This window comes from Tauraco erythrolophus, chromosome 2 (genome assembly GCF_009769465.1).
Source record: "Tauraco erythrolophus isolate bTauEry1 chromosome 2, bTauEry1.pri, whole genome shotgun sequence".
NCBI classification, from domain to species: domain Eukaryota; kingdom Metazoa; phylum Chordata; class Aves; order Musophagiformes; family Musophagidae; genus Tauraco; species Tauraco erythrolophus.
The window spans coordinates 19230843-19488941 of record NC_141466.1 but is presented as its reverse complement, the minus strand read 5'-3'; the positions used below and the strand labels follow the sequence as shown (position 1 = coordinate 19488941).

At 41.3% G+C, this 258099-nt stretch overlaps 2 protein-coding genes across 9 annotated transcripts; one reads left to right on the top strand and one right to left on the bottom strand.

The window, feature by feature from the left end:
- Positions 1–63267: 63267 nt before the first annotated feature.
- CDK19 (cyclin dependent kinase 19) lies at positions 63268–196050 on the bottom strand. Of its 3 annotated transcripts, XM_086631266.1 has the most exons (14): positions 195835–196050; positions 176769–176844; positions 149794–149904; positions 137352–137492; positions 100805–100862; positions 99252–99383; positions 81045–81188; positions 80722–80791; positions 79458–79530; positions 74055–74152; positions 72410–72488; positions 68485–68751; positions 66993–67045; positions 63977–64028 (listed from the first exon to the last, which is right to left on the bottom strand). In XM_086631266.1, exons 1-14 carry the CDS (start codon positions 195960–195962, stop codon positions 64010–64012), a joined length of 1449 nt encoding a protein of 482 aa, XP_086487392.1. In that variant the 5' UTR covers positions 195963–196050; the 3' UTR covers positions 63977–64009. The 3 variants fall into 3 exon arrangements, with proteins under 3 accessions (XP_086487390.1, XP_086487393.1, XP_086487392.1); XM_086631264.1 differs by lacking the exon at positions 66993–67045 and having other exon boundaries at positions 63268–64028; XM_086631267.1 differs by lacking the exons at positions 66993–67045; positions 99252–99383 and having other exon boundaries at positions 63268–64028.
- Positions 196051–228757: 32707 nt separating this feature from the next.
- AMD1 (adenosylmethionine decarboxylase 1) lies at positions 228758–256630 on the top strand. 6 transcript variants are annotated; one of them, XR_015222032.1, is made up of 12 exons: positions 228758–229265; positions 241768–241854; positions 243379–243505; positions 244370–244472; positions 245349–245391; positions 245476–245620; positions 246641–246733; positions 246814–246969; positions 247496–247679; positions 252825–252881; positions 253225–253419; positions 256557–256630. XR_015222032.1 is itself a non-coding variant. In XM_086608113.1 (10 exons), exons 1-9 carry the CDS (start codon positions 229135–229137, stop codon positions 247634–247636), a joined length of 1026 nt encoding a protein of 341 aa, XP_086464239.1. In that variant the 5' UTR covers positions 228758–229134; the 3' UTR covers positions 247637–247679; positions 252825–252890. The 6 variants fall into 6 exon arrangements, 4 of the variants coding, with proteins under 4 accessions (XP_086464239.1, XP_086464238.1, XP_086464240.1 ...); XR_015222033.1 differs by lacking the exon at positions 252825–252881; XM_086608113.1 differs by lacking the exons at positions 253225–253419; positions 256557–256630 and having other exon boundaries at positions 252825–252890.
- The last annotated feature ends 1469 nt before the right edge of the window (positions 256631–258099 follow it).

Genomic DNA, 258099 nt, shown 5'->3' with positions numbered 1-258099 from the left:
GGAGGTCCACGGTGGAGCATAGATCCACCTGCAGCTCATGGCAGACCCTGTGCCGGAGCACGTGGATGCTTGAAGGAGGCTGTGGCCTTGTGGGAAGTTAGCACTGAAGCAGGCTCCTGGCAGGACCTGGGGACCCATGGAGAGAGGAGCACACGCTGGAGCAGGTTTGCTGGCAGAACTTGTGACCCCGCAGGAGACCCACACTGGAGCAGTCTGTTGGTGAAGGACTGCATTCCATGGAAGGGACCCACGCTGTAGCAGTTCATGAAGAACTGCAGCCCTTGGGAAGGACTCACGTTGGAAAAGTTCATGGAGGACTGTCTTCCATGAGAGGGACCCCACGTTGGAGCAGAGAAGTGTGAGGAGTCCTGCTCCTGAGGAAGAAGGAGCGGCAGAGATGACGTGATGAACTGACTGCAACCACCATTCCCTGTCCCACTGTGTTGTTGGAGGGGAGGAGGTAGAGAAATCAGGAATAAAGTTGAGCCCAGGAAGAAGGGAGGGGTGGGGGGAAAGAATTTTAAGATTTAATTTTTATTTTCTTGTTGTCCTACTCTGAATTTGATTGGCAATAAATTAAATTAATTTCCTCAAGTCAAGTCTGGTTTGCCCATGATGGTAACTGGTGAGTGATCTCTCTGTCCTTATCTCGACCCATGAGCCTTTCATTATGTTTTCTCTCCCCTGTCCAGCTGAGTAGGGGGAGTGATAGAGCAGCATGGTGGGCACCTGGTCAACCACCACATTAGTACAACATCTGTTCATCAGAAAAAAAAACATAGCTTTGGTTTCTCCACCACTTTTTATTTCCTGAGGGCCAATCAATTGCACATCCTTACTGCAGTATGCGCTGGGCTTTGGTAGTACGAAACAAAAAGCAGCTTTTTTTTTTAATCATCAGAGGTTACTCTGCTGAAGTTATAGGAAATGATGCCTAAAAAAATTGCCTTGAAATGTCTTGTGGGAAAAGTTAGAGCAATTCCAACCTCTGTAACAAATGTGACCTCTAGATCATTCTTCTCGAAAACATATCTAATCTAGCCTTGACTTTCGGTAAAAAAAGGTTGCAACAGTATCTAGCCTAGGACTTTTAAATCACCTATCATCACAATTTCTAATGAATTTCTAAACTACCTATAACCAAAGTATTTAAATAGAATTTGCTGGATAGATTGTCTTAATGTTCAATTAACCTTTCCGATTGAACGGTTCTCCTGTACAACCTAACTCCATTCACCATCCTCATTCTCCTTTTATCTTGTGATTCTTATTTCTTTCCTTGGTAAATGTAAACCCAGTTGCCTATCCTGTCTTTCCAGCGGTGTTATTGCTGTTCAGACAGAGCGCTTTTATCCCCCTTTCTCTTGACAACAGCTCTATTGACTTTTCCACAGCAGTTTGAGGAGAGGGCTAAACCCACCGTGGCAGCTCAAAAGCTGGCTCCACTTCCCTCTTGAAGAGGCAATCCTCACACAGGTGCTGTGCTGCTCTTTACCAGCAAACCTTGTGAGAGATATGGTCAAGAGAAACTGAACATACCCAGAGCATCCCTTAAGCCTATCACTCTCCTCTCAAGAGAACAGCTTCTTGAGGACTAAGTAGTGAGCCATAAATCAAAGCAAGGCTAAACCAGCTCTGAAAAGCTTTTGGATTATCTTGAACCACAAAAAAGCAAAGATTATTCTGAAATGTAACCTTTATCCCCCTATTAATGCAGACAAATACGGTCAGCAACATTTTTTAGTTCCTCTTCTCTAGTTTCATTTTAACTGTTCCCATCAAAAGACACAAACTCGTTTTAAAAATAGCAGAGCAAGACCGAATTTAACAACTTGGGCTATTGTAGCAGTATGCAGAATGACAGAAATCATGACTAGAAGACCTCTAGCAAATTAGCAAATTTAATCTCTAGAAGCTGTGCAGTTACATCTTCTTCCAGCTAAGAAAAATGGCATACCTAGGACCAGGATCCTCAGTATTTGCATCAGAAAATTGCAGTGTCAGGTAGCCCAGGTGGTATTTCCCAGACAGAGGAAGAATCAAATAATTTCAAAATCCCACACATTCATCTTGAGTTTCCTAATTAGCTCTCACAGCACAAGAAATACCAGGTTTATCATTTCTCTTCTACCCAGTAAAAGTGAGCAGGAGAAATATACTTCTGCCCTTTCTTGTTGGAGAGCCTTGAAAGGAGATAACGACTTGTAAGGATATGGACTGAGAGGATGGCATGAGCCAATGCATTACATTATTTTTTAAAAACTCAAATCCCAATCACCAGGGCTATGAGTTTGATCAGGTCAGCTAATCTCTGCACGAACCACTCCCTTGAGAGTTTTATCTTATCTCTTCCTGAACACTTCTGTGATCGTACTTCAATAACCATTTTGACAGACGGCTCCACTGTCAAATCTTTCTGTTGGAAAGTTTCTCATTAAATCTAATCTCGATGTCCCCTTTTTCAGTGTAAGACTATTAGCAGCTTATAAAACATCCTTGTGCAACCTTGAATAAATCTTCCTCATCTTTTATCACTTTTTTGTACAGAATTATCAGTTATATTCCTCTAGCTACTTTCTAAAACTATATAAATTACAGTCCCTTACCCTTTCCTCATTTGTCCTTTGTGTCCTATAGAACAGTTTCCACCTCTATAAAAAGCAACAAAGGGTTTATTTTAAAGTATCTGTGTCATGCCATATTTCACCCATCTTTCAAGGGTCTAACTTAGAACTAGGTATACCTGATTCTTGTAAAAAATGCTCTTCCATTTTCAATGTTATGAAAATCTTACTCAGTTCCAATGAAAAAATCCACTCTGTAGTATCATTATTTGTCTTAGCTAATTCGTAGCACCCATGCTAAGCAAACACAAAAAGTCAAACAGAATGCCAGATACACATTAATAGACATAATTTATGCTGTTTAAGACTTAATTTAAGGACAAGAAAATGCATTTTTACAGCAAAATGGTCATGTCGTTGCAAAATCCTGCAGGATGGATTACACTGCAGTTTTTAACCTTTAACTGCTCAACAAAAAAAGCCAAGGAGCAGGCAGGGGAAGCAGAAACAGGGAAGCATAAGGCCTAATGTGAAGCTAGAAAAGTGTCTGGCAGCACCAGCGGCTGAAGGAATCCCACAGCCCTACCACCACACTAATGGGCTGCTCCCCTGCCTGTAAAAACTACCACTGCTTTCTCCAGTAAAATTCCACAATGAGCTGGCTAAGCATCTCTCTGTGTATATATTTACATACAAAGCACACACAAGAAAAACCAGCCTGAAAGCCTTCTTTTGCTGTGAAGGCAAAATTCATCGCCTACTACAGTGGCGTTATAACAGCATCCCCACCCATGCTAGATTGAAAAGCCCAACCTTATGAGCTGCCGAGAATCTCCAGTGGGTAGGAAGGACTTTTCTTCTACAAAGGCCAATTGCGTAGAGGTCAGGAAATTCATTAACTTGCATAGTTACCAAAAGGAGTTAATTAGGCCATTAGTGACAACATAGAGAAAGCATGAAAAGTATTAGGGAGGATGATATATGGGATGGGAGAATACTATAGATGTGTTGAACTTTGCTTGCCAGAACAGCTGAAGATTGAAAAGGGACAGAGAAAGACACAGGCCCAGTCTCGTGGCAGACAAAGGTTTGCTAGAAAGGAGGTCAGGGCAGAAGACAGTGCTAAGCATGGAAGAACATAAAGCTGCTGCCTGCTCTATTCCTATAGCCCGAATCCCTCCCTTTGGACCTTTTGGGGCATGAGTTTTATCTCAGCCCTCTTGCTGTGGCCATGTCAATGCTCTTCCTCAATCTTAAAACCCTGGGGCTGCTTCTTGGCCGTGCTGACACAATGGCTGAGCAGCTTCTCCTCTTTGCAGGAGGACCTGGTGCTGGGGGAACGCACTGGCACCCGCTTCCACTCCTGCTCCGGCTTGGGGGGCCTGGAGCAGCCCCTGTGACAGGCTGAGCTGGGGCAGGAGGTCACAGCAGAACATATGCAGGTCATACACGTCACTGACCCTGAGGCACAGGTTAAAGTCTATGCTGTCCTTGCCGCCTACTGTAAATGATTAACTTTTTTCCAGAATTCTTTATATAAAAGCACTGGACTGAAAAGATACTCTTTTATTACTAAGCTTCAATTTCTCTATTGCAAGCAAACATGTAATGTAATCTTTTTAGTAAACTCACCAAAAAGTTAAATTTCCCTGAATAAAGAGATACTGCTGCTCAGGCGTAAAAATGTTACAAAAAACCCTGTTGCAATAGCAATAAACACAATTGAAATTCACCAAAAGAAAGCAAGGCTTCTTTCAGCAAAGTCTGTGATCTATTTTCCTGGACCAATCTCAAAAAAGGCAGATTTTGGCAAGCGTATTTTATATGCCAGTTATCTTCACAGACACACATCAGATTATGTAACATATATTGTTGCAAGCAGTAGTTTTCAATACCTCTTTTACAGATTTTTTTTCTTGTTAAAAAGCACACTTTTTGCAATTTTTACCATCTGTGAACACGATGACTGCTCTAAAAGGTATGATAATCTCTCGTAGTGTTTTTCCATCTCTTCAGTGACTTGCCATGGAAGATAATTATTTGGCAAGTACATTTTGTAACTCTTGCCAGAAGTGTCTGATATAGAAGTCAGGAAGACTTTGTAGGTTATTGCTCCAGTATAGAAACACTTAATGAATGTCAGAAGTCAAATGAGGAGCGTAAAACTGTCTTCACAAAAGCTTGAGCAAGACACAACATGAAAATATTCCAGTTTTTCTTGAAATATCTCTGTGAAATTTCTCCCCAGCTATTCTTTTCTCAGTTTACAGCTTATAGTAAAAAAGACTTCTACATTTTCTCTTCTGCACTAGTTCTAAGATCTCACCAGTAAGAAAAGCAACTGGTAATATTATAATGACAGTACCTGAACTGAAGAAATATTCTTCCATAAAGATAATGAACTAGATCTCAGACCAATGTTGCTCTAGCTGTAGTCTCATGACACAACATACTCTGTGGCACTGTTTCTGTAAGATATTTCCTCCCTTCTCCTTTCCCACTGTTTATCCATCCCCTGAGACATAGTGCACTCTACTCTCAGTTGCGGTGGTACTTTTTATGTGGACTGGCTGTGAATTTTATCTGGGAAACTGATCTAACTCGGAAAAAAAAATCAAAATAGATGATGGTTAAAACAAAATAAAGCAAGCTAGATCAGTTGCTTGATCCAACTTACTTTGCATCCATGCAAACAATCTGCACCAGTCTGTTTGAAAGGTGGTACATCTGACATGCAAAAACAACTGAAGTGGACATTGCTGCATGTGTGTTAGAGAACAGATCTCCAGCCTCAGAGTACTTTTACCATTGTCAGTTACTGCAGTGTATAGGGGGGACAAAACTTGTTTGACACTAATTTTATGTTAAATAAAATATGTTTCTGATAATATTTGTTTCCTCGTCTGTCCACCAAAGAGAGGAGAGGGTGATAGATACTAGATACTTCTAAAAGCTAATATAAAACTTAAAAAATCCTTTCAGTGTAGGATAGAGTTACAAGGCTGTTCTACGGTTAGCAAAAGATTTGTACTATTCCACAGGTTTTACAAGAACTATTTTTACTGTGTGTCTTTTCAACCACCTTGTTAGGAAATTGCTTAGTCAGAAAACACAGTATGGTTTTGTTGTGCAGCATACACTCCACATGACGGCTTCAGTGGAAAGAAATTTCCAGATATTTACTATTTCTGAAAGAATTTGTATTCAGTAACCACTTTCACCTCTGTATTCCATCCTGGGCTTTTTTAATGTGAGAAAGGCCATTCAGCATTCTTTCTGCTCTAAACCAAAAAGCTATGATGCACTTACACATTTATTTTTTGAGAGGAAAGGAGCCGAATGAAATAGAAGCAGTATTTTTGCTACGGTGCAGAGATGCAGATTTGGAAGCAGCCTTAAATACATTACAGACATGGCCTTGTTTGACTTACAGTGTCAAGAGTAAACTTCCTTCCCTCCTAAGGGCGGTTTAAACTAGGCTAAGACTTGGTCTCAGCCCACATCAGCAAGATGGTTATTTCCAGAATTTGTTTTCAGAGGCAGAAGATGCTGTGTTGGCTATCCAGTTTGAACGTAGCAACAGCACAGATGCAACAGGAGTAAGAAAGCCTACAGAGATCAGCAAAGCCCCAGGAATTATATACCATCACTGGTGACAAAGTGCGCATCAACAAGCAGTCACCAAACAGCAGACACTTACGAAATCATTCTTACAATCATCTAAAACTGATTCTCTGAAGAATTGAAACACTTCTATCTCGTTAAACTGATGCATGTTTCCCTTTGATTAAGACAAGCCCAGAATTTGTTCAGCTGCTCACTACCACACATTTGGTATAACAGCTTAGATGAAAAAAGTCACATCAGTGTAAAAATCAGTAACTAGTGATACAGAATTAAGGGCCATACTTTTAATTTTTTTCTTTCAATTAATGCAACAGTTTTTCATTTTTGGCTACCTAAATCAGGCACATTAGGTTTCTGTCCTCGATTGTGACAAAATAATCCAGTTGATAAATATTGCTGGGTTTCATCATTAGTAGCGTAGCTTTCAGCTATGAACATACACGCACAGCAGAAAGGCCAGTTTCCATTAAAGGTATCCTGATATTTCTTGCTGCCCCTCTGCCAAGGGTTACTGCCCTCAGGGACGAGTCAGCCACGAAGAAGGTATGTTCATACCTCGGTCACTTCAGCACCCTGCCCAACCTTCTGGTTCAACTGACAGTGGAACTGGGCCAGGCGCAAAGGCTTTGGGTTTGCACTCAAGCAACTGAGCTACACACACCCACCCACACGTTCCACTCTTTATCTTGAAAGTAACTTCTGGTTGAGGGGGGACACATTACTGGGAGTGGTAATTTTTTAATTGCTGAGGCTGCATCGACTAGCTTTCCCGCGTGCATAAACTACAAGGCATTCTGGAGAAGTCAACTTGGAAGAGTCTGGCAACATTAGAGGTTAGCAAAGCTGTTGCACCATACTCTAGGCTCTTTAGGTGAAAGGAAGGTAAGTGCTATGTAACCTGCCATGGAAGGATCCATCTACAAATGGATTATCTAGTGAAGCAAGAGATATACAAGACCTGCCTGTGCAACAAATGCTAACCAAACTATCGCGCTTGCTTGCTGTGAGGACCAACTGTATTTTTTCTCCTTCACATATTTATAGTATCTACCTTACAACTAGTAGAAATAAAGGAATAAAAGGGAGAAAAAAGTGGAAATTTAAAGTTATCACTGAAAATAATGGTCAAACATTAAATGGTGCACATTAATTTCTAACTACCTTCTGGTCAGCCTTCTTTTTGATTATCAAAATCAGTATGAAATAGATTTTTGTGACTCTGGTACATTTGCACCATAAGGGTACCAGTAAAGCAGTCCTCGAACTTGAGGTCACAGCTCCAAGCGGGGTGATAGCAGTTACCAGTGGAGCAGCAATCACAATGGGAACAAGGCAGGCAAGCAGGAAGGGACTGTGACTGCAACAGCAGTTCCAACACCTTCCAACGGCAGAGCTGGAGTCAGTCCCAGTTATCCGCTTGTCCTTTCTGCTTTACGTGTGCTAAGGCTATATACCAGGTAATGTAATTAAAACAGAACATGAGCATGCAGTTTTCAAGTTATTTAGGTTTCTTTTGGAATCATCTGGATCAGTGCTAAACACAGCAGAGTAGTTAAGCTTGAACAGTAGTAACACTTCAGGCACTATACTTGGATGTTTCCATTCCAGGAACAGCATTTTTATAAACATCTATCACTTAGAAAATTAGCATGTACACTATCTGCATGATATATTACTAGCATTACTTCTCACAGGGAAAACTCGATTCCAGTATCTTTGGTAACACTGTTTTCTTTTGGTCAGCCTCTTTTTTGGGGACAAATCCAAATAGGTATTTAATTCCCTTCCACAATGTAGTGTTTCCATGAGCTTATGCAAGCAAATCATTTCACATCATATTCTGTAGTGTCTAATAGAATTTAAATGTTTTTATTGAGATTCCATCTCACTATAAACGTAAGCAGTACTTCATGTATAAACTGTTATATTTCATTCTTCCTTCTCCATTCAGGAAATCAGATGTTTTCTGCTGTTTACCTTGATGACACGTTGCACTAACTTTGTTCAAACTATGGAATCTTACATTTATTTTATATGATTTTTTTTTCTGTCTATAATCCTGAAATAAACCTCATTGGTTTCCATATGAATTATGTTCTTACTTATTTGTTATTCTATTTATATATGTCTCTTGCAAAACTTGGTATAGCTGAAGGTACAAATGCATGGATTGAATACCTGCTTCACTATGGTGAAAACTGTCACTTCTGAAGCAAGTAGCAACCTGTTCTTCAAAGACTATTTTGCAAAATAATTAAGCCTTACTGTTGTCATAATTAAATGATGCTTTGTAAGAACTCTTTTTTTGTTGTTTCCTATTTGGAGTACCATGTAAGAAGAATTGGATGCAGACAGCTCATTTTCAGTCTAAATTATACATAAATTCATTTCATGTCATGCCACACTTATTGTTAAGCACACTACTCATGGATTTAAATTTCTATATCGGAAATCGAATTCCTCCATGCTTGGAAAATGATTGTAAATTTTCTCATTCTTATAGGTTTTTGAAAGTTCTCATAGGAAAATTTAAAACAAGTAAGAAATCTGCATAATTAGTTTAACCATACTGGACATCACTTTCCTAGCACATGTTTGTAACCATTCCTCCACATACTAGTATGTTCTGGATTTTTAGTTAGAAATAATGAGTACTAGCTCTGCGGATCAAATCACATTTAAACCATTTCTCTAAATATTTGACAGCAATGTCACGGAATTTTGAGTTGCTCCATTGCTTCTTTCTTCCTTAATATAAGCAATAATTTTACCCATGGCATTAATTTTGTGGCCTAGAATATGATTAAGATTATTTGGTCTACTTCTGTGGGCTACATAAAGCATTGTATTACTTGGATAATGGGTCATTTTACTCTCCCTGTCTCCATTTGCAACTCAGAAGAGCTGAAGTAGATACCTTTGTCTTACTAGCTTTTTAGGAATATTTCACTAAAAAAAAAAAAAAGAATCACTTAACTAGATGTTACACTTAGGGAATTAAGCGTCAGATGATACTGTATCCTCTAAAATTTGCGACAAATTCAACATATAAATCAAGGCATGGCTTTAGGAAAGGCAACTCAATTTCAGCCAGACATTCTTTGCTGCCAAAGACAATACAGCAAGTTGCAATTCTACCTGTATGGAATTCTACAGTAATTCTACAGTTCTGCAACTTGAAGAAAAGGATTCGATTTAATGCACAGTATTGTCTTCTATTAAGCTTAGTTTTGCATATGTATGAATTGTTTAAGTACATCTATATTTAGCAGCTATGTTCTACATTCAAAAGGGGAATAGCTTCCACATCAACAGCTTTACTCTGTGTAATGGAGTCGCTCGTATCTTCTACAGACTTTGTCAGAGCTCAGTTAGGACATCGAAGAGGAATAAGACATAGCTCTCTTCTTCCTCTCTCTTTTCAGGAGTCTACACTGATGATCCAACAACAGCTCATCAGCTCCTGTAGGAGCTGTTCAGAGGCTCTTGCAAGGTCAGCCACTCTGTTCTACCCATGTTCCTACTCAGTCAGGTCAGCATCTCTGACAGACTATCTTCTCCAAGGCAACGCAGGTTATCTCTAAACCCATGTAACAGAAGGTTACTGAGCACAAGAGGACTTTCAGCTTCTTTTGCAGGTTTGTAGCTCACCTTTCCTCCAAACTGTCCCTCTGCACTGCAAATGTGTAGCTCACTCTTTGCCAAGAAGCCCTCAGCTCCTTCTCCCCAAACAGTCGTGGGAATTTGCCCCATAATAAGACCTTATTACACGATTAATTCTCACTGGAGAGCTTCTCAGTTTGTTTTGTTTTGATTAGCAGCCTGGTCATGAACTTCTGTCCAATTTCTGTTTACTCATATTCCCTTCCAGTTCCAGTGCTGGATATTGGTTTGGCTAGCCTGTGTCTTCACAGGACAAGAAAAATACTTTTTTTCTCTCCTCTGAAAGATTTACACATTGTAGAGTACATAAAATAGTATGAAATGTCAAAAGTTGATTTACTAGATCTTGGATATTTGACACACTGTCTTTGATTTTAACTAGACAAAGAGCTTTTCTACAACCTCTCTAAAGAAGACAAGTCAAAATCTTAACAGCATTATTGATCTTTCCAAAGAAAAGATATTTTCATTAGTGTTATTGGTCACTTATCTGTTCCATAACCAACAGACCGAGTTATTCTATATTGTTCTTCATTTCTTAATGGAAAGTAGACAACCTTTTAATTTCCTGTCATTCAAGGAATATGATTCTACTACCTTTCTCTTTAAACTGTTAAAATTGGAAGTAATTTAAATTAAAACCAAATAAATGTAAATTACAGATTTAACTCTTTCCAAGGCTAAGAATGCACAATCACCTCTTATCCAATATATTCTGTAACACTCTTTTACCTACTTATACTTCCACAGTAACGTCAGGTTCTTTCCTCGAGTCTGTCTCTTGTGGGGTAGCTCGTACAAGGGAATGATCCGGAATAACGCTGTTTTCTAATCTTACATAAATATTTACAAGCAATATACGGGTCCAATTTTCCACAAGAATCCAACAAGAAACTAGACTCTGCTCAGATTTACCATGATTCTTCTGCATCAATCTATTTTTGTGCCAACTGCCCTCTCTGTTCTCAATGGATAAGTGAGACAGAACCGAGCTCAGCTATGCTGATCTACAAAGGACAATAGTTCTCCAAAGTGCCTAAAATAAAGTGTCAATGAGATGAGGTTCCAGTTGTTCTGACCCTGGGACTAACATGAATTATCTGTCTCAGAAGATCGGAGCTGTAACAAGTTTATGGTATTTCCCAGTTCTGCTGCCCTAAACCAGTTCCAAAGATGCAGGAAAAAAATCCAACGAATAATTTGTTCGGGGATATGAGCCATGAATATAAGTTATTTAAATTAAAGGTGGTCTCCTCGGTATAATTTCACCATACAGCCAGTGGCTTTCTGTCAGAGAATGCTTTTGATATTGCTTATCTATCATTGCTTATTTTTCACCCTTTGTATTTGACTCTCTCTCTAGCACTAGACAGACATCCACCAAATTAAATATCACATCATAGATATGATAATATTTATTTATAGAACAAGGGCTAAATGAATATTATTAGTAATATTTTCTAACTTTTCATCAAGGACACAAATCTATGCCTGCAATTTAAAGGCTAAAAATATCCATTATTTTCCTGCTTCTTAAGTTCTAAATGACTGCATTAATCTTCCTTTTTCCTTCTCAGAAAGTCAGTTGCAGGTTTTATTCCCTCACTTTCCATACCTTTGGGATTTCTGTGTTTTCAGAACAGGCTTGATCTCTTATTTCTCTCATCTTAATGCTCTCAATTCAATAGTTGGCCTAAAGCAATCTTTCCTGGAATTACCTGTATTCAAGGAGCTGACAGGAAGGATTGCTGATGGAAAGCCAATAATGCGGCAAGCATTATAACAGCAGTATCGTTGCATACGTGACAGTTTTTCTGATGTCTGACACACAGCAGAGCAATGCAAGGATCTTGGTATCTCCTCTGTGTTGTCTTGAGAGTAAGATGCTAGCGAATGCTGTGACACAGAAGGTGTCCTGCCAGAAGCATTTCCCACCTCCCAACCTTCTAGTTAAGCCTTAATTAGTTTATTTAGGTTGAAAGTAAAGTACAGATACTCTACACTTGGATGTCATATACTGCATGCAGTATGCAATCCATATACATCTATACTACTTCTCTAGATTCCCTTTTCTCTCAATGAGGAAGCGCAGACTAATCTAGGTGCACCATTCATCTTGTCCTAAACCACTCAATGAAAATAAGACAGACAGATCATGCCCTTAAAGGGTCTAATTCTCCCCCTTGACAAAGTGACTAAGGTAGATGTCTCGAGGTTTATACTGCAGGCCTGTAAAATTGGCAAGATGAGCTCACTAGTGCCTTGATTTGGTCAACTAATTTCTCCACACAGCTAGCATAGGCTTATACAGACGGATCAGGTAGGAACCTAGATCCTTCCAAATCTCTTTCACAATTTAGAGAGGAGAAGGAAGTTGTGGCATGGCCGCAAAAGTCCAGGCCATCATGGATACAATGCATTTAAATGAGCACTGAGCTCCATTCAAAGCATGGTGCTGACTGCTCTTTGCAGAGCAGTAAATTATTCCCAGTTTTTTGAAGCACCTTTCTGGCACTTGTTTTCTACTTCCTGCTGCCTTATTGGCATTTCCCATCTATTTTCCAAGCCTTGGCCTCTATTCCTGCCTCAACACCGCTGCTAGGGCTACACCTCTGATGCTGCTACCTAATGGTAACGTCTCGAAATAATAGGAAGAGGAAACTCAACTTCACTTCTTAATGAAAATATTTTCCTGAGGAAAGAGTTTAGTCTGTGATCCAATGGACGGTGCTTCTAGATTCCTCAAACCACATTTTAATTGCATGTGATTTTCAGAGAATATCTGCTCTGAGTGAGGTGAACATTATAGTTTGGCTGTTGTATATATCGATATATGATATTAAGGTATACATTAGCTCTCTAGGTAATTTCTCTCAGAGTATATGGACAATCTGGCAGTAACTATCATTATTAGTACTTGTAAATCTCTGTCTTGTACAGTTTGCCATCATGCTTTTTCCAGTTTTGGCCTTGCAATCGACACATAGCTACCTCAGTTGATATTTTCTTTGTCTTGTTATTTTTTCTGTATTTCTGAGAAGTGGAGAATCTCCTGTTCTTGCTCAGCTGCTATAGCTTCATGACCCAAGCTACCTCAAATAAAATGTCAGCTGTGTACACAACTCAGTTCCATTCTTGTTGCTACATGGTAGCACAGAAATTTTCATAGCGTGTGCTGCAGGCTTTGGGGCCCTTTTTAAAACTCTTCTTTTCAACTTTGAGATATTGCAGTACTGCTGAAAATCATGACTATTATGAGAAAATTATTGAGAGCTTTTATAGGAGCGATATCCCAGTCCCAGGCAATGTATTACTGGGAACACACTGTGCAGTGCCTTGTATATTTCATTTTCATTCTTACCATAATATTTTTGGATGAAACAGAGGATCATCAGCTCCTTGATGTGTGATAATTGCCTTATGCTGTCATAACTGTGTCCATGCTACAACTCTGTCTAGAAGCCACCCTGGGGGGTTGCTAGCATTTCAGAGGTCCAGTTTAAATCTCAGCTGCTAGTTTACAAATCACATTTAATTTACTAGCTTAAAGTCTGAATGTTTCTTGTATCGCAGGTTGTAGCCTTGAAGAAGTAATAGATAGCACTATAGACAAGTGCATTTTCATCCTGGTTTTATTTTGGTATTTTCCTGTTATTGTAATCTACTTTTTAATCCACTTCTATTACTATAACCTACTTTTCAATCCAGAAACAGGCAGAGTGAGGTTGCCAGCACATTCTGATGCAGACAAAATAGGCAGTCTCTACAGACAAAACTGCCTCAAATACGACCTGGATCCCAGCAAATACTGTTAGTACCTCTTGCAGACCTCACTGCTAATGTGTCACCACTATCCAGGAGCACTTGCCAGTTTCCCACTCTGGTTCCGAACCTTGAGAGTACTTCTACTTTTGCCTAGTCAGGCATGGATAATAAGATCTTTGTTTAAGCTGCTAGAGTCTGCTCTGTGAAAACACATGGCTTGTCTCAGTTCTCCAAGGCTATTATGATGCTATTCAAACAACGGGATCAAGTACTCTTTGCAAAATATCCGGACGCCCCCCCACCGCTCCCCAATAAAAGAAGGGAAAAAAATGAAACGCAGCCAAGTCCACTTGTTTTATCCTAGAAACATCTGAGATGAGCACAGGCTGATTCAGACGTTACAATATAGCATAGCTATAAAGCTGAAGAACATGCGTCAAGCATTTCTGTCAACCACCACTCCTGACTAGCGGCCAAAAGAGGACTTAGATTTGAGATTCTTCTGTCTGGCACGTTCCAGTAAACACAAACAGCTGTCCGCTGATACATTTTGAAACCTGAATGACAGATATGTTGCTATAAAATTTTCCACTGTATAAAAGTAGCCAGTATATGGGGAAAAAGGAAAGGTTTTTTTGAAAACAGTCTCTGGACCACAGTATTTTGTTCATCTTCAGGAAAATACTCAAAGCTTAAACAGAAATTCCCATTGCATTGTTTACAAACATTAATTTTGTGCAGGATGTACTCAATACTAAATGTATCAGTATTTCAGAAAAAGCTTGTAATGTTTCCATTTTCTAAGTTAAAGCTAATAATCTGTTCAAATGCTGAATATGATTGCCTGTTTCTCCATATTAACTTGGAAAAGGAAAACCAATTTCTTTGCATGTCCAGCAATTACACTTCTCCACTTGAAAAACAGATTTTTGTTGGAGAGGAACCTTTCAAGACATCTGTAAAATATTTGAGTTTGAAAAATCATTGCTTGAAAGTATTCGTATTTTCTTTTTGTGAAAATAAATGGTGAGCATGTTCTTTGAGATACTTGGGACTCTTTGTTATTTGATACAAATTCAAGAATTCCTGGAAGTATCATGTACACAGTACAATTTGCAGAAGACGTAATGGGATCACAACAAAAGCTGAGAGCTATGAAACAAGAGAGAGGATAGGAGCATCAGCATGAAAATAGGAGCCTGGAAAAGTTCTGAGACGTGAAAAAAAGATAGGCAGTTTGGTGAAGGAATTTAGAAGCAAACTAAGAGCCCTAGAAAGTAGGGAGAAGAGAAATGGCATCAGCACTGAGTGTTCAAGTATTGCCACTGTGGCACTGACCAGCAGGCTCTGTATTGCAGGAATCTGTTGAAAGAAACTCTACAAAAGTCCAACCAGTGTCTCTATGAGCTAAGCATAGCCTGTGGTCTGTTCATGAACACTAGAAAAGTTCCAGTGAAATTAACAGAGAATGTTGAAACTGTTGGTAAGTGTAGTAATCGCTACCAAGCTCCATGTTTGGCTGCAACAGGTGAGCGTCCTATCCAAAGGCTTCTCTCCTCCTACTAGCAGCCATCCCTAATCCCTGTATTGGTTGCTTCTAAAGTCCAAATTGAAGCAACTCCATATGAGGCAACAAGGTAAAGATGTTAAAAACTGAATAAATACACAAACATTTCAGTAAAGAGCAGTTATTGTTAATTTATTAAATAGTCTAACTGCTAGTAAAATACATTCTTTATAAAACCAGCATTTGAAGATCTGGATAACTTACTCAACTTCGTAAGAGACAGAACACTTTAAAAGGCAATCTTTTAAAAGATTATGGAAATACTTAATTACAAAATTTGGAAATAGTAACAGTGATGCCAAATCTTCCCCCTCTCCCTGACAATTTTCACCACCTGCTTTTAGCTAAAGTACAAGCCAAGATTTGAAAACTGTTAATCATAGGGAAAATTCTACACACCATATAAACTGCATCTCATAACTACCAGATATTCCAGCTGGGAAACCAAACTCTTTCTCTCATCCACACTTATGATAAGAGGTACCTTACCAGATTTCTCTCTAGACAGCTATTCCTGATTAGATCACGCCTCCGTTCAGCACTCAGTCATGGCGTAGCTCAGAGCTACAAAATCCATAGCCCGTTTCTCACTAGCAACCAGATAATTAAGTTGGTAGTAATCCACCTGCTGTTAGATTAAAGTCACCAAAGTCATTACAAATCCTTTAATTTACCTGGAAACGAGATGTGCAGGCAGCGTGAGCCAGCCAGCCAGGTCCTCAGGGATGACTCCCCACCCAGGTCTATGGACATGCAGGCTGGTCAACCAGAGGCCAGCAGGCACGGGGCAAACGTACCTGGCCACAGAGCAGACATCACCTCCGTAGGCAGACAGCTCTACCAGAGCCCAAGTGAGCTTACGTCAGTTAATCATGTCGCCTCTTCCCCAGCACAGGGGGCTGCCAGTGATGGCAAACGGCTGACTCTGTCCTCCTTACCTTTACCATGGGCTGGGGAAGGGGCAGGGGACAGAAAGGGAGAGCCTGTAGGCACAGTCCAGCAGGAACTGCTGTGTGGGTGAAAGGTGCAGGTAAACTGGGAGCTTTAAGGCCAGGCATCTCATTAGAGGTAAGGCCTTTTGAGGCAAACAGAATTATTCTTTTTTTCATTCACCTCTGCAACAGCAAGCAGTGATCTTGTGCTCCAGAGACAGACTCAAGAATGATGTTTAAAATAACTTTCTTGAATTTATGGGCCACAGATGCTACCCATGCTCAAATTCAAAGACAGGCATAAACTCTTCCTTTAATGGCAAAGGAAAGAGAAGCCATTACATTTTTACGGTTGTTCATGTATGTCTGAAGACCCCAGGAGGAATGATAGCATCACGGAGACTTCTGAAGAAGAGTCCACATGGAAAGCAAAATATTGTCAGTGTCCATGTGAATGTCAATTCTGAAAAATTCACAATCTTAATCAAAGTGAAAGGTTTACATATTATATATACACAAATAAATTTTATATATACATACATAATGCATATATTACATATATATAATGCATACATACTCTCTCCACGCACATATTTATATTCATATAAACAGCTGGTAATTCTTTACTGCATCCGTCAGAGTTTACGAAAATCAAAACAGTCTCAAAATACTAACAGTCATGCTTGGATTGCTCAGAATCTGACTGTGGCAAATCTACAGAATCTACACGTAGTGCGTAGGTTATATGGGCCTTATAAGAATTGCTTGAACTGAAGAAATGATTGATTATCTGTCAGTGTCATGATGATGCACAAAAACCTCATAGTTACAGTTAAGAGCAACTTTTTATATGAAGTTTATTTATCTAGCAGCATTAAGGGATTAAAAAGAGCTTTTACAACAATTTTTAATAGATGCATCCACCATAAGTTACTATTATACTGACTTTTAGAATGCGGTCTTTGAAATCTCGAACAACCGTTAAGTCTAACGTGACTATTTAATTTTAGTAGTCTGTGGTTCATTTCAAAGCTCCTAAACCTGAAGCAACCCCTACTGAACTGCATTTCAAATACTCTGGCCCCTAGATGTGAGGTTATCACGGTAGAATTGTTCTCCCTTTAATTGCAAGAAGTGGTTGTGAAAACTTTATCTAAAGCATTGATAAACGTTCTCAAGTAGGAAAACTACTTCAGTAGTTAGGAATAACTACACGTGCAGTTATTTCACTACATATGTGTCTGTGTTATTTACATACTGAATAACACAGACACGTGTGTTATTTCAGTGTCAAGTGCCTGCTTTCCACAAAGAGCATGCAAGACAGAAGAGCAACAGCACCAGCCAAATGAACTGACGGCTGGGCTTTCTCTCCCAGTTCACACAGAACAAAATAGTTTTGTTGCTGACCCAGAACTGACAATGAATGAGATACTGTTCAGATAGATACGCATGTAAGTCACAATTTGGCCAAACACATACTTTAAGCACAGGTCCCAGTTATGCAAAGAAAAAGTCTTCCCAGCCGAATCATCTACAGAGGCCATTGATACCCATCGCTACTGCTGGCACACGATATTAAGAGCCCATTCTGCTGCAGAGTGTAGGTATGCACTTCTACCATTAAAAGAAGCTCCAAAGCGTTGTTCAAAATGCTGCTCCTTCTTGTCCCGAATGGAGAGGAGATCAACCCTGCAGGTTAGGCTAGCCTGCTGGTGATTGAGCTAGAAAGTGCAACACTGCAATTCAACCGCCTGAACTTGTAACCCAAATGTAACACATGGGTCTATTCCAGACATTTGCTCTGAGGAGCATGCACCTGGCAAAACCCACGCTGCTCAGCGCATCGTGAAAGTAAAGGACAGAACTCACTGTGAGGATGAGTGCCTCTTAGTCCTTCAATTCATATCCTGTAAATTTCAATTCCTTACCAAGGGCGTCTTCTCCATCACCTGCTATAAGCAGAGTCTCGCATACCAGCCCTGCATCCACAGCTACAGAAGCATACACACACACGCGCACACCACATCTGTGCATCCCATCTAACAACCCAGGCCTGTATACACACACGTCATAGCCACAAACCGCATCCAGCAAAACTCGCCACGATGCACCACACCATTTATCGTACAGCTGACCCTCTGCCAATAAATGCAGGTACATATACTCCATATCCATGTGTCACATGGATATGGAGTATCAACCTCAATAGAAATGCACCAACTATTGCGCACAACGAGCCTGCGCCCCTGTGCAGAAACAGTCCGTGTGTCACGCGACACTCCTATATGTACTGCTTGTACTGTCCTCCTCTCAGCCCTGAAGCTCCAGGGCCTGAGGCTCCGTGCGCATGAATGCGTGCGTGTGCATGTGCACACTCACATGTGCAAGCCATGGGTGAACGTTAAGTGTCCAAGAGTGCATGTAGATGAACGCGTGTGACTGCATGCATAGCGTATACGAATGCACGTGGAGCCTGCAGGTGTGTGAGCCTATGCGTGTGTGTGCGCATGTGAACGTGGCACACGCGCAGACGCGTGTGCATGGTGTGTGTGACCACACGCACGGCTCACAGCACGTGTACGGAAGACGATGCACGGGGAGCGCCGCGCACACGTGTCGGTGCCTGTCTGCGACACGCCAGCTCACACCGCGGGGTGCAGCGTGTGCGAGTGCACGTGTGCAGTGCGTGTGTCAGCTCCTGCTGACAAGTGCCTGCTTTCCACAAAGAGCATGCAAGACAGAAGAGCACCAGCACCAGCCAAATGAGCTGACGGCTGGGCTTTCTCTCCCGGTTCGCACAGAACAAAGTGTTTTTGTCGCTAACCCAGAACTGATAATGAATCAGATACTGTGCGCGCGTCAGTCCGCGCCTGTGCGTGTGTCAGTCGCTCTGCAGCACACGCACCGCTGCGCGCACACGCGATGCACGCTGATGCCCGCCGGTGCCGGCCCCGTGTGCGCGCACCCTGCGGGGCAGCTGCGACACCGCCCCTGTCCGCCGACCCCGCACGCGTGTCCGCGCAGCGGGGTGCGTGAGCGCGCGTGTGGCAGTCCCGCCGTCCCACCGGCGCGGTCCCCGCTCGGGACGAGACGGGGCTGCCCCAGTACCTGCCGAAGTGTCCCACGGAGTCGAAGAGCCGCTCGGAGCTGAGAGCCATGGCGGGGCGGCAGCAAGCCGGGAGCCTCGGTGTCGCTGTTCCGGCGGTGCGAGGCAGACGCACCGTCCTGTCCCGTCCCGTCCCGTCCCGTCCCGTCCCGTTCCCCTCGCCCACCCGCAGCGGCCCGCCCGGCCCCCGGCGGGGTATCGCTCCCCGCCCCGCCCCGTCCCCGCCCACCGGCCCGCGGCGAGGACGGCGTGCGCGGCCCTTCAGCGGGCGGGCCGGGAGCGGGCCGGGAGCGGGTCGCCAAGCGCCCCCCGCGTGGAGCCGGTCCCCGGCAGGGCGGGAGGGAACGCCAGCCCCGGCGCCCGTGTTTACCTTCGGGCAGCGGGAACACCGGCCGCCGAGCAGGGGCGGCCGGGCGGGCCCGCCCCGGCGGCACCGGGCCGGCGGTGCGCGGGGCACAGGGGGATCATCGTTCCTGCGGTGCTGCTGCGGGGCTCCCGTTCCCGAGGGAGCGGTGCGGCCTCTGGCACAGGCTGAGCGCCTCGGGCGCTCTCCTCTGAAGGATGGCTCGCTGCCTCTCTCGTCGGGCAGCATCTGCAGCGCGCTCTTCGTTTCCTCATTAAAATTAAATCAAAGGAGACGATTACGTGCTTAAATCCCCCTGTGACAATCATTTCTAATCTGATCTATTTAGGCTCTAGTGTATTTTGTAGGGATGTTTTCAATCAAAGGAGGGTATAAACAATTTTTTCCCAGGACGTTATCTGAATGTTGATGAGTCATTTTTAGTAGCCTTATAATCTGTTCCATTATTAGGATATATTACATGTTGGTTTTTTTTTTCCCAAAGTCCTAGCTCACAATGTGAAATAGTATTCTCATTTAATGGAGGTAAAATATGTATCATGTCCCATATCTGCATGACTGTCATTAGTACTCCAATTTGTAATGAAGCCTCAATTATATTTGGACTTATTTTTCTGTCTTACCCAGGGTAGGCCAAGATAATCTAATTTGTAATTGTTTGAGGATTAGCAAAGCGAGTTACGACAGGAGACCTTTGTAATTAACTTAGCAGTGGGTTTTGTTGGAACAGATACGCTCCAGCAGTCCAATTGCTCTGGGCTCTGAGAATTAGGCAAGATACAGAAAAAACTGTTGCAGGTGCAAGTCTCATATTTAAATTTTTCCTCCCCACAGCACTTGATTTCTCTTCTTGAGTAGAGCTGAGTTCAAAGTTGTCCCCGCTCTGAGTGAGGAGATGGACCAGATGCCCTCTGAAGTCTCCTTCCAACCTAAATTGTTTTATGATTCAATGATGAAAGACACATTTCCAGCAGATTGCATGAGCTCTTTCTGGACTGCTCTGAAAAACGCAAGGCAGAGGTGGGGGGAAGCCAAGTCAGTTCAATCTTAGATGCATACTTCATTTTTTAGGAAGCACAGGAAAAGTTGAGAAGTAAACCCTTGTTACATCACTGGAAGTTAACCTTTCCTTTCCAAAACCTGACCCAAATACTTCTGCTGCCACACCGGCTGTCGGGCTCCACTGTTTCGCAGGGAAATGTGCCTTTAAGAGGCTCTGGCACCAAGCAAGAGCCACAACTGTTCCTCTGCACAGAGCAGATGTTGGGGCTTCGGGGTGACGATCTGTTCCAGTGTAGACCTGGAAAAAGCAGATGTTTGTCAGACTCCTTGGCTTCAAGTGACTCCTAATCGGACCAGCAAAATGAGCAAATATCACGTTACACAACTAGGAATCTGAATAATAAGTTCAGCAGAGGATTGCTCCTCACAGCTAGCGCCATGTTAGGCCCCTCACCTCACCCAACAGTTTTGAAGGCATTGCTACGTCTGACAAAGCTCCCCATCTGTCTCTGCGCATCTGCAGAGGACGTTTTTAACCCCCAGTCTAGAGTTTGCTGCAGTTACTTTCTTAGGATATGTAAACTAGTCAGTCTAAGGAGAGATTTGTTTGCTTTCAGTAAGAATTTTTGAATTGCTTGGGTTTTACCTTATAAATATCAGCATTAAATTTAATCAGCCCAGGTTTTTTCTGGAGAATGTTTTTCAGGTTTGAAATGGTATGAGCTTGAATGCAGCACTGGTACTTTAACAAAGCATTTCTTTCTCCAAAGAGCCACACTAGTTAAATAGTCGTTTTCAAAACCAAACACCAATGAATAGTAAACATTCCAGCTAAGTATTGCATTGCTGCTCCTGTGCCTTTTTTTAGTGTCTTGCTTCCTACAACAAACAAATTTGTCAGTTTTCGACAACGTTATGGTATAGGGAATATCTATTTTTGGTGTAAAAGTCAAGCAGGAAAGAAATAGATAAATCCCTTTCGGCACCATTTTTTAAACCTAAAAAGATCCATAAACGGTTTTCTCTTTATGGAATGTCTCGCAGGTGTTCTTGCACACATTTTTCTTGATGCTTGCCTCTGATAATAATACTACAACTTTATCACTCTTATCAGAGTCAAGAAAGGAAATTTGCACTCACTTCTATTAAAGTTAATGACAAACTCCCACATGTCTGCATGTCCAAAGGTTATTAATGTAATGTCTGCGATGTCTGCTCTCTTAAATGTATGGTGGTCATAGATTTGCCTGACAAGATGCACAACGTGCTTTAAGCCTGCCTCCCTCCTATCCTGTTATGCCAGTGCTACGTAATAACTGTGCTTTTAGTCACCGTTACTCCTCACTGAGTTGTTTGTCACCTGAGTCACCTGGCAATAGTCATAGTACTGTTCACATGTAGTACACAGATCACTCTCCAAATGATTGTGCTGCGTGATAAACTCTTGTGCTGCAGAAAATACAGGGAACATCTAAAGAAGAAATGAAAGATACTTGTAATTAAAATGTGTCAAGATGAGATCATCCACATCCAAGCTCAGAATTTTAGGGATTTTATTAGCAGAAGGAACCAAAGGGAGGTTGTGATCCCTTTCCTGTAATGTCTTTGGCAACCACAGGGATGGAAAGATTGAGGGTGTTCACAACAGACAACACTCTCCAGGGTATTTCAGAGGTTTAAAATGTTGGGGTTTTTAAATGCAACATGCAACTGCTCCTCACAAAAGCTTCAGTTACAGGTTTAACCTCATTTCTGGCACTCACAAGCAAGTTGTTGTTCAACAGAGACATTCAATATTGCACAATCCCTGAGGAAAAAGTGATCTTAACAACTTGTAATGGGAGAAGAGATCGCTTACAAAATAATCTCCTTCAGTTTGTCATTCCCACTAGAAAAATCCTGGCATCTACTGGTAAGGGCTGTTCTTGGTGACCCATTTTTTAAGTCAAATTACAATGTCACTGAAACACGAGAAGCATACGAGGAACATGCCTGTGATGTGGTTCTAACACATTCATACATGTGTGCCGAGCTTCAAACTACAGCTGAATCCTAAACACCAAAGTGGTGTGGACAGCACATGACTGCTAGTGTTGGCAACACCTTCCCATGGACACAGTTAACAACTCGAAGGAAGCTGATTTCTCACCCGTCTGTTTCCCCACTCCTTTCGGCAAGGCTTGTAACCCACAGATGAGGAGCAGTATTACAGGGAGTGCAGGAACTGCAGCTGTGTCAAGCAAGAAACACCTATGACCTAACTAGTGCTACCAGCACTCAAGTCAAGCATGTGGACAGAGTCCATCTCTGAGCGGTCTCCAACATCTGTTTTTATCACACTAGTGAAAAAAACCTCACTGAAATCAACCACAACATAGCTTGAATGTAATCTTCTCTCACCTGCTATTTTGAAGTTACGAATTTCTATTCCCTTCCAGGGAAAACCTGCAGGACCATTACAAATGCAGTTATCAATGACAATACAACAGAAACTTCTAGAGAGTAAGCCTAAAATGGGTCTTACTTGCATAAATGTCTGTCAGCCATTGAATTGCTGGTGTTGAAAAAAGCTTGCAGAAAACTTGTCTTTACAAAAAATGGGGAAGTAATGCAGATGTTGCTTCTGTGTACTGGAAAGTGAAATAAGGCATTCTATGAGTTTTATTTTGGTGGTTTTGCAATCAGATTGCAATAGCTCGTGTGTCATTATACATTTAACAGACTTAAAAACATGGTCAATAGCGTAGCAAATAGATTGATAAAATGGATCAGCATGTGCACCCAGCTATGCAAAAACTTTTGGGATTCTCCTGAACTACAAGGAAGGAACCCTGCCATTCCCTGTTTTGTCACGACAGTCCAAGCATTTTCTCATAACCCTTAAAGAAACAGAGCCGTAGCAAGGTTGATGGGAGGATGGTTTGTCAGCAGCTGCTACAAGACAAATATGCTCAATATATCTTTTCTCCTCTGCCGCTACTCAAACAGCAGGCCAGGCAGGCAAGAGGCAATTGTAACAGCCCAAAGTCATTCACCATGGCTTTGGCTATACTTTTTCTTCCAGTCTCCTGGATGTGACTCAGGAATAATCACAAGAGACTCCTCTAGAGATCTCCCTCAGGATTTATATTCAGCGCAATAAAGGCCCAGAGAGGATTTTGGAAGCCTAGCAAGTGTCTCCTGGTTGTACTGTGGGGATCTGCAAGGTTACATCTAACTATGATACTTCAATGTGGGCTACTTCAGTTTCACATTTTCAAGAGCTCTTCCTTTTGTCTGGCCTTATTCCAGCCATGCAAATGATGAATGTGTATGAACAGAATACTTCATCACAGTGACTTTCTTTACTGGCCCCATATGAATAAACACCCTTCTTGACTAATCTAAAAATAATTCAGAAATTCAGAAAAGCAAGTTGAATGTGCAGGAAAACAATGAGAGCTTTACATGCCATTACTCCATCTAAACTCTTTGGGGTAACAGAAGCCCATTAGTCTATAAGGAAGATGGCAATGAGAATTTATCTGAATATTGTTTCAGTTTTGGACTACATCTATGGGGTATACGTGTAGACTTTGCCTTCTAGGGAGAGCAGAAGCTAAATTCTGTATCTTCACAATAGAGTTCTTCAGGGATGCCTTATAAAAGTTGGAGTAATCCAATAGACATCTTAAAAATAACTTTTAGAAAAGTTTAATCTAAAGAGAAATTCTGAAGAGACCACTCTAATTAAACATAACACAGTACACTAAAAATCCAAAGTCTTTAATTTTGTTTCAATTATTACTCCTTTAATATGTTTCCTCCCTTCCTGTAAGATCAGTGATCACCTATTAGCCAGGACATAGCATCAGAAAGCCTGTCAGGGGACACAGGGCTCTGTGGCAAAGTCTGGGCAATATTCTCTAAAGCTCTGTCTTCTCCAAGGTTTTCAGCACAACTTCCTCACCATTAACATCACCAGGAGAGCGGCAGTGCAGTCTTGTGAACTCCTGAACCAGCAGCATGTAGGATTGCAACAGCGGTGTTAGCAGGGTTACAAAATTGTTCTCTGCCAGTCTGTATTTAGTTGCAAAACAGACAAGGCATCTGACTATGCATCGTGTAGATTATCCTGCATTTTGTACTGGTTATGATTTGCTGGTTTGTACATCTTAATGGTGTTTTAGATACAGGAGGACGGAAATAACAGATATTGGGAAGAAAAAGCATTGAAGAGGGGAAGGGAGCTCACAGTTTAATTTTGTAATCTTGTTAGAAGTAAAATTAAGAAGTAACTAGAATTCATGCTGCTTTGGAGCCTGAAGAAGGAAAAAATAAAATTACCAAATGGTCCTATACACGAGCAGAGACAGAGATATAAGTCAAAACCTGAAAGTTAAAGCCAGATTCATTGAAATGAGAAACAAGGTCCATGTCTATAGCAGAAAGTCTAGACAGTTATTGGAGTCATCAACCAAAGGTACTGATGGATTCTCCACCCCTTGTAATTTTCTAAACGTCATCAAATTAGATGTTTTTCTCTTTTATAGACAGATAGGTATTCTCTTATATATACTCATATATAGAGATATTTATCAAATAAGTTAGTAATAAAACAAGTTGAAGGTCTATATCCTTTGCTATGCACTATGCAAGTGATCAGGCACGCGAGTAGTGCCTTCTAGCTTATAAATGTATTCAGAGAGAAAACCGATGAGATGAAATCTTTGTTGCAGCCGATTAGTTAAACCACATTGGCAATTGCTGAATTCCTTTCGCTGCTGCCACACCGATGTATGGAGCTCTCTCTGAAGATTCTTCTTTACAGCGCAGAGAAAACGCAGCATATCATGTTAACTTAAGCTATTTAGCATGACTAACCAAGGACGCAGTCAAGAGACCTGACAGATTTAGATGAAGTGACTGAAGATGATACCAATACCAGCTGTCTGCTCCACGGCCCTCTGCTTGATGCCTCAGCAAATATATGGTCTGCGAAACACGCTGGCTGAGGTACAGGTTTCATATTTGGCCCTGCCTATGTTGGCAGAAACATGGGTTGGACCAGAGTGCCAGTAGTGTCTTAAACCACTGCATTTTGGACTCCCAGACCCTGTCTGTTGGTGGTCTCAGCAATGAGGAAGCAGCAGCACAGATTTCAGAGCAGGAAGGATGCCAAGAACAAGCGCCTCAGGGATCTGGATTACATACTGCGTGTACTGTATACTGCAAAATAGCACCCTGGCTAAGAAAGCAGACAAGCAGAACTTATACTGCATATGTCAGTAGGAGCTACTTATTTCCTAATGTAAGATGACTTTAACATAAAGTGAAGAGCAACGAAATGTAACTGAAATTTTTGAGAAAAGTACTTCCTTCTTGTAAGAAATGTACTAAACGTGAGAGGCATATTTTGTGTACATCTGGCAAAAATATATGCAGCCAGGTAAAGTCAGGTACTCTCATGGAAAAGTCTCATTTGAAGGCAAACATTTTAGGCAATTTTGCCAACAGATTCAAAAGCTATTGCCACATGCAATCACAGAATCATTCCTATCCTGCATACCTGTTAGGGATACAAAATGCCACAGGCAAGTCTGCATTCACTGGGCTGATTGCATGTAGTTTATGAGGAGCCAAAGAAAAAAGAGGCTTGTTTAGCTGAGTTTCCAAAGACACGTTCAAGCAACCCTCACTCAGAAAGTCTAATCTCAGGCTGACATTGGCTACGTAAACACTTTAAAGCTTTAAAGACTATTGCAAAGCTGAGCCAGGTGAAATCCATAGATGGCTAGAAACCAAATCCAAACTGATTCTACAATGTTGTCCAAGCACAACCCCATAGAAAAAAACTCTTACCAAGCCCTATTGCCACATCCATCATTTCTTAAGAGGTATGGAGCAGCCACTCTCATCAAGTAATACTTCAGATGGGTTTTTCCACACACTAGTACAAGGGAAGCAAGAGTAGATGAAGGTAATGTCAAAGCCAAGCAGCACAGAGGGCAAACACTTCAGCATGGACCTCCCAGGAGTTCTGCAAAGCAACGGTCTTTTCTCTCCTTGCAGGCACACCACCACTCCTAGACAGCAGAGGCAAGAAAAATTACACATTTTGGCAAAATCTGCCAGCAATTTTGGATATTATGCTCCTAACTGTAACTCTTTAGTTTCCTGTACAGAGCTATCCATGTCTGTGCAGAGAATCCCACAACAGATGGCATTTCACACACTATGGCACACAGCCTGCATCAAAAAACCTATGCACTTCCAGCATCTCCCTTCACTTAAACATGCTATCAACAGCCACCACCAGTTTTAACACAGTGCCAGCTGAAGCCGTCCCTCCTTTTCACTTCTGAAATTTGTACATGTGATTCTTCAAGATATATAGAGTTCTGTTCTTCTGCAGACAAACGGTAGTGTGAACTTTGATGACATGCTAGCAAAGCCAATATCCTTACAGCATTTCTGCTGCTTTGCTTTCCCTTTGATACACTTAAATCTTGCAGTGGAAATGACCTGGATTACACTGTTGTGGTTGGTTTTTTTTTTTTTGCAGTTGCTTTTCTCCCAGTTGACCCAGTTTATCTTTTACTGGATGTGCTGATGCCTGCTATATGCTAAAAGACCACAGTGAGGCAGGTATGCTCAGCGAGTTCTTGCCAAGCCTTTGGGATTAACAGTTTATTTAGTATTCCTCCTACACCCTGTCATGCCAGCCTATGTGAGATTTCAAGCAGAAAGCAGTGATTACTCAGAATGCTGCTCCTGTTACTTTTAAATTTGCTTGGCTGACTCGAGAGGGACTGAATTAAGTCGGCACACGCTCAAGGACTTCCAGTCCTCTCAAGTCCTAAATATTGTTCCTGTTCAGAACAAATAGCACACAATACACAGCTGAATCTTCCGAAGGAGATCATTAAAACACGCAAGGCTTAACATAAGCACTTGACTGCAAAACCAAATCAAACCAAACCAAACCACTCAGTATTTTGACAACCGTGACATCCGCAACTCAGGAAACTAAAAGAGTGATTTTTGTGTACTTACTGTACATCTCGTGCTTCTCTGAGATTCCCCAACATACAGACACAAATCATCCCAGGACAGTTACTCTTGACATAAACTTGGGTAAAGGGAAAAATCAGGTCCGCCATCCTCAGTCGCTGCTTCAATTCAGATGGAGAAAACTGGCAGAGAGTTGTGAAATGAACAAAGTAAAATAATGAGGCTCTGGCATTTATTTGAGAAACATCAAACTATGATTGATTCGAAGCACACACGAAAAAGACAGAGGGGACAAAAAGAGCCAATTTGTGGCTTTGGATATGTTACCAAGTGCTTTTTCTGACAAGCTGTGTCCCTTCCCTGGCAAAGTGCCTTCTTCTTCCCTTCCCTTTTGTGTGGGAATCATTTCCTGATTATGCAAATGCACAGCAAAACCAGTTCATCTGAAAATGAAAATCAAGACAAAACACAAGACTGAACCAGTGCATGAGGTTTTTGTGTCATTTCTCTGTCATTCCACAAGGGAAAATTTGCTAGTCTAAGCTGAGGAGGCCAACGTTTGAGCATGAGAGTGAGCAAAAGCTTAAACAGTGGAAGCAGGTGAAGTTCCAGCTTTCTCCTGCACCTTTTTCCAGCCTGACGTACTCTTGCTGTACAGCTAACATTTCTGTGGGATTCCCATGTTCTGTGGGATTCCCAGGTTCTGTGGGATTCCCTTATTCTGTGGGATTCTGTGGGAATCCCATGGGTTTCCCATATTACACCAGGTGTTGTCATTCTAAAATTCCGGATTAAGTTATAAACCATATCAGATATTTTAGAAAGTGTTAGGCTACCCAGGAATCATTGGGAAAGATGGCAACTAACTGGCTAAGGGAAAGCTTCCAGATGACAGCACCACTTTCCAAGAGATGCTCCTTCCCAATATGCTTCTGAGTGACTTCCTCATCTCTTCCTTCACACATAGCTGCACTGAGCCAAGGTGCTTGATCAGAGACTTTGTGATTCATTTGAAATGAACAGAATAAAAAGTCTTCCTACTCCTATGCCAATCCATGAGGCATGTCTGTCTTGCACATGCATAGTTTTTGTCCTCCCATCCTAAATTTGACATACTAGAACTAGAGGGAAAATGAAAGCCAAGATGGAGAAAGTAATTTCCATGCAATGGGAAACTATGTAAACTGATACTTGGATGGATCCCCAGCTATGAGATGTGATATGACAGAGGCCCATAAAATGAGGAATGGTGTGAAGAAGGTGGACAGGCAACAATTATTCACAGTTTTTCATCATGCAACAGTAGGCAGGTGGAGTAAAACCATCAGGTTTGAAAATAAATTTCTGGAAATATTTATTCATATAAATACATTCCTGTAACGAAACTCTGCTGCAGTTGAAAATACAGAAGGAGTTCAAAAGAAATGAAACATATTATCAAAATCACTGACCTCAGGGGCTTATTTATCAATTTTTTTGATGTCAGGAGCAAACCAGCCATTTCAACTTTGAGTTCTGCTCTTCAGAGGAATCCTCTTCTCTTTCCATGAACAATGTAAATAACATTAGTAACAAATGGCACAAGCCCAGGTCACTCTCCACCAGGCAGGGGAACTGCCCAAGCTTACTGGTGCCACACCATACTCGCCCACACCAAGGTTAGAGAAGCCCTTCAAGACAGAGGTCTGGCCTCCCCTGGCCCAACCAGACCCCTGGCTGGAGGACGTGGGGCATTTGGAAGTTAGGAAGCTGAAAACTGGAGGCAGATGCTGGTGGTGCCACTGGTCCTGAAGCCTGTCTGCTGCCCCGCAGGGACCCTGTAGGAAGGAGGCACAACTGGAGACATGCTCTACTCTGCACCCTGGTGTGGGTGGGGACTTTCCAGGCTTGGGTATGGCAGTCTCCACAAGTCTGCCTGAAGGTTTCTATTTCAGCAGCACACGAGAAAGAGAGTGGCCTGTATGAGAAGGAAACAGACACATGAGCTGCTAAGTGGCGGGAAGCAGGCTCTATTTTGGACTCTCAGCCTTCAACACTGCTCCTAAAATGCACAGGTCTGATTTTTTAATACATATTAAAACCCAGAAATTCAGAAATAAATATATGCCTAGTGGCTGCCTGGTCACTTTGGGACTCAATGGCTGTAAACACAAATCTCCACTTTGCCCTGTGTTCAGGAAAGTACCCAAGAGTCTAATAACCCCCACTATAGATAAGTATTTGATTAAAAATCAGTGAGTGAGTGATTTTGGCACAGTGGGGAGGGCACAGATAGCAGATTAGCAACCCAGTCTCTGATCTGAGGAACACCCAAATCAGCACCTCCAAGAGGAGAAAGACCAACCTGAGAATAACCAGTGGAAAAAGTGGAAGACCAAGGCCTTGGTCCCAGCACCACACCAAGAATGTGTCCACAGAGATGTGCTCCAGGCTGGCAGAACCACACCAGCCCCTGAAGCACTGCCAAACAGGACACTTGAGGATGGCCGTAGGGCCTAAAGAGTAGTATAAAGCAGCTGTTAGCCTCTGCAGGCACAAAACCACCCGAAGGGTTTGAGTCTCAGGGAGATGGTACCTCTCTTCCTGCATGGCAGCACTCTTTCCCAGTTCAGTACCTGTTTCTCTGAGCAGTCACTGCACTGTTTCTGCAATTATCCTCAGAAGGACTCAGGTTCTCAAACTACAGCGTACGTGAATGGCATCATGCAACGGATGCACTCAAGGAAGGCGTCTAGAAGTTTAAAACAGGATGAGAAGCAAAAGGCTATTTCACTTCAGGTGGAAAAGAGACGTCATTGAAGGAACTCGGAAGTGCCTGGTCGATGTTAAAGCAAGCTGTTCAAGTACGGGGGGCAGACGGGCACCGAGAGCCTCTGCAGAGGCTGGCTTCTCTGACCAGACCAAGAGATGTGTCTGGAAAGGGACTTTCCTCCTTCACTTTTGCCACATCTAAATGAAGTGGTAGAAAATGAGCTGGCCAGAAAAAAAAAAATCTGTTTGGAAAGAAAGTATAGTAAAATTTAGTCACTGCCAGAATTATTAATTGCATGTTATTTATAGTGTTTATAGTGTTTTGCAGACCACTAAGAAACAGCATTCCCATATATTGCTTGAAATAAAATCCTCCTCAGAATTTGTTTACACATTTGAAGGATCTGTCAAAACAACAGATGGAATGTTTGCATTTGATGACAAGATTTACCTCCTCTGAAGAAAGAGTTAATGTGCCTATACACAATTCTTAGCTGTCTTTTCAAATGCAGTTCCTCCATAGGAAAAGCTGGGGACATCTGATAGGAAACATATTTGGTGGCTGAGCTAACCAGTTATCCCAGCTCCAGTGAAGATGGTAACAAGTAACTGTAGAGGCAGTCAGTGCTGAAATGCATTGTCTTGCTAAAACTGGGTAACACCATTTTTCCTCTGTGTAAGAAAGATATTGACTCTAACTGTTTCCAAGTTCTTCAGCAAATCCTTGTAAATAACGTAAAGGGAAGTCTGTTTGTACTGAGTATCTAAAAATCTGCAAGTAAGATCACTCAGATCTTCTCACTTGTCTTAATTACACTGTATGGAACTAGATCCCACTTCAGAAATCAAGTATATAATTACAACCTAAACTGTAGGAGGCCCATTTTCAATCATAGCTACTTGATATAATGATATCAATGCTACTTCTATGGATCTTACCAGTACAGTAAAATGGAATAATTCCTCTGCTAGCAGGGAAATAGTTTGGATTTATAGCAGTGCAGTTGATAACAAATCAGAGCCTCGTATTTATTGCGGTTATTCTATATCTATATCTATATCTATATCTATATCTATATCTATATCTATATCTATATCTATATCTATATCTATATCTATATCTATATCTATATATATCATCACTTTATCTATCTCTATATATCTGTATCTATATCTATATAGAATCATAGAATCATAGAATGGTTAGGGTTAGAAGGCACCTCAAAGATCATCTAGTTCCAACCCCCCTGCCATGGGCAGGGAAACCCTCCACTACACCAGGTTGCCCAAAGCCTCATCTAACCTGGCCTTGAACACTTCCAGGGATGGGGCAGCCACAACTTCTCTGGGCAACCTGTTCCAGTGCCTCACCACCCTCACAGTGAAAAATTTCTTTCTTATATCTAATATAAATCTACTCTCTTTCAGTTTAAAGCCATTGCCCCTTGTCCTATCACTACACACCCTTGTAAAAAGTCCCTCTCCAGCTTTCCTGTAGGCCCCCTTTAGGTACTGGAAAGCTGCTATAAGATCACCCTGGAGCCTTCTCTTCTCCAGGCTGAACAGCCCCAACTCTCTCAGCCTGTCTTTATAGCAGAGGTGCTCCAGCCCTCTGATCATCTTCGTGGCCCTCCTCTGGACCCGCTCCAGTAGCTCCATGTCCTTCTTGTGTTGGGGACTCCAGAGCTGAGTGCAGTATTCCAGGTGGGGTCTCACGAGAGCAGAGTAGAGGGGCAGAATCACTTCCCTCGACCTGCTGGCGACACTTCTTTGGATGCAGCTCAGGATACAGTTGGCTTTCTGGGCTGCTAGTGCACATTGCTGGCTCATGTTGAGCTTCTCATCCACCAGCACTCCCAAGTTCTTTTCCTCAGGGCTGCTCTCAATCCATTCTTCACCCAGCCTGTACTTGTGCTTGGGATTGCCCCGACCTATTTGCAGGACCTTGCACTTGGCCTTGTTGAACTTCATGAGGTTCTGACAGGCCCACCTCTCCAGCCTGTCAAGGTCTGTCTGGATGGCATCCCTTCCCTCCAGCGTGTCCACAACACCACACAACTTGGTGTCATCTGCAAACTTGCTGAGGGTGCGCTCAATCCCACTGTCCATGTCACCAACAAAGATGTTAAATAGCACTGGTCCCAGTACCGACCCCTGAGGAACACCACTCGTCTCAGGCCTCCACGTGGACATTGAACCGTTGACCACAACTCTTTGAGTGCGACCATCCAGCCAATTCCTTATCCACCGAGTGATCCATCCATCAAAACCATGTCTTTCCAGTTTAGAGACAAGGATGTCGTGTGGGACAGTGTCAAATGCTTTGGATAAGTCCAGGTAGACGTATAGGTGTATATCTGTATCTACTATATCTATATCTATATCTATATCTATATCTATATCTATATCTATATCTATATCTATATCTATATATCTATATCTATGTCTAGTGCAGTCATTGACACCAGGCTAGCCATAAACCCTGTTGCTGTTAACTGAATGAACAACCTTTCACATGTATTTATATTCATAATGTTACAGCTGTTTCAGCATTCTTGTTTTAAGTAATATTTATTTTTTTAAGGATTACTGTAGCAGAATTATAGCATGTCTGAAGACTTTCTTGCAGATGTAAATTTATTTAAATATCAGATGAAATCCTGAAATCCTTCTGCCAGAGTGTGATTTGTAGTTTGAACCTTGATTTAACCACTGACTCAGCAGAAGTGTGCTCTAGGGCAGCTTTTCTAATAACACTTCAGTGTTTGGAGAAAGAATGTTGTATCAATATTTAATGCAACTTGTATGTCCTGGAAAGCCTACACTTTTGTCAGCAGAGCTTGGGATCCTACATCAGTGAAGAGCTGCCAAAGAGAGGCTTTTCCTGGATTCCCTTCCATGCAATGAGTGGGGTGGCTCCGTGTTTCCAAATGTTCTTGGGGCTTGAAAGTTTTCACAGATTTTGCAAATATCCTGTGTTGGGCACATTGCTCCACAGTGAAAATAATACTTCAATTAAACATAACAAGTAACACACCAACCATAGCTTGATGGACAAACTCGTTGCCAGAAAGACACTCACAGAGTTGACAAGCTCCATGTTACAATCTCAGGTGAGACATGCTCTTGTACCCTGAGGAAGATGTCCCAACAGCACTCTCCAGAGTATTCTTGCTCCCTGCGTTTTGAAATTAAAAGAAAAAAAATTAAAATCAGATCAAATTAAGAGTAGAGAGTTCTGCAAGGCAGGTGATGCTGTTTTAAGGCTGTTTTAAACTATTAGAAGCTTTGGCCAAATGCTACGGACCATAGTTTCAAAGTAAATCTCAACCAAGTGGTCACGGCCAGTGTGGAAGCATTGATCAACTGCTTCCTCTGGAAGGAGAGTAGAGACAGCAGGGCACTGCTGGCACTTCCCTCATAAGTATATACTGAGTTATTAAAAACTTTGTATCCACATCATTTCTAGACTGCAACTCTCCTTAGTTGGCTTCCTGAAAGACAATTTTTTCAGAAATGTGGTAAAATTCCAGCTGGTCATTTCCAAGTTATCCACCTGTGACAAAGTGATCCTGTTTCTGTAATACATTTTTAGGTTCTTCTTCACTGCACAAATTCAAACACTATTATATAATTTCATTTCCATACTCCTCCTATCCCCAAATTCCTTTTAAATTTATATATTCAGTAAAGATGCAACAGGAATGAAGTCCTGCCCTTCATGATAGACCTGATGGGTCTTGAGTTTCTTGGCTCAGCTTATTCCAAGGACCCCAGGGAAACTCAAGGCCCCTGCTCAGGGATGGATGTAAAGCACCGAGTGCTTCCACTGCTACTGGGCAGCTCTAGAGCTAAGCAAGCATATGACCTTTACACAGCTTACACAAAAGCCACAGAGTTTACATAGTAAAATCAATGCTTTCTCTTGGTTTACCTTCAAAATATATTGGAATCTAGAGGAAGAGCTTGATCCTGAAACCTGTGTCTACGTGAGTGAGTCCTGTTCAATGCCATGGTACTGTTTGCCTGGCAATAGGCAGTAGAACGAGGTCTCTTGTGTATTGACACAAATGTCACCGAGCAAAGTGTCTCCAATTTGCTGTAGAATGAGGGATGTGCTTTAAAAATGTGCTGTAAAAAATTCACCATATGTCCAGTCCTCACTGAGGGGAGAAGAAGTAGAGGAGGGACAACTCTGACACAAAACCACAAAGAAATCCAGTATCTCGTAGAGAAGATAATTCCGATAGATTTTTGCGGAGGCTAAAAAAAGGCTGCGAGGAATATGTGTCCTGCTCAAGGAGTCATAATAAAAGAGCACCTTGACTTGCATCAGTAAACACAGCATTAATTGCCAAGGAAAGCCCAAGTTTCCTCCCCAGGGACAGAGAGGACTCAGTTCCAACAGATGTCAGAGACAAAAATACAAAACCAAAAATGTCGGGGGGGACCCAGGGCTGCCGGCACCGTGATTTCAGCAAGCAGCTCTTTGAAAACAATACCGAAAAAGCGCAGAATTATCTGTGTGGAAATGACAATGAACTAATCAAACAACTGGGCTTGCTGTGCGCATGATTCGGGGCATGGAATATTTTTTTAAGTATCTCTCTCCATAAATAGGTCTTGTATTTTGCTTTTTCAAACAAGCAGAAGAAAGTTTTATTAATAAGGTGTTTTGAATGTTGATCTGCTTGGCACGATCAAATGGGCAACTGAATCCAAAATAGTCACTGCAAAATATATTTTGGAACATATTTTCCCTCTGATCCAACATCAGTAGTTGCCAACAAGACAGCGAAAAATGGCTGAGGCACAAATTTTAATATTAAAAACACATTTTTTTTCAGTGTGGGGTATTTCCATAATGTCCTTCTTAGAAGTTTTTTTTTCAGTAGAACTCTTCAGAGAAGCATAGGATAACCACAGCACACAAAATAACGCCTGATTTGCTGATACGCTTGAAAGATTTGTTTGTTTTTCTTTCTTTATTTTTCTTTAAAGAGATAGCCAGAATAAACTGCAAAAACACTAGTATTGGATAAAATAACAAAGCAAATGATCCATGGACATATCTCAAGAATCACACAAGTATTCCCTGTGCAGCCACTGGCATATTGAAGGACATTTTCAATATATAAGGATCACAAAGATAAACCTAATTTTCACTTACATCTGATGGTGGTACAGAGAAAAAATAATAAAGATATTTAGCTCAAGCCTCCAGATCAGGCATTACTCATTTGCAGTTCTCAGTGTCTTCATTTGGCTCCAACGAAAATAAGTCAAAGCAAAGTAATCTAAGAACAACAAAAATCTTAATGGTTATAGCAGCAGTAACCTAGGAAAGTGAACCTCTGTCCTCCTCTGCTTTCTGGGAGAGGCGGGTGGCTGCTGCAGCTGCATTTGCCATGGGGTAGGAAATGTTTTGCTGCACTTTCCAGCCTGGGAACGGCCCCGTTGCCTGACATTTCCGTCTCTGCTGTCCCAGAAAGATGATTGCTTCTTATGCTAGACTCTTGTCTTCTTGCACTAGCTCCAAGCCACGCAGCTTTTGTGTTATTACATATAACGACATGTAAAACCATTAAATGAAAAAGGGACACCTTCTTTTTTTGCAAAACTAAGAGTCAGAAGTTTACAAGGAACTAGATTTACAGCAGCCCCTACATCTTTATAATCCTACTCCTTTATGTGTTCGTCCTGGGAAATGATTGTAGAGCAGAGTCACACAGTTAAATGCTGTATCATAATGCACAGTGTGTGCTTGCAAGGTTTGCCTTTTTTAAATTAAAAATAGAATTTTATTTGAATCTTAACACCCTCTTCTCTTTTTTTCATGTACCCACAAAAGAAGGGTAGAGAAAAATCAGCTGAAGTAGTTCTTTCATTAGAATTTGCCAATTCAGTGATGTTGAAACATTTTGTGGAAAGGTTGTGACTTTGACAAAGATCCAGCAGAGCCCACACATGTGCTAAACAGTCCCTCAGCACTATTCTCTGGTCGCCTGACCAGGAGTCATGCACCCAGCAACACAAGTTGCTGTATTTTCAACTGCTCAGGAGCCCACAGTCCCATGATTTCCAGGATCTGACACTTGCTGCTTTCCCCAGAGCCAAGGTTGCAGTCCCTTTCATAGAAAATCTGATATATTGGAGTTTTGTGACTAGGTGGAACAAAACCCAAACATTAAAATGTCCCATGATGGTGTCAGAGGAGGCCCCCAGCACAACTTGTTTCCTCCTAACCCAGCAGTTGCTCCACCAGCTGCTGGGCACTTGGAACCTGGTGTGAGCAACAAACATTGCTTGGGCAGGGACGCAGGCTGTGATTGCTGTGGCACGTCGCAAATGCCCAGAACAGCAGATTGAAGAGAGGGAAATGGCCGTGATGGATGGACAGAGAGGCTCACCCTGAACCATGATTTCTTGAAACCCAGAGGTGTTTTTCTTTTCTTTCTGATGGCCTTTTGCAAACAGGGCGGGGATGATGGTGCTTAAAGAGAAGTCATAATGTCCTCAGTAAGAAAAAGTATAAAACACCTAAAGATTGGGTGACTCTTAGTCCCTCTTCCCTCTGATTGCCTTTTAACTGTCAATCAGAAGCAAAGTCAAGATTTATTAGAGCCTAGTGGTGTCTATCCTAGAAGTCCACGACCCATCTGCTGGGTGCTGCTATTCCTCTTCAGAGTGTTCAACACAACAGGTCCAAGTAGTCTGGGGAGAAGAGAGACATCTCCTGTGCACCTTTACTGACAACTGACACAGACATATGCGCACACTGTTTCTATCCTGCTGTCTCAGCAGAGACTATGTCCGCGCTAAAACCTGGATGCCTTCAGCTGCAGCAACACGAAGCTCAGCCCAGGCTTCAGAACCCACCCAGCAAGGAAAAGAAATAACCGTGTAGGGAATAAAGCTGCATGCCTATGTTGTGGCGTAATATCCAGGGTGGCTCCCACCTTGACAGGCTGTCCTGGTTTTAGCTGGGACCGGGTTAGCTCTTCTTTTTAGCAGCTGAAGAGCTCCGTATTTTGATTTTACTCAGAGGCTCGCTCTGAGAAGAATGCTGATAGCAAGCTGCTGTTTGTGGTTGGACGTGAGACTCCAAGGACTTTTCAGTGTGCCAGAGTGCAGAAGCACAGCGGGATAAGGGGGGAGCACAGCTGGGACAAGGGGGACATGATTCCCCTTGTGATTTGTGATGGAGCTTAAGATTGAGGGCCAAACTGGCCGATTAGTATTCCATATCATGCAGTGTCATGCCCAGTATAAAAGTGAGGGACAGCCGGACAGAAGGGCTTTTGCGTTTTGGCTCTTTCGCTGCTTTTGCTCTTTTGCACTTCTGCACTTTCGCTCTATTGCCTTTTTTTTTCTCTCTCTTCCAGTACTTCCACTCTCAGAGTACTATCTCTCTCTCTCCCCCCTCTCTATTTGGGGGCTTCGCGTTTGTCCGGGATTGCAGCTTTGGGACGAGACGGGCTTCGCATAAGAGGGGGTGGTGAGCATCTACACTGTGTATTAAATCATCTGTATTAAATTGTTCCTATCTCATCCCACGGGTTTCCCATTTCTCCTTTAATTATCTCCCTCATCCCTGGGGCTGGGGTAGGGTGAGTGAACGACTGGGGGCGGGGGGGGTGTGTGTTTGGTTGCCGGAGCAGTCTAACCCACGACACAGGCTCTGCTTGTAAACCAAGTGTAAGGTTTTATTAGAAGGTCAAGTCACACAAGTACCTTGGGGAAACAGTCCAAGATGTGCTGTTACTGAAGGAGATCCTCCACCACTACCATGAAGTTCTTGGCTGTTCTCCTCTCAGTCAGTTTCCCAGCTGCTTCTGATACTCCTTTGCTCTGTTTCCTCCCATCATCTCCCTTGCTCCTCTGATCCGTCTCCCCCAGACCCTGCAGGTGCTGGTGAGTACTGGCTGAAGACAGGCTAGGACTTCTTTGCAGCCCCCTGGGGAAGTTATCCCAGGTGGGGGTGGTCCATTGCCCACTGCTAGTAGCCACCTCCATGGACTCCACTCTCTCAGCTCAACAAAAGCGTGCCCATGCCACAGGCTCACCTGACCACCAATGCCTGTACACCATTGCCTCTCACTGCCTTCAGAGGATGGGACTTGATAGCTATGGGGACCCTTAAGCAAAGAAATACCACCCCAGCACTGTTCCTTCCATCACTGTCTCTAGTTGTTCTCACCCATGCCTTCACCTGCTGAGGGCAGTGCATGGGCTGTGGTACCCCACACCTCTGCTGGGGCATTTCTGGAGAGTGCAAGCCAAGCCACGGCTCTGCTTTCCCTCACTCTTTAGGCAAGTACGGCAGCAAAGTAGTGGGCTGAAGCACCCTCCCTGTCACCAGGAGATGACTCCACCTCCTCCCTGTCCTCCAGGTCACCACAGCTTGTCATGCCCCTGTCTTGATATCAACAACCCATCAACACATATGAATCAGAACAGCAAATAGTATCTTCCTATCTTCCTACACACCCTGCTCTGAGTTCACTGACCTCTTCATTGCAAAGGGCATAGCAGAAACAGGATCTTTCCTGCACTTGATACCTGTCTGTGACAGCCTGGAAGTTGCCCAGCTGCCTGGAGCCCTTCGTGGCCCAGAGTCATGAGCCTAGCTCCTGTGGGGGAGGACTGGCTGCTCCCTGGAGAGCACGGTTCATGGGCACAGCCGTCATTTCCCGTTTCTGGGCAACTAAAACACAACTGCTCCGGCTCATTGAAGCATCACCCAATATGTCATGAAGACCTTGGGCAAAGAGTGCCAGAAGCATCAGCCTTTCCTGCACACCAGACCAAAGGGCAGGTGCAACAAAAGCAAGGGTGAGTCAGAAATACCCTGCTAGGCTTCAGCTGCTTTAATACAGCCAAGGAGGTTTCAGGAGGGGGGATGTGTGAGACCATGTGGAGACCAGTAATGAGTCGTGTTCCAGGGATTGTACCGGGGCTGTTGCTCTTTAACATCTTTGTCAGCGACATGGACAGTGGGATCAAGTGTACCCTCAGCAAGTTTGCTGACAACACCAAGCTGTGTAGTGTGGTGGACACACTGGAAGGAAGGGATGCCATCCAGAGTGACCTTGACAGGCTGGAGAGGTGGGCCTGTGCGAACCTCTTGAAGGTCAATAAGGTCAACTGCAAGGTCCTGCACATGGGTCAGGGCAATCTCAAGCATAAGTACAGGCTGAGTGGAGAATGGATTGAGAGCAGCCCTGAGGAGAAGGACTTGGGAGTGCTGGTTGATGAGAAGCTCAACATGAGCCAGCAATGTGCGCTGGCAGCCCAGAAAGCCAGCTGTATCCTGGGCTGCATCCAAAGAAGCGCAGCCAGCAGGTCGAGGAAGGTGATTCTGCCCCTCCACTCTGCTCTTGTGAGACCCCACCCGGAGTATTGTGTTCAGCTCTGGAGTCCCCAACACAAGAAGGACATGGAGCTGTTGGACCAGGTCCAGAGGAGGGCCACGAAGATGATCAGAGGGCTGGAGCACCTCTGCTATGAAGACAGGCTGAGAGAGTTGGGGCTGTTCAGCCTGGAGAAATACCCTTCCCGGATACCTTCTAACAGCCATCCAGTACCTAAAGGGGGCCTACAAGAAAACTGGAGAGGGGCTTTTTACAAGGGTGTGTAGTGATAGGACAAAGGGCAATGGCTTTGAACTAAAGAGAGTAGATTTAGACTAGATCTAAGGAAGAAATTTTTACAATGAGGGTAGAGAAGCACTGGAACAGGTTTCCCAGAGGAGTTGTGGCTGCCCCATCCCTGGAAGTGTTCAAGGCCAGGTTGGATGGGGCTTTGAGCAACCTGATGTAGTGGAAGGTATCCCTGCCCATGGCAGGGGGGCTGGAACTATGTGATCTTTAAGGTCCCTTCCAACCCAAACCATTCTATGATTCTGTGATTCACATGACACGGAGGGTGAGGTGGTGCAAAGTGGCCCTGTGAGCCACCTTCCCTTCCCTTCCCTTCCCTTCCCTTCCCTTCCCTTCCCTTCCCTTCCCTTCCCTTCCCTTCCCTTCCCTTCCCTTCCCTTCCCTTCCCTTCCCTTCCCTTCCCTTCCCTTCCCTTCCCTTCCCTTCCCTTCCCTTCCCTTCCCTTCCCTTCCCTTCCCTTCCCTTCCCTTCCCTTCCCTTCCCTTCCCTTCCCTTCCCTTCCCTTCCCTTCCCTTCCCTTCCCTTCCCTTCCCTTCCCTTCCCTTCCCTTCCCTTCCCTTCCCTTCCCTTCCCTTCCCTTCCCTTCCCTTCCCTTCCCTTCCCTTCCCTTCCCTTCCCTTCCCTTCCCTTCCCTTCCCTTCCCTTCCCTTCCCTTCGAGCAAGAGCTCTCTGCAGCATCTCACACGGGTACCTGGCAAAGCACAGCCGATTCTTTTCTTTCATTACCTTCTAAAATTTTCTGCCGTTATCCTTTCAGCCGCCGGTAGATGGGGATGCTTTATCTCCATCCAAGATGCATGTGTACCCTGGAGAGCCAGGGAGGCAGCATGACAGTCTGTTTGATAAGAGACTGAAAATTAAAAAATATATATAAACTGGAAAGTCAGGCTCCAGACAACCTTCTGCTTGTGCAGATGCTGATTTTGGAGGTGTAACTGTTATCCCAAACACACTCAGGGATCCTGGCTAGATTTCCAGAGCTACAAAACCTGCAACTTGGACTGCATCGCTGCCTTCCTGGCTTGATTCTTTGTGTGTGTTTGAATAAGCACATGAGAGAAGGCCTGAAGGCACAGCTCTTCATGGAAGCTGCACAGTCTGGGCACCAGAGACATGAAGAAAATTTATTTATTGCTGAGAATGCAAATAACATCCTCTCCATCCCTAGTGAAGCAAAATCCTGGAGGTGTGTCTAGTGATCACATTCTCTTGAAAAGCTCCCTTTGTTTTACAGAATTCTCTTGCTGCAGCAAGTGAAAAACAGCGTAAATCACTGATCTACACAGTCCTCTGTGGAAGACATGCTCTCACATTTCCAGCTCTTACGAATTGCCTTCAGAGCTGCACTTGTGCAAGAACTAACCTGATCATGAGAAAAAATAGAGCAGATCTGGTTAATCCTGCCTCCAATTGCAATGGCAACATTTTTTTGTCGTTCCTGATTTATTGATGTATCATTTACTTTGGGGCAAGACTGGCGTGGTCATGAGTGATGTGGTCCTACACACAGGCAAAGGGTGGCAGGATAAAAAAGCCCTGCCTAACGCTAAGCTGCATGGCCAGCCTCCTTGCAGGCACCCTCAGAGTGATTGAGAAAACATGGTCCACGGCAGATCTTTCTCCTCTTATTGCTCCAACCACAGGCCTAATCATCCTCTCCCAGAAGCTCTGTAGGTAACATGTGTGACCATTTTGTCTGTCCTAAAACCGTTGCTGATACACTCTCATCCATTCAGCTGGGAGTCTTTTTTTTTGGCAGGTGTATTTCTTAGGTGTCTCCATCTCCATTGCCTGGAGAGATTACTTTGCAACCTCAGCAGCTCATCCTTGTTTTGCCTGGATCTGCTCCACAGGTGCTGCAGGTTGTGGCTTCAGTATCACCAGCCTGTGCAGGCATGCCTTGGACTTTTTGTCCAGCTAGTGGCCTACAAAGGGTGACAGCAGATGTCAAACCTGGGGACACCTCATGGCAGGGAGGGCAGGGCGCAACTCAAAACACAAGAGGCTGGGCTTTATTTGAAACGTTATTATGAAAACAGGGATCTAAAATCTGTTCTCCCTCTTACACAAACAGTACACGTAGCCCAGTGAAACGGGCATCTGAGAAGGCGGCGGCCTCGTTTAAATCACCCCAGCTAGAGGACATAGCTATCGGCTGGGTTTCACCTTCACCTCCTGCACAGTTAGCAGCAGTTAGCAGTATGGTTTTTCCCTCAAAGTACAATTTCCAGACAACTAATTTGGACTCAAAATATCTCTCTCTCTCTTCTTTGGGTTTGAAGAAGACAGAAATACAAATTAGAGAGGAACCGTTTGGATTTAGCAAGAGGCTGCAAACATTTCACCCAACGAAGAGAATGAGCATCAGCCCATAATTTTAGAATCCCATAAAAGAGGCGAAAGCCACCCAGGCAGACCTCAGAGAAAGCACTCCGAAATCCACATATAAAAATAGGAGATAAAACAATGCCGTGCAATTAGTCTCCAGAAATTCAGAAACCGGAGCAGTAAGGCTGAGATAAATGCTGGCCAGGCCCAGGAGGGAGAGAAAAGAGCAGTCAGGGCTCCGAGAGCCCCATGGCGAGGGAGCGGTGCCCGTCGGCAGCCCCAGCCTGCGTGGTTCTCACCTTCTGTGAAAGGCGGTCCCGCTCCGAGCCTCCCCTGCACGTGTGGGGAATAGCTGACTGCGGCAGCTGGCAAACGGCTCTGGTGAGAGCAGTAAAAGTCGTCATTAAAATTAAAAAAAAAAAAAAAAAAGAGCCAGAGCAACAGATAAGTTTGACAGAAAAATCGCATCAGAAGCAGTTTACGGGGAAATGCCTGTGGTGAAATTGCAGCTTTGGGCTAAAGAGGCGCCTGCTGTGCCCACCACTAATTAATTGTCATGTCGTCAGATGCAATGCCTCACCACCACTGCAAAGCTCATAGAATCGTAGAATGGTTCGGGTTGGAAGGGACCTCAAAGATCATCTAGTTCCAACCCCCCTGCCATGGGCAGGGACACCCTCCACTACACCAGGTTGCTCAAAGCTTCAAGATGTGTCTTGCCTGTGAAAAACTTGCATTCTCTGCATCCCTCCAAGCATCTTGCTGGGGAGAAAAATCCTTCAAGATGGGCTAAAGGCTCGCAGTTAGCCCAGGTCCCACAGGCTCAGGATGGGACTGGGCAGGCGGAGATTCGACAGACTGCACCAGGGCAGGATTCAAACCTTCCATGTCTGAAATAGCTGGTCTTGACCCAGACATGGGAGGAGCTGCTCGTGGGAGGTATTCCCCATGCAAACTGCTCCACATGGTTTTGATCATTTCTGCATCCTTTCTTTACAAGATGTGTCGTGCGATGCCACAATTGACAGCAGAGCCAGACCATCTGGGAGCTGCAGCTGCATCTCCTCCTCCCAGCACTATGCAAGGCTGTGGAAGAGAAACGTGTGTCACCAGACCAGGCACTTGCACTCAGACCGGCTGCATCCGCTTCCCTGCAGGCACTCAGGGGTTCCCCCTACCAGCTGACGGCTCCTGCCTTCTCCTGCTGTCCCCGAGCCCACCATCACCAGGGGCTCAGCCTGTCCTGCTGCTGGGTGAAGCCTCGCAACTGTCCCCTGGGTCAGGCTCCATCCCTGCTGCCTTCCCCCTGCCCCAACAAGTCACTCGTCACCTGTGACTTGCAGGGACCCCATTGCACTATCCCCAGTCCTTGTTCATCCCAATCCCCATTCCACAACCCCTGTGTCCCTGCTGTCTCTGCCTGGAGGGCACTGGCCTTTTGGAAGGGGTGGGAAGTCTGGGCCACCACTGCCAGATACTCAGTCCCAGCACAACACTGGGAGCAGGATCAGGCCTGCAATGCCTCTGTCCTCCCTTCTCTCAGCACCAAAGTTTTCTCTTGATTTCCATGCTGCTCAGCTCTCTTACCAGCCACCTCTCTCACCAGCCACCTCTCTCATCCCTTAATTTTAGCCGTGAGTCTCCTATCCCCGTTTGTAAAATACTCTGAGGGAGGTGTCTGCCATGAGAGCAGCTCTCACTCCAAGGCCCTGCTGCACGCCAGGGATGCAGACAGCCCCGACTCCGTGGCATTTCAGCGTCAGATTTATTATTAATTATCGGTGTCATTATTACACAGCACCTAACAGCCCTGGCCATCTAGCAAAGCCTCGCGCAGAATATTAAAATGCTAATTTCCCTCCGAGATGAGAACTTGCTGGTGTCTCTCTGCTCATTTGTTTGCAAATGTCGTTTTCCTGTCGAGGCTGTATTCCCAGCAGGCACGGCAAGGAAACGCTTGCATAAACAGCCCCTGTTTAAGAAACCATGTATCTCACACGTTCATGCATTATAGCCCTAATTGGGATTACTCTGACACTATAAGAAAACCGTTTCGCTTTGTCTGACGCATTTTTAAGATCTTATTGTGCCTTCAGAACGCCTCGATGCAGCGACAGCTTGAGGATACACGGTGGAGGAGGTCGTTTTCTTCTCCAAACAGTGGCTTGGCTGGCTGTAATAAGTTATATTAAGGCACAGCTCATTTTTGTGCTCCTGTGTAAGTCTCCAAATGGCGCGCTGGTGTGTGACTGCTGCAGCTGTCCTGGGTTTTGCCCTGGTATCAGGTTCTTGCTTGGAGAGTGGGCGGCAGCACGGCTCTTGGCAGCGATAGCTGTCCTGGGCTGGGAGCCAGCAGCTGCTGGAGTCGACGGGAGCCCTCACACCACCGACAAAGAGCTCAGGGGCTCTGGTCCCTGGGCAGAGACACCCTCTCTATTGGCACGAGAGAGAGAACCCTGTTTTTAATGACAGCAATTAATAGGGTACGGTTTTTAATGCTAATGCCGGGTAGGGGAAGAGGTGGCTCAGGTAAAGCCGAGTAAAAGGCTGCAGCTCTGCAAGCGTGCAGCAGCTGAGCAAAGAAGTGCTGCCACTCCTTGCCCCCTGCACTGAGTTTCCCTGGAGAGCTGTGTGCAAGGTGCCAACCCCCTGAGCATCACCTTCCCTTTGCACTGCTGAAGTATCCCCTGAAAATGCCTGAATTCTCTTCTCCTCAGCAGCATGATTCCCAGGAAGCATAGGAATTGTTTCAGGCTGTGTTTTAAGGTAACTAAACAATCATTCAGTTACGTGGCAGAGGGAGCAAAAGAATTTGGCACCGACAAATGCAAACATGGCAGTTCAGCTGATAACAAACAAGCAAATGTAACCAGGATCTCTCCCCACAGGTATTTTTTGTAAGAGCCTGCCACTATTATCGCTCTGCTCTTGAGCAAGACTGGCAGCGTTACCTCAAGTTGTGCAACACCTCTAATGTTTAGAACTATTTCAACAGCTCTGAATCTTGGGGGATGCAGAAACACAGCCAGGAACTAGCTTGCAGAGAAAGATGGACAGTTTTTGTAGCTTTACAGCAAATGTTGCATGCATACCTAGTAGGGGCCATCTCATTAAAAAGGGTCTTCCTTCTTTTTACAGTCACGCTACCCATCCCACTTCCAAACACCTGCCTTATGTTAAGGCCATGTATGTGCCTCCAGGTGCTGTTACAAAGTGATCGCAGTGGGGTTTGCCGCTGCCAGATGGGAACTCGATGTGACCAGTAACAATCCCCTCCCCAGGTTAGGGATGCAATCCTGGTTGCATGTGTTTAAAAGTTTATTACAAAAGAGGCATCGCTAACACACCTGAGAGAGTTCAACAGACTGGGACTATTTGTGGATAAAAAAAATCAAAGTTAAGATGTAGCAAAAAGCATCTCAGGTACCTGCACCTGGGACTCTCAGGGCTAAAGGAGACACTGGCGCAGCAGCCAGAGCTGACAGCCGAGGATGCCCATCTCCCGGTACCAGAACTTCTCCCAGCTTTGTTTCTGAGCTGCCCACGCATAGCTTTAATTCAGAGATGGTTCAAAATGTACAGAAGGGCCAGAGCAGACACTCTGCCTGGTTTTGCATGTTCTTCTTCCAGAAGAAACCAAAATCTGTCTTGCACGACTGCCACTGCTCACAATCAGGGTCCGGCACTACTCCAGACTGTCCTGCCACAAAACTCAGTCTAGTTCAGTCCTAGGGGGAAAAAAAAAAAGGGAAAGGAACAGAGAAATAAAAATCAGACTGTGGCCATGTGGGCAGTGCTGAGCAGTTTATTCCAGCCTGACTTTTCACAGAGGGAGAGGAAATCCTGAGCAGAGAAGCAAGACTGAGTCAAGAGCACGACCAGCAGTGCTTTCTAGAGCAGGGGCTGGTTCTTGCTCCCCTGCTGAAGCCCTCCCCATGCTGCCTGGGGCTGCCCAATGTCCTCGCTGCTGGTGGGACACTATGATGAGCTTCTGCAGCAGAAGAGGTGAGAAGGAAGCTGAGGAAGGAAGCTCCAGATGCCGGTGGGGATCACAGAGCATCCCAGCTCAGTCACACCGGCCCTGTGGTATGTAGGCAAATCTGCTGCGCCTGCTGATGGTGCTGATGGTGCTTGATCCAGTACGCTGGGCTCTTGGGGTGCCTTTGCTCTGTGCATTAACTTAGTCTCCAGCATTATCTGACAACTCAGACATGAAGAAGCCAAAATACATGCCCAGTAATCTGGAAAATAGGTTCCCTGTGCAAGCAGCAAGGCTCAGGCAAAACATGGCTTATCTCCATGGCAGAGACACGGGGGAAGGGAGGCATTTGCTCTAAATCATGGCGTGGTTCTTCCTGCACTGGGAACATGTACAGATCCTCTTTGCTTGGTTGCCCAGGCTCCAGACCACAAGAGCACGTCGATATGTAAATAGATCCAAGCACCACTGCCCAGAGCTGCAAAACTCCCAGCCGGCCAGTCTCAGCTCCCTGATGTCTGCGCCATCGCATCACCAAAGTGCCCAGCTGCTGGCTCCCCCCTCGCCCAGACAGACCTCACTGCTCTGCCTGCCCCAGCCGGGCAGCTTGGCAGCTCCTTCCCAGCCTGTGGGAGATCAGCCTCGGCTCTGACGTTGGTCCCAGTGCGGGCAGGCTCGTCTCAGGGACTCCTTCCTTTTGTGGCTTTGTCCAGTCGGCCCCGGGAGCCAACGCTCCACTGTGGGACCATCCTCACCTCATCCTGCTCAAGCCCCAGGGGAAAAGCATCTGCTTTGGCAAGAAAGTGCCATAGCCCTGAATCCAGCAGAGCTCGGGGTTATGAAACTCTGTAGAGGAGAGGCAGACCCTGGGGTGGTGGGCACTGCGGGCCCTATTGGAGGTGGGCAAATGTTGGACATGGGGGTGATATGTCAGTGTCAGGATGTACGTGGATGCCAGGCAATGGCCGATCAGGCATTTCAGGGCTTGGCTTTGCCAGAGCCACATCCCTCTGCAGCCTGGTCAGAGTGATGGGGTTATGGAAACAGGCTGGACGGTAACACAGCCTTCACCCATTTGGATGCATCATTCTGATGGGCCCCAGGCCCACGGCCCTACCAGAACACAGTATTGTCTCTGGCCAGAATGAAACCACCAAACCACGACAGCTTTACTTTTCCAGCTCCCTTCTGGGCTCCATCCATCCCGCGGGATTTGCCAGCAGATGGCAGGCAACCCCTGGCACAAGTCCTCGTCCACCACAGAGGTCCTGGCCAGCTCCACTCGGCTACTGAGCTCCTCTGTCTCATCCAAACAGCAGAAAGGTCTCCTCCCAGCTCTCCTTTCCCTTTCCCGGTCACCCCACATCTGTGCCAGCACCAGGTTCAGCACTGAGCCAAACCACCCAGATGTGCGGTTGCAGTACCGCTTTGTAGACATTTGCAGCCGTCAGGAGATGGATGAAGAAGAGCCAGTGCTCAGCTAAGGCTGCATGGAGGTGTTTGGTTCCAAGACCAGCAGTACGCAGGAGAGCCATGCTCAGCTATCTAATGGTCGTTTAGCCCAGAGAAACACTTTTACATTAAAATCCAAAAGAAAGGAAGAGCAGGCCAGGTACCACCTTCATCAGTTCTGACCCCATGAAGGGCTATCTGCTTCGCTCAACCTTTTAAATTAAATTCTCTTTTAGTATTTAAGGGAAAAGAGGCCCATCATCAAAGACATAGCATCAACACCAAGGAGCAAACAGATACTGCACCGCAGACTTCACATTCGAGGTCCCTGTACCTACTCGTCCTGCTTGGGCATTGCTTTCTGCCCAGCACAAAGGCAAAGAAAACCCACATTTACAAACCCCCTTGCAATGCCATGGAGGCTGCTGGCAGAGAGGCTCGCCAAGCAGAAAACGGCAATGGCTAGCGACAGACATTTCATTTTCAAGCCTCAAAGAAGCTGTTTCCAAAAGCAAAGTCAGACTGTGACAGCTTTGCTCTGAAGGCTCCCAGTGAAACCAGTGACAAGTCTGCTCTGCAACTGGAGGAAAGGAATTGGCTCAGCCCTGTGCTCAAACTGTTTGTGGTTTGTGTGACAGACAGCGTTTAGCCAAGATCCCTTTGAGAAATGTGAACTTCAACATTTGTATGTAGCTGTCTATTAAAAGCGGAAAACACACAAAACAAAATCCCTGACTGATAAACAGCACTGGCTTCCTAAAGAGCAACTGCCCCGTTGGCAGGGCTGCAAACCCCGGCTCTCCCCTGGCACACCTGGGCTCATTGGGAGCCATGGCTGGTACTGGCGGGATGTGTTGGCTCCATGGCCATTTCGGCTCAGCTGAGGAGCCCCAACTTCGTGGCTCTTCCCCCTCTCCCAGCTTGCACAGACTCTCGCCAGCTTCCAAAGGGCATCCTATGTAGCCTGTACATTATTCGTGCTCTGGCATCTGGGATGTGCAGGGCCTGGGCACTCGCAGCCCGAGGTGTTCCTCACCATGGCTCTCCTCTTGCAGATGCAGGTGTAGCAGCTCAGAGGGGTTAAACATGTCTCCTAGGCTTGAGTTAATCAGCGCAACCAGTGGGTTTTGCCCTTCCATTGGCACTGCCAGGGCCAGCTGGGGTTTGGGGGGATTGCTGACCACAGCATCCACGAGCCTGGCCACCTCCACCCTGTCTGCACACACACAACACACAGGCTGGCATGCTCCTGGCGCAGCTGGACAGCAGCCCTCCTCTCCAAGCATTGCAGAGCCACAGCACAGCCCTCATAGGGTCAGCTCTGTCCGCACAGGGTGTGTGCCACCCCATACCTCCCCTCTTCTACAGGTGTTTCCCTGGGGGCTGCAGTGGCTCCTCTGAGCCAGGACAGCCATCGCCTCTGCACACCCCTCCTCCAAGCAGAGCTGCAGTTTGAGACAGTGACAGCTGTCACACAGGCAGTGTCCTGCTGCCTGCACTTCATAGATTCATAGATTCATAGATTTCTAGGTTGGAAAAGACCTTAGAGATCATCAAGTCCAACCGTCCCTAATCCCCATTAAACCATATCCCTAAGTAGATCATCCACCCTATTCTTAAACACATCCAGGGATGGGGACTCAACCACCTCCCTGGGCAGCCTATTCCAGTGGCTGACAACCCTTTCAGAGAAGAAATTCTAACATCCAACCTGAATCTCCCCTGACTAAGCTTATACCCATTTCCTCTTGTTCTATCACCCATCACTAATGTAAAGAGCCCTTCCCCCACTTCCCCACCATTCCTTCTCAAGTATTTATAGGCCGTAATCAGGTCTCCCCTCAGCCTCCTCTTCTCCAGGCTAAACAGCCCCAACTCCCTCAGCCGCTCCTCATTCATAAGTTTTATTTTCCAGCCCCTTGACCAGTTTAGTCGCCCTTCTTTGGACTCGCTCCAGGAGCTCAATACCTCTCTTAAAGCGAGGGGCCCAAAACTGGACACAATATTCCAGGTGCGGCCTCACCAGTGCCGAGTACAGGGGCAGGATCACTTCCCTGCTCCTGCTGGTTACACTATTCTTGATACACGCCAATACCCCATTGGCCTTTTTGGCCACCTGGGCACACTGCTGGCTCATATCAAGCCGATAGTCAACCAACACCCCCAGGTCCTTCTCCACCAGGCAGCTCTCCAGCCGCTCTTCCCCGAGCCTATAGCGATGCTTGGGGTTTTTATACCCCAAGTGAAGGACTCTGCACTTGGCCTTATTAAAGCTCATGCCGTTGGCCTCAGCCCAACGATCCAGTCTGTTCAAATCCCTCTGAAGGGCCTCCCTACCCTCGAGCAGATCGACACAGCCTCCCAGCTTGGTGTTGTCCGCAAATTTACTGAGGGTACATTCAATCCCCTCATCCAGGTCGTTGATAAAGATGTTAAACAGAACTGGACCCAGCACTGAGCCCTGGGGAACCCCACTGGTGACCGGCCTCCAGCCAGATTTAGCCCCATTTACCACCACTCTTTGGGCCCGGCCATCCAGCCAGTTTTTAACCCAAAGGAGGGTGTGCCTATCCAGGCCAACAGTTATCAGTTTCTCCACCAGAACATTATGAGAAACTGTATCAAAGGCTTTACTGAGGTCAAGCCCAGCCCTGAGCAGCCCTACACCTTGTCTCCACGGGATGGTCCTTCACCTTCGGGCTACCAGCAGGTCAGAGACATTTCAGGTCCTTCACTCCCAGGCTCAGGTTGCTTCTGGAGCTTCCAACAACCCTCCTGAAAGGGGAGTAGCGCTTCGGACCAGCAGCTTCATGGAGCAGCTTCTGGTGAACAGTCATGTTGCCGCTGAGGGCTGTACCAAGAACTCATCTCTTGGCCTGGGTGTGCTCCCAAGGGGTTGCTGCCTCAGAGCTGTGCTCCCCTAAACACAGCAGCATGAGATGATAATCCCACCTTCTGACTCCAAATCCTCCTTCTGAGATGCTGCTGCCCAACATGGCCCTGCTCACATGGAGCTAGATGTAGTTAGACTCGTAACAGGTCAGAACTGACTTACCCTTTAAATTTTGTAATACAAGAAGCAATAAATTTTAGTCTATGTGTCTCTGGACAGTAGATGGGAACCATGGGTTCATGATGACCTCACCACTGCTGATGTCCAACAGCAGTGACTGCTGCAGGCTCATGCTGCCCAGCTACACAGCAAGGAGAATAAGCACGCTGATGCTCCAAGAGTCCAGTGGAGGAGTCAAAAAGGGGCTCCTGATCTCTTGCTGGAGAACCTCGTGAAAAAACAGAAGCTGGGAGAAACTCCTGCTGAATGGCACTTGCTCATGTTTCAAGCTGAGACAAAGTCAGCCCAGCCTGTTCCCACCAGGCTCGCTGGGTCGCACAGACACATACACGTGCACATACACACACGGCTGTTAAAGCATGTTCTGGTGACAAAGAAATGTGGTGTGATTCAAAAGAAAATAATGGAGCCACTCCCACCTGCCCGTGTGAACATGAATCTTGTGGGCTCAAACCCCAGCCAGGTGCAAATCAACAGATCATAAATGAAGTAAGAAGGAGTACCCCCTGAGGCCTGAGAGCCTCCCCCACCCCTCTCCCCGCTCCCAGAACGTCAGTCCCTCTGACGGGCTCTGGCAGGGTTTGTTCACATCCTCCCTAAATAACCCCATGCTCATTCCCTGCCAGTATCTGCAAAGGGAAGCAAAAGTGTTCCCCTTAGAATCATAGAATGGTTTGGGTTGGAAGGAACCTCAAAGATCATCTAGTTCCAACTCCCCTGCCATGGGCAGGGACACCTTCCATTAGACCAAGTTGCTTAAAGCCTCATCCAACCCGGCCTTGACCACTTCCAGGGATGGGGCATCCACAACTCCTCTGGGCAATCTGTTCCTTCAAGGGCTTTCCCCAAAAGGCCCAGTTCTTGACCTCTTGTGGAGCACGAAAGTCATTTGGGTCAGTGTAGGTCTTTTCCTGGTAGTCTTCTCCCAGAGCAGCTGCCACCTGGGACACCAGGGAAGGCAGGTGGGGCTGCAGAGGGAGGCGGTCAAGATGGAGGGGCACTAACGGCCCTCTCTGCAGAGCACGAGGGGTGGCCAAGCACCTCCTTGCTGCTTGAGGCAGCAAGTCACCCTGCAGCCCCGCAACGTGACGCTGGAGACTCCCTTCTTGCTTCAGCCCCTCCGCTGCCTCCTCCACCTCCCTTGGTGGGACAAGGCCACTGGCCCAGGGGACAATTTACAGAGGCAGCGGCTTCCTGCCAGCGGAGGGCTTGCACGAACCACACCTTGCCTAATCTGGAGGGGCCGGCAAGAGCCCTGCACGAGCATGGCATTTGCAGTCTTTCTTTTGCCTCTCATGGCTGAGGAATCCGAATTTCCATCAGTCCTTTCTGTTTGACTTGCAGGTCAATGAGATGAATTCCTCAGCAAGACTCATGTCCTCCAAGCAGAAGATCCAGCTTCATGGCGGATGATGTCTGCCACACTGCAGAGCTGGCTGGCTCTCTCCCATGTACGTTTTTCTTTTCTTTCCAGCTTCCTCAGTTCTCTCCCACCAGGTGCACAAGGCTTCCACACACAACAGTACAATACATAAGAAAATCTGAAGACGAGAATCCCAAGAGGGCTCAGGCTGTGCTCTGAAACATATGCTGTAACTTCAGACATCCTGACGGACAAACAGCGGAGCTGTCAGGCAGCTCCCCGGGACAGCCAGAACCCAGGTAGCACTGGCAGCAGAACATCCTCTCCAGCAGCAAAGTGAAACAAACCACTCTCTGAATATGCTCTTTCTTTTAAATGTATCTACGGTTGGCCATAAACCATCATCCCCAGGCGCAGGCTGCCAGGGGTCTGGAGAAGAGAGGGTTTGTATGGGACTATATCAGTAGGACTCGGCAAAGCTGAGCCATGGTAGGAAGAGAGGCGTTGAGCCAAAGCTTACAGCAGCCCTGGCGAGCGGGAGCAGAGCAGGGAAGATCGGAGGAGATCAGACCTCCCCCAAATCCATCCGCACCCAGTGAACCACCAGTTACTGTGCGACTCTCCTGCGGGACAGACCTTAAACACAGCAAAACGAGGTCTGGATCTGAGGCACTGCAGAAAAGCAGGACACACTTCGAAAAAACTTCCGAAAGTCCTACGTTCACCCACGCACGGGACTTGCCAGACCCCGCGAGCGATGCCGGGGCCCACAGCGTGTCAGCAGACGAGTACGGCAGCTCCACGCATCACCTTTTCCGTCAGGAGTGAGCCGGTCCTCATGTGGCACCTCCTGCCTCCGCCTCCACTGCCCGGAGGCCCTCAGGCGCCGCGGGATGGCTCGGTGGGAGCGGCACGCAGCATGCCCGTTGCTGCGCCGGCGGGCACCTCGCCTCACACTCAGGTCTTCTTCACGCTTTCAGCTGCGTGTGCTCTGATTTGCAAGGGCGGGGATCGCCATCGGGCTCCGGGAGGTACAGAGAGTTTTTCTGAAGCATTTGTAAAGCATCTGAGAAAGCAGATCCCAACGCCAGAGCCTCTGTGTCCCACGCAGAAGAGCAGCGCAGCAGCACTCACACCATCTCCCGGCTCCCCCCAGTGCTTCTGGCACCTTCCCGAGCCGCCCACTGTCCGTGCCGTGTGCCGACAGCTCACGTGAGGTGGGCCCGTTGCTCCCGGGGGCTGGATAATCTCCCTTCCCATCTCCGTATGTGGGCCTTGCAGCTGGAGCCACCCACAATGGTGTGTTGCATTGACCGCCTCTTCCACTGACCACCACCACGGATGTGAACCAAGACGGGACCTCTGCGCCGACCCCATCGCTTCCAAACACTCTCAGAGGACAGACCCACTCAATAGTTTCCAAACACCCACATCAGATGGGCACCACGGTCCATGCAGGAGCTGACAGATCCGCCCGTGGCATGGGTCACCTCCTCCCGCAGGAGGGATGGCCCTGGCTGGCAGCAGGTGGCTCTGGGTCAGGGAATGGCGTTCCTCACCAGCGGCTGCGGGACCGGGAGCCGGTCCCACACCCGGCTGGAGGAAGCGATCACATTACGTGGTGGGGAAGTCTGGCCCTGAAGATTCTAAGCTGTGGTACGTGGTGTAAACCTGAAACCTGCTCTGTGAATGCTCAGCACTGTTATAATTAGTACGCACAGCTATTCTGGCTACACAGGCCATCCTGTTTTCTCACTGCGTTTTTGGGAAACGGATTATTCATTAACGCCACATTTGGATATGTGTGTGAGAGGAATGAGACACAGGGAACTTGGTTAGTCCCTCTTTTTTTAATTTAAGAGGTGACAGATGACTATCCATGTCAACGTGGGTTTACTCACCACGCTGGCCTAAACAAACCTAGGACAGATCCTAATAATTTAAATGAGCATACTGCTGGAGCTCACCTGTCTGGCAAGAACCTGAAATCCAAAAGCAAAAGTGTGTTTTATTTTGACATGCACAAGTAGCATATCCAGAGACCATCTCTGATCCCATAGAAGTAGGGACCCTTCCCACTCTTCCCCCCGTCCTCTCCACAAGTATGCTATGCCACACACATTGGAATCTCATATGAGGACAAGACTCTGCTATGGTGCTCTTCTGATTTCATTTTCAAGGTAAGTCTACAGAGTCACAGATCAGTGAATTGCTAGTCTCCCCCCAGTCCTACGCGAAACACGGCCAAGGAGCTAGGTAGAATGCAAATGGATTACCTCAGCTCTTGACACAGGAGAAGCTGCAGCGATAACGCAGTCTTGGAATAGCACAACCCCTGAGTATTAATAGAGGCATGACGCACTACGACTGATACATGAGTTTGGCACGTTAGGTGGGAAAGAACATGCCTGCTTCTGATCTAGCTGACAGGTCATTTCTTACGTCCTCCAGCACACATGATTCACTGACAAGTATTTTATAAGATTCACATGAAAAAGCCACGGTCGAGCATTTCTCCACAGACTGAATATATGTAAGCGTTATCGTCTGAGATGGAGTTCTCAGAGATAAAAGCGTGTGGCCGCTATGGCAATATGATGCATGTCACAATCTCAGATGACTCAAATACACTTAAACAGCTCTAATATCACTCTGGGTGATAACAGAAGTTACTTCATTCCTGCTTCCCAGAACTGACTGTCTCAAAGTCACGGAGGGCTTTCAGCTTTCATCCAGCAGCAGCACAACTCTTGAAAATCCCCATTGGGACATACCCACCAGGGCATGTTAGTAGATGTCTCCATTGTTCTTTAAACGGGTAGGGATTTATTTCTGTGCTCGTGGGATACTGCAAGCTACAAAAAACTATTAAATGTTTAAACAAAAGCTCCATTATTATCAGGGAGAGTATTCTGAAACCACAACTATGCAGATATTCATGCATTCATGGGTGGGTAAGACCAAAGTCTATAAACTTCTTAACATGACTGAGTCAGTCAGCCTGCCGTGTGTGGAGAATTTTGTGAAGGTGACTCACTCCTGTCAACTTCACTAGGTATATCTTCTACAGTTGTGATGCTACGCTTAAAAGATAAACATTTCTCTTTCAAACTCAAACGTTTCCCAAGAACTGCAGTTACTACACAATGCCATGATGTGATCTGCCTGCTTGAATCACTGCAGCAAAAGGCGGACACCAGCAAGGGAGAAGCCTGATTTCCTCTGGTTCCTCTTTGTTAGCATGTTAACATTCCGAATTTTACTGCCAAAGCTAAACTATTGGAAACAGTCCTTCTTCTGTATCACCAAAATAGGCTGAAACCAGAAAATCCTAACTATAATTTTGCAAACTACTCATTCTACATCATACTAGATAACGGCAAGATCAACAACAGATACTTTTGTCCTGTACAGCCTGGCAATAATAATACGCTCTGACAACTTAAAACCGTCTCATAGCACTATCTGTCAAACTGGAGGACTACAGGAGCCTTTTGCAGCAAGACTTTAAGCCGTCAGTTTTGCAGTTCTCTGGCTCACCTTTCAGCCAAGGAAGTATGTTTTCTTTAAAAGCTGATCGCTTTTCCATAGACCCGCGTGACCTAAGCTTACAGGTTAAAGTTCAGTGTCCACTTGTGTAAATTGTCTACAAGATTCTGAATTGACAACCGTGCCGCTGACCAGGTCAAGCAGTCAGTTAGAGGCCATCCTTCTAGAGCAGCGCTGTGCCACGCTGCCCAGATAACAACAGAGTGTTTTTAAGAATGTGAATGTTAAAAATCCATGTTTAAATGCATTTAAAAGTTCACCATGTTCTGGAGAACTTCAGACATCTAAATTGATGGCATTAAAGTTTAATGCCATCTAAATTGATGGCATTAAAGCTTTGTTACGAATCTCCCACTCCTTTTTTTTTTTTCTTTCCCCCCTCCCTGACATCCTAAGGAATTCCTATTTGCGGCTGTAGGGAAGAATCTTACCAATGCAGACTCTAATGTAGGCCTTGGAAAGGACATCTGAGCCATATATCATTCAGCAGGATCTGGTCCATGATTAAAACTTTATCTGCTGATGATAGCTATGAAGAATTCCTTTCTTCATTGCTTCACATATTGGGGTTTCTATTACTTAAGACACGATTCATCTTGTGAGATGGAGGTCGCATAAAATGCATTATTGCTGGCTACCACATCACACCCAAGACTCGATAACAAACTTGATTTCTTTTGTTCCTTATTTTAAAAAGTCAGATTTAAAAAACAATATAGATTCTCCTTTACTAATTTATTTATAACATCTACCACTACTGTAAGCACAACAAAACTCCCTTCCGACAACGGACTGGGGCAAAGGGATCCATTCTGCAACGGCTTCAAACACCAGTTGGAGGTTTTATATAACTTCTTATCAAAGACACTTTAGCCAGAGGAACGTATTGTTGAATACGTCCTTCAACCATGCGCTCAATGTATGCTATGTACATGTTAAAGTTCCATACTCTCAAGTTTTCTGTCCTCTTCAAAATACTTCGAAGAATGCTCTACAAAGCAATCACAGAAATGGCCTGTTACAGCCCATATGATACACTTTCCAGTACGCTGGTATACAAAGCTGGAAAAACTGATCCTATAGCAGTATTCCAAGGCAAGCACATGATATACAAGTTATTAGGTAGGCTGGCATTACTCTCAGACTTCAAATAATAATAATAATAATAATTGTTATTTTTTTAAACGCCTACTCTGGATTATCTTGGATATCTGTTACATAACAGCTGTGGTACTCCCACAGCAATTTCAGCAGCTCAGCTATGACTGTACACACATCTTTCATAACCCTGTTGGTGGTTTTAATCTACCTCCATCAATTATTGTTCTAATAAGTATATCTTGCAAACGAAAAAATCACTGTAGTAATTGTGCAATAATATTTTTCTACATTACTATAATAATATCAAAATAAATCAAAGCTTCTGTTTTTTCTATGATTTTAAACAAGGGCATGAAGTTCTCCAGAATGTAAAAAGGCAGTACGTACCTGTTTAAAAATATTACAGGTAAACCATCATTAACCTTTGCTGGATATTGGAACAGTTCTTGCTCGAGTTCCACATCGAGCCAGATCAAATTGATACTTGGCACCAATACGATGCTTTTTGTGCTCAAACAGCACATGGTAATTACTCCTCACCCTACTACTGCATATTGTCCTGTAGTAAAAAAACATGGTATTACGGTGATTATTATTTCATCCCGCTCCAGAGGAACCTTGACAGGCTTGAGAGGTGGGGCCATGCAAACCTCTTGAAGTTCAACAAGGCCAAGTGCAAGGTCCTGCACATGGGTCAGGGCAATCTCAAGCACAAATACAGGTTGGGTGGAGAATGGATTGAGAGCAGAGACCCCACTTGGAGTACTGTGTTCAGCTCTGGGGTCCCCAACACAGGAAGGACGTGGAGCTGTTGGAGCCGGTCCAGAGGAGGGCCACAAAGATGACCTGAGGGCTGGAGCACCTGTCCTGTGCAGACAGGCTGAGAGAGTTGGGGTTGTTCAAGCTGGAGAAGAGAAAGCTCCAGGGAGACCTTCTAGTAGCCTTCCAGTATCTAAAGGGGGCCTACAAGAAAGCTGAAGAGGGACTTTTTACAAGGGCATGCAGTGCTAGGACAAGGGGCAACGGCATTAAACTGAAAGAGGGGAGATTTTGAGTAGATCTAAGGAAGAAATTTTTCACTCTGAGGGTGGTGAGGTACTGGAACAGGTTGCTCAGAGGAGTTGTGGATGCCCCGCCCCTGGAAGTGTTCAAGGTTGGGTTGGATGAGGCTTTGAGCAACCTGGTGTAGTGGAAGGTGTCTCTGGCCATGGCAAGGGGGTTGGAACTAGATGACCTGTAAGGTCCCTTCCAACCCAAACCATTCTATTATTCACATTAGAGAGTGCCTGCAAGCACCAGTCATGAAGCTACTGTATTAGGACAAAATGACTGTTCCCATTTTAGAGAGCTTACAACGAGTGTACAGAGAGCTGACAGACGCAGATAGGCTGGAGGGTGTAATGAAACACTGGGACAGTTTTCATTAACACCATAGGTACGACTCAGAGCACACCAGTAGCTTAAAATATTAAACTTCTGTAGACATCAAAGCCAAAGGATTTTAATGAGGGATGCAGAAGGCACCTAGGATGCAATTTTTCAGAAATTTATGCAACAGGTGTTCAGTAACAACGGGCAATTGGAAACAGAGCATAAAAATGCTAATTTGGAAATAAAAAATGGGAGGTGTAAAGATTGACCCGGTGGGATGATCAGACCAGGAGATAACTTAGATAAGCTCTTGATTTGAATAAGAGGGATGGGGTAACAGCAGGCTTTGGCAGCGATGTGCAAGGGAAGAGAGCAGCTTTACATCTAATGCAACAGAGATGGCAGAGCCAGGGCAGTAACCCAAGGCAGGAAGCAACAAGTCAAAGCAAGAGACTAACAAACAACCTACTCTGCAACTTTCTGAATGACTGTGAAATGTAAGTCGTCTAGCTGTCAAGGACAGAAAAAGAGATGACACCATAATTCAGATGAGTATAGTGAACTGGGATTAGACCGTAAATTGCATAACCAGGTAGAAAAAACAGCAAGAGATGCTGTAGAAGAATGAAGGTTGGGACAGAGCCAACACAGGAGGTTTTAAGGACATCCAAGTCAAAGCTGCGGACTGAGCACAATCTTACCAACAAGCAGAACAGCAAAAGCAGAAATAAAACCACGAGGGGTACAGAGCTGGGGATGCTCAGTTGCACTGAGGCTGAAGCAACAGCTCTTTATCTGTGAGGTCTCAGAGATGCAGACTAAGCTTTTTGGCAAAAGGATACTTCTATTCTCACCCTTGTGCAAAAGGCACATCAGAAAAGGAAGCGTCCTTCTCAACAGGATTGGCAGTGCAAGTAAATGCCAACCATTCTTACTCATGCAGCGGTTACAGAGAAGACAGGTGGGATTTTTGGAAAAAGTTAACTATCCATCTATGAAAAAACAGTTAGCTGGAACAGAAACATGCAGACTAGCAAAGCACACGAAATCCCACTTTGCAAACCCACCAATAAGCTCTAGCTCATGCTTTCCATGTTGTCACCTGAAATACTTGAAATCCTCCAAGGTCCAAGCAGGAGGAAGTGCTAAGAGGGCATGTGGCTTCAGAATGCAGTAAACCAGTTTTTTCAGAAGACACGCCTATAGGATTGTCAGGCAAGTAATAATGAATCTCAACAAGTGGCACTGGCGTGGCTTGCCAGAATACTTCGAAGCAGAGGGCAAAACCTAAGAGAACCACTCCATCGATTCTGTTTTCCATAAAGCTTCATTCTATTTCGATAGACACATAACCATGAATATCCTCGTGGGCATTTTAAAAGCTGTAATTTCAACTCTGAGGTTTTGCAAGCTTTGTTTTGTGTGGTGTATGATATCATAAACATCCTGAATAGAATTACAACTGCAATTTTGTGGGCTATATTTTCCCTCTTGGTAGCCCAAAGCCAACGTTTACAAAAACTTTTCAGCATGCTTATTTGATTTGAACTTTTTATTATTATTACAAATGTATATTATTTTATTAAAAAAATTCACACTGAAGCAAAGTCAATTCCATTTCATTACAACCAAGAATATAAAATAAATGCAAGGAACTCATAGTTTAGTTTTAACAGTCATTTCAAGAGTGACATCAGGACAACTTAAAAGCAGTAAACTCTCAACTCTAGAATGAGAAACAAGTATTTTGCTTTGTGGTTTTGCTAGCCCATTGGCACAGGCACTGCCAAATGTGGCCACCACAGATCTAGAGCGGCAAAGTTTTGTGGCAGCATGAGGCGCATACACAATAATTTCTAATGAAAACTACAAAAATGAAAGATGCGTGCATGAAAGTATCAGAAAAAAAATAACTGGAGAGAGACAGGCACACTTCCACAAAGAGTAAACATGAGAAAACACAACTAGAACAATTTGAAAAGGTACTACCTTACATATATAAAAAGTTCTTTAAATTGCTGTTAAAAAGGACATGTTCTGCCCACATTTTGTGTAATACTTTTTAGTGTCTACACAAGACAAATTTTTTAAAAAATTAAATAGTATTAATTTACTACTAAATATTTAGGAGATAACAGTGCATTAAGGACTTTTTTTTTCATATAGTAATACACATCGCTCCTGTCTGGCGACGTTTTTAGAAGATTACGTATGGCCTTATGTACAATACATTTATTTAATCCTAAAAACAATTCTTTGCTTAATGGTGTTGAAGTACCATTCCTGAAGATTATGAAGGGGAACTAAGCTTATTATGCTTATATAAAACATTATACATATTTGAACACTTCTAGCTTCCCACTGCCCCTCCCACTATGAATGCTCTTACCTCCCCCTCCCCAGATACAGTGTCACAGATACAGTGCAGGACTCGCAGCTTTCCCTATATTTTTTCCTTCATTGTGCAGTTTGTGCTACATAAACTTCACCAATGCGGACCAGGCTGCTCATCCCATTCATTCCCCACACATTTGCTTCCTCTGAGCCATGATGGGAAAAGCTGTACCCAGCGGCTCGCTCTCCCACCAGGTGACCAGAAAGGAGAAGACAGCTCTGCCGGTGTCACCTGTCTCTCTCCGTACCGGTGTGAAACACTTTGGTGAGGGTGTAAAGGTTATGGGCACAGACAGAGTGATGAGTACTAACAAAACTGCACAGGTGAAAAATAACATAAAAATGACGTGGTCCTGGCTTCCCACGACACGACTCACTTCCGAAGTGGAGCGTTTCTATCCTGTGAGATGACCTCTGGAAAGCAAGGCTTCTTCCACTACGACTGCCACCCACCCTGGCAACGCCCATCCAGCTCCCCGAGAAAAGGCCAATTATTTCATCACCAGAAAGGAACTAGGAGGGTGTGCATAGCCGACGTTTCGCAGAAAACGCTTTTGCTTTTATTCGCTCTCCTCTCAGTTGTGAGTTTGAAGGCAACAGAGGAAATCAGCTGGGTTTGCATGTGGGCACAGGAGCTAGAGAGGACCAGCACGTGGCCATCTATCGGACTAACCAAGGCAGAAACGCCAGCTCAGCTTAGGGAGAGGTTCATGGCAGTTGCTCTAGAAGCTGGAAGCTCACTCAATGAAAGCACCTTACAGCGCTGTGAAGTTTCACGCTCTACAGACTAATATACACCATGTTTTTTCCTTATTGGCACAAGAGCCCACCTTAATTACCTGTACAGTAATATGTCTTGCTGGCACCTCCTGACATTATACGCATTTTGATGATCAGCTGCAGGTCACAGTAGGGGAAAGAAATGTTAGATAACTATAATGGAAAGGACAAAAGACTTTTGAGAGAACAGAAGGGTGAAAAGAACAAGAAGTGAGAAAAACTACTCTGCCAAAGGTTAATTTCAAGAAATGTGAAATTCAAGTTGCAAAACCATAAAATATGTATTACTTTATGGCATTGGCCAAATGTCCATTAGCTCAAAGGTACCTCATCCTAACATCAGTAAGAGACGAGACATTCCACTTATGGAAAGAATGAAATAAAATAAAGGAAAAATTAAAATCCGTTCTTTCAAACTAGAGCACATATATTATATGTAGCATTTCAAGGGTTACACATTGAAAGTATCCTTTGAGAGATTATTTTTCCCTAAGAATAATTTTTTCCTTCAAATTGCTTCATTTCATTTTCACAACCTTCTTACCCATTTGATGACAAAAGCAGATTTTAGTTGCTTTTCCAGAGAAGCTGGGTGTTGTCAAAACCACATGAGGGTAGATATGGCCAAAGCAAGCCAACTGCTCACAAAAGGCATGAAAACAACACGTGTTTGAGGGGGAAGGGGGCACTAAAGGTGATTGGGAGATCAGATCCAGTAGAAACATGTACATGTCTAGCTGTGATGAAAAGCATTCTCCTCAGAGCAAACAGATTTACTCATCTCGCAAGGCCTGATCACAACTTTAGTGTGAATGTGTATGGGTATATACAAGTTTTTTGCACGGACAAAGGACAGAAGAGAACACACTGCGGTACAAAAGCCTGTAATATTAACTGTTTACATATAAACTCTTCTCACGTTACCTCTTCTCTGGTCACCAGTTGTAGAAGCTCACTGGTGTTACATTGCTAGTAGCTTTCTAAATGCGTTTTTCCAGGTTTTCTGCAACAACAGCCAGCCTTATTTGAGAAGGCTGAAGGAAAAATGAAGCCGTCCCAAATTATATGTTGTGTCTCTCCGAATAACTGTGGTTGCAGAAGTTGGACAACGATCCTCTGATTATGCTCTGAACTCTTGCTTATTTACTGGGGATTTTCTGCCAGCTACCCATCCACTTACAGTCCTTAGGCACAATCAAAACATGTTTGCTCTAGGGAAAAAGAAACGTTTCAGTGCAATCAACCGCATCTGGTGTAACTAATCTGGGTTAATCACAGCACTGTGAGGGACACAGAATATGCATTAGAAACATGAAAAAGGAACAATTTTCAACATGCTTTTCAAACTGCACAATAATTTCTCTTAATTATTAACTCTAACATAAAACGATTAAATGCATTTGTTTTTGAAAGTCTTAGTATTTCTGTCACCTTTATATTTAGAAAACTGACTCAGGAATGTGAAAGAAAGCTAAATTTATAGAACTCTCACATACATTAATCAGCTGCTTAACAGAAAAACAAGCCCGTCATCCACATTCCTACTGAGCCTTGAGGGCAGTAAATACATTTTCCTGACTATTTTGGTGTCCAGCCTGGGAAGACATTCCATTCTTCTGTTCCAACAGATCCTGAAAGCATCTCCTTTTTATGTGACTGTCCTGGTTTCATTTAAAATAACGCTTAATTTAAAACTAGTCAGAGCATGATCACTGTGATTTCCAGAATTCAATGTGAATGAGTTAAGAAATATCAGCAATCTTCTGTTCGGCATTCAGTCCAGTAGCATGAAGCATATTTGTTGCTGCCGAGACTTGGGTGGGTTTTATTCTTTTTTCCTTTTTCTTTTTTTTTATTTTATTTTATTTTTTATTTTTTTATTATTTTTAAGACCTCGCCTGAAAACTAGACTAATAAAAACAGAATAGTAAAATACTCTGGAACAGTAAAATTTTGCTGTTCTTGACATCCATGAGCAAAACAGTAATATCCTGTGAAAATAACATAGTGCTTTAAAAAGGTGCAATATACCTGTATAGCTAAACTGGTTTGCCTAGTATAAAACTAACTATATACAAGCTTGAAAGCCTGGGAGTTCAAGATTTTAAAACTTTAAAATCCCATCAAAGAGATTGAAAAGACAGATTTATGGCAATCACTACAGCATAAGGAAGGTGCACCAGGAATCCTTCAAAATTCCAAAGGTTAAAGAAGTTAAGTGCTGGGTTCAGATCAGAAGGGTTCATTAGAGTAACCACAATGGAGCACACATGCAAGGGCAGGGAGGAAGGAAAACTTCACAAGAATCTCCTTTATGGCAATAAAGGGACTAGGGAGGGGGGAGAAAAAAAATGTCTTCAGTGAGTGAAGTTTTCCTTTTGTCATCATGAATTCTAATTCTGCATCATTGTCTGTATTTTTGGTTCTTCTCATTGTTACGAACTTCATATTGCTGGAGTCTTCTGGCTTTTAGTCCGTTCCTTTCTGAGTGCAGTCTGTTAGCTCTCTCAGTACCTGTGAGACTGATGAGATTGGTGATACTGGGAGCTCTGCTGAGACGACGTGGAATAGCCCATTGTACTCTGGGACTGAGAAGATCCCTGAATGTTGCTTTGGTAACTCAGGCGTGAGCTGGAGTGCTGTGGGGAAAGAGAGTAGGATCAGAGGAAAGAGAACCAGCCTGTTAGGACCATGCAGCTCAGAAAACTTTTAACCTCCCTGAAGCTCATTAAAATGTGACTGTCGGAGAAGTTGAGTCAACAATCACCTGTGATCAGTCTTCACACAGCACACAAAATACACAAGGTCACTGGCAGACACCTAGAAGTACAGCATGTACGCATCCTTTTTTGAAGGAAAAATATACAAGACATAAGACAGAGCAGACTCCATTTCAAAATTCAGCTGTTTCTTAAACTTACATCTATCATTATTGTAAGCGCTATTAAAGGAAAAACAAAGTCCACAAACACCCTTTTTGAGATAGGTAATACTAAATGTTACAGAGAAACAATTTATTCTGTTCCTGAGAAGAAGACAACCATGACCTAAGAATTACTCAATTTATCTAAATGAAAAAAATGTCCAGCAGGATAAACCAATAAAATTTTAGGTGAGTCTTTCAATCTGCTACCTTATCTACTGGAAACAAGGACAACTGCTTAAAGATGGGCATGTGTATGTGCAATAACCTAGCATTCCTTTTCCTGAATGTTTTTTTTTTACCCCTCCATTGTTTGGGATGTTAGCACAGTGGACCCCAACCTCAGCAAGCCAAATTCATAGATCAGTCCGCTGAATTTGCCCCTTTTATGACCATATCCATTGCCTGTCCAGAATTAATAATGAGCTACAATAACGTAAAGCTGCAAAAAAAAAGCAAGCTGCAAAATCACTTTGCATGAAAAGTACTGCTCAAAGGATAGGAGACTCTCTAGCAAGGTAAACCTCACCCCAATCCACAAGAAAGGAAAGGCTACAAAAAGCTCCAAACTATTTGCAATCAGCAAACTGTTTCCAGCTAAGTGAAGTGCAGGGTCAGGCAGACACTCAATAGCGTTCTGTTTACTGTCTAGTTGATGGTTCAGCTATGTCCAAGGGTCATCAGCAAGACTGTGGGCAACAGCAGTTGCCTAGGAAAAGTGCTAAGAACCTACATTCTGATTAAATATCAGGATTATGAGTTATAGAAAGCCTCTGGAGAACTTCGAGTTCTGAATGGAAATCTCATGGAGACAACGAGTCGTTAAGAACACAACATCCTCCACAGACCGAGAATCTACTCAAGTTGTCCTGGTTTTGACTAGGACAGAGTTAGTTTTTCTTTTTAGCAGCTAGAAGACCTATGTGTTTTGGATTTAGTATGGGATTTGTTATGAGAAGAACGTTGATAGAGCACTGATGTTTACAGATGTTCACCAACCCCAGTATATTTTGCTTCTGCAACTGACAGTTTGAATTCCATGTTGGATTTCACTGAGCAGTCCTTAATGATATTACAGTTGGTACTGAGACATCAAGAACCTTTCAGCTTGTCGTGTTTTTGCCAGTGGGGGGAGCACAGCCGGGACAAAGGGTCCACAACTCTCCTTATGGTTTCAACTTAGATTTAGGATTGAGGACTAAATTGGCCAACGTTGCATATCATGCAACGTCAAGTCAAGTATGCCAAGATGAGGGTTGACCAGGAAGAAGCTTTCTTGCTATTCCGAGGGCTCCCTTGATCTCTCAGTGTTCTCTTTTTCTCTCTCTCTTTTCGGGCCTTTCACTCATCTGGAATTGCAGTGTCGGGACTTATCTTTTTTGGGATCGCTTGCCGGGACGGGACAGGCATTGGTCACAGGGTGGTGAGCAGTTACACTTTGCATCACTTGTTCATATATATTATTATTGTTATGTATATTCATTTATTATTATTTTATCATTATGGATTTTAATTTTGTATTATTATTAAATTGTTCTTACGTCAACTCATGAGTCTCCTTCCCTTTTCCCCTATAATTCTCCTCCCCATTCCCTGGGGGTGTGAAAGGGTGAGCGAGCGGCTGTGTGGCACTTAGTTGCTGGCTGGGCTAAACCACTACATTAGTGAATGCAATATCCCAGTCAGTGGTCTCATCTGACCAATGGATCCCAACCAGGAGAGCTGTGAGAGCTTCCTGACAACTTTTCAGCTGGATGATGAAGAGCAGGAACCTAAAGTTCAGGCAGCGTAAAACACTTCTTCCATTTGCTTCTGTACATAGTTTTATATCTTTAATTTTACATAAATTGTACAACATACTAAACCCTAAAAACACTACATTACTTTTACTGTCTTCTGTCTAATGTAGGAATATGAAGGTTGCTTTCAAGGTGAAGCTCAGCAAGGCTAGAGAGAGAGATAACGGTCCAATCTTGCAGACCTCTGCATCTCAATATAATAACAATATAACTAATAGTTGTATGGAGTCACTTCACATGTTTGTAAGAGTCAGTGTACAAAGCACATTGGCTTTGGAAAAGATGTCTCCCAGCAGCAAGTATGCTGTCAATAACCAGACAATGCTTGGCCTGCATGGTTAGATTGTTAGCATAATGTCTGAAACCTGGAATTTGTCTCAAAATTCTGAAAGTTTTAGCAACTTCTCACAGAAAAGAAAAAGAACTATGATAAATGCTATGACTTTATAGGAACTTGTTCTGGACGAAAAGCATCAGTTTATTACCATGCCAAGCAAAAAGCCCAAGATCATTAAGGAATGCTCAGTGAAATCCAACATGGAATTCAAACTGTCAGTTGCAGAAGCAACATATACTGGGGTTGGTGAACTACAAAAAAATTTCAACAGAAACTTTAGATCACAAGCTAAATGAAACTCAAAGCAAAGGGAGTCTTCTTCCTACTTCTGAATAAAATATAATAGAGTAAAATTAATGCCATAAGACTACAAGAATGCATTAACTTGCCCATGCTTATTTTTGTTCCACGGAAGAGAATTTGTTTTTAACAAAGTCAGACTTGGACAAATTGCAGACATTCCTTTCTGGAACAGAAGACAGTCAGCTAGAATTTAAGGGCAGATAGCCAAACACAAGTGTAAAAATGGATAATCAGACCATACCATTTAGTGAGTGACGTAAAGGAAACATACAGATCATCATTTTGATACTTTTGCTGTTAAAAGTTTAGAAGGAAAGAGTCATAGAGGGTAAAAAAAAATAATCTAACTACCTGAAAAAAAAGAGATTTAGACTGCTAGCAACTTGTGAGGGGAAGTTTGTCAACCACTCAGAGAGTCGTATAAGGATTCTATAATGGATATCATCAAATGCAGCACATCAGTCCTCAAAATACAGACCAAAACAGGCCAGCCATAAATACTGTGTAGTCAGACAGCTGTAGTGATCTGTCCAGACCTCAAGCCTGTCTGGAACTTTTCAAAAAAGAAACCTAGTGGTCTTTACCCTTAAATTGCCCTCAATGCCTTCATGATAATTTGTAATTAAAACAGTAAAACAGAAATGAGAGAAAAACGCCTGGCACTGAGGTAATCAATTGTCTGTGGAGAAGCTCTGGACGGCTACATCAAGGCGAGTCCACAGCTGGTTTGTTTTTTTTTTTTTAAAAGCTGCTTGTTTTAAGTAGCCTGAAAAGATCATTCTCAAAGGTGGGATCCTCTTGAAGGCTAGTCACCGACAGAATCCCTAACCTCTTTTAAAATATACCTTTAATATCTACCTTTCTCTTATTCTGCTTTCAACTCATTACAGTCCCAGCAAGTATAAACTCACAAAGTATTGAATATCCTGGCAAGTTCAATATTTTCTGTATTTAGTGTAAGTCACTTTTTCAATGGAAAATATAATTCTAGTAAGCAAAAACAAGTTTGAAAATTCAAAAATAATTCAGTGATACTGCTTTTACTTATGAATGCTACTGTACTGGAAAACATGAAATCTATTCAACTTCGGTCACGTTAGGAACCATGTGTGTCTCTGTGCCCTGTTTCAGCATGAATCGTATTGATGAACCGAAACATCATTGCTGTGCTAACGTGCATTTTTTCTTTAACATTAGAAGTAAACTTAGCAAGATATTAGAATAAACTACAGAATCGTTTCATGCATGTGATGATCTGAGGTAGAATAAGCGGGAATCAAATGGGAGAGAGCTTTGTTCTAACTTTGCTTCTGCTTCTCCAGATCTGCTTCTCACACAGGTTTTAATATTGCCAAGATCTGAGTATCCTGAACTTGATCTAAACGAACTTTTATCTGCACGAAATAGTTCCAATAGCTTCAGTACAATTACTCTCAAACATAAAGTTAAGCATACATTGAAGTGCTTTCCTGGAGTAGTTTAGTGCTCAGTGCCTTACAGGGTGCAGCAGATATGACTCGTACTGGTTTTCTACTGAAACCTAGTAACCACAGAACAAAACCTTTTTACTTTAAACCTTTAAACTCACGTTTTTATCTAATACATCAGAGCACGCCTGCTCAGGTTACATGAGAAATTCATTAAAACATGATCTGTTTGTTCTTGCTGTGGGGAAGGGGGAAAAAAACACTTTGGCCCTACGGTCTCAGACGCAGCAAAAACTCAAGAGGTACCTGATAATCCGAAGGCATGACAGGCCCGCCTGAGTTAGCGCCTGACGGCCCTATGCGTGGTTTCTTGTTTGGAGGCACCTGGTTGAGGCTGGAGTCCTGGCTGTGCTGGAGTCCCGTGCCCGCGCCCCCTCCTCCAGCGCCCGCGCCGCCGGCCGTCCCGTTGGTCTGGGTGCTGTTCTGCTGCTGCGGCTGCGGCTGCTGCGGCGCTGCCTGCGGCTGCTGCGGAGGTGCCGTTTGCTGCTGATGCTGATTCTGCTGCTGCTGGTTCTAAGGGAAGGAGCGACACAACTCGGTCACTTGTTCCGAACCCCTTTGTGAGCTTCATGGAGTCGCCAATCCTGGCGCCACCATGCTTGTGGAGAAAGAGGTAGCCCCACCTGCTCGACGGGAAAACACAGTGTCAGGAGAAACACGTCCTCGTTATGTTCTTGCACACTTTATGGAGATATCCCATTTGCAGTTCACTTTTCATTTTCTGTTGTGGTGGTTTTGTTTTTTTAACAAAGCAAGCTAGACTAGAACTGGAAGGACAGTCTAGTGACTCCTACAGCTAGCCAAATGCTCAGAGAGAACGATGGAAGGAACCACTTATAAAGCAGTAATTGCCTAATGAACCAGATTAAAACCTCCAAAATTTCACTAGCACTCAGTGGCAGACGTGGTGAACCACGATAAATTATTCAAAGTGCTTCAACACCCTTGTTCAGTCGGAACCAAAACTATTTCTCAAACTTTCACAAATAACACGTTACAATAACCCGAAGGAGGCTGGCAGCATTACTGCCAGAAAGGTAAGCAAACTGAGACCAGAGAAATGATACCATTTCTTCCAGGTTGCGAGGAAATTCTATGACAGAACCAGAAACGGGTTTTATTGCTGTTTTGATCTCCTGTGCTTTTTAAGTATCTTGTAAAGCGTGGTATACTGGGAACACAGTCCAGCATGGTGTGCTAGGTATAGGGTCAGAAAATCTTATTGAAATAGCAGAAAAGTGAAAATTGACCAGAGACAAATAGTTGAAGACAAAAGAGGAGGGAACAGCTGAAGGAAGAATCTGAAGGGAATGAGAAGACTAGCCAAGGAAGAGAAGCCAGACAATTAAGATGGCACTGGGACCTAGCAGGAAGAGATAAAGAGAAAGGTATCACGAAAGGGAGTAAAAAACTTGAGAAGGGGAACACAAGAGCAAAAGACATTGTACTCTTCTGGATTCAGAAGGCTACAGGCTACAAAGAATATTAGGGAACTGGAGGGAAGGTTAGAAAACCAGCAGAGTGCAACTCTGCCCTCTGAGGTTAGACAGTTACAAGGAAAGACCACCCATTCATCCGCTTTTGAGCACCAGGGACGGCTCCTCCAACACAGCGCTAAAGCATATAAGAGAATTGCAAAGAAAAGCATTTAGTTAGCTCAGATAAATGACATAAAAGATCTGTATCTATGCCATTCATCACAAAAATCTCCTAAAAGACATTCAGATAAAATTTGCAATGATGTATTATTCATTTAAGATTACAAAGCCGCCTTGCCTCTTCAAGGACTTAGAGGTGGCTTGCATTTCCATTTCACATTTAGCAAAACCAATAACGTATTCTCCTGCTTGTAGTCCTCAAATCCCACCTAGTCACATTCTGTTTCCCAAGAGAATTTAACTTTAATGATTTTAAAACTTAATGAAGTTATCTTGTAAAAAAAAAAATGTTATGAAGTAGTTTATTATGCAAACAAGTATCAATAACTAAGTTGGTATTTGTGCTAGAATTCTGAAATTTGTGTTCTCAGAGGGATATCTGGATGTGAGTGAGGTGGTTGCTACTGTGAAAGCTGAAAAACTGTAATTTTTGTTATGTGTAAACAAATATTGCAGGAACTCTTACAATTAAAGACAGCAATTTGTCACAGCTCCCATGTTTCATGCTTTGGATATTAGCACAAAATTTACCTGATTAATCTGAGATTGTTCTTCACTGCAGCTACTACTGCTACTGCCTGGGTAGAGACTGAGATCTACTCTGTCAGCCTCTGGCTGGGGTCTACCTGCATCACCTGAGAGTACAAATACAGCTTATGCCAGCAAAAATATTGTTCTCAGTCTAATTTGTGGTGGTTCTTAAATGAATAAACTTATGAAAAACCTGAAGTTAGCAACATATTACCATGTGTCATCTCTCCGGCATGAATTACCAAACTGAAATTCCAGTCCTATCTAGAAATGAACCTAGCAGAACTTACCTACCAGAATTTGAATGAGAAAAGAATCTTTCCCCTTTGTTTTACAAAAACTTTAACTTTGCTGACTAATGACTAACCATTTTGAAGAATGGATGCTTATGTTAAAGGTTATCCAATTTAGGCGCAAGTTTCAAATAAAGAAACAGAGAACTCCTCTAGGTTTCCAAAAGTCTATACAGATATTTACGGTTTTCAAAACAAACCTGGAACTAACACTGTTATAAAAAAAAAATATCCTTTCACTTGCAACAACATCATAAAGAAACAAACCATGGCACAGATCCAACTTTCAGAACATCCTCTACCTTCATGTTTTCTGCACTGTAAGAACACATGCAATGGCTAATGAGTGACTTAAATTACCTAAATGGTCTGAAAAAAGTTTAAATTGGAGTGTGCATAAATACGTGACTGTCTCCAGAAATCTCAGACCCTTTATATAATGGCTGCTTTGACTACAAACATGCCATTGTTTTTGTCCCCAACACTCCCGGGAAAAATACAGATATTTACTCATAAATGCACCGACCTAACAAAAGCCAGAGTAATTTTAATTCATAAGGTTTGTTCTTTGTTTTGAAGCTGTAAGAGTTGAAGCAAAGCTAGTAACTAAATTACATTCAAATCAGTATCATGACTTTCATTGCATTTTGCTTAGGTGTCTGTTTCCTCTTTTTGAAAAAACTATCTGGACACAAAAATCCAGGACGTTACCACTTGTTCTCAGTACAGAAGAATCTACAATATCTGTTTCGAAACCAAAATCTGCTGTCTGCTAGTTTCTCAGGTTACGCAGAAAATCTGTAAACAGAAGATGCATGTAGTCAAATGGTTTCTCCAAAAGATTAACAGTCCTTCTCATGTAGTCCTCAGATAATTACAGTTTAAGGCTGTTTTCACGTTTTGCTAGCTATACATTACTGTTGGTGTCTCAGCGTACACTTTTCAGTGACAATAACAAGCTGTTTCATACACTACAGCAGTATTGTCCAGCCTTCACAACATGATGGGACAATCACTATGGTCACGTAGCACAGCTGAGCTACACACACAAAGCAGGTCAGATTATGTTGCAAACACACCACAATTCATTATGCACGCAAACAAGTTCTTGCCCATGTCTACGGGGCTATGAGAAAGAGATTATTCAGAGCGGATTGTTCCTACCAGAACAGTTCATGCTCTTCATTACTCCTTTGTCTGAGGGCCCTTAAAACATGGTCAGGAAACTGTGTGCAGATGGATGAAATGTTCTGATGTAGTGCCAGAAGCAGGCTGCCACTATTTATTTGAGACCCTGACAGCCATCTACTTTCAAATGGCTGGATGTATGCCAGTCATACAATGGAAATGCCATTCCTTTCATGTGATCACAATGTATTTTCACCATGTGATGCAGGAGGAGGTAGCAAGGTCCTCTTGGAAAGATGGCAGCTGAAAGTAGGCTACTGCTGACAGAACAATCCATCCAGCTCATTCCCCACAGGTCAGGGCAAATCATGCTGGTGATACTACCTAACACTCCCCAAAGTCATCCGATACTTTTAATCTGTCTGGGAAGCAGTTTGAAGAGAGCCTTGCCTGGAAAACACATTATTTTGTTAACTCTTCATGTTTCATTAGTTTTCATTTGGTAGCACCATGACTCTCTCTTATTGCATAGTTAAAAAAAAAAAAAGGAGTTTATTATACCTTATCCCCTTTCTCTTCAGGTTCATCTTCATTGAGGAATTCTCTTTTAGGATATGGAATCTGACAGCCAGCAAATACACTGAAACACAGTGAACAGCAAGCACTCAACAAATATATCAAATACAACTACTACAAATAAATCACATACAACTACTTAATGTTACACTAAAAACAAGTGAATATGACACAATTTAATTTCTTGTATTTGTGAGTCCTGGTTCCATAAGTGAGTGGCACTGCAAGCACCCAAGTTAGCAGCAGATGCCCGCAGCTAGGTGCTGATCATAATGTCAGATCTCTTTGCTGTTGGCATGAGGCCATCCTTCACAAATCGTGGCATGGTTGAACACGTCCGAATGCCAGAACAACCATTTATTGATCCAGATGGCAAAATGAACAAACGCAGTGTCAGAGGTTCCGCAACACCTGGCTGGAACACGCATGGCTCACTGAATAAAGGGCTTGATCCAAAGAGTATTAATGTCTTATGAGTCCACCTTGGCTTACAGTGGCTTAAATGTATTTGCCGATCACAACTGCAAAGTTACTTTCAATTAGCTTCTCAGGTCTTGTTTTGAGAGAAAGAAAGATAGCTTTTAAAGTCACTTGGCTAATAGGATTTGGAATATTCCTTAATGTTTGTGGCAGAGACTATCATAATGTTATCCTGTAATTCATTGGAAGCTATAGCTCTACATAGGATAGCTATCAGATAAACACTAAATAGAAAATTAGGGCTAGATCTTGACCAGTATCAATTTCTTAGATTTCTGAGTCAGCATTCAGAATACAATCAACGTGACACGATTTTTTAAAGTGTGTAAACAATTCCTAATCTAGTTGCTATGTAGCGTTTGGCTTTTTCAAACAGAAAAAGAAAGGAAAAAAACCCAACTAGTCTCAACTAGACTCCTTTTGCATTCCAGTGGCTGTTCCCTCTTCTTAGTGTTGCGTGCTAGCTGAGGAATCAGTGAAAGCAAAGGTGGAAGTCTCCCTGCAGCCAGCTCCTACAGATCATAATGCTATGAATCACCACATTTAAAAAAATTTAGAAGAGAAAATGGAAGAGCAATGACTGCCAGTAGGAACTGAATATATCATTTCAATTTTTCATGACAATAAAATATATAGAGATATAAAATCTGCCCTCTCAAGTCTTCTGAAGAAGGGACCTGTGAGATTTTAAGAGGTCTTTAATCTCTTCATTTTTCTCTCCTCATACTGTCACCCTGTGCAAGAGGGCATGGCAAGGGGCTGTAGGTCAGAGAACTGCCCTAGTCCCAGGCAGGGCACAATGAAACCAGGCACAGACAAGAGGGCTCTGTGAGGCTGTGTAAGGCAGAACAGAACACAGTTTAATTCTCTAAATATTGCAATAATATTGTCATGCTAGCTTTGGAAGTACGTTCAGAATTACAACACTAGTGTGGTACTGGGTTATTGTCCACGACCACTCAGTTCTGGCACCAGTAGATAACAGACACTCCAGTACTACACTAATAGTTTCTGCTGAGCATGCCTGAGCTCCTACTTCTTGTAGATATAGGTAGACATCTGTGAATTTTTCAGCTGTCATCTATTTTCAGGGATTAGCATTTAGCAGAAAAAAGACACCCTTGAAGAGCACAGAAGAGGGAATACGTACTCTGATGTAGGCAGAGGATCCTCTTGAAAGTAGGGGTCCTGCAAAGCCTGCTCTGAGGTAATTCTCTTTGTAGGGTCCATAGTAAGAAGCTTCTGAAGCTGCAAAGCATAACATTAAAAAACAGCAAAAAAGCTTATCAAACTATCATTTTTCAAACTATGACTTATATGTCTTCGATTGTGGATTATTAAATTATTTGTGGCCTGTCCAAACAAGCCTAAGTTAGCATTGCTTGTTCACTACAGTTCCCAAGAACTAGAACACATATCCATCAAAGCATTACAGATGTGAAACACTTCTCACGTAAGAAATACAGTTAGGTGTATTGGGCAACATTAATTGCTAAGGCTGAACGAACCCTGTGCTCTAGCAACACTAAGTTCAGCTATTAGAGGTTCATAAAGCATCATTCCTAAATAATGGTGTTTTGTTGTGGCACATGTATAGCTTTTATACCGTTTTGTACTGCTGACACAACAGGAAAAAGGCATCAGAAGAGACTGAACGTGACCAGGACTCTCCATATCACTTTAGGGACAGAAACAATAGACCTTCATCTCTTGCGCTGGCGATATTCCACAGACAGAGCACTCTGCCACTCTCAGAGCTCTCAATCCCACTCTAATTGGTATTGAAATGAGAAAGAGGAAGAGCAGACCCTTCCTAGTAATCTTTCTTCCTTGCTGGAGGAAAGCAATAAAATTTATTAGCCAGAATGCTGTTGACTGCAGCAGGCTATAAAAGAGGATTTTAATATATTAGTAGTATAAAACAGGAATTACATGGATAACATAACAGTTCTAACTATTTACTTACCCCATTCTGATAAACTCGTAGTAGGAAATTTGGGTGCTCAAATTATGCCATACAGTATCCTGCTCTCACACAATATTCTCTTAATTGAAGTCAACCGTGAAAATAAAATTCCTTCTGCAAAGGGCATCTTTATGTGCCATGGACCCCAGCAAACCGACAACACAACAAAGAGTCACTTGGGCTGTCTCTCCATCTATCAGCTCACTTGAAACCAGCTCCTGAATTGATTCCTGCTGCTTGTCCAGAAATACACCTCAAGATGGTCCTGCACTGCACACACCTAATGAGTTTGCATGACACACTTATTTACTGTATTTTGTGTTGTCAGATAACTCTTAACCCCATGTTTTCTGTGTATCTTAAATTCAATCTCTAATGTGCTGTTGGCTCTCTACATAGTGACCTCACATGACACAATGAATACAGACAACAATTGTGGCATTCAGCATGTTTACTTTGAATCACCATCTCTCCTTACATGTAAAATTTTTGTTAGTTTTAGTGGCTTGTGACACCATTACAGGTGATGCAAATTTCTTCTCCCCAGTTCCTCCACAATGACTGCAAGGACAAATACTCATGTTCTGTACTAAGGTGACTCTTGGTCTTTGGTACCAGATGTGGTCATTGACAGAAGAGTAAAGGACATCAGCCTTTCCCCCCTAAACCCCTTTTTCAGAACTGGTTGCTGCAGTACTACTCAAGAGAAAGCTTCTCCAGTTTTCTGGCATATAGCACCCTCATCACAAGTTGCCTTCAAATATGACCTATATTCTTTGTCATTCAACAATAAGGCTACCATACCACAGCAGGAGATATAAAGGTATCTTAGACGTTCTAATGATCTGCTCATTCCCTTAGTAATCCTCCTCCACCCTAGAGGATATAATCAGTTTGCCCATTCTAGGTGATACCACACATAACATCACTCGAAGTGAGATATCTTGCCTATCAGCAATGCTACTGCGAATCAACTTCCTTTGAGAAAGTCTGGTGTTCCACAACATCTGTTGCTCCTGGGAAAGTGAATAAAAAAAGTCTGGACACAATTTGTTTTCAGGGTAGCAGCTGCTAACACAACATAGAAAGCCTGTGAGACTGGACTTCATCAACAGTCTCATACTTCTCAGCAGCTCTCAGGATTGCTCACTGTCAGGCTCTACTGGCCTGACATGGCAGTTATAAATACTATGCTTGTAACTTTTTCAGGACAGCAAGAACAGATGCCTCTTCCTGGATGGAAAACATTCTGCCCTTCAGGTAGACATTAACAGTCAATGTCAATCAGCAAAGTGGCACAATACCCTTTGTCAAGAATCACTTGCTATCCTGCACTGGTCTACCTGATGCCATATTTTCTCCATGCACCACACTTGCTGTACTCATTATCACAAAATCTTGACCAATGAAGGTTACAAAGTAGTTGTCTTCAGAGGTCACCTTCCAAGACAGAGGTTACCTCAAAAAAATAACATAACTACTTTGGATATGAACAAGGAGTTTTAGGGCATCTGCTTCAGAATACATGTGCCTCCAAGCTCATTAGCAGACACATTTGTAATCTCTTGAAGCAAAGGTGTGCGTTGCTCTCCCAAATCAAGATCTGCTGGTTTTTAGGATCTTTCACAACATAAGGCAGGTAGGTACTGAGCCTCTTTGCTGTAGCATGGCTGTGGCAATTGAGGTATATGGACCTTCTTGGTGCAGCAATGAGGCATCAAGAGTCATAGAATCATTTAGGTTGGAAAAGACTCTTAAGATCAAGTCCAACTGTAAACCTAACACTGCCAAGTCCACCACTAAACCACGTCCCTATGCACCACATCTACATGACTTAAATACCTTCAGGGATGGCGACTCAGTCACTGGCCTGGGCTGCCTGTTCCAATGCTTGACAACCCTTTCGGAGAACAAATTTTTCCTAATATCCAATCTAAACCTCCCCTGGCACAACTTGAGGTTGTTTCCTCTTGTCCTATCACTTGCTACTTGAGAAAAGAGACCAACATCCACCGTGCTACAACCACCTTTCAGATCGCTGTAGAGAGCAATAAGGTCTCCCCTCAGTCTTTTTTTCTCCAGGCTCAACAACCCCAGTTCCCTCAGCCGCTTCTCGTAAGACTTGTGCTCTAGACCCTTCACCAGCTTTGTTCCTCTTTGGACACGCTCCAGCATCTCAATGTCTTTCTTGCAGTGAGGGGCCCAAAACTGAACACAGTATTTGAGATGCAGCCTCACCAGTGCTAAGTACAGGGGGACAATCATTCCCCTAGTCCTGCTAGCTACACTATTTCTGATACAAGCCAGGATGGTATTGGCCTTCTTGGCCATATGGGCACATTGCCAGCTCATATTCAGCTGTCAACCAACATCCCCAGGTCCTTTTCCACCAGGCAGCTAAGAAGGTTGTCCATGTTCCTGGGCATTCTTTTGCAGAGCTCTGAAGGGGTGATTGACCTATTTGAGACCAGCCTCTATCTCTCTAGTTGATCACTAAACCACTCTTATTCATCCCTGACTATGAACAGTGAGAAAGATTTGACAATGTCGTGGGTTATGTTGAACCGCCCCACACACAGCCGGTCACTCCCCCTCCCCCACCCCCAGGAATGAGGGAGAGAATTAAAGGATAAACGTGAAACCCGTGGGTTGAGATAAGAGTGATTTAATACAGATGATTTAATACAATGTAGGTGCTCACCACCCCTCGTATGCGAAGCCCGTCTCGTCCCGAAAACTGCAAATCCCGGACGAACGCGAGGCCCCGAAATAGAGAGGGGCAGAGAGGGAGAGAAAGAGAGAGAGAGAAAGAAAAAAAAAAACAGCAGAGCAGCAGCGCAGCAAGCGCAAAAGAGCAAAAGTGCAAAAAGAGCAAAAGCGCAAAAGCCCCTCTTCCCGGCTGACCCTCGCTTTTATACTGGGCATGACGCTGCATGATATGGAATACTAATTGGCCAGTTTGGCCCTCAGTCTTAAGTTCCACACAAATGACAAGGGGAATCGTGTCCCCCTTGTCCCAGCTATGCTCCCCCCTTATCCTGCCGTGTTTCTGTACTCCGCACACTGAAAAGTCCTTGGAGTTTCACTTCCAACCACAAACATCAGCTTGCTATCAACATTCTTCTCAGAGTGAGCCTCTGAGTGAAACCAAAACAGGGAGCTCTTCTGGCTGTTAAAAAAAAACTCTGTCCCAGCTAAAACTGGGACAGACAAATAGAACCTACCTTGCTAAGCGAAGTGTCTTCTTCATGATGTTCACAAAGAACTCTTAGACTTTTGGAAATCTCAGTTCTCATTCTTACAATTATATAGGGGAATAAATAGGTAGACACCCATCTATTTGCTCAGTCACCCTGTAATAAAGTTATCTCACTAATTCTCTATCATGAAAAGTTCCTTCGTTTATATATATAAACATATACAATATGCCATAGGGTGGCAAAGTATATTTTGCCACCCTGCGGTTAGTTTTGTGTTCTTTAGAGAGCTGGTTAATATTTCCCCTGGAAAAGTAGCCTAGCCACCCAAGATGACTCTCAACTTGGTGTTCATAGCCTTGGTGAATTAGCCATACAAGCTGACAGCAACCCATTTGCTTCTTTGCCTTTCCACCAGGCTTTGTGGTGGCTTCCACCTCTAGTAGGACAATGGGGGAATTCAAGTGCTAAGTAACTACGTCTCTTAGAATTGTCATCTTTTCAGTAAGACTCTTCCTCCAGATCATTCCAATATGTATCTAGTGAGTTGAATTTAAGAAATTTTAATTATTTTTTTCTCGAAATCTCACACTTTTAATGTGAATGCTTCCCTTTCACCCACTTGGGACCAATCTGTTCTGTTTCTACAGCTATTTGTGTCATCATCCAGCAGTTACTAACAAGTCAAAGAGCAAATCTTTGCTAAGACCTAGAGGGAAGACTGTTGTGCTGAGTCTGTAATTAGTGATGAAAAGAGACCACTAGAACTCAAGCTGCACTAACAGCCTCATTACAGAGACTCCCTGTTCACAGCACTAGCAAAGTCACTTTGAACTCAATTCCTAAATTTAGTCAGCACTAAGTCATCATAGAAGCATCCAGAAATGATGCTGTATTAGACAGAGCAACCCCGCAGTCAGCTTCAATGAATGATTCAATGAGGTAACCAGCAAATACACATTTAGGGATATTGTTTGGAACTACCCACAGAACAGAGGTAGATTATCATAAGAGAGAAGAAAAAGAAGAGAAAAAAAAAGAAAATTAATATAGGAAAATTAAATTTGCCCTTTACTCTTCTTTCTTCACAAAACTCATTAGCTCTTGGGAGCTCTCTAGCTCTCTGAAACAACATGGAATCAAGGGATATATAACATTCACTATACTATTTGCACAGAAGACCTAATGATATCTTCCATATCAGCAGTTTAAGCACACCCTCTAGCATGAATGCATATGAAGAAAAGACATCTCAAAAGTGGCCAGTTAGTGATAAAATAACTTTCTTTAACATCGGTGTTCATTAGAATGAGAGAGAAGAACAGACACAAGTATCACTATTAGAAATGCATTTCACTCCTATCATCAGTGATCTTCAAGTTGTACCTACCAAAAGAAAAACTTTGCTGTCAGGCTTGACTTTGTGTTTCTCCATGTATTTTATGAGGCTACTATTGGCATATCTGAAAAACACAGTTAAACAAAGACACTTCTGAAATAATACAGCATTAAAAACATGGAACTGTACCAAGTGATCACAAAAACATTTACCAGCCCTTAATAAGCAAATTGTAAAAAGAACTGCTATCAGAAAACTTGTCAGATATTTATCTAGCAGATACTTATCTAAGCATGCTTTTCACTAATAGCAGTATTATCAGCTGTGTACAGATTATTTCCATGGAACATGCAACTTTTATAGCGTATAAGCCGTTGACATGGGTATATGACAAAGAAACTCATCTTGAAGTTCGTACTTTGGTTTTCTAAAGCAACTCTGCCAAAGAAAGTGTACAGCAGTTCGCAACAGCACAACAGCTAAGCTATTAAGCTGTTTTCACTTACAGTTTGGCAGAGCAGTTAGTTTACCATTCTGCCTCTCCAGCCCCAACCTGCAGCAAACCATACAGTCCTTACAGTTCCGCTCAAAAACGCCCAAAATATGTATGACCTGTGCCTTGCCTTTAACCTACAAATCCAGAGGTTATCTATAGCCATTTTCAAAATAAAGAAGCTTCATGCACAGATAAGCTTCATATCTTGTCTGAAGCCAGTGTAATGAATCTCCAGCAGAGCTGTACACAGAATCCAAAACTCCTGAATCCATGCCTTACAAGAGTCTATGTTGCTCCTTACACCCTCTGATCTACCACCACCATTTGACTACTTTAGCCAAATCACTCAGAAACTCTAAAAATGGAAAATTCTCAGATCCCAGATAGGCTTTGCATCACAACCTATTGAACACATTACTAATCATAGAAATTTGTCTACTACTTTACTGTCTCCACATATCTGCTGGTCAAAAGGACTGGGGAGGTGCTCCCCTGTTCTTTCTCACACGAATGAAGTTGTCTTGAAGAGACAATACAAGCTGTTTAAACAAGCTCACTTGTCTGTGCCTGCCATAGATTAAATGGCACTTATGATGATCCCTTCTAGAGAAATGTGGAGGCCTCTCAGTCAATGCTTTTAACAAGCACCTGAGGGAGAGAACACCACTCAAGCAAAACTGCTAAATCAAAACAGGACAGCTGTCACAGCGTTAGAACCCAAACACTCCAAAATCCCCTCCCCAAAAAATCAGAGGATGATAGGAGCCAATTTCTGCCTATCTGCTACATTCACTGAACTGTTGTGATATCATCACTTACGTTGTTCTCCTAAAATCTTTCTGCAGAGTTGGATATTCTGGCATCTTCCTTATGTCTTCCCAATCTTTATCTTTGGTGGGGGAAAAAAAGAAGCAGCATTTACAATTCTGAAAGTGTAAGTTAAGTAATATACGAGAAGAAGTAACTACAGCAGTTGTTTGACTTTCTGTTTGTTGGCCAGTGTTATTGTTCCATAATAGTCAGCACTTCTAAATCCATCAAACTGACAGCTTCGTCGTACCTATGCAAACAACTAGTCATTTCCTTTAGAAAAAAATCAACTCAGTAGCATTACATCTGACGTTTTAATGAAAACAAATTACCTGCAGGGAATCCCATTACACTGAAAATGCGATCTAGCTGATCATGATGAAAAGGATTACTTGTTTTGATGTCCTCCTGACGACAGTGAAATATAGGTTCCGAAGTCAATAGTTCAGCAAATATGCAGCCAATTGCCCAAATATCTAAGAAAGAAGGAGGATAATTCATGCAGATTTACTGCACTTCATCACTCTGGTTTTAGTTTCTGTACAATTTCTTAAAAACCTGTATAACCACAGTAAGATAAAATGCTTCACAGTATAATTACATACAGTACTTAAAAAATAATGCATTAATACAATACATAAAAAAGGGTAGAATCTGGATATATAGTTTTTTTCAATCAAAATTAGAGTCTCCAAATTCTCTTTCAAGTTGCCAGCACTTAATGTATTCAGTTATGGCAGAAACCTACACATTATTCATTGATGACATAGCTTAAAGGGCATTCAACTGACCATCAAAACCAAACCATAAATCCTCCATAAAAATACACTGAAATAAAAGTTCTATCATATATTTCACAACAATTCCAAGCAGATAATTGATAACCAAACAAACACTAAGAAGGAAGAGACTAATGACTCATGTTTAGACAAATAGTGCAACCTACTTAAAATGGAAAAACAAGATCCTAATTTTAAGCAAGAGTAGAAGAGTGGTTACCAAACTGTAAAATTACCTAACTGGAGTTTGCTTTATTAGATTCAGACTAAAGAGAACATCAAGAGAAGTCTCGTTTGTTACCTGCATGCAACTAATCTGAGACTCAAAACCCCACCTGCTGTCAATGGTGGTGGTTGGCCCATGCCACCTGAGACACACATGGTCTCCTGAAGAAAGGAGCACTGCTCTCTATGTAGAGAATCAAAAAAGAGCCATCACGCTCTCTGCCAAAACAAGTCAGTTCCACTTCCATCATGTTACAGGTGTGGAGCTTGAGATGTCCCAATTTATAAGCCTTTCTCCCTACTTCCTTTACAGGAAAGTCTGATAACATTTCATTCAGACTTTACAGTTTCGACAGGGTATAACGTGCTCTGTGCATTACATCACATTCTCAGCGTTTTATCTTCCTTCAATTTTCTTATTAGTCTTATCTGCATGAAAAGAAGATCTTTAGCTCTTGAGATTTTATCTGCTCAAGCAGCTATTGCAGCATATTAATCACAATTCTTGCCTGAGTAGAAGGCATGAATTATCTACTCCAGAATGGAAATTATTTATTATTTGAAGAATAGCATCTTCATTTAACAGTATCTATTCACTCATTTTCATGCTAGATAGGAAGCTCTTTTGGAAGTGGTTTACTATTTAGAGGCCAAAAGGCTTGCAGCCCTCTTGGTTTTCATGGCTTTCTGCAGTGCTTCCTGTCCACCACACAGCGAGGGAGAGGCTGGGGCACTGCTCATTCTTCTATTCACTGCTGCTGTATCCAGACTGATCTTTTCCTTTTACAGAAAAAAAATTTAGTATTCTTGTTGACAGCAAAGCTGAACTGGGAAATCTCCCTGATGTGACACAGCAAACTTCAAAACTCTGTTCCTCCTTCTCGAGCTGAACCGTGTGAGAGCAGAGCCACTGTGGCAATGCATTCCCACTCCCTGACACTCTGGTTAATACAGAGAGCATGTTTTAAAGCCTTTGAGAATTCAGGACAGACATTGTACCAACTGGAAGTTACATCTGAATAAACACTGGTAACTCCCAAGCTGGTGTTGTATTTTCTGTGGGATGGCATTACTGGACAAGTCAAACATGAGAATACTTTAACTCTGATCAGTCATTATATTCTCTAGTAGTTCATAGCGCTGGGGTTCAGCCCTTTAGGTTTCTTGCCAGATACCTTCAGCTTCAAACAACTAACAAAAATAATCCGAAATACTTAGTACAGAAAACCTGAAGCTTTCATTTCCGTAAGTGAAGATTAAACAGCTGGAAAAGGCCTTATAGCCATGCAGCTCAAGGTCTTCTCTTTGTGAATGTAACTCTTATGTAACCTGATCTTGAACGCATCCCTGGCACATATTGAAACCATTCTTACAGTTAATGATTTTCTGCCAAGTTTGGCTAGTCACTTTTTTTTTTTAAATAACCTTTCAGTAATTTTCAGTAATTATTTACCACATGTAGCATTCTTCTAGCAGGAATGCCTCATTAAATTCTGGCAAGTTTAAAAGCTTCATCAATATGAGCAGTCCTAATAGATATTTATCTCCTACATTGTTCATATTAGTCAACCAAATACAAACCTCAGCTCTAACTGTTGAAAAATGTGTCAATAATTACCAATTTCCCTATCCAGGACCATTTCATATGTTTTCAGTTTGTGGTCCTTAAGAAAGATTAATGATTATTACATCTATTCCAAATCAATTCCAAGTAAGAAGCACTACCCCTCAGAAGCAGGCATTTACAGGGGCAAAGCTTAAAACACATACGCAGTATTTTTCAACTACAGTGCATCATTAGCCTAGTGCACATCTGCCTCTAGCACAAGAGGAGCTCCTTATAATGCTGTATAACAATTTCACTATAAATAAAATCTCTGTTTAAAAGCAAACACCAAAAATAAAGAGGCAAACTACAGACAGTATCCACTTTAATATGTTATGTCCCAGAACCACTGAAAACAGGGCCATATAGGTCCTACACGGTTGCATTGGATACTAAATGTTTTTCCATCTGACATCCCAAGAGGATCCTAATAAACATACCAGAGTATTACAACCATTCCTTTAAGGAGGTTCTGTTTCCTACACTTTCCTCTACTATCATTAGATTTCAGGAATGATCTGTGGTAAAAGGATTTTCTTGTTTGGGGTTGTTTTGGAGTTTGTTTGTTTGTTTGTTTTGTGTCTGTTTGGGTTTTTTGTTTGTTTGCTTTGGGTTTTTTTTCCCACTTATGCCAGACTGCTCACTTTCCCCAAGTTTACACTGACCCTGAATGCAAGCCAGTTGTGCTCCCTGGCTCTGGAAAGAGGGGTGGGAGTGAAGGTCTTCATAGCATACTCCTTCCCCTACACTCCTCACTGAACAGCTTGCTCAGGTCTCATTCAAATCTATTTACCAGTGAAATATCCTTCCACTGTAACAATATTTCTCAAGTACTACATAATAATTTTATGAAAGGAAAAAACAGCCTTTTAAAGATGGTCACTTGTGGTTGGTAAACAGTCTTTCCATATATATATATATGTGTGGGCCTGGGTACACAGATAATTAGGATATTTGTATGGATGCCCATGTCTTAGTTTTAAAACCTGTGACTAATAGCTTTACAAGTCAACTGCTAAAGCTGAGAAAATCCTGCATGCCCCGCTCTACTTTAGAGCTGCAGCCGAGGTGCAAGTACAAAAGGATGCTGACATAGCTGTTTTAATGATAAGGCTGATTAAGCAGACAATTGCTCACGTATTCTTTCCTTTCTATGGCACAATAATCTTAATTCTGTAGTTGTTCCAACATTTGGGAAACATTCTTTATGAATATTATGACAATTTAAGACAATAAGACAATTTATTGAGCAATAGCCTTGATTCTCTAAATGAAACATCTTTTTGCATGCATATTAACTACAATGTTTCATTGAAGACAAGACAGAGTCCAAGATGAAATACTTTATGTTTCTTACCTAGATCCAAGAAAAGAAATACATTAACAAGCTCTTAGCATCATATAATTCTTTAATAAAATTCTGTTAAAGAAAGTAAGTTAAGAATGGGAAAACATCTATTTAGCTGCAATCGACCTGTGGAATTCTTCATTGGTCCTAGCAGCTTCAACCAACGTGCTTTTTTTGTTTGATCTGAACACAGTGTCTAGACTCTAGAAAATGTCTGAATACTTGTAAAAGAAACAGTGGATGGCAGCCAGATTATAGCTTCTCTACGTCCCCAAGGGCTAATGCAACAACCAGGGTAACCAAAAGCTAGTTAGCATGACCTTAGCCCAAACAAGGCAATCCAGGTCACCTATAAAGAGCTACAATGTTTATATAAGATTCACTAAATCTTTCAGATCATAGAGTCATTTAGGTTGGAAAAGACTGTTAAGATCATCAAGTTCAACCATAAACCTAACACTGGCAAGTCCACCATTAAACCATGCCTCTAAGCACCACATCTACAAGACTTTTAAATACCTCCAGAGATGGTCACTCAACCACTTCCCTGGGCAGCCTGTTCCAATGCTTGATAACCCTTTCAGTGAAGAAATTTTTCCTAATATCCAGTCTAAACCTTCCCTGGTGCAAATCAAGGACAACAAATACACCAACATACAGTGTTCAAGGCCAGGTTGGATGAGGCTTTGAGGAACCTGGTGTAGTGGAAGGTGTCCCTGCCCATGGCAGGGGGGTTGGAACCAGATGATCTTTGAGGTCCCTTCCAACCTAAACCACTCTATGATTCTATGATACTCAAAACCTGAAAGGTGGCTGCGCAAGCAAACACATGTCTAATTTTTTCAAATAAGTATCAACTGGTCTAATGAAAAGGTATAACCTCTCTATAAGAAAATCTTGCCTCTTACATGCTGAGCACAGCAGCAGATTCTAAACTTATCTGGAATTTTTACACATAGTGACCTAGGAGCATAGAGATACTACAGATAAAGAGTTTATTCATTTTTACACTGGGTTTAAATATCTAGAAATTAGATTTAAAATAATAACACACCTTTAAAGGGGAATTTATAATTTCTTTGGTCCGACAAGGTGACTAGAACATACCTGTTGCTATCATACACAGACACAAGTGGAAGGTCTTCCCTTTTGTAGATTAAGGTCTCAATTTTTATATGTGTCATTTAAACTTTAGTCAGCAAAACAGAAGGTAAAGGAAGAAGTGGTTACTAGCCTATTAAATTTGACACTTTCTATGAAGAACCGAGAATGGGGTCAAACATTTACGTGTGACAGGCTTTTCAAGGGGAAGCAAAAAATGGTGTTAGCAGGCTAAGGGTCAGAAATCTGCTATCGCTCACTGGTAAGTTAGGTAATGTTTACCGATCTTTAACAAACAGGATCTCAACAGAACTTAACTGAAGAACAGAAGCTTATACTGTAAAGCCACAAAGATGAATATCCTGCAGACAGAATACCTCTCAGTAATCTGAGTGATGTTTATGGCCAGCCAAATGTGCATCTAAGAGTAATGTTTTATTTCAAGAGCACGTAATGTCCAGTGCCATGATGTAGAGTCGCGATAATTTAAAACTTTTAAAGGCAAAAATCATACTAATTCAAATCAGTCATGAAATCTACTATCCTCACGCTTCTTTTTTACCTGTATGCCTCCATCCTAGCCTTTTAAACTAAGCTGTCCTTTTCTCATGTTTATACTAAGAATTTAATGAATTTCAATTACTACACCTTAAAAATTTTGAAGCATCTTGACTGAAATTCTGAGTTCACCAACATCAACTGTAATTTTCTACAGGGTTTTAGTGGGTGAGGATTTCTTCATTCTCTCTAAACAGAGTTATTTTAGGTTGTCAAAATATTTCTCTTCCTATTCAAATTCCTATTCCTTAGTGTATCAGCATTAAATGAAGATTCTGGATCATATGATTTCAGACTTCTGCTGTGCATTAGGCATGCTATCTAGCTTGCAACATTACACTTAAATTACTGTGGTAATCTTGACAACGCAGGTACAATACATTTAACACAGGGAGTGGCAATACGACCAGAGGCCATAAGTAGTCCTCTCATGCAGCAAAAATATGATTGCAAACAAAGAAACCCTGTTAAAGAACTTAAATTTTTTGTTTATAGAAGTTCACATCAAAAAACCTGGAAATTCCAGGTTTATGGTTTGATATGCAACCTTTTATTTTCCTTGTGCAGCCTATGTACTGAAGAAGACGGGAATCCTCAAGGCAGGGAAAATGCAATCTTATCAACAATTGTACCATAGAGCACGAGAATTCAACTTGTACCAAGATTATACCACTTTTGTAAGGATTTTCAGTGCCTGTCTTCCCAAATACTCCTCACCACCCCATCAAATCCTATGTACCACATTTTCATCAGCAATTCTTCAACTCTTCAGTTGTGACTCCAAGACTATTGTATAAATTACAGATAAACTACATTAGCTAGCAGTAGAGCAGGCTAACATCCTTGAGAGACAGAACAGAGCGATGGTTCCACTACTTTTTTCTCTTCTCTGAGATCTTCCAGAAACCAGGGTGGGCTCCAGCCTTAGGTGATGTCACTTCATGGCAGAGAATTAGGTCACTGTGACAAGTGCTGAGTTCTGATGAGGAAAGTGTGTTACAGCCTTGTTTTCTCCCTAATCCTAATCCTTCAGATGCCTCAGAGATGGTAGAGGGCTACTATTTTTATGCCAACTACAGTATCTAGAAGATGTAGTAAAGCACATACTGCTACTGTTGTTCTGGCAACAGCGGTGCTTATACCTCAGAGAGTCCAAGAGGTACTTTGGCGGGCTGCCAAAGCTTTTCATGGAAACAAAAGCAAAAAGAAAAATGTTCTTTCAGTGACAACTCATCAAAAGCACAACGAATGCAGTGGGTGACAAAAAAGGCAGCTTTGTAGCCTCAGGACTACTTCCCCCTACCAAATATCAAACAACTGCAGCAAGTCAAGGAAGTATGAAAGTTTCTCATTGCAAAGGTCACAAGTCTCTTTTATACTGCAAAGTATTAAGCAGGTCTAATACAGAGGTTGTTACCATTTCCTCCTGTAATGACGAAAGAATTAAGAACATGCAAGATATGCCGCTGTTTGCGAAAATAGTATTTACAAAGCTTTTCAAGGAACATCCACAGCTTTGCATTTTCACTATCATATAGAAAAAATGAGTGATAATATCATCTGATCATAGGAACGGAAAGCCAGGAACTCCTGATTACTCATTATGGTGCTTTATCATTAATTTCCTCTCTCCTACTCCATTTTTTCCCCCCATCTTATTCCATCACTGCTCATACTCACTTGGACTCATCACTGTCCAATATTGTACAACCTATATTGTACAAATAGCACAGCATATTAGAGAATTATTGTAATTTTCTGTTCTCTTCTGAACTGTGGCAAATAAGAAGTGAGCAGTACATATTCTCTGAAAGGGAAATACACTTTTTTTCCTAATTAAATGCAGAATATTTTAATAAAATAGCTTTTATGTACACAATGGAGCTCTTTGGAGGCTAACTTCATGCTAAATTAAGAAGGACAACGAGTTTATAATCTGTTGTGTGCTATCACTTGGTTTGTGTCATTAACTATTACAACTTTTTACTAGGTCCAACACGTCAATACGTTCAGAGCTAACATAAGGTGAGCAAAAGGCCTGGTATCTGGAAGATTAAGTTATAACAAGAAACATGTGTGAAGAGTATTTTCCTGGCCTGTTCCAATTCACAAGGCATGATAGTATTTTCTGGGAGTTATTAAAGCTTTTGATGCCTACCTTATTTAAGTCAATAGAGAGGAATGCACATCAAGAAATCTTGCCCTTTAGCACAGAAAGGCTTATTTATCCTTCTAAATAGAGTGTTTTACAATATCTTAACATTTCTGTTACTAAGGGGTTCAGTCTTACAGCTATTTCCAGTAAGGCACTGAGAATAACTCTTATATAATTATAGGCAAATCTATTGGGTAGGCAACAAAATAAACTGCTGTGAAACATAATTCTGCTGTCAGTCACAGCTATTGCCAGGAAATCTACTTGTGAAGCAATCCCACCTGTCCTGAGAACAAGTCATTCTACTGAATCAGTGCTGTAGTGTTGAAAGGTTCAGTGCTGTAGTGTTGAAAGGTTCAGTTGATACTGCTGAAATAATTGTGCCTGAAGATCAAACTGATGGATTAGCAAAAAAAAAAAAAAAAAAAAAAAAAAAAAAAATTCTTTGCACCAGAAGTATGCACCTTGTTATGATAGTAGGTACTTGGTTTTCAACCAAAACCAGCTTTCGTGAGAGAACATTTTAGATACGGTAGTAAATAGAGCATACTAAAAGCCTCCATTACTGCACCAGATACCTAGGGTAAAGTGTTTTTGGAACCAGGTTTTATAACAGATCACCTTCTGGATCCTTAAATGGCAACCTCATGTTTCATTTAAAAGATGAAATCAGCCCTTTAGTCTATTGCTTTGTAAAGAAAGCCTTAAAAAATAAAGCCAAATCAAATACCTCTAAGAGGCAGGTTCAACTCTGCGCCAAGCCATTCACCCGCTCATACATAAAACAAGGTATTTGCAGTATATGCCAAAGAATCACAATATATCCCAACTGACACACAGAGAACGGAATTGTGTATGAAGAGAAAGTGGGCAAAATGCATCTCCTAACCTTCTCCATATCCTGAGTCTTGCTTACAAGAGAAAAGTATCACAAACATATGAAAAAAGTACTGGGTGAAAATGAATGGAAGTTTACAGGTTAACTTAGAGAGCAATCTAAATCAGGACAATTAGCAGATTTTATTCATGACTGAAGATTCAGTGGTTTTGTTTTCCCTTTCTTTTTTAATGTCCAGAATGCGTATATTTCTCAAGCTAACTGCAGATGCTAAGTGATATCCCAGGTTCTCAGACAAATTAATCCATTCACTGAATTAACAGAAATAATTCATAAAACACTTATATTGGAGCTCCCTATTATCATTAACTGATTTTGTCTTCAAGATAATACCATTAAGTAGCATCTCCACTTTACAGATAATGAAACAACACATAGGATGGACTAAATGACATGCTGTAAGCTACACAGAACACTTGGGACTAAATGAGTATTTAAATCCAAGTCTCCTGAGACCCAGCTTACTGTTCTAAGAGATAAAACTTTACTGTCTGCCCCACATTAGAGTACCTCCATTGGTTTTATAACAGCAGAGACAGGTCTGACTCACTGCACTGTTCTCGTTCTCCCAACTATCAAGATAGTGCACACTCTAACACACCTCTCAGGCTCTTCAGAGTTGACAAAGGCCACCAGCTTTACTAGCTAATTTCCAGACATCAACATATTTGAGAAGCAAGAGCAACAGAGTGGTTAGAAGAAGGCAGGAACTAGTATCTCAGATCTCAAAAAAATTAATGTTTTGAAGTATATAACAATCCTGTGGACGATATTCCTCGAGCTGCTGTCAGCATCTCAAGTTTCCCAAAATAGTCATTAATGTAGCTTTAAATTGTTCTATTTAAGTGACCTAATAATCCGTTATAAAACTTTACGTGTCTTAGGTGATTGCAGTGATAAGATTGTGGAGTGTAGCAAATGCTTTTCTTTCTTTTTTTTTTTTTTTAAAAAGAAGAAACATGTATAGTATTTAGAGATCACTGTCAAGCAAGAGGAAAAAACAGCAGTAAATCATCCAGCACCTGCAATAACTAGATAAGAGAGCAACAATTAATCTTTGGTATTAAAATATTTTGCCTCTCAGAAAAAGCATGAGAATAACTGTGATAATCAAAATGAAGAAAGTTTACCACATGCCAAAATAAGTTTACCACAAAATATCATCTGAATCCAATTACTTCCCATGTCGTATAACATTGCCCAGGGCACGAACAAGGCTCCCTTCCTGGCATAGCCTGAGTTTTTCTTTCAGAGTGAATAAATGAATATTTTCCAAGTTTCTCTACTCTTCTAGTTTTTCTACAACCCTTTCCCCTCAAATAAAAATCTCCAACAAGCAGGAACGTGGATCCCCGTGCAGCAACCAGAAGCTGACTATACTATAGACTTGCTTTTCTTAACTAGCTCTCATGGATATTTAAAAGCAGTCCCCACACTTCCATGGCTCCACAGACCACATCTGTGTATTTTTCCTAAGGACTTCTCAATCTTCTAGTTGGCCCCATTTGTACCGTCTAGTTTACCAGATTTTCCAGATAGATCTTACTTTTTCTCCTTCCCCTCAACCCTCCCAGAACAAGAGACGAGAAGAGCTTTAGGCATCAGTCCAAGATTTCCAGAGGCCCCACAGCCCAGCCAGCGTGCCAACAATCTGTATGCGCACAGCAAGGACATCTGATGCACTCGGAACGCGTGGGACTCGCTGTATAGGCAATATGGAACACATATGCACATATTTCCATCCTAAATCCTACATAATACACCCCAGATACTTCCCTCTCTTTTTCCTGCATAAAGTCGAATGGAGTTGTTGAAACTCCGACGGATTCCAGCAGTCACTATTAATTCATTCCCTTTGATACACCTAATATTTTCCCATGACATTTGCTTTCAAAGGCATTTTGGTATCTGCTTATACCTTTCACACAACTCCAGCTTCCATAACCATATGTTGGTCTGGAAATAGAATGAGGTGACAGTGCACTGCCCAAGCTTTAAATTACAGTTTCTCTGTACCTAAATCTTGTTTGGGCTGGTAAATGCAGTTGCCACATAGCCATTTCTGATACTTCTGCTGACTTATAATCTAGACAAATGAGGAAAGGTAACTAAGCAATAGAGATTTCTCAGGTTCTCAGATTTATTTCTTCACAACAAATAATCCCACCCTTTTTCAGTGCAGGACAGTGTTTTAGCTTTGCTTACTGAACGGTTGAATGATCACTTTAAAGAACTCCTTTGCCAACAAACCCCAAGCCATCTAAAGTATTATAAACTATCCAATGCCATTTATCAAATATACTATTTCTTCAATTAAGGCAAGTGGTAAAGAGAGTTAAGATAACATGTTCTTGTTTGACAGCACTGTTAACTATACAAGCTGCAATGTGACAAAACACAAGTCTTAGTTATGCTATTTCCTTGATATTATGCTAGAAGGTGCCCCAGAATTAATTGTAGTAGTCTGCCACATGCTTTCTTAAGAACCTATGATGAACAAGTTACTTACCTTTAAAATCTATGATGAAAAAGTACTACTTACTTCACTTACTAAAACACTCTTTTCTATTTTGATGTTCCCAGAGTGAAAAAAACACTAAATTTCCTTTCAAGCTGAAAGCTAGTTTACCTTTTCCTTCATTTTACCACAAACATTTCCTTTATAGTGCAAAAGTCTTAGCCCATCAATGAAAGGAGCCCTGTACCTTGCCACTTACTTCAACCTTGTTTCTTTACTATTTTGAATATAAAGGCATTTTCTGTTGTGCTGGAGACTTTCTAAAAGTTCAGTAACTTTATTAACATTTCCATGATGGCAAACATTTTACATTTTCCAGGTTACTTGGTTTCACCTGAAGCTTGTTCAAGTTACTTTTATTTGCATGTTTTACTTAGTTGTTAGAGTATTAGGATCTGAAGAACACATGGGAATAGATTCTGCTTTTAAATAATGGTGCTGGAAATGCAGACCAACTTCCACAGGCTACAATAAATTTGGTACAGATTTATATTGTGGTAACAGAACAGAAAGTGACCTTTGCTTCTACAACACTGTTTTCCTAATTTGTATTCATATGGTAAATTAGTTGCTTGTAACTATGGTAGCAGATTATATAGGAAACTTTATTAACAAATAAGGCTTAGATTATCAACGTTCACAGTTCAGGAAACAAAATATTATTCTCCATGAAACCTTAACATGAGCTTTTTACCATCCTTTTAATGCACAGAAACCAAAAGCTATTTCTGTTTTTCAGCAACAGTGTTTTCCTGACTCCTGTAACTCCTTAAAACATGATGGTATACACACGATGAATAACTATTTGTTTGCAAGTGAATAAATTAAAAGTAGAATATTTCATTACTATGAAGGGATAAATTAAATAAAGGGAAAATGTCACTGAAAAACTACCTCTAAAATAATGAAATATGCTCATAAATTGTTTTGTGTAATACATACTTCTTTCTAAACAGACTGTATTTAGTCCAATTTTTCTGTAATGTAACTAAGACATTTTCACAAAATGTAACTAAGATCAGGTCCAGGAAACAAAGACAAAAATCTTAAGTGAGACGAAGGTAAAACTCTAATTTCATTCTTTGATCATGTATGAGAATTATTTACATGCCAGCAAGCGTACTTAAAGGCTTTATTACAAGAACAAAAACAAATTAGACATCTACGACAAAGCTACAGTGCTGGTTGACGTGGGTAAAGCAACGGATGTCATTTTCCTGGACTTGTGCAAGGCGTTTGACACTGTCCTGCATGACATCCTTATCTCTAAAATGGAGAGACGCGGATTTGACAGATGGACCACTCGGTGGATACAGAACTGGCTGGATGGTTGCACTCAAAGAGTTGTGGTCAATGGTGCAATGTCTACATGGAGACCAGTGTCAAGCGATGTCGCTCAGGGGTCTGTTCTGGGTCCAGTGCTGTTCAACATCTTTATCAGCGACATGGATGATGGCATTGAGTGTACCCTCAGTAAGTTTGCCGATGACACCAAGCTGTGTGGTGCCGTGGACTCACTTGAGGGAAGAGATGCCATCCAGAGGGACCTTGACAGGCTTGAGAATTGGGCCAGTGCAAACTGCATGAGCTTCAACAAGTCAAAATGCAAGGTCCTTCACCTGGGGCGGGCCAATCCTAGGCACAAATACAAACTGGGCACAGAGTGGGTTGAGAGTAGCCCTGAAGAGAAGGATTTGGGGGTGTTTATAGATGAGAAGCTCAACATGAGCCGGCAGTGCGCTCATGCGGCCCAGAAGGCCAACCGCATCCTGGGATGTATCAAGAGAAGCGTGGTCAGCAGGTCAAGAGAGGTGATTCTCCCCCTCTACTCTGCTCTTGTGAGACCCCATCTTGAATACTGCGTCCAGTTCTGGTGTCACCCCCATAAGAGAGACACAGATTTGTTGGAACGTGTTCAGAGGAGGGCCACAAAGATGAACCAGGGGCTGGAGCACTTCTGCTACGAGGACAGGTTGCAGGAGCTGGGATTGTTCAGCCTTTAAAAGAGAAGACTTCGAGGGGACCTAATAGCTGCCTTCCAATACCTGAAGGGAACTTACAGGAAGGCTGGGGAGGGACTTTTTACAAGAGTGTCCACTGATAGGACAGGGGAAATGGGTTTAAGTTGAAGGAGAACAGATTTAGATTAGATCTTAGGAAGAAATTCTTCAGTACGAGGGTGGTAAGACTTTGGAATAAATTGCCCAGAGAAGTTATGGATGCCCCCTCCCCGGAGGTGTTCAAGGCCAGGTTGGATGGAGCCTTGAGTAGCCTGGTCTAGTTGAGAGGCGTCCCTGCCCATGACAGGGAGGTTGGATGAGATGATCTCTGATGTCCCTTCCAGCCTATGCCATTCTATGATTCTATGATTCTATGAAATTAGACATTATAGTAGACAGTGTCCAGGATATTATGAACACACTGCTAATAATTTACATTGTATGTGAAGCTAAGATAAGGAAGAGAGTATCAGATACAGAGTATAGAAAATATATTTTAGACAAAAATAAAATCAAGACTAAGCCAGTAAACAATTGAATTGTGTAGCAATTGTTGGACAATGTTCAGTGTGTTGCAGTAGAGAACTGATGACTATGCATTCCTAGTAAATTCAAACAAAAATATTTCTCACAATGACAAAATTGGCACAGACTAAAGCTGGCATGACATTGCTTTTAGCCTGATTTTGTTGATATTTACTAATAATGCAAAATTGTACATTATATAAAAGGCATAAGAAAATAGCTGCAGAAAATAAGCAGCTATACCAAGTAGCCTGTCATTTCCTTTCATATAAATTGCTACATCTAATCACCCTTCTTCTAAATAATTATTTCCAACTGAAGAGCAGTTAAAAGAGAATCTTATATAATTTATGAGTTATTACTAAGAGTGATACATTAAGGCTCATGAGAATTATATAATTTTAACATCAGTTAATATTACATTTCTCGCACAGAGCTCTGAGTTGTGTCCTTTGCCAAAAACATAAGCATTCAAGCTAAGCTCTCACAAGTGTGCTTAGCTCATTACGATTGCCTTTTTTTAAGTGCACAGAATGCTAGAAGCAAAACACAAGTCTGGACTCATAAAGTGCATGAACATCAGCACTGTTGTTTTGTTACCCACTTCTTCCCTCTGCCTTAAAGCTGCACATGGATCACCTCCACGTACCTTTATTCTTTTCTCTTCTCTTCAGTCACATGCTCCTTTAATCCTTCAGTCAGCCTACAAATCTGACCCTGTAACTTTCCTTGTTTTCATTTCTGTATTTTTTTTACTTTGCTGCCCAAAGCCGTCTGAGTGCCCTCAGCATTCACACTGCACGCCAGGTACTACATCGCCCATGCACACCCTTCCTGTGGATTCACTGGTACAGGTCTGACACAAGAAATGAAAGCCTCAGAAATAATAAACTACTAGCAAAATCAGATCTCTTTGAAGTAGCATCATCCTCTAAAGTTTCATAGGGACTTCTTGTCTGTGTTTTAGTATAGACTACAAATCCCTCAGGGCAAGAACCAAGTAATTTATGATATAATTGAAAAAACAACAGCATTATACTAATTCATTCTTCAAAGAGATACCCTGAGATAATGGTACATATCACCCACCTAAATCTGCAAACAATACACTATCTGTGAAAAATAGGCAACTGTCAGTTAAGGTAACTTCCCAGTACCACACACGCAGGTCACTCAGAAACCTGGTCCACTCACATCAGTGTTTCATAAAATCAATGTAGACAGGGCAGTTTAAGCATCTAATTTACAGGCATTTAAGGTAATCATAGAATCACAGAATGGTTTGGGTTGGAAGGGACCTCAAAGATCATCTAGTTCCAACCTCCCTGTTGGTAATTTCTTTAAACACCTCTAGAAACTGTTTTCACCCACTACAGGGTGCAGCAGAGACTTTAGGAGTTAGCAGCCCAGTTTGCACGGTGGCAGATGCAAAGCAGCCTTAAGAGTCTGCTCCAGGCAACATGGGATCATGGCGTAACCAGGGGGAGGGGATGGGGGGTGACACTACAAGGCTCCATCCCCAGCACTCGCTGGAGAAGATAAGTGGGAAATCAGAAGCCTCAACCAAGACAGGGCTCCAGAGGGAGGGTGCTGCCACCCAGGACTCAGTCTCCAGGGTGACAACGGCCTCACAGTAGGAGATACAGTCTGGTTGAGGCACTGAGTCACCAGTAAAAGCAGCTGTGGGAGGAGGTGAACAGACTCCGTAGCATCATGGAAAACAAACAGGACATGAAGAGTGTCACCTCAGAGACCCTACAAAGGTTTCTGGAGGATGTTGGGGTAAATTTATTTGTTCAGATACTACATGTGTCATCTCTCGAATCTGCTACTCAGGAAGAAACATAGAATGGTTTGGGTTGGAAGGGACCTTAAAGATCATGTAGTTCCAACCCCCTGCCACAGGCAGGGACACCTTCCACTTGATCAGGTTGCTAAAAGCCTCATCCAACCTGGCCTTGAACACTTCCAGGGATGGGGCATCCACAACATCTCCGGGCAACCTGTTCCAGTGCCTCACCACCCTCACAGTGAAGAATTTCTTCCTTAGATCTAATCTAAACATCTTTCCACTTAAAGCCATTACTCCTTGTCCTATCACTACACACCCTTGTAAAAAGTCTGTCTCCCGCTATCTTTTAGGCTTCCAAGAAGGAAAACCTGGTTGGGGATATGATAATCAATGGCAGCCTTGGCTGTAACAACCACGAAACAGTGGAGAAGTGAAGGCAAGTAGCAAAATAGAGGCCTTGGGCTTCAGGAAAAAATGGCTGGGGTCTGAGGATGGTGGTTAACGGTTTATACTCTAACTTGGAGGCTGATTACAAGTAAGTACCACAGAGGTCTATGAGACCTATCCGACTTGGTTTCTTTACCAGTGCCAAGGAGGAAGAGCTGGAACATCTCCCCATTAAGCTGTAGATGAGGGAAAACCCGGGAAACAGTTGATATGCTTGAGGGTAGAGCTGTCATTCAGAGGGAACTAGACAGGCAGGAGGAAACTCATGAAATTCAATGAGGACAAATACAAAGTCCAGCACCCATGACGTACTAACACCTTGCAATGGTTCAGATAGAGAACTGACTGACTGACTGGAGAACATCTCTGCAGAAAAGGACGTGGGAGTTCTCAGGAACGTCAGGCAAAACATGAGCCAGCAGTGTACCCTGGTAGTGATGAAGACTAACAGCATCAATAGGATGCATTGGCTGTATCAGCAGGAGTACAGCCAGTAGATTGAGAAAAGTGATTACTCCCTGTTGCTTAGCACTTGTTGGACCACATTTGGGTCACTTTGGGGACTTGAATATAAGACAGACTCTGATAATCTGGAGCAAGTTCAGTGGAGAAACACCAGGATGGTCAGAGGCTGGAGAATCTGCTCTGGAAGAGGAGGCTGAGAGACACAGGCTCGTTCACATTGAAGAGGAATCTATAAGCAGTACCCCCAGTACCTACAGAGAGGTGACCGAAACGATGAAGCCAGTCTCTTTACACTGGTATACAAAAGGAGAACGAGAGAGATTACAGGTATAAACTGAAACAAGAAGTTATGACTAGGTGTAAGGAAAACATTCTTCCCTATGAGGATGATTTAACACTGGAACAGGTCATCCAGAGATGGTGTGGAATCTTTGTTCTTAGCAGTTTTCAAGACCTCGCTGGACAAATCCCTCAGCAGCCCAGTTGGAATTCAGAGTAGACCCTCATTTGAACAGGAGGATGTACAAGAGACCTCCTAAGGTCCCTTTCAACCTGACTGAATCTATCTGCAATTAGTATTTTACTTTGGACCGAGAGTTTGCTTTTGAAATGGATCAGGTGGTCTACACCTATGACACTTCAGCTTGTGCTGCAGAGTTGTCTCAGAGTATACAAAATAAATCCCTTTGGGATTAAATTAAACCAAAAGGTGTGCATCAGCCATGTATATGCAGTAGTCCACTGGACCTGGGCAGAGAAAGCCCAAAGCACTCCCCTTTCTCCAAAACACGTATAATGTGGATGCTAGGTACTCAGTACTGTTTTGCTTTACAGAGGCACTTCTACTGAGTCACACCACTTGCTAACATAGTCACTGCCATCTGAAGAGTCTGGTTTTTCCATTTTAGCAGATGAAAAGGAATGCTAGCATATAAACCCCAACTTTTTGGCTTTTTGATACTGACAAACGTTGTCCAAGGATAGAAATACATGTTACCTGTCTGCAAGACTGAACATATGTATCGTATCCTCACTAGAGCTACGCAGAAGACTTTTTGCCCTTCTTAACAGTTCCTGCACATTCAAGGCAAGGTCAACAAACAAAGCAGTGTTTTGCCCAACTCAGGTCCTCCTGCATTCGAGCATTCCAAACAGGAGAGGAGAGCAATAAAGAAATGTGAAGTGCAAGTCCACATCAAATAAGTCAGGTGACAGTTCATTCATTTTTCAAACCTTTTGCTGTACACGACAGTTTAATAAACAGGAATTATTTGAAAAAGCCAGACTGTGAGACTTAATTACAAGTGTTGATCCACACAACCGAACATGCAACTGAGATGTTAGAGTAACACAATATTTAGTAACTCTCTAAACAAAGGCCCACATAGCATCTCTGAAAACTCTGGTAACAGGAAAATGCCTGCAACTGCCAAGAAAGCCCCCCCTGTATACACAGGAACGATTTAACCCCATTACAGAGGGACACTGTTTCCTTTGCAGTTGTCTTCAATATATAACCTAATCATGCAGACAGGATAACTTCTGTGCATCTCAGTGTTTTTATTCTCTAAACAGCTAGGCACCAAGGCTGATTGTGCTTATGGAACTTACTAAGGGGGAAGGAAGACAAGACCCTGGCCAACAGCATTTCCTGAACATGGAGCTTCATAATTCATCAGGAGTGAATGATCTGCAGACGGTACACAGTGCAAGAGACCGTCCTTCTCCTCATCAAGCCACATACTTCATAGAAGCATCTGGACATGAAGAACCCTAAAAGAATGCCACTTTAACAGCCATAGCTCGCTCTTTTTTTAAGGTTTACAAGATTTCTGAGGCCTAATTAGAAAACTGTATAAACTAATGCAAAGAATATTTTTATTTTAAAAACAAAACAAACAACACATTCAAAAGATCTAACATTAACCTTAACTCGTATTGAAAAATAAAAGCACAGTCCTCAATGTTTCCATCTGGATTAATCTTTTATGAATTGGATGATACTCCATCTGCTGCTACTTTAGGAAAAAAACTAGCTGGTCAGTCGATCATCATATCTACTATGAGGCCACCCTCCTCTACAAAACTTAAAGGTAAACCTCTTTCTTACACAGGAACTTACCAATGGCCTTTGTGTAATGTCTGGCTCCAAGTAACAGCTCTGGAGCTCTGTACCAGAATGTCACCACAACTGGATCCAAGTCTGCCAAAGGCTTCAAAGGTGAGTTGAACAACCTTGCGAAACCCATATCAGCTGGGGGCGAGAGGCAGGGAAGAAAAGAACATTTACAATTTTAATACAATTAAATCAGAATTTAACAGAATTTACCAAAAAGCAATTATAACAAAAGCTCAAAAACATTAAAACTTACAAATCAAAGTTTCTAAGAAAGCAACAAGTCAACCACAACAATACTGGTCCAAATTTATATAAGGCTGAATTCCATTTACTTTATAAGGTATGAAGGATGATGTTTGACTTTGAACTGTTTTCATCATGGTATTGTAAAACTTTACATAACACAGATGCTTGTTTATTTAAATGGAACTGTAACAGAAACCTGGTTAATTAAAGTCAATAGTACTAGGTCTCTAATGTATATTTTCTCTTTTATTTTTTATATATGTTTACAAAACTGAGCCCTTGTGACTGCTGCATATTTACCCAAAGTGTAAAACCAAAATGACTGCAATGTAGATTGGTTTGCGCTATTTTTCAAGGTATGCCTGCAACTTGATTTAGAGGAACAAACTCCAGAATCAAGAAAAAGTTTTTAACTAGGAATTAATTAAATTGGTGAGCGTACACTGTTACAGAGATGTATTTTAAATGTAAGCATTCATTTTATACGACTCAAAAATTCTCTCTAGAAACAACCTTGTAAGTAACATTAAGAAATGCTAGATGGGACACTACAAAATTTGGGTGTATATTCAAAACTACACATTTTAATCCAAGTTTGAAGCCTATCTTTTACACATCTTTCTGCTTCCAAAGTTATGAAATGCCAAGTATAATTTTCTTAGTTACCCATACTAATACAAGCATATGAATCAAAAATGATTAGATCAACACTTTCAAATAGAACAAAAGCCGATGAAAAGAGGTTCCAGTATGTTGCTTCTTTCTTGATGACTGCCACATGCCTTATCTAAAAAAAAAAATCTATATCCACATAACTTATGGCCATAGGCTTACGATCTGCACAGGTAATTAGATTTTGGATAAAGACCATCACAGTTACATGTGTTTCCCACCTTGACGCATTTTGTACAGTAAACTTTTGGACCTCTAAAAACACGTGCATTGATATTATTTATATAAAAATAATTAAGATCAAATACCATTTATAAGTAACAATGTTATACTAACTAATCATAGTACAAGTCAAAAGAACTCTGGCCAGAGCCATTGTTCTATGTGCTTATTACTTTCTTGTTTCTTACAGATGCTTTTATCTCACCAAATATCCTTGGCAAGCTTTATAAATGGCTAATAATATGTTTGGAATCTCTTAAGCTTGTAAACTCAGTGATTGAAATTTAAAACTGAACTAGATGTTGCGCATACATATACCCAAAGGAATAATGAAGATTTGTTTTTATCTTGCACTGAAGACGCAATTTTTTAAGTAATTCTTCAGCTGTGCAATGAAATTTTCTCAAAATATTTACCTATTTTGACTCTTCCTCTTTCAGGACCTTCACCCATTACCAGAATGTTTGCCGGTTTCTGGAAAACAAAAAGCAGAATATTTAGTTGACTAGCCTTTGATGATTATCTTCAAGAATATGAAAAACATGTATATTTATTTTATAATGAAAATAATTCTATAAATACTCTTCGAAGTCTGAAATTACCATATGTTTATGTTTTGCTGACATTCAAGTTTTATTCCTAGTTACCAATTTCACAATTAGAAAAATAGTAAAGTACTTTGACATTTCATGGTAAGAAATGCAATTTTCAAATAAATTTGCATTTCCATTTTTACCAGAATGATAATGTTGATTGGCAAGATTTTCTTCTATAGGAAAATTTTATACCAGGCTAACATGTATGCTCATGCATCAATAATATGGCAAGAACTACTTTTGCTAGTATAACTTATTGAAAATGAATCCTAATCTTGGTATGCAAATGCATAGATGAGAGTTGTTTCTATTGTCATCACATATAACTGCATTTTTAGAGCTGTGCTTGAAGTGTATTTTACACTTAAACCATACACTTGGTTTAAGTGTATGAATGATAAAAATCACATTGCCAAAAGCAATTTTTTCCACAAAGTAAGTTCATTTCATGTTATGAGAATTCCCTTAAAACACGCATATACACAGACAGCCACATCCACAAGCTTTTGACAGCGTAGGCAGCAGCTTTACAAGTAGAACAAAACCTTTACAGGCATTTTATGCAATCTGCATTTGTTCACAACCAGCTGCTTGTGAACACCATATAAAATCTGCACATGACATCACAGTAATTGTTCTGCAATTAGGATCTAGATTCCTTCACACATCAATAGTGGTTCCTTGGATGCTTTCCCCCTATTGTGTTAACAGCTGTAAGAAAGTAAACAAGATTGAAAACACTAAGCGATTTGAATGAAGAGATGCATAACAAAGTTTCAAAGCAGAACTTTTGTAAGGTTCATTCGAACATTAATTATATTTAAAATCCCTAATGCTTGAAGAGGTCTGCTTGAGCAGGATTTGCTCAAGGATCTGAAAGAGATGTTCAGAAAGCCAACATCAGAATCTCAGTTTTCCAGTTCCTATCACTTGCCGCTATTTACCTGAAATAAGAAACTCAAACTAGGGTTACTAATTTGGCTCAAAATTGCAAATCCTCAGCTTTTTTGAAAAAGCAAACCAAAACAACAACAAAAAAGTACTACTTCACCTATTGTTTCTCCTTCCCCCAGAAAGCTGTTCTCCCTTCCCACCTCACCCCCAGTGCCAGACATTGCTTCTTCCCTGGCTCCAGCCACAGCCTCTCGCTCCAGATTTCACTGCCTCTTTTAGTCTTCCTTTTTTAATCTCAGGATAATTCTCAACACCATCTCAGACTTCTCATTCCCTAAGATATTTTTGGAACTCTTCAGGCGGGAATATGCACTCCTTTCTTGGAGAACACAACAGCTATTTTAATTGATCTTGAGTAAACACTCGTCAGCAACTCCAGGAAAGATAAAGATGATGCTTGCTCTTAACTAATATTTAACAATAATGAAATCAACACTTCAAGGCAACTGGTCAAACTCTGGTTTTACACTTATTTCTTGCCTTGAATTGAATATTCTGGAGAACAGAACAATCCTATTCTGCACATTCAGAAATCAGGCAGCAAGGGAAGCATGCATGCTCACACTACATTTTACCTCTGTTAGAAATCACGTAGCTAAAATTGGCCCAACCGGGACAGCAAAATTTCAGCTTCCTCGTCGGAATTCTTCTCTAAACTCCTGCCTAGCAACCTTGATTGAGAGTTGAGTATGAATCAAAAACACTTCAATAGACCTTTACATTCAGTATTGGATTTTAGGCACTATAAAATGCATTTATTTGTCAAGCGAATAGAGCTGGTAAAAATGTAGTTACTGCACTGACTTCTGGGTTAATTTTTTTTCTATAGAAGAATTACGTTGTAAGAAATAAACTGTATAACACCAGCAGATGTACTAAGATAAAATTTAAAATCTAAGCAGATACAACAGGATTCTCAAAACATCTCATTGGAGTTGTATTTTATCTGTAATAATAAAAGATTCTTCAAGCAGCAATTCCTTCATAGAAAAAAAGTACTATTTTATCTGCTGACATAAACCAGAATATTCATAGAATAGTTCAGGTCGGAAAGGACCTCTGGAGATCATGAAGTTCAACCCCCCTGCTCAAAGCAGGGCCAACTACAGCAGGTTGTTGAGGCTTGAGTCCAGTGAGTTTTAAACATCTCCAGGGATGAAGACTCCACAGCCTCTCTGTGAAATCTCTTCCAGTGTTTGACCAAAATCACAATAAAAATTGTTTCTTTATACATTTAATTTATGCCCATTGTCTCTTGTCCTGTCACTGGATAGCACTGAGAAGAGTCTGATTCAGTTTTCTTTACTCCTGCTTATCAGACATGTATACACATCAGTAAGATTCCCCCTGAGCCTTCTCTTGCTTGAGGCTGAACAGTCCCAGCTCCCTCAGCCTCAGAAAGACACCTCCAACTCCCAAGCAACTTAGTGGTCCTATATGTACAAGGAATACACTAGGGTAGAATCTATGGAAGCAAGGGACTTGCCCATTTATGTATTTTAAGTCAGAACATTTTGAAGAGATGTTGTTCCATTTAAAATTTAAATCTGTACTAACATATAATCCACTGAGAATCAGAACCCTGCTCAGAGAAGCAGGGAAGCACGCTGATTTATAAGCTTACCAGATTTCGTGTTCATTAGCTCCTGTGAATCTCTCTGAGGGAGTCGTGGGGGGGAAGAGAGAGACGGAAAACAGAGAATGAATAAAGAGTGGAACAATTGAAAACTTAAGTCTTATTTCCAAAAGAGTAAGTGCTTCTGTTGAGGCACCACCACCAATGTGGAGATGACAGGCATTTCATGGGTGGCATCCTGATGCCTGCAGGATCTCCACTGATCTGAAGACTGTCTTGATAACAGCTTGCATTGTGACAGCTTCTTGTGCAGTGAGAAGTCTTGGTTCAAACCTATTCCTCAAGTCAGAAGGAGAACACTTCTGAACTTATTTCCCACATAAGCAAATTAACCACTTGATCATTGGCTACTAAAAAGAGAAGAACTTTGAGTTCCTCTTGCTAATCGGAGCTGTTCTGGTTACGAAAGCATTTTCAACTAACTATGTACACTGAACCAGTCAAAGAGTAACACTAACCTGACAGGACCCATCTTTCTGAGATGAGGCAAATGATATCCAGCTCCTGTGCCCATGAATTTTTATTTAATAAACAGTTTCAGAGGAGCTTTAAACATAGGTCATGTGTTTTGTGGTTGTTTTATATAATAATGACTTAAACACTGTAACACTCCTCACCTCCCCAGAATCTTCATGATACACAAGCCATGCTGAGAGCAACCTGACCCTCACAGGCAGGGGTGCTTGGCTAAAGGAGCGGCACCGAGGCAGAGTAGCAGAACTTCAGGTGCTCAGGTACGGAGGAAAGACTTTGGGCTATTTCAGATGGATTAATCTGGCATCAGAGATCCTCAGAAAAGTAGGTAACGAATGCTTCCATCATGAGGTAAGAGAGAGGAGTGCTAAAGGGAATGCAAACAACTTCTGCCTTTTGGAGAAGGGAGAATGTGTTAGTCTAATTTCTGGATATGAAACAGTTTAAGTATCAAAACATTTTACTTCAAGATAGTCACTTAATAATCTACTATAGACCTACAGTCTAACACAATATAGTCACTGGACAGCTGCAAAAATCAGATTAAAAAGTGGGAACCAGATAAATTAAAAAGCCCCGTACCTCATGTACGTTCAGGCTACATGCAAGTTATAAGCACCAGTCTAGTTCCTGAAACAAATCCTACTGCCATCCATGTGATGAAGAAAATGAGGTTTTAGGTGGAAGAAAACATAAAGACCCAAGCAGCTAAGAGACCAAAACCTGACACATAATTAGAGTAAATCATGACTCTTTCCAAGAGGACAGAATTTTAGTCAAGATAGTTTGAGAAGCCCTGCTTAAAAACATTAAGTAACTCCTCAGTAAAGGGCGAGGTAACTCAACAAAGACTAGACTTCTGAATCAGTTACATCCCAATTAATACCCTCTCCATTTTCCTCCAACTGTCCCCTTGCTGAGAACACAAAACACCAGCTGGGAAGCAAAGCGATGCTGCTGCGTCTCCACCTATCTAGTTCCTATAGCAACAACAGAAACAGTGAGAGTTAGGAGTCTCACATTTAAGATCAGCCATAAAATGAACAGACAAATCCCTGCTGAGAAACGCAGTTGCAGTTTGACTGTCTAAAGAACATTGACAAAAGAGCAAGGTCAACAGCACAAACAACTGGAGCAAAAAGCTGAAATATCTGCAAAAACGGATGCAGACAACGATAATTTAATGGGTTCTTTACAAGTAATAAGCATGGATAATAGTATTTACTTTTCTACATCGGCAGGAGAGTGGATATTAAGCAATTAACAGATCTTGGTGGGACAGAAATAAAAATGTTGGGCTAAAAAAATTATGTTTTCATAAATAATAGAAGTGTCATGAATGGGACTCATACGGACATCCATATTTTCTTAATCAATACACTTCCTATTTAAATATTTGGACAGTAAATTAGAAGAAAGGTTGAAGGAAAAGAAGCCATCTGTGGTCTTGAAAGAGTACAACAGGTCAAAACAGGAACAACAGCCTAACAATAGATGGCAATACTTTAGCCTTAATGGTTATTGTTGTTATCTCCTTAAGTACAGTTGACACAATTCTTAAAGAGATCAGGTGCAGAATTACAGTCCTATGAGAAAATGTCCATAGGGACATACCACTTTCCATACACCATTCTTTATTGTTTATATCCAAACAAATGTGTTTCCCTTTTGGAATGTATCACTGGACAAAGAATAATCTGAAATTAGGAGGCTTCCATTGTAAAAGAGATCGCAAGTCTTCCAGATAAACGCTCCTCCCAAAACTAAAGAAACTGGCTTGTGATGGGGACTTTTGAAGTCTCAATTATTTAAAAAAGCAATTGTGAACAGCACAGTGTTGATACATAGATGCACTTTGATTCCACAAGCTGAAAATCAGTGGCAATTTCATTTTAGCTTTTAGCACACTGCTCCACAAATGACAAAAGTGAGATGACAATGTTCCACTCTGCAGGCACTACTCAAAAGATCACTGAGCCTTTAAGTTCAAGATGAAGAGGGAGCTGCAGATTGTTCACAGAAATTTGCAAACAAAGCTTTTGTTCTCATCTGCAAGGAAATTTAGGCACTTTCCTGCCTTAAGTCAATGCTATTCAAACCCAGACATTGTCTTCAGATCAATACACTGGCACACCGGTACTAACACTTGATCTAATTAATGCAGGATTTAAAAAAAGAAATGGTTCTTAAAAGATTTTATCTCGTACTGCAAACCTCCAAATCATTACCACTTCCACATGAATTACTTCCATATATTGAAATACATCTAGAAAAAATGTTATCCCCACTTCCCTCTCCTTTTTTAGAAAACCGTTTGGTCAACATTTTTCTGATACTGAAGCACTAGACAAAAGCATACCATATAGAGTAAAATATCTTCACATCTGCTTCTCTTTACAACCCTTGCATCCTGCAAACTCATTACACAGCATCACTTTCAACTTGGTTTTTGTCAGCAGTTAAACCCACCTTATTTAATTACAATTTTTCTGCCTAGATTTGTAATCCATGCAATTTTCTTCCCGTTTCTTTACTCTGTTGAAATGATTGACCTTGCAAAGCAATATCATTAACAAATCCTATCAATATATTTATCATTTCATTCAAATCAATAATGTTTCTATAGATATTATCAAATTGAGCAAGGCTAAATATAAAGCTGATAAGTACAGCACATGATCTAAAAAGGCAGTAAAATCACAAGGAATGCAAAATGCTTTGAAATAGTAGATTATTCAACTGAACTTAAAACTCATTCAGATAGAAAAAGGAGAAAAAAAAAATCAGAGGCAAACACATTTAAGTAAATATATGACAACCCAGGAAAGCAAAGAGTATCACAGAAGTCTTTTATAGCTAAATAAAAAAATCAGTCCAAAAGTTACTGTGCAATAAAATAATGAAAAAATAAACAAATGTGTACACATAAAATTTTACAGCTAAGTGTCATCAGACTGTTATCTTCTAAAAGTTTCAAAAACGTACTTGATTATCATTAGAGTAACCATGTGACAACAAAGACATTTGAAAATGTGTTCATAGCATGTATGAAACTAACATAATGCATATAAATGTATTTATCAATATAGTAATAATAAACACATGGTAACAATTACTTTCACCTCCACTCTTGCTTCTTATAAAAATAATTTAAAAATGAAATGTATACAGAACTGATAAAGACATGAAAGCTTGTGCTACTATTTGAGAGGGAAAAAAAATCCCACTTTTCCATGCTTCTGAGAGATGGAAACTGGATATTTAATCATAAACCATGCTGCCAGATTATGTTAGGGACTTATGTATTTCATAGCTGCTGAATTGACATGGTCAAAATAGTCATTAATTGCAGATAACAGAAATCTTAATAGCAACTAGAAGTGCAAAATTTACCTCGAGCCCTGAGACTGATGGTAAAATGTATTACTAGCTAGAAGTAGGAACACACTGTATAGAAGGTATCTGAAATATTTCTTTGGAATGCTGTAGATAAAGATTTTGGTTACACACATTCCTTGCTTGTATCCGTTATGCAGTGAGAGGGAAAATGTAGTGTTTTCATATCAAAGCTAGCTATCAAAGAAATATTTTCATGTTTTTATATTCCTATAAAACTTTTCTCTGCACAGAAAGCAAAAGTAAAGGAAAGCAGAAATACTAAAACTATGCCCATAGTGTAACTGCAGGTCTGTACATATTTAAAAAAAAAGTCACTGAAATAAACTTAAGGTTATCTAGCCTACAACAACGGCAAAGATGTGACTATGCAGGCTTCGTAACAGGCTGATTTAAACCAGCCCATGAATCTGGATACTTATCTGGAGGATCAGTCAAAATGACACAATGCTTTGGGCTGAACGGGACCTCTGAAGGTCATCTGGTGCCAATCCTGCTCAAAGCAGGGCCAACTTCAAAGTTAGAGTCAACTTTGAAGCTGCATCAGGTTGCTGAGTGTTACAACTAAGGAAGCTGCAACCCTCTAAGGACGGAGGTTCCTCAGCCTTTCTGGTGGGGAACCGCTGACACTGACTGATGAAAAATTGTTTCCCATCACCTGATCAAAATGTCTCTTGTTGAAATGTGTGCCTGATGCCCCTCCTCCTTCCTCTGAGTACCTCTTAAGATGGCTTCATCTTTCCTACCACCCCCATGAGGCAGTTAAGTCTACTCTGAAAGCGCTGCATGCTGCTGAGTGCAGCGGCAGTAAGCTGATGCATGCAGAGCCACCTCCACCACCCTGTCATACTCCTATGGCACCTTTGGCTGAACAGCTACGTGGCTGTATGCTTAGCCCTGGAAACATGTACTTGAGATGACAGGATCAGCCTACAAGTCCAGACTCTAGAACACACTCACTACAAACGTGTTTTACCATGGGAAAGACCAACCTTCCCCCTCTGCCCCTTCACACAATCACATACAGACGAACTACCCAGCACATTCTATTCGAGTCGTCATGTGTTCAGTTACTCTCAGACATAATCACCCCTATGATAATGAAATCAGTGGTCAGGTAGAGCATTCATTTCTCTGGTTTACTTCATTTTTCATAGGTTGGATGTTCTCTTGAGAGGTAATTAAGCATATGCCTCAACTGAGATTAATTCTTCAAATTCACTCTCCTCAGTCCTATCCAGGCACTCCCCAGCAATGGCCAAAACATCCACATTCCTTACAAGAATGCTCTGCTTCAAAATCTATTTGAAACAATGGTTTCTTAGGCAGTTCCTAGAAAACATATTTAATTTATAAACTCAAGGTGTTTGATCATTGTTGAAACAGGAAAAGACTATTCACCAAACTTTATTCCCTGGTTAATCAATGGATAATATAGTTGCAGCTATGTCACTGGAAAATAGACTGCAAACACAAGAGGAATATGAAATAAGAGTAATCACAAGAGGACAATATAATTCCTGGCTACATAGAAGTTCAGAAATGAAACAATCTTCCTTTCACACACCATTTCTGTCAGGTTTCTTATGGCTGACAGAGCATTAAATTACTGCAAGACAAAAATGAAAACTCCAGACAATTTTGGACGCTGGGCAGTGCTTCCATTATAACAATCTTCACAATGTACTAGTGTACCAGTGGTTTCACCCCAATCAATGACAATGCAGTTCAAGTGAAAAAGAAAAGCATGAAAAAAACCTCACATTAGGAGAATGCCAAAACATTGACACAAATTAAATTTTATGTTGCTATGCACCATTATCCAAAGCATTCTGCTGGTGCTAGTGCTGCAATAGCATACTTGAACTTAAAATGTTACACGCAACCTTGAGAGGGACAAAGAAGGGGAAAGACCGAAACAAAGAGAAAAATATGATCATAAATTATCAATGAAAAATAAAATGTCATAAAGCAAACATTGAAATGATATGTTGAATTTGCATTGTCCCTGGGATTTTCAACACATTACAGTACAGACTCCAGCAACATTCCCATGAAGCTACTCAGCAATCATCTAGGGCCTTGTCTTTAGACTTTGTTTGGGCTCTTTGAGAGGATCAGGCATAGCATGGGACAAGACAGATTGCTCAACCTCTGCTGCCCTGTTTCTGAGCAGTGCAGATGTGCAAGTCCATCATGCATGGGAGCAGAAAACAGACTCACCTCAGAAATAATTTGGAATAATGTTCTGCTTTTTAATACATTAGAAAGAGGAAATGAGGGAATAAGTTTTATTCCATAAAAGTTCAATCAAACTTTTCCTCTGTTGGTGCTTCAAGAGACATCCCGAATGCCCCAAGATACTGCAGTCAAGCCAAGTCTATGCATCTCTGCCATCAAGTCCTTATTAGATATTCTTCACACATGATCTTTACTCTGAATAACTCCCCAAAGGCAAATAAACTGAGAAGATATTTGCATGTGTGAAACATTACAAACACTAACACTTCCTTCACCTTTTTAAAGGTAAAAACTAAGAGACAGCAAGATTGACAGAACAGTAATACAAGAAAGTCTACGACTGTACTAACCTTGGGACTAGAATTTGAGAGGAGGGGGAAAGGAGATGATAAGATTCTCACCTGTTCCTGCTGTTGGAACTCTTCACTTATTTGCACTACTTTGTTTCTGTTACATCAGAGTGAAAATTAGATACCATAATTGCTATATCTGGCAATTCTTTCAGTTGTAGCACTGAGTTCCACCATTGCCAAATCCTGGTATTTGTTTTATACAATATTCTGACTACTTCTCTTGGTTTAGTCAGGTTATTAGGACAGGAGGATGAAGCCTCTATTCAATCAAAGGACAAATGACTGAAAGCGAGACTGCTGACACCGTCATAAAACATTTTGTTAATTGCCTTTCACAAAGTATCTTTGGCAGTAAAACTTCAATACCTCCATTCCCGTGAGAGTCTGGTAGAGTCAAAGAATCAACAAAGCTTTTCTGACTGCAACAAATGATATAGTACCAAATGAATAGATACAAATGTAACCCATTTTCATTACAAACCAGCTTCTGCCTGGAGAGCTTAGATGGACTGAAATAGGTTGAAATACTAAAAGTCCTTTAATGGAAATTTCAAAAGAGGAAAAGAATAAGAAAAAGGTAGCATGGTTATCTAGAGAGGTTACTTCCATGTTGAATGGGTCTTAAGAGTCTCTTTTTGTCTGCACATGGACATGAGAATATAGCTTAAGGGACTCAGAACTATAGAACACATTTCTTTGGTTATTATTTTAGGGTACAAACTATTGGTAAAATTTAGAAAATAAATACATTAAGTTTTACAATCAAAGGTTTATGTGTAATAATATTTCATATTGTTTAGTTAGCTCTTGTCAGTTTATTAAGCTACATTATTTATCCACTTTTCATGTATGCTCCTTTCCTATGCTTATAAACTCAATGGAAAAAACAGCTGAGGACCCATCTCTCCTCCCGGCTCCTTTCATGCTGAGCCTAAACACTAGAAAATCTAATCCTTACATGATCAATTTAAACGTCTGTTATTCTATAGCATCAGCTTCCCTTCTGCTTGGAAATAATTTGCAACGTAACCCAAATCTTTCTACAATCCTTCTCAGAGTATCTCCTTGAAGCAAGCTCTTGTCTTCCATTGTTTGTAGGGGTAAGTTACATGTCCATTTCTCACCATGGTTTGTCCAGATCATCAGCATTCAGGCTTCAGGAAGAAATTTTATCACCCTAATAGAAGCCTTGATGCCTATGGCAATGCTAATTAGGATTTAACAGTCCAGTGGATCATAAGGTCTCAGACCCACCATCCAGTCACCACGTTCTAGGTGACTTACTAGTATATCAGTTGAATTAGCACAACCTCACATGCATGGCTGTGGCAAAAAGCAACTATGGACTGCAACGTGAACAGATGCACAAAGCACCACTGCTCAGCTGACACATTCATGACAAATTTAAGCAAAACGTATCCTTTAAAACTCATCCTAACACAAACTCTTTCCCTAGTTTATCGCCATCACTCTGTTTGCCCCAGGCCCCAGAAAAAAATCTCTCTCCATCTCTCAGTCAGTTCACACTGAAGCTATTCCCCTCACTCCTCAGTTTTCTGACTTTTGCAGGACCTTCAGGCCTATTCAGGCTCTGATTTTTAAGGAGCTGAGCACCAATGGCCAGGTTCTTTAACAACAGTTATATCATAGAATCACAGAATGGTTCGGGTTGAAAGGGACTTCAAAGATCATCTAGTTCCAACCCCCCTGCCATGGGCAGGGACACCCTCCACTACACCAGGTTGCCCAAAGCCTCATCCAACCTGGCCTTGAACACTTAGTCATCGCAGCTTTCTTAGTATGCCATTTTAAAGAGTGAGTTATAAGCAGCTCTTTCCAGTACAAAAATAAACATTTTTATTACAAATCCAACACGCAGAGACAGTTTTAAGCACACATATATATATTGATGTTGTTTATATACAGTGAAGTAATGCTCAATGAATGCAAGGCTAAGAAGTCCAAAGAGAAGGAGTTCACATTTTGTGCTGTGAACAGCAATTCCCAATTATATTTCAAACCTGGTCTTGTATCATAAAGTTAGAGAAAACCGATTCACCTAGTTTCCTCCTTGGAGGTTGTCCCAAGGTGTCTCCAGCTGAACAAGCAGCTATGGAGTTTTAAAAGTAACCAGTATATGTGGTCTGCCGGAGCCACGCTACAACCTCAATCTCATTTCCACTGTTATTCAGAAGTGCAACTCTTTCACAACATTAACGAGGAGAACAGAATCCCAGTATCATCTCAAGAGCTGTCCTGCATCACGCAGGCCACTGTGCCCCTTAAAGCAGCGCTCCCGGGTAGCTGGTGTGCTCTGCCCCCCTGCGCCAACAGCCTGCTCTTCTGCTCAGTTCCTCTGCAGCAAAAGGCAGGAATGAGACTTTATGAGGTGGTGAACCTAACAGGAGACACAGCGAAACATTTTTTAACATACTGCCATACCAATATTTGGTGTTAGACTTCAGTATCACAAAGTTAGTAAAAGACCAACATGATACGATGATCCTGTTAAGTCTTTTCCTCCTACACGAAAATAGCCTAAAAAGTTCAGCAGAGGTAACAAAGTATATGTTTAGAGATAGACTCATAAATTATAATATCTCTGCTTGTTTTATGAAGCCTGAAAGATTTATTCATTACCTGCCAGTTTTAGATAGTTCCCTACACAAACGAGATTAAGAGATATTAAGTAGCACATCTGCATGTGTTTATGTTAATGACGACTTTACATAATGTTTCTCAATAAAAAGGAATTGTAATGTAAATGCCTAACCCACGACAGTAGTCTGTAAAATTTAGAAGAATACTGCATTCCCTTTCTGCTCATTTTATCAGTAAATGCTATGGAAAGGAGTCTGACCTAGTACAAGCTCCAATCTTCACTACAGCATAAGCCCAGTCTGACAATAAAGGTCTATACAGTCTGACTGAGGAATTGAAGGTCTAATGCTTAAATCAACACTAATTCAGAATTATCAGTATCTCAAACCAATTTGAAACCTCCTCATCAAGACAATTCTTCAGTTAATTAAAGGTCATATGTGCTTAAGTAGATTTTCATAGAATCATAGAATGGTTTGGGTTGGAAGGGACCTCAAAGATCATCTAGTTCCAACCCCCCTGCCATGGGCAGGGAAACCCTCCACTACACCAGGTTGCCCAAAGCCTCATCCAACCTGGCCTTGAACACTTCCAGGGATGGGGCAGCCACAACTTCTCTGGGCAACCTGTTCCAGTACCTCACCACCCTCTGAGTGAAAAATTTCTTCCTTACATCTAATCTAAATCTGCCCTCTTTCAATTTAAAGCCATTTCCTCTTGACCTAGCACTACATGCCCTTGTAAAAAGTCCCTCTCCAGCTTTCCTGTAGGTCCCCTTTAAGTACTGGAAGGCTGCAATAAGATCACCCCGGAGCCTTCTCTTCTCCAGGCTGAACAGCCCCAACTCTCTCAGCCTGTCTTCATAGCAGAGGTGCTCCAGCCCTCTTATCATCTTCGTGGCCCTCCTCTGGACTCGCTCCAGCAGCTCCATGTCCTTCTTGTGCTGGGGACTCCAGAGCTGAACGCAGTATTCCAGGTGGGGTCTCACGAGAGCAGAGTAGAGGGGCAGAATCACCTCCCTCGACCTGCTGGCCACACTTCTTTTGACCCAGCCCAGGATACGCTTGGCTTTCTGGGCTGCCAGTGTACAGTGCACATTTTTTACCAATTCAAACTAATTTTCTAACAGGCCAGGCAAGAATAAGCATAAATCATTTGAATCCGGAATGTATTTTTGTTAACAAACAACTGAAAGTCATAGATCTATGACTATGGGGGAGGGGGGGAATATCAAGATCTATGATCTATGATCTATCAATATCATAGATCTATGAAGGGGGAGGGGGGGAATATCAAGAATGATAAAGATATGCTGGAAGTACCCGTAGAACAGAAGAAGGGAATTCCAGCCGCTCCAGCCAAGAAGTCAGATTCATACTGCTGTCAGCATGGCACCAGTGCCAGCACTGAGGGTCCAGAGGCTGGGGAAGGATCGCAGGTATGTTCAAACGAACTTACACTGCCGTCCAAGAGAACCCCTGTCGCTCCAGCCAGCGAGTCGGCTTTGTCGGAGGCCCAGCTGAAGTGTATGTACACCAACGCACGCAGCATGGGAAATAAACAGGATGAGCTGGAGATGCGTGCACATGAGCAGGGCTACGACCTTATTGGCATCACGGAGACGTGGTGGGACGACTCCTATGACTGGAGTGTCAACATGGAGGGGTATAAGCTTTTTAGAAAGGACAGGAAGGGGAGACGAGGAGGGGGTGTCGCTCTCTATGTCAGCAACCGGCTGGAATGCGTGGAGCTTCGCCTGGGGTTGGAGGAGGAGCTGACAGAGAGCTTATGGGTCAAGATTAGAGGATGGAGACGGATAGGGGATGTTACGGTAGGGGTCTGTTACAGGCCACCTGGCCAGGAGGACAGAGCAGATGAGGCGCTTTATAGCCAGATAGGAGCAGCCTCGTGGTCACAAGCCCTGGTCCTCATGGGGGACTTCAACCACCCTGACATCTGTTGGAGAGACAATACGGCAGGGCACAGGCAGTCCAGGAGGTTCCTGGAATGCGTGGATGACAACTTCCTCCTGCAGGTGATAGAGGAGCCGACAAGGAGGGGTGCCATGCTCGACCTTGTGCTCACCAACAGGGAGGGACTGGTGGGTGAGGTGAAACTTAAGGACAGCCTTGGCTGCAGTGACCACGACACGGTGGAGTTCAAGATCCATGGGGCAGCAAGGAAACCATTCAGCAAACTCTGTACCCTAGACTTTAAGAAGGCGGACTTCGGCCTCTTCAAGGACTTGATGGGCAAAGTGCTGTGGGAGGTGGCCCTGGAGGAACGAGGGGCCCAGGAAAGTTGGTCCACATTCAAGGAGCACCTCCTCCAAGCTCAGCAGAGGTGCATCCCGATGAAGAACAAGTCGGGCAAAAAGACCAGGAGGCCGGCGTGGATGAGCAAGGAGCTCCTGGATCAACTGAAAATGAAGAGGTTAGCCTACAGAGGGTGGAAGCGGAGACAGATAGCCTGGGAGGAATACAGAGAAGCTGTACGAGTGACCAGGGATCAGGTGAGGAAGGCTAAAGCCCTGAAGGAATTGAATTTGGCAAGGGATATAAAAAGCAATAAGAAATGCTTCTATAGGTATGTAGGGGACAAAAGGAAGTCCAAGGAGAATGTAGGCCCCCTCCGGAAGGATACTGGTGCTCTGGTCACCCGCGACATAGAGAAGGCTGAGGTACTCAATGAATTTTTTGCCTCAGTCTTCACTGATAAAGCCTCTTGTCTTACCACCCAAGCTGTGGAAAGAACTAGCAGGGACTGTGAGGATGAACCACCGCCCACTGTACTTGAAGAGCAGGTTCGGGAACATCTGAGGAACTTGAAGGTGCACAAGTCCATGGGACCTGATGAGATCCATCCGCGGGTCCTGAAGGAACTGGCGGATGAAGTTGCCAAGCCACTGGCCATTGTATTTGAGAAGTCGTGGCGGTCTGCCGAGGTCCCCGATGACTGGAAGAGAGGGAACATAACCCCCATTTTCAAAAAGGGGAACAAGGAGGACCCGGGCAACTACAGGCCAGTCAGCCTCACCTCTGTGCCTGGCAAGGTCATGGAGCAGATTCTCCTGGGAACCATGCTAAGGCACATGGAGAGCAAGGAGGTGGTGGGTGACAGCCAACATGGCTTCACCAAAGGCAGATCGTGCCTGACCAACTTGGTGGCCTTTTATGATGGGGTGACAACATCGGTGGACAAGGGTCGACCAACGGATGTCATCTACCTGGACTTGTGCAAAGCTTTTGACACTGTCCCGCACGACATTCTTCTCTCTAAACTAGAGAGGCATGGGTTTGATGGATGGACCACTCGGTGGATAAGGAATTGGCTCAATGGCCGTACTCAGAGAGTAGTGGTCAACGGCTCAATGTCCATGTGGAGACCAGTCACGAGTGGCGTCCCTCAGGGGTCCGTGTTGGGCCCGGCCCTCTTCAACATCTTTGTCGGTGACGTGGACAGTGGCATGGAGTGCACCCTCAGCAAGTTCGCCGATGACACCAAGCTGTGTGGTGCCGTTGACACGCTGGAAGGGAGGGATGCCATCCAGAGGGACCTTGACAGGCTGGAGAGGTGGGCCCGTACCAACCTCATGAAGTTTAACCAGGCCAAGTGCAAGGTCCTACATCTGGGTCATGGCAATCCCAGGCACAAATACAGACTGGGCGGAGAATGGATCGTGAGCAGCCCTGAGGAGAAGGACTTGGGAGTACTGGTGGACGAGAAACTCAATATGAGCCGGCAATGTGCTCTTGCGGCCCAGAAGGCCAACCGCGTCCTGGGCTGCATCAAGAGGAGCGTGGCCAGCAGGTCAAGGGAGGTGATTCTCCCCCTCTACTCTGCCCTCGTGAGACCTCACTTGGAGTATTGCGTCCAGTTCTGGAGCCCCCAACATAAGAAGGACATGGACCAGTTGGAGAGGGTCCAGAGGAGGGCCACGAAGATGATAAGAGGGCTGGAGAACCTTTCCTATGAGGACAGGCTGAAAGAGTTGGGGCTGTTCAGCTTGGAGAAGAGGAGGCTCCGGGGTGACCTTATACCGGTCTTCCAGTACCTCAAGGGGGCCTACAAGAAAGATGGGGAGAGGCTGTTCAGGAGGGCCTGTTGTGATAGGACAAGGGGTAATGGTTTTAAAATAGAGGGAGGTAGATTCAGGTTGGATATTAGGAAAAAATTTTTTACCATGAGAGTTGTAGAACACTGGAACAGGTTGCCCAGAGAGGTGGTGGATGCTCCATCCCTGGAGACGTTCAAGGCCCGGTTGGATGAGGCCCTGAGCAACCTGATCTAGTTGGAGATATCCCTGTTCCTTGCAGGGGGGTTGGACTAGATGACCTTTGAAGGTCCCTTCCAGCCCTAACCATTCTATGATTCTATGATTCTATGATCTAGAATACTACTATTACAAACATGAGTGGACACTGCCTGCACAACAACTCAATTCAAGTATTTTACTGTTTATTTATGCGACCTTTCTTGTACCCAAAAGGGCACAATGGGTAAAATTCTGAACAGACGGCTCCTGCTTTGAGAGAGGTCAGTACAGCAACAGGGCACAGGAGTGAACGCAGAGCGGTGCCTGTTGTGCAGGGAAGAATCAGCGACTGCACGGACGAGGCTCAGGGGTTTGGTGTCAGGGAGGGGGAGAACTTAGAGAAGGGTAACCAGAGAGGTTCTTTCAAGCAAAGACCGACCCATAAAACAAGGGAGGTGGCAGAAGCAAGGGACAGAGATCAAGGGAAGTTTCTGCAGCCACAGGCATAGGTGGTGGAGGCTGGGAAAGGGATATGAGCAATCAGAAAAAAATTGGCTTAGAATATAGAGACTGAAAATCTGAACTTGGTTCAAAAGAAGAAAAACTATTTAAAGTTAAGATTTAATATGCCAATTAAAAAGTTATGGAGACCACAAATTATCTTTTAAGAGTCTCAAGCATTTATCCCAGTTATTTAGCTACTGTATGTATAGTCCATGATAGTTAAGTTTTCCTCTCTTGAAAAGAGAAATATTTTTGTTTCTCAGATACCATAGTATTTACACATCTTGAATATTGATTTTCAATAATATTTCTTTTCAACATAAAACAGTTTCACTTTGTAGAATGGTATTTGTAATTTGTGTTTTAGTATCAACAGCCACAGCCTAAGACAAGCTGGAAGCATAGGCTGTAACTGCTGTTACGTATCCTGACGTCTTGGGCACGACAAGTATTTCTCCCTACCTATATCTGCTTCTGCAGTTTCCAGGTTTTCACTCAGAAAAACTTCCTTATCCAGAATAGCCTGTCTTTCTGCAGAATACTTTGCAACTGTTCATTTCAAACCAGCACCTCCAAAATTTCAAAATAAAGATTCTGCAGATACCGAGACAAAGTATGCTAGACACAACCCAGGAAGATCCGTAACTCCACAATACTATCACTTTAGACCTGTGAACACTGCTCCCTCTTTTCCATCTATGAATCTCTTATTAGCAACGGGATAGTGTTTTGATTAAAATTTCACAAGACTTTAGGCATCTTGTTCTTGAACCTAAAAACCCTGGCCACAAGGAGTTCATACGGCACCTCAGTGACAGTGGGAAATACCTGCACCTCTCAGACATTTGCTTGAATAATCAAATGTAGTAGACTTAGTACTTCTCAACAGCATAAAAAAGGTGTGAGATGCCACTTTAAAAAGATGTTTTATATATACATCTGTTAAGCAGGCATGGTTACATTTAGTATTTTCTACAGGCATTTTCACGTAGTAGCCTCAGAAATTTGTGCAGCTAGAAGAACAAATTAATTTGCCTAAGTGAAAGTGTGAGTTGTCAGCACCTCCACTAACATGCAGGTAACTGCCATGGGCACACTCTTATCGTGTGGTATCTTGCACTAAGAGCTAAGCAACTCGCTCCTTTTCAGGAAGGAATAAAACTATCTTTTATTTACCACAGGATACTCCTGGTAGAAGTATGCCCACAGGCAGGTAGAGCAGCTAAAGTGTTTCAAGTTCACATTCTCGCTTGCACTCACAATGAAGCTGTCTCCATCCAGAAAACACGCTCATACTCTGACCTGCAAGTCTCAGACGAAGAGATTCCCCAGCTTAGAGACTATGCATATGGTAACTGGCCTGTAGCAGAGCAGCAGAGAAGTCTCTCTAGATTAATAACGAGTTTATGCGCCTGCCCCAATTTCTTACTGTGTTTACAAAGTCAACACAAGATTGAGGCAATGACGTTTTGTCAAATTCATGATTATTCCATTAAGGCTTCCATAACATTTATGGCAGCTTTCCAGCCCTCAAATTTAAAATAAGCCAAGTAAGATAAAGAAGAGTATTTGTATTGAGTATATTTGATATAGTGACTTGAAGAGCTCATAGAAATTACCACAATTTATTAAAAGCTGCACAGTACCTAGTAAAATGTTAATCTTCCGTCCTAAAACTGTCTTCGTTTGTGAATGTAAACAGAAGGAAAAAAAAAAGGCATAACAAGCAATGAAGGCAACCAGACCAGAATAATTTACACAAGCAGCAAGTCATTTCTTCATTTCCTTTCTCTGGAAGTGTAAAAGAAATTTTTGGGGAAAGTTATGTACATTAAATATATTTATTTTACAATATTTAGTGTAACGCACTGCTACAACACGGCATTTCAGATTCTAAAAGTTTCTTTCTGTAGTATATTGCTAGTGTCTTCCTTTTTACTTCACTACCTAATAAAAATGCATCCAGAGACAATCATGTTAACAGATGCTTTCATGAACAAATACATTAGGTATTAGTATTACTTGTCCTCATTAATGCAAACCAAAAAAACAGTTCCTGGTAGGATATAAACAGGTGGTGTTTAAATATTTTAGGTAGCCAACTTAAGACAAGGTGTGAGAGTCTGATCATCAACTGCTTTTGAAGATTAGGCTCTTTCCAAATGACATACGCAGCACGAAACCAAAAAAAAATCATTAAATCATTTTAGAAAAATTTAACCCAATATGTTATCAATTATTTATTTATTAGTTTGTTCATGTCTCTCAAGTTATTCACAACACTTTTATAATGGTTCTGTAGTAAACATCAAGACCCCTCTTACACAGTGAATTGAAGTTGCTGTACTATAATACCATGTGGAAGAGCTAATTAGTTATTGACTTGGAATGCCTACAGCCAGTTTTCAGCACCAACTATTAAAAGGTTTTTCAATCAACCACCAATCGAGGCAGAATCTGGACTAAAGTCTATGGCTGAAAATTTTCAGACACATCTACAAACTTGTCATGCAAAATAACTGCAAGTTAGTTAATCATCATGTAGGATCGGCTTGACATCTCCAAAAAACTCATAGTCAGTAATATACATGCTTTCAATAATATAAATAACACAAACATTTCTAGAAAGTTACATTTTTTTGCTTGGTTGGTTTTTTATTTTTAAAATGTAAGGACAAAAAGTGATCTGCTGTTTAAAAAAAAAAACAAACACCTGCCAAACCCAAAATGGATAAAATCCCTCTTTTTATTTCATAAAGGATTTTCCCAATAATCTCCAAATGCTTTACAAGAATTAGATATAAACTAATACATGTGAGAACTATAGACTGTAATAGCTTAAACATACATGATCATGAAAACACTATTCATTCTTAAAGACACTAATGGAAGTTAAAAGCCAGAAGGCATAGGAAAAGAAGATTTGGTACATATAATTTTGAGTGGGGAAACACAGAAAAGCTGTTTTGGGAGGCAAAAGCCTTAAGAAAGCCAGTCCCGAAATATTTTCTGAGGCAGAACCACCACAGCAGGGACTGTTATGAGCCTCAGAATCCAGAGACCCTTAAGTTTTAATGAGTCTACGAAGTTTTTGAATGAGTATGGTACTTTTAACAAGCCACTAAAATAAAGGAGGGTCACTCCCTCTGGAACGAGTGAGCTTCCCCCCTCTGTGTTGGTCAAGGTATGAAATGTAGCGTTCTACCTGTACCAGGCACTGCAGAGCTCAAAGTCGCAAAGGCCAAAGGGAGGAGCAATAATTAAGGTTGTGAAGATGAAGAAAGAGGAGTATTTCACATAAGTCAAAGCTGAGTCAAGGTTATATGAGTAATGTTAAAGAGGTGGCAAAAGGCAGATCAACAGATATGGGAATGTGGGCAGAGGAGGAGGAAGTTGGAAGCAAATGAAAGATTTGCGTCAAGAAAGAAAACAGAAGAGTTGTGAAGAAGGCTCTACGTGCTGAAAACAAAATCTGAAATAGTTCAAACTAATTATAATATTTTCCATTCAACAATTATGCCATTTACAAAACCAAAAAACAACCTGCATAGACATGCAGTGGCTGTGAGATACCGCCAATTCCTGAGAAACATTCTGTGATTCATGCCAAAAACATGAGCATGTTTAAAGTGTGGCAGGTCAAGCTGTCCTAATTTTACTATTTTTTTAAAATTAAACAACTCCAAACACACAGTACACTTTCAAAGAAAGAACTGATTGTCCTTGCTACAGCAAATTTGCCCCAATTTACTAGGAAAAATGTCTGTGTTTTTAGTGCTCGAGGTTTACGATTTACCTCACTGTTGATGTTGCCAACAAGTCCTTGGACATTCTCACAAAACATCAAGTGCTTAAAATGCAAATAAACCCCCTGTGGGAATTTTTATTTTCTTTTTTCAAACTGCATAAATAAGCTAGGCACTCAACTCCTGTTCCTCAAAGACAGATTATGACTTTTGAAAAGCCTACTGTGCAATGAAATACCTTTGAGAAAACCCCTAGCTTTCAAAAATACCATCAGAGCACTTTCTACTCCCTATTACTCTGTTCTATGTTTTTTACACGCTATGTCCATCAGCTGAAATTCTTCTATATAGTTGCAACATCCATTTTGAAAATAGTCATGTTACAAATTTAGGACCAGGGTGAAAGTCTAGGGAAGCTTTATTAAGTCAATAATAGCTTTAATACAGATTCAATGGCTGTAATGTCCCTACTATTAAAAATCCAAAAGCTATCAACTCATTTGACAACTTGAAATCTGATATTAATGAGATGAAAAGAGATACTCACATATACACACATAATTCTGAACACATTTTTTTATAAGACTAAAGTGGTTCTTCATTCTAATGACTAAACTAGATATGCACTGTAGTAGGACTGTACCCAAATGGCTGAATTGTTCTACAAGCTCTACATTTAGGTACCAGTCAGAAAAAAAAGAAAATACCATAAAGTCATTATTATATTGACATTTTAGTTACCAGCATTTTAACGAAATCATCTTCAGAAACAATGTAAAGCCCTTGGAAATTATACACAGTAGTTGTCCAGTTTTAATGATGGTACGTTAGGCAATTTTATCTCACTCTCATTAAGAAGTGAGATATCAAAGGACTACGCATTTTCTGCAGGATAAAAACATGCAGGTGAGCAGTTACTACAGAGTAAATCCACACCCTAAACTGCCTTGCTGTAACTTGTTCATGTAGCCATACCCTCTGCTTTAGTATAAGTTTTTCAACTAAATTAAATTAAAACTACCTAAATACAGAAGGGTTCCAAGTTGTGTGCACCAAAAAAAACAGCTGTACAGTTTCAAACGTTACTGCCTCTAGCAGTCCACGCTGTCTCTCCACTGGAGATAATCACCCAGACAGCAGACGGTTGCAGTGAACGAGCTCCTCTGCTGCAGCCCTCCAGCCCACTTTAGCACCTCGGCAGGAATAAATACACCTTTGTCAAGGGTGAAAGTTAGCACCGGGACCGCGGGCTGGGACAGCCACGGCGGGGAAGTACACTCGCATCACTGACTGCGCGGTACCCAGCATTGCCTCCGGCACAGCGGAGGGCTGGGCGGCCTGAGACAGCACCTCGCACTGGCACAGCTGAACTGAGCACAGCTCAGTCTTCAGACCACTCAGAACAGGCACCGAGAAGTTTAACGCCATTTAGTTAATCTATTTCAACTGTTAACGTAGACTTTCCTGAGTGTTCCCTTATACACCATCCCAGAGAGAGAGCGAGAGAGAGGAGAGACTAGCGTCTAGCATTCTTCCAATGAAGTAAAAAAGAAAAGTTGTAAGTGAGCAGAACTGCGGGGATCAACACTTCAGTAAACCGCAGGTTATAAAGGGATATAATATCCCTATAGACAGAGATAAAATAAGCAAACTTCCACATTGTGGGAGGAGAAGTAGCTTGAAAAGGAGAGAAACTAGAAAACAGCTTGATTCATTTAACAGTTTTTCAAATTTAAGTCATCACTTTCAGTGTACACTCAGGCATTTTTGTATTACATAGAAAGGTGCCTTTCCGGTCCCCTGCAAGGTTTGTTGCCAGTGCAAACCATTCCCATCCTGCTACAGAAGCTGGCACCAAAGAAGAACAGCAGCTCCCCATCAAAGCCAGGAGACATGCACAGAGAAATTGGCTTCCAAGTCAATCCTGCGTCCTAGCAAACAGCAGCAGTCAGCCAGTCACAGCATACGAGTTTGCTGACAGTAAAATTAGCAAGAAGCTACTGCAAAATTATTATAATATCCAGATAACCAGAATTTCAAGCACACACATTACTCAAAACCTAAATGGGTCTGCAATTCTCTTGGTTTTAACTATCAAGAATTCAAATCAATATTTACTTGATAAGAAATCAGTTTTAGGGCTGAGACTGGAATTCACATCTTGAATTTCAAGAAGTAAAACCAACTTTAACATCTCATTTCAAAGACTTCATTTCAGCTGAGCTGGCAAACAGCTATTCATACTCAGAGTTCAACAGGCACAAAAATAATTTTCATAGCATTAGAAGTCAGTATCAGCTCATTAAAACATAACCTACTGGAGTTTGCACTTATTCATACTTCTAACAATCATCATCCACAACTGTTACATCAAAAGTAACTATATGCAAGGCAAATCAAAGTAAAAATGTGCAAGCATGTTTCATGGATTAAAGAAAAATGTAGAACAGAAGACACATTCATGAGAAACCCACTCTTTGGCAACAACTACAGCATAAGACAAAAAGGCTTGAGTAGCCGAAATCCCCCATTCCAAAGGGAATTTCAGGAACGCAACATACTGTCTACAGAATTATTTTCTTAGACATGAGTTATATTTGAGAACACCAACTATACAGAACATCATCATGCTAAGGTTTGGGACTTGGGCTCAATATTTAAGCTAGCAGAATAAGCAAGCATAAACTTTTTAGCATAAACTCACCTTATTTTATTATTACTATTTTGATTTATTTTTTTAAGTAAAACTCTTCAACAAAAAAAAAAAACAGAAGTGGTTAAACAGAAATAAGGTAAACTAATACAAAACCAACCAAGATTTAGATTAAAAGTTTATTATAACAGTAGGATCCCAAAGCATCCCAGAGTACTGTTAGCTTGGGAGTGGGAGGGAGGGGTTGTCTGAGAATGCAAAACCATAATCCCAATTAAAACCAGCATTGTTTAGGTGCCATCACCTTACTTAAATGGAATAAAAGAATTTCTACACTGTTCTTTACTACTTTGCAAAGTAGAACAGGAAGGTTATTGAACTGCTGGGGAAGTGCTTCTACAGGCCACGGGAAGGAAAGCAGAAGGTAACGGCGAGCTGTGCTCCAACACCGCTGAGGTGCTGAACAAAGTGGAATGGGGGTCTGTCAAAATGTCTGTCGTATATTCACATAGGCTTTAGCTTCCAGAGGGCAGGGAAACAATAGAGAAGAGAAAAAACAGTTGAAAAAATCCTGTTAGTACAGAGATGTGGTATACAGAGATGTGGTACGTGTTCAAGACTCACTGCTTGCACTCTGATAAGCTCTTCTTGACTGGAAATCTTTGCTGCTTCGCCATTGATAGATGAAAGAATATTATAAATATCTTTCTACCAGTGTTCCAGACATGCTGAAGGTTTGTTCTTGTATTTATTAAAAGGGCTTAAAAGTTTAATTCCAAGGAATCCAAAATTCAGGAAAACAAGTATAAGACTACCATCATCCTTCCTAAAGATGATTTTGAAGACCTAATACCCAGCTTCTGAGAGGACCACTTCAATAGTCACTTCATAGACTGTATAAAGGACTTTTTTCATCTTCTTTAACTGACATAATTGTAGTATTTGGTCTTACAGATACAGTAAGGCTGACGATTTCTGAAACATTAGCCAGAAAGCAGAAAGGATGGAGGCTGTAGAAGACAACAAGGCCCTGAGACAAGCCATCAGTGAAACACCAGCTGATCAATCTGTTTCTGCAGCAGACCCAGATTCTTTGACAAGGTTCACACATAACAAAACTGAGGAATAAACTAACATCCTTTGTTAGTTACTGCAGCTTCCTGGATCAGTGACCAAAGATGCTTAATTTAAATGCAAGACAACCTGCAAAGTTATTGTAATGTCTTAGAAGAGCAGTAACTACAGTATGCTTGCAAATGAAGAGAAATGCACAAGGGAAAGTGCAAGATGGCAAGCAACATGAAGAGCAAAAGCAGTGTTTCCATTTTTTCTTTAATATTATACATTGTTACATTAGTTGTCTTCACCGATTTTAACATACTTCTTTTAAGCTTCATTAATTTCTTATACTATAAATATGAACATGTCAACAACGTGGTGCCAATCTTTGTAGCCTTATTCACAAGGGGCAAAGGGTCCAAACAGAAATTATCTGATACACGCACTTGTAGCCAATCTCATTATCCAAAAGGGTACTTGCTCCAACAGGAAAAAAAAAAAAGAAAAAGTGGTAAGTCTTTTACAAAAGAAAAACTTTTAAAAGCTTCTTCAAAGCTTCACATTTTTCATTTAGAAAGCAAAACCCAGTTTGCTCACCCCAAGGGGTCAGCTGCAGCAGTAAGCTAAATACATTGCATATTTACTGGAAACCTTCTTACAGCAGATGGTATCTGAATCGGGGCCATTAGAAAAGATGACATTTTCCTTCTGTTTTTTCTGTATCAGAGAAAAAAAAAAATTCTAGGATTACGTTAATCCTTTTGCTTCCTTCTCACCCTTTTTCCACCTCAGGAAAAGAGATATGAAGCTCACAGGAGCCATATGTCATCTGTTGACTTCAGCGGCAAAACACAGCCAAAAGAACATTAAATCAGTTCCTTTGTTTCTTCTGACTCATCTGAATTTATATCCAGTCAGGGTTTTATGGGCATAAGCTTGTTTCAGAACCTGGGGTAAAACATTCTTCTTCAACTGTAATTATTTTTATTAGTAAAAATTAATCTACAAACATCTTCTTAATACTCTTGCCACAAACCAAAGGTATGCATTAGTCAGTCTTTGAATAATAGTTGTTTCCATGTACTCAATAGAGGCAATACTCTGTGCACATCTTCATAAACCTCTCTAAATCACATGAAGATTGATTTCTATAACTGAAATACACTGGGTTTTAGTAGATGCCCCTCAATATTTGCCTCACATTAAAAAGAAAAACGAAAACAAAGAGAAAAGCATATGCTGATAAAACTCAGTTTGGTATTCAGCATGTATTCTCCAGAGGGACCTTGATAGGCTTGAGAATTGGGCCAGTGCAAACTGCATGAGCTTCAACAAGTCAAAATGCAAGGTCCTTCACCTGGGGTGGGCCAATCCTAGGCACAAATACAAACTGGGCACAGAGTGGGTTGAGAGTAGCCCTGAAGAGAAGGATTTGGGGGTGTTTATAGATGAGAAGCTCAACATGAGCCGGCAGTGCACTCATGCTGGGATTGTTCAGCCTTGAAAAGAGAAGACTTTGGGGGGACCTAATAGCTGCCTTCCAATACCTGAAGGGAACTTACAGGAAGGCTGGAGAGGGACTTTTTACAAGAGTGTCCACTGATAGGACAAGGGGAAATGGGTTTAAGTTGAAGGAGAACAGATTTAGATTAGATTTTAGGAAGAAATTCTTCAGTACGAGGGTGGTAAGACTTTGGAATAAATTGCCCAGAGAAGTTGTGGATGCCCCCTCCCTAGAGGTGTTCAAGGCTAGGTTGGACGGATCCTTGAGTAGCCTGGTCTAGTTAAGAGGCATCCCTGCTCATGACAGGGAGGTTGGATTAGATGATCTCTAAGGTCCCTTCCATGCCTACGGAATTCTATGATTCTATGTAAAGTTTCTGGTTCATTTATCTATCCAGAAGTATGTATCCGTATAAACACATGTATAAGCATCCACGTACTGTTGATCCTCAGCAGTAAATAAAAACCTGAGTGTATCTCTCTAACCAGATATAAAAGAGAAAAAATGTGTTAACCTTTCTGCTAATAAATTCAAGTCACTTTCTAAAGTCAATGTCTCCAATTATGTAGGTTTAGTTTGCATTTCCTTTCTTTTGGGAAATCTGCAAGTTGAGTATGATCATTCATAAGGTACCTTGACACTGTGGAAAGTCCCCTTCACCCCAAAGACACTGCGCACACAGAATAATAAAGGATTAAAAGGCCTGAACCCATGCACAGCTAGGGAAGAACGTTAGTTGGGAGCACGTGTCCGTACACACTCATGCACCCTTCTCATGCACACAACACACACACAATGACACAGAACAGTGAGGATCACAATTACAGGGTTTTTATAAAGTGTTAAGGAACTGGCAGACAGGTTGACCTGGCAGTTATTTGTAGGAGGTGTGCGTGCGCCCATATGGGTGAACAGGGCCAAGGAACTTTTCAAGCCAGTGCAAAATTACCGGCAGAAGGCAGGACTGAACAGTCCTGCATTCCTGCACAGCAGCTGCTTGCCAAGAGAGGGATGCACGAACCTACGTCTAAATTTACTTTTGATATCAGCATGTAAAAATCCTTTTTTAGAATTGCTGGTGAAAGGGGAGTTTCCTGCACTCACCATTTTACATTTTATCTTTCAAACCCACAGTTTACTTGCTTAGCAAAATGCAAGTGGGACATTTAAAAACCACTTCAGTTCTGCTGCTTTTTAGGTAACTTCCCAACTACTTATTGGCCTAGAAAATCTTCTTGGGAGGACACAGGGAGGAAGAGGTGGGAGTAGTTAAATACTATAAACCAGTTATAATAAGCACTGAGAGACTTTTCTTATTTTTCACATAAAAGCAGAAGTAAAATGTCAGTATCCACCTAACAAAATTTTAAGAAATTTCCTGGTGCCTCTATACAACATGCAACTTATTTTAATTCTTAGTCTTTATAAATAACTTCCAGCTCATTTGAAGAAGAGAATCAAACAACAGAAAAAAAATAGTTAACTACATAAACCACACACATTATAATGCTTCAATTCAAAGATTTCATAGCACATAAAGCAGTAAGCTACAAATTATACCTATAAATTGCTAACAGATTGAGAAACAGAGGCAAAGACAGGTTAAGTAAGTGTCATGGTTTGAAGTGGGGGAGGAGGTCCACGTGGCAGAAGCTGCCCATCAGACCGGACTCCCATCCCCCTTGACGCTTGAGCCAATCGGCGCCTCTGCAATTGCCCTATTTACGTCAGGACAAAGGAACTGGAAAGGTGTGCCTTTACCAGGAGCAAGGAGAAGGGAGGGGGGCGCTGCCCCCACTCCCGGCACCCGGCTGGGCGGTGGCCAGAGCCGGGCCGGTGCCCGCTGCTGAGGATGGCGGCTGCAGAGCCACTTGGGGAACTGGGGAAGAGCCCCACTCCCGTGGCGCCCACTGGGCCGAGTTCACCCAGAAAAGACTGAGATCTGAGAGAAACGGCCACACAGATTATCCAGGTCAGTGAAGATGGAACGGGACAACATGTGCCGCGGTTGAGTCCCCCTTGCAAGCGGCCCCTTTGTAATCAGTCCTCGGTGGAGCAAGCAGAGACCCACTCGCAGCCCGTGGAGGATCCATGTCGAGAAGAGATGCCAGAGCCGGAGTACGGTACGCATCTAGAGTCTGTGGGATGACCCCTGCGGATGGGGAGGTGTTCTGTTTAGAGGAGATGCCTGAGCCTGAGACTATTGTGAATCATGGGCACAGGTCGAGGCGCATTTACGCATTTATGCATCTAAGTCTGGGCGCATTTACGCATTTAAAGTCTGTATGATGACCCACGCCAGAGCGAGTGGCTACAACTCCTTAAAAGTCCGAGACTGTGGTAAAGCCCCCACTTGGAGCAATCCGATGGGGTAAGGATTGCCTCCTGCGGGTAGGATCTCACACTTTCGCCGTGAGTAGGGGATCCACTGGAGCAAGGGACAATGGTGTAAGGACTCCTTTTCCTTTAAGAGAAGCGGCAGTAACCGCACGGAATGAACTGACCTGCACTCCCCCATTCCCTGCCCCCTGCGCTGCTGGGGGGAGGAGGTAGAGTTGGGAAGAAAAGGCAAAGGGGGGGAGTGGTGTTGATTTTAAGATCTGGCCTTGTTTTTTTGTTATCCTCTCAAGTAACCGTTTTTGTTTGCTTTTCTCTTTGTAGGTAGCTGTTAATAAACTGTTTTGCTTTAAGGAAACTGAGCCTCTTTTGCCCGGGACCATGGTTGGTGAGTGCTCCTCTGTTCCTGTCTCGACCCTCAGCTCTTTTATTATATTTTTCTCCTCTCCATTTTACTGGAGTGGGAGAGCTGCATGGAGTTTAGTTGCCGGATCGGCCTAACCCACGACAGTAAGTTGAGTGATGTGGCAGCAAAGTTCCGGAGCAGAGTCCAGGTACAGGTGCATGGTAACAGACTGCAGATTTACATAATGGCTAGAAGAAGATTCTTATGAGAAAAATGACTGGTTTTTGAATGAATCCCTAAACCAAAAGCCAATTGGTCAACTAAAAATCTGAAAACTGTTGGGCTTTATTAAATTTAATATAATTGAATTACTGAACATTTACTAAAATACTGGTATTCTATATAAACACAGTGATGGATCATTTAAAATACTCATTCTGAATAAATTATTAACAAATAGATTTATTTTTTTAATAACAGATTATCACCAGAGTTAGAAGATGAAACACTAATTAGTTTAATCATTTCTGAAAAGGCTGTGCCTTTGATGAAGACAGAAGTTGACGATTCCCACACAAAGTCACCTGTCTGGCTCCTTCAGCTTGGGCTTTCCCTTTCTGCCTTACTTTTGACATGAAAAAAAACAGAGTCTCCAGATGGCTCCGGTTTCCAGACAACTCTGAGAAAGGACAACTACTGCATTGTCCACTATACACTGCTTCACAAGAGACGTGGAGCTGGAGCACCAGAGGACATCTTGCCTTGTAACTAGATTCTTCAAAAACCACAACTCAAACCCCCAAATCTTAGATTTCTTATGGGTAACATTAAGACATTTAGAAATTTCAGGTGCTCACTATTTTTACCAGCCAAAGGCTAGGCACCAACAAATTTACAAGTACCAAAATGGTTAAGGAGGAGGAGGATTACAGATCAGATACTCAACAGTGGTAGCAGAATAGGACAATGTTACTGAAAACGAAAGTCTCCCCTCCCCTTATGTCCCATCCTTGTCCACTTGGCTCCCGCACAGCTATCCATCTTGCCCATATAGCCACCTTACATAAGCATTTGTACAATTGCATGCTGAACCAGATCAGGAATGAACACACATACAGATCAACCTCTTCCTCATAAGTCTAATTTTAACTCATGTTAGTTTTGCAATCCCCAGCTTGGAGGAGGAGGACGAGCACAGTGAGGCAGAGAGGCGTAAAGGCAGCATGGCATCCTCCTGCATCAACAGTAAGTTATCCATCCAAAACTGCTCAGGGAACCACCTCATCCAGTATCTACCCTCTGTCTCACTTTTACTTTAGACACCTGATTTTTTTTCTAAACAGAATAATACAAATCAATTATTAGAGCGAAAAGGAATTTGCTTGAAATCTCTGCAATTTTAAGATTCATGGACGCTATTTGATCCATCAGAAGATGTTAACTCTGCCCTCTCTATGTAAAACAAAATTGTGAGTCTGAAGGTGTGTCTAACGTTGAGTCTTTTCACTTATTTCGCTGTTGTTCCATCTTTTTGCTGTAAACAAATCTTTAATTCGTAAAACAATGTATGCAGTCAACGTAGGCACTCTAAAGCTGTAGAGGGACAATACCAGAGAAACTGGGAAATTCGTAGTCAACAAGTATTTAAAATTATAATAAAAACACTTTAGTTTCCAATTTCAGAATGCTGAAAGTAACCATTTAACACAATCCAGGGCGGAGGGGGAATCTTCATTTCTCTGGTGAGTTTGATTTCCAACATTTGTTTTTCAACCAGGAGTTTTAATAACATTAAGCGGAATACTAAAGAAATGCTCAAGGATGTAAGTGGAATCTTAAATTAATTCCTCAATACGGTTTCTATGCACTTAAAACATTTCATAGATAATGCCTCCCTCCAGGAGAATAAGTCTTATTACAAATAGAAATTGCTTTTATCAAGTTCTAAAGGAAATAGTCTCTGCCTGCTTTCGTCCTTCAGCAACTAACATCAACTACAGAAGGGTTATTAGCACAAGAGCCAAAATCCTTTCTGTTGCTAACACGAACATGTACTGTGAACGGTGTATGGAAGATCTCCATTTTCAGACGCCTCTGCAAAGTAAGGCCTTTGCTGAATATTCCTGTAGAATCTAAATAGTTCACATTCGGGGGAAGAGAGGACAGAGATATTATAATACTCTAAAATACTGTACTCCACATGCTGCATCTTCTAACTCGCTACTGACTCAAGGTTCAGAGCACAACATTAGATCTCTAAGTGGACAGCCCATAGTGCATATAGAGCAATTTTATTTTTTAAAAAAAAAAAAAAAAAGCTTAGTACCACTCATCTGTATTGACTCAATACTGTTCAAAGAAATCAAAACTCTGATGCTCCTGTCCCACATTCTGTACTGGTTTGAATCTTGCTGTAAAGAAAGTTGCTGCTTAATGTTTTTTAACCAACAGAAGTTAGCAGAAAAAGTTATACCTAAAAAGCCACTTTGCACCTTTCAGTTACCTTCAGCATAAGAAAGCCAGAAATAAAATAATCCAAATATTACAAGAAATTAAAAGATACACTAAATCATTTTCATATTTCTAGAAGTATGAGTGTAAGTATTTGGTGTCATAATTTGTGTCAGTTCAGGCACTCTCCTAAATTTAGACTTGTGCTGGGAGAGTTTAAGCTGACATAAGTCTTGAATCAGAAGAGATTCAAAGTGAACATCAGTTATATTGATTTAGAACCACGGTTTAATTTCATGTTTTAAAAAACATTTGCATTTTCATCTAAGAATTAAAAAGGTGCATTATAACAATAAAATAATCTGAGCTAATGGCAGATGATGCCAGAATGACCTGTTCAGCTTTCTGCCACCATCTCCAGCCTTATGCTTCTTCTGCGCCAACCTCCACTTGCATGTAAGCTCCCAGTGAGATCCCTCAGGGAGCTAATCCTGCAGAAAATGAGCTCTCCAGGAGCAAAGTGAATACTTTCTGTGGGTTTAACTCCCTGAATGAGTTCACCATGAGTCAGGTGAGTGTCACCTGCCAGGCCATTAAAATGGGTGGCCATGCCTAGTGGTAGCGACGAGGGAAACGAGACTGTCTCCTGTGGTAGAAACTATCCATTAGTCCACCCCAAGGACAGGACACATATTTTAAGTCTGCAAGTTCACATTGTTCACCGCTTTTATTACTCTGTCATGCTTTTGCTGGCTACTGCTGATCTTAAGAATAACAAATTAAACAGTAACAATTAAAGTTATCTAAAAATACTGACCCATTGAGAACCAGGGTTTTTTAAAAAAGCACATTCGGTATTCTAGCTGCTTTAAAAACTCTTTGATTTAATATAGCACCAAATTAAGATTTAAACAACGTCCTTCAAATACCTCCAAGCAAGTACTCTCACAAATACCTAACCTCTCATGTTTCTGTTTCTTCACCGCAATATTTGTTAAATAAATTCTAAAGGTCATTTCCACGGCTCAGGAGAATTTGACTAATATTATGATAAATATTCTTGGAGAATCTAATCTCTTTTTTTTTAAAAAAAAAAGCAGTGAAATAAGTATAACATGACTTTTATGGATGTCACCATCTTTGGTCTACATCCAAATGCATGCTAAAAATAGTAAGAATAGAGTTGTATTAAACCAGGAAAGTACAAGGTGTATTGATGTAAAATATTAGTTTACATAAAATAGAAAAATATTTTTCTAGCAGATGTAAATGAAAACAGCTAAGAGAAAAACACCAAACTGCTCTCCATCTTAAGACGACACTGAAGAGCTGGTATTTACATACTACGCAAGAAACTGATCGCAGTGAAATCGTGTCTGAGGTACCATTCTTAGAAGCAAAAATCACAGGTGTGAGCATAAGAACAAAAATTAGAGATATATAAAAATTTTGGTTAACTGAGAATTTAAGTTGGTTACTAAATGATTACATTAACTCCTAATTTCAAGATCAGACAGGACATATACAGAATAACATCGGTTTTCTCTTACTGTGTTCAAGATGCAAAATAACTACTTAAAATACCTGAATTCCTCAGAAATCCGCAAGAATTTTTTAAAAAGGCAAAAGATCCTGAATACATCTTTAAATCACCAGTGTAGCAAAGCAATTTTTTAAGTGTTTTCCTTTCTCTCACTGAGATATCCCAGAATACATTAGCTCAAATTTGTTCAAGTACCAAGAACACATTTAAGAGTTCACAAATGTCTGTTCTCCTCCCTTCTCAATTATGCCAACATCAGTCAAGCACTATCATTCCAGAGCCATGAAAAATAGCCATGTTTTTCATAACAGCAACCATCACCTCCTAAAGTTCCCAGAGAAAAGACGGCGACATTAGGCACCAGCTTTGCTGTAACACATCAACAACAGGTAAGACCTGTAAAGTAGCAGCACCAGTCACGCAAACCACCTGGTACTGCAGGCTGGAAATGGCAACACCGGCAAGAAAATTCTCTAGGGTATTCATTATTATTATTATCCTAGATGGCATCTTGTATTTCCTATCAAGATATCAAGTTCATGTATGACATCTGAGTGTTATGTATATTTAATAGTTCCATGAACACATACGCGTCCCTTAAACATAGGTGGATATAGATTTTTCAGGTGTTCCTTCTCAAGCTGGATCTAATTACGTCTCAGCACTCTGCCAAAGCAACAGCTGTCTCCTTAGGAAAGTACTAATAGTAGCATGAAAATCAGGGTTGTACTTGCTTCCTGCTTTTGCTCATGGCTACTATTCCAAAGGAAAAGAAAAACACAAACAAACCAAAAAAAAAACCCCTCCAAATCCACACAAACATAGTAACATTTGGAATTTAACAGAAAAACTGACAATAAATACTAAGGAACAAAGTAAAAAGATGATTGATACTACAACCTGAAAACCCACTTCTGGCCACTGTTATTAGATATTATGACAAAAATTAAATCAAATTTGTTTTAGAAGATTTGTTTTGGAAGGACAACACAGCGGGGCACAGGCAATCCAGGAGGTTCCTGGAATACTTGGATGATAACTTCCTTCTCCAAGTGGTAGAGGAACTAACTAGGAGAGGTGCTTTGCTGGACCTTGTTCTCACCAACTAGGAAGGGCTGGTGGAGAACGTGACGCTCAAGGAGAGCCTTGGCTGCAGCGATCATGAAATGGTGAAATTCAAGGTACTTAGGGAAGCAAGGAGGGTGCACAGCAGGCTCACTACCCTGGATTTCAGGAGAGCAGACTTTGGCCTCTTCAGGGGTCTCCTCACTAGAGTACAATGGGATGAAGCCCTGAAGGGAAGAGGGGCACAAGAAAGCTGGTTAATATTTAAGGATCACCTCCTCCAAGCTCAGGAGTGGTGTATCCCAACAAAGAGAAAGTCAGGTAGGAACACCAGGAGGCCTGCATGGATGAACAAGGAGCTCCTGGACCAATTCGGACACAAAAAGAAGGCCTATAGAGGGTGGAAGCAAGGACAGGTGGCCTGGGAAGAATACAGAGCGATTGTCCGAGCAACCAGAGATCAGGTTAGGAAAGCCAAAGCCCTGATAGAGTTAAATCTGGCCAGGGACATCAAGGGCAATAAGAAAAACTTATCTATAGATATGTCAGCGATAAAAAGAGATCTAGGGAAAATGTAGGCCCTCTCCAGAAGGAAACGGGGGACCTGGCTACCTGGGATATGGAGAAGGCTGAGGTTCTCAATGACTTCTTTGCCTCAGTCTTCACTGGTAAGAGCTCCAGCGGCACAGCCCAAGCCACAGAAGGCAAAGGAAGGGACTGGGAGAATGAAGAACCGCCCACTGTAGGAGAAGACCAGGTTCAAGACCATCTTAAGAACCTGAAGGTGGACAAGTCCACGGGACCTGATGAGGTACATCCACGGGACCTGAGGGAACTGGCAGATGAAGTTGCTAAGCCACTATCCATCATATTTCAGAAGTCGTGGCAGTCTGGTGAAGTTCCCAATGACTGGAAAAGGGGAAATATAGCCCCCATCTTTAAAAAGGGGAAAAAAGAAGACCCAGGGAACTAACAGCCAGTCAGTCTCACCTCTGTGCCTGGCAAGATCATGGAGCAGATCCTCCTGGTGACTATGCTAAGGCACATAGAAAATAAGGAGGTGATTGGTGACAGCCAACATGGCTTCACTAAGGGCAAATCCTGCCTGACTAATTTGATGGCCTTCTATGATGAGGTTACAGCATTGATGGATAGGGGAAGAGCAACTGACATTGTCTACCTGGACTTATCCAAAGCATTTGATACTGTCCCACATGACATCCTTGTCTCTAAACTGGAAAGACATAGTTTTGATGGATGGACCACTCGGTGGATAAGGAAGTGGCTGGATGGTCGCACTCAAAGAGTTGTGGTCAACAGTTCAATGTCCAAGTGGAGGCCAGTGACAAGTGGTGTGCCTCAGGGGTCAGTACTGGGGCCAGTGCTATTTAACATCTTTGTTGGTGACATGGACAGTGGGATCGAGCGCACCCTCAGCAAGTTGTATGGTGTTGTGGACACACTGAAGGAAAGGGATGCCATCCAGACGGACCTTGACAGGCTGGAGAGGTGGGCCTGTGAGAAGCTCATGAAGTTCAACAAGGCCAAGTGCAAGCTCCTGCAAATAGGTCGGGGCAATCCCAAGCACAAGTACAGGCTGCTGGGCAGAGAATGGATTGAGAGCAGCCCTGAGGAAAAGGACTTGGGAGTGCTGGTGGATGAGAAGCTCAACATGAGCCGGCAATGTGCACTGGCAGCCCAGAAAGCCAACCGTATCCTGGGCTGCATCAAAAGGAGTGTGGCCAGCAGGTCGAGGGAAGTGATTCTGCCCCTCTACTCTGCTCTCGTGAGACCCCACCTGGAATACTGTGTTCAGCTCTGGAGTCCCCAACACAAGAAGGACATGGAGCTGCTGAAGCAGGTCCAGAGGAGGGCCACAAAGATGATCCGAGGGCTAGAACACCTCTGCTATGCAGACAGGCTGAGAGAGTTGGGGCTGTTCAGCCTGGAGAAGAGAAGGCTCTGGGGTGATCTTCTAACAGCCTTCCAGTACTTAAAGGGGGCCTACAGGAAAGCTGGAGAGGGACTTTTTACAAGGGCATGTAATGATAGGACAAGGGGCAATGGCTTTAAACTGAAAGAGGGCAGATTTAGACTAGATATAAGGAAGAAATTTTTCACTCAGAGGGTGGTGGAACAGGTTGCCCAGAGAAGTTGTAGATGCCCCATCCCTGGAAGTGTTCAAGGCCAGGTTGGATGAGGCTTTGGGCAACCTGGTGTAGTTGAGGGTTTCCCTATGTCTGTGACTTCTGTTCCAGGCCTCCCTTAGTTTATTCATATCTTTCAGGAAAACATTCGGTCTACATTCAAAAGCTAATCCAAGCTCCTATTTACTACTAAATACTCAAGATCCATCTATGTCTCACAAAACTTAACTAGTGACTGTAAGTTTCTGGACATGCATCCCTATTTCGATGCACGGGGCCAGCTGCGAAAGATAACCAAATAAAAGCAGTGGCTTTATGCACAGATTACACTACATTTCCTACCATAACTACTACTCATGTTACAATAGCATAACTATTAGAACAGATTTGGCATATTAACCATGATGTTATTTGTCTCACACTAAAAATTCTAGCTACGATGCAAGTGGCAGCAAGCACTATACCTATATTAATATTCTTCTTTTTGTGACCTTTGGTAGCACTTCATTTCAGTATGAGGAGTGGTGGGAAACTTTAAGGGGAAAAGGGTAACTAAGACAAGGCAACTGTCTGCCCTTGTAGTTTGCAATCGACTTAAAAGAGCCACTTCAGGTCATGAGAAATTTCAAGATGACAACTCTTTCATAGTTCTCTTCCCACGGTCAGAAAAAAATACCACATGGAAAAGAAATACGCCATGAAAAAACTACTCTTTCCCTAGCTTTTATGGTAACTTGTACATAAGCCAAACAATGTACAAGGGTATCAATCACTTTCCTAATTAAATGACTTTTCAAAGTCATGCACAAACTTTTAAGAATGTTCAACCAACATATATCAGCTGGCTCATGTGCTGTTTTCAGATATTGATATCTGCAATCCTTTTACCGGATCTAGCATCATTGTCTGAGCTCAGATGACTCAGATAAAAACAATGTGAAAACATAGTTTGTTTTCATGTTTAAAGTCTCCATCAGTCTCTTGCAACAATAACAGGAAGATCTGTACGGATCGATACGCAAGATTACTAATAGGGACTTTTCTTCTACCCACCACCACGCACGTGAAACTTTCTTGACCAGGTAACACATGCAACACTTACCAGATCTCTGTGAAGCACCCAGTTTGCATGGAGGTAATGGATTCCATCAAGGATCTGGTAGAGTAGGGATTTAACCATAGATCTTGGCAACTGCATGGGCTTTTTATTTGCTTTTGAGGCACGGTGAAACTTGATAATATGCTAGAAACAAAAAAAAGTAGAAACATGAAGCATATTAGATAAGTAGAAAGGTTTTTTTTGTTCTGTCAGTCTTTTTAAACTATTAACACTAAATAATGGAATGAAATACAAAGTTCATTGAACTTTGCAATTACAAGTAATAGTGATGTGCTCACAATTTTCTTAAATTGCTTTTATTCTCTGAGTTGCTTTAAAAAAGAGCTGTCAAGCTTTTGTTAACATCTAAAGACTGGCTACTTACCTCCAGTAAAAGGTCTTAGACATTCTCCTCCCTCCCTCCTCCCCATTTGGGATCCTGTTATCCTCAGCTGCTAGAACAGAAGCTTCCAAAACAGCAGTATCTACTAGAAAGAGGACTGCACTCTATGCTTTCACATCTTCCTTCCTCCTCTCCAAAAATACCCAGGACAGAGTGCTTGCAATTAACTTTACTGTTCCCCCCTAAATCAGAACCCCAGTAAAGAGATTAAATAAATATTTAAAGGGGCAGGGGGGGACAGGACACGACTCCAAAAACCCCACACCACAACATTAGGGTGAGATCATGTGCTAACATCTAAAAATGGTTATATTCTCGCTTCCAAGTTTTGGCTGCATACTTCATTGATGATGACAAGCAAGTGGCTCTTGGATTACAGAAGTCAGTCAGCCCAATAGGGGACAAATACCACTTGAAATTGAGAAATGGAATGCAGAAAAGTATTCCAGCATTAGTCGTCTGACGGAATGAAAAAAGGATCATGGAAAGATTGCCGAGAGCTCATTAAATATTCATAAACTAATTAATATTTATTGTAAGATCAATGTGGAGATGATGGGTTACGTTTCAGTTTGCTGCCTTGTCCAAGAAATAAAGTGGGCTGAGGCCCTTCTACCTTTTCAATCCTCAGACAAGGTGGGGCTACGCAAGGCACAAACCTAGTCTTAACATATTACCATTCAGCAAACAACTAAATCCATTCATTTAGATGAACAAAAAAAAATCTCCATTTTGAAGGCAATTCAAAGAAGCATTTCAAATAACGAAATAGTTTTCAATTATGTGCTTTTTGAAAGACAAATAATAAAGGCAGTTTGCATTTTTACTGAAAGCGTTTCAAAATGCTAATCTGGAGAGTGACAAGACTACTAATTACCCAATTCTTTAAACGAACTTGTCTCATTCAAGATCATCCCCTTCCCCAAGATAAAGAGGTAGCCAATGCTGTGCTTTCATTAGACCTCTGCTCCCTCCACCACCACCCCCCCCCTCACCACGTTTGTCCCTACTGTTCCCAATGAAAATGGCAACGGGTTAATATTTCCTCGTGGTAAATGCTATCGTCTGGCTGTCACCAGTACTTTAGCCACTGTCAAACTGTGCTTAGCAAAGATGTAGACTATAGTATTTAAAGAGAAATTTAACAAAAAAGCAAAAAAACCTCAAATTACTCAGAACAAGAACCTGCTTACTGCCTATCAACAGTAATGTTCCCACTGAGCCTTCCACTACGACACATACAACAGTGATGGCTGTATATTAAAAACAGTATTAAAAAAATCTACAGGATTATCTGTTTTTAATATACAAGTGAGGATCAGTAAACAAAACAAGCTCTTAGTACCTGATCCTTTAATTGTGCAATCACTCTGAAAACTATACTGGAAAGCCTTCAGGGATGATTTCCTTTGGAATTTTTTTTTTTTTGTCATGTCACAAGAAGATTCTGTGACAAAACTGACAAAACTTCCAAGTGGGAGTCCCTACCTTCCAGTATGGCACAACACTTATCGCATAATGACCTTCATGTGCAGTTACATTATGATTTATAAAGCAGTAATGATACCATAACCCCCCCAAATTATTATCTTTATTAATATCTGGTATAAAAAAAATACAGGTGCACCAACAGACAAAGGTCACAACACAGAGACCCAAAAACTCAGCCCAGCCCTTTTTCAAGGTGCAAAGGTGCATGTAATCACTAAAAGGGATTTCTATACCCTTTTAAAACTGATCAGCATCCACAAAAACACTATTCCTTATAATAAAGGCATATAGAAACTGAAACGGGGTCCCATGAAACATAATAGGATGCATGTCACCACGGATGCGTTAAGGAGGAACACTCTGCTTCTGGCCCCAAGACAGCCCCTTTGGTTACCAGGGGAAGGGAGCGCGACAGCACCCGGCTGCTGCTCTCTGGTTTCTGCCCCTGCCCTCCCCTGCGGCTTCCCAGTTCCTTCCAACGGATTGGAAACCCTGCTGAGGGCTTTGTTCCTTGAGAAACTACAGGACTGAGCAGGCGTTTAAAGCAATGCAAGAATCTGGTCAGGAACAAGACCCTGTTAATCTAGATTGGCAAAGCAAAGCTTAGAAGGTAGAGGAGAGGAAGGTCTCCCATGGTGACTCAAAGCAGCAGCTTTTCTCTTTCTCCCTCTCATTCCACAGGAACACCTAGGTGAACTTTTGAGGCAGATAATCCACCCTTACACCGAGCTTTAGATGCGCAAGTTACCTCTAAACCAGAGCTAGCATAACTAAATCAGCACCCTGCTAGGTACACAGCCAGACTTGCCAGCTGAGGCTCACAGTGACACTTACCAAAAAAGCTGGCTCATGATCCAGAAGACGGCAGAGCTTGCTCTTATCTGCCTCTGACACCCTAAATCACTTTGCCATGATGCTTGCTTGTCCCAGTCAAAAAGGCAAAGCAAGCAAGCTCCTTTCATGAAGGAGTTACTGAACTGTAGAAGTGAATTTAAACTGATAGTTTTGCTTTAAGCAAGCAATATCATCACTAGATGAAATGCAATTTCCTACAAAAGCAAATAAAAATTATTGTTGCCAGCTTACTCTACAGAAATTTATATTCATCAAATCACAAACTTAACCCCATCACAGTTTAGATTAAAGAACTGAACAAAAATTAAACTGAAAACATACTGTAGGGACAAATAATACAGGGAACTGAAAAGCTGAATTTGTCCCATGCCTTTGGAATGAATCTACAGTGCTTGTGACCAAGTCTTACTCTCTTTTTTTGTAAAAAAAAGTAGGTCACCCAGTTTCTTGCATGAAACTAGCCATATGAAAAAAAAACCAACGCACATAACCAACACTAAACAGTAATTTTAATGGCACTGTCCATCTAAGAAACAGAAGGGAAAATAGATGTGATTGCTGAACAGTATCTCTTCTACTGGAGGCAGCAAACCCAAGCTTTTTCTTATTTATTTTTTCAGAAATATGTCTATATGGCCCTACCACTGTTGTGGGAACATATTCCTCAAACTGAAAAAAAAAAAAAAAATATCATCAAAACAGAAATAAATGAATGGTGGTAACAGCTTGACAAAAGTTTTGGAGATAGACAGATCAGGTGTACAATAAGTTCCTAAGCAAAGGATGCTACACCAGCACAAGTATTCTAAAGGACTTTAACTTGAGCAATTCTGCTGACTTCAGCCATGGCAGTGAGATGGACTATTTCCATGTCAAAACATTTAAGATTTAATAGCTTAAATCCAAGACCTCAAGTGTAGAAATGGGTGCAGGTTCCAGCTCAGACTAGGATGTTCTTTATACGTAACTGCACTATGCGAGTGAATGAGGCTTCAAAACCACACTCCTCCTTTCTCTGATTCAATAAATACTTTTTGCAGAATAGCATAGCATCAAGACTGTCCCGTGAGCTGGGAGTACAGACTTCAACCCCAGCAGGTAAGGACATTCTGCAGCTCTCTCTGGGAACATCGCAGCTTATAGCTGAGGTATGCCCAAGTTCTTTGCTGAGTCTTAGCCCAACGGATAACCACTAAGAACAAAGCATGAGGACTTTCACAATCCAGTCAAGTCACAGAGGCATGTTTGTAGCAAGATGAGCAGAGTCAAAAAGCTTCAGCATTCTCCCCATCTTTTTTCACTGTCACCCTCTAAAGATAACTTCATTCCCCTATGCTGATAGACCACCCGGCCACAACTGGAAAATATCCAGCCACATTCAGCAAAAGTTTAGGGAAGTCCAAATTGTCAGTGTGCACTGTATCATCGCATGCTACAGAACAGAAACCCATCTCCAATGTTATTCAGTCATAATTTCATTTTAATTAGTTCCTTAGAACACTGTAGATGCAAGGTCTCCTTCTGAGATATGTAAGACGCTTCAAAATGATCTACTTGAGGATATGGTTTAATGGGGATTAGGGATGGTTGGACTCGATGATCTCTAAGGTCTTTTCCAACCTAGAAATCTATGAACCTATGAAAATGAAAGCAGAATGCTTGTCATATGAGGCAAATGAAACTTCAAGCAATATTCAAACTTATTCAAGCAAAAGGAGCCAAGTCACTTTCCCTCTCCATTCAACTGTATTTTGAGATTCCCAGATCTTAAAAACATGCTGCCACTGATTGTATGCCATAAGCATTGTGAGCCAATTAGGTATTCACTTTTGAAAATAAACTTCATGTAAAAATATTTCTATTGCTTTTACATATTTTGTTCTAAATTTAAACAAGGCATTGACTTCGTGGCAGTGGCTTTAAGTCTGTATTCTAAATTAAATTAATACTTCACTAACCAACACTAAAGTATAAATTTATTAACATTCTAGAAAAGTAACGAAGCTTCCAGAGGCTTGCTACAATTTGCTGTTTTGCAGCCTCTGGAACTATTGGTTCTATTTACTAAGTGCATATTCCCAATTTTCAACTTCAAAAAATGTAATAAAATTGAGGGGAAAAATGGATGAACTGGCTTATTTCAGCAAGATCGTTTTAGCTTTAGTAAAGCCAAGACCATATAAACAATAATAAAGAAGTGAAAGAAAGCTAAGCATTCCAAAAGAAAATACAGAAGAGGCTCATGAAACCGTATTCAGCCTAGTAGTTGTCTCCCTTCTATGTTACCTAGTGTGTGGTAATTGGTTTGAAAATTGGCTGATGAGGAACTATGTACGCTTTCTAAATCCTCCACCATAAACAAAGTAAACGTAATGTATGACAATACAGAGCCAAGTCATTCATTTTTTTTTCCATGAAAACCTCTAGTATTTACCCAGCAGTTAAACTGAGCATTCAAAAAGATCCTGATTTTAGCCTGCTTCCAAAGAAGTCAAGCTGATGCAAACATACTCTCTCTGTGATTGTGTCATCCCACTCACAATTCCAAGAATTGCTGTTCAGTATGGCTGAGGTTAAAACAAACAAACAAGTCAGACCTGGAAAGTTTTCATGGACGTAAGAAGGCAGCTAAAGGACAGATTTTATGCGTGTCTGACTAAATGAAGTTACAGCGTGAGGTCTCAACCTCAACTGACATGAGATGATCCATAGACCTCAAGACACAATCCCCTAGAGAATCTGACTTCTTGAGTTATACTGCTTAAGGCAATGCTTATTTTAAAATTACATGAATCTCCATCAAACTGAAATCAAATCATGTCAACACAGATGCCTCTCCCTGCTGAAGTAAATTGTCTGTTTGCTCCCAGACTTTAGTAAAAACCCTTCTTTCTATCCAGTCCCTAATCCAACCTTTGAGAATAAAACAGAATTATGTCAATGTGCCAGTAAAAAGTAAAATTACATTTTAATATTAAAGAGCTGGAAGCTTGCATACACATTAAATTTGTGTCAAGGTCAAGAGGAACATTCAGATTATATGACTTCAAGTCTCATTTTAAACATAAAATTATTTCTACTGTCTCTCTTCAGCAATCAATACTCAAACAAAGGTGACAAATATTCTTGAGTGTTAAATGTAAAGCACTTAAAAGGCTATAGAAAAATACATCAAAATCTAAAGGTGGTACAAAAACTAAACGTGCATTAAAAATTTGAAACCATTTTCAAAAAGAACAAGCAAAGATAGACCCAACTAAACTGAATAACATTTGTTTGCTGTTCCAAAAATAAATCACAGCTTCTTAAGCCTACACTTAGACTCATTTCAGACACCAAAGTCTTAGATACTAAAAAAATTTTGTTAAGAGTATATCAGTAAGATAAAATAAAATCAAAACAAACGTGGGTAAAAGTATTTCTACAGTAATCACTTAAGTTTCCAATTTTGGGAGCATTACAGCAATCAACACATAACAGTCCTTGAAAAGAGGAGGGAGGAAAAAAAAAGCCTCAACAGCCTCCCTCTAAATGATGCCAGTACACTGCCATCATCGAATATCTTCTTTAGAATGTCATTGATGATAATGTCTAATGAAAAAATCCATTTCCAAGCAACAAGAGGTCAACGTTTTAGGTAACAGTGAAAGGAGCTTTAATACACTAACTTTTGCTAAAGGTAACTTGTTTTAAACAACTGCTTTGAAGCACAGAGCAAAACAGCTTTAGAGCCTTTTTCCCAGGTTCTGCTGGAGTCTTTCTAGTGCTTTTAGATCCGTCAGACCTAAATGTGTCAAAATAACTCTATACAGTAATAAAAAACATCAGAATTCAACTATCCTTTCAGTACATATCTGAAACACTCAGTATTCACACCACCCTGTGCCCATTAATTCCTCCCACACTTTATGGTTTTGCACGCTTGCCTCAGATTTTGAAGTCTGCTCCTACCTGTTGTCTCCTCCGATTCTCAGACATCGTGGTACAGAAAATGAATCTGCAAACTACCTTCAAATCCCTACAACTTTGGCAGAAAAAGCAAGTTTTGTGAAGTGATAAGTGCATTTTCAGAACCAACAGCTATCGACAAGAAATGGTGCTGCTCTCTGCAAGAAATCCAACCACCACTTCAGTGTCAAAAAGACCCCATCCGTTATATTTGGAAGGGACAAATCATGCTTTAAAGACTTCCCATAACAATGGCTGCTGATAAAAATTGTTACTTTAAAGCAGTCAAAAGCTATTCCAGCCCACACCCTTCTGCTCCAACAAACCTCACATTCTTCTGCCAGCGAGCAGAACCCTATGTTGGTAAACAGGCACATGACAGAGAATACTGCACTACAAGTCACCTAGTGAAGCAGAACGGAATTAAAACAAAAACATACACATAACTATAGACAATTAAAAGAGAAAAATGAAACTGCTACACTGAGAAAAGTATTTTCATACATATAAAAATATTTGTGATCAACTAGCATCTGAATTATCCTCGTGATGAAGAGCTAAACTGAAGCCTAGTGGAAGAAAGAATTATAATTGATTACACCATATTTGAGGAAGACTTTTTGAAACTCAAATCTATAAGAATACATTCACATGACTAAACAAATGTGCAAGTTTATTGCACAAATAGGTATGCACCACCCTCATAACTTCATTTAGCAGATAAGAACATTAGTCAAAACGTTGTTAGCTGAAATTAACTATATTTATTTGTATATTTAGTCAGCTAGTGTCACAAAATTCACATGTAAGAAGATTATTTTCTCCTTTCCATTAACTGATAATTATTTTTGGATACAAACTACTATGTTTATTATCTCTACCCTACATTTTTAAAAATCAGAATATATACTTAACAAGTATTACATATAATACAAAGTCAGTCTATCTATACATTTTTATTATTATCAACAATAATTTCAAGATGAATTTTACTCTAAGTTTCTCAGTGGTATTTGCTGCTAACCAGTTATTTGTTAGAAATCACTGGAATCTAATAATAAAAGACAAACATTCAACCAGACCTAAAAAATACCCAGGTCATGGTTTAACTGGTCTTAGATAGTGAATGTGTCATCACATTCAATATTATCTAAACATAGTTAATAATACAAGGGTATATGTTGATAAGACAAGGGGCAATGGCCTTAAACTGAAAAGAGGGTAGATTTAGATTAGATGTAAGGAAGAAATTCTTTACATTGAGCGTGATGAGGCAGTGGAACAGGTTGTCCAGAGAAGTTGTGGATGCCCCATCCCTGGAAGTGTTCAAGGCCAGGATGGATGAGGCTTTGGGCAACCTGGTGTAGTGGAGGATTTCTCTGCCCATGGCAGGGAGGTTGGAACTAGATGATCTTTGAGGTCCCTTCCAACCCAAACCATTCTATGATTCTATGATTTATTTAATCACTTATTAAGAACCAACAATGTTTTTTTTTGGCTATAAAACACATTCAACGTATTTACCGTGATAAAAATATCACCGTTTGTGAGAATGATATTAAAAAACACTCAGAAACTTCTAAGTTACAACATACATTTTCAATAAAGGTGATCTTAAATCTTTGAAGTTACATGCACATATTAAATGAGTCTGAGAATTAACTTTGTAGCATAGCTCGAAAAGTAGATACCCTGTGAATTCAGAATATTAAAAAAAGAGTTACAAAAGTGTTGGTTAGAATCAAAAATCCTATGTAAAAATATAGAGTATGGAATTGAAGACATTGAATGTGTGTTTATCTGCAGTACTAAAACTAAAACTGTGTGCTTTAGAAAATGTTTCCAATACTAGAAAGTTGATGCTGTAAAAGTATAGGAAACTGGGAACAAAAGAAAAGCTCCAAGTACTATCACCTCTCCAATGGCTAGAAGTAACTACACTGACAACAAATGGAATTCACCTCCAGAGCATATCTCATTTGCATGAAACTTTACTTAAACTCCAATTAAGTAATAATCATGCATTTAATGTATTTAATACAAATTTGAAAAATGTCTTAAAGTGCATGAGCTTTACAGAGGAAGTTCTGGACAGTAGTGTACAACTTAAGACTAAGGTAAAATAAGAACATATATGAAAGTTGAATAGGAAAATAAGTTATAAATAAGTTATTCCTCAGTGATAAACCAGCAAAACTCATGCTTTTAAAACTTTTTTTTTTTTTAAGGTCAATAATGAACATGGCAGAAAACCACACATATTAGTCGAAGGAATTACACTTTTTCTTGGAAAGATTTCATCCATGCATAGTTTGTAAGACTATGAAGTTCTGAGTAATGGAAAAGGTAACTTAAAAATAGTATCAATTCTACTCAGGGATTTAAGATTAACTTAGCTGTGTGATAACTGAATTACATTTTTTTAATCTCAACATAAATTAAACAAGGTAAAAAAAAATTGATATAATTTGGAGTAAAAGCGTCAAAGACATTAGCAGCAGACATTGAAAAAGGAACGTCTCTCCCAAGAGACGGAACAGGAGATGGTTGATTCTGTGGCTATGAACACCTGAAGCTGAAAGTTTCACACAATTGGAATCTAAAGGTGTGAGACCGAAGCAAGTTACCAGGAATTAAGAAAGGATGTGGCCTATAACATATGAGATATTCAATGGCATCTGTGGACGTACACATTTTTAACCTTGTGTCAGATATTCCTTTTACACTACGGTAACAAGGTAAGGAATCTTGCATTTACTTCATAGCATGAGCATATATAAGCAGTGATGACAGTGTAGACAATACACTATAAATTAACGTACGTGGCACATCCAACAACCTAAGAACTTTACCAGTTGACAGAGACTAATAGTCAAGAAAAATAAGGAACCCATTTGTGGATTACACTAAGAATTTTGGTAATTAAAGCAAACAAACATTGGTCAAAAGGATTGCTATATTCTTAGGCAGTCTTTATTGTAATCTCATGAATGGTTTTGCATTGTTTTGTATAATGTAACTTGAGAGGTGGTGAAGGAAAAATCTGCAATAGGCTTATGGTTATTAAATGGTGAATATGTTTGTAGGCAAGGACAACACAATATCTTCACCGATACCTGTCAAAAGTAGGTAAAAAATTAGTGCAGCTTTCTTCATCCCTTGGTAATGGTATCAACAGAAGTTATTGCAGATTATAAAGTATGATGCTATCTATACAAATTTCAGATTTGAGCAGTCTAATCCTTGAGAATTAAATGTAAAGTGAAAAAAAAAGCTGTTGCTCACCATAAAAGAACTTTTTAATAAGCTTAATTGGCACCATAACTTTTCCTCATTAGAACAGGACAATTTTTTTCCAGTATTACAAAATGAACTGAATAAGATACCATCTAATATAGTTTATTCATCTCTTGCCAAATGTTTCCAGTACAGAAGCTGAAAATGTAATGATTTTAATTAATCTGATGTTTTTAAGTGATGAGCATTTACTGTTCTCATTGAAGCCAACAGGAGTTACTAAAGTTGAGCAGCTTTGAACAGAAGGACGATTCCCACACGATTCCCACACTTACAGGCAATTTTTGGTAAGTAAGCTACCTACATTTGAAACCATTGCTCTCTGGGAATCTATGTCTCTCTAGTGACAGCACATCTATGATTCCATAATTTAAATCCTTCTCAACTGATATGCACAATGAATAGACTTCTTTTGGTTTTATGTAGTGCTGGGAGAGCACATGGTGCTAAGGAATAACAAAATGTGCCAATCCCTGACTACAATTTTTACCCCAAAGAGCTGAAAGGGCACAAGCTGTAAAGCACAGGAAATGCAAAACACAACACAACACAGACAGAATGACAAGTGGTTGTTATTACTGAAATGCGTTACAAAATAAGTGGATTTTCAGGATATTTTTGAAGGAGGATAGTGAAGGATCTTTACGTACGTTAATTGGGAGGCTGTTCCATGTGTAGGAGGGCAGCGTGGAAAAAGACACAAAGTTGGGAGTGAGCAAAAGAGACAAAAGGGGAATTAAGAGTGATGCTTGGGAAGTGCTGACAGTAAAGGAAATGAGGACCAAGGTTAAGCCAGAACCAAGAGTGCCTTGAACATGGCTAACTTTATGTAAGGGAGGAAAAAGAATTCCTGGCAAAGGCTTAAGAAGCAAGGAAACATGGGCAACTATACAGGAAAGGAGGAATGATTTGTGCAGCATGTCCCAGAGGAAAAAAAAAAGTAAGAGTTAGGAAGTGGGAGACCAGTTCACATCAAATAACTACCGTAACAAACATTTCAGTCTCAAATAATGGAAAAGAATTAACTTCACTGAGATTACGACCAATACCCAGCCAGATGTGAGGAGTGGTAAGAACATTAGAGTGCAGTGATTCTTTATCTAAAGCTGTTAAATCATGTGAAAAATCACCACGCAGTGTAAAAACCACATGCCCGAAATAAATTCAAACGGAAAAGGTTAGAAAAAAGGTGTTTAAAACATGCCATTCAATGTAGCAGTAAAACGCGTTTGTTGCGGTTGTTCTATAAAATGAGTAACTCAACTGATACACAAACAAATTCTGCCCCTACGGGTTTTAGCTGCTGCATTCCTATTCATCATCACAGTCACCAGTTACGAGAAATACACAAACGCACAGCGTACACTGAACTTTGATGAAAAAAACTTTTAAAACACAAAGCTGCTACCCCATAAGAAAAATCAAATTAATTACTTTTTAAGCATATGAAGGGGAATGAAGTACCATGACTTTACTTGTTCTGAGTCAGAAGTATCTTTTTGCATGGTCTAAGTTTACTTTCCTTCCAGATTACAATTCTGTGTCACTTACGAGTGCATATTCATTAGCTCTTGAGAGCTAAATACAAAAAAATTGAGCAATTAGTCACTAACACTAGTAATAGCAACTTCTGTATTACTGAAGCCTTAAAAAGTAATGTTGGAATTAATATTACTACTTCCTCTCCTTGCCAGTATTTTCAAAGGAATTATAATCATATTGATTACTTTTAGTAAGTGTTTGATATTTTTGGGGTTTAAACACAAATCCACGTCCAAGCAACTCACATCGTATTGACAGGTGTGGAGCTTGAATATTTGTATCTGAGTTCAACTCATGATGTCACTGATGTCCACCTCTACTGCGGTTAATTAAATCAAATCATATCATATCATATTTTGCTGGAAACAGAAACAGACATCTAAGTCTCTAGTCTTCTTCCACGTAGTGATAGTTCCTCAGTAGGCCCAACTAGCAGTGCTTACTTTTTCTTGTCCTTATTTTCTTTCCACTCATATGGTCACAAATACACTGTTCAGAATTAGATGATTGAATGTTGGTCACTTCCACTGTATCTCAGTGAGAGGATTCAGTAAAGCAGTCCCTCTCCTTTTTTCTATTTTGTGTGTGTGTGTAAAACTGCAGGAAAAAGAAAATATTACATACGTTTACCACCTCTATTTTAGAAGGTCTCAATTTAGAAATTATTTAACTCCAATTAAAGCTTGTAGGAAAATCCTTCTAGCTTCAAAATTAAATCTGACTTTTAAAAATTCTACATAGCCTTTAGCAGGTTTTAAAGTGTACAAAGAACAGGATGTCAGTTAGACCCCTAATTACAGAGCAAGAAATTTATGCATCTCTGCACTACATAAAGGCACACCACACACAGTTCAGTTTGAACAAGCTCATGTTACACCACCTCAAACACTCAGGGAAATCTGTACTTACCCACAAATCATGTTCAGCATAATCGAAGAGCAGCCAAACCTTTCTGTCACTGTGAGAAAGGAAAACCTTCTGCAACGCAATCACGTTAGGGTGCTTCAGCTCTCGTAAAAGCTGCAGAGAAACAGAGAAGCTCTTGTTACTTCTACGCTTATTAAGAAAAGAAAAAACAACAATAACAACAAAAAGCCAAACAGGTGTCTTCACAAATAACAAGCAAGTGATCCTAAAACAGGCCCTAGAAGAAAAGGTACCACTGATTCTGCACGTTACCCTCAAAATGTCAAAATCATGAGGATATACGCAGTCTCCAGGGCATTGGTTGCTGTTCTGCAAGCACAGCTGACCATCACTACCTACTTTTCTCTCCGTCCCACACTCAGCACACAGCTGTCCATCCTGCCTATTTATCCCACTCACCCTCAGCTTCTACCTAAAGGATATAACTACACACAAACATAACTGTTCTCTCATCAAAGGTGAACATCAGGATTTAAGGATGTCAGAATGAAACTTATGCAGTTGGTCCAGTTCTCCATGTGGACACCACAGCTCTTCATCACGACATAATTAATGTATTACCAATAATTTTCTTTTGCATTGCATCCCTGCCTCACTTGCCTGGAAGTCCGCAGGGTGGTTGTTCTCAGCATATAAGGGTGTTTTCAAATAAAAGTTTACCAAAATCATTTTTCTAATAGTTGTTTCAACTACTGTCCTGTAATCCAGAAATAAATCCAAGCTTATTTACTGCTTGCTGGAAAGAAAACTAGGTCTCACAACTAATTAGACAGCACATTAAAGCAAGCACAGCTGCTGAAGTCACCTTTCTGCCAGATTAAATCAGTCCTCAGGAGGAGTTGGGAAGCAGTACTCCCAAAAATATAATTTCCATGGAATCACTTCTTTTTTCCCCCCTCCATACTGCAGTCACAAGAATGACAGATCACTTCTGTTTTAACTGAAAATTGCTTGCATCTGCAGCACTAGTATATAAATTGCTGAGAATCAATTTATAATGGTGAAATAGTACATGGAGTAGGTTCCAAGGCACATTTGAGAGAAATGGATCTCCTCCTTTTTCACCTTACAGAAAGAGACTCACAATGTTTGTTTCAGGGGGAAAAGGAAAATAAGGAAAGGGATTAATTTTAAATTATATTATCCTTTGGCTATACAGATATCTGTCAAGACAAGAAATCTTCTAAAGAATATTACAACCGCTGAAATCTATTCCAGTTTTCCCACAAATGAAATCATTTAAATGCTTTCTCTACCATGCAGGAAATGTTTTCATCTTTTTGTTTCTTCCTCTCCCTAACACTAAGTATTTCTAGCTGTAAAAGAAATAAATTCCTCCCTAATGAACTGATCGGTACTCATGCCCAGGTATCACTTACAAGATACAGTAAAAATCATTTTGTCACTTAACAAATAGTAACAACTTGCAGAATTATAAACTAAACCAACCCTAGAGATTAAAATTGCCTCTTCGACATGCATCAAAAGATTTTTCAATATACCTTGTCTTTAGAAATATTAAAAATTATTTTCTGGTAGGGATTTGACGCAATGCCTCTGCTTTTTTCTCTTCTTTTTTAATAAAGAATTATTTTCATTTTAGGATAATTTTTAAACTAGGAGCAGAAAATAAAACATTATAGCAGGTACTTTTTTTTTTAAATTGCTATTAGACTTTTCCTAAACATACTCTTGGCAATAATGGCAATATAAAATAATTTCAAATTGTTTTTAAAATTAACCAAAACAAATGAATAAAGCATTCTCTCAAAATAAGTAAAACTTTGCAGTAAGAAAAAGCCAAAGAGAATACAGTTCCATATCAAATGCCAGCACATAATAAAAAAGTTGACAGAAATATTATGCAGAGCATAAGAATAGAAAGAATGCCTAAAGCGTTGTGCATTAACAGAAAGGTGCTATACGAAAACAAGACAGGAATGTGCACACTCTGCAGCTCTCCAACACCACTGGTCACCCACCCCACACAAGGAAACTACATAGCAGTGGTCACCATCTATCAGAACAGCCTGATTAATAAATGAAACCTGAAACTTCTTTTCATGCAAGTCATGAAAAAGGATATTTTCATATTAAAGAAAGCGGTGAATTTCTTACCCAAAACAACAATATAGACTCATTTACAATGAGTAAGTTACTTCTAACACATTGTTCTCCTCTTTTGAGTCACCTTAGATGACACAATCCTTATCCAAATCCAGCATTTTTCACGTGACGGAATCAAACTGTTATGGGTATGATCTTAAACACTGATTTTTGTGAAAAACATGAGAACATGAGGAAGAAATCATTATTTTAGTTTTCTACTACATGTGCTGGGTTTCTAACAGAGAATGTCTGTATCTGACCTGAAGCTGAAGAATACAGCACTCTAAGGCCAATAAAGAGCCTCTGCAATAAAGTTCTGATGCTGTATTTCTCAGCTACTGTACTGTGAAATGCAATAAGGTTATTTTTAAAGTTGCAATCTAGAGACATTCCCAATATCTTAATCATAGGGGTTACAGCAGCCTTATAATTAACAATGTTTTATTTTTTTTTCTCAAGAGGAGCAGTTACAAAGCAAAACATTTCAGAGCACAAATACTTAACCAAAACACATCTTATCTAACAGTTATATTTAAGAGGACGTTCATCATTTATACAGAACATTTAAGGACTTGATTCCCTGACTTAAACTCATTCTGTAGTTACATTAGACATCGACCAGTATCAAAAACAAGACTGAAAATTTGTCAAATCACCTTGTTCCATCTAGTAGTATGTAACGGAAAATACTGATAGGTTATTATTAAGAATACTTAAATAAGGTTTTGTGTTATCTGTTCCGTGCTCCATCAGATGAACAAATTTGTTAATTAAGGAGGAAGACAACTCAATTTTTGTGTTATTCTCATTTGTCTGTCTTAAGTGAATGCTTTGCAATTACCATGGATAGTCATTTTGGATGTGCTTTTATAGTTCTAGCAAATAAAGGATCTTTATGCCTTCTTCTATGGAGTCACAACTTTAATATAAGCAGCAGGTCATAAGGAATTTCACGTAAAATAGAAAGCTTCAAGCGGAAAGAAGTGGTGCGCATCCAAAACAGAAGAGTTTTAAAAGCTCTGCTGCATTCTGGACATCAAGACTACCGGTGCCGCAGCAGCCTGTGCTTCAGCAGCAGGAGTCAGACCCAGGAAACATCGGCTCTTGGGTCCAACGTTCCAGGTCAAGATCAAGAGCTCTGTTCTAGCTACGCTGGGCTTGCAATGGTGCTAGACACCAACTAGAGAAGATCAAAAACTATAGCTTAGAGTACAACTGACTAGCATGAGTCACAGACAGAGATGTTGGTCAGATTTACGTCTAAAAATAATCTCCTCTAGAGAAGGACTACAGCAGAAGAGAGGGTGACCACAGGGACCGAATCAATGCTGTTGACAAGTACAAAAGAGCAGAGATGAGGAGAGTCATTCAAAAAGCACTGGAAAGACATGATCAGAAAGGTACACAGGGCAGAACCGAATACACAGCTATTGAAACCAAGATACAGCAAATTTCAGATAAGTGTTTCTAAGACAAGCATTGATCTGTGATTTAGCTAAAAAGAAATTGGACACTTTGGAAACAATATACGCATTAAAGCAGACAGGTGGAAGCCAATAACATGAAAACATGGGGATGTATTTAAAGCTACTTGCGTCACAATTGTATCAACTACCTACCCTAATGACTCTTATGTTTGACCAGAATTTTGTCAATATTTAACTTCTACATCAACCACCTGACTGTACTGACAGTAATTTTTGTCTAAATAGCTTCAAAATTTTGTATTGCTTTAAAGGATACCAAGGGTAGCACCTAGTGCGTGAGCTAACCCTAGTCTTGAAAACAATGACCTAACTCAAGTCATGCTAAATTTGCCACTTTTGCTTTTCTGTCAGCTTCTGCTAGGAAGGGCGGGGGGTTCCTATTGCCTTTGTGCAGACTGAGAACAAATCTGACTTCAAATTCTTTGAATGAGGGAGCAGAAGAACTAATTTTTAAATATATTGTTCAAATAGGAGATATAGGGCAGAAAGGGAAAAAGGAGAGTCATAACACTACATTTAGGTAAGACTTTAGCCTAGTCTAACGGCTCACCTTGCAGTTACGCCTTTCCACTTCTCACTTTATTAGCTGCCACACGCCACGTACATCTAACAGTTAAGTCATTCGCCTTTGTTCTGAAATGGTTGTACGTCTGTTCATCACTATAAACATGCTTCACAAATGCGCGTTTTAGCCATATCTACACTCCCAAAGACAACTTCAAAAGATGCTGTAAATCACTCTCTATGGCTTTTCTGCAACACAGATTGCCATATAAACTTTAAGCATGCAAAACAGATGAATGAAACATTAATACCACTACTATTTTTCTTAGGTCTTGTGCTGAAGTAAAACAGTTTGGAGACTTGGTTAATTCAAGTCTAAAGCTAGGAAGAAGAAATTAATATACTGTCTTATTAATTGAAAGATTCCAGTGTACCTGACAACATTTTATTGCAAGGTAACAACCTGAACGTAAAAAAGATCTGCAACTGCTGGAATTTATTACTAAGTGAACACAGCATCGTATTTTAATAGTACTTTAGCTTATTGTTCCTCTAAAATTTAAGTTCCATCATACCCAATTTGCAGTAAAATGCTAATAAAAGTCTGTCTCAGGTGAGTTACAGTACATTTCTTTCTTGGTAACAGCATACAAGGCAGGTTAAGCAGAAAGTCATTGAGAACAACATAATTCTGTATTGTCAGCATCTGTGCAACTTTGACTCTCCTGTGCAATGGCTTTCTTGTAAACATACTGGATTTTATTTTTATTATTCTTCTGGTCAAGAGAATTGTGCAAGCATCTTTGCTCATCACAGCTCTTAGTTGATGTCACGGTCTTAAATTTTAAAACACTGCATTTGGATAGTCCAAATAGCATGAAACAGCTCGTAGGATTCCAGGCAGCTCCACAGTATATGCAGAATTGCTTGTAATTTCTTCTGCTGGCTGACAAGTAAGTTCTCTCACGTGGGACACCGAGCACTTTCCTCACAAGTGAATGTCTCTTATAGCAGGGGAGGGGGTAGAGGTCATGATGGGAAAGTCTCTGATGTCTGAGAAAAAGTTAAGTTGGCAAGAGAATTGGTATAGAACCTTGAAGCACTGGAAATGTAAAGTGTCAGCATTCAAGCTGAGTTAGACTTCACACAGAAAGTCAAAATAAACAGAAAAGATTGTCTAGTCAGAAAGGGAGCACAAGAAAGTGTGCAAGCACAATAATAAGAAAGTAAATGTGGGATATCATATAGTTTAAAGCCAAAAATAAAGATCTAAGATATTCTACCTCAGGTTTTAATGACAGCTATGATACTGACAGGGAAAGGAGACAAGGCATTTGCAGATCTGTTAATCCAAGAACAGTGTCACGCGAAGCATGCAAAACACATTTTGAAATGATGAATATAAAGAAAAACGTAATAAACCCAAACTATCTTGATTTTCTTCTCTGAAAACTGATTTTCAGCGCAAGCAGATGATCTGTGTTCAAATTTCAACTTTCTAAGAGCATTAAGTACTTCGTCAGATGGGAAAGATGACAACTGGAAGGAAGTGTGAAGTGAGCAAGAAAATACCTAAAAAGGCAGCTGCTGACAGAGAACATTTCAAGGTAAAGTAGTTCTATATGTTAACTATTTAGAGAGTTACCTAAGAAGAGGTATTGTGATTATTAATAAAATCCATCTTAGCATCAAAATCATGAGTGTGAATGAAATTATCTGACTCAATAAAGGAGGCATTCCCAGTAAAGAAAAGGAGTGTGATAATACATCACCTTTTAGGACACTTTATTCTATGACTGAATAAACAAAGGGTAACAGAAATGGGATGAAATCAACAGTACAAAATCTGAATTCATGAACTTAGAAACTAACCAAGAATTTCTACCATAGACTGAGAAGTGCAAGTGGCAAAATGGTAAAACTAGATTACTACAAAATAAAGACAATTAAGCAGGTAAATCTGATACTAGATATACTAGTTGAGGTATTTACAGGTGAGAAGATGATGTATTGATATCAATACATAAAAGGCTTCTATGATATGTTTTTAAAATACTATACATGATTTTCTTTGCCTATGCTCAAACATCTCCCTTCTCCACACACATATACACAAAAAGATGAACTCACCCTGAAAGAGGCAAAGGGTGATCAAAGGAGCAAAACATCTATCCCTCAACAGGGAAGAAAAAGCTTGCTCAATTACTGTAACTAATCAAATACTGAAAGGAAATAAGATTGATATCCACTAAAATACAAAGGCGTGAGCACCAAAGATGAAAGACATAATTACGCTAAATGGCAATCATGGTTCAAGAACAAACAGATACAACTGATAACAGATCAACTTACCCTGCAAGACAGCATCTCGTGAACAGGAAGGTTCAGGAATAGCTTTTTCAATAGCAGGGAAAACAGCACATCTCATTTGCAGCTTGATCATCATTGCAAAAAAATTACTTGACGAATTTGATATAACAGCCACTAGATTCAGTGACGCAATGTCTATGTAATATGTGCTTTTATGGAAGTCTTCATGAAAAGTGGGTTTGGTGAGATTCTATTGATAAAATAGAAGAAAAAGATCATGTGCTGATTGACAGCCAGCTCCTGCAATAATTTGGTTTAAACTCTTTGAACTTAGCCTACAAATTGTCTATCACCATATAATGCAGGTAACTTTTACGTGAAGTAGACTAGCAACTAGAAGTCTCTTGCTCTTTTGAGGTATAGAAAGTCTGCTTTTTTTCCCACTCAAATAAAAAGACAAGTTCTGTGAGACAGAACGAGGAGAGTTACACTGTTCCTAATGGAAACAGCACTATCAATTTTGCAGGCGTTTAACACATTTAAAAATAGTCAGACAGTACATTCCTCAAAGAAATAACTTGCACAGAAACAGTTTTTCACCACAGGATGAACAATGCTTTCTAGCTACCACCTACCCTTTCATCTTGCTGTGAAGGAAACCTAAGAAAAATTAGAGAAAACAGAAAGACAAACACTGCTCTCACTACTTATACTAGTAAATGTTTCAGTAAACATGTATTTCTGTTTCAGTGAAGAGAAAACCCATAATCATCTTCAGAAATTTATTCTGAGGCCAATCTCATCTAAGAGGAGTTCCTATCTTTCAGACAGTTTACTCCAGTCTTTTGATCTACATAGTTAAACTGATCTGGAACAATCTTGGTAGTTTCTTTGATGAAAATGCACTTTGTAATACATTTAACCATTTTCAAGGTTAGAATCAAAACCTTTAACTGGCAGAGATGTGGATCACAAGAAGTCATAAGAAAGATCAAAGCCCAAGCTTGATTGCTCATAAAAGCAGTTGCATGCTGCAGAATTTTAAAGCCGCCTTCTTGTGTGATGAATATATTCAAAGCCTCTAGGGTCACTGAAGTTGGTTTTAAATTGAAGCTGGGGTTTTCAAAGGAACGTAAAGATCATCATTTTACTCCTTCAGAAGCTCTTTAAAAATTCCAGCTTATTTAGATGTTATTAATCAAGACTAGATCTTCTCCTCTGCGTTATTAATATTATCCTTTCCACATAGACCCTCTGATGCCTATTACCATACTGAGCTCATGCTGCAGTTTTTCCCTTAGGGAGGTATATATCGGCCTTTTAAAACAGAAAACAAAAAAAGGCAGCTATTAATTTTATTAAACTTTTAAGAACACTCCTTTGTTAACTGTGCTACAGGTCCCAAAGTTATCAGGAAGAAGAGAAAAAAGAGGGGAACTCAGCATACTGCATTAAAAAACTACTCAAAATTCATCTTTGTTTAGTGACTCAGTTGATTCTCGAGTTTGGGATTTTTCAATTTGGATTCTCTTTTCTAGCTGGAGAAATTCCACTTACAGTTACTCCATAACTGAACTTTAAAAAAAAAAAAGTCTTTACCTAGTAATAGCTTCAAACTGAGCAGATATCTGAGGGTTCATTTATCAGTCCTTTCAGCTGGAAGCTGTCTGTGGCTGGCACATGTGTAAAAAAAGGTCTCAAAAAGACATAGGCAACATAAAAACGACATGGATACATACACACTGGGGAAAAAAAAAAAAAAAGAAACTGTCCAAAGAACCTAAGAAGAAAAAGTTGAAGTGGCAGCTTAAGCTCTGCTTCAGAGAGGATGTACATATTCTTTGTATACTGCTCTGGTCAGGCCCTGTCCTTGGACAGCCTTTGGTATGCAAAACCAAGTGGGGGAGGCAGACTGAAACGCCAAAAATTAACAACTGCCTTTCTTACACAAACTGCTAGGAATGTGGCCTCAGTTTACAAAGTATGCTCCAAAGTAAAATTAACCAGTTAAAATATTTTAATGCATGAGTCCAAGCAGATTCTCTTCTTCCCTCTAATTCTCCTACACAAGCATCCAATTTTCATCAGTTTTATCCCAAGCAGCCTTTCATATTGAAACATCCCTCCGAGTCTGCTCTACATGTCTTTCCACCTTTTCCTTTCTTCACGCTTCCATTTCCCTAAAACACACGGTCCCCAAACTCTGAGAGCTCCAAACTCCCATAAGAGAAAGATAAAGTATGTTTTAAAAGATAAATAAGTAAAAAGACATTGAACAGAATATAGCTGGTAAATTGCCAAATGTCAAGACAGGAAGAGGACAAAAACCTGCCCCACCCTTGTCCTATGACAAGGATTAAGAAAGTATTTATTCTATAAATATTTTCATTTCGGGAGCTGAAAATGGTCTGGCATTGCTAAATAACATTATTCTTCTGAAACAAAGGCTTGGCAAAAGACTTTTCATAAGTACTACATTTTAACTAAAATAAAGGAATAGAAACTAGGGTAACTGCATTTTTAATTCTGGAGGTTCCCAGCAAAAGAAAATTAAGTAACTTTAGCATTTTTATTGAAGAAGATAGGCAGAAATACAACTATAACGATTCTTTCCATTTTTTAGTTACCAATATGGTATACCATGGCATAGACTTTTAAATAGAAATAAAGAACTATTGTAAAATTACTTCCAAAACATGAAGATTGTTAATTTTTAATACAAAAACATAAGGAAATGCCAACATTAAGATCATATTATATCAACTGCACATATGAAATATATCAATTATTTTCACGTATTTTCTATAAAACATATCTGAATTATTACTGAATTTCTGCATCTTCCTAAAGGAAACCTAATTTCCTTTATGGTGATCGAATTCTACACTCTCTCTTCTGCTAAAGGCAGCTCTGTAGTCAAATTTGGTCAGTCTAACAGAGATTTAACAACAAACATTTTCCTCCCATTTGAAAGATATAGAGAAGTTTAAGCTCTGTCTCTCTCAACAGAGATTTTTCTCCTTAACTGGCCTACAATAAAATATTGAACATTCATGCACTCAGATAACATCAACAACTAAATTGAAAACATCTATAGAAAGAAACCTGCTAAAAAGCAATATGGAATGTTTGTCATTTCTGAAGATTTCAAGACACTCTGAATTCACTTTTTGGTTGACTAGAAAAGAAGTTTCTTCCGTTACTGAGAAGATGAAGAAATTTCCCATCATACTAAAAAACACTCTCAAACCTAAAGCTATATATTAGAACAGTCTTCACAATGAGGCAGGGGCGTCAAACAACAAACCACTTCACTAATACATCTTTAAAATTCAGAAATAGCATCACATAATTCCACAAACCTACATTTTTAGTCAGGTTTTTTAAACTGCAACTAGTTTTCACTTGCAGTGCTTATTCTAACATTTCTGCACTTTTCTCATTTCCTGGCAACCAGTTACTACTTTGCTCTTGCATTGTATCTCTCAGAAAATCAACAGTGATGGCAGCTGAGGTTTTCCCAAACCCTTGTAAAAGGGCAAATAACAAGACTAGACATCAGTTCTGATCAGTCATCCATTTTGCAAAGTAGGTTTTTCTCTCAAAAAGACTTCAGAAAGATAAATGTTATATGAACCAGAATAAGAGGAACAGTGTTTTAGGAAAAGAATGACCAAAAAGCATGTTTTTTCAACTTCGACATAATTAGTTATGACACCATAGTGATGCACCTCTCAAGAGGTAATGAATTTCTAACCTATGCAAAGGATTGGGCAGTGATTGCAGTGCTACCCTGAAAAGAAATCCCATAGAAAATATTATACATTTGATATTACATATTTTTATATATTTTACAACCTATTTTTCCCTTTATTCTTAAAGTTTACTTATCATCTCCTCTACCTAACTGGCTTTTTGATAACGTTTTTATTACTAAATTTTCTTTTTTGTGATACTGTTCCATTTTCCAGTTTATACATTACAAGCTACACACCACAAGTTAGTTTGTGTAATACAAGTTATTTGACAATTACCGTGAAAATGAAATCTAGATCTTGAAAACACTTCCATCCAACAACTTCTTGTATCCTACTAGTGATAACAACCAGACTCTCAACTTGGTAAATATGGCTACTGGACTCAGAGAAAAGCACAACTCTGTGTCTCTGCTTTTGATCCTGAAGTTTGCTATCGTATCATATAAAAAGTTCCTGTGTTTGCTTCTAAATAGACCTAGAGCACATCAAACACGGCAATGCTGAGCTGCTCAATATCCCTCTTGGGCCTATCCCCAAGATCCAAAATCTCTGCCAAAACCACCTGCAAAATTCATTCGGTGAGGGGTTCTGTCAGAGGATACATAGTAGATTCAGCTCCCTAACAAACTGGCTGGGAGACTGCCCGCATCTCCCCAGTCTGACAGCTCAATAACCAAAGCATTCCCACCAAGTGGCAAATCTAGCTTCAGTCATCTTCTCTGCTGCTCTGATCTGATGAATGGAAGGGGATCAGTGTCTGAAAGGACACAGCTCAAGCACATGAAACTGCATGACAATATTCCAAGTAAACAGAGGTGACTCTCTACAGCTTGAAGGAAGGTATCCCAGCCCTGGAAAGAGCCAAGACATGTTGCATACATCATGTAACTTAAATCTTACACAGCTTCTCAAGTATGCATGCTGAATGTTACAAATCCAGCTCTAGAACTCAACTCTACCCCTGCTTTGGAAAGGGCTCAGTGTATTATTCAAGGTCAAAGAAAATGCTGCTGCTGAGTACTCTCACATCCAAGACCTCAACTTGCGCATAATTATTTCTCAGATATAAAAATACACAGGAGTATAAATCAACTGTTATAATTACGCAGTAGTCTAACAATAATTTGGAATTTCCAATAGCATATTAAAAAGGCACTCATAATATAAAGAACTAATCCAACACTGCTGCCATTGAAAACTGTCTGGGGGGAAAGAAAAAAAATCTATAATGGCTTAACTTTGTACCTACTGGTTTTGTAATAGACCAGGTATCAGCTATTCTGCAGTCAGCATGAAGCCAGCACTCTAAGAAACTGAAAAGAAACTCAATCAAGTGCCTATGCCTCAATCTGGACCAAACACTGACAGTTGATTCATCAACACAACAGCAACCTCCGCTGAGGATGCAATTCTGTTCGGTCCTGTTTCCACGATGCTTCATCATGGAAATAGTAGATTTTTCAGGAAGGAATAATATAATCTTGTACATCACTCTAACTTTTCGGTGACAGTATTATGTGGCATAAATTTTATGTATTTTCATATTCCAGGATTAAAAGAAAAAGCTACCTTCTTAAAGTTAAAGAGTGAGCAAAAGAAAAACTAATCACTATTTTTCCTATGTACTCATTCTACTTACTCCAGACTGGGAGGCAGCGGTTTAGATATATAATTTATAGTTCAAGTCTCCTTTAAATGAAAAATTAAATCAAATAAGAGGTATGAATTCAAAATCTATTAAGCACATTAAACCTCTGTTCCTTATGGGAATCAAGTTAAAGCCACTTTAGTTCTGAATGACAGCATCCATTAAAGTTTGATGTACTTCAACTGATCTGCTTTAATGTCTTACCTCTAGTTAAACAAGCTAATAGACAAGCCTACAGTTGCAAGAATAAATTAAGTCTCATACCACGCTCCAAGTGAGAAACATGCCTGCAGACTGGCGGAGAGAATGTGAGTACTCTGCCCTGGTGGAGTAATTTTTTTTTGTTCTTAACTTCCTTTCACTAACTTGGGTCTGTTTAAAATAGCAAAAGTTTTGCACATAGTTTTACAATTAGGTTTCTTGTATATTGTTTCAGGATAAGATTCATTTAAGAACATTACTCTTTCAGAGCTTTTACTCAAGAATTATAGAGGTAATTAGTCTGTTGACAGCTACTTACAACAAATTCAGCATTACTTATTCGCACGTACTCTGTAGAAATGGACTTACAAGACCTTTAGAGCTGTTACATGACGCACGTCAGAGACGGTTCTGGCACTAAAACAAAGGAAAAAGTTTCTCCCATTTTTCTCCTGCTTAACTCAGTCCCTGAGGAGAAGGCTGATGACTTCTGGGGCAAGGGACACGGAACTCACTGCAGAAAGAGGAGAGGTAGGAAGAAGGTGAAGGAGTTGGTCAGGAGAACCACCTCATGGAGAAGGAAACCAGCATGGCAGCCAGGAGAGGGACAGAGGATGCAGTTCACCAGCTGCTCTGCTCAGCAACACCAGGAGCAGGAGGACACACGAGACCTTGGAGCAGGACACCAGAAAACAGATTGGACATGGGGAGAATGTACATGGGTGAAAAGAAGAAGGGATTACAATAGTAAATCAGTGATGAGGAATGGGACTAAGCATAGAAACAGAAAGGAAGGGGAAAAAAAGCAGGTGACACTAGCAAATCTGAAGAGGTTAAAAATGGCATTGGTGAGGCAAGGAGTGTGAAATGGGAAAAAGAATACGAAAAGGAATGAACTAGGTAGGAAAAACAAGCCTGAGGCAAAAAGTCCAGAGGAAGGGCAAATATAGAAAATGTCAAAGGGGGAGTGGCACACAAAAAAGTGTCTAAAGCAGCAAACACCCCTCCTAACCTCTGCACAAGTTCAGAGAGCCCCACCAACCCTCTCGCAAACGTGCCCTCCTCCTTTCTTCTTTTAAGCATTAGTTTCCATGAAAGTGAGGTTTCTTAAGACAGCAGGCTAATGTCTGTCTTGTGTGCCGAAGGTCAGAAAGAAGAAGAGAAAATGAGGCATAAGAGAATAGAGGCATTGCAGTGAAACAAAGGGACATAAGGAAGGAGCTTCTATTTCCAGGGCAGAAAATGGAAAAATATATAGTACCTGTCAAATTCTTTTTTCCTTTCAGCATGATCTTCAGGAATAAAATTAGTCAGATTTGTATGAAAAAGAAAGACAGAAAAAGCAGAGAGCTCAAAGAGTACGTCAAGGGTGATGAAAAGAACCCGAGACTGACAACATGTGATACAATTAAACCAGAAAAACCCATAAAACGCTCATGAAAGCAGGTGAAAAACCTGCAGAAGTTGATTGCAAAATTTTATTATAAGTGCTCTAGCGTACAAAAGAAGCAGCAAAAGTAGTAAATATTGCTGCTGACAGACCTTGTGATAGAATAGGGAAACACAAAGAGAATCAAAAAGTATATCAACAGAAGAAAAAGCAAGCAGGAACAAGAGGATATGAAAAGTCACAAATATTTACACACCAGATATCGTAAGGAAGTGTAAGCAACAGAATACGAAGGATACCATGCAAAGACGAAATTATATGACACAGAAAAGGTTTAGAATAGGAATTGCAGAGAACAGCATTTGAAAAGGACAATAAAAGAGCAGCTATGCTAGCGAACATGCACATTTAAGTAGTATTGCCCCTGACTGAAGAGGCAAACATGAGCTAACGCATACAGCTAAGCAACCAGATGCATCATCTGCATTAAATTATAGAGGATGAACACAGAGGAGTTCACAGCAAGAGAGCCAAGAGCCAGAGTCAGAGGAAGGATGACAAGCAAAAGATTAAAAGTTACATGCAAAACCCCTACAAATAATATTTTTTCCTACTCAGACCACAAATATTTTACAATGGTTATTGAAATAACTGAATGTAATAAGACATTTTGTCCCCATCAACTTGTCACTACTATACAATAGGATGACTCAGTCAAATAATCTAAGAAGGGCAACACGCGCTTCGTTTCCACTCGTTATGACATTTTCCACAGTTCAGATAAAAATCAAAACAGTACGTCCTTCATCAGAGCCGATAAAAAGAGAGTAGGTCAAGGATTCTTCCTTTATCCTATTATTGTCAAGACAGAAAACATGTTTTTGCAATGCCCTACCTAAAAAACATAGAATAGACCTTTTATATTTGGCAAGAAGCATGGAAAAGTTCAGGCAAGGGGCCAGATGTTTTGTTAAAATGCATAATGGTATGGTTTAGCTTTGCTGAGGACTCACAAACAGTGCCCCGAGAAGCTGGTCCCAATGCCCTCCCTTCTTACTTAATACCCAGCATCAGATTTTATCCCAAAGGTATAAAAACATATTTATATACACACACACTCCCCCAAATCTCTTGTAAAAGACAAGAGCATATCGTATGCTGTAAAGACCACAATAATTTCCCAGGAAGACAAAGCTGTATCCATAAGCACAATAAATACCTTAATTCATACCTGAAGTTACTTTAGCACAACCTTTCATAAAAATAAGGCACGCTGCTGATGAGAGCTCAGGCACTTCTTGTTCCACACTGCCCCTTTCAGCTCTCCTCTCTTTCTGGCCACTGTCACCACCTGCTTATCCCACCACACGCGTGCTATGTTCCCACCTAGGTCACATATAGTGAGGTTTCATGTATATACATCTCTATACGACTTCCTTTTCGCCCCAGCTTTTTATAGCACAGTCCTTCTCCAAGTAGCTGAGCCTGGATTTTTCCACAGGAAAAAAAAATAAAATCTCAGAACTGAAAGACTTAGAAAGGCCCGTCAGTCTCTTATTCCACTGTGAGCATCCTTTTACCCTATTGCCTTCAGATTTTCAGGTATTTTAAATTAACAAAATAAATTAATGTGATATGACACAGATTTGATGGAGCAACAGGACTCAATGATCATGAAAGAGACATTACAAATACCAAATAAGACTGAATGATATTGAAGAAAATACAATGATAAATGGAAGTGTGAAGAGACACACTGATAAGTGCTATTTTATAAACCGCAAATATTTTCTAAAAACATCATTCTGGAAAAGCCATGCAAGGAAGATCCTTTCCTCTAAATTTTCTTTACTATTCATAGCATATGAATTGGACTGTGTGCAACAACAGAGCAATTAGTTTAAATACTGCCAATATTCTCACTGGTGATAATTGGTCGCTTCTTGCGAGAACATCTGTTCCATCTTCCTTAAGAAATGAAGTACAGACCCTGTTACCTAGACAACAGAATCCTTCTGAGCATCATGTGCTATAAAAGGGTAATATCAACCCAAGTCACACTTCATATTTGTTCTCCCCGCCGCTCCCTTAGCACCATTAATGCAATGGAATGTCGCAACTTTTTAACATTAAGCCCATATTTATCAGACCACACAAACTCACGCCCACATTTGCATACATTAAAAGTAATAGCTGTGTTACTGTCCTTCGGCCTAGCAACAGTCACTCTGAGGCTTTGTATCCAGCCGGTTTCCACCACCATGACTGCCAAGCTGTCATGCTGAAAATGCTACAGTTTGCGAGTACTCCAAGAGCAAGTCCTATCAAATCTAGAAATCTCAACTCAGTCCCCTTGAATGCAGTCCAGAAACAGTCAACTTCACCACCATACCCCTGGATTACTGGAGATAATGAAGAAATTCAAGACTCATCCCATATTGGCACTCGCTAGTGCCCTCCAGTCAAATTAAGGATAAAAGCAGCAGATTAACCTTTGGAAGATGTCTTTTGTTGCCTTAGCAAAGTCATCAAAATTTTATAAATATTGATGAAATACTAACAATAATCTGATGAAGTGCAGCAGATGATAAATCCTCTGCATGCTTTAGTTAGATGGATTTTTTTTTTTTTTTTTAATCTGTGTGCATGTGATGGAGGGCCAATGAATGTGGAAACTCAAACAATTTGCAAAACCTGAGGATTAAGCACTCAGAAAGGAGGAGAGAGTTCACTGGGGCACAATAAGCTGCAAAACAACCACCACCACTCCACTAGCACCCTAAATTCATCCCACTTCATCTTCCTTCCAGCAACACCCAAACTAATTTCCCTCCTCCTTCACCTTCTTGGCTGCTAGAAGAGAAGCAGCACCGTCTGTCCTCAAAGGCATGTGCTGTAGCTGCCCCTGTTGGGGGAGTGGGGGAGAACTTCTGTAGGAGAACCCCTACAGCTTTTATGCATTTGGTTTTGCACACGCAATAGTGGTCACGCCCTGGGTATGTACTTAAAGCTTCAAGCTAGTCAGTCAATACAAGTCAATAGCACCAGAAAATGCTAAGCAAGAAAAGGAGAAAAGGCTCTTAAACCAAAATATAAGCAATCAGTTCACCACAGACCACACAAGAGAACTGAACACTTTAGGACTTCACTAACGCAAACATGACTGGTACTTTTATGGGAATGCTCTAACAAGTTATATTTCCACCAGTATGTAGAACAACATAAGCAATTATATGAATATCTGATAAGCAAGTAGTTGGCATTTTGAGCATTAACTACAGTAACCAGGAGTATTAAGTTTAACCATAGAAGATAAGCGTGGTTTTGTATTTGTTTTGCAGATACTACATTTTTAGAGGAAAGGGGACTTCAAGGCCACTTAATTTGGTAAGTGGCAAGACAGAAATGGAATGGTGTCAAGGAAGGCTTCTATAGTAGCACCTTATACAGCAGTGTTTCATAGAAGAAAGATAACATTTAAAATAATCCCAGTGGGTCAGGAATATAGATCTGGTTTTCAGCCCCATCTGTGTAGAAAAAAAAAACATGAGTTCTTGAATTACTGAAGAAAGAAAACAAGAGCTTGAAAATGGTCTAGATTTGAGATGCTCAAAAGAAGGAAAAATTAAATAATCCATCTGGCCTCAGATTGAAAATCTGAACAATGGAGATAGCTGAAAATGATTAAAACTTAAAATCACAGTAGAATTCCTTATTTAGACTACAAGGCTTCAAGCGAGTTCAGTGAATTTCAGATGTGGAACAGTACAAAAGACAATTCAGTAGCAGTAAAATATTTTCTATGCCACGAGTATAATAAATCCGTAGAATAGAATGTAAAACTGGAAGGACTACCCATTCTTAGAAAAATAAAACAGACTAGATAAAACCTAGGCAAGAATAAAATCCCTAATACCTAACAAAAACAAAGTGTCAAAAAACAAGGAACGATCATTAGTCTAAAGTGCAAAGCTACTAAGGCAGATGAGGATACTGAACAAACCTTGGAGTTTGGTGAGAGAGAGATCATTAATCACAGTAATAAGAAGCTTTTTTAGAGTACAAGCTTAAGAGAAGTCAAACCAAAAGGGATTCAAGACAGAGCTAGTGGAGAGGAAAACACTGTATTGCTTGTAAACATTAAAGGCATCTGCAGATAAAGGGAGAAGAAAGCCAGGGAAATAGTATAAAAGGCAATTGAGGTAAAAAAGAAACCGGAGTAATCTAATAAGCAAGTGAAAACATGGAAAGACAATGAGAGTTGAGAAACAAACTCTACAGGGGCCATGGGATGGGATAAGTTCATTAGCACAGAAAGAAAAGGCAGAGGCTTCTTCAAATGTCTTCAAGAATTGGCAGTAGATCTCATATTTCGTAACGGTCTACAATCCAAATTATTCTACTGATTGCTTCTTTCAATATGCTGTTCACATATTCAAAAAAACTGATGACTTTTTCCAGTAGTATAGGTTGTCAGGACTGCCCTAACTTCAGTATCCTCAGGTGCTGCATAAGAAAAAGCTCAAGGTCAAGCATACTGAGCATATACATATACCCACAATTTAGTAGACGTGTTACATACAAGCAACAGGCAGGTTTAAGGAAGCTTCCAAAGACTGCTAATGAGATGGGAAGGATGAGAATGATGCTTTTTCTACAAGGTAGGAGCATTTTACCAGTCAGATGGCCAAATGGAGCAGGGAACAAAATCATGATGCTCATACCTTTTGTATCAAAATGCAAGCTAAGCAAACTATACACAGTAACAACCTCACACTGTAAGCCTGTGGACAAGATGCATCAGAATTAAAGATATTTGGGCTATCCATTTAGTGACTATTGTACAGTTTGGAAACAGGAAAGCCTCTCTGTGTTTCAAAATCCCATACAATAATATATCAAGTCATCATAAAGACAAGAAAAATTTCAGGAAGATATAATGGAAGCTGTATTTAAACAAAGTCATTTTTCAGTTTACCATAAAAATAGACACAGAGGTTCACAAGAAAACAAACACCACAGGGAAATTTTTAATATAATGAAATTCAATGACATTAATAAAGTTTTATTAGAAGGTAATATGACATCTTGCATTCAATAACAAAGCTGACTACAATTTACATACAAAAACCTGCAGAGTAAAATATGACTGTAAACTAAAACCACTATCCACTTAGCCATACACAGGACTGAAACCAATGCCAAACCATGCATTGAAAAAAACAACTTTTTTATTAACATTTGATCAAGCCCTAAAGATTTTTCCACTGATGTTCCAGTTTCAATCCAGTCATCTCTGTTCTGTATTAATTTATCCAGTTTAGGCACTGCTAATAATATTTTATTTCTGCCTCACAGACTCAAGGGGCACAGAGAGGCCTCAGACAGCTTGCAGAGAGACCAATAAGGATGACGATGTGTTGAGAGTACATTACAGAACCACCTGGTAAGGATGGGGAGTCAGATGCAGTCTTCTCTACATCTCAAAGAAGCGTCAGAACAACAAACTCTGGTTCTTACAGGAGACCTGAAGCTCCCTGACATCCACTGGAAGGGTGACACAGCAGGACACAAGCAACCCGGGTAAATTTTGGAGGATACCAAGGACAAATTCTTGATACATGTACCAGATGGGCCAACAATGGTGGTACACAGCTGTTCTCAGACAATGAAGAACTGTTTGGAGATGTGACAATCAAAGGAAGCTTTGGCTGGTACAGTTCAATATCAGCATCAGCTGGTACAGTTCAATATCCTGAGTGGGGTAGGAGAGCACAGACCTGGAGCTTCAGAACAGACTTCAGCTTATCAAAGGAACTGGTAGGTGGCCATGGGAAGCAGCTCTGAAGAACACCGTAGCTCAGGAAAGCTGGCAGGTCTTCTCAAAAATATAAGTATCAGGAGATCAGCTTGGCTTCACAGACTGTTGGAGCTCCAGCGCAAGACGGGCAGTATACAGAGGGGTGCAAATAGGGACAGGCTACACAGGAGGAGTTCAGAAACATTGCCCAAGAAGAGCTTCTGCTACTACACTAGTTGTGAAAGGCTGAACAAGAAAACGTGAGTCTGTTGCTGCATGAAGTGGGCAATCTAGTAACAGTATCTAAAGACAGAAGTCCCTCCTTAAAAAGAATCCACCATCTGAAAATCCCTGCCATTACCTCTCAACCTGAGGCATCAAAAACTGTCACATGTAATGTTAAATTAGAGAAAGGCACATTCTAGAGTTATGTAAAGTCAATATACCATTCAAATGATTTTACAACTCCACACAGAATAAACTGAAAATATGCATAGACTAATTTCACTTGACTACAGGGAAAGTACAAATGGAAGAACATACAGAAAACATGAAATGAGAGAGAACGAGAAACAGAAGAGAAACAGAAAGGTTTATGACACAAATTCTGAAAACACGAAATTTACAAAACGCATGCTCAAGCGTGCATGCGCACACACACAATCTTGCAGCAAGTATTAAGGCAAATAAGTATTTTTAAATGTCTTTTCTGCATTATCTGCAGTTCTGTTGTTCTTCATCTGAGTGATAAAGTAGCTATTTGCTTTCAGTGCCTACAGCTTGACCTGAAGAGGCTTGGCTTTGCCTTTTTGTTCATCTCTGTTGAAGGCACCATCAGTTGGTTTTGCGTTTGTGTGTTCTGAGAATACTCAGGATCTGAAATGAACAGCAAATTCAACGTGAAAACAACTGAGCCTGAGCAGCACTGAACGCCCATTTTGCCTAGTCAGCTGCACTGGGAATTTGGATCCTAACTGATGTCAAGTACCAAATTCGTAGAGAAGCTTCTTCAGCTCACACTATGTTAGAATAGAATCATAGAATGGTCAGGGTTAGAAGGCCCCTCAAAGATCATCTAGCTCCAACCCCCCTGCTGTGGACAGGGAAACCCTCCACTACACCAGGTTGCCCAAAATAGGCTGAAAGTTTTCTTTTTCTTCTTCTTTTTAACATACTTTCCCATAGATTTGTTGATATTGCTCTCCTGCTTTGAGCAGAGACACAACTTCAAAAAAACGAAAGTAATCTCTGTATAAAAAAAAAAAGTTTCAAATTTTGTAGCTAGAAAGCAATGGTGTGCTAAAAGCAGCATCCTTTTTCCTTTCTCCTCAGCATGCTCTTTTTTCTTGCTGTTAAGTTGCTGCAGGAGGTGGCTGTAGTTAGACAATGGAGCTGACTAGCTGCTTCAGATGATGCTCTACTTTCGTTACAATTACTTGACAAAAAAAATTATACTTCAAGCTGCAAAATTTATTTTCGTAAACATTACAGTGTATTTATGGGCTGATAAGAAAAAAGTCAACTTAATTGTTAAAACAAAAATCTCTTTTTAGTCAACATATTTACTACCTATGTACTTTTTTATTTTATGAATTTAATTGTTCTTTCAGATACAATAAAATAAAAAAAGACAAAAAATGTCCACAGAACCCTTTTGAAGAACAACCAAAGCAGGAATTTAAGTACTCCTTTACACAAAAAGCATATAAATTACACAGATAATACAAGATTAGGCCGTGTAATGCAGAGAGCTCTTATTCTTCCTATGGCATGCAAAACACGAGTTGTCATGTAGTTGAACCAAAAAACTCCTTCCAGATGATTCATACTTATAAAATCATGATGCACAGATACCTCTAGCCAACACATGCCCTAACTCTCTATTAAAAATCCCTTCAAATTATTATTTTTTTTAAGCTTGTACTTATTTCACTACCTCCAGCTATTGAAAGAGGGAGTGAAGTTTCAAAGTTTCCACAAACACAAATCTAACAATCTTTTCTAATTAGGTAGTAGAGAATTTATGGGGAGATTTTACATTGCCAAATATTCTACACATTTATATTTTCTTGGCAAGGGAAAAGAAGTTCTGACATTCAAAAGGAATCTCCTACAGCAAATGTACTCAGAGACACAGACTTTTGACAAGCTTTGTTTTACCTACCCTCACCTTAAACAAAGCCAAGGACCAAGGTTTAGAAACCTATTTTTCTACATAATACCTACATATTTACATAACAGTAAATACTGCAAGCTGCTGTGATAGTCAAGGTCAAGGAAAGGTTCAATATAGCCAAAGCAAAGGATTTGTACTATTTTGAAATTCTGTGTAACTGTACTTGAAGAGAGTCAATGGCATTACATATCATCAAGGTGAATCAATAATATTGAAAAGGTATCATTACTCCTGTACAGCTGATCTTTTCTACATTCCTAAAGATGCAGAGACAGGGTGAACAGGTTACAATGCCAGCCTGGTCCACAGTCTCAAATTAAGTAGCTTCATGTTTAGTTCATTTAACCAAGCGGTTTCCAACCAGGGATGCAAGAGGACCTCATAAGTGACATGCAGCACCTGACAGAAGTAAAAGCAAAGAAGCTTTAATAGCTCTACCAGCACACAGCATGTCCCCATGAGCATCCCTGTGCCACGCTGCCAGCAGCCCTGCTGAGAAGCATATGGAAAAGGCACAAAGTGCTTCAAAACAGAGACAGTAAGCCTAGCTGGACCTCCCTGGCTCACCTACAGCACCACACCGCCACAGACCTTCAAAGCCAAGGGGAGAGAGACGCAGCCCCAAAAGAGCTGCCTATGTGAAAGAGAGGGCCACAGACAGCAAGGAGGCAGAAAATAACCACAAATACAGTCTTGCTCAAGAAAGCCAACAAACACAAAAAGGTTACAAAAACCTATCGTTTAACCTGTAAGGCTTCTAAAACCTTGCCCACCCTCAGAAACTGAGGATGCTGAAATATTTGTACCCTCTAGCACTTTGTAAGATACATTGCATCAATAGGCAAAAGGCCTGAGAATAATTTGTGCATGCTAAATTGTCCGAACCAGCTTTCAGTAACTCATTTACAGTCTGAATTATTTTAGCTTGTATCCATAACTGTAAGTATGAACACAAAGGCCAACTAATGCTCGCGTTAGTGTCTCACAGCATACTGGCAATGTTTCAAGGTCTCCCAGAAGGAGCAGCCTCCCTAACAACTAATTACCTCTCCCCGACCCAACATCTACGCAGGGCAAAACTGCCCAACTCAGAGCACTCTTAAGCATGGCTAGGAGAGAAACACTGCTGGTTTGTGGCTCTACTTCTCCCATTTAAATCATCTGTAACTGTCTAGTCTAATTTTTTTCCCCCCACAGAAAAAAAGGCTACTGAGCTATTGAAAAAAAAAAAAACAAAAACAAAAACCACACCACCTGATACAGAAAAAAAACAATGAAGTTTAGAATTAAGATCACTATTTACAGAGAAGATGGCTAGAGTTGGTAATTTATCCCTGGAAGTCAGGAAGTTCCTGTGTTAGGAGTGGGAAGAAAAGCTGGAAAGGACCAGGAGTTGACAGAAGAGCGTCCTAGGATCTAACTCAAGCTGTTGGCTCACATGAAACTTTTAGTAGTAGTTGTCTTTGTCTACAGGCTGTGCTTCAGGGGATAAAAAAAGATCTTATTTATAAAAAGACATTCTTAAACTATCTTCTTTTGGGTTAAGAATAATTTCAGAGTAAGACTGTATTCACTGCAGTACAAGTGACTGCCACAGCTACAGGCTGGTGAGGATAACCAACCTGTAGTTCCCTTGATCCTCCTTCTTGGATTCAGGAGTGACATTTGCTCTCTTCCATTCCTCAGGAACCTCTCCCAGTCTCCATGATCTTTCAAGGATAATTGAGAGTGGTCTCATAATGATATCAGACAGCCCCCTTAGCATTTGTAAGTGCAATCCATCAGGCATCACAGACTTATATATGTCCAGTTTGTTCAAGTGCTCCCTAACCTGGTCCTCTTCCACCAAACTTAAGTCTTCCTTGCTGGATTTTCCCTCTGATCTCAGGTGCATGAGATTCCTGAAGACTGGTCTTACTGGTGAAGACCTGGGCTTGCCCTGACCCATGTGCAGGATAGACCTTTCACTTGGCCTTGTTGAACTTCATGAGGTTTGGTTGAGAGGTGAGCTTTTGCGAACCACATGAAGTTCAACAAGGCCAACAACACAAGGCATACAACAGAACTGGCTGAAATATGGATTCCTTCAGCAGGTATCATCCTATACTTGAAAGACAGTAATCCTCACTTGACCCAGGAACCACTACCTCTATGATGTTTTCACTGACATATGCCTTCCTCCAGGAAGAGTTCAGATTAACAGTGGTAAAAGAGGCCTTAGTTTTTCCAAGTCCTAAGCAAAGACAGACCAACTTGATCTGTAACATCACAAGTGATGAGTCACCTGCCTTTTCTCTTAGGGAAAGTCAGCTAGTAGATCTTACTCTGAGTGTCTAGGCAATACTACACACAAAATAGTCTTGGACTGCAAAACTGAATGCCTTTTTGTTCATCAGTGTATTTCTTGAGCACATTGTCAAGTGTCTTCATGTTACCGAATTATTAAAATATTCTGAAGATACACAGAACCATATACACTGGTGTGTCTTTCATTTTCTCAGCTTCCATAGAATATGGGTGGGGTTTGGGGTTTTTTTGGTGTTGGGGACAGTGGGGGTGGTGGTTTTAGGGAGTGATTTAAACATCAAAAGAACTACTCATGGGATTTTAACATGGCCTCTTTCCAGACTGATAGTCTTTAATTATCAGTAAACATCACCTTCTTTGTTACCTATCTAAGCCTTTAAATACAAGATTAACTATTAATGCATTAATTATAAGTCTACTCATTACGGAAAATGCACTCGATTCTGCTTATTTCTGTAGGACAAAAAAGTCCATGTTTCTTTTTCAACTATTTCACCTTCACCTTTTTCACATTTCTAATAGTTGCCCAACCTGAAATTTCACTGAGGCAAACAGCGATTTGCTACATTATCTTATGTAATAAAGTTTTACAATAAGGTCTGAAGAGAGTAAAATATCATTTGAGGAAGAATACAGGAAGAACCATTGAGAACATTCAAGCAACTTACACAGTAGTTGTGAAATTTTCCAAGCTGTACTGAGCTTTGCACAAAGTTTCATCAATAATAAAAAAGAGTCTAAAACAATAAAAAAAAAAAAGTCAAGACTGAAATGGTGATGTATACCAGAGGAAATACATAATGTCGTGGTTTAGACACTCCCTGCTTGCTCACGATGTTGTATCCAGGAATGCCTGAACCAGCTCCATACCACAGTAGCATGATAATGGGAAAGTCTCCTTTGGACTATTTCACACCACCATAGTAGCACAATTAAAAACAGACAAAGGACAAGAATAAAAGAAAAACAAACAAAAAACCCTCACTGCTATCAAAATCAACTTTATAGTAACAAGAATATAATCTAGTACTGATGTTAAAAGAGGATTTCTTATTTCCTCCAAAGGCAAAAATATTAGCAAAAAGGTCACTGAGTAGATTTTATGTAAAATGACTGACAGCAATGCAGTCACCTCTCAAATCCATGATTGACCTTGACCTTATAGTGGCAAGCACTTTAAAAGGACAGCAGTTTTATCTGCTACGTCTCTTCATACAGAATTCATAGATTCATAGATTTCTAGGTTGGAAAAGACCTTAGAGATCATCCAGTCCAGCCATCCCTAATCCCCCATTAAACCATATCCCTAAGTAGCTCATCCATCCTATTCTTAAACACATCCAGGGATGGGGACTCAACCACCTCCCTGGGCAGCCTATTCCAGTGGCTGACAACCCTTTCAGAGAAGAAATACTTTCTAATGTCCAACTTGAATCTCCCCTGACTAAGCTTATACCCATTTCCTCTTGTCCTATCACCCATCGCTAATGTAAAGAGCCCTTCCCCCACCTCCCCACCATCCCTTCTCAAGTATTTGTAGGCCGTAATCAGGTCTCCCCTCAGCCTCCTCTTCTCCAGGCTAAACAGCCCCAACTCTGGAACAGAGTTGCCCAATACTGGAACAGGTTGCCCAGAGAGGTGGTGGATGCTTCATCCCTGGAGACGTTCAAGGCCAGGTTGGACGAGGCCCTGAGCAACCTGATCTAGTTGGAGATATCCCTGTTCCTTGCAGGGGGGTTGGACTAGATGACCTTTGAAGGTCCCTTCCAGCCCTAACCATTCTATGATTCTATGATTCTAACTCCCTCAGCCGCTCCTCATAAGTTTTATTTTCCAGCCCCTTGACCAGTTTAGTCGCTCTTCTCTGGACCTGCTCCAGAGAATATCTCTCTCTCAATATCTCTCTTAAAGCGAGGGGCCCAAAACTGGACACAATATTCCAGGTGCGGCCTCACCAGTGCCGAGTACAGGGGCAGGATCACTTCCCTATTCCTGCTGGTTACACTATTCTTCATACACGCCAGTATCCCATTGGCCTTTTTGGCCACCTGGGCACACTGCTGGCTCATATCAAGCCGGTAGTCAACCAACACCCCCAGGTCCTTCTCTGCCAGGCAGCTCTCCAGCCACTCATCCCCAAGCCTATAGCGATGCTTGGGGTTTTTATACCCCAAGTGAAGGACTCTGCACTTGGCCTTATTAAAGCTCATGCCATTGGCCTCAGTCCAACGATCCAGTCTGTTCAAATCCCTCTGAAGGGCCTCTTTACCTTCGAGCAGATCAACACAGCCTCCCAGCTTGGTGTCGTCCAAGGGCAAGTAGTAGTGCCCAATTACCATGGGCACTACACTAAACACAACACAGTGGCTTGTTCAGTTCATGATCATCATGAGTTTCTAATGCCTCACATTGCATTGCACACCTGAATGCTGTATTTCAGTGCAACACTACTAGATTATAAAAAGCATTAGGCACAATCCCAACATACATTTCAACAGCCCTTAGCATAGAGACAGCATTAAAACAAGGTAAATATTTAATCAAGCAAGTAGACTTCTTTTGCAATGCAAGAAACTCTTGCCTTACAAAATCTTACTCACTATCCAGCACTTTGACAGTAATGAACATTTTCAGTCACAAAACAAACATTTAAAGATCAGATTCTACCTTCATATACAAACATCCAATTTTTACCAACTTTGAAGGAATGATGGGCACTACTGTGCTCAAAAATGTGCAATTTCTGAATCTATTTTTTCTTGCAAGACACATGTAATAAAAATACAATAAAAGCTGTTTTTTAGTGCTCTATGAAACTTCTCTATACTTAGAAACAAAGAATGAGGAGAACAAACTATTCTCAAGTACTAAAGACGAGTAAGGTATCATTAGTCTGAAACAAAATATATTATTAGCAAGCGGACTTGTAATGGCAGTTGTAATCTTTCAGAATCCTTTTTCTTCAAGTCATTTTAAAAACATCCTTTTTAAAATAAGTCTTCATTAAAAGGTTCATATGTACTTCCCTCTCAACACATAAAAGCCGATAAAACAAAATTATACCAGAAAGAGGCATTATTATTACCTAGCGAGAATATCTCTTTCCACTAGAAAAGAAGTAGCATTATTTAGAAAGCATTTTAAGAAAAGCTCATGTTTGAATAACTTTCATGCTTGCATATTTTAAAATGTTACTTAATTCACAGAAAATAAAATATCTGTTGAATAAAAATGTCAGTAAAAATACTTTCATTTATGTACACTTACTGCAATCTCTCTACAGGCCGACATGGATATCCCTGTACCTTCAATTTGCTTCAGTGCATACTCCTTTTCATCTTTTCTGCACACAGGAAAAAAAAAAAAAAAAAAGAGGAATATTTTTTAGCTCTATCTTATATTACACAATCGACACAAGTATAATGATTTATTTTAATTTGGTCTCGATCAAGAAGCTGAAAAGTCAATCTGGTTTTATACATAAATTACACTTAGATATTAAACGCAAGTTTCCTTTCAACACAGACTTCAAAAATTCGAAACAAAAACTCCTACATAAAGAAACTTTGTTAACCTATATTCATTTCTCTCTGAAACCATACAGGTTACTACAAACATGTCTACAGAAAATTTTGGAGGACACTTTTCCTGAAATTCCAGGATACTGCCTACTATCCTGAAAAAGGTGCGCAGTTGCACCCCATGCCTAGAAATACCTAGGAACCGCAAGGTTCTTACTTGATTTTATGAGCCACTGTCAATCCACTTTTCTTTCTGAAATACTATTATTTTCAAGTAATTACACTTTATATAAGTGTTTACTACTGACAGAGCCCTGCATGTCATATGAAACTGTGCTCTGATGTACAAAGCCAGAGAAGGTGAAAACATTCAGCCCTAATACAGTACTATCCTTTTAAATAACCACAGTTTGAACTGATTTAGAGGGAAGACCAACAGAACAAGAAAATGCAGCAGCATCTCGAAGCCCTTGCGATACAACGTCACCAGCTTAGTGCCTATGGGAAGGTTTCGTGGGATTCAGCTGTCATCGATAGATGACGACAACGATGCACAACGCGGATGCACTTCTGCAGACTCACCAGTTAGGATTTGGCAACCCAGAAGCCCCTATAGAAATTCCCTATGGCATTTCTAGTAGACTTCAGTTTCCCCTTTTTCCAGTCCCAAATCATTTCGTCTTCTTACACTGAAAAATTAACTTGACTTCGTTTCAGCCTCTCTAGCTTTTAACTGCGGGCCTGTGTCCTGCCCAACTCCATCCTCTTTCCCACCCTCCTCCAGACCCACCCATCTCTGAAATTCATGGGATGAGAAGCGGCTGAGTGGAGGCTCATGGGGAGGGGATGAGATGAGATTTACCAGAAATTCTAACTGCCTACACATATCAGTAACTACAGGTGGTCTTTCTTCTCAGTAATTTTCAGGAGCAGCTAAACCCACAACGCCTATCTATAGTTAACATTGTGCTTCGCTTCCATTTTGCACTATGGTGGTTTTTTGAAGCCAAATATGACAAGAAAAATTCCAGATACATTCTTACTACACATGAAAACTCACTGCGCTGCAAGTTTTGCAAAAAGTAAATCCACTTTTGAAGAAAGAGTCACTCAGCAGCTGTTCCAACTGGGAAACCCGAGTTCTGGTGCTGCACCTTAACTCAAAAACAGTTGTTATTCTTCTCTCAAACAAGCACTTACATGAAATCTTTGAAAATATATTCCCTCCAAACTAAAAAATAGATAAATGCAATTGTAATGGAAATGTAATCTACTTTATTTCAAAGCAGGGTATCCCAGTGTGTTTGGGATTTGGTGCAACATTGATCTCCAAGGAAGCAAGACCAGGCACATTAGGCTACAGGTTTGAAGGGCCTCTTTCTCCAGATAGGTCTGGAGTAACAGAAGATTCTTCTGCAGCTGAAGCAAAAGGAATGGGTTACTTTGAGGCAACCTAAATTACTTTGCAATGGCCAAAGAGAGAAACACATTCTCATTTTGCACAGATTTTCTGTGGAGAAATGGGAAGAACAGTAACTTACAACATGCCTTGCAGCTACCCCCAAAATATTCACCCATTCAGATACTTAGATGCAAATCTTAACAACCAACACAGACGGGATCGAGTGCACCCTCAGCAAGCTTGCAGATGACACCAAGTTGTGTGGGGTGGTGGACACGCTGGAGGAAAGGGATGCCATCCAGAGGAACCTTGACAGGCTGGAGAGATCAGTCCGTGCAAACCTCTAAGTTCAACAAGGCCAAGTGCAAGGTCCTGCACGTGGGTCGGGGCAATCCCAAGCACAAGTACAGGCTGCTGGGCAGAGAATGGATTGAGAGCAGCCCTGAGAAAAAGGACTTGGGAGTGCTGGTGGATGAGAAACTCAACATGAGCCGGCAATGTGCACTGGCAGCCCAGAAAGCCAACCACATCCTGGGCTGCATCAAAAGGAGTGTGGCCAGCAGGTCAAGGGAAGTGATTCTGCCCCTCTACTCTGCTCTCGTGAGACCCCACCTGGAATACTGTGTTCAGCTCTGGAGTCCCCAACACAAGAAGGACATGGAGCTGCTGGAGTGGGTCCAGAGGAGGGCCATGAAGATGATCTGAGGGCTGGAACACCTCTGCTATGCAAACAGGCTGAGAGAGTTGGGGCTGTTCAGCCTGGAGAAGAGAAGGCTCCAGGGTGATCTTATAGCAGCCTTCCAGTACTTAAAGGGGGCCTACAGGAAAGCTGGAGAGGGACTTTTTACAAGGGCATGTAGTGATAGGACAAGGGGCAATGGTTTTAAACTGAAAGAGGGTAGATTTCAATTAGATCTAATGAAGAAATTCTCCACTCTGAGGGTGGTGAGGCACTGGAATAGGTTGCCCAGAGGAGCTGTAGATGTCCCATCCCTGGAAGTGTTCAAGGTGAGGCTGGATGAGGCTTTGAGCAACCTGGTGTAGTGGAAGGTGTCCCTGCCCATAGCAAGAAGACTGGAACTAGATGAACTTTAAGGTCCCTTCCAACCTAAACCATTCCACAATTCCATTATTCTATTACAAACAAACATAACAAGACTGGACTCTCCTCTTCTAAAACAAACTTTTATTCTTCAATGCTAACTAAAATAAAATAGCCTCCTATCACAGTATTTTAAACATATAACTTCTGAATCTGTACGTAGGGGCAGGGGAATGCCCAAACTTTTTAAGGACAAAAGAAAGCCTAAGAAGTTACAATTACTAAAATTAGGCCAAATACTGCATTAATAGCTCATAAGAGCTGCTCACAAAGTACACTTTCTGGAGTAACTTCAGAATTGGACATACAGCCTTGTTATTTTCATGAATTAGTCATTTACAAGAACTTGGCTCAAGACATGGATGCAGAACCAAGAAACGTGTAACTTTACAGGTAATAAGCTGATACTTTATCTCACAGAAATTGCTTTTGATTTCATTGACTAGTCCAGATTTTAAAAGAGTAAATAATAAATGCCCATCCCCTCTAATATACGGTTCTGCTATCTACGCAGAAGATATACATCAACTGCAAAGTATTAACTCCATAACTCAGATCACTTACTGAGACAGCGATAACAAAATTATGTTGTCTGCAGAACCAAAACCAATCCTAGACATTTAAAATTCACCACAGCTTTTAAACTATGGTCATGCTTAAACTATGCAGTACAGAACAATCCCGCGCAGACATATCAGGTTGAATCCCAAAACAACGTAGGCACTAGAGCACTGCAGTGTACCCTTCTTTTGGCACATCTACTTAACCAGGCACACCATCCCACTGATACAGCTACCCTTGAACTACTTCTACAGATGCAAGCAGTGCATTCAGTTACTCAGACCTTCACAGACTGAAGGTCATTGCAGAGACCAGGTATGCCTTTGTCACACACTGCTGCTTAACACCTCTGCCAGTCCATCATCACTTAACAGTCCTTCACTCAACACAGGATTGTAAGATACAAACAAGAAATTATGAAAGATGTTTTAAAAAAATCAACAACCCAATAACTTAAGGTATTATAGCATGTGAGAAAAGAAGACAATCTTACTGAGCTGCGAACAAGATACTTCTAGGACACTGGTTTTGGTGAACATGGAGCAAAAACTGGGATAATGAAATACCTAAAACAAATGGCTATCAGGGACGAAGAACTCCAAAGATACCACATCCTAGATCCTACAAAATGTTTTTTATCAACAGCTTTGGAATCATAAACATAGACTCCTTTAACTACATAAATACCATTTGCTTGCTTTGGCAGAAATGAAAGTCTGTATGAATACTTTTCCAAAGTTCACTGTTCTTATTATGCAAACATAATAGCTGTTTAAAGCACTTTCCAAAAGATCTCCACCAAGCAGTATTTTAACTAATAATATTTTCCATTTAATAGTAACCTCAAGATAATATGAGAAAGAAAGAAATATATTTAAAACTTCAATACTGAGTCACCCAATGCAATCCGATGAAATACACAATTCTGGTTACTCAATAAAATGGTATTAAATGGCCAAAGGAAAAAAAAATAGGTAATTTATTAGCTATTTTCCCACTTGTGAGAATTCAATAAATAATGTCAAATAGTGTGTGTGATAGGGAGTTGAACAGTATACTTACCTAAAGACCTATTCTTTTACGAAACACTTGAGGCTGGGGGAAGTATTTCTACTTTGTGTTGAACATACAGAAAAACTCTGAACACATCTCAAGAACTTGTACAGAATTATACAACAGGAAAGTTTTCATAAATTCTTTTCTGACAGATCCTGTATCAGTACATCTTTCACTAGAGAGTGGAGCGAGACTGATTAAGTTTAAAAATCAAGCCCGAACAACAAACTACACAGCTCTGGTATGAGGCAAAATGCACCTACGCTAGGGATGGCCAAGCAGAAACAAGGTTTTTGTCCATAATCATTTTCATCTGGTTCATAGAAGTACTGGCTTGGGAGCAGGCCAACTAACTGGAGGGTCCTACTGTGTGGGGGCTTGTCTGAGGGCAGGGAGCAAGTGGCATTCACCAAGGTTTAATCAAGCAGGTTCCATTAAACAGCCACCCCAGGCTAACGGTGGCAACGTGCTCACTGAACCTCAGCGAAAAACACAGCAAAACAGAACTGAAGAGGAACTCTATTCTTTAAGAGGCTGCGATTTACAATTTCTATTAAAGCTTTTCAAAACTGATGCAGAAGAATTTGCCTGATAAAATGAGTACCACGTCACACCATCACCAGGCTTCTCCACACTTCAAGTTCCCTTATTCGAAACTAGGGGTAAAAATTAAAACCAACATTGCTTCTAGTGACATAAGCATTACAATTCATGCTATTTTAAGAGGGATTAACTTTTTACAAAAATGAAACTGCTGATGAGATACCACATCCCGAAAACTTCCTGACTCTATAGTTCAGATTGCCATAGGCAGCACCCGAAAGCAAGGGTCCTCACACCCACCAGCAATAACTGAGAACATCCCTCTGTTATAAAAATCCATATCAGCGTAAGGCTGTAACTTCATCTGTGAGATTAAGCTTTTCCCTCACCAATAGATATCCCATTCTGTAATCCTTAAAGTTAAAGTTAACATTTTAATTTGTACAGTGCAAAGGAAAATTCTGTCCTCATGTCCCCAAAAGTTTTACTCAGCTGGCTTATGTCCTATTGCAGTATTCAAAGCAGAAAATGAAAATGATTACTGCTTCTTCCAGGTAACACTTTCAGTTTCCATTTTCCAAACACTTTGAAAAGCACAAAAAGTAAAAAATTCACTTTATTCTCAGTCTTCTGAATGGCATCCTTCTAAATAAAACATTTCAAAGGAGTTAAACGGTCTTAAGTATTGCAGTTGTACTTCAGAATGCTCCCATCATACGAGAAACCACTTTACAGACAAGCCAATGGAAAACTAGATACAACTTGCCCAAGCCCGTAAGAAAAACAGGATTTGAAAATAGTGCATGGTTCAAACTATTGTTTTATCCCTATTATTCTAATTTTAAAACCTTTAATGATGATTCCTCTTGTATTCACAGATAATTTAACATACATTCCAACTTCAGAATTTATTATCCACATCAAGGAACTGGCTTGAAAGACTGCAATCACACCGAAGCTACAACTATAACTATCACATCAGTTAATACAGACATTAACACTACAGTATATACTGATACTAAATTTCTCAAATTAAGGGCACAATATCATAAATAAAACTAAAGTGCATGTTTTCTTAAACAAATGAAGTGCACCATAAAATCAATTCAAGACCACCTAGCTAGAAAAACTTTATAGAAAACAAACCGTATCAAGCCTTATCGAGTCAGGAGCTCAGCTAGTTCCTTTTCATCCACACAGCAGCCAGCCACAAACGACAGAAGCTGGGAATGCACAGGTTGATCTTTATTTCTAGAGAACAGTATACATGCTGAATTTCGATGCAGATATATTAGTTCATTTTGAGAGCTAAATAAGAAACTCAAAATGTGAAACAGTAAGGACAGTAAGCAGAAATTTAGAAGAAATCTATGACCACCTCAGACCTTTAAAAGCTTTATTTTTCTTCACCTTCGAGGCAGCTGTCTGCTGATACATTAAAAAATTCAGAGCAGCTCCAGGCTGTTCCTACAGCCCAGTGCCAGACAAGTTCAATACCACACAAATACCCCAGTTACATATGGCTGGGTTTGGCCATGTGAAACGAACGGATGAAACTGGCAGACTTTCACCTCATTCCACTACGGCCTGCAGGCTGCCTAGCTGGCCTGCCTGCTGATTCATCCCTCAGAGGCTGGGTGGGAGCCTTCTCCGTGCTGCAAACAGAGGAGCACACATGTGTAGGCCACAGGAAAGGACTTCTCAGGCAGAAAGAGCAGACATGTATGTCACCTCATCTGCTCAAACCTGGGCTTGGACTTTCCATGAAGGGTGGGAAGCCAACCTCCCCAGTAGGCAGTGACTATACAACCTTTAAAAGCTGAGCTCGCATCTTGTCTGGAACTACATCTAAAAGTAAACTTCTGTTTGTTGCTTGCCCCCACTCCCCACACCAAACAGGACAGTCTTTGTTACTCAATACAGGAAGCACTGGAGTGAAATTAAAAAAAAACAATCTCCAAAGCTGATCCAGGGAATGGAAACAGTATGCTACACTTCATGTTGTGTTTCTGAATCTTTTGTCTCAAAGTCCTTATAATCTCAATTTTCAAAAAGGGACCTGAATGCTACACAGCTCATTGATGCCACTGCCTGACAATACCCACTAAACTCTGCTAGGTCACCCTCCAAATGTCCCAGACAGCACCAGCTACCCCAGCACACAGATAAACACCAGAAGGCAGCACTTCTCTATCTTTTGCCACCTTCTAGACCTTCAAGTCCATACTTTAAACTCTTCTGGCATCTATGAACCCAGCAGGACTAAAAGGCAGAAGTTTGTGTCATTTTAGATATTATGCTTCTCAAAACGTAACAACATTAAATTCCTGAACACTAAAAGCATAGCCTCCTACTCCATTTTCTGATAATTTTATAGACTTGACAATGCCAGGTAGTTGCAAAAATGCATGCCCAAAAGAAGGCTAAGTCAGGACTCATAAGATAATCTGTGAATTTTTAAAACCATGATATTTTTTTTTAGTTGGTTGGTTTAAAAAAAAAACCACAAAACTTTCCAACAAAAAAAATATTGTTTGTTGAAATAAGCATTCTAAAATTAAGTCTACTATAAACATTTATAAAATGATAGAGACATTGAAATATACAGCAACTGATTCCAACAATTAGTCTTTTTTAAAAAATATCTTACTTTCACTATATACATTTTGAGAGACAAGCAGCAAAACAGTTAAACAGAGCTTAGCCTGCTGGAAAATCTGGCATGTTCCAGCCATATGAAAGAGATCATGCTAAAAGCACCACTGGTATCAGATTATGAATAGACACCCAATGTTATCACAGTACCCTATTAGAAACTGAACTATACCCAGATTTTGTTCTATTATCTATAGAATATCCCCAGATGTACCTCTAAAACCCGCTGTTGATATGGCTTCCCTTCTACTTGTTTATTCCTCTGTAAACCACTCTATGAACTCAGGAGGAAATGTGCATGTTAAAGAACAAGGTGAGTTCTTAAAGCAATGCTAAGCTACTTGCCATTAAACACAACACCATTATACTCCGTACTTCCACAGAGTCTCACAAAAGATGCTAAATACCTATTAAAAAAAAAAACAACTATCTTCACCTACCATAGGTGATGTGTTCTTTTCCTAGGAGACGACAGCTGATTAAAAAGACAAAGCAGTGAATTTGAGCACTGGTAAGATTTTCTATTATTAAAAAAATTCCTTTACTCAGCTATAATTTCACCAGACTGGGAGCAGGGAGTAGAGGTCTCAATATAAACATGAGATTGGAACTATTTCAGCACCATTAAATTAAAAGTAAATTTTTGTAGCACAGATACCTTCTAACCATTAACAACAGTTTCAGACTATTTCACGGTCACAATCACAGACAGATTTTTTTAAGACATCTGTAATAATAGGCCACTGAGAATCTTACTAACCTTAGTCTTTTTAAAATTTTGCCTTTATACTATAATAATAAAACTTCAGTCACTGCCACCCTCACTCCAAACCTCTTGATGAAGATTCACAGAGACCTCAAACAGCTACAGGGTTGTTGTCATTGCTAAAATTAGACTGGCTTCAAAACATCTTGAGTGGCTGGGAACTGTGAATTTCATATGAGTAGGTTTATTTTATAACAGATTGGCATAAACAGACTTCACAGCCTGTTTAAAAAGGTAAAAACTGAAGTGTTCACATTAAATCTTGAAAGCTATAAAATTATTCTGCTGCTCCAGGTAATTTCTTCCAGCATTCTCTATATTAAAGCAGGGGACGGAGCTGTACCTGATCTTATTTCTTTATAGACAGAAACTATCGTTTACAGAGATTTAGGAAATACCTCCCAGAAAGGATACTGCACGTGAGGATTTGTTACCTTAAAATACGGAACAGCAGCAGCAAGGAGAAAAACACCTCTGAAATAAAGGAGGAAAGAAACTTTTATTTATCTGTGAACTATTTAGCAAGGCCACAAACACAGGGTCCTTTAGACTTTCCCACAAGAGAATCTGTCTTTTGTTTCATCGAATCACTTACAAGAAGAATGTTTATGACTAACTATAACAGTCAGGAACATTAGCTGTCTGGCTTTCCGTAATTTTGTAAGTGCAAGCCCTAAAGCCATAGTGTGAAAACATACTGTAACTACACAGTCCAGCTTAACGTGCATCATGTCTCTTTCTCTGTAGTGCTAAATCTGGCTAAATACTAGAACTTTGATAGGTGGGAAATTACTATTAAAACACAAAATATTATGAAACTTGTATTTCTTCTGGATCTCTTTGACAAGAAACTCCGCTTGAAACACAAAATGCAGATTTTTTCTAAACCATTATAATGCATTAGGTTCACCTATAGCAGAAGAAAAAAACAGTGATCCAATGTAAGACCTATCAGAAGGACAATGGCCTAAAACTTGCAGTTATTTAGTTTTCCTTTGCTAGCTCATTACACAATCCAATGCTTCCTCTCAAGTATACAGAAAGTCCAGATTTATCAGATATCTTTTGCACAACAGAGCACACTTACTATAGTCAGAAAGTTGCTGAGCAGAAAAAACACTCTCACGAGAAGATATAAGGACCAGAACAAAATTCTACAAAGTCACGATGGGGTGCAGTTTCATGATGTCTTTATTCCAATCACTAAGAGAATCTTGCTACTTCCCAACAAGGAACAAAGTTTTTAGTCAGCAATCATCATATCTGTGCCCAGGGAATATAAGTCACATTCTGCCTCCTTTGAACTTTAAAACTGCACATCTCATAGTGAGAACAGGCTTCTCTTGTGCTCTTTCTGTAGCTTAAGAGCATCCTTTGGATAAAGTTTTACACTTTTTCTCCCACCACTGAACTCGCGCTAAATGTAGAATAAATAGCATTCAACTTGTAATGGTCTTTTGGTTGTTCTGATCTGAAGGTCAAATTAAATTTGGTAATTTGTCTATCTCTGTTTCTCATTTGGGGCATGACAGAACTGGGCAAAGGAACAACTGGTTATCCTGTACAATGACTGGTTTTAATCAAAAGGTATGAACATAAAGTCAACTTTGAAGTCTACAATGCCCTTGAGAACATGGCAACAACTCATCCAGGAACTCTGTTTCAGGAACAGATATATTCAAAGACACAGGCTGAAACCCACTGTCAGCTGCACTAAGCATAATGAATCAAAGCAACTAAGGTGGCATTTTTGAATGAGCAAGGTGATAAATCTTGGCATAAATCTATGGTAATCTATGGAAGTATTAATACGAGTGAGAATATTCTCTAAACACCCTTGAATTTGCAGAATTCATGGGCCATAAGTATCTCTCTCAAAAGATTCTATTTAGGAGTCAAACAGTTAATCTCATGCTGCTAGAATTTCATGCTTGAGTGGCCTTTGTGTCATCAGATGTCTTCAGGCACTCAGACCCCAGAATATACCAAAGAGGTGGGAGAGTCAAGGACAATCACAGTCGAAGTAGAGTCCCAGCATGACCTGTGGGAATGCTTCCAAGCACTCTAGTAAAGAAAGGGAAAGAAAGGAGGGACAGAAGAGACAAAAAACCCTTTGGCCACAGAAAAAGGACTGACTCTTCCTGCAATTAATGCATGAAGAAACCACATGCATTGCTTCAAAACAGCAAAAGTGTCCTACTTTACCTCCGGATGTAGTTTCCATTCCAGCAGATCTAGCTTCTGCCTCCAAGTCAATTGCATATAACATTTATTTTCACTCGACTGTAAAAAGAAATCAATAGCATCTTCTACTTAAGCCAGCAGGGAACGAACAACAAAATAACCTTATCACATGTGAGGCCCAGTTTATGGGAACGCATGTTTAAAGCTATACTGTCTGAGACTCTCCCCAGTTCGTACCTGTGCTCTTACTTAGACCAGAACCCTTATCCTCAAGTGAGCAATCCCACACTCTCAGCACACACAAGAATGCTTTGCATATTGGAAAGCCTGACCTCAGTGTGCTTTCATCTACAAGATGAAATGACCCTAGATTATTTCAAGATCATGAACTTTGTAGAAATCAGATGACAAATGACAGAGAAACAAGCAGTTATGCAGTAGTCTTGTCTGAAAATATTTATTTAAGAACTGTTAATCTCAGGAAAGAGAGAAGCAAACATGAATAACGCCCTTCAGAGATCTACTATTCCAGTAATCTCAGCTCCTCCAATTTTTCTCACAAACAGAAAAGTCAGTGCTGCTTTTCAACAACATTTCAAATAAAACTAAAAATTAAAAAAAAAAAAACCCACACCAACCAAAAAACCCAACTCACACTTCCAGACACCATTTTTGCAAAGGTCAGTTAACACTCTCTCTACAACATTCCTTCCCTTTCAGGCAGTCTTATCAGATACGCTAACATTTCATAAATTTTTTTAAAAAAAACCTACTGCTAAATGAAAGAACTGTGCTCCCACAGAAAAGTCTAAGAAAAACATTACTAAATTCAGATAAACAAGTATCAGTCGATTCAAAGACTTTCACAGGATCTTGTTAACAACAATTAATTTTTATTTAAAAGGTTTCTGTACTTTTTTTTCTTCTTGAATCTGTTGACATAGCTCAAGTTCACAAGAGGTATAATAATTTCTAATATCATCACAACTAGCATTTTTACCTGTCAGTCATCTAACTTATAGTCAAGTGATCCATGTAAACCAAGTCCCCAGAGCTGGGATGTCTTTTATAAAACTAAATTATTTAGATACATGACACTCCAAGTCAAAACAGTAAAGTTTTTGTATTTGCTATACAAGTAGAAACTGTTTCCTGAAGTCACATGCTGACTTAGCCAATTTATTCTAGAAACCGTGGTCCTGGACCAGTTTCAGCCTTCCTTCAGGCAAACACGCTGTTACTGAAACAAATCTTTTTAAGGTCTAATACTGTGATTCGGTAAAAGAGAATAAAAAATTGCTGCCTGCATCAGTTCTCAAATGCCAGCAAAGAAGCTCAAGAAACAAGGTATCTTTGGAAGCAGAATGCAAGAGCTGCCAATCCCTTTTGCTGAAGACCTTACCTCCATCGTCCACATGGACTGTGCCATCTCCTGAAGCGTACATTAAGCAGCAGTGAGCACATGCAAACAGAATCTTATTTTACAATGCAGAACTCGGCAGTTAAAAATAGAGGAGGAAAACTTGGGTCAGAAGGCATCTATGCAAATCATGAGCTTGATTAGGGCCACAGAAGAGGCAAACGCATCCTTTCAGTAGGTATTTTCAAAAGACATGGGAAAATTTGATGTTACTAACAAACCTCTAGTTAAATTCGGTTAGAACATTCCACAGAAATTCTGGTTACTTTTGCAAGCACATCTGTAGCATTCTGAATCACGGCCATTTCTGGGTCCTGGGGTTTTTCGCTGGTTTTGCGTTTTGTTTTTAAATCATGCATATGAAAATACTGATCTTGAAAGTAAATTCATGAAAGTAACTTTACAACACTTCTACTTACAATACAACAGTTTAGATTGGATGATCCAGAAATACACCAACATACTAAATTTCTGTCAAGTAGTTCACAGGAGGAGTACTTAGCTTCTGACTTAGCCCCCTCTTACCAAGTGGAGAGCAGAAAGGAACCTCATGTTCCTCCTCAAGCACTTCCTTCTTTCCTGCAGCACTATAGGAAAACTCTTAGCCCCCTCAACTCTGTAACAGGAAGCTTCTTACCCTCTTCATCTCTTAAAAAAAAAAAAAAAAAACCCCACACACACACACACTAAATCTTGAGAGGTTTTACTTCATAGCTTATTACAGGCTAATTTCTGCACAAGTCTTCCTCTGCAAGCTTGACAAAAATCTTCATTTGTTCCTCTCAAACAAACGCAACCTCTTCTATGTCTCATTACTCGCACCCACCTCCCTCCTTCCTCAAGCTCCTACCACCACCACCACAATACCTTTGTGCTTACCATAGCAGCAAATGAAATACCAGTTGAATGCTATTTGCTTTCTGAAAGGCTATGGGCTCTACACATCATTTCTGCACTTTGTTTCAGGGAGAGTAACAGACGAAAGGACAGAATAGCCATGGGAGAAACCATATGCAAGAGCCTGTGGGAAACACTAAAAACTACTCATCACCACTTGCACTATCCTCTTGGGCAGGAAGCAAAGCCAGGGCACAGTTGCACCTGCAGCTCTCAGTAAGGCACAGTTATGAAATACTAATGATTTCTTCCTAGATTGGGGGTTTTTTATTAGAATGCATTGCAGACAACTAGTTAGACTCTAGCGAGGCATGAACATCTTCAACCATTCTACCTTCCTCAAGAAAAAAAAAATCGTGAAAGTCAGGAGCAAAACACAGCTTTTTAGACACCATCATTGGTAGTGATTTTGCTGCAGAGAAAGGTGATTGTTCAAGACCAAATACATTGCTTTCTGACTTGGGTTGATATTTCTGTGATTTAGTCTGTCTCAGGACTATATTAGTAAACAGCAACTTCAGTTGAAAACTCAAGTTACTCACATTCAAGACTGTCAGAGAAAATAATGAGATGTAAATATATAAATTATTATAGACTCTCAAATATCTTACAAGTACGTACTTGCATTGGTACATAACTATCCAGTTTCACGTTCAAGAGAGTATAACCCTTGCCACACCAATGAGTTGCCTCTCTCTAACAGTAAACGTAACTGCAGCACACATGCATTCCTTCTTCCCCTGCAATTCCACCACCAGCAGTGTTCATCTGTAGCATTTAGTCAACTTGAGTGCAAGTTTCGTTTCCTGAAACACTTGCACTACACGACTTCAGCGATTTTGGTTCCGCAGAATAACAGTATGGGGAGAACAGTACACAAATTATTGCTGTACAAATATTGATTTAAGAGAATAAGCAGATTACCTTTTCCTCTTCTACGCTTAAAAGTCTCCTACCACCACAGTGATCTCAGTCGTAAGTGTGACCAGATGCCACCTCTGAACAGCATAATGATATTAGCAGAAACTCTAACCACAGCAAGTCGCTCCAGGAGAAAGCCTGTTTTTCCAATAGAGCCATGCCTCACAGCACGCTATTTTTTCTCTTAATCAGTATTTTTCCACTTCTGTTTCAAACAAGTAAGATTAATCAAATAAAAAAAAAAAAAAACAACAAACTAAAACAAACAACAGGTTACATGGCCAGGACCAGAGCCAGCATTCCTAGGTTAGATTATATGCTTGCCTTGGCTATGTGCTTCCCCTGTCCTTTCTCTTCCCTAACTTTCACTCAACTCTTCTGTGGACTTGGATGCTGTAAGCATTTCAGATCCATGTTAAGAACTTTGCATTAATGCTTCTGCACACAGATATCAGCTCAAGGAGGAAAACAGACTTCTCTTTAGTTACAAGCTTACAGTACTCAAAAATGAGGGGGAGAGAAGATTTCATTTGTCTCCCCCCTCCTATGCCTGTACTTTACAGTGATGTTTTTGGACTTGCATCACTGTTGCCCAGTTTCCAAAAGGGAATTCCATATTTAGCAGCTAAAGTGAACCCTGTTTTATACCAATTCTCTTGTTTGAAAGTTACAGATACATTAACCACAAAATAATCTGACAAGTTAGAAAGAGTGATTTTCTTTTTTTAAAAAAAAAAGTGTATTATTATATTAGCGTATAAATCTGTACATTTCATTCAGCTGATACATTGTACAGTACAGGGCAGTGGCAAATCTTTTATACTTGCCAAAGGATAACATGGCAGGAAGGTCTGCAGAGGCAGTGCCAGCTATCGAGACAGCAGCAAGCCTGGGGGCTGCCCAGGGCGCAACTCCTGGCCCTTCTGCTGCCACTGCCTTGGCAGTTGATCCCTTCGTATTTCTGTCATTCCCTCCATAACAAGACTGATGCACTCATCTGCTTTTAAAAAGGTGATTTAAAACATATTGATTAAAAATTTTACCTACATCATTAGTTGGGGAGAAAGAAAAAAAAAAAAGCTGCCTGTAATTTTATTTTAATAACTTCTGTTGCTCAAACCAAGGCAGTGAGTCGAAGAAAAGTAACACTGCCGTAGTGTGAGAGAACGCAGCCAGCTCAATTGTTTATTTAAAGGTACGCAAAAGCAGCAACAACTAGAAAGGTTTTATTCACATGAAGATTTCAGCTTTTGCAAGTGCTAGATCTGCTGTCACTGCTACAGAAGGAAGAACAGTGGCCTATTTTCTGCTCGACTGGAGCATCCATTAGTCCTTGCGTGCTCCTGACTAACCAAGAGTGGTGTATTTTCAGGATGGTGACTTGGCCAAACATCCTTCTGCAGGTGAGCTGACATGCTGGTGAAGGAACAGAAATACTTTGTAGTGGCCTGCACTGATAGACTGATCTTTTCTGAACAATAAAAGGAAATAATTCAGGCATATACAACAAACAATTTCCAACCCTCGCTTCATCCTGAAAATTGCCTCCCATGTGATAAGGGGATACACGAAGTGAAACAACTAAGCACAACATCGTGGTTTAAACCACGGTCAAAGGAGCGGCAAGGAATGCAACAAGGAGAGGTAAGACATGAAATGAAATCTCACTGTCCTAACCGCGACTGGAAAAATTGCATTCCTTGTTTTACTGGACAAATGTCAACAAGTGCCCAAAAAAACATTAGCAAAACTCAACATGATGTTTTGAGGCAGTACACACACACAAAAATCGTAACGGACTTTCCAGCTACATAAAGAGCTAAAAACTTAACGCCAACAACTGAATTGCCATCGTGAGACTTATATTGCTATTTCTCTATTGGTGTGGGGTTTTTTTCTTCTCAAAGCCACTGGTCCAGATTTTGCGTACACTGAAATAAACCATTAAGGCAGTTATATATATATATATATATATATATATAAATAAAAGACCTCTATTTTCTAGCACTTGTAGACTACAAAGATATTAATGAAAGTTTGGTAAACCCAAGTGCCTAATTTAACTAAATGCATAACGCAGGGAACGACCTCCACACTGCACGAGAGCACACAAACACTACTGAAGGAAACGGAAGCTGCAGGTGCTCAACATCTTTAAAAATACACTCATGCAGTGCATGCAAACGTCACACCAACACAGTTCAAACCTGACTGCTTATTTAAAAAAAAAAAAAAAAATCTTTTAACTTCCACAGAAATCAATCAGCTAACTAGAAACATGCCTAAACGATATTCCACTCTAGGCTGAAAAAGCCAAACTAAGCCATTACTTTGTCGAAAAAGTGTTTTTATGCCCAAGCCATTCACGGAGATCCAAGCAACACAAACACTTTTTTTACAAGCATTTTATTGAACAGCCTGCCAAGCTCCGTGTAAACACATTTTACTATTTCATAAAGTTTATTCGCCAAGTTTTTGAAACGTGAAGTGACAGGCTCTCAGTGGAATTTCTGCAGGGCTACAAGGTTCTTACTGCCCTCAGTCTCCCGAGACTGTAAACTGACTATAAGAAGCAAGTAGCCAGAATCTTTTTCTACAAGAACGCCTTGCAAATTTTAAATACTGTAACAGTCTCTATGATCAGCCAAAGAAGCATTCCTTTACATGAGGCTCAAAATCCCCCAGTGATCAGCACACTATAAATACGCATCAGTGCTGGGTTTCTGTTGCCAGCACTAGAAAAAGTTTCTCTCTGTCATTAAGAACCCCTTAAATTTAAGAACTGATGCTAACTAAATATCCTTTGCCCAACAGAGATCTTTTAGCTAGATATTTTCATAAGGAAATCACCTTATCTTAATAATTCAGGTTGTTTGCTGATTTTTTGTAACTTGTTCACATCTTACTGTCACCCAAGACCCTAAAGTTACACCAAAGCAACTGAGAGTGAACTCACCAATGCCATAAAAAGGAAAACCAAAGAAAAGGGAGAATAACCCACTTCCCAAGCTTTAGAAAGTAAAACCTCTGAGTATACAGTACAGTTGCATTTGTGCCAGATTATATTGCATTTCAATCTCTCACTGCCTACTGAAACTTTGCACTTCCTTTTACCAGTCAGTTTTCTTACAGCTCAAGGTCTCCCTTTGATTATCCCCAGCTCTGACACATTAACTACCTTCTTATCGTGTTTACTTTTGCTTTACCACCCAATTTGCATTTATACTACTATTATTATTGTAGGAATTTTGAAGACGTCCTTTATGGTGCTTTGTAGCATCAGTGTAATTTTTGCAATGGCTTTCCATTGCCAACGATGGAAATGAAACAGGTAAAATAGACATCAAATTTCTTTTTTTTTTTTCATAAACGGTAAACTCAAAGCTCTGCCTCTTCTTACAACAGTAATTTTAGGATTACTACATCAAAGAACAGTAAAACACATTTAACCAGCATTTCGGGTGTTCTTACTACTGCTTCCTCTCATATATCCATATACAAAAATATAAATAAATTAAAACTTAAAAAAAACCCACAACTACTAAATCCCCAAATATTAGAAGAGCTCAGTAGCAGCTGTAATACCCAGAAAGGCTTTAACATTTCCTTTTCAAGTTAGCTATACTCTAGTATTCTTAAGGTTACAGAGCAAGCTAGTCCGAATCAGAGCTTATTTCCTAGCATTTAATCCTCTACATGAATTAGTGTGCTACCTTTCAGTTATTAATCACTTTGATACTACATCCTCTTAACTCAGAGTTTAAATTTTCAAGACACACATGAATGCAATTTACTTTTACGGAAAAACCCCTGGACTTCTCTATTAATCTACAGCAGCAGTGTTCCATTAACCACTTCCAGAACTTTATTTTTTAAAATTGCCATTTTTTCCATATTCAGTCTTTTCTTTTTCAAAGCTTCAGGTGCCTATAATGCAAGGCTAGAACTCTTTGGCTTTCCGTTAGAAAGGTATCACCTCCGATTTGCAAGTCTATTTTGTCAAACTTCACAGTATGCTTAAAACACTTCTGTGAAAGCAGTCCGTGTTTGCGCACTATTCCCGTGCCACAGTGAAAAAGCACTTACTGGCTCTTCTGAAAGAAAAGGGTTGCATTCAGAACCCACACTTGCACAGGAGCCTTACTCAGGCCTCAGCATTGCTCCTCTTCAAAGACTGCACACCAGTCAAGCAACCCCAAATTGCAATCGGAGTTCTCCACTGCTCTCTTAATCACAGTACAGTGAAAATGGCATCCACCGGCCGCCTACACCATGGTGCCAGCTGTCTTTTCCCCAGGGAAAAGAAGGAAGCCCTGCTCAGCCAACGCACATGGGCTTAATGGCTAAACGACCTCTCTGGATCTAGCCAGCAGCCAGGTGTTTGGCGACAGGGCCTGCTGTCACGCTCTCGCATGGGAAACAGGGCCGACGGAGAAACACACCTCCCGCACACCTGCGCGCAGGTACCGACAGAAGCTGCCAGCTCCGCCTGCAAGGAGCCCCCCAGACACGCTGCCAAGCCCAGCCCGCCGGCTCTGGGTTCGAGCAGGGTACCTGGGGCTGGGGCCGGGGCCGGGGCCGGGGCCGGACCGGGCACCAACACACTCCCCAGGAGCTTCCCGGGCCGCTTGGGCCCGTCAGCCTGAGCCCCGGGGCGGGGCGGGGCGGTCGGTAGCCAGGTGCTCCTCGCACCGAACTTGCTCGTTTTCCAATCCCCCGCCAACCTCCCGGCGCAGGATGTCAAAGCACAAACGCGGTCACACAAAAGATGAAAGCGATGACGTGAAACCCGGTGTGAAAACCAAAGGCGATCCCAACGGCACAGCCCGCTGACACAGCACCTCCCGCCGCGGCGGGGGGGGGGGGGGGAGGGGGGCGGGAAGGGGAGCAGAGCGGGACGCGCCGCCGGGGCCTCGGCCGCCGCCGGCGGAGCGCTGCCGCGTCCCGCGGCCGTTGGGACGGAGGGCACACGCGCGGGACCGCGACAGCAGGGCGGCGGGGGCAGCGACGGGACAGAGGCGGGCGGGCGGGCTCGTCTTCCCCTTACGCGACGCCAGGGCACCGACCCGCGATCGCACACACACCGTGCCGTGCCGTGCCGCAGGGCCGCCCTCGCCGCCAGGGCCGGGGCACCGGGGCCCGCTCCCAGCGCGGGGCGGGGGGGCCGCCCGGGCGGGCTCCGCGCTCCGGCCCCGCGCGCTGCCAAAAACTTTGCGGGGAGGAGAGGGCGCCGGCGCGGGGGGAGGGGAGGGGGAGCCCCGCCGGCCGTTGGCGGCCCGGCCCGGCGGCGCGGCGCGGCCCTTACCCGTCCTTGCGGCGGGCCTTGTAGACGTGCCCGTAGGTGCCTCTGCCCACTTTACAGCCCTCGTACTCGAACAGGTCCTCCACCCGCTCGCGCTCGGCCGCCAGCTTCGACTTGAACTCGTAGTCCATGTCTCGCCCATGGGCGGGGAGGGACGGGCAAGGGACGCGGCGGCCGGATCAGCACCCCCGGCTGGCAGAGCCCCCTCCCGGCGCCGCCATTTCCGGGGCTCGGCGGGGGCGGCGGGCGGGCGGGGGGGGGGGGGGGGGCCGTTTGTTTTTGTTTTGGTTTGGGGCTTTTCGACGGGGGGGAGGGGGTGCGCTCCGCCGCCACCCGCTTCAACTGGGCTCCTCGCGGCGCGGCGCAGGGGATGCCGGGAGTCGTAGTGCGGCTGCGGGCGCCAGAGCCGGCGCCGCGGGCGGGACACGACGGCGGCAGAACTACAACTCCCGGCATGCCCCGGGCCGCCCCAGCCAGGCGGCGCCGGCGCACTTCGCTCCCCGGGGACGCCGAACGTTTCAGCGGCCGCTGGGAACTTGCTGACTCTTCACATTGCGGGGCAGAGGCGGGAGCGGCGAGCACGGCCGGGCTCGGCGCCTCGCGCTGGGAGGGAGGGAGGGAGGGGGCGTGTGCGCGCGCGCGCGCCGCCGCCGCCGCGCACCGTAGCGCGCAGCGAGCTGCGGGGCACTGAATAGTGCGGCGGCTTGTTTATCTCGCGAGCTGCCATTCAGTGCCTGGCCCCGCCCGCATGCTGGGTGCTGCCCTCTGATTGGCCAGTCTCGGCCCGCCCCCGCCGCCAGGTCCCCGCCGCCGGCCCCGGGCTGCCGCGGGCGCGGGCGGGACTCCGCGCGCAGCGCCGTTGGCGCCGGTAGAGGCGCGAGGCGGGGCCGTTGCGGCCCGGGGGCTGTTTCGAGGCGGCGGCCCGAGCCCGGTGGGGTTGCGGCGCTGGGGAACAGACGCTGCTTCGCTGAAGGGTGGGGGCGCAGCCCCGGGAGCGGCGGTTGGAGCGCGTCCCGTGCCGGCGGCGCTCGGGCGCTGGCCTGCCCAAAGCAAACAGCGGGGCAGAGCCTTCGTCCCGCTCCCGGTCCTGGATGTGCCGGTCCGGTGGGGCCGCGCTGCAGGCCCGCGGCCGTTGGAGGCCGGACGGGGATTAGGGGGAGGAGGGGAAGGCTGGAGTAGGTGGCAGTTCCGTGCACGGTGTCACCTTTGCGTTGCTGCGGTTCAGCGTTGGAAACACGAATTCCCGATGGCCGGATGTAGCCAGACGCTAAAATAAACTCATTTTTCATACTAAGAATCACAGGAGGAGATGATAGGGTTTGCATTCAAATACTGACCCAGGCTTATTGCTGAGGCTTTCTGATTCCATAAAGCATAAAAGATTTTTAGACAAACAGTGATACTTTCAGGTTCAGCTTTCGTACTGAGTATTTTGAGATCATAGAAATATTTAGGCCTGTTAAAATTACGACTCAGTCTCTCTCATTCAGGGATTTCTTTGTGGGAAACATCACCATCTGCAAGCATATTTGCATTATGGAAGGACCAGGCTGAGCTAAACAAATATCAAGGTTATATCCTGTCATACGAGCAAGTAATAATCCCTGCCTTGTGTACTCAGTCTTAAGTTTGTAACAGTCAGCAGCAAGTGGATGAAACAATGAAATTAGAGAAGGGAAGAGTGAAAACGTGGGCCGTCCGTACACAGAAACCATCTCAGTTCATCACCTGCCCAGCCAGCATTAGTTACCTAAATGGAAAGTTTTCCAGTGCCTAACACGCACTGGATGGGAGGGGCAGATGAGCTGATGAGAAGCTGTCCTTGCTGACAAAGCAAAGGGAGGGGTTAACGGCACTATAAGGTAAGGTACCATGTATGATTACTGGTGCATAGCTGAGTCATGAGGTCCTAACCAGAAGTTTGTTTCTCAAGCAATGGCAGGAGTGTAACCATTTTGAAGAGATTATTTCTTCCAGAAGGCAACAGATGATTCAGAATTTCCTTTGTGCCAGGTAGCTAACAACCAAAATTCTCAGAAAACTTTATCACTCTCTTACCAAAGTAATATTTTCCAGAGAACTACAAGTGCTTTTATCTGCAGTTGCAGATACAGATATTTCTGACCGAGGCCCTATCATAAGCTGGCAAATTTCCTAAACAGGAGAGAGAGGACCATTGATCTTTCAGTGCCAACATTAAAGACATTTGCTAAAATTAGAGATAACTGTTTAAATTTTGCAAAGTGTTCACATCTTTGGTCAGCTAGAAATCAAAGGCAACAGAAAGGGACACAGACTTAGAAAGGCACGCATGTAGCTGTAGAAGGTTATGCTACCCAGATGTATTCATCCAGTCTAAAGTCACTAGGCATAAGGACTACTTTGCTGGTGGTCATAATAAATTCTACAAATCATTCCCATTGCCCTCTTTGACCACGAAAATAGCTGTCACTGCCCGTTTTCATCACTAAGGCTTTTGTTTTCTACTCATTCAATTCCACCATGCAATGGTGGAATGACAAATCTCTCTTTTACTATAATTCATTATATGTCCACAGCACTGATGAGAGAGGGCTAACGGCACCCCCCATTACAGAAGCCCAGCTAGGCTGGCATTTTTAAGCCAAGGCAACTTAATTCCCCTCTGCCCTATATGGTACCCAGCTCCCTAGCATTGCAAGCAGCCATTTTATCCTTTCTTCCATAAACTGATTGTGCTTTGCCAGTAAACATTTTGGCCCTTGCTGTTACTACTGGGAGGTTGTCCGAGAGAAACCTCTCTAACAGCTGGAAGCCTTTTTAAAATTTCAAACCTACATTTCCCCGTGACCAGTCCACATCTATCTTTTCTTCCTGTGCAAATACTGTCCTGAAGTAGCCTTTCCCACTCTCCTGTGTGTACTCTCTGCCAAAAATATTTATAGACAACAATCTCATCCCCACACAGCCTTTATTTCGCAGGACTAAAGAAGCCATCCTTTTCTCGTTCCACTCCTGAGCTCCCTCAGTGGAAGCTGGACTGGTATAAAGCTGGTTACAGGAAACGCAGAAATGTTATCCATGCCCCAGTTCCTTCTTTTGTGACACAGCTCTGCTTCTAGTTTCGGAATCCTTACGTTGGCCACATAAAAGCCATTAAAAGCGTAGAATGAACTAAGCAGCTCCAAGTGTAGGCCAGCTCAGAGGCCAGTAAGAATGAGGTTACTTTCTCATTTCATGGAAAAGTTTTATTGATTTGTGGTTAAAAGATGGAAATGGGCACATTTGTCTCTTCTTGAGGTTGGAGCACATGGCAGGAATCCGCTTCAAGTCCATAAAGATGGAGAAAATAGTTTGTGCGGCACATGCTGTCAGGCCTGCTGGAGAACAGCTGCTGGCATCTCCTCTCCAGGTGGTTCCCAGAGGAGGAGCAGCAACGGGCAGCCACTTACAGAGCAGAGCAGAGTCTCTGGGCAGTGGCAAATGGGCCAAGAGAAATAGGCAGGTCAGTACTGTGACATTTCCATTGCTCTTCCATGTTATAGAATGTCGTGATACCAGTAATACGTATTTTATATCATTCATGGTTTTTCAGAAGTATTGTATTAATTGTATTATTCACTTCTAGTCAGTAAATAAATGAGTGTAGCATTTTTAATATGTAATGCCCTATCATTGTGCTGATGCAGAAAGTCTGAGTAGCCCCACCAAAGAAAATAGAAAATGACAGGCTTGCAGATTGCAAGCATGATTTTTTTTAGCTTACCAGCCTACCTGAAGATGCTGGGCTGTCGCTCCTTAGGATCACCATTTCTTCCAAACTACCCAGTCACTGTGGTTAAATAGTGTCCAGACTGTTGGAAACAAGAGGTGTTTTAAGCAAGCAGAAAGTCCAGGAATTGAATATTCTCACCAGTTCTCTAAGCAATTTGCCAAGACAGATAAGACATGAATTTCTAATGTAAAAAGGAAGAATTTGGTCTTTAATGCTTCAGTGTCAAGAAAGTGACTCATGCAGACCGTTTTTCTTCTTTGCGGATTGCCTCGTGCGTAAAATACACTGGTTTATTTTCTTTCCAACTTGTCTTAACTTGATTCCTTGGCTTGGAAAGTTGTGTTTTCTATTGTAGGCCATCTCTGACAGTTTTCTTTTTGTGTATAAGTGAGACCAAAACATATGTGGTGTTTTTTTTTAATTTTTCGAGGCCACATCCAGAAGTAGTTGCACCTTTTCTTAACTTACTCTCTTTGTGAGCTTTTACTTGTTAACCTAGTGGGAAGTTTTTGATTCTTAGAGATCAAGACAGTATTTTGCCAGTAGATCTTGAGTGATGAATTAATAAACATATTCCAACAGTGTTCACTTATGTCAGTCACATTTCAGCTGATGTTGCTTTGCTTAAGAGTGGAAGGATGCATCTCAGAAGTCTGAGGAATAAGAGTGGAGAAAATTTGGAATGAATAGAGGTCTCACATGAACTGTATTATCATCTCTACAGAAGCAGAGAAAAACTAACAGTTCTATTACAAAAAATGTAGAAATTTACTTGGGATTTTTAACCATATTAGTGTGACAGTGTGAAGAGCCTAATGAAAGGGGGACAGCATGTCAGAGGATTTCTAATAGGGATAGATTAGAAAGTCTTCAACTGGCTGTAAGCTCATACGTTATCATTCCCAGTAAAACTGAATTTTGGAATCTTTTATGTCAATTAACTTCTAAACACTTATAATAAAAGTATTAACCTTATTTTATAGGTGTAGAAAATAAAGTACATCACTAAGGGGCTCTATCAAGATTTTACAGTAAATCTAGAGAGCGTGCGAGGAATGGAAGATGGGAGTCCTGATTTCTCCTCTCATGATATAACTATTTGGCTAGCTCTGGGTTTTTTTAGTTCATTTTTATAGTACCATAATCCAAATAGTACTAAAATAGAAACCTAGTGCTGCTTTTCTTGAGTATAATCCAAGAACCTGGTCTCAAAATAGACTGTACTGCTTTTCACGATGTTTTTTTCCTGAGAAAAAGAAAACCCTCACAAAATCACAAAAGCTATTCCCTACCTTCTCTTTACAGACTGACAAGATTGTACAGTTACTTGACAAAACCAAGGGGAATCAGTGTTCAGCAACTGAAAAATAGTGGGAAACAGCGAAGTAAAAATGAAATAATTCTGCATTGCATGATGTGCCGCAGTTCATCATTGCACAACTACGACTCAACCTTATTGCTGATCAACTAGTGTAACCACGTGTGTATCTTTCTTCACATATCCACATACTCCCTGTGAATTGTGAAGCAAGATGCATGAGCTTATTTCATTTGGGGTACAGCACACAGTACAGCAGGCTTGCTTCAGTTTGCCAGGAAAAAAAAAAAAAACAAAAGCCGGAAGATATTACTAACTAATGCCGTTATGTTCACATTTGAGAATCAGCATCACAGCTGGTTTAGAGGCCTGGCCAATACCTCCAAAGCAGAGATTTAGAGAAAGCCTGGAGTTCTAAAAATGTAGAAGTTGCCCGTAATTATGGAGAAAGCATAAACTCTAATTCTGAATACAGCAGCCCAAAATTTCATACTTTGGAGCTGCACAGGTTGTGTAACTTAGTTTCCTTGGCTTTGCTGGTATACATGATTTCAGTCTACATGCATTGTTGGCATCCTTATTCCAGCGCCACTATATTCCACCTACTCTATTTCCTCGCCGGTTGTTAAAGTTTTCGGAAGGTAAAACCTCCCCGTAGAATCCACTGATCTTCTTCCATGAACTAGGAAAGACAGGAGCATGTAACGAAAAAGGAAAGATGTTTCTTTACTTATTCTTGAGGCATATAAAGAAGAATACAGCAAAACTGCACTGTCTGATAGCTCTCTGAAGTTAAATCCATTCACACAGAAGAAACAGAACTGTGCTAAACAGATAACCTGAACCACAACAAGTTCTACTGTTATGTTCTCAACTTTTTCCATTGGATATTATAAGTTTTGTACCACTGTACTGGCAGAATCCATCCTAAAGACAAGCTATGCCTATAGAACAGTATTTCCTGACAAGTGTATAGAACATACATCATTTATGTATATAAAACTCCTATACTTCAGTATTGTTCCTAGCCAAATAGATTGTGATGCTCTATTACAAGTGTTTTCAATACAAACTGTTCAAAAGGGCTTTAATAAATCGTCTTTGGATAGGAGACCTAGAACAAGAAATAATAAACTTCAGTTGTACCAAGTGAGATTAACATATAGGAAAACCTTTTAGTGATAAAGACAGTTATATAATGAAATTGTCTGGAGATAGTATGTAATCATTTGAATAAAATTTAAATCATTAGATATTTTTAAGAAAAGGTTAGATAAACCTCTGTCAGAAATTTTGTGGGTAAGGTAACATTAACATGATGAGGAGAGTAGCTAGAAATTAGATTTCTTGTTTTTCTTTCCAGCCCTATTTTTCTATGACTCTGTTGTTCTATATGTCATAAGAAGAACCCTTATTTCATTGACTAACCAGTTAAAAGACAAAAAAAACCCAAAAGACAGAAATAATCCATGAGTTTTCATGACAGGATTATCCCACAAGGCTTCATACTTAAAGCTGAGCTGTTCACAGTTCATAAGTGAACTGAGAAAAGGAATGAGTGATGATGTGACAACATTTGAAGACCATATCTAATAATTCAGATCTAAAGCTGATTGAAAAGTCCTGCGGGAGGCTCCCAGGACACTGCGTGAGTAGTGGTAGTTGAAAAGCAGTGTTCCAAAGTGCAGCACAATGCACATGAGGGTAAAAACATACAGACATGATGATGAACTCGAAAAGCTAGTATCAGTCAGGAAAATGTCTTGAAGTCACTGTGAGTAGTTCTCTGGACAAAAGTTCAGTGATCAGAAGTAGGTAACAGGACAAGAAAGGTAAACATTTTAGAAACAGGATAAGAAAACAAAGCATAAAACACACTTCCAGAGTACTGCGTGCAAGTATGGTGCACTACTTGCATATTGCTTTCAGTTCTAGTTACCCCATCTCAAAATCCATAAAGCAGGTTTATAGTAACATTCAGGCTTGAGTAATCAAACTCAGAAATATGAAATGGCAAAATGATGGAATACAAATACACTAGCAGCTATTAAACACAAAATTCTGCTTTTGTGCTAGCAAGTCTGCAGGAGTCAGACTACTGGAAGCTGGAAAGGCCTATAGAAGGGATTACTGCGATCTGCTTGCTCGTTTCTTATACTCTCATTGTGTGCTAGATGGGCCTCTGGTCTCATCTACTGCAGCCATTATTATGATGCTATGAGGAGAAGCTAAATATGTTTGGAATTGTTAGCTGGGAAAATAAATGATTAGGGGGATGATAAATGGTAACAAATAAATTGATCCAAAAGATATACTTAATTAGTACTGTGTCATTTGTGGCTATCACGTACCATGGTCCAGAGGAAACTTCCAGCTCAGGAACTTACTACAGCACAGTTTGTTAGAAGCAGAAAAGATGTATCCTTGGCTGCACCAAAAGAAGCGTGGCCAGCAGGTAGAGGGAGGTGATTCTGCCCCTCTACTCTGCTCTTGTGAGACCCCACCTGGAATACTGCGTTCAGCTCTGGAGTCCCCAACACAAGAAGGACATGGAGCTGCTGGAGCGAGTCCAGAGGAGGGCCACGAAGATGATCCGAGGGCTAGAACACCTCTGCTATGAAGACAGGTGGAGAGAGTTGGGGCTGTTCAGCCTGGAGAAGAGAAGGTTCTGGGGTGATCTTATAGCAGCCTTCCAGTACTTAAAGGGGCCTACAGGAAAGCTGGAGAGGGACTTTTTACAAGGGCGTGTAGTGACAGGACAAGGGGCAATGGCTTTAAACTGAAAGAGGGGAGATTTAGATTGGATATAAGGAAGAAATGTTTCACTTAGAGGGTGGTGAGGCACACAAACAGGTTTCCCAGAGAAGTTGTAGATGCCCCATCCCTGGAAGTGTTCAAGGCCAGGATGGATGAGGCTTTGAGCAACCTGGTGTAGTGGAGGGTTTCCCTGGCCATGGCAGGGAGGTTGGAACTAGATGATCTTTGAGGTCCCTTCCAACCCTAACCGTTCTATGATTCTATGATTCTATGTACTAACAAAAGAAATGAACAATCCAAGAGCTGAATCTCTCCTGCCTGTGAATGATTTTGAGCTTTGTGAAACTATGGTGGAATTAGATTTAGGAAAACCTAAGAACAACTCATATGCTGAGAGCCTCAATATGTTACTGAAGTTCTGGTTTTCTTATTTCCATTCTAATTTTATTATTTCCTAACTCCATCCGTGCCTCAGTGGCAAAATCCTAAATTATCTAGATTCCAGAACTGTATTACAGCCAAATAGGAAATGACAGCATCGGCTGCTGGCTCACTACGCTGAAGAAGTTGAGCAACTCTGAATTTTAAAAGAAAGCCAGATGGTCTAATGAGAGCAGGAACCAGGAGTTTCATTGTTCTGTATGGTTTTCTTTCTTTTGGCAACAGGTTTTTTATCTATAATGCAAGGCAGAATATTCCCCCATCTTTAGGAAAGCTTTTGGATTAAAATATTACTAAACCTATCAGTTAGCTTTACTAGCTGTGTCCATTGACCAGTAAAGAATTTGCAGTCAACCAAATTTCAGTCAGCCTGAAAAAAAGAACTGACCAAAATATTTTTATACTTTAGACTATGATCTTTCCAGTACAACTGAAAAAAAAGATTATCCTGAGATAAATACCTGTTGTTAATGCCATATACAGAAAATACTAAGCACTGACTGTTGAAGCAAAAATACTTTTTAAAACCTTGTCACTAGACCTCAGAAATTTTGTTGTCAAACCCCTACAGTGCTTTTGGCTGGATAAAGTATCAAGGAAAAGGTGACTACGACTTTGGCCTCACAGAGAGCAGAAATTGCATGCAAGTTGATGCAAAGCAAGTATGGGGACGATGCATCTATAGACAATGACTAGCTGCTCTTACTACAGAACATGAATGTCCTTGCTGCTGAGTAACACGTCTTATCACTGGCTTCTGTGTTAGATCCTCACTCCAATTTTACACATAGACATTCAGCAAAATTGAGGCAATCAAAATATTAAAATAATGTACCTAAGCTGAAGTACTTCCAACTGCTGAATTAATGTTTCTTTGAAGGATAAGGTGCCCTTGGTTCCCTGTAGCCTCTGATAGTGTATTGTGTCTGGTTGGGATGGGGTTAATTTTCTTCGTAGCAGCCCATATGGTGTTGTGTTTTAGCTTTGTGACCAAAGCAGTGTTGATAACACACCAGTGTTTTAGCTATTGCGGAGCAGTGCTTGTGCAGCATCAAGGCCTTCTCTGTTTCTTACTCTGCCCCCGCAGCGAGTAGGCTGACACGAGCTGACCAAAGAGATACTGCACGCCATATAACATCATTCTCAGTGATAAAACTTGGGGAGAGTTTTTGCAGTGTTGCCATTGCTTGCAGACCGGCTGGGCATCAGTCTGCTAGTGGGAGGTGGTGAGTAAGTGCCATTCCATCACTTGTTTCTTTTTCTTTTTTTTCCCTTTCCTTGACTTATGAAACTGTCTTTATCTTGACCCATGTATTTTTCTTGCTTTTCACCCTTTCAGTTCTCTCCCCCATTCCACTTCAGGGGGAGTAAGCAAGCAACAGGGTGGGTGTTTAGCTGCTGGCCAGGGTCAACCCACCACCCATAGGAAAGCTCTGACAAAAAAAAGAGAAGAAAGTGGGATGCATCTTACTAGGCTAATCGCTTTGCCATGGTTCTCATCTTCTACTTCATATGTGGAAACTACCAAATCCCTATTGTTAGGACTGGGTGAAAGAAGCCACAGTTCATTTTCTCTTTCCCATCTACTGGTGTCAGCAAGAAGGCAGTATGGGTCTCAAAAGGATTAGCAAACTAACAGTTCCTGTTGTGTGAACCAACCAGAGAAAGTGTGCTGCTTTTTCCAACCTCTAATGCAGCCATAGGTAATCTATATCTCTTAAACCACATGAATCTTGTGTGTGGCTTCTGCAAGAGCTACATGAAATGACAGATAGCAGGCAGTGCAAGTATGGAAGTTCCTGCACATTCTGTATGTCCAGCTGTCAGAAAAAGCAAACAAACTGGAGCCACAGAAGCCAAAACCACCCTGTCACTTTGGACCCAGCTCTGCTCTCAGGCAGAATGCTTACCAACAGCCTGTAATGCATTTTACAGTTTGCCCCCTCCTTAGCATGATGAGATGTCACATGAACTTGAGCTTTCATCTCTCATCTTCCTCAATCTGAAACTGTGGTGTTTGATTCTGCACAGCCACAGTCGGATATCATGACAGCCAGCCCAAAGACTTCCTCTGACTGAAGTTTTCTTATCATTGAGTAAACCTGTGGCAAAACAGGCTTCTCTGCTAACCCTGTGACTTCTGAGGAATTGTAGGAATTTAGATTCTACAGGTGCTTGAGCTTTGCAGGACTGTCTGAAAGCAAAAAATGTGGAAGGTTTTTTTTTTATTTGTTATATCATATCTCAGAGTAAGGAGACTTAAATTTTAGGGAGTGAAGTTCATGCAATCTTTAAATCAAATAGAACTTCAATAGTAACTTAACGGGCCATATTTACTCCAGAGTCTGTTCCAAACCTCATTGTTACTATTGGAAAAACTACATTATATGCCTTTTGTTTCTTGTGTTTGTAAAGTAGGAACAATAATATTTAGACATCCTTAATAGGACTATATCAAATCTAATTTGTAACTTTGGATGCTCTGAGTATTAACCATTATTTTATTTCTTGTTATTGCAAAATTATAGTCGCCAGTGCAAACAAAACTTTCTTCATATAACCTACTGAGTCCATTATTTGCAATGGATTCTTTGGTATAAGATAAAACACAAGGATCTGTAACTTCAGAATGCCTGTTACAGAAGCAAGCCTGTTTGAAATAAATAGAAACCATTGTGATATCAATGGTAACAGAAACAATAGCAGTAGGCTAGCATCAGATTACCGAATTGTTCTCAGTAGTGAAATCCTGAACACTGTATGTAGTGAACTGGATGCTTATGGAAAAGATGATAGACTTAGATAAAGAAAATTTCTTTAAATGGAAATTGTCATGCTGGTTAGACTAAGAATCCATTTTGGGTGCTGAGCTCACTTCAGTGTGTTTTTAATTTTGATGTGTTGCTTTTGACTCAAGTCATGCCCAGGTAAGGATCAAGTTGTGCTGTTAAGAAGTGGCAGAAATGAAGCTCTGGCTTCTTTGGATCCATGACCCATTCTTTGTCCTTTCCCAGTGTCCACTGCTCGGGATTCCTAGCCGTCATCAACCTTCCCTTCCCGCAGTGTCCGCAGCTCCCTCTTTCCTCCTGTCCCCCAGCTACCAGCTGGGTGAGAACCAAGGGGATGTGGCTGCTTTTAAGCTAGGCATGTGCTGGCTGCCAGCAAACTAAACATAACAAATAACCTTTGAGCTTGGGCAACAGCCTTTCAGTCACAGTCATAATTTGAAGGAAGTGATCGTTCCTTTACTGAGCTGGTCCATTTCATAAAAACTGGAGGAATTTCATAGCCTGAATTTTTCTATTTCTGCGTCAAATGTAACTGAAATGAACTCATGGGTTCGAAAGTTATTAGAGAGGGTCTGACAAGATGGATGGGCGAACAGCATGTCACCTGAGCCCTGTTTCCTGAGGCTTACAATCACAGAGAAGCACACCCTTTGACAATATAATAGATACAATTCCCAGTAGCTTATAAGTAAGTTTTGAGGACAGAAAGTCTGGGCAATATGCAAAATATTAGTCTCGTGATTTTCCATACCATTTACAACATTCAAGGGAAATCTCCAAAGCCATTTAGTGGCATCAGAGCAGAAAAACTAGAGTTGTTTTGATTTATCAGGATTAATACGGAAATTATTAGAGACTGGTATTGCATTTCAGGAGCCAGAACATGAGTCTTCGTTAAAAATCTCTGCTTCAGCAGTTAGATATCTTTTCCCAAACATATAAAATGGTAGTTTGTTGTCAGAACCTAGGGGGGTTTATTTGTAAATTAAAAAAAAAAAAAAAAAAGAGAGAAGAAGTTTTTATAGGTTCATACTGTACAACCCTACTAAATGAAAGATTTTCACTGACTTTAGGACTTCCAGCTTATGAAGGACCTTCTACTTGAACATCCACAGATGAGAATTGTATGCTGTGTATTTCTGCCTTTATTAAGCGTGTTCTGTTTTCACATTTCCAACATCTTAGACTGTTATCTGACTTAAATTCAAATACAGAAAGAACTGGTTTTGGCACAGTGCAGGTAATATGATACCTGGTCTGAAGTCTGATAAAATTGCCTGCTTTCTTCCGTGTGTAACCTCTTTTCCTTGATATCACTTAAGTATTGGTACCATATGTCATCCTTATCCCTCTAAGAACACATTAAAAGTGGGGGTGGGAGAGAAAGCCAAACATCAAATTCACCTTGATATGAATCATAGAATCATACAATCATAGACTCATTAGGGTTGGAAGGGACCTCGAAGATCATCTAGTTCCAACCCCCCTGCCATGGGCAAGGAAATCCTCCACTACACCAGGTTGCCCAAAGCCTCATCCAACCTGGCCTTGAACACTTCCAGGGATGGGGCATCCACAACTTCTCTGGGCAACCTGTTCCAGTACCTCACCACCCTCTAAGTGAAAAATTTCTTCCTTATATCAAATCTAAATCTGCCCTCTTTCAGTTTAAAGCCATTGCCCTTTGTCCTATCACTACATGCTCTTGTAAAAAGTCCCTCTCCAGCTTTCCTGTAGATCCCATTTAAATACTGGAAGGCTGCTATAAGATCACCCTGGAGCCTTCTCTTCTCCAGGCTGAACAGCCCCAACTCTCTCAGCCTGTCTTCATAGCAGAGGCGCTCCAGCCCTCGGATCATCTTTGTGGCCCTCCTCTGGACCCACTCCAGCAGCTCCATGTCCTTCTTGTGTTGGGGACTCCAGAGCTGGACACAGTATTCCAGGTGGGTTCTCACGAGAGCAGAGTAGAGAGGCAGAATCACTTCCCTCGACCTGCTGGCCATGCTCCTTTTGATGCAGCCCAGGATGTGGTTGGCTTTCTGGGCTGCCAGTGCACATTGCCAGCTCACGTTGAGCTTCTCATCCACCAGCACTCCCAAGTCCTTCTCCTCAGGGCTGCTCTCAATCCATTCTCTGCCCAGCCTGTACTTGTGCTTGGAATTGCCCTGACCCATGTGCAGGACCTTGCACTTGGCCTTGTTGAACTTCATAAGGTTTACACGGACTGATCTCTCCAGCCTGTCAAGGTCCCTCTGGATGGCATCCCTTCCCTCCAGTGTGTCCTCAACACCACACAACTTGGTGTCATCTGCAAACTTGCTGAGGGTGCACTCGATCCCACTGTCCATGTCTCCAACAAAGATGTTAAATAGCACTGGTCCCAGTACTGACCCCTGAGGAACACCACTCGTCACAGGCCTCCACTTGGACATTGAACCGTTGACCACAACTCTTTGAGTGAGACCATCCAGCCAATTCCTTATCCAGAGTGGTCCATCCATCAAAACCATGTCTTTCCAGTTTAGAGACAAGGATGTCGTGTGGGACAATATCAAATGCTTTGGATAAGTCCAGGTAGACGATGTCAGTTGCTCTTCCCCTATTCATCAATACTGTAACCTCATCATAGAAGGCCACCAAATTAGTCAGGCAGGATTTGCCCTCAGTGAAGCCATGTTGGCTGTCACCAATCACCTCCTTATTTTCTATGTGCCTTAGCACAGTCGCCAGGAGGATCTGCTCCATGATCTTGCCGGGCACAGAGGTGAGACTGACTGGCCTGTAGTTCCCTGGGTCTTCTTTTTTTCCCTTTTTAAAGATGGGGGCTATGTTTCCCTATTTATGGCTTTGGATGGAAAGAAGACAAACACATGAGCTGAACTCAGTGGCATTACAAATTATTTTATTTCTATCTGTCAATAATTTGGATTTCATTGAAAGTATGTCAGGTCACTGAAATGGTAGAAAAAGCCAACTAGTGTCAAAAAGATGTTTAAGAAGAACTTAATGCCTGAAAGCAATCGGGTGGTGTCATGGTTTGATGTGGAGTGGGTGGGGGTTCTGGTGGCAGGAGAGGGGTTTTGGTCCCTGTGACCTCCCCGGTTTTGGAACCGGGTTAGGCTTGGTTCTGGCCACCAGAACAGACTCCCATCCCCCTCGGGGTTGAGCCAATAGGGCGCCTCTGCGAATTGCCCTATTTAAGTCAGGACAAAGGAACCGGAAAAGGTGCTTTGCCCAGGAGTGGGGAGAGAAGGGAGGAGGGCACTGCCCCTGCTCCCTGGCTCCCGGCCGGGCGGCTGCCTGCGTCGGGCTGGCGCCGCCCACGGAGAATGGCAGCGGCGGAGCCAGCTGGGGAACTCGGGGGCACCCCACTCCCAGGGTGCCCACTGGGCTGAGTTCACCCAGAGAGGACTGAGATCTGAGAGAAACAGCTGCATCAACAGCAGGTCAGTGAGGATGGAGTGGGAGGAGGTGTGCCGGAGCCGAGTCTCCCCTGCGGATGGTGGTGAGATAGCAGGCGGCCCCGGTGGAGTAGAGACCCACTCGCAGCCCGTGGAGAGAAGATGCCTGAGCCCGAGGATGGTCGTATTGGGACGCACAAGGCAGAGAGGCATCTGGAGTCTGCGTGACGACCCACGCTGGAGCAAGTGGCTACAACTCCCTAAGTACCCGAGACTGTGGTAAAGCCCACACTGAGGCAATCTGTGGGGAAGGATTGTTTCCAGTGGGCTGGACTCACGCTGGAGAAGTTTGTGGATTTTTCCTCATGGGTAGGGGATCCATTGGAGCAGGGGAAAAGGGTGTAAGGACTCCTCTTCCTTTAAGAAAGAAGCAGCAGTAACAGCACGGAATGAACTGACCTGCACTCCCCCAGTCCCTGCCCCCTGTGCTGCTGGGGGGAGGAGGTAGAGCCGGGAGAAAAGGAAAGGGGGGGCGGAATGTGTCGGTTTTAAGATCTGGTTTTGTTTCTTTCTGTCCTCTCAAGTAACCAGTTTTGTTTCCCTTTGTCCTTCTAAGTAACCATTAACAAACTGTTTTGCTTTAAGAAAGCCCAGTCTGTTTTGCCCGGGACCATGGTTGGTGGGTGCTCCCTCTGTTCTTGTCTTAACCCTCAGTCCCTTTAATTTTTTTTTCTCCTCTCTACTTTACTGGAGAAGGAGAGACTGTGTGAGTTTTAGTTGCTGGATCAGCCTAAAACCACGACAGGTGGTTATACCAATTCTGGATGATCTGAAAATAGAGGAGTAAATTTGGTAAATTACTGACGAGCAAACAATATGCAGTTATAGCTCGTATTGATCAGGTGGCAGGGCACATAATACGCTTTCACAGGAGGTAATAGAGAAGTTCTGCACATCTATATGAGAAACGACATTGAAAATAAAGATAAAGGATGGAGGAAAGCCCCAGAATGTGGGGAATTTGATTTTCCAGCTCAATCTGGTCATGCATAAAAAGCAGATTTAAGCACTGTGCCATGACCACTGCAGAACTTTCAGCAGGCCAAATCCTGTAAAATCCCCTTCAGGAGCTCTTTCCTACCGACAGAAGCTATATGGGCTTAATTCAAGCGATATTGACAAAACAAGTTCAATTTTTGTGGACAGTTTCTCTTATATTGACTTCAAACTATTTTTATCTGTTTGTTTCACGGCTATACATTTCGACCATAAGCACAAATTAAGTTTGCAAACAGTTGCTCCATTCAGAGTCATTACTACTCTCCAGCCCTTCATCACTGACCTTTTGCAAAAGGCCGTTTCCACCCACAGTTCTGCCAGCCTGATCCAAAACCGGTCCCTCGGTGCCAGCGAGGCTGGCCAACAACCTCCAGTGAAGTGTCCAGGGGGGTGAACCAAGGAGTGCCTACACAACAGATGTGTGTGCAGTAACCTGCTGCTGGATGATGACAAGCAACGAGACGTTGTATCTTCACCTGCTCCTGCTATGTTGAGAAGGAAACGGCAGTCTGCTGCCTTGCTGATGGCTAAACCGGTACAAACAGATCTAAACCATGCTAAAACCTCGACTTTGCACAGCCTTGAGTATTATACTTGCTATATTGATTTGGAAATCAGTACCGCTAACCTGGTAACCCCCTTGTGCAAACATATTTAGAGCATTCTAAAATGTTTTTTTTTTCACTGATGTGATATTCCTATAAATTTATCTCTAATACAATAACTTATTTTATCATAATCTACAGCAGGAAGTTGTGTTGCATCCTGAGCCAATATATAAGCACAAAAGAAGATAAGTATCTTATCTACATATTTTCTTTATTTATCATCTCACAAGACCATTTTAGTTTAATCTTATCTAATTATACTGTAATGTAAAATAGTGTAATTTTTAAGTAGTTCTATGTGGCCTTTATTAGCCTAATGTAGCAAAAGAAACATCCAAAAAACTACTGAGCAGGCCAAATAAAGCTGCAGCATAGCTGGGAGGGATGAGCTGTAAGTTATTACGTTGTTCCTGTGCTATGTGGCATGGAATGTGCCACACTGAGGGGTGCTAATAGCCCTCAACTGTAGCCAGGTCTCCTGGAATGCCCTTTTGTGGCATTTTAAAGCATACAACTTGAAACCAAGAAAACCAGCAGAACAAATGGATAACTTCTGATATAAAAATGCTTCAGTCCCAACATTGCATTTATTACACAATTAATTTCTAAATGATGCTCCTTATTTAAAAAATATCTTCCTTGAGAAAGCTACCCAGAAGTTATTACTATATGCAAATATATTTTGAATATATAAATACATAACATATAACATTATTATGTTTTTCTAATCATAAGATTGCGTTAACAGGGGTAAGGCTGCCTATCTGCTTTGATTCTTCTATCTGTACATTCGCTTCCTGGATGTGCTTTATAGCAGTACTGCACGTTACCAGTTTTATAACTGGTGAATTATTGCCTGAAGTGTAACCTTCAGGTGCAGTTTCGCACCATGCCTTCTGCGTGTTTACATACCATCGTAAGGGTTTGCTCTTCCCTTTCAGTTCACCTGAATCACGAGGTCTGCAGAACTTATTGTCCTGCTGAGTGAAGTGAGTTGTAAAGCTATATACACGCACAACAGACCTGGAGAACCAATACTGGCAGGCAAGTAATGCATATTTGAGCGCTTGCCAGTGCCTGTGGCCACATGGTGGGCAAGTAATCCCGTACTGTGCCTGTCAGCCACCCATCTCTCTAGTAGAGTACGAACTGAACAAGTCTTCCCAAAGGCAGCGTCAGAGTTAGAAACTGCAAAAGTGGCTTAATACTTGGTAAAAGCTCCACCTAGGCACTCTACATGTCTGAGGAATGCAAATATTTTGCAGCACTCTGATCCTAGTAGGAGGTTCCTTCTTTCTAATCTCATAACAACTCCAAATCCAATCATTTTATCCTGTGAGACAATTTCTGCATGAAAATAGCAAACTCAGATATCTTTCTTAGTCAGAGGATTTGAAGCTTAAGTCATTCTGAAAGCTCCACTGTAATTAATATTAAAAAAAAGAAAGAGCCTGCTAATATAAAAAATAGCAAGCCCAGCATATGCAAGCAAGAAGCTTAATTTCTTGATTTAAATAATGTAGATACAGCATTAAAAAAAATTTTAGAAGATACACAAGAAAGATCATACTTTAAGACATGAATATATCTACTTTTTCTAGCCAAGGTTCAGTTCACTGGAATAAAAACATTTTGACAGAGAGGTACCAAAAAGAGGTAGCAGAAGCTGACACCCTGAAAATTATGGCATATTGTGTAAGCGTATCCCAGAGTAGGGACAAATTCTGGGACCGCACACTGACAGTCACAATAATTATTTAATCCTGCTGGAGTTAATGGGATTACTGCTGCCCTTCCCTGTTTTTCCTTTAGAATAATCTTGCATAACAGAGAGAGTTTGGTGCAAAATGTACATGTCTTCCCAGCTCAGGAATCAGAAACCCATGAGAAGAAACCTGAAGACAAACTACCCCTAAAGCAAAAAACTAGTGCTTCCTGTTAGAAGTCAGGACACAAAGAAAACTTGACGTACACCCTGTCTCGGAAAAGGTTTGACAAAACATGACTCCATACCATTCAGCAGCTCCAAACAACTGGACCATTTGGTACTCTGGGCGGGTAGGCTGGAGCAGATCCCATTGTCGCTCGACTTTCTTGTGTAGTAGAGGCCACCTTGCACCATCATCCTTGTTGATAGAAAATAAGGGAGTGGTACATCCCTTTTTTCAAAACAGATGATCTCAGCTCCTGGCACAGAGCATTTGACTGCCCTGAGTTCAAGCAGATCAACGTCTGGCTGTGCTCTACCGGACCGCAGACCCTGAGCCTTCACATCATCTCAGCAAGATGCTTATCTGCTACTGCTACTGCATTTATGCAGAAAATGCGGCAACGCTCAGCAGCTGGCCCAAGGTGTGTCCCTGACAGACATAAATACCTTGTAGCCGTTTGCATAAAGTCTCACATACTATGTTAATTCGGTACAGAGAGTGACATGCCCCAGAAGAGCTAAACAAACCCAATGCTCAGAGTGCCAAATTTGTGCAAAAGTTTTGCCGTTCCATGAAAGGAGTCCCATTGGAGGTAGGGTTTGATAGGAAGATAGTCTATCGTTTAACTGACAGACCTAAGGTGTTGTATGGGAGCCAGCTGTGACTTCCAGAAATTTAGCATGAAATCCAGAAAATAAGGAATTTGTTGTCTCTATTCATTTTTGAACTAATGTAGCACCTGAGCTACATTTTTAGAATGGTTTCAACCTTTGTATAGTCCCCCTGTTATCTGTTGCAATTACATGGCAAAATGAACCACTTAGTCTCATACTAAAAATGCCATTTTTGTATTATGTTTACTACATTATCATATATACTGATAATAATCATACAAACTCTTGCTACTTTTCATACTTGTGCTTTCCATTAAATGCACTTGTGTCATTTAAAAAAATCAATAGCTGTATTATTTTCAGATTGCCTCATGTATTGTGGCACTGTAAGAAACTAGGTGTTGGAAATAAAATGTTAAGCCACCCAAAGCCACTGCAGTTAATCATATTTAACACCTGACTAAACTGGGCTCGCCCAGAGCTTTTGGTAGGATTGGGAATAAACAGTCCTGCTCAGATAATTCTGTTGTATTACGTGAAGGCTCATTAATAGCTGCAGTTTCTATTAAAGCTGGTTGTAATTCTAGAAGCCAAAGGCCCTGTTCAAGTTTAGGAATATTTTGTATCACTCATTTCTCTGGTACAGCAGGTCCTACCATTTATTTTTCTATGACCTACAGACAGACTGACTATTGATCATAGATCTGTTTGCTTTTAATTAATATATCATCATGAGAAGCATATGAGAGGAGATTGCAGAGAGTACATTCTGCTGGTTGACCTCCATAGTGATGCCATAGCACTAAGTTGCTTTTTATTTATTCCCTGTAATGAAAATGTACATGCTCTACAACAATGAAAGTGTTACTTTTGTCATATTTATCCATATTTCCACCACCAAACTGATGTGAAAACTCAGCTTTTCTGTTGCCTGAATAACATAATTCCCCCAAACAACTCTTACTTGAAATGGAACAAAAGACCCATCTCTGAAGAGCAAGCAGAGAGCAAAATGTTAAGGCAGGGCAGGCATTGGTGTGGAGAGCCAGGGCTTCTTTGAAACAGGGTGTGATTACGGAGAGATTCCCAAAGAGTCAAGATGAGCAGAGCAAGGAAAGGGGACAGGACCTCAAGGGTGTCCTGCTGCATTTTACTCTACAAGGTATGCTTTTTCCTTTGTGGTAATGCTTGAACTTGACTTTTTTTCTCTTAAAATGAACAGCCTTTTCTTTTCTTATGTGGCTTAGCATAACAAAGGATCAGGCTTTTAATGGTAGCTTGCTTTTCTTCGGCTTTTAGACACTGGAAAAATTCTGATTTCCTCAGAATATATATTTTACCTCTAGAGAAATGGCCTTTTTATCCTTCTGGATCCTTTCTGGTCCCTCTACATAATTTTCTTAGGTTCCCATAGTTCTCTCATCTTCAATCCATGAAGATCTGCACTTGAATCTTCCCAGTACCTATGGTTGGGACACTGCAACTGTGTGTACCTGGGCCTCTGTCACTGCTGGGGGCATTATGGTGGTCATAACCACTGCTTCCTGTACTAAGTTTAACACTGACTACACTGTTCCCGTGCTCATACTTTAAGATCCCCTATATCAGTTCCCCCTTTCATAGGACTCACAGGCAATCCCCAGCAATTCAGCATCCCTGCAGCAATACCTTTACCCAGAGCAAGCTGTCTGGAAGGAGACAGGCCTTCCTGCAGGGAAAGAAGTCTCAGGAATTTCCAAATTCCTTCTCCTTCCTGTTACTGAGCAAATCTAACAATCTCTCCTTTGACAGAGGGTCCTAGAAAAACACAGCCTCCGTAATTGCTGAAGGACTGATGCAGATTAAGGGGAAAACCGGGTTAAACAAGGGATAATTCACTTCCAGAGCCTCTGTTCCACAGAGAATGCTGACCAGGAGCATACACAGTGGAGGGACAACATCCTGGGGAGATCATAGGAAAAATCCCGTTGCTGAAAACCAACATGCTTCAAGCAAAAACAGAAGGGCAGATAGGTGCAGCTGTTATCAATCAGCTCCTTAGACAACAAGTTTAGGAGTCGTGGAGAAAAAGAAACAAGCCTTCCCTCGGGCTCAAATTCCTCCTTGGAATTTTTCAAATGTCCATTATTGCAGAGTAATTCCTGGTCCGCCCTGTGAAGAGCAGCTATTGCCAACCTCTTTACCAGCTTGACAACCCAGCCAAGGAAACCAGCAAAAATTTGACCAACTGTACAGAAACCATATTGGCTAACTAAGAAAATATACACCTTAGCAGTACATTAGCAGGTCTGTCCCATTAATCAAAAAAAAGAACAAAAACAACAAAGCATTGATGTATTCTGATCATGTAGGTACTCAGACATTGATTTTTGGTTGTTTGCTTTCAATAAACATAATTAAATTACAAAATTAACTTCCTGCAAAGTTGTTTATAGTACCAATTCAGCTTTTCTCCCTGACAATGTAAAACTGCAGAGTACATTACCGCTACACTGAATGCTTATATACTAATGTTAAAAGCAATCAAACCCCAGCAGTTTCCCTAGCATAGGAATGGGTTTGTTTTGTAATGACAATGCTGACCGAATAGCAAAAGTTTCTGTAAAAAAAATGCATTTAAATCTTGAGCACATGTCCTTGTACAACACCCTAGTCCTTAGGGCCCTTAGTTCTGGTTCCCAGCTCCCTCCTCATTCCTAGAGCTGCCCCAGGTATCCATCCACCTCGTCTCTAACTCCAGGTAGCCCAATCCACCTTGACATTTACTTGTCCTTCTTGACTTATTGCAGGCAACATTGTTCCTGCCACTCGCCCCTCTGGCACCATGCTCCCCTAGCAGTTCTTGCAAGGAGAAGAGGGCCTGAAGTGGTGTACTCAGGAGAAGAGAGGGGGAAGGAATCTCAGGGAGAATATTCTGGCCATATAGACAGTGCATCCACATTAATATTTTGGTTTGGAAGATCTTTCTCTCTGAAGATCCATTCCTAGAGGCGTGCATTGTGATCATGTGTACGGCAGCAAGAGGAGGACCCTCCAGAAGTACCCTGCATCATTGCTGTATGTTCTCTTTGCTTCCAAAGTGCGTTCTTGTGCTCCTGGATATTTCCAAACCCTCCTTAAGCCTCTGGACTCTGACCTGAAACCGAGGAGAATTCAGTAATGAATGTAGTTAATTTGAAACTCATTATTGTTTCTAAGGTCAGTAATGGGAAAACTATCAGCAAACAGCCCTCCTGAGAACACAACTCTACAGGGATCTAATGTTTCCCGTAACCAAACACTGCCACAGAAACTAACACGATGTTTGCCTACTCAACCTGCCCATCTACTGCCATGCTTTCCCTATTGCTTAAAGCAGGCCTCACAAAACCTGAACTGAAAGTATGCAGCAGTTACAACAGCATGCTTATGTCACTCAGAATAGGCTTAATAGCATGTGTTACTTGGGCATTTTAAATAAATCATCCAAACTTGTTTCCACCTTGCACTTGTTGAAAAAGTGTTGAATCTCTTCTTTTTGGTTTCTGCATCTGGGAAGCAAAGGCTAAGTTTCACTATCTGTGCCTCAATAAAAAACAGTCAAAAATGTTTTCTGTAAGTACTGCGTATCTTCCACGATCAGCCAAGGTTTACATCATGGACAAATATGCTCATTTGTATTCAGAGGATGCAGACTCAGAACGCGTCCAACCTATTTCCCTACCACAACCTTGTCATCCCCCGCTTCAGATTCCTCTGTTCCCCAGGCACCACCCTGATTTGTAATCTCAAGAAAGTAGAAGATGCTTGATGATCTTGCAGACTTGCATGACAACTGTTTTCACTGTGGATTTTCCAGCCCAATTGACTGCCCACTATCTGGCAAACAGGCTAGCTTTGCTAACTTCTAGAGCGTGAATGCTATTTGCTTATCTGTCATCAGAGTGGCTCTCACTCTGGTGTCTCTTTGATGAAGGCCAGGGCCACTACCTCTTCAGCATACAATTTCATTTATGTGGCTTTCTTCGCTGTGAATTTCTTCATCCATTGCTAGTCACCCAAAACCTGCAACACAAAATTTCACCTTCTAGTGTGTTTTTTTAGGCCCAGAAACATTATTCCAAAGTGTGAAGTTATTTTTCTCTCCTCCTCAAAATTTCATCATTCTTGTCCCATCACTAATCACCATTTTAGAAGGACTTAAGTTCCACAGATATGAAAGACATGCAAACCACAAATGTAAGATACATTACCATTTACAGATCGCATGCTGATGGCACGGAGAAAATTGACAAGTATGTATTTTTATTTAAAGAAAAAGAAAAACTGTATTTTAGAAAGCACTGTGCAATGGAGAATTGTGGAAAACTGATTCTAATATCTTGACTCTGGAAAAATTCTGCACAGAGAAGTGCAATGCAAGTTAGCACAAGGAGACCTACTCGCATTTTGGTGTGGCTCCACCCAGTACAACCACACTTGGTGAAGCCGAGTTGTGTCAGGCTGAGCAGCTATGCATGAATGTACTCTCATGTTGCACTGTCAGCTGTTGCAGGCTGACAGCATACTTTCTTGTGTAGTCATATCTTTCAACCTTGGGATTGTCACCCTGCTTTGACTCGAAAGTCTAGAGAACTAGCTCAGATGGAGATGTCAGTACTGCAGACACCCAGAGTTAGATAATATGAGTTTCAGTGCTGATGCTGTAAAGATAGAAGACAAATGCTCTCACATCAATGTTCAGCATGGGGTTTTGTCCCCTTTCTTTAAAAATTCCCTAAGAGACATCAATATTTTCTCTCCAGTAATGCATCAATCTTTCAATCCCTGAAACAGAAACGTATGCTTTTACACAGCTGTTTCATGCAGCATTCATGCAAAATTCTTGGCAGCTTAAATAAATTATATTAATAAAATAAATTATTCCATAGATTATGATTTATTATAACATAGTTTGTAGTGTTCTTGAAAATGTGTAATAGAACTGTTGCTGTTGCTGCACAGGTGGTTCAGTCCTCTGCTCACTCTTCCCAGACTGCCACCTTTATGCCTACTCTTCCAGTAGAACAAGTAGACCCTTTGGTGTACCTAGAAAATTTAATGAATCCTTGTTTAAAATAGGTCAGATGATTCATGCCCTAAACCTACCTGTTCTTCTACACTGACCACCAAGGGAAGCCCTGTGTGACACATCTTAGTTATCAACATCTGCACTGAATATATAAAAGTTAAATGAGATGAATTTCTCTGATGGTGTCTGTAACTGCTTCAGACATTTCATAGCAAAAATGAAACATATGATACCTTCCAAAGAGCTCAAATACATGATTTTTGAAAGCCAAGGAAGGACCTGAAAGCTCCTTGACCAACGGAAAACATTGATCAGCCTTTTCACGAATCTTTTTCCCATGGAATGATTAACGTCTTAAAACTGTCCATGAAGTAAATGCACACAGACATAGTTGAGAGGAATACAGCAACAGGAAAAGGTGCAGAGATCTGGAGCAGATAATCTGAGGCAGAGGACATAAGCAGAACCTGGACGGAACTTACAGAGGGTCTACATAAATAATATTTTATAAAAATATTTTATAAAAATATTATATATTTATATATTTTATAAAAAATATATTTCTGTGTAAAATTCAATATGGAAAGTTTCTCAAACTGAAATATATCCATTTCTAGGCTAGAAAATTAAACTGAGAAAACAGTAAAACTCTAGTAGTCATGCCAAGTGACATAGCATTAACATGCTGAATTACATTATTTTCCTGACATAAACAGACATGGATACAAAGAAAGATAAATTCTTAGATTACCTGTCTAAATCTTGCCATTTCTCCTATAAAACTAGAGACTGAAGAGACTATCTGAATTAACTTCTTGCTCTAAATTACAGAAAAGAAACCTAAAGTAATGTTTGCACATTATGCTTTACAATTCAAAGAACTAATTTGAAGTTATTAACCTCTCATACCCCAACTATGTTAGATGACTGTAAGTCAAGAAAATCTGTACTGTCTCCTACCATTGTTTATGTATGTCACTCTTACTACAATGAACAAGTTTCGTTGTTGGGGGCAAGTTTAGATATAGAGTATCCAGATCAGAAGATTTCTTCAGATGAAGAGCCTTGAACGTCTTGCTGAAATATGAATTAAAGAGACCAGAGAGATGGTAGGTAGGATAATAAGAGATTTTATTTTTTTTAAATGTGCAATCAAGTTATGTTGTATGTTGCAAGTACTAAGTTTAAAAATAAATCAAATTATTATGATTAAACTGATTGTATTGCTAAAGATGTGCCTTTTTTCATAACCAAGCAGCATATATTTTATAATTGCACACAGAATGAAATTACTAGTAAGAGATACTCTGCTGATCAAAGGACAAAAAGGCTCCTGCACTTGCAGTTAGTAATAAGTGTGTAAAAGTTCAATGTGTGTTTTCTGCCACAGTTGGCCTCGCTGATGCACAAATGCAAAGCTGCCATCAGAGACAGTTGAGCAATTTAGACCTTAGCTAGTATTTTGAAAACACAGAGGCAAGGGTAGTATTAAACTACTAAAGAAATATTTATGAAAAGTAAGGGCACAAAGTACACACTGGTTTAATCGGCGACTACTGATCCATGGCAAAAAAAAAGGAGCGCAGTCATGAAAAACTAATATTTTTTGTCAGCACCCTGTTGGACATTATGATCAGCTCCACTTATGTACACTTCTTATGTGAAAACTTTGCCTTCCAGTCTCCAAAACAGCTAGATTACTTTTTTGTATCATCCAAAAATATGCCCTCTGTCACAATTTATCCTAGAGCAACTTTCAGAAATGAGTCACGACCTTTGTTTAAAGGTTTTATTTTTGAAATGCTGACACAAGCTTACCTTTAGCATTGTCAACAGGGAACACTACTACAGAGAGACTTAAATGACGCTGTCACGTAGAGTAGAATAAATTATTTCGATTGTAAACCAGCTAATTATACATTAAATCTGTTATCTATCTACTTCCCCTTGTTATAAGAAAGCTTTTTCCTGCTATGCATGAAATACAGCAACATGTATAAAGCCACAAAAAGAGCCATTTTGGTTTTATCATATCAGTATTGCTCAATGTCTTATTTTAAGATTGGTATTTCTATTCATGTGATAGCCTCGTGTTTTCTTTTGGCTTCAGTTTCAGAGTTTTAAAATTTTGAATGTACACATTGACAAACACCCCAGAGGTCAAATCCCAATTTATTAATGTCTGAAATCTCATTATTTTTGAACAAATCTCATTAGTTTAAGAGTTAACTGGTGATTTTTTTATGCTTCGGCTTATTAAAATTGATAATAATATAACCAATGTAAATCCCTTCTTTATATAAATGAGCAATTAGAAACAATGTAAGCAATTACAAGCTATATAAATATTTTTTCATTACTTTTGTGATAAATGATGAAATTTTCCCTGCGGAAGGTTGATTAAAAATCAGTCACAATCAGATGTCTCTGCAGAAGTGACCAGCATAATGAGGAGACAGCCTAGCTTTCCTCAATCAAGTCAACTTAATAAAGATCTCCTATGTGTTCATTTAGTATTTAACTACAGTACATGCCAAAGCAATTAAATAACTAAAATACCTAATTTTTGCAATGTTTCTCTTGTTCTCTCACTATGAGTGAATGGAGGGGTGAGGGTAGAGCAGATACAACCTGAATTCCTATGGTAAAAATAAGCAGAATAAAATTTAGTTTTGACGAAAAAATCTTAAGTAACAACACAGGGTGCAGTTCATTTTCCTCCCTGAACCCCTCTCTGAGGGTCAGTTCTGATTATCCGGTACCCCAGTGACAGATGACAATAACTGATACTGTAAATTATCTTTTCTTCCTCTCAAATGAGCTACAAGGAATCTGCCTTTTTCATTCTGCTATGCGTGCTAATACTTCTGTACATCGATAGCTTTGTAGATTGTGTACCTCTGTTGACTACAAATAATTTTAAAAGTTAAACATGTAAATGTTTGCAGGAGCAAGGCCTTTGTTTGCATATTGACTTCCTTTAGATTGGACTAAAATGACCGATATGAACCAGGGGCATTTGGAGATTGTGGAAGGGGAGAAAGAATGAGTTTTGCTTACATATGTTTAAGATTTCTGTTGACTGACAGCTTTGTTTTCAAGTGCCACAGGAAGGCTCAGGTCATAAGGAAAGCTATTGGTTTGCTTCATTTAGCAAGGCAATCTTGGATGTTTTTAGGACCAGACTCAGTAATTTTCTTGCTTTGTATTAGTGACTGCAAATCAACATTGCTTCAAAGACAACTGATGCCACAGGGCAGAATGAGGGAAGTTTAAGTGAGTCTTTTCTTTTTCAGGAACGCAACTGCAAAACATCTCAAGCAGCAGTTTCCATGTACTTTTTAATTATCTAAATATAAGGATTGACACAAGTTTTCAGAACACTGAAAAGAATAACATTGATAAGAAAAAAAGCAGGATTACCCAATTCTCTTTCTTCAGTCGCTCTTTGAAGTTCACCTGTAACTAGTTTAGAAAAGGTTTATAATATATATTTAGTAAATTATGTACAAATAGAAAGTGAAGTAGAAGGCAACCACAACTGAGCTAAAGCATTTATAACTAATCTTCATAGAGAAAGACGAAACATTTATGTTGTAATCCTTACATTGTGAATTACATTCGTTATTGCATTCAGTACATTATATTAATTAATCAAATGCATACAAAAAAGTGTATAGGCATGATAGTCATTGCCTAACAAAGAGGAGTTGAAGCTAATGACAGAAGAGGGCTACAACAGATATAAACCAATTTGCTTAGGTTAAAATTGGTTTGGAGAAAGATGGTAACGGCTTCTACTCCAAAAGTAAACAATGTTTTCAATTTCAAAAGGACAAGCTTTGATAAACAAGGGAACTTACTTGTGAAGTCAGGGACTGAGGAATTCAAATATTGAGGATAATACAATTATTTTAAGTGAAAAGGATGAAAGTACGTGAACTTGGTGTCTCAAGAAAGCAGGGAAAGTTCTTCTGAAGAGCTTCAGAGCCAGTTGAGTAAATAACCACAAGCAAAACGCAAAACATTTACAAAATGGCAAAGAGGATTAAGCACAAAGGAAATGTTATCTGAGGGATCAAGAAAAGGAAGGACAAAGTGAGAATTGCCAAAAGTCAAGCTGAGTTAGACTTCCAAAAAGATATGAAAAGCAAACAACAAAAAAGATTCTTCATCCCCATAAACAAAAGACAATAAATAAAGGACTGTAGTGCTACGGAATATGAAACAGAGAGAGACGGAAGATAATCTTGGCAAAAGATAAATTGCACTTTGCTATTGATTGGAAACGAACACTTTGCCTCAATTTTTAATGAGTACAATGACTGACCGTGGGAGCAAAGACAGTTTCGATAACAGCAGGTGTGCAGAAAAGCACATTTCAGAACAAAGGTGGCGCGGAACTCAAGAAAATGAATGCAGCCTGCTCGAGAGACCGCATCTTCTCCACTCCATTCCTGAAAGGAACTAGCACATGCCCTCATGGGTCTAGTGCCAGGTGAATGGCGAGGAGTAAATTTCACACCTATCACTGAAAAGGTGTTTAATTCCAGCAGTGGTATTTTCATAGCCCATCACCGTGACATCCAGGCCTGCAGAGCACACATGAACTAGCAGCAATTACAATTTAGGCCAAAATTGAAATTCCTAGCCTTTTTGTTTCATTCGCCTTTTCCAAATATAATTGAGTGATTATTCTATTTGCCGAATATTTGCTGCTGGATATGTAAGCTAAACTCTGAGAAGCTTCAGTAGTTTCATGTTTTTAATAAGACAAAATACACACTGCCCAAGTATTAGATGTATGCCACTTCTACTTTTACAATTTAACATACACAGAATTTTACAGGACTGACTTCATTGTAAAAGCTTCGAGGTTTTTTTGTCAGCAATTGTCATTTGTCAGGAGATAAACTGCGTGGCAGTACTACACTTACAACTATCAGTCAAATCTGAACTAACTGCAGAAGAAACCATAATGGCATCCTGAAAAGAATTTCATAGAAGGACAATTTTTTTCTATTTTCTCTCCTCATTTAATTTAGAAGGGTATTTGCTGGTTGTAGACAATAAATTCATTTATTTGATAGGAAATAGCCATATGAGATGCTTGCAATCACTATTTTGAGCTGAAAATAGCTCAAATTACTGAAAGATCATTGCTGCTTGCTACTATGACACAATTTAGAATTTCTGTGATGTAGAAGAACAGCCTAGATTTGCTGAGAAATTCTGTTTGACTCTGAACTATGAAGTTGGCTGCAGTTGATGTCCTCTCCATACGCAGAAATCTGAGAAGCGGGGCAAGTAAATCAGAATAGGAATGGAGGAGCAGGGCCAGGTTGGCAACATTAGACATGAGTGCTTTTGTTTTTAAAAAAAGGGAAAAAATGCCTTGGAAGTCATGCATTCTCTGTGCCTACGCTGGCTCTGTAGCAACTTGCTTTTCTGTTCTTTTGTAGCAACCATCAAAACAATTGAGGAAGACAGCAAAAGCGCTTCTCACAGCACACTACAGTTTTTGCTTCTCATGGTCACATATTGGGGTTGCATAGAATTAGTGTAACATAACCTTTACATAAATATTAACAATGAATGTTCTCCTTCACAAAGAGTGAGCATGATTCTTTGCTGCTCATTGGGTGGAGGGCTGGTAAAGGCAGCTTTATTCCCTATTTGAATCTTCATTTTTCTTGGCAATGCCTCTCATGTAAGTTGGCAGCTCTAAATTACTTTGCTGCCATAGCCCCCTATGGATCATTGCAGCAGCTCAAAATAGCTGTTCAAAGTGAGGAAACCTCTACACAAGGAGTATTCCCTAGGGAGAAATTTCAAGAACTCTACAGTCTCTTTGTGCTACTGGGAAAGTGTAAAGAGACTGGATAAGAGTACAGAATTCATCATTGTCCTTTCCGTACAATAAAACATTCATACTTTCTCATCTTGCTTTCTGGACTTGATTGTTGACACCAAGCTTGCCCTATTCAAGAATACGCGCAAGAGCAAAGATTGCTACACGCTGACTCTGTGAGCTTTGTGTCCTGCAGCTGGTTTAGCAATGAAAATGGGGAACAGCGTTGGCACCGTACAGGCTTGCATCCCATTTCTGACTGCCCCAAAGCTCTGTTTCGGCATGCAGGAACTCTGAACTGCTCTGACTGTGAGCTCCGTTACACATCTAACACAAAAGATGCAAAACGGAGTTGATAGAGTTACAACAGATTTTTACGATACACAGTATCCTCCTGCACACACGGTAATGCACCTGACCAGTTACGGCCTGGTGTGCCAGCAAATTACTACAAAGGAACCAGATCATAAACACTTTTTGGCCCTGTGTCTCGCAATCATATGATAGTATCTGAGCCTTCCTGTCTTCCCAAGCCTTCCTTCCTCCAGATTCAAATGTTTGGCTAATGTTATTAAATCAGTTTGAAAACTGCTCTAGCTAAATTAGCGCAACCCTTTGAAAGGGCATTTTCAAACCTGCCAGTCCTTCAGCTCCTGTTCTGCCCTTTATCTCTGGATAATCTCAGTTGTAAACATGAGTTCAGTGACCATCCTTCCAATGATGACTCACAGAACCTCCCTCTAATCCACAACAATCTCCTTCTGTCCTTCCTGAAACCTCAGCCTGTCTCTCAGACAATACTGCGTTCATGTCTAGTTGTCAGTCAAGTTCAAAAAAGAGCTTTCAGTGTTTCCCTCCTTTCTCTCCTCCACCTGTTTCATGTGTATCTTTCACCAATCCAGCTTCTCATGAAGGAAGGCCTGCAGCCTTCCGCATTAATATAAACCTCTTTTTAGGTGTTCATATCCATACTCTCTGGCTTTAAATATACTACATCACCCTTCTACTTTTCTATCACATCAGACAAAGTATTTGTCTTTTTTTTTTTTTTTTTCAAATTCTTTCACTGTTTCATCTTACTGAGCATTGAGATAATTTCCTTCCTCATGTCAGCTGGTGACATTGGGCTGTATCGTCCCTTGTTAAACTTTCAAACAAGTACTTTACACCATTTTGTAGGTTATCCTTCACACTGAGAAGCTTCTCAGAAATAAAAAAGAATTTACTTCATTTTTTAAAACTTTCTCCTTCTCTTCAGTGTCTTAGAAACATTCTTACGGGCGATTGGTGTGCCTTAAAACCCAGAGACAACAGTCACAGCTGGTGGGTTAGGTCCACTCAGACCAGTGTCTGGTAGCAGGTAAGAAGACATTGAAGTCCTAAATTGCAAAAGTCAGAGAAAGCACTAGTTGAAGTGGACAGACAAGAGCAGAGTCAGACTTCAGGAAATGCTGGAGTTCACGTGCACGTGGTCTAAGACATGTGGTGAGATCACACTATAGTCAAAGATCAGGAAGTCAGAGACTCCTTACAAGACAGGATCCAAGACAAGAAGAAGATACATCTGGCTGGAGCAAAGTCACACAGATCACTTGAAAACAGAAAGTAGGATTGAGTACCTGACTGAAAACCAGGGACTAATTTTAAATAGGAGACAGGACCAGGAACTCCTATTATGGATCCAGAAACTAGAATGGGAGGGGGGTAGTATTAAAAATAAACAGGGAATATGGCTGGGCAGAGTTCACGAACTCTCAGCTGTAGCTTCATACGCACTTTAAGCTGATACAACCCATAATGGCTACTGAAACAAGTGGTCCTGCACTCCCCATCCATAATTTCTTGTGCATGCCCAAGCAGAACCTCATATTTATACCAACACAACCGTTGATGTAGCTGGGACGTGAAGTGGCTTGGGAAACTGATGCAAGTTAAAGCTGATCACGATTAAAAACTATTAACCATGATTAAAACCAAGTAGTTAGCATTAAACCTGATGCAGTCCACTACATAGCCACGAGGCACTTGTACTGGCACAAAGAAGGAGGCAGAACGCAGGCAGAAATAAATGGTTGAGAAAAGAAGACTTTATTTTTATGGTAGTAACAACTTACACAGAGTTAATAAACACCAGTGAAACCACAGCACTGGAGAGCATGTTCCTTTGCCAGCTCTAAGGCTGTGTTAAGGGTGCCTACATTGGCGACTAGCCACCTAGGGAATGATGCACACCCAGCTGCTTTGGGAATGACTCACTGACTCAATGAGTCACTCCTCCGCTGGTGGACAGAGCCCACTGCCTATTATGTTGCCCGATACTATCTCACTGTCTCCTAGTAGGGACTCATTCATCTGGCCTCAGCCATCTGCTGCTGCTTGTCCCATGCTTTATATTGTAAGCTCATTGGGGCAGACAGTATTTTCTGTTCTTCGTTTGTTCGGTAGTGAGGGTTTCCTCGGACTATAAAGTATTGCAACACTGGACTATAAGGTATTATAACGTTGACGAAAAGCGTTTTAAACGACCATAAAGCTGTTTAGTTTGCAACAATTCGTTCCAAGTATATAAAAAAAAACATTGTACGTTATCAAATATTTACAGATGCACATACACCCACTGCCCCCCGGCAGCCGCCTTCTCTTCTCTGTGGTGCATGCAGCTCCACAAGCCCTCCCCAGTCACTTACTCCTGCCACACACACAGACATGTATGAGTAACTTCTTACTTCTCGGTCACACACCCACAGCTCCTCGAAAGGAAGAGGGGAGCGGGAATTAGGTTCAGTTAAGCTTCCTCTTTACTAGCCAGTAATACACATTAGGAAGGCACGGAAGGAAAGAAGCGTTGGGTGCACAGAGAGTCCCGCCGCTTCGGCCCGGGAAGAGCCTCTATTCTCGGACTTGCTCCTTACTGCGCGCATACTTGATTCGGGGTCTGCTCCCCCGTCGTCTCTCGGCCATATTCAGCCCCGCTCCCCCTCGCACCCTCCCCGATCGCTCACCGCCGACCGGAGGCCGCCCTTCTCCCCCCACCCCTGGCGGCCTGACCCCGGCGCGGCAGCCAAAGCGCGTCCCCGGGCGCCGTCGCTGTCCCGGCCCCGCCACCGCCCGCGCTCCCCGCTCCCGCTCCCGCTCCCTGCGGGAGAGCGGGCGGGCTGCAGTGGGGCGGGGCCAAAGGAACCGGCATGTGCCTCGACAGGCGTCAGCGGCGTCCTATGGGAAGCAGGGAAAGGCAGGCCCGAGCGGCGGCGGCCCAATGGCAAGCGCGATCCTACGTGACGCGCGGTTTACCGGCGAACTATAAAAGAGGCTGCGTGTGCGCTGCCCGCTCGCTTACACAGTATGGCCGGCGACATTAGCTAGCGCTCGCTCAACGCTCTTCTCTGTAACAGGGGAACACACGGACTACAAGGAACCGAACCGCATCGCCTGCCCGCCCGCACCCCCGCTCGGACTGTAACCCTCTCACACAAGCTTACGCCGCATCCGCCGCCGCGCACTCCGGGTGGTTTTCGCTGGTTTAAAAAAAAAATATCTTTTCTTATTATTCCTCCTTTTTTTTTTAAATTAATATAAAAAAAAAATATCTCCTAGAAGGTGAAACCCGCCCGGGACGGACTGGGACCCGGCGGCGGCAGCGCGGCCCGTGCAGCAGCAAACGGTAGCGGCCGGGGGCGGTAGTTTGGTTGTCGTTAATTTCTGTGGTTGTTGGTTGCCGAGTTGTCTCACCATGAAGGAGAACGGTGCACACTTCTTCGAAGGGACCGAGAAGCTGTTGGAGGTGTGGTTCGCCCGGCAGCAGCCCGCGCAGCAGGAGCCGCACCAGAGCAAGGGGTCCGGCGATCTTCGCACCATACCCAGGTCCGTTAGCGGCCGGGGTGGGGTTGGGGGGGACGGGGACGGCGGGCGGCGATGGGGAGCGCTGCCCTTTGAGGGCCGGGGGAGCGGGAGAGGCTGGTGAACGGCCGGCGCACGCGGGGCTCGGGTGTGGTGGCGGCGGTGCGGAGCTGGGCGGGCAGGCGGCGGGCGAGAGTGTGTGAGGAGCGGGGCGGGGGTTGAGGGGGGTAATGGCCGTGCGCGGGCTGGCGGCAGCGCTGACGGGAGGCTGGTTCCGGGGTGGCTCAGGAGAGCCGTTGGTGGCGACGGCCGCGCGCGCGCGCGGCGGGCTCGGCCCCTGCGCGGCCGCCGAGCTGTCGGCCTCCTTCCCCCCCTCGGTGACAGCCCCGGCCTCTCCCGTCCGCCGGCGCAACGCCGCCGCAGCCGCGGGAGGGCAGGGGGTGACCTTCCGCTGCCCTCCAGAGACCCCCCCCCGCCCCCCTCCGCTTCAAGGCCGCGGCGCCGGCCCGCGGAGGCAGAGAGCCTCTCCTGGTCCCGGCCGGGGCGGCGGCGGCGGGGGGGTCGGGGGGAAGGAGGGAGGTGGCAGTGCCGGGGACGGCGCGGCGCGGAAGCCATTCCGCGCCGCCACCTCGTGCAGAGCCGTGCGGTCCCTGCTGGCAACATGTGGCGGCGGAGAGCCCGGGCGTGTGCCGCGCCGGCCAGGAGTGCCTGCGGGGGGAGGCGGATGGCGGAGTGTCGCAGTGCTGCTGGCGGCCGGGGGCACGGCAGCGGCGCCCACTCCTCTGCGCCAAACCCCCGCGCGCGCCTGCGGCTCTCCCGGCATCCGTCTGATAGCGGCTGGCCCCACTCACAGAGGGAGCCTGGGAAGTCTTTTTATGACGGGGCTTCTTGCTCCCGCCGGCTTCGGGATCGGAAGGCTCGGAAAATCCCTGCCCGTTGAGACCGTCTGTGCTGTGGAGAGTGGGAGGATAGGAATCTCGTTCCCAGTTCACGGAAGCTGGAAAAGGGAGATCCCTCTTGCTGTCGCGACGAGAACCGATGGTTCCCTCACATGGCCGGTTTCGCAGCGGCCTCTGGTCCTGCGTAGCTGGACGGGTTCGCACGGGGGCTTTCACGGAGGGAAGCCGGCGGTACGCGGGAGAACCCTTCCCGTGTCTCCCTGTGGTGTGGTAGGCACCGGAGCGAGGAAGGCAGCGGAGGGAGGGATGCCCCCCCTCGCCTTCTCCTCCAGAAGTGTGGCTGGAGCCGCGATTTACACGTGAGTCTCTTGGCTCCGCTCCCGGATCGCGCTGCCTCTTTCTTTCCCCCATTGACAAGTCGAGGCCAATGAGCGCCGGGCGGCGCGGAGGGGTGGGCCCGCGCCTGTCACCCAATGGGCATCTGAAGAATGCGCTGGCGCTTCTTTGGCGGCTGCCCGGGGAGGAGGAGGAGAGGCGCGGGGCCCACGCGGCTTCATCCGTACACGTGTTTCGGGCTCGGCCCTCTGCAAGGGGCAGCTCTTTCCTCCTGTGGCTGAGGTGTGCCTGCTCGGCCTTTGTTAGCACGGTAGCTGATGGCCACCTGCCGGCACGCAGGTCGTCTTTGCAACCTTGCTGGACAAGACAGGCATCAGATATCTTTACTGTAGATTGCCGGCACAGTATTTTATAAGGCGGGGTGGGAGAGTCTAGAAAGACTGGAACACCTAGACTTTTGACTTGGAGTAATAAGGGGTCCAACTGTAGATCTGCAGAAAATGTTTTGGCACAAGTGTCCTGGAAGTGTCAGAAAATGGGAGCTGCAAGCTTGAAGCGCTAAGCACAATCTTGCGTCCCCTAGCACGGACCCAGAACTATGTACAGGTTTATAGAAGGGACAAGATTGGTATGTAGACGGTAATTAGCTGAAAAAAAACAAGCTTGCCTTTAGTGTACAGAACAAATCTGAAGGTTATGCTTATGTCAATAATTTACTATCAGTATAGTAGACTGTTCAACTTTGCAGATTCAGATGGTAGCTGGAGGATCCGGTGTTTTCAGTGTATCCAGATCTGCTTGTGTATGTCACTTATCCAATGGTCTTTGGTCAGGGAATTTGAGAAAGTGAGCTTGGAGGAGAGCTTGTCATGATGTATTGAACGTTTGGAATATGGTAATGATGGTAGTGTCTCTGTTCAAAGGCATAGCATATGCTATTCATCTTTTCCTTCGTGATATTAGCAAATTTCCTGTGTATATACTTGCAGAGTTAGCTAACCAAAGATCCAAATTGCCAATGGGCAGATAGCTGCCTTTCCTGCAATAATGAATAGCCCATGTTGTGTGTGCGTGTGTGTGTATATATATATATACACACTCGCTCATGGGTAGCTTCATTTCTGCCATACCAGAAGCACTGCAGAGTACATGTTTATCTCTAACCTGTTTGTGTAATGAGGTAGTTTGCTCGTGTAACTTTTGGACTTGAGGAGATAATTAGACCTTTTTGAATACCGTGCTTAATATGGAAATCATCAGATGTGGTTATACAGTTCTTTGAGATTTAGTGATGTAGCAGATACCGCAAGGTAGCAACTTGTATAGTTAATGTCCAGGCAATCCTGGAAGACTGTTGCAAATCCTAGCTGAAATACGTGCAGATGATCTGAGTTATGTAAGCACTTCAGGATTCCTGTCGTGTTTGACTTTAACTGTGAAAGATTCCAAAAGTGTTCATTTGACTTTGTGTTAATATGCTGGTGTTGGGATATACAGATCTAGTTTAGGGATGACATTCTGCACATGCTTTCCTCATTGACACATTCATGCTGTCTGGTGTTCTGTTTGTTGGCTCGGGCTCATGTTTACAAAACTGCAAACTTGATTCTTAAAACTGCTCAATGGCATGGAATGTGATTGCAAGGCAGGTACTGTGACAGTTTGTATGGTTTAGATATGGCTGTAAAGTTTTAATAGAGTGGATGCAAACTGTTAACTGTTGAACATGTGGTCTTTAAAACAGTTTCAGAGCTGTGAGCAAGCTTTGAAGGCCTTTGTGTTAATTGGCTCTTAATACAAGATGTTAATTGAAGCTGTGTAGTTTTTTGGTAGGAAGCTGTGATGTGTCTGAAAATTGCTGTTAACCTGTGTCCAGAAGTAATTCTCAGTGATACTGTCTTGCTAGCATGAAATGAGGTTTTACAAACGTTCTCTTTTAGAAACTTGTCAGAATTAAATTATTTACTACAACTGATAGATGCAAATTCTGAATACAATATATCCCACTATGCTAATTCTATAAAGACAATTGAATAAGCTAGTTTGCTGAACAGAACTTGAAATCAAAGCTGAAACTGTAGAACAATAGCTAAATTAGAGTCAAGTTGCAAACCAGTTGAGCTTGCCTTTTGTATTGTAATACCTGCTTAGTAGTGAAATGTGAGCCATTCATCTACTGAATGACTAAGCTGATATTCAAAGCTAAAAATGTCCATGTTTCATGTGCTTGCTAGGGATTCCATATTCATAGATTCATAGATTTCTAGGTTGGAAAAGACCTTAGAGATCGAGTCCAACCATCCCTAATCCCCATTAAACCATATTCTCAAGTAGATCATCCACCCTATTCTTAAACACATCCAGGGATGGGGACTCAACCACCTCCCTGGGCAGCCTATTCCAGTGGCTGACAACCCTTTCAGAGAAGAAATACTTCCTAACATCCAACCTGAATCTCCCCTGACTAAGCTTATGCCCATTTCCTCTTGTTCTATCACCCATCACTAATGTAAAGAGCCCTTCCCCCACCTCCCCACCATCTTTTCTCAAGTATTTATAGGCCATAATCAGGTCTCCCCTCAGCCTCCTCTTCTCCAGGCTAAACAGCCCCAACTCCCTCAGCCGCTCCTCATAAGTTTTGTTTTCCAGCCCCTTGACCAGTTTAGTCGCCCTTCTCTGGACCTGCTCCAGGAGCTCAATATCTCTCTTAAAGCGAGGGGCCCAAAACTGGACACAATATTCCAGGTGCGGCCTCACCAGTGCCGAGTACAGGGGCAGGATCACTTCCCTGCTCCTGCTGGTTACACTATTCTTGATACATGCCAGTATCCCATTGGCCTTTTTGGCCACCTGGGCACACTGCTGGCTCATATCAAGCCGATAGTCAACCAACACCCCCAGGTCCTTCTCTGCCAGGCAGCTCTCCAGCCACTCTTCCCCAAGCCTATAGCGATGCTTGGGGTTTTTACACCCCAAGTGAAGGACTCTGCACTTGGCCTTATTAAAGCTCATGCCGTTGGCCTCAGCCCAATGATCCAGTCTGTTCAAATCCCTCTGAAGGGCCTCCCTACCCTCGAGCAGATCGACACAGCCTCCCAGCTTGGTGTCGTCTGCAAATTTACTGAGGGTACATTCAATCTCCTCATCCAGGTCATTGATAAAGATGTTAAACAGAACTGGACCCAGCACTGAGCCCTGGGGAACCCCACTGGTGACCGGCCTCCAGCCGGATTTAGCCCCATTTACCACCACTCTTTGGGCCCGGCCATCCAGCCAGTTTTTAACCCAAAGAAGGGTGTGCCTATCCAGGCCAGCAGTTACCAGTTTCTCCACCAGAACACTATGAGAAACTGTATCAAAGGCTTTACTGAGGTCAAGGAAAACTACATCCACAGCCCTTCCCTTGTCAACCAGGCGGGTCACCCTGTCATAGAAGGTGATCAGGTATGATTGGCAAGACCTGCCTTTCATAAACCCATGTTGACTGGGCCTGATCACCCGGTTAACCTGTACGTGCTCATTAATAGCACTCAAGATAACCCGTTCCATGACTTTGCCCGTCACCGAGGTCAAACTGACAGGCCTGTAGTTCCCTGGATCCTCCTTCCACCCTTTTTTGTAAATGGGGGTAACATCCGCCAGCCTCCAGTCCAGTGGAACTTCCCCAGTGAGCCAAGACTGCCCAAAGATAATGGACAGGGGTTTGGCAATGACATCCGCCAGCTCTCTCAGGACTCTCGGGTGGATACCATCAGGCCCCATAGACTTGTGGGCATCCAGCCGAAGGAGCAGATCCTTGACCCGTTCCTCTTGGATCACAGGAGCTTCAATTTGCTCTCCCTGCCTGCTCTCAGACACCGAAGGCCAGCTCACCTGGGAACTGCTGACCTTATTATTAAAGACTGAGGCAAAGAAGGCATTAAGGACCTCAGCCTTGTCCTCATCCCTAGTGACTAACGCACCCCCTGAGTCCAGTAGGGGCTGGAGGTGATCTTTAGCCCTCCTTTTGTTATTAATATATTTATAGAAAGACTTTTTGTTGTCCCTTATGGAGCAGGCTAGTCTAAGTTCCAATTGGGCTTTTGCCCCCCTGATTATCTCCCTACATGTCCTGACTTCCTCCCTGTATTGATTCCTGGATGCCTGCCCATTCTTCCAAGACTTATAGACATCCCTTTTTCTTTTGAGATGTTCCCAAATCTCCTTTGTCATCCAAGCTGGTTTTCTACCCCGGCGGCTCGACTTCCGGCACACAGGGACAGCTTGCTCCTGTGCCTCCAGAATTTCCTTTTTGTTTTGTATTTGTAATAGTTTTGAATTTCCTTTTTGAATATGTTAAAATCTGTTGGATATCACTAGCAAAAAAAGGAAAAAAGTTTGATAACTGATACAATTAAGAAATTTTTCACACTTTCTCCTATAGGCAAGCTTGCCTTCTAGAGAATAATTTGGATAGGTGTAAAGCATTTTGGAACAGATCTATATTTACTGTTTAAATAGATTCAGTAAAGGTTCCAAATAAAAACTTAAACATATTGAAGATGAGGTTTACTTTGCTGTTAATATTTAGGGTTTTTTTGTTCCTTGACTAATTAGTTCTGCGAAAAGGTCTTGGGATTGAAATAGTGGCAGGCATCTGAAGATGTCTACCCTACTCATATTTGAAAGGGGGACAAAGTTAATGTTCTTGTGATCTCAGAATAATTTGCTTTAATGCTTGTTCTCCCTATGCTTTGTAAAACATGTTTTTTTTTTTTAAATAGCCTTAAACTATGTATAAAAAAGGAGGGTATGCTGAAAACATGATGAACATGTGAGTCCTGGAATTCTGTGGTGACTGAGTAGTGCGTTCACTATCACCACTGTAAAGTTGTTTATTCCTTCAGATGGTGTACAACTAAGCATTTCTCATCTCAAGGCTTATCTTGATCCTGAATGTACAGAAATTTGCAACCATAGGTTAATGGTGCAGGTATTTAAGAATTCCTATCTCAAGCATTCAAGCCTGAAATTAAGGCTTTAGGTTACTCTGAAATTAAGCTTATGGGCCTTTAATATGGTTCTTATTTGTCTATATTACATGGACATACAAGAAACTGGAGAAAAGACAGTGCAGTGATGAGCAATGTGGAGTGGCCTGAGATTCTCATCCTGTGCTACGTGGAAACTGCTAAGCAGCAGCACAGCCAAGCATCTGATCCGAGTCCTGTAAATACTTGCTGCGTACTGCACCCTATTGCCTGAGTCAACTCTGCTGCAGTGCCTCTGCTCCTTCCTCCAGTCCTTAGGACCAAAGCAGTGTTACCTGCCTGCTTTCTCAGTGAAGGTACAAGGAGGCTGGGCAACAAACCCTATTTTACTTACTCCTGCAGTGCTTCCCGACGAAACAGCGTAGAGCTACTCTATGGAGACTGGGAAGAGGAGGAGTAGGCAGGATTGTGCCAGGATAAGGGCTCTGTCACTGTACTTGCTGAGTTTTTTTACATGGAAATTAAGGGTAATCTGGAGAACTTTATGTAAGAATGCAGTCTTCCCCTCCTCCAAATTGATATTCATAAAATGGATTTTAGCAAACAAATGCAAAATTATGTTTGCTTTTAACTATCTTAATTGTAATTAAAGAATGCTTTCATGCAAAGTAAACAAGCCCTTTTACAGTCACTACTACTGATTGTGATTCTGCTGTGGGAAGTTAAGACTGATGTTGAAGGCTTTTTGATGCTTTTGTACCTTACCACTGAAACTGCTGAAGAATTTGGTTAGTCACTTTATGTCAAAGATCTGATTCCTTAATGAGACTCCATAGGTCGTCCTGATAAAATATGTAACTACTGGTATATTTCTAAAAGAGCTTTCCTGATGGCTGTTTACTTAGCCAGGAGAACAGGAAGATCTGAGGCTTATGGCAATACTTGCTGCTTTACAACGTGTTCTTTCTAGAGAAAATTGCACTCCAACTTGCCCTGAATGTTGCCTGTAAGTGTTGAAGCCCTGATGTGCCTTTTGGGGCTCATGCTTCCTTAAACATCTTGGGTGTCAGGTATGTTTTGTCCTTTGATATAGAGACTTAGGAATACCCACTGTGTATCTTTGGATGTAAGGATGGAGTCACCATTCCATGTATAGTGCTGTGACTGCAGTAATGATAAGAGGCCTGTGACAAGAGTGATAGGCAGCCTTTAAAGCACCATCTGTGGCCATCTTTGTGCCCTTGCTGAAATACCTTGGTGTCATTTGGGAATGATTCTCTTTAGTAGTTGGCTCGGGATCTTCTAGGTAAGAAGTATTTTGTGAGGAGCACTGCTCGGAGTCACTTGTGATAGGGATGCAATTTTCCATTTAGGTGCCTGTCTTTAACTCAAGATTAAGTGTGTGTCCCTGAGGAGCTTAAGCTTAAGATAAGGGAGATGCAGACAGTCTTTCTCTGTATCTATATTCAGAGCATATAGAGGGTGTGTGGGTTCTGTGCACTTCACAGATACTGCTGAAGTAAAATTATCGAGTTGCCAATACCTTTTGTCTAAACTCAGGGTGTGAACATAGTTCAAGGTAATCTATCTTTAACAGCAGTTTATAAACTAAATTATAATTCTAATAGGAAATAATTTGCATGTAGCTGTCTGCATAAAAATACATCAGCTGCTAGGAGGTGCTTTAAAAACTCGTGGTTCTTTGTGTGGTTGGTCTGTACTGTATCTACCTGTTTCAGGATGCTTGAAACTAATGTTGCAACTCTGCTGACAGCAACATTCAGCAAGCTGCCATGGGCCTTGGCCACTACTGCTCTGCATAGGCAGTTCAGACAAGGCATTAAGTTTGACTCTTCTGGATCATGGTGTTGGTAGGAATTTGCCTGCTTAGCCGTAGCCTGCTAATGAGGTAACTGACAAATCTACTGCTTCCTAAAAATACTTAACAGTATGAGGGAATAAAAAGTTGCTCTGCAATTGAATGCTTGATTTGTAAACCAAGTATTACAGTAAAGTACAAGATTAAAGTGTGTATTACTTTGATTACTACAGACTTGTCAGCTGTTCTATTTTAATAAAAAGCTATGCAAGAGTATGTATACAGCTTAAGCTGTCTTTAGGAGTTTCATAGGATTTATTTCCTAAGAATTCCTGCCCTACTGCAAAACAGCTTTTCCTTCCAGTGCTATTTGGGCTGTGTTAGCACGATACTGTTACTGTAGTGATGGGATGGTATGCTTGTGGAGACTGTTAGTTGCTGATAGAAACAAATTCTTGATGTAGTTCTTTATCCCCTTAAATTACTGTTATCCCCTTCCCAGTTGGCCTGAAACAGCAGCATTGTGCTACTGCCTGATATTTGTGACTCCTGTATTGAGAACCTGGTTTGCCCCTGAAGGGAAAGGCTCAGAATAGGACAATAACTCAAAGTCAAAAAGTATGGTTTATCTGGCAAGGAAAACTTGATTCATTACTTACTCACTTTTTATTTCAGAAATATGAAATACGGAAGCAAACATAATGGTTTGGACTGACTGTTCATCTCATTGCGCACTTGAAGCATACTTCCTAAAAATTAAAATACTTCTCAGTTATGATAGGTTTTCCATACTGAGAGCTGGGTGGCAGTTCGAATGGAAGTTATTTGCACTCTGTTAACAAGTCTATGCTGATAAGGCACTAGACATTGCAACATAGGTATAGTAATAGATTGCTATCTTGATTTTTTTTTTTCTCTTTTGACCTGTTCTGCTAGTCAAATATAGAACAAGTAGCTTTCTACCATTGATGCATGGACAGTTATTCATGCTCGACTAGATGTATTCCAGCTTGATTTGTTATTTTCTGAGCATGTGCATCTACTTAAGCTGTGTGCTGCTTGTCTATTGGAGAAATTATTTTGACTTTCAGTAGGTGTCAGTTATTTGAAATTTCAGGAACAGGATCTTGCAGCTTTGGAATGAAGTGGGTAATAACAGAAGAGTTAGTGTCAAATGCATTTTCAGTTTGGAGTTCCAATGGATGCAGGTCTGCTACAGGACTTTCTTAGCAGCCAATGATTGTCATGCATCATACTGTAGTATGCTTGGCTTGAGAGTAGGGATGCAGTCTCCAGACAATGTGTTCAGGATTGTTCTGATGTCTGGCTGTGGGAAATAATTTTGGAAATAGTACAGTCCACATACTTCCCATTGAAAGGGGAATTTTGAAGAGCAGAAGTCCATGATTGCATTTTTTTGAGAATTAGTCTCTTTGGTTCCCTCTTTTCAGTTGGAGGCTTTGCTTCCCAGTTAAAAGTTGGTTTAATTATGAAATAGAAAGTAATATTCTCAAGTATTTCAGTTACTAACTTTTAGGATTTTTACCTGACAATAAAATTGGATTAGTTGCCATGTATATACGGACAAACATCGAAACACTATTTTTAAGGTGGATTTTTTTATTCCACGTTAAGTGAGAGTGGACATGGCTTGTCTTCAACTAGTAACACTTAAATAACTATATGGATTAAAGAAAAGGAAGAAATGCAAGAATTAGACTTTTAGTGAACTCATTGTACTTGGTACAAAGTAGTCCCAGATGTTCTTCCTTAACTCTGCTTTAAACAATGGAAAATGTCAAATACTAAGGTCATCTTGTTTAAATAGATTATATTGAAATCAAATTCAGCATGTTAGTGGTCTTTCTGTAGTTTTCTGTGCTTAACTTCCAAATGCATGAAGGTCCATGCCAGTGTCTCTGTGAAACTTCTCCCTAATGTGGACAAGTCTCATCCTGGGTACTGCAACCCTTTGATAGTCTTTGTCTGCTTCTGGATCAAGTGTGACATCTTGTCTTTCACAACTTGTAGACTTTCTTCCTTAATGCCACTCCAATTAGATCAAATTATGAACTTACCCTTTATTCCTGTAGAACACATGAACATTCAGCATATGCTTAGCTATGGTTTCTGTAGTGGAATAGTGAAGAGTTGAGTGAAGTTTTAATATGCAAAGGTCTTGTGCAACTGCAGATTTCAGCCATAGTACCTAAATACCGGCTATAGGACTAATGAGCATAACCAGGGACTCTGGTAGGCTTTGGACTTAATGTGCAGTATTGTATTGTTAGCACACTGAACCGATCCTTCATTGCTGGACTACTTGAACAGCAAAGTTGTTACATCTGCCTCTACTAATATGCGATTGAAACTTAAGTGAGCCATTTTCCTCAAGTGTCTGGTGCTGCAGTACGGTGATACTGATTTAAAGAAAACTCACTTGTCTACATAAAGCTAAGGTTTTGACTTGTCTGGCCAGGTAAGAAGCTTGTGAAGGCTGAGACGTATGCTCTTGCAAAGCCAGAAATAGTAACAAACCCATTAATGTTCAGACAGTACAAAATCAGACTTGTAGTAATGTACAAATGGGGTTACTGCAGCTCAGCATCAGAGTGTATGGCAACTCTGCCTCTGCTTTCATAAATGCTATGTAAGGCACTAGATTTTTCTTTAATGGCAGATAAATTATCATAATTAGTGGTGCTGGAATAATTTAAAGTTATTCTACTGTACCAAACCTACGTAACACATTCCTAGTTCAATTTACAGGAAGAGTGTAACAGGATGTTAGAGGGAAGATACTAAGACTGGTAAATTTTACGCAGATGTGCTGTAACTTTCAGAGAAAACTAAATCCTTCGGTCCTTCTTAGCAAAATAGTGTGATTGTCCAGGAGGATTTGAAAAATAGGTATAATTATTTCACTCTTTGCATTTACTATTTTTTTCAAAGATGAGCAGGCACTTTCATTTTCATGTATGCTTGAGTATCAGGAACAGAGCTAAACCCAGTCAATGACTTAAGTGTAGAGCTGAATAAATGTGTGGGACTCTATTTGAGCAATAAAAACAAGCTGGATTTTTGACATGTGGATTTCAGTGGTCTGTGCTGTCATGTCTGTAGTTGCAGAAGAGTGTTTCGTCAAGGTTCACTGATTCAGATGGTAGGGAAAACCTCGTTTTAAGTATCTGATTATATCACTGAGTTAATAAACTTGTTGAGATATGCCCTTAATTATGAGGGATTTTAAGATGCATAGGATTCTCCTAAACTCATTTTTAATGGCTTCAGTCTCATCTAAAAGGAGGCTGTAGAGTGAGTTTGTAAGTTAAGTGTGGTGTTCTGGTTGACCCCTGTGTAAATATACTGGTTTAGTGCAATATGCATTTTAAAAGGGAAAATCTTCAGGTGTCAGTAGTAAAGGTACAGAATTCAATTCCAGGAGGCATTTTCAAGTGAAAGAAATTAAGGCATTTATTTGCTGGGGTGTTTAGGGAAGCAAAGAACATCTAGATATTTTTTAGTTATATGTACAGCAGAATCTAAAACTCCAACTTTGCAAACTGACCAGTTTTCTAAGGGGAAAGATTGGTGGCTGCTGGAGGATCCTTGCTGATAGAATTAACATTGTGTGCTCTGTGCTGAAGTACAGCTACGGAGCTCTTGCAGTGTCAATAAAGGGAGAGAGGTCTGACTCCAGAGGAAGGATTAGGCTGACAGTTACATGGGCAGCTGAGCTAATCTAATAGCTTGCTTGGAGATGAAAAATTGCAATTCTTCTGCACTCCCAGCTGCGGAGGGTCCTGTAGTTGTTCTAGCTCTGCTGATGGGCAGATGAGTTTTATGCTGGGTTCTTAAATTTCTTGGTTCATGACAGGTCTGAACACAAGGGGCAGCACAAATCTGCAGGTGGAATATGCTGTGGGAAGGGAGGGATGGGAGAAATAGGGCAGCTGGCAGTCTTGTAATTTTGCAACTTCAGGAAGCTTCCTGTCTGCTTAATAGCAAATTCGACTATATTGGATTCTACTAATCTAGTGTAGACACAAGACTGATGTGACAACCATAGTACTTAATGTTTTTTTTTTAGTTTCTTAATAATTTTCCTTGTAGAATGAGTAATACATGGAGATTCAACTTAAAGCATACCTTAAGTTATAAAACGAATTTTATCTCAGTACATGCGGGATGCAGGGCTTGTGGTCCTGACTTGCCTAGTTAGAAGTTTGGAGTTGCTGTTCAACAACTGTCATCATGCAGCAGATTACACTAACAGATCCTGAGGAATACTAAGCTATTTGTTGGGAGCTAAGAATATTACTGGATATTACTGTGTTGTGATAGATAGTTGCTATATAAAAAGTCCTTACCTTTCATGCTCTCAGATCCAGCAACTCAAGACAAAAGCTATAGTCTTGTTTGGGCTATACTTTTTACCCAGGGTTCCAGAAGGCTTCAATTTGTTTAACCTGTTGTTTGTGCTCTTTTATATTTCTTCACAGGATTGAGTGGGACAAACTTCTGGAGAATGTGCATTGTTTGATCATAAGTGTGACAAAAACTGACAAGCAGGAAGCTTATGTACTCAGGTAAGCCACTAGCTTATTCTTTTAGCCTCCAAGAGGTAAAAATTTAAAGCTGTCCTACAGGATCCACTTGGCTGAGAATCCAGTCTTGGGTTAAGATCCTGCTGTTCATGACCACAACTTGCAGGGGTCTGTGAATCATAATACTGCCATGCTTCTGTTCAGTAGCAGAAATGTCTTCATAGTTATTAGTGTTTGTCGTCTTTTAACTAAAAACTACACTACAGGGCTGTAGTGTTTTTGCACCTGATCATCGAATTTTGTCTGGGGGATAAGTCTCCCCAGTTAAGAGGTTTAGGATTACTTCAGCAGAACAGTGCATCTAAGTGTCACTTTTAAATCAGCAAAAACAGTATCAGTAGATCAGCTTTAACTCCAGATAATGTAATCAAGTGGAACAACTCTTGCAGCTGAAATAAGGACATCTGTAAAAATGTAGCTCTCCTGAAACCTTGGAATTTGTGTTGTGCAGCAGTTAGTTCTAAGGATGCTACTTTTGCCATGTGTTTTTCATCTTGCAAAATACTTTCATGCTGCTTCTACATGAACTTTACAGACGCATTGACATTCTCTGGTTTACTTCAGATTACAAAAAATGAAGCTGTTACACTCTAAAAGACTGCCCTGAGGGGAAGGTTGGGCTACGAGCAAGCTAGTCAAACTGTGCTGAAGTCTTGTTTCCCCAAGCTTCATATAGTTAAAACAAAATTATGAGAAGAATGTAACTAGTTACAACTGTGTCCTGGATGAAGTGTAACCTTTACTTTGAATTTGTAAACGACATTCCAAACAGTTATTTCTTTAAACTAGGCTTATTCCCATTGTTCAGTTACTTGGTGAGAAGATACTTGTTACACATGTTTAAATGTTCTGGATCTAGTATCAATGCTGATCCCCAGTTCAGTGGGACTGTAGTTAAGTGCCCGATTTACATAAATTAACTATACATAAACTGTGTCTTATGCATAAGGCATATAGTATAGCTGTACCTATACTCTCATTGTGAGACTTCCTGTTCCTGTGGGCAGATGCTGATTCACCACTTTCCAGTAGTCAGCTTTCCTAGAAGATGCAGCCAGACAGTTTATGAAGTTCTGTTGAGGCTTTGCCTTTTTTGAGTTGACTTTCTCATAGGCTTTATTTCAGCTGAGAAAGTCAGATTTCGAGTTTGACTCTGTTCTGTCTGGGTAAATGGCATATCTGTGTTGTGTACCAACTTCACAGCATGTTTCTATTTCTCTAATATATTGAGGCTATGTAATGCAGGCAGTACCTCTTTTCCTGTAGTTTGGTAGCTGTGTAGTATCACACTTGCAGCAGGTATTTGTTTTGGGAAATCATAACAGATCTCAAATGTTAGCTAAAATCTATTGGTTTGATCCATTTGCCAAGCATGTTTATGTACCGTATGCTGAATGTTCACTTACAGTAATGCATTTAGTTGGGATAAGAATGAAGACCTAACCATTCTCTCCTGGCTAATTTTATATAGAGCATTTAATATATTTTTAACACTTTTTTTTACAGTGAGAGTAGCATGTTTGTCTCCAAGAGACGTTTCATTTTGAAGACGTGTGGTACCACCCTCTTACTGCAAGCACTGGTTCCCCTGTTGGAGCTTGCTAGAGAGTACAGTGGGTTTGACTCAATTCAGGTAAGGTGCCAAAAATGCTGCATCTTCCTTAGAACCTACGAAAAGCTTTTCACTGATAGTTCAGATTCACTGATAGTTCAGATTCACTGATAGTTCAGATTCACTGATAGTTCAGATTCACTGATAGTTCAGATTCACTGATAGTTCAGATTCACTGATAGTTCAGATTCACTGATAGTTCAGATTCACTGATAGTTCAGATTCACTGATAGTTCAGATTCACTGATAGTTCAGATTCACTGATAGTTCAGATTCACTGATAGTTCAGATTCACTGATAGTTCAGATTCACTGATAGTTCAGATTCACTGATACTTCCTTTGCCATTTATGGATGCGTCTCATCATGAAAAGATTGTAATATAAGATTGCTTGCTCTGCTGTAGGATTTAGCCTTCTATTTGTCTCTTAAAGGATGCTAACTTACAAATGCTATTTTAGAATCATAGAATGGTTAGAGTTGGAAGGGACCTCAAAGATCATCTAGTTCCAACCCCCCTGCCATGGGCAGGGAAACCCTCCACTACACCAGGTTGCCCAAAGCCTCATCCAACCTGGCCTTGAACACTTCCAGGGATGGAAATTTTGCTGAGTTAAGGTTACTTAAAGGTGAATGACTTCCATGCCCATGTTGTCAGTGTCACAGATGTTTTCTTGAGGGAAAACAAGTTTGGAAGTAAGCTGTCTCCTGTAGCATACAAATTAGGCTATGAAAAACTCTGAAATGAAAATACAGATAGCAGTGTTTTGACAATGCAAACTTGGGTCCTGTGAAAGCTTATACTAAATGCTTGCGGTTTTCTAGATTTTCAGATTCAAGGTGGACAGATATATTCAATATCTAAGATGCACCTTTATTTTTTCAGAGCTTCTTTTATTCACGTAAGAATTTCATGAAGCCTTCCCACCAGGAGTACCCACATAGGAATTTCCAGGAAGAAGTAGAGTTTCTTAACGAAATTTTCCCAAGTAAGTTCTTGAAACTTCAGCAAAGTTGTGCAGCTTGTGTAAAGTGTTGATGTGAAGTGAGAAGTCACACAGTACAATATGTACAGGCTGCCAGACCATTTGTTCAGCAGCATTTGCCGTTCTGCAGCCAGCACAAGTTTTGGCTGCACAAAAATCAAAAGCTACAAATCAAAAGCTTATTTTCTGAATTTCTGACACTAACTTGCAAAGATCAAAATTTAAATCATGCTAAGCTTGACACTTAGCACCTTGTCTTAACTAAGGTAGTTTTCAGACTTCCAAATGGAGTGTAGTAATTCAGTCTGCAGAATCCAGCTCTCACTAACTGTAAAAGCCTCATTAAAAAGGTGGAATAGTACTTTAAGATAATGAATACGCTGAAGACAAATGTAAGCTTTTCTTAGAAAAGTAACTGGACTAAAGATTGAATTCAAACACTTAATAAAATCTAAACTAGACAAGAATAACCCTGAATTTTAATTACTGGAAGAAAGATTTTTTTTTTGAAGGAACATGGAAGCTGTAGTACTTAACCTGAGTTATTTGAAAATAAATGCCAACCATAAAATCATTAAATAGATACTTAGGAGTACTAGGGTTTCTGTTGGTGCACAGCTAAAGCTGTAACCTGAATTGCCTGCTAGTAGGCTCTGAACTGGGCTGTCCAGACCACCTCCTGAGGGAGCCTGTTCTGATTACTGGCTTTATGTCCCTGAAGTGAAATGCCTTCTTATTTGATACAGATGGTGACTGTATCAGTGAACCCTCTTGGTGTTCTGTGAAAGACTTGTACTGTCTTTAAATATGAAATGAAGCTAATGTTTTACATATAGGATCAGCTGTGCTGCGTTAACTGGAAACTCTTTGTCTTGTCAGATGGAGCAGCTTATTGCATGGGGCGTATGAATTCTGATTGCTGGTATGTATGTTGAAATCTTTGGGACTTACAGTAGAATTTGGTGCTGCTAATATTTATTACATAAGTGATTTGCATTTTATATAGGTACCTGTACACCCTGGATTTCCCAGAGAGTCGGATATCCAATCAGCCTGATCAGACACTGGAAATTCTGATGAGTGAGCTTGACCCAGTAGTTATGGACCAGTTCTACATGAAAGATGGTGTTACTGCAAATGATGTCACTCGTGTATGTTTGCTTGAAAACTAAGCGTTTTTTGGAATGGTAGAAATTGGGCAACAAAGTGCTTCACTTGCCAAAAAATAAACCTTGTATTAAATGGTAGGAAGGATCTCGTAGAAAATGTCAGGTTAATGTTTTTGGGGTAAAATGGATTTAACTCCAATGTTTTGGGGATACAACTTCATGTTTTCAATGCCTCTGCTTTAATCTATTGAAAGGAGCAATTTGCAGTGCTTTAGGTGATTGGAAGCTTATCCTCTGAAAAAGGTAGAGGTAGGAATAAAACCACAATTGAGTAACTTCCTCTGAAGGATGTAGATTATGAGGAGTAAGACTTAGATTGAAGATAAAGAATGCCAAGGGAATCTAGGTGTCCAAATTAAGGTTAAATCAGGGAGCTATATGGATAGTTTGGGGTGGTGGTGTGGATTTAAGGTCTAAGCATAACTTGATAGTTTTGCCTCCTTTTCTCCTTTTTCCAAATGGGAAAGCCCTGTGACATGAACAAGTTTGAGTACACTAACTTCATCTGGTTTTCCATCTTAGACTTGGATATTCATACTGCATTTGCCGTTGGGATTGGGCTGTAGCTGCAGTACTGTGTGGGAAATCAAAGTGCTTGGGATGGCACTTCATTCTAGAGTATAAAGTATGTTCTCACTCCAGAGTAAATGTAAACAGCCTTACTTTGTGGATGCTGGTTGAACAGGAGCTCTGTTTTCCATTTTAGTTGCAGAAGCAATTATATATTTGATTTCTAAGCTGTTCCCTCATCTTGGAGGTATGCAGCTTGGCTCTGTAAGAGGCAACTTGGGACTCAGTCACTTACTTGGTAAGTGACAGGATGCAAAGCAAATTCATCTACAGTGATCAATCTACAAATCATCTACAGATTATCAAACTGACTTGCTATTGGGAGAGTTCGGGTGGTCTGTCCCCTAAATTGGTGTTTGTTCTGCCTTTGAGTTAAATCTAAACAAGTATAGGGATGCATAATAAACTATGTGATTTTAACCTCTTTTTCAGATGAGTGGAATTCGTGACCTGATACCAGGTTCTGTTATTGATGCTACAATGTTCAATCCTTGTGGGTATTCAATGAATGGGATGAAATCGGATGTAAGTGTTGCACTTGTTGATAATAAATGTAAAAATAAACAGTAATTATTTGGTGGTTATAATACATCGTTTTTTTTCAGGGAACTTACTGGACTATTCACATCACTCCAGAACCAGAGTTTTCTTATGTTAGTTTTGAAACGAACATAAGTCAGACCTCTTATGATGACCTGATTAGAAAAGTTGTAGAGGTTTTCAAGCCAGGAAAATTTGTGACAACCCTCTTTGTTAATCAGGTGAGTTTTCTTGTGTTAGCTTGTCAGCTCCTGAAATGTGTGTAGACACAAAGCAAGGCTAGAGAGTTTTTTACTGGAGTGTTACTAGTTTCCAGTTTGCCTCTATTGATGGTAGTTTCTTTGGAAAGTAAAAATACTTTTCAGTATTGCTTTGGCATGCACTAAATCTGATCTCCAGAAAACTTAAGAAGTACTAAGATAAGGCAGCCCAGTCTCAGTGTTCTAATGACTTCAGTGCAGTTCTGTAGAGGCATAATTTCTTGCTTTGACATTTTTCTGGATTTGGCTGCAGCTGTCAGTTGTAGAAGTGCTGCTGTTAATGGTGATGCTGCCGGCTCAGGGTTCCTGAAAAGCAGTACAACACATAGCAGAATTGCTGCTTGGGATTGAAACTTCCTGCAGCAGGGTGAGGAACGGGTTTGAAGCGTGTTGGTAACATCACAAGAACCACACATAAAACACATGTTGTCCTAGTTTATCTTTAAATGCTAAGTTTAAAAATAACTTTTGCTTTTTTGTTTTCTAGAGTTCTAAATGTCGTACGGTGTTTTCTTCTGCCCAGAAGATTGAAGGGTTTAAACGTCTTGATCACCAGATTGCCCAATTCAGTGATTATAATTTTGTTTTTACCAGTTTTACAAAGAATCGCCAGCAACAGCACAGTTGATTAAGAATGAAGAAAAAGCGCAAAAAGAAATCCCATATAGAAGGTGGTGGTTGCTTTCTAGTTAATGATTCAGGGGGCCATGCTTTCCACTCCCACCACCTCGTAGTTGTGGAAAGCCCTAGGTGTAATCATAGTATAACCATTTTGAATTGTATGCATTATTATATCAAGGAGTTAGATATCTTGCATGAATGCTCTCTTCTGTGTTTAGGTACTCTATGCCACTCTTGCTGTGAAATTGAAGTGCATGTAGAAAAATCTTACTGTATGAAACTTTACAACACTTGTAAAAATGATTCAGGTAGAATTACACACAGTATAGTTTTTCTCCAGGTATCACCAAAAATTCCCCACAGACAAGGCTTTCGTCCTCATTAGACTTTAGCCTCAACCTACTCACTGGGGACAGTTCTTTGTTAAATTGTCACTCTTTTTTTATCTATGTTGTGATTTCAGTCTAAAACAGTTTTTGACAAACTTTTATGATTTCTAATGAAACTGATTCCTAATTAACACTTTCATGTTTGGAGAAAGTTCTTAAAACAGTTACAAATTGTTTTGCTACTACAGGTGGTGGTTGATTTATTTTTAAATTAAACAGACTTTTCATGCTCTACTCAAGCTTATAGGAATTTGCTCAGCTATACCGTAGCGCTGGGCTAGTGCATTGGTCTTTCACCTTTAGAAACTTGGATATAGGTACTAATGCAGGTTAAATTTCATCTTACCTTGATGCTCATTTACCTGTCCACATCCCCAAGCTGTCACACTGCTACACAATGGCAGAATTTGAAGGTCCAAGACTTGACAGGGGAAGAGCTGAGTCAGGATGCAGGTGCTTTGGCATAGTTGTGCGACAGCTTTGCAAAGTGCAAGTTCATATTGGCACCAGATGTTTTCTTTCCTAATCACCAATTATGTCAAACTAAGCTGGTGCTCTTGAGTGCTGCCAGGTAGATCCAGTGAAGGAGTGGAATTTGCCAGGCTAGGTGTGTTGATTGGTTTGGATTGTTCTTTGTAAAACCTGTGACCTACCACTTCTAACTGTAAAGAGTGCTTCTAAACTGGTCCAGTGTCACTTGATTTTGTTGTTCCAAGCAAAGCTAATGCCTCTATCTCGTGACAGTCCTGTGACATTGTTGTGCATGTGACTTACATTGTATTTGAGTGTTGTGACTTCATCTGTTTTTTCCTCCTAATGACTAAGGTGGTTCCTCTTACTGTGACTTGAGGGCATTAAGTAAAGGCATAGAACAAGAACTGTCTGGGACACCTGGACAGAAATGAAGTAGAATGCTATTCATGGAGCATGAATAAGTGTGTAATTCAAAGTCACTTTAATGGGTATTGACTAAAATGCAGGCTTTAAAGAGCTGGCACACTTTCAGCTATGTTTGCTAATACTGGGATTTTAACAGCTGTGAGACCAGCATGTTAACTACGAAATTGAGATTTCCCCCCCCCCCGCCCTGCCTCTTGTCCTTGCAATGTTTTGACTCTTTCTGGTTTGACGCAGTGGTTTTTTGTTCCTTCTGTATTTATAAATGAAGCACTTTTTCAGTGCTTCTAAACTAAAGTCTGCTTGGTTAGAAATCAAGTGGTTGGAACATTTTGAATTTTTTATTTTAAGCATATTGTTGATGTTCTTTACCAACATTACCAATTACATGCTGTAAATGGCACTAATGCTTTTTGGTGTTACTATTGAGGACCAATACTGCAGTATTTTTTTGTTCTTGAACATTGTCCCAACTGACCTGACATTTGTTGGCTTGAGGTCCTTTAAGTAGACTGAAGATCCCTTTTCGAGTAATACTGAAATACACATTTTACAAATAGAAGTATAAGCCTCGGCTATAAAACTGAAAGCTGTTGGATGGATTACTGAACTATCTGGGGTGATCAGGATGGGGGAGTATGGTGTTTATAATTTCTGTGGTGTTAGACTTTGATCATTTAAAAATATCTGTACCACAACTTAATGCTTCAATAAAAGTTCGCTTAAATTGTTTGTAGTGATGGTCCAGCAATTCTACCCCTTAGGTTCTTCATGCTTTTTGGTACTAAATGGTTTAATTCTGAAAAGATTTGTTTCTTCTCTTAAAATACTTGAGATGCAGCCCCTACAAGGACAAAGTAAACTTCAACTGTTAACATGTTGGTAGTTTACAATGAGACAGTGTCAGAGGAAGCCAGATGAAGATGTTATACTGTTCTTGAGGCTAAAAATGTTTGTCTAAGTGACCACACAAAGATTTGAGATTTGCTATCTTCATCTAATGTATTTTTAACTCAGTATTAAATATTTAAAATATTCCTCTGAATTAAGACAACTCCTGTTTCTGCTGGTCTTAAGTAACAATCTCTGGCACACATTTATGGTACTTAATCTCAGACTGACCTTGAGAGTTCAAGGCCAAGTTTGTGTCTCAACAAAGTAGGCATGTACCTAATCTGGATAGTAAACTAGACCAGAAGCTAGTGGCTAGGAATGTCAGTGCTAAGCAGATGCAACCAACATAACTGAAACTTCCTTGATTCTGTGTGAACAGTCCTACAGGAATAGCAGCTGCAATTTAACCATACCTGCAGAGCTCTAATGATGCTGTTGTCCCTCAAAGTCACCTAAGTAGGGGAAACCTGTGTTAGTGTTGAAGGCCTAATACCTGTGAATTGTTCATGTCTGAATACAGGTTCATGAGTCACCCAGAATCTATTCTGTGATGCTAGACTTCCCGAACTGTGCTTTGGGTATTAAATAGTAACTTCTAGTTATTTCAGCTGCTTCACACTGTTGAAAATGCCTAACGAATTCTTCTATGAAAAGAAATTCTGGCTTACAGCATCAAGAGATTGTAGCAGAAGAACTGTTTTTCTAGACTGACCTCCACAAAACTGAAGATTCATCTTAATATTTTTCTATTTCAACTCACTTTGCTTGAAGTTTGAAGGTTTCCTGTGAAATTACTTGTCATCTTCACTTTTTTCACCTCAGGAGTGTTCTTCAATACTACTTGTACACTAGACCACCTTTCCTTTAAGTGGTGCTGATAGACACCATGTTCTCATGGTGTTACATAGTTCTATTACAGCAACACAAGTGCAAAGCTTGCTGTAGTCATGAGCTGTTAGGTGTTTGTATTTCTCAAACCAGCAGAGGAAATGGAGCTGCTTCCAAGTCCACCTGTCCACTTAATTTCTATGAATAAATCAATGGAATAAGCACTGTAAAGGGGTGGGAAGGGATTTCTGTAGATCTACTGTCAGAATGAATCCCATCCAGTCTTGTGGGTTTGTGATGTCTGGCTTTAATAGTCTCTAACTTGATATGACCTGTAGTATAGGGAGCACGTCTTATTCCACAGACTTTCATACTATAAACAAAGACCTGTGTGCCTTGAGAAGACAGTCTCGGTGAAGGCAGGTTCAGGAAGAGGCAGTGAATATACTGGTATTTTTCTGGTGGCAGTCACCTACTTGATTCAGTGGTTTTAAAACTGAACTTGACTTTTATTTTTATCTTTGTATGCCTAGGAAATGCTTTATTTTCCCTTGGTAGCCTGTCCTTACATTTCTTGTGGACTTTCTGTGTTTGGGTTCAGTCTGGAGTTAGGAGTGCTGGGGTCACAGTGTCCCAAGAAAAAGAAAATACGAGCTTCAAAGCTAATAGAAGCATTTGAAAGTCCAAGGAATAAAGATATGCTGGTGGTTGCAAAGCTGGAGGGTCTCATTTTAGAATGTGTGGGAGCAGAGGGGGAAGGGAGGCTGCAGGTGGTGTGATTACTCCAGGCAAGAGGACAAGGCAGTTCTGTGTGTCTGAGCACCCCAATGCAATTTCAACACTGGGTGGAAACAGCTGCTGGCACCAATGCTGGTATCAAACCATTTGAATAGGCATTCAAAGCCACTGGGTTTCGCTCCTAGGTGTCTACTGTAGTATGTTGGTGCCAGAGAGGTGAATCTGCTCTGGTACTCAGATCTGAGTGTAGGATAACTCTAGGAACCAGGCACTGGCCGTCAGTCTGGCCGCTGCTTTGGTGGTGCAGGGATTATGTGTTGGCAGAAGTGTTGAATGAGTTGTCTCTTTTCAGCCTTCCCAATGGGTGATGTAAACTCAGGTTCCCTAGCATGACTTTGAATTACATGTTTACCTTCAGGTTAAGTTACATTTGCACTCTTTCATCCGGCTTCATTTCATACTGTGGAATTACTGCTGGTGCTGGCCATGGGGTATCCTGCATCTTACGGTTCAGGCAGGCCTCTGCTGTTTGGGGGAGGTGGGATTAGGGTAAAAATTGCTTATCATTTTTGCGGTTAGTATACTTCACGTCCACAAGGAAGCACTGCTGGAAACAAAGTTTAGCTGAATTTAAAGTTAGCTGTTCAATTTTCTTCTGTTTCTTGTTACATACTGTACTTAAGAGCTGCTGTTCTAATTAATTAAAAAAAAAAAAATGAAGCAGGCCCTAGAGAGTCTTGCTTCTGCAGCTGCCTGAGAGCTGTATCTTGATACGAATTTTGCATTCTCTGTAACACGCTGAGTTCTGCCTCTGGCAACTGCTATTAATTTTAATTATATGTAGACAAGTACAACATATAAAGTCACAATTAGGAGCAAATTCAGACACATGAATACAATAATCTCAGCGTTTTTCATTCCTGGATTAACCAGAACATGAAACCACATTTTTGCTATTACTTAGTTCCTAATGTGCATGCTTTACCTAATCACTAACTTTAAATTATGTGATTTACAGTATTCCTGTTATTTTCCTCTCATACTTTTTCTAGATTATATTGATCCTCTCAGTCCATCACTCTAAATTTATCTTAAAATACTAAGATTTCAAAATAGCATACAAGGCATCTGCCCATCTGAAGATATGCACTAACAGTATTGATTTTTAAGTCTGGAATGAGTAAGTGTGCCAGTGCAAGGTTCCTGATGCTCAGTACAAACCCAGAAAAAAATCCAGTTAGGATTCTGAGAGGAGAAGTCAAACTGGATCCTTCATGATCTTTCTAGATGTGCTAAGCAGGGAGCAATGCGCTCCATGACTGATACCCATTCATTTAGCAACTTGTAGACTTCCACAATCTTAAATGCAACCTAAGATACAAAAAGGCCAACTTTTTCTTCCTCTTCTTCCCTGCTATCTGCTGAATTGTATTTTGCTTGCTCTTGAAGACTTACACAACTTCTTGAAGAGCTGCAGAAGCTTAACTGCAATAAACAGGAATCCAGGTACAACTATCTGATTATCTGCAATATGTAACCTAATATTGGCTAATTTGCAATGATGTTTAACTTTTCATTTCTTTAGCAATGTTTGAAGGTTTGTATATTTTGAAAACAAAATTGATTTAACATATGCAAAGTATCTGACCTCAGAAAGCCTATATTAGAAATTTGATTTTCAAAATATTCCTGCACTACCCATTTTGTTTGATTAAATGTTAGGTGCAATTTAAGTGACTCAAATATCACCTGTTAAACATATTTTACATAAATACGCAGTTGCTGGCACATCAGTTACTATAAACTTGTAAGCAGCAGCAGAGGTTAGTTAAGATAATCTTTTTTCTAGGGTAGTGAGAAGATTACTCTGATGCAAAACGGTAAGGTGTATGCATGACATGCACCTCCCGCACAGACGTACGCACACATCTACGCTTTCTGATTCTCTGCATCCATCCGAGCAGAAACAGGCTCATCAAACAGGCTGCTCCACATGAGCTCCATAATGCTGGACCTTCTTTTGAAGGTCTCACTGGCCAAAAAGGTGAGTTACAAAAGCAGCTATCTCCTGTTTATAGCTTCTTAAGTGGATCGCTCCAAAGTAAAGCTTTCTCTATGGATACAGCACTCAAACTCAGTGATCAGTTTATAATACTTGATTTAGATGTTGCCAGTTAAATACTGCAAGTTAACCTGGGCTGCTGGTAGCCTGCTTATAAAACATGCCTGCTTACAAAAACAAGACACAGCAGACTTCAAGAGATGCTGAAATAAATTCAGATTCCAGAAGTTGTGTGGAAAAACTATCCAAACACTAGGAAGACACTGCTGCTGTCAATTCACTATTCAGTTTCCTGCACTCTTGAGAACAAACATGTGGAGGTAGAAAACAATGTGACGCTTAATCCTACCAAACCACTTTATACGAGATATTTAAATATTCATTCCATGATCAGAACTGGCAGATGCCTATGTTTAAGCTTCATGAAGCAAATCCTGTTCTCTCTTTTAAATAAATACACTACTGGTTATTAAAAAATAATTAAAAAATTAAAGATGTATTTTGTAAAACCTTTTATAAACAGCTGAATTTAGAGTTGTGAGTACTGCAGAGTACTCTATGAAATCATACACTCATTTAAGTCACGGTTTATACTGCTGTTAATTAAAGTGGAAGGGATGGGGCACTGAGTGGTGAACTGTAACAAATATTTACTTTTGTAAATTCAGTCCAAGGGAACTCAACATAATGACTTAGATGGGAGCATGTTCCATAGCGGAATTGTAACTACGTGCTGCAGCACTCAAGAAGATCTTTCAAATTTCACATTGGTGTCAAAAGTACTGGTGCATTTTGAGTAAGATGATCCCTAGCAACTGTACTTCAGAAATGTAAGAGGACTTGCTGGAGCGCATCCAGAGGAGGGCCACAAAGATGATCCGAGGGCTGGAGCACCTGTGCTATGAAGACAGGCTGAGAGAGTCGGGGCTGTTCAGCCTGGAGAAGAGAAAGCTCCGGGGTGATCTTATAGCAGCTTTCCAGTACTTAAAGGGGGCCTACAGGAAAGCTGGAGAGGGACTTTTTACAAGGGTGTGTAGTGATAGGACAAGGGGCAATGGATTTAAACTGAAAGAGGGCAGATTTAGATTGGATATAAGGAAGAAATTTTTCACTCAGAGGGTGGTGAGGCACTGGAACAGGTTGCCCAGAGAAGTTATAGATGCCCCATCCCTGGAAGTGTTCAAGGCCAGGTTGGATGGGGCTTTGGGCAAGCTGGTGTAGTGGAGGGTTTCCCTGCCCATGGCAGGGGGGTTGAAATTAGATGATCTTTGAGGTCCCTTCCAACCCAAACCATTCTATGACTTTAAAATAAACTTCCCCCAAAATAAGCATAGCTTTTTGACTTTTGAGAGTGAATAAACTGATAGCATTACTGTTAAATCTATTTGGCCACTTCAGTGTCTACTGCATCATAGAATAGAATATCTCAAGTTGGAAGAAACCCATAAGCATTGTCAAATCCGACTCCCAACTATTGAGACACTAACACAAATAAGTTACAATTATGCAGGCTGAATAGCTGTTAGGCAATTGTATGTTATATCTACCCTTTTCTGAGAACACTTTTTGTATTTGTGGACCCACTCCAACAGCGTCATGTCCTTCTTATGCTGGGGACCCCAGAGCTGAACGCAGTACTGCAGGTGGGGTCTCACAAGAGCAGAGTAGAAGGGGAGAATCCCTTCCCTTGACCTGCTGGCCACACTTCTGATGCAGCCCAGGATACGGTTGGCTTTCACTAGTCTCATCTTTAACAGCATGTGATCTTAAGGGTTAGAAAATGTTTAGCCAAATACAAGGTCAGATTTCCAGTTACAAAGTTAGAATCCAGTCTATAAAGGCAGATAAAACTAGGCTATACTTAACTACAAGATTCTTTCTTAGCAGCTCTGGTATCCTGCAGCCAGAACGTAACAGTCTAGACACAGTAACATACATTTTCCACGATATTTCAGGATGACAGTTAAAACTAACAGGAGGTCCTAAGCCCTTGAGGGTTATTTCCTAATGGTAACCCCCTCCAAACTCACTGTCTTCTTTGTTATGGATGTCTCTCTCCTGTTTTTTTTTAATGGTGCTGTCCTAAAGCAAAGATAGTGCTGCTGCATTATCTGAGAGGAGAGGGAAGAATGTGTTTTTATGCAGTTCTTAAAACATTCCCAATACTGTTACAATATCCTTCAATGCATGTATTGTAAGGAGTACTTGTTGTATGTTCATTTGATTAGACTTAGAGATTTGTGTTCTTTATATGCTGTGTATTGCCACAGTATTAGCTAGGTTATAGATAGGACACTCTGTCCAAACCACCTCTCTGATAGCCCAAATTCGCCAGTTTTAAGGATTCTTACAGATAGATATTTTAAAGGCATGTTCAGATAGTGTAGAAGTTGTTTTTTTTTCTTATTTGAAGATCTAACTATATTATAGTTTCTAATTCTCAAATCTTATTTAGAGCAAAAACCTCATATAAAACAAAACGCACTGATAGAGCTGCTGATTTAACTAAAGACCTAATTTATTTATAGAATCATAGAATACCTCTAAACTGTTGTGAAATATAATATTATGAGGGGGGGGGGGAAACTCCAGAATAATAAGAACAAGAAAATGACTCAATCCCATTACAGAAAGTATATTTTACCTAATGCACCGTAGTGAAAGCTGGCACATATAAGAACAAGACGAAGGTACGAAGGCTTCAGGGTGTAATTGCTGAAGCTACAGCACCTACAACTGAAGGATACTGAACATGAAGCTGGCAGGAAAGCAAACAAACAGCCATCGTTGAAATTGTCTGTACTCTTCTATGATTAATATTGGGTTTAATGTTAGTATTTAATTTGTTCTGCTGTGCTTTCACTGTTTTTAGGCAGCTAATAAACCGTAAACTCATAGATTTAAACATTCTAGTTTTAAGTTTTGTAAAAAGTTTATTTGCAGCTGTTCTCTGCTGTTAAGTGCCATGACATGAACAGCTGAACGATTTATATTTGTGCCTTTCAACTCTTCCATTTAATGTGCTGCTACATAACAGGAAGATATGTTTTCTGATTACCTGCTCTCTTAACATCGTAATCTCTTAAATACTTCATTCCTGAAATATTTAAACTATGCAGACCACCCAGAAGGGCTCAGCAGACAAGAAGTTATAAACCAGTGATTTTCCCTTCAACTCCTCCTGTTACTATGTCAAGCAGTAGGTAAGAAATGAATCAGCTACTGGAAAAAGCTATCTATTTTTATTTTTCATGAAGAAAATACTACAGAGGCACATAGAAATCATGTTTAAACCAGCTTTCATAAAACTCTCCTAATTCTTTTTTAAAGAACTGTAATCCTAGTTACTCTTACTAAATTTGGACAACTGCCGTCTCACTGAGCCACTGCTCTGTTTCTTACACTAATAAAGCTTGACTATAGGCTTTTAGTGTAAAAGCTGACCTGTAGATGACATTTGTTTCCTGATTGTATACGTCTCAACCAAGCAAAGGCAGGAGAGCATGGCATCTTTTAAATATACTTCTTTTTACGCTAGAGAAACATGCCAGTATTATTTTTAAGCAAAGCATGTTATTATACATTTGGTTAAAGTTTGTTGGAACTTGTGTATAATTACAGCCACAGTCACAGAAGGGCTAATAATAAGACTCTTCAAAGAAACGCATATTGATAAAACTTAGATGTAGTGCTAATTGAAAAAGAGTGGGAGCTCTAAGCAAGTTCAGTCTCCAGTTGGTTCCTTCTGTGTTCAGAGAAGCAGGACTCTGTATGCTGATTTTTGCAAGCCCCTGGGGAATTAAAAAGTTTGGGGAAAAAGGAGAATTGAATAACAAAAACCAGATTGGTACAGAAACAGTCAGCTCATACCAAATCTCTCAAAATATTGTATTTTTTCAGTTTATGTGACGGTGACTCAAGAAATTAAAACAATCTCTGTATTCCACATGTGGTACATATTTTTAGATACAAAATAAATAAACACCTGTATATATTTCTATATATATAAATATGCAAACTATAAACAAACACACAAAATAGAAACAATTCTAGAATACCATTTTTGTAACAGTTCTTCAAGTTTTTTTATTTTGGAATCTTTAATTTTCAAGATTGTTGAAGACTCTGAAGGCACTTTAAATTACTTTGATCACTCTACCTGCAAATCTAACCAAATTGCCCTGCAGCAATAGAGCCTGAGCTCTGAGACAGTGTGATGCAAAGTTTCTGTTATGCCAGAAATGGTACGTTCTGTAGAATTTCTTAATGGATCCTTATCTTTCTGCAGAAAGATGTATTTTTATGCATCCTGGGACAGAATGGGAAGATTTGAAGTTAGGCCTTTTTGCAGATGCTTGATCATTTCTTCCACCACCACAGGGACCTTACAGGGATCTGAGAACGGTTGCTTGTATGCTGATGAGAATACAAATATGATGTGCATCTCCCCCTTGAAGAACACGCTGAGTGCAGCCAAGCTTCCAAGGAACAACACAGCACAAAGCAGAAGTACAAGTTGCCGTGCAATCCAGAAGAGACATGCAGGATTTTACTGTACTGATAAGCATCATGAAATACAATTAAATCTGACATCACCTGAAACCACCCAGGAAGACAAACAACTGTCTGTTCAAACTCTTTAAGGACCAAATGAGAAGGAGA

Bases quoted from the DNA above. Each gene is read 5' to 3' on its own strand.
- AMD1 (XM_086608113.1), top strand. From the start codon at position 229,135: ATGAAGGAGAACGGTGCACACTTCTTCGAAGGGACCGAGAAGCTGTTG. The intron at 243,506-244,369 runs GTAAGGTGCCAA...TTATTTTTTCAG, and splicing joins GTGGGTTTGACTCAATTCAG to AGCTTCTTTTATTCACGTAA. The intron at 245,621-246,640 runs GTATGTTTGCTT...CCTCTTTTTCAG, and splicing joins CTGCAAATGATGTCACTCGT to ATGAGTGGAATTCGTGACCT.
- CDK19 (XM_086631264.1), bottom strand. From the start codon at position 195,962: ATGGACTACGAGTTCAAGTCGAAGCTGGCGGCCGAGCGCGAGCGGGTG. The intron at 100,863-137,351 runs GTAAGTGTTGCA...TTTGTTTTCCAG, and splicing joins GGGTGCTTCACAGAGATCTG to AAACCGGCAAACATTCTGGT. The intron at 72,489-74,054 runs GTACGTATTCCC...ACTGTGTTTCAG, and splicing joins GATCCTCTGCCTACATCAGA to TGTATTTGCTGGCTGTCAGA.